The 244,204-nt window shown below is 41.0% G+C and overlaps 12 protein-coding genes and 2 pseudogenes across 23 annotated transcripts in view; all 14 read right to left on the bottom strand.

Annotated features, from left to right (window-relative positions):
* Positions 1-32,014: 32,014 nt before the first annotated feature.
* On the bottom strand, positions 32,015-40,518 carry LOC307000160 (pregnancy zone protein-like). Its single transcript, XM_079615549.1, has 34 exons — positions 40,294-40,518; positions 39,903-40,086; positions 39,680-39,836; positions 39,512-39,564; positions 39,390-39,410; positions 39,120-39,285; positions 38,954-39,038; positions 38,768-38,882; positions 38,569-38,689; positions 38,362-38,471; positions 38,116-38,286; positions 37,812-38,036; positions 37,523-37,735; positions 37,295-37,444; positions 36,076-36,201; positions 35,911-36,004; positions 35,631-35,778; positions 35,310-35,535; positions 35,099-35,222; positions 34,908-35,029; positions 34,780-34,831; positions 34,602-34,685; positions 34,339-34,515; positions 34,128-34,203; positions 33,893-34,049; positions 33,744-33,818; positions 33,500-33,662; positions 33,245-33,429; positions 32,954-33,175; positions 32,746-32,867; positions 32,558-32,639; positions 32,386-32,469; positions 32,201-32,306; positions 32,015-32,117 (listed from the first exon to the last, which is right to left on the bottom strand). Exons 1-34 carry the CDS (start codon positions 40,374-40,376, stop codon positions 32,077-32,079), a joined length of 4,320 nt encoding a protein of 1,439 aa, XP_079471675.1. The 5' UTR covers positions 40,377-40,518; the 3' UTR covers positions 32,015-32,076.
* A 6,839-nt stretch (positions 40,519-47,357) lies between these two features.
* LOC307000019 (alpha-2-macroglobulin-like protein 1) lies at positions 47,358-55,008 on the bottom strand. 2 transcript variants are annotated; one of them, XM_079615222.1, is made up of 34 exons: positions 54,792-55,008; positions 54,405-54,585; positions 54,185-54,341; positions 54,022-54,074; positions 53,875-53,895; positions 53,613-53,778; positions 53,456-53,540; positions 53,265-53,379; positions 53,068-53,188; positions 52,878-52,987; positions 52,630-52,800; positions 52,318-52,542; positions 52,036-52,248; positions 51,808-51,957; positions 51,431-51,580; positions 51,267-51,342; positions 50,964-51,084; positions 50,663-50,888; positions 50,457-50,580; positions 50,263-50,384; positions 50,133-50,184; positions 49,955-50,038; positions 49,690-49,866; positions 49,513-49,588; positions 49,269-49,425; positions 49,103-49,177; positions 48,856-49,018; positions 48,597-48,781; positions 48,286-48,507; positions 48,089-48,210; positions 47,907-47,988; positions 47,737-47,820; positions 47,564-47,669; positions 47,358-47,483 (listed from the first exon to the last, which is right to left on the bottom strand). In XM_079615222.1, exons 1-34 carry the CDS (start codon positions 54,872-54,874, stop codon positions 47,443-47,445), a joined length of 4,296 nt encoding a protein of 1,431 aa, XP_079471348.1. In that variant the 5' UTR covers positions 54,875-55,008; the 3' UTR covers positions 47,358-47,442. The 2 variants fall into 2 exon arrangements, with proteins under 2 accessions (XP_079471348.1, XP_079471347.1); XM_079615221.1 differs by having other exon boundaries at positions 50,663-51,084.
* A 6,401-nt stretch (positions 55,009-61,409) lies between these two features.
* On the bottom strand, positions 61,410-69,043 carry LOC307009851 (alpha-2-macroglobulin-like protein 1). Its single transcript, XM_079634014.1, is given in 35 exon segments — positions 61,410-61,509; positions 61,590-61,695; positions 61,763-61,846; positions 61,933-62,014; positions 62,115-62,236; positions 62,312-62,533; positions 62,603-62,787; positions 62,862-63,024; positions 63,109-63,183; positions 63,187-63,256; positions 63,344-63,419; positions 63,521-63,697; positions 63,786-63,869; positions 63,964-64,015; positions 64,094-64,215; positions 64,288-64,411; positions 64,494-64,719; positions 64,797-64,917; positions 65,097-65,172; positions 65,261-65,389; positions 65,637-65,786; positions 65,865-65,997; positions 65,999-66,075; positions 66,147-66,371; positions 66,454-66,624; positions 66,702-66,811; positions 66,896-67,016; positions 67,093-67,207; positions 67,284-67,368; positions 67,441-67,606; positions 67,705-67,725; positions 67,842-67,894; positions 68,010-68,166; positions 68,230-68,413; positions 68,866-69,043. Coding segments are annotated over 35 exon segments (4,185 nt in total). The 5' UTR covers positions 68,946-69,043; the 3' UTR covers positions 61,410-61,468.
* A 17,326-nt stretch (positions 69,044-86,369) lies between these two features.
* LOC307000098 (pregnancy zone protein-like) lies at positions 86,370-95,613 on the bottom strand (annotated as a pseudogene). The gene is made up of 34 exons: positions 95,422-95,613; positions 93,763-93,946; positions 93,538-93,694; positions 93,364-93,416; positions 93,199-93,219; positions 92,937-93,102; positions 92,766-92,850; positions 92,575-92,689; positions 92,377-92,497; positions 92,184-92,293; positions 91,941-92,111; positions 91,636-91,860; positions 91,346-91,556; positions 91,118-91,267; positions 90,745-90,894; positions 90,580-90,655; positions 90,204-90,363; positions 89,902-90,127; positions 89,687-89,810; positions 89,495-89,616; positions 89,365-89,416; positions 89,186-89,269; positions 88,920-89,096; positions 88,717-88,792; positions 88,472-88,628; positions 88,311-88,385; positions 88,080-88,242; positions 87,581-87,765; positions 87,289-87,510; positions 87,093-87,214; positions 86,893-86,974; positions 86,735-86,818; positions 86,558-86,663; positions 86,370-86,473 (listed from the first exon to the last, which is right to left on the bottom strand). The product of its transcript is annotated as a pregnancy zone protein-like (transcript).
* Positions 95,614-107,336: 11,723 nt separating this feature from the next.
* Positions 107,337-131,627, bottom strand: LOC307009846 (alpha-2-macroglobulin-like protein 1). The gene is made up of 59 exons (XM_079634000.1): positions 131,447-131,627; positions 130,812-130,995; positions 130,592-130,748; positions 130,424-130,476; positions 130,287-130,307; positions 130,023-130,188; positions 129,866-129,950; positions 129,680-129,794; positions 129,483-129,603; positions 129,289-129,398; positions 129,041-129,211; positions 128,733-128,957; positions 128,449-128,661; positions 128,221-128,370; positions 127,843-127,992; positions 127,679-127,754; positions 127,379-127,499; positions 127,076-127,301; positions 126,870-126,993; positions 126,678-126,799; positions 126,548-126,599; positions 126,370-126,453; positions 126,106-126,282; positions 125,929-126,004; positions 125,685-125,841; positions 125,522-125,596; positions 125,275-125,437; positions 125,016-125,200; positions 124,725-124,946; positions 123,243-123,364; positions 123,061-123,142; positions 122,891-122,974; positions 122,718-122,823; positions 114,007-114,183; positions 113,805-113,914; positions 113,559-113,729; positions 113,254-113,481; positions 112,957-113,169; positions 112,729-112,878; positions 111,395-111,520; positions 111,230-111,323; positions 110,950-111,097; positions 110,638-110,863; positions 110,425-110,548; positions 110,234-110,355; positions 110,106-110,157; positions 109,927-110,010; positions 109,662-109,838; positions 109,455-109,530; positions 109,220-109,376; positions 109,071-109,145; positions 108,825-108,987; positions 108,570-108,754; positions 108,279-108,500; positions 108,071-108,192; positions 107,873-107,954; positions 107,701-107,784; positions 107,518-107,623; positions 107,337-107,434 (listed from the first exon to the last, which is right to left on the bottom strand). The coding sequence occupies exons 1-59, from the start codon at positions 131,524-131,526 to the stop codon at positions 107,394-107,396; spliced, it is 7,770 nt and encodes a 2,589-aa protein (XP_079490126.1). The 5' UTR covers positions 131,527-131,627; the 3' UTR covers positions 107,337-107,393.
* On the bottom strand, positions 114,007-115,946 carry LOC307000992 (ovostatin-like). The gene is made up of 8 exons (XM_079617056.1): positions 115,715-115,946; positions 115,325-115,508; positions 115,101-115,257; positions 114,944-114,996; positions 114,826-114,846; positions 114,556-114,721; positions 114,390-114,474; positions 114,007-114,318 (listed from the first exon to the last, which is right to left on the bottom strand). Exons 1-8 carry the CDS (start codon positions 115,795-115,797, stop codon positions 114,198-114,200), a joined length of 870 nt encoding a protein of 289 aa, XP_079473182.1. The 5' UTR covers positions 115,798-115,946; the 3' UTR covers positions 114,007-114,197.
* Positions 131,628-134,214: 2,587 nt separating the features above from the next.
* On the bottom strand, positions 134,215-145,288 carry LOC307000156 (pregnancy zone protein-like; annotated as a pseudogene). Its single transcript has 34 exons — positions 145,091-145,288; positions 144,699-144,882; positions 144,469-144,625; positions 144,313-144,365; positions 144,193-144,213; positions 143,923-144,088; positions 143,757-143,841; positions 143,571-143,685; positions 143,371-143,491; positions 143,164-143,273; positions 142,918-143,088; positions 142,611-142,838; positions 142,324-142,536; positions 142,099-142,248; positions 139,587-139,712; positions 139,422-139,515; positions 139,142-139,289; positions 138,829-139,054; positions 138,616-138,739; positions 138,425-138,546; positions 138,297-138,348; positions 138,118-138,201; positions 137,853-138,029; positions 136,546-136,621; positions 136,311-136,467; positions 136,162-136,236; positions 135,916-136,078; positions 135,418-135,602; positions 135,128-135,347; positions 134,932-135,053; positions 134,733-134,814; positions 134,575-134,658; positions 134,398-134,503; positions 134,215-134,313 (listed from the first exon to the last, which is right to left on the bottom strand). The product of its transcript is annotated as a pregnancy zone protein-like (transcript).
* A 6,909-nt stretch (positions 145,289-152,197) lies between these two features.
* LOC307000059 (alpha-2-macroglobulin-like protein 1) lies at positions 152,198-159,873 on the bottom strand. Its single transcript, XM_079615294.1, has 34 exons — positions 159,609-159,873; positions 159,221-159,401; positions 159,001-159,157; positions 158,838-158,890; positions 158,687-158,707; positions 158,425-158,590; positions 158,268-158,352; positions 158,077-158,191; positions 157,880-158,000; positions 157,690-157,799; positions 157,442-157,612; positions 157,130-157,354; positions 156,850-157,059; positions 156,622-156,771; positions 156,246-156,395; positions 156,082-156,157; positions 155,779-155,899; positions 155,478-155,703; positions 155,272-155,395; positions 155,078-155,199; positions 154,948-154,999; positions 154,770-154,853; positions 154,505-154,681; positions 154,328-154,403; positions 154,084-154,240; positions 153,918-153,992; positions 153,671-153,833; positions 153,412-153,596; positions 153,103-153,324; positions 152,904-153,025; positions 152,722-152,803; positions 152,552-152,635; positions 152,379-152,484; positions 152,198-152,298 (listed from the first exon to the last, which is right to left on the bottom strand). Exons 1-34 carry the CDS (start codon positions 159,689-159,691, stop codon positions 152,258-152,260), a joined length of 4,293 nt encoding a protein of 1,430 aa, XP_079471420.1. The 5' UTR covers positions 159,692-159,873; the 3' UTR covers positions 152,198-152,257.
* A 6,371-nt stretch (positions 159,874-166,244) lies between these two features.
* Positions 166,245-174,097, bottom strand: LOC307000031 (alpha-2-macroglobulin-like protein 1). Of its 6 annotated transcripts, none has more exons than XM_079615248.1 (34): positions 173,915-174,097; positions 173,283-173,466; positions 173,063-173,219; positions 172,895-172,947; positions 172,746-172,766; positions 172,482-172,647; positions 172,325-172,409; positions 172,134-172,248; positions 171,937-172,057; positions 171,743-171,852; positions 171,495-171,665; positions 171,191-171,415; positions 170,901-171,113; positions 170,673-170,822; positions 170,294-170,443; positions 170,130-170,205; positions 169,830-169,950; positions 169,527-169,752; positions 169,321-169,444; positions 169,127-169,248; positions 168,997-169,048; positions 168,819-168,902; positions 168,554-168,730; positions 168,377-168,452; positions 168,133-168,289; positions 167,967-168,041; positions 167,720-167,882; positions 167,461-167,645; positions 167,151-167,372; positions 166,952-167,073; positions 166,770-166,851; positions 166,600-166,683; positions 166,427-166,532; positions 166,245-166,346 (listed from the first exon to the last, which is right to left on the bottom strand). In XM_079615248.1, exons 1-34 carry the CDS (start codon positions 173,992-173,994, stop codon positions 166,306-166,308), a joined length of 4,296 nt encoding a protein of 1,431 aa, XP_079471374.1. In that variant the 5' UTR covers positions 173,995-174,097; the 3' UTR covers positions 166,245-166,305. The 6 variants fall into 6 exon arrangements, with proteins under 6 accessions (XP_079471374.1, XP_079471375.1, XP_079471372.1 ...); XM_079615249.1 differs by having other exon boundaries at positions 171,743-171,846; XM_079615246.1 differs by having other exon boundaries at positions 172,859-172,947; positions 173,915-174,092.
* Positions 174,098-176,704: 2,607 nt separating this feature from the next.
* On the bottom strand, positions 176,705-185,960 carry LOC307000106 (pregnancy zone protein-like). Of its 2 annotated transcripts, none has more exons than XM_079615384.1 (34): positions 185,778-185,960; positions 184,128-184,311; positions 183,903-184,059; positions 183,729-183,781; positions 183,564-183,584; positions 183,302-183,467; positions 183,131-183,215; positions 182,940-183,054; positions 182,742-182,862; positions 182,549-182,658; positions 182,306-182,476; positions 182,001-182,225; positions 181,709-181,921; positions 181,481-181,630; positions 181,114-181,263; positions 180,949-181,024; positions 180,577-180,733; positions 180,275-180,500; positions 180,020-180,143; positions 179,828-179,949; positions 179,698-179,749; positions 179,519-179,602; positions 179,253-179,429; positions 179,050-179,125; positions 178,805-178,961; positions 178,644-178,718; positions 178,412-178,574; positions 177,916-178,100; positions 177,624-177,845; positions 177,428-177,549; positions 177,228-177,309; positions 177,070-177,153; positions 176,893-176,998; positions 176,705-176,808 (listed from the first exon to the last, which is right to left on the bottom strand). In XM_079615384.1, exons 1-34 carry the CDS (start codon positions 185,855-185,857, stop codon positions 176,768-176,770), a joined length of 4,332 nt encoding a protein of 1,443 aa, XP_079471510.1. In that variant the 5' UTR covers positions 185,858-185,960; the 3' UTR covers positions 176,705-176,767. The 2 variants fall into 2 exon arrangements, with proteins under 2 accessions (XP_079471510.1, XP_079471511.1); XM_079615385.1 differs by having other exon boundaries at positions 179,828-179,919; positions 185,778-185,955.
* A 9,359-nt stretch (positions 185,961-195,319) lies between these two features.
* On the bottom strand, positions 195,320-203,927 carry LOC307000154 (alpha-2-macroglobulin-like). Its single transcript, XM_079615512.1, has 34 exons — positions 203,711-203,927; positions 203,321-203,504; positions 203,094-203,250; positions 202,937-202,989; positions 202,817-202,837; positions 202,547-202,712; positions 202,381-202,465; positions 202,195-202,309; positions 201,998-202,118; positions 201,791-201,900; positions 201,545-201,715; positions 201,240-201,467; positions 200,943-201,155; positions 200,715-200,864; positions 199,377-199,502; positions 199,212-199,305; positions 198,932-199,079; positions 198,622-198,847; positions 198,407-198,530; positions 198,216-198,337; positions 198,088-198,139; positions 197,909-197,992; positions 197,644-197,820; positions 197,437-197,512; positions 197,202-197,358; positions 197,053-197,127; positions 196,810-196,972; positions 196,555-196,739; positions 196,264-196,485; positions 196,056-196,177; positions 195,858-195,939; positions 195,686-195,769; positions 195,503-195,608; positions 195,320-195,419 (listed from the first exon to the last, which is right to left on the bottom strand). Exons 1-34 carry the CDS (start codon positions 203,791-203,793, stop codon positions 195,379-195,381), a joined length of 4,323 nt encoding a protein of 1,440 aa, XP_079471638.1. The 5' UTR covers positions 203,794-203,927; the 3' UTR covers positions 195,320-195,378.
* Positions 203,928-210,223: 6,296 nt separating this feature from the next.
* On the bottom strand, positions 210,224-218,044 carry LOC307000172 (alpha-2-macroglobulin-like protein 1). Its single transcript, XM_079615570.1, has 34 exons — positions 217,867-218,044; positions 217,231-217,414; positions 217,011-217,167; positions 216,843-216,895; positions 216,706-216,726; positions 216,442-216,607; positions 216,285-216,369; positions 216,094-216,208; positions 215,897-216,017; positions 215,703-215,812; positions 215,455-215,625; positions 215,148-215,372; positions 214,864-215,076; positions 214,636-214,785; positions 214,258-214,407; positions 214,094-214,169; positions 213,794-213,914; positions 213,491-213,716; positions 213,285-213,408; positions 213,091-213,212; positions 212,961-213,012; positions 212,783-212,866; positions 212,518-212,694; positions 212,341-212,416; positions 212,097-212,253; positions 211,925-211,999; positions 211,678-211,840; positions 211,419-211,603; positions 211,128-211,349; positions 210,931-211,052; positions 210,749-210,830; positions 210,579-210,662; positions 210,406-210,511; positions 210,224-210,325 (listed from the first exon to the last, which is right to left on the bottom strand). The coding sequence occupies exons 1-34, from the start codon at positions 217,944-217,946 to the stop codon at positions 210,285-210,287; spliced, it is 4,296 nt and encodes a 1,431-aa protein (XP_079471696.1). The 5' UTR covers positions 217,947-218,044; the 3' UTR covers positions 210,224-210,284.
* A 2,621-nt stretch (positions 218,045-220,665) lies between these two features.
* On the bottom strand, positions 220,666-229,882 carry LOC307000116 (pregnancy zone protein-like). Of its 2 annotated transcripts, none has more exons than XM_079615405.1 (34): positions 229,691-229,882; positions 228,031-228,214; positions 227,807-227,963; positions 227,634-227,686; positions 227,479-227,499; positions 227,232-227,397; positions 227,059-227,143; positions 226,873-226,987; positions 226,675-226,795; positions 226,470-226,579; positions 226,227-226,397; positions 225,923-226,147; positions 225,633-225,845; positions 225,405-225,554; positions 225,032-225,181; positions 224,867-224,942; positions 224,493-224,649; positions 224,188-224,413; positions 223,977-224,100; positions 223,785-223,906; positions 223,655-223,706; positions 223,476-223,559; positions 223,210-223,386; positions 223,010-223,085; positions 222,765-222,921; positions 222,604-222,678; positions 222,373-222,535; positions 221,877-222,061; positions 221,585-221,806; positions 221,389-221,510; positions 221,189-221,270; positions 221,031-221,114; positions 220,854-220,959; positions 220,666-220,769 (listed from the first exon to the last, which is right to left on the bottom strand). In XM_079615405.1, the coding sequence occupies exons 1-34, from the start codon at positions 229,768-229,770 to the stop codon at positions 220,729-220,731; spliced, it is 4,332 nt and encodes a 1,443-aa protein (XP_079471531.1). In that variant the 5' UTR covers positions 229,771-229,882; the 3' UTR covers positions 220,666-220,728. The 2 variants fall into 2 exon arrangements, with proteins under 2 accessions (XP_079471531.1, XP_079471532.1); XM_079615406.1 differs by having other exon boundaries at positions 220,669-220,769; positions 223,785-223,876.
* Positions 229,883-236,810: 6,928 nt separating this feature from the next.
* Positions 236,811-244,204, bottom strand: part of LOC307000195 (alpha-2-macroglobulin-P-like) — a 9,200-nt gene continuing 1,806 nt past the window's right edge. Inside the window, exons 2-33 of one of the 2 annotated variants that reach the window (XM_079615609.1) lie at positions 244,170-244,204; positions 243,945-244,101; positions 243,753-243,824; positions 243,375-243,540; positions 243,202-243,286; positions 243,016-243,130; positions 242,818-242,938; positions 242,605-242,714; positions 242,362-242,532; positions 242,058-242,282; positions 241,768-241,980; positions 241,540-241,689; positions 241,167-241,316; positions 241,002-241,077; positions 240,628-240,784; positions 240,323-240,548; positions 240,112-240,235; positions 239,920-240,041; positions 239,790-239,841; positions 239,611-239,694; positions 239,345-239,521; positions 239,145-239,220; positions 238,900-239,056; positions 238,739-238,813; positions 238,508-238,670; positions 238,012-238,196; positions 237,721-237,942; positions 237,524-237,645; positions 237,342-237,423; positions 237,172-237,255; positions 236,999-237,104; positions 236,811-236,918 (exon numbers count right to left, since the gene is read on the bottom strand). The exon at positions 244,170-244,204 is cut by the window's right edge and continues 149 nt beyond it. In XM_079615609.1, the coding sequence (XP_079471735.1) occupies positions 236,878-236,918; positions 236,999-237,104; positions 237,172-237,255; positions 237,342-237,423; positions 237,524-237,645; positions 237,721-237,942; positions 238,012-238,196; positions 238,508-238,670; positions 238,739-238,813; positions 238,900-239,056; positions 239,145-239,220; positions 239,345-239,521; positions 239,611-239,694; positions 239,790-239,841; positions 239,920-240,041; positions 240,112-240,235; positions 240,323-240,548; positions 240,628-240,784; positions 241,002-241,077; positions 241,167-241,316; positions 241,540-241,689; positions 241,768-241,980; positions 242,058-242,282; positions 242,362-242,532; positions 242,605-242,714; positions 242,818-242,938; positions 243,016-243,130; positions 243,202-243,286; positions 243,375-243,540; positions 243,753-243,758 (3,843 nt within the window). In that variant the 5' untranslated portion in view covers positions 243,759-243,824; positions 243,945-244,101; positions 244,170-244,204 and the 3' untranslated portion in view covers positions 236,811-236,877. The remainder of the gene's footprint in view (positions 236,919-236,998; positions 237,105-237,171; positions 237,256-237,341; positions 237,424-237,523; positions 237,646-237,720; positions 237,943-238,011; positions 238,197-238,507; positions 238,671-238,738; positions 238,814-238,899; positions 239,057-239,144; positions 239,221-239,344; positions 239,522-239,610; positions 239,695-239,789; positions 239,842-239,919; positions 240,042-240,111; positions 240,236-240,322; positions 240,549-240,627; positions 240,785-241,001; positions 241,078-241,166; positions 241,317-241,539; positions 241,690-241,767; positions 241,981-242,057; positions 242,283-242,361; positions 242,533-242,604; positions 242,715-242,817; positions 242,939-243,015; positions 243,131-243,201; positions 243,287-243,374; positions 243,541-243,752; positions 243,825-243,944; positions 244,102-244,169) is intronic. The other variant, XM_079615610.1, reaches the window with a different exon arrangement.

The following is a 244,204-nucleotide window of genomic DNA, read 5'->3' as shown; positions in this document are numbered from 1 at the left end:
TAATCCACGAGCGCGTGCACATACCAAAGTGACGTTGGCACCGAACAACCAATCGCGTTCGATATGGAGAGAGCGAGAGCGATATATTTTTTCCGCGGAGGAGCAAGAGATAATCATTCAGAATTACGATTAATTTAAATATGTATTACAAGCTCGAAAAAATACGGTCTCTGCTGCCAAAGCAAGAGAAGACTGTTGGAGAAAGATTGCTGATTGTGTTAATGTGTAAGCTAAACGTCTATATTCATGTAAAATTATGTATAGGCTATGAATGTATGTGTGTGTGAAATATTGCCTATATTTTTTATAATATATTATAAAAACTGTAATAATAATAATATAATATAAAAACTGCGCATGTATATAGGCTACTAATAAAGATTAATATTAATTTATTTTTAGATGCAACTCCAAACGTTCTTGGCAGCAGATAAAGACAAAATATTAAAATATAATTCAAAGTAGTAAGTATTTACACACAACCTTTTATTATTTTTGTAAACATTTGATCACAAACACTTGTTTGAGGCAAACCGGGGGAAAAAAGGGGGAAATTCAGAAAACCGGTGGAGGGCCACTCCTCCAGAATACACTGAGTTGGCTCTGATTATGGATGGGATTACAGGTGTTGTACAATCTGACCCTGGTGCTGGCTCCTCTAAGCAAGTAACACTGGGTACGTGTGCGATTACTATTACTATATACATTACTATTTTCAGTTTGAAATATGGCTGACTGTATGTTCTGCAGTCGAGGGAAATGCAGTGTCCCTGTTGAAGCCAGCACACACACACACACACACACACACACACACACACACACACACACACACACACACACACACACACACACACACACACACACACACACACACACACACACACACACACACACACACACACACACACACACACACACACACACACACACACGTCAGTATGCAGCAGACAGAACACCAGAAACATAATGTGCTTTATAACAGTTATGCTTTATATTGCCCTACTTTTATTTATTAGGGTGGAGGAAATTATGAAGACACTCTGTCTGTGTTCTGAGACAGTTGCTGAGGTGAATGCTCTGGGCTTTTTATTAAGGCAAACATTTGAATGTGTGGCATAAAACAGGGACTGGCCCTTACACATCTCAGCTAGACTGCAAGGAGCCTATAGAGACTGCACACTAAAGGAGCCGGACTGTGAGCTGAGGAGGCTCCACATTTAAAAAATAAATAAATTAGAGATCAAACAGCTGGATTAAACTGATCTTAGTATGTGAACTTGCTCCAATAGATTAACCGAATAATAATAAAAAAGATTTAAAATAATTCTTAACATGTACTGTAGTACATTTGTGAAATTTGCTTTTTGAAAGAAAAAAAATGTGTTCATGTGATGTCACCCTATCAATATAGGCTATCTTAGCGGCAATTTTATAAAAGCCCTCTTTTATGGAAATGGACATGGTCGATATATGTCCGGGGAACATTAAAAATGAAACTATACTCCTGCAGAGCGAGGACCACCTTGCGAATAGTTCGACAAACCCCTAGATTCTGTGCATCACCGATCGTGTAAGTATGCCACTTGCAAAAAAACGCAACACAATACCATTTGCGGTACAGTAATTAATTCGACATGTTAAATTCTTTATGTGCGGCTCAAGAAGTTCGCAAAGATAAGATATTCCTTCCGCAGAAAATCTGTATCTTTCATACAAACTATCAGGAAAGGCAAGGGGATTTTGTCCGGCTAAAAACCCTTTCTCTACAATGTGCTCGTCTAACAATTTAAAGAAAATTTAAAGCCATTGCAACAAACACTGGGAATTAGTTACGTCACCTATATGTTTCTTTGCTCACAGCTGATTGGTCAAACTTCAGTCTGAGATCTTGAATCCAGAACATAACCTGCCCCGGAGCAGGTTAGCCGTGCAGCGTAAGATACCATGGCAACGAACACCGATTAAAGCCAAGCTACTTTCATAGTACCTAAAACCCAGGGTTGGCGGAAACTAAGCTGAAACATAGCTGGCTAGCCACCTAAACCGGCTTCATGGTACAGGCCCCTGGAAGGCAAAATAAATGACAATAATCAATTTGTGATGTAACCAAAGTATGAATAAGGACTTCAGTACTAGCTTAGAAAGTGATGGACGGAGTCTAGCAATTTAGTGTTACGTCCCTTGACGTAATGTGTTATTCATTTGATTATTTCTTTGATTTTTGTCATGTGACTTGTTATTGTGCAGTTCGTTGTCTCTCTCTCTCTCTCTCTCTCTCTCTCTCTCTCCCTCTCCTTCTGTGCAGGCTTGATTGGGTTCAGCTGCGGCAGATCACGTTGATGAGCGGGAGTGTTGATATGCTGAGAAAGACGGCAATGCTAGAGAGCTTCTTGGGGAGCGTCGTGGAGCTCCGTTGTCGTTCTGTCCCTCATCTCCTGCCCCAGACATTTGGCTTATTGTTGGAGTTCTAAATGTTGGAGTGTGGTTGTGGTTCGTTCAGTGAGGCTTCCCTGTGTGGGGTTTTCACCATTGAATTATGAGGACATCTGCCTTGTTACTTTGGTATCATGAGTTTCTCTTTTTCATTATCTTTTATTTATATTGTCTTGTTATTTAAGCTGTTACTAATTGATATCATTAGGTTGATGTTTAATTAGTTTCCTTTGGAAGCCGTAGGGAGGAGGTTGCCATTTTCTTTTCTCTTGAGTAGTTTTCTCCTGTTTATTGTTAGTTAGGGAGTAAGGGAAGACTTTTGTACTTTCTTTGGTGTTTTCTTTTCCTCCTTAACTAACAATAAACAGGAGAAAACTACAAGAGAAAATAAAATGGCAACCTCCTCCCTACGGCTTCCAAAGGAAACTAATTAAACATCAACCTAATGATATCAATCAGTAACAGCTTAAATAACAAGACAATATAAATAAAAGATAATGAAACGTTTGCTTGGCTGCTTTGAATTTTTCGTGGGGGAGGAAGTGTGTGTAATATGGATTTTGATTTAGTTAAGTTTACGCTGTCACCTGCTGTGATGGGGCTATAGAGGTACCTTTGAACTGCTTTTGACTACGCCACTCCAATTTTACTTGGGTAGGAGATCCCAAATGATTAGAGGGTTTCCCGCTCGGCTATCCAAATAAATGAATAAACTTAAGGCAAAAATTATTATACAATCAAAGAATCACTTTTTATTAAATACCAAATATTGGAGTCTGGTCTCAGTTGATTTCACTCAACAGCTGGCTCAATTTACAGTGATAGTACGAGCAACTATGGGGGGTAACAACACTGAGAAAAAGAAAATAGACAAAATAAATAAATACAAAATCCCCCCAAAAAATGAAATAAATTTCTTACACAGCACACTAAATGCACAAACACACACCAAAAACTCTTTCCACACCACACTTGTATGACTCAAAGTGAATATCTCCCCCCCCCTAGTTACAATTTTGAGAGCTGTAGGTAATGATCCAGCTTTAGTTCACAAAATAAACCATAAGAAAAAGAAATCACAACTGATAAGTTTCTGGGCCTACAAACAAACAAAACAAATTAATGATGAATCTCAAACCCATAAACTATTTAAGAGACAAAACTAAAGGCAGGGAAAACAGTGGTCAGTTGCGCAGGACCACTCGAACTCTTAGTTGCCTTTTGGCTGATTTCTGAAGCCACATGAAGTACAACAGCTGTTAGCATCTATCCACCACTCTTCCAGCTCGACATAGCCAACGTGAGGGCCTTTAAAGCAACTTCTCTACAAAAGAGGCATTGTCTCAATACATAAATACAAATCTTTATTCATACGATAAAACATCTTGACAGTGTAAACACTCACGTGCAGTATGCTGTAATGGTAATTCAATGTCCACCACTCAGCCAAACCTTGTCAGCATTTAAGACATTTAGACCACACGTCTAAAACAAACCAACTACATAAAAAAAAACCATAACCGGTTTAAATCACCATCATCACTAAAAATGGCTGGCTCTCAACCAACACATTGAAATGATCACAAAACATCAAATGAGCATTAAAACATTCTCCTCATAACCATAACATCTATTAAAATAGACCTACCAGAGCTTGTTCTTCCAGCGACCACATGCCAAACAATTCAGGCACTGCAACCATTCCATTCAGGAAGTGGCATATTTAAAGGGATATTGCAACCTCTACAAATACCCTCAGCAGCGCCCTCTATTGACTTGGCTACATACACCCCTGCTTTAATAGTCACCGTCCCGGTGAACAACCCAAGGGAAATCACTACTGCCAAGGTCTAAAGGGGGTAGTGTGGGAGCTAACCTCTGCTATACCACTGAACCCATTCTGTGCCACAGACTGGGGAAGATTAAAAGGATTTTGATGTTGGCCTGCTGTCCTACGAGTGGAACGTCTAAGGGAGAGACTAGTCTCCTCTGGCTGACCGACTGACTGGTCTACAGGGCACTCTACAGGAACATCTACATTACTTACTAGATCCGACTCCTGCTCCTCTGTAATGGCATGAAACTGCACTGTGGGTTCTCTTATACTTCTGATGGGGGAACGGTCTCTTGTTGGCTGTGCCAAGCTAACACAATGGTCTAATAACTGAGGGCTAGAATCCACTTGGGCACCCACTCTAGTATAGACCACAGCTAATTGTGGCTGACTTTCCACTTCTGGTTCCTCAGTACTTGCATCACTATCAGGACTAAAAGAGGAAAATTAAACACTTCTAATGGGTTGAACTGGCCTCTCTGTGCCATGGGGAACCAACTTAAGCTCTGAACGATGCATGATCTTAATAGGGCCATCTTTTCCCTGTGGTCTTATTTTATACAAAGTCCCCACTTCATCAGTGCAGGTTACGATTTCAAATACAATAGAATTCCAGACATCCTGGATCTTGTGGCGGACATGAAAATGATTTCTACAATATACTAGAGTGCCAGGAGTCAGTATGGCTATGAACTCAGGGAAGGCAGCCCTACGGCGCTCAGCTGCAGACTCCAAGTGCGTACGGGCACTGGTATAAACCGAAGACAAATACTCTTGGTGCTGAGCAACCCAATCTGAAGGGGTACGCTCTTCTTCCGGTTCATCACTATGGCCGAGCAGATGGTCGACAGGCAATTTAGGCTTCTGTCCAAACATCAGCTCATAAGGGGAGTGTTGAGTCGATTGGTGCACAGTTGTGTTATATGCAAAGAGGAGCTGGGACAGCAGCTGTGGCCACTTTCGTTTCTGTTCTGAGGGCAAGGTACGAAGCAAATCATGCAATGTCCGATTGAATCTTTCGCATTGGCCATTACCCTCAGGATGGTATGGGGTCGTTCTACTTTTAGTAATACCATACAGGTCACACAAGCGCCTCAACAATTCCCCCTCGAAACTACGCCCCTGGTCGGAGTGAATCCTTGTTGGCACCCCATACACATAAAACCATTTCTCAGTCAAGATCTTAGCTACAGTACTCGCCCTTTGATCAGGTGTGGGGTAAGCTTGGGTAAATTTGGAAAAGACATCTGTTACAACAAGGACATTTTCCTGCCCATTACACGCTCTATCCAAGACTGTAAAATCAATCGCAATGATTTCTAGCGGTCTACTAGCTAACAAGCTTCCCAAATATGTTCTCACCTTGGGTTGTGAGGCCTTGGCCACAGTGCAACGTTCACACTCCGTGCACCATTTCTTTACATCTTGCCACATATTAGGCCAATAACACCTTTGACGTATAAGATCAGTGGTGCGCTCTATCCCTTGGTGACCATGATTATCGTGGAGGCTAGTAAGCACCTCTACTTGGAGCCCCTTAGGCAGTAATAATTGCCACACCAACTCTTTTGAAGGAGGCAACTGAACTGTTCTATACAGAACTCCATCTACTTCTCGCAACCTGGGCCACTGTTTTACCAACTGTTGGACATCCCTTGGCATATTCTTCAACTCAGCAACTAATGGGCGCTGCCCTTGCACCCAAAATTGTATAAAGGTCTTAATACACGGATCTGCAGCCTGCAATGCTCTCAGATCAGCCTTACTCCGGGCAGGAACAGCATCCACTGTTGAGGATTCTACCACCTGGGGGCTCAATCCAAGCCGTTTCTCCTGCATTAAAATGGACTTGGGGACAGTGATACCTGGTAGTGCAATATCAGACTGATCAGCAGAGGGCAAAGGCAGCCTGGAAAGCGCATCTGCATTGCGATTTGCAGAGCCGGGTCGATATTTGATCTCGTAGTTAAATAAAGCAAGCTGGGAAACCCAGCGCTGTTCAACTGCCCCCAATTTTGCAGAGTCAATGTAACGCAAAGGATTGTTATCAGTATAGACAGTCACCTTACTACCAAGAAGATACTCTCTAAACTTTTCGGTCATTGCCCATTTAAGGGCCAGGAGTTCCAGCTTCATTGCACTATAGTTAGTCATGTTCCTCTCACTTGGCCGAAGCCCACGACTAGCAAAAGCAATAGGTCTCCGTAGCCCCCCCTGTTCTTGAGACAACACAGCGCCCAATCCTAAATGACTTGCGTCGGTCTCCAGGATAAAAGGAAGTGTGAAATCAGCATACCCCAGCACAGGAGCTTGGATGAGTCGTTCCTTTAAGTCACTGAATGACCGTTCACATGTGTCATTCCAGTATTGTGCAAAGGGACCCTGCTTAATGGATACGACCCGCTTTCGGGAACCCTGTAGAGCCCCAACTAGTTTATGCAGGGGGGCCGCTAGTCCTGCAAATCCTTCCACAAACCGACGATAATATGATGCAAACCCAAGAAATGACCTCAACTCTCTGACAGAGTTAGGTCTTCCCCATTCAGCAACAACCCGGATCTTATCTGGGTCAGTTGACACCCCAGCTGCCGATATCACATGACCCAGATAGCCAACCTCTGTTTGGAAAAAAGTTGCTTTCAGTTAATACAGATCAAACATGCATTTTAGTCTGGGACTAGTTTAAGCCTTCTCTGTGAAACTGGGGGAATATGTTCTCAAACGTTTAATGAAAGTCTATTCATTTAATCTTATTAAAGAACTCAAATTGCTCCACCCTCAAGGCTTTTCCATTGCCTGACGAAAAAGTGCTAAATCAACCTTTTTCCCCCAAAGCTTTTCAATATCACTGCCATCATCAGTGCACATGAGTGAGAGAAGCTGTCGAGCAGTAAACACCCTCTATGGTGTATCGTCTTCAATGGAATTAATTCCATTGACTTCAGCCAATAAAATTTAAATCTATGTGTCATGTGCTTGACATTTTTGTCAACATTGGAATGTATTCATTCCTATAAATATATTTTCAGAATAATCTGTAAACCCAAATTACAGATAATTCATTACACACCTAATTTATTCTAAAAGTTAAAGAACTAACTGTAATCGATGGAGTTGTTTATCAGGAAGGCAAAATAAATGACAATAATCAATTTGTGATGTAACCAAAGTATGAATAAGGACTTCAGTACTAGCTTAGAAAGTGATGGACGGAGTCTAGCAATATAACGTAAATCAAAAAAAAAAAAAAAAATGCAGTATGTGTACTATTATTAATATGGGATCTAAAAGATAGCAAACCATCAAATTTAACACCAAACCTTTTCATCTGAGTGTAAATAATAACCGGACAGTTATCAATAAACAGGGTAATGGATTGGGTTTGACTTTATTTTGATGGTCAACCATGACAATCTGGGGCTCAGGTCAGGAAGCAGACAGACTGGCTTAACCGACCATCTGCTAGCTGTCTAACGTCACCAAGGTCAGATAAATCCCATTACATAGAGACTCTTTCAGCTAGATATCATCATATAGAGACTGTGTCTGTTCCTCGAATTAGGAAACTCATCTAAGGGTAAACATTTAATTGATGTTCAACAAATAAAAACCAGATATAATACAAATGAACAAAGAATAAAGCTCGGGCTGCTGAATATTCAATCTCTCTTCAAAAGCACTAATTGTTAATGATATGATTACAGACCATAACCTAGATGTGCTGTGTTTGACAGAAACCAGGGGTGTATTCCAGAAAGCAGGTTATGTGACTTATGTGGCCTAAATATTTCTTGTCAATATGCATCGCACTGTATTCTTAAGAAACTGATGTAGATGTAACCGGGTGGTAAATACCCTTAACGTTTGTTTTTTTCTTTGCATGTTAAAATATTTTATTTTATTTCATTGTCATTTACACTTTAATTATAAAGATGGAAAAAACAGAGATTACATGTACTTCCCTGGAGTCATCAACAGGTGGCACTATGTGTGTTGCGCCCGATACAATGCGCGTGCGCTCTCGAATCAGACATTTGGTGAGACGTGCATCGGGCAGTGCGAGAGAGATGCGCACTCTCGTGAAATTGTATGATTTGAAGTCATCCATGGTGTGCCACATAATGTTGGGGATTTCAGCCCTCGTGAAGTGAATGTTGTGGTGTGTTGGAGCTGATTGTTATTATTCCCACTGCCGTATTGTATTGTAACGTTTTGTAATAGTTGCGTTACTTTTATTTTTGTTTTATTTTCATTTTTTTGCATTTTAAACCGGTCGTATTTTTGTGCCGTGTTTTGAGGGTATTGTGTTTATTATACACAAGTGGGCTGTGATACTCAAGCATACAGTGTCACGGAGATAACTGCACCCAGAGTAATGTAGAGCAGTGAGGTGGTTTGAATTTTATCACCAGCTCTGTGAACTTCATTTATTGAATTTTGTTTTTCTGCTCTTTTCTGTTTCTTTTGTGAACATTTAAAACTGGAACTTTTGTTATCAATTAAATTGATAAACCACCTTTGAAAATAATTTGTTTTTATTTTACATCATTAAATGAATAAACTTAAAGTAAATAGAAACCCCTAATGTGTTCCTGGTGGTAAATATAAATCCCCGGTCACACATTTTGGTACCAGGAGTGGGGTTGTTTATTCAATCTGATTCGTTTTTTTCGTCGAGCGGTATAGCTGGGTTAGACAATACGGCAGTGGTGAATATTTTTCAGAGGCTGAGGACGTCCGGAGTGTGGAGGATCGCGGTTGCGGACGAGATGGCCAGCGTTGGACTGATCGTGTTTCCAGTTTGTCAGGCGTGACGGCTGCTGAGGAGACTGGTCCAGCTGACGGGGTTCCTGTTGTCGACGTGTTAGCTTCCAGGATCTCATGGCCGCATCCAGGAACTGTGCACCAGCACTAGGGTCTGTTTGAGCTGCTAAAAAGGACTGCGAAGGCTGAAGTTTGCGCCAGAAACATTTATCTTGAACTGAGTTAATTCTGACTTGATGCTATTTGACCTGCTAGTGTAAAAAATGTCTGACCCTGAAGAAATTGCTGAAGAGCAGGTGCACGTCAACGTCCCTGTCGTTGGGGCTGTGGGAAATGACGTCATAGAGCAATTGAGGGGTCAGATTCAAGAGTTAAGTGATTGGAGGAACGATGCTCTGGCCAATAGGGTTGTTGGGGGAGGTAACTCGACCCGCTCCTACATTTATGTTCCACGTGAACGCCAGGTTCAACCTTTTAGCGGGGAGTATAACAAAGATGGACGGTCTGTAGAGGAGTTTATTGAGGAGGTGGAAAGAGTTCTAAGGGCCAGAGACCAGACACAAGAAGAACAGCTTGACTTTATCATCTCTCTGTTGAGAGGGCCTGCTCTGGAAGAGGTGCGTTTATGTGTTGGAAACCAGTCTAGACAGGCCAGTGATTTGTTTACTTTCCTGCAGGAGGCGTTTGGGGAACGGCGCAGCGGGACTCAATTGTTGCAAACGTTTTACAACCGCAAACAATTGGATGGGGAAGATCTGCGAAACTACTCTCATGCACTCTCTCGCCTTTTAAGCTCTGCCGCAAAGCAATCCCCAGGTGGCTTGGCAAACGAGGAGGGGATTTTGCGTGATCAGTTTGTGGAGGGTGTGCGAGATGCAGCGTTAAGGCGAGAGCTGTGTAAAATAATCAGAGACAAGCCCCACCTGACACTGCTCGAGGTTCGCAATGAGGCTGTTCTTTGGTCCATGGAAGAAAGCAGGCCGACCAGAGTAGTGAATAGTCGACCAGTCCATTCAGAATTGCTAGATCAAACTGGTGGTACTTCTATCGGGTCCGAGAAACAAACGTCTACTCTGTTGAATGATATTTTACAGGTGATTTCCCGGCAGGACAAGCGAATAAGTGAGCAAGAGCAGACTATTTCAGAGCTCACCAAGGCAGTCAAGGACTTGACTGTGCAACATTCAGTGTCTGTTCCGCAGAATTATGCACCCGTATCTAAGCCGCCTCCAAGGTTTACTGAAGAGGGAGAACCTATCTGTTTCAGATGCAACGGGGTTGGGCATATTGCTAGACATTGCACCGTGAGACGGGGTGGGAGACCTAGGAGTGCTGCCAGGACTACTGAAGGGCAAGACAAACAAGGTCCTTCTGTTGCAGGCTGTCAGGCTGCACAAGGGGTAGTATCTGGTTCACCACCTCAGGGAACTAGTCGGGACAGATTCCTTGAACGGGCTGTTGGAACGTGCCCGATGGTCGACTTGAAAATCAAGGGTGTGCCAGTGTCATGTTTGTTAGACACTGGTAGTCAGGTCAGTACTATAACTGAGGGGTTCTTCCGAGAGCATTTATTTGGGGATGAAAGTGATGTGTTGTCTACCTCAGGTTGGCTGAAGATCACAGCAGCTAACGGTTTAGACATTCCCTATTTGGGTTACATGGAGCTTGATGTGGAAGTTATGGGGATGACCCTGCCTGAATGTGGTTTCCTGGTCGTTAAAGAAACTCCTAGTCCGTCGTCTGTGGCCGTGCTCATCGGAATGAACATCATCAGTAAGTGCAGACAGATTATTCATGCTGAGTTTGACACCACGCTGGGTGGTAGGCTGGATTCTGATTGGAGGGCAGTGTTCCAGCAGGCACAATCAGTCGAGTTAGTTGAGCGGGTTTCATTTGCACGGGTCGCGGGTAAGACTCCGGCACATGTGCCTGCTTGGTCGGCAGCTACTGTCCTGATTAAGGGGATGGAATCCAGTAAAAAGGATGGTTCAGCGTGGTTGGTAGAACCAGCAAATACGCCCTTACCAGGAGGTTTGGTTGTTGTACCTACCTTGATCACGTCAGAGTTACCTGTGTGTCCAGTGAGAGTACTTAACTTGTCTCAGGAAGATCTTTGGCTTCAGCCTAGGGCCCGTCTAGGTATGTTGTCTCCAGTAGATGGTTATAGTGTGGGTTCGTCCTGCGAAGTGATGTTCCAGCGAATCTCCGCAGACACAGAACGGGTCACTATGGGTGTAGGTCATGGTTCTGAGCCTCAGGCCCAGTCAGTCTTGGATCACATTGACATGGGGGGCACCCCTGAACAGCAGGTTCAATTAAAAGCCATGCTGGGCAAGTATTCAAGTGTGTTTGCCCTGGAAGACGATGATTTGGGTTATACAGATAAGGTTCAGCACGAGATACATCTGACTGATGACGTACCTGTGAATCAGCCATACCGGCGAATTCCACCAAATCAGTACCAGGAGGTCAGAGAGCACATCACTAAGTTGTTGAAAAAGGGTGTTATTCAGGAGAGTGTGAGTGCTTACGCCTCGCCTGTGGTACTGGTGCGCAAAACGGATGGGTCGCTACGGTTATGCGTGGATTATCGGAAGCTCAACGCCAAGACGAGGCGTGATGCATTTCCACTACCCAGAATTGATGAGAGCTTCGATGCCCTTAGGGGAGCGACATTTTTCTCAACTGTGGACTTGGCCTCTGGGTATCCTCAGATTGCAGTGAGTGACCGGGATAGGGCCAAGACGGCGTTCACCACACCTTTTGGTTTATTTGAGTACCGGAGGATGCCGTTTGGGGTCTGCAACGGACCATCGACCTTTCAGCGGCTCATGCAGTCTGTTATGAGCGATCTGATCTTTCAGGTGTTGATAGTTTACCTAGATGACATTTTGCTGTTTTCACAGACATTTGAGGAACACCTGGAAAGATTAGAGATGGTGCTGAAACGGTTGACAGACACCGGTTTAAAGGTCAAGTTGGGGAAGTGCCATTTTCTCCAAGATTCCGTGCGTTTTCTTGGCCACCAGGTGTCGGCACAAGGGATTTCTCCTGACCCGGACAAGGTTGTTGCGGTCAGTAATTGGAAGACCCCAGAAACTGTCAAGGAGCTGAGGTCATTTCTGGGGTTTTGCAGTTATTATAGGAAGTTTATCGAGGGCTTCTCGAAGATAGCTGGACCCTTACATGACCTGGTAAATGCTTGCTTGCGCGAAGGCAGGGGTGCAAAGAGTGGTCGTCACTTTAGGTCTGGTTGGTCTGAGTGTGATCATGCATTCAGTCAGTTGAAGTGGAAGTTAACGACTGCACCTGTGCTTGGTTTTGCGGACTTCACTTGCCCTTTCATACTTGAAACTGATGCAAGCCAGAATGGCTTAGGGGCCATTCTGTACCAGATACAGGATGACAAGAAGAGGGTCATTGCGTACACAAGCAGAAGGTTGCGTAACGCAGAGAGGAATGATCGCAATTACAGTAGCATGAAGCTCGAACTACTGGCCATTAAGTGGGCTGTAGTCGAGAAGTTTCGTGGCTACTTACTTGGGTCTTGGTTTGAGGTGGTTACGGATAATAATCCGCTTTGTCACTTGCAAACTGCAAAGTTAGGAGCGATCGAGCAGAGATGGGTAGCGCAGTTGTCGGTCTTCAACTTTGAGGTGAAGTACAGGCCAGGCAAGAGTAACGCTGCAGCTGATGCTCTGTCTAGGCAGGAGTTTGCAGGGGAGCCTGAATCCGATCCTGACGTTGATTGGGATGAGTGTGTAGCAATTTGCAGTGTGTTTAGTCGAGGTACAGCCTTGGAACCTGAACTTGCTCTGAAGGGACTTGAGTGCTGTAGGTTAAGGCAAATCCGTGTGTTGGAGGCCGGGGAAGCAGCCACTAGTATTCAAGGTAACACTCATACGCTTCCTGGTTACACTAGGGAACAGCTGGTCGAGTTTCAGGAAAGCGACCCTGTTCTGGGGTAATTTAGAGGGTTCTGGAACACGAAAAAGAGACCAGTTCACCTGGAAAGACAGTCTCTGTCAAGGTCTGTGAAGTGCCTTCTGAAGCAGTGGAGCCTTATAAGAGAACGGAATGGGTTGCTGTATCGAGTAGTAGATGGCCCTTCTGAGGAGTGCTGCTGGCAACTGTTGTTGCCGGGTTGTTTGAAGAAACAAGTGTTGCAGAGCGTGCACGACGATATGGGGCACCAGGGCATTGAGCGAACCTTGGGGTTGTTGAAGCAGAGGTGTTTTTGGTCCGGTATGTATGAGGATGTGGAGGAATGGGTAAAGAAGTGCCAGCGTTGTATCCTTACCAAGATGCCTCAGCCCAAAGTCCGTGCCCCTGTGAGAGCATTCTTGGCTTCGAGACCTTTGGAAGTGATTGCGGTGGACTTTACAGTCTTAGAGCCTGCTTCTGATGGCCGTGAAAATGTTTTGGTCGTTATCGATGTTTTCACAAAGTTCACACAGGCGTTTCCCACCAAAGACCAAAAGGCGGATACCACAGCAAAAACCTTGTTGAAAGAGTGGTTTATGAAGTACGGAGTCCCTGAGAGGTTGCACTCCGATCAAGGTCGTAACTTCGAAAGCGAGGTAATTGCTGAGCTGTGCAGACTCTATGGTTTGAAGAAGACCCGAACCACCCCTTATAGACCGCAGGGAAATGCCCAGTGTGAACGGTACAACCGAACACTTCACAACCTGCTACGTACATTACCACCAGAACGTAAACGGCGTTGGCCTGAGTACTTGCCGGAGTTAGTCCATGCGTATAATGTGACTCCGCATGCTACTACAGGGTTTTCCCCATATTATTTACTTTTTGGAGTACAGCCACATCTGCCCATTGATGCATTGTTGGGTAGCGAGGAGGTCTCAGAGGGAAAACAAGACTGGTTGTCTGTCCATCAAGAGAGGCTGAGATATGCCCACGAGAAAGCAAAGGAGTACTTCAGAGAGTGACACGTCAGAATGAAAAGACATTTTGTCCCAAAGTCAGTGTGGGCGAGTTGGTGTATCTGCGTCAGCGGCCTCCAGGCAGGAATAAGATTCAAGACGCCTGGAGCCCGATCATCTACCGAGTAGTGGAAATAGTTGGCACAACTTACACTGTTGAGCCTTTGGAGGGAGGGCCCTCAAAAAGGGTTCACAGGTCGGAGTTGCGTCCAGGTGCCGTGCCCACTCCTAGGCCTAGGAGTAAGGAGAAGTCTAATCCACCTACACTGCCTGAAGTTATGGACGGGAACAAGACTTTTGAGCCAGATTTTGTGGTAGTAGTGGAGCAACCCTCTGTGAGGGGGGCCGCAAACACTTCAATGAACTCTGAGACACTGGGTACTTCGGGGTTGAGAGGTGCACTGTTAGACCTTACCGGTTTTTTTTTACAGTAAAATACTGGCAACACTGTTGCCAGTAATTTACTGTTAATTGTAAAGTTCTTTACTGTAATATACAGTTTGTTACTCTAAATTGCACTAAATTAAAACTCGAGTTAAAACTAATTTCACTTGCAGAAACCGACTGCCTTAAATTGACCAACTGCCATTTAAATGTATTAACTAAAATGTGTAATGCATTAATAATGTAAGAAAAGAGTTAGAACTTCTATTCTTCTTTTCAGAGTTATTAAGTACATATAAAGATTTCCACTGGACCAGCAATTACACAGTCACCGCCTGTTAAATAAAGCAACATGCAGCATATCATCAATGTTTCTGGATCTTCTGCTGGACTGAACCACAGGCTCTACTCTACACAATGGTGACCCAAAAAACTACATTTTACAGTAAACTACTGGCAACAGTGTTGCCAGTATAAACCTGTTTTATAACTTACAGTTTATTACTGTTAAAATACTTTTTGTGGGTGTGTCTTTTTATCTTACACTGTTAACCCTTTCAACCCCACAGGAACATCCGCACTACAAAGAGTAAAAAGTAACATTGAGGCAGTTTTGCAGTGAGATAATTAAGTGAATGATATTGTTCTGATATTTTTCTAATGTCTGGACTTCTTTATTAAGGGAGTATGGATATATAAACAGACGTTTCAATATATTGTATTAAATGCATTTTCTGATCATTTATACTTCATTATATTATATTTAAAGTTTTTTTTACTGCAAATGTCACGTCCATAACGCTGGAATTGCCTGATTTTAAAGAATTTATCCTCAACTAGTTTTGTGGTGTAGGTCTACGTATTTTATAATGTTGACTTCAAATAATACTAATAGTAATTTAAAGATGTGGTAGCATTGGATCTGGACGGGAAGGATAACTCTGGGAGTTGGAAGGGGTGTTTCGCGATTCTGCCTTCTCACACCGCGACACAGGTTTGTGGATCTGAGTGTTGCGATTTCGGTTTCATTAAAGCCCTAATTTTTACTGAGGAAAATGGCAAAAATAGTAACGCACAGTGACTTGAATAAGTAACTTTAATATGATTACTGGATTGGAAATAGTAACGCGTTAGATTACTCGTTACTGAAAAAAGTGGTCAGATTAGAGTTACCGGCATCACTGCTTACAGTTTATAACTGTTAAAATACATTTCGTGGGTGTGTCTTTTTATCTTACACTGTTAACCCTTTCAACCCCACAGGAACATCCACACTACAAAGAGTAAAAAGTAACATTGATGCAGTGTTGTGTGAGATAATTAAGAGAATATGTAAATGATTGTTGAGCATTAGTGATGAACACCTGCTGTTAACAAGCAGAATCACTGAAGGAAAGAGGAACACAAGAACAGAAAATAGAGAAACACAAGAACTACAACTGACTTCCAGCCATTACACATTATTACACTTATTATTAACTAGTATGACTTTATTTCTGTCATACATCTACAGAAGTAGTTATTGAGAGTGTTTCATTGAAAATGTTTTATTTGAAGTTACTATTATTGAGATCAGTGTTTGCTTTAGTTGGGTTGCTGATGCTAACACATTATTTTTTCTCTTGTTGCTTGAGCTGAGTTTTTGCAAGTCGCACTTGTGTACACACACAGTTTGTAAATGATTGCGGTTATATTCACTCTCATGACAAAATCATGATATAACCTGTCCATTCACTAAGAAGTTAATTTTCAATCAAAAGTGTTACCACCACTGTGAAACAACAGCAACAATGACTAATTTATTTCTAACACAAGCATAACCAAAAATAAAAGAGCTACACTGTAATACAGAAACACATAGATATCACAAATTAAAACATGCATCTCAACAATGGTGGGAATATATTATTTTTTTTAATTATTAGTTATGCAGCAGAGCATGCTGGGAGTTTTATACTATCCAGGTACCCAGCATGCATTGCGACATGAAACTTTTGATCATCACCATTGTTGAGATTCATATGCTGGTTGTTGATGTCTGTGTGTGTATGAGTCAAGCAGGAGTTAATACAATATTTATGCACTATATGATTTCAAAATTCTTCAGTTGACATGATTACAGAAATAATGCTGAATTTCATGTTGTAGATTATAAGATATATGCTATTAAACCAATAAATTCATAGTTTACATACATTAAAAGAGCAGAAACTCATGATGATTATGACATCATCACAAATCCAAAAAAACCTGATAAACTTCCTCTTGCTATAACAAAAAAGCTTTATAAACTCACTGTTACAACGGCCAGATAGAGATGAATGGATGAAGTTTTTAAGTCAAGGTACAAGAGACCAACTAAAGCAAATACGGATCTCCATCATGGTGATAACAAACTTTATTATTAACTAAATCCCTGTTCATTCTCAACAAGAACTTGAAATAAATAATGTTAAACTGGTTTCACACTCAGTGTGGCTGGAAGTCAGTTGTAGTTCTTGTGTTTCTCTTTTTTTCTGTTCTTGTTTATCTGTCCGTCAGTGATTCTGCTTATCAGGTGTTCATCAGTGTCTCAATTCACTCACTTCTTTTCATTCACTCTGTCAAGTGGACTATATTAGTGAACTAATGTAGGGAATAGTGAATGAGGGTATAGGGTGTGATTGGGAACACAGCCTCTGAGTGTCGACTTTGAGCGCTGTTAATTCACAGTATATTCCTGTAGGTATATTCCTGTATATTACTGTTTTAATGGAAAATGGTATGATATTGTAAGAATTTGGGCTTTTTCTACAGTAAGGGCTAACAGTGTGTACTAGGAATAATGATTTCAGAAAAATGCAGAATAAATCAAACATAACATTTTATTTGTCAGGTAAAATTGTATCATGCCAAATACACAAGAAAACGATTAAAAGCCAATACAGAAATAATAAATACATGACTCAATTGCTCAAAGATGACTCAAGAGTAAGAAATGCATTCCTGACAGAGACACACAGTGGTGTGTGAGTGTGTTATGACAGGAGAACACTGACACACTGCATGGGGGTTTTCCTGGTTACAGGTTCCCCAAAGACTACTCTGGCACCTTATATACAAAGACCAGAACAAAAGGCTTGTACAAATATTGTTTAGAGTTGTTTTGGGTCTAATCTTATGGCGCTTTTCCACTGCATGGTACGATACGGCTCGGTTCGGTACGGCTCACTTATGGTGCATTTCCACTGCATGGTACGGTACGGTACGGCTCGCTTCAGCTCGCTTTAAATGGTACCACCTCTGTTGAGGTTCCAAGCGTACCGTACCGATACTATAATGTGACGTGAAAACACTGCAGATCACTGATTGGTCAGACAGAATCGTCACTTCAGCGTCATTGTATTTGCGACACGAGACACTAAACCCGCTAGATTTAAATAACCAGACAACAGCCAACGCGGTAGCACTTGTTTTCAGAGTATTTACTTGACAAAAAAAGTAAACAAAAAATCAAACAAGAAATGGTTGAATGAATCGTGGTCAGTGGATGAGGTGCAGACGTTCCTCTCGTTGGTTGCCAAGGAGCGGAAGTAGCACAGCTCTTAGCCGCACACGGCTACCACTGGACCTACAACTAGTTATTAACAATCAGTCCCACCCACTTTGAAGCTGTACTAACTGCAGTGGATAAGCAACCGAGCTAAAGCGAACCGAACCGTGCCGTAGCGAGTCGAGTCGTACCACGCAGTGGAAAAGCGAAGCGAGCCGAACCGTTCCGCGCCGAGTCGAACTGTACCGAGCCGAACCGGCCATAGCATGCAGTGGAAAAGCGCCATTATACCCCAGGGGGAAAGGGTTTCGGGGGAGAGGGGGAGAATGATCAGATATCTCGAAGAGACACCACCCAAAGAGGAGAACAAAATTCTCCTAAGTTTTCAATCTTTCTCATAATACCAATGACTGCCTTGAAATTAAGACCATTTTTCCAATCACACTGAGACGTTGAAAATGATACCAAACATGAAAAGGAAAAACAATATTCACAAGATACATCATATGTGATAGACATTCCTCAGTGAACTTTTAGTGACTTGAATCAGGGAGAAAGGAAGGGAGGAGGGAGAGGGGAATGCAGAGATAAGGAAGGAGAAAAGTTTGGACAAGTCAATGTCCCGTGCTCTTTCTTTGAGATCTTCTGTCTAGGGTGCGTTTTATTACTTTATTGCAGGGTGAGTTTTATCTCAGCTTAGCAGGAAAATCAAGTCTCACACGTGTGTGGCTTCTCTCTAGTGTGGATCTTCTCATGCCTTTTCAGAGATGTTGACTGACCGAATCTCTTGTCGCAGTGTGAACACTTGTAAGGCTTTTCTCCAGTGTGAATCCTCTCATGTGTTTTCAGATTTGTTAAACAACTGAATCTCTTGTCACAGTGTGAACACTTGTAAGGTTTTTCCCCAGTGTGGATCCTCTCATGCGTTTTCAGACTTGTTAAACAACTGAATCTCTTGTCACAGTGTGAACACTTGTAAGGTTTTTCCCCAGTGTGAACTCTCTCGTGCCGTTTTAAACAGTCCGCTGTCATAAAAGTCTTCTCACATTCAAAGCACATGTACTCTCTCACACCAGTGTGTATTTTCTCATGTTTATGTAACATGTGGCGCTGTGCAAAACTCTTTCCACACACAGAACATGAATGTGGCTTCTCCTTCGTATGAACTGTCAGGTGTTCCTTCAGGTATGATGCCATAGGATATGTTTTTCCGCACTGATCACATGAGAACGGCTTCTCTCCAGTGTGGATCCTCATGTGATACTTAAGACCACTTCTGGTTGAGAATCTGTTTTCACACTGATCACACATGAACGGCTTCTCTCCGGTGTGGACTTTCATGTGTACTCTAAGATGTGCTGACTGTGTGAAAGTCTTCCCACACTGATCACATGAGAACGGCTTCTCTCCGGTGTGGATCCTCATTATGTGACACTTAAGACCACTTCTGGTTGAGAATCTCTTTTCACACTGATCACACATGAACGGCTTCTCTCCGGTGTGGACTTTCATGTGTACTCTAAGATGTGCTGACTGCGAGAAACTCTTCCCGCATTGATCACATGTGAACGGCTTTTCTCTAGTGTGAACTCTCATGTGAAGTTTAATATATTGTTTTTGTGAGAAACTCTTCCCGCATTGATCACATGTGAAAGGCTTTTCTCTAGTGTGAACTCTCATGTGAATCTCAAGATTATGGTTGCTTAAGAAACTCTTCCCACACAGATCACATGAGAACGGCTTCTCTCCAGTGTGGATCCTCTTGTGTTCGGTCAGATGGTTTTTTTGTGAGAATCTCTTTTCACACAGATCACATGAGAACGGCTTCTCTCCAGTGTGGATCCTCTTGTGTTCGGTCAGATGGTTTTTTTGTGAGAATCTCTTTTCACACTGATCACATGTGAACGGCTTTTCTCCGGTGTGAACTCTCATGTGAATCTCAAGACTTTGTTTGTGTGAGAATCTCTTTTCACACTGATCACATGCGAACGGCTTCTCTCCAGTGTGAACTCTCATGTGAATCTCAAGATTTTGTTTGTGTGAGAATCTCTTTTCACACTGATCACATGCAAACGGCTTCTCTCCGGTGTGAACTCTCATGTGAATCTCAAGACTATGGTTGCTTGAGAAACTCTTTCCACACTGAGTGCAGGTGAAAGATTTCTTGGCTCTTCTTTTCTTTAAAAATGTCTTTTTAGTCTTTGAGCGACTCAAAGGTTTGTCTCCAGGTTTGACATGATGTTCCTCCTCCACTTCACTCAGTTCTTCACTCTCCTCGTCCTCTTCCATCAGGTCTGAAGTGAAAGAAAAAAAAGGTGTAATTTCATTGTCAGTACATCAAAATAATTCAAAGAGGGAAATATAACACAAAATAGGACATAAAAATGAGCCCTGATGTGATAGAAGAAAGTAGACAAATTTTAAATGCAAGGTCCACGCATTTGGCCCAACGTCTGAATCCAATGGTGTGGTAGAAGGTTTCCTGCATGCTTTGACTTCCCGGTGTGCAAAGTAATTTAATTCCAATTAGGTATTTATGACTATTTTTCACATGGCATTAACGCGGATCTCCCGGTCACAAACTCATTAGTCTGATTATTAGTTAAGGCTGCTCGATTATGGCAAAAATCATAATCACGATTATTTAGGTCAATATTGAAATCACGGTTATTTGATGCGATTATTGGTGGGTGATAAGATCAAAGTCTTATTTCATGATGAGTCATTTTAAATGTCAGTGAAATTTCACAATTATCGATACTTCAGCAAAAACGAATACTAGGTTAATTAATGTAAGTAAAAAGTCCTCAAAACAGTTACAGAAAACAAGTAAACAGTCGGCAATACAATAAGAACAAAGAAACTAATTACAAACAAAACAAAAACAATAAAACAAAGTCAAATTTAATAAACCGTGCTTTAGATTTTTCAGGAAGATGAACTCAGATCAGTAATAGCCTACAACAGAAATTTAATAAAGTAATCAAATGCAAAATAACACTGCTGTATACAAAGATTATATTAAAGATTAAATATAGACTAATCCTTATTAGAATATCGCAGTTGAGATCGCCAAACGTAGAACGAGCGCGTATACAGGGTTGCCAGATTGAGTTTGAGATTAAGTAAAACACTGGAAGAAAATGTATCCTTCAAAGAGAAAAGGTCTGTTTAGAGGATTTAAGATCGTTAAATCTGGCAACCGCAAGCATGAACACTAGTGAAGGTTTGTTAGCAATGCAAGATAAAGCAAATGGTAAAATAAAAAACACATTTTCAGGATATATGACGAAAGGGCCAAAATTACTTTTAATTAATCGAGAAAGCATATCGTTATCGCAATTAAAATATGATTAATCGTGCAGCCCTAATATATAATACAGTAACCAGAGGTTATGACTAGCACCATGAAATATGCCCACCAAATATACAGCACAGTGATTGACCTTTGGGGTCGATTTGACCCCATTCAGTGTTTAATGTCTCTAATTACATAATTGACAAAATCATTTTTGCTCATATTTAAAGACTTCCCCTAATTTAATGGGGACAACTGGGTAAACATAAAATTAACATGATGATATGGTTTCAATGTTCTTTACACATTTTGTAGCATCGGTGTTCTTTGGGGTCAATTTGACCCCAGGCTCAAAACATAAGAAATATCAAAACTTTGGTTGTACACACACATTGGTGAATTGACACAAATCACATTTGTTTGGGATGATATTGAGGTCATTATAACTTGAGATATTATGATCTTCAAACAACTTCCCTCTGCTTTAGGGCCCTAACCTAACATTACCATATAGTGGAGGGGGGAATCATAATTCATAATTCTCACAAGAAATTATATATTTTCAGTGCCAATTATATATTTCCAGGAAAAGGAAAACATAATTCTTTGCAAGAACCTGCCGTAGGGGAAGGGAAAACATAATATAGTGGAGGAGCAAATATATGAAAGCTTTCACAAAAGCCTTATAAACCATTTCTCTTTGTGCTCTGTTCGCTCTCTCTTTATGCTCTCTCTCAATTGAAAATGACCTCTAAGCAAAGGTTTTCTGTCAATTAGATAATGTCATAGTTCTTTGAAAGTGACAGTGACAGAGAATGTGTCTGAGATAGACGATAATTTCGAGAGGACCCTGATTATAAAGCATCAGCAACTACGTTTTCTGCTTTTAAAGAAAGCAACATGCAGCAAATCGTCAGTGTTTCTTGGTCTTTTGAAGCACAGGCTCTACTCTCAGACAACAGAAACCCTTTCAATTTAATCCAGACATCATCTGGGCTCTTTCTAAAGCATGATGGAAGGATAAGAAAATAATCCAGTGTCTCAGTTTTTACACACACTGTAGCATTGACTGCATTCATCAACCCTGTTACCAAAGTTAATTATCTCAATAACTGTATAACTTCTATAATTTATGAGAAAAAAAACTTCATTACTAAAAAAAATCTGGAAAGTTCATTTACTTGAAAAAAAAACAACAACTAACATTCTTATTACAAAAAAAGTCAAACCTATACGTGTAAAAGAAAGGAGATAATTTGACCTGATTTTTAGTTTGATCTGATGTTGACAATCAATATGAAAGTTTCTCCTTTTCCGACCATTTGTTGAACATCTCTACTCATTTAATTTATTTAACTGCATATCTAAATGTGATGAAGTTCTTGAATCTTTCTAACATGAATGTTCTCCAGCATCATGAATGAAGAATAAACACCAACCTCTTTGTTCTTCAGGATCTTCAGTGTGTTTCATTCTGCAGGGTTCTGGATCACTTGTGTTCTCACTGTCCTCTTTAATAAACTCAGTCTCTGCAGATTTCAGCTCTTCCTGATGCTTTGCTGCTCGTCTTCACTTGTAGCTGATGGGAATATTCCAGCATTTATTGGGGAATTGATGTGGGAGGAGCTTCACTGATGATGTGATTGTAGTGGGAGGAGCTTCACTGACCATGTGACTGCGGTGGGAGGAGCTTCACTGATGATGAATTGATATGGGAGGAGCTGATCTGCCAAAATAAAAAAATATATCAGTTAGTGAGTTTGTTTTTATACTAAATGACACATATAATCATGTATGTCTGTCTATCATAAAGTAACTGATGCTCATTCAACTCATAACCCTAAAATCATTCTCCTTCTTCATTCAAATATTATTGTCGAGTCTGTCACTTCAATAAAAATCCCTCTTGAAGTCTTGGGGTTTTGATGCCAGAAAATAAACTTTATTATCCAAGTAACAAAGCCAAGCAAATCCAGAGTCCAGTCTCGAACATACAGTATAGCCTACAACTCAAATACATATACGTGTGTTTTAAGCAGTGAACATGAGACTAAGAGCTGAAATAAGCAGCCGTAAGTGTTGTTCGAACTAAATTTGGTGTGTTACAAAGTTATAGTATAGTCAGTATAAAATATGCAAAAGCATATTTTATCAAATTAAGTGTTGTAGTATGACCAGTAGCAGACCATTGATGTGTAAACTAAATTTGGTGACATTACCGTTTTTAACATTAAAGGACGTGTCTCTCCGCTGCTCATAGAGATCATTTGGAAATAGCTGGCATTTGTGTTTGAACAAAGTTTATCTCAGGAGCTATTGATTCGGGAAGTTCAGATCTGTGAATATATTTCCAACTTTACTGAACTCCATGAATCTTAACGTACGGATCTCTGAAACACTGCCAGCGGGACACTAAACTCGACGTGTTTGTCCGAGCTCACAATAGGTTTTGCGAGGGAACGCAGATTTCTTTTCAAATGAACATGAAAGTTTCGAGAGGGAACGCAGGAGTTTTGTGAGGGAATGCAAAAGGAATCCCAAATATTTCCCACCACCTCCCTTCAGGGGCTCTGTAGAAATGAGCTTTAACTGGCCATTTACAGGAGATCTGAAGACATCAGCATAATAAATGAGGTGAGAACAGGAACTATTGTCATGAAATAAAGAGTGTTTTCAGCAGATCTGTGAATATTGATGAGCCTCAGACTATCAACACTCATTCAACAAGCCATTCAGGATCATCAGCAGATCATCTCACTTTATTCTGAGTGTTTGCTGTTAGAAACACATTATTTGAGTCAGGATACATGATAAAAGCCTGTAAAACGGCTATATTGAGAACAATACTGTTATTGCTCACCATCTGACACGTATAACAAAAAAATCAATAACACAAAAACAAACACTGATGTCACTCATCTTCATCAACCACTACAGCCGCATGTGCAGCATTAATCTAAATATGTTCTGATTTTATAATAACCGTTCATTGCGATAAATTAGATTAACATGTTATACCGTTTACTATGAGCAGAAGCTGACAATGATCAAGCACCCCAAAATATTATTTAAGGTTTTCCAGTATAACATTTTATACACATTTATCTATAACAACATGTATTTTAAATACTTCACATGGCTCATTATAGGCTCAATGTAAAGTATGTATCAGTGCCTGTTCAACAATATTTTAGTAAAGTAACAAACAAATCTGATCTGCCTAAGATGTGAAAACAGATAAAAGCGTGTTTTCTTTCTAAATATTTCAGTTATTTATTTGTGAAAAGGTATTTTGTTGTATTACAAATGTTGTGTAATGTATTATGAATGTTCATTTGGGCAATCATTTGGTAATAGTGACACCTACAGGTGAACATAGGCTTGTTTGAGATGAGCAAAATATGTGCAGAACCGATCACCGGTGATCAGCGCGAGATGCATGCCGGTTAGAAATGTGTCTGAGTGCGGTCCGCCTGGCTCTGATGTCATGCTGACGTACGTCAGAAAACTCTCGCGAGCGCAAGGCGGACGTGTCGGATTCTGCAGTCGAGCGCAGTTGCTCTCCACCGACTGCGCTGATCAAAAGCACGATGGGAAACGACTTGCTGACGAGTCGACACAGCTTAATGCTCATTGGTTTACACAACCGTGATGTATTGTTCTCTTTTAAAATGTTTGATTTTTAAACTCTGATATCAATGTGTATAAATGATGTGTGAATATTCCCAAACTCTCTGACAGTGCGATCTCTATATGGATTATGTAATTTTAATTTAAAAAAATAAATAAAAACACATGTCTGTAGTAAAGAAAAAAATGATTGATAAACACATATTTGGAATGGGATTAAATAACAAGTTCTTTCGGTGTCTTGTTCATTATATTTATTTTCATATAAAACCAAAGGAACTTAAAGGTGCTCTAAGCGATGCTGGGTGACGTCACTTCTTGTGACGTTCGAAGTATTAGGCTTGTTCGACTTGAACCGGCGCTGCACAGACCGATCGGTTTATGACATCAACGTACCGCGAGAGCGATTCAAAAGCATAAGGAACCGTCTGCTCTCTAGTCGCTCTCGCGGTACTTTGATGTCATAAACCGATCTGTCTGTGCAGCGCCGGTTCAAGTCGAACAAGCCTATTGTCAAACAAAATGGAGGCTAGCTAGACCGTCCCTCCTCCTCCTCATCCACGCACTAATCCCCCAAACCCCACCCCTAAATCATTCTTTTCGGTTATTGGCTGGAACACTGTTTGTTATGTTTCGTGGTGCGGCCGAGCGGGTTGGCCCAGTTTGTTTTTGTTGCCGTTTGTGGAGCCTGGGGTGTCTACAGAGACCGCATTTTTATACAGTGTGTTCAGGGGACAGGCAGCCAGCGGATAGTGAGGAGATGTTTGCTTTATGTGACCAAAAATTTTTTTGGCCTAAAAAACACGTGACATTGCTTATAGCACCTTTAAATTACATCCAGTTTATTAGCAACACTGTGCACGAGCGTGAATCCCGCGATATCCATCTTTGATCTCACAGGTGTCAGATCCACTACGAGAAGAGAAAACTGACCGGCTTGTCTGCGCTTTTTTCACTCCTCCTCTCACTTCAGCCGCCTACTCTCGACTACATTTCAGGCGAGGCAAGTTGCATCTCAAACAAGCCTGTCGTGTTATAACCGGTCATGTGATCTAGCTCTGTGTGAATATCAAAACCGAATATCAAGTGTCTGATCGAGAAGAAAATTAGCTTGGGTAAAAAAATCTGATTAGGTGCACATGGTATGTCTGTTTGTTTATTTTTTGGATTTCGTTTGTTCATTTGCAAGTTAATGCTTTGTGTGTTGATACTGATTTAATAAGCTTAGCACTTGGAAACTGTAATTTGGACTGAATTACACTCACACATTATGCATCTAAATGTAGTTTTATTTGTTTCAGTTTTTCGCCGTGTCATGATGTAAAGATGTCAAGATGTTGAAAGATGTCACGATGTTCAAGTGGTGTTGAAATAAAGGTCAAGATCGACGGCGTGACAAGATTTATTATGCAAAGAAAGAATATATTAAACGTTAAGACATCAGTTTAAGCGTGATTATTTTAATCAGAAGAAAACCTTCAGGAGCCGTTCGAAACTTGAGATAGATTGCCATCAATTCCCCTCACAGATCTCAAACTTTGGCTTTTGACTTGACATTCAGTAACAATTCTCACTCCAAACATCGAAACAATCACACAAACCAACACAAAATCGCTCAGGTCTGAATGAACTCAACATATTATTAGGGATGGCTGACGCGAAACACTCGTTCCGAAGCTTTGCGAGATCCCGAAGCGCAGATGTTTCGAAACACTGATCCGAAGCGTGATTCAAAACACCCATGTCACGTGACTATGGCCAAACGAAGCCTCGAAGTGTTTCACGAATGTGTTTCATCAGGTGTGATCCGCCGAATCAGCGTTTGATTGACACGGTCGGGAACAGAACACACAATCGCACATCTGTATAAAAGTGAAATTAACGCATATTGACCTCGTGGGTTTTTGTGAGATGAGTTTGATTTTGAGATAGCGGATTTTTGGTGATATAGTGACATTTATAGTGCGATTTGTTTAGTTATATTTAGGCTTACATTTAAATTTACACAACACATTGACTGATAGGCTAGATACACAGAGTAGGCCTATATAGTGACACATTAATAGATACATAGATATAAATATATATAGACAGCTAGATTAATAGATAGATAGATACATAGATAGATTAAAGATAGGGATAGAAATGTCGACATCAGACCCATCAACATCATAAACATCAACACCAGTAGAAACACATGACAGTTTATGGGAACTTTTTGATACTCGTATCCATCAAACCCAGATGATACACAATGCTACAGCTGATGCCACAGTGGAAGTGAAAAAATACATCAACGATGCGTATTTGCCCAGAACTCATGATCCACTAACTTACTGGAAAGAGAGAGCAGTAGCCTAATCTTTCCTCATTTGTATGTCATGGCTAAAAAATATCTTTGCATTCCAGCAACAAGTGTCCCTTGTGAGAGGATTTTCCCCAAAGGCTGGAGAAATTATCTGTAAAAAAAGAAGTAGGCTAGTCCTTCCACAGCAGAGAAATTAATATTTTTGAATAAAAATATCTAAAAAAGTGAGACATTGTGGCTTGATTTATTTTATTAATATTCATTTTGCAGGACCAAAATAACATTATGCACAGTGAGGAGCCTATAAGTTACAAGATTCACATATTAGAAAAGTACAATAATAAAAAAAACAACAACAATTTGAATGGCTCGTCGAGGTTGTTTTAGATCAACACCTGCAAGTGACCACTAGTTGTCACCGTTGAGACGGGTGTCGGATTGATTCGAAGCCTCGAAACAATATGGACCATTTGGTTCAACTGTTTCATTGCTTCACGAAGCCTCGATCTGCCCATCACTACATATTATCCTCATGCTCGCTGCTGCTGGATGAGGAATAAACACCAACCTCTTTGTTCCTCAGTGTCTTCAGTGTGTTTCATTCTGCAGGGTTCTGGATCACTCGTGTTCTCACTGTCCTCTTTAATAAACTCAGTCTTTGCAGATTTCAGCTCTTCCTGATGCTTTGCTGCTCGTCTTCACTTGTAGCTGATGGGAATTTACAGCTTTATTGGGGAGTTGATGTGGGAGGAGCTTAACTGATGATGTGATTGTAGTGGGAGGAGCTTCACTGATTATGTGACTGTAGTGGGAGGAGCTTCACTGATGATGTGATTGTAGTGGGAGGAGCTTCACTGATGATGTGATTTGTAGTGGGAGGAGCTTCACTGATGATGTGATTGTAGTGGGAGGAGCTTCACTGATGATGTGATTTGTAGTGGGAGGAGCTTCACTGATGATGTGATTGTAGTGGGAGGAGCTTCACTGATGATGTGATTTGTAGTGGGAGGAGCTTCAGTGATGAGAAGCCCTGTCTCAAATGGCACAATAGTATCTGTCTGCATCCTCTAAGACTTCAAGTTACCCCACTTCAAGTTGCTCTCTGTTTTTTTCCGACTAAAAGCAGCGCTGCACAGACCGGTCGTGTGATATCAAAGTACCGCGAGAGCGATTAGAGCGAGTGTAACGGATGTGGAAGGACACACTCACAAATGGGAATTAGCTTGAATTTATCTTTTTTTTTGGAAACAACAAGAAGAAAGACAATTTACATCGGCTGATGACAGACTGCTGACATTCAAATGGACCACAGCATCGACACTTGAATCTGCTGCTACCACTAACTCGTATTATTCACATTATACACATAGTAATGATATACAATGGGAAAAACTTAACATAATACTTATAATAAGTACACCAATGTAAATGTACAGAATAATTAATTGCAGACAACATCAGTAATTCTTCATTAATTGTCAAATAACATTTGTTAACTATTAAAACCAAGAAGAAAGACAATTTACATATGCTGATGACAGACTGCAGACATTCATATGGACTAGAAAGATATAAATAACACATTCAACTCAACTCATAATACAAATAATTGTCAGATAGTTAAGACAGACGCAATCGTCACGAGAAATGAATTAGTGCTCGCACGTGTGACGCACACGGAAATTCAATATAACACTCTCAACAACCATGTCAAAGTGCTAAATGCATTATCTATCTGTTCGCATATATGTATGAAATATATTGCGTCGAAAAGATTCACTTGAAACGTATCATTTTCACAATTAATTTGTTAATGCGTCAGAGCATGAAAAGCCATACATACCCACAGCATCGACACTTGAATCTGCTGCGGTACGGCAAGAGAAGAGCGACAAAATCCAAAATCTGCAGTACCATTAATAGCCACAGGAGGGGAGCCTTCTAACACCAATAAATACAGCCAAATATGAAATTCACTCTTTAAATCAAATGTTCTTTTTAACCCTGTTACATCAGCACAGTTCTGTATGCTTTTGAATCGTTAGTTTAACACAGAACATACTAGAGTTGATTAAACTGACTCTTAGCTGTTCAAGAACCCAAATGCTTGTTTTGATAAAGCAATCTGCAATCTGCATTAGTGCCATATACTGATAATGTATTGCAAAAAAAAACAACTGCAATGTATTGTTTTATCAATTATTCTTCCCACGTCAACTAAAGTGTGGAGCAAGCACTAATATATCCTTTTGGAATTGGTCTTTTATTTTTATTTTTTATAAATCATTTTAAACATCTTTTGATGTCTTATTGAATGCCTGATTTGCTCATGATTAAAAACGTGGACTGATATCAACAGCACTAATGAACAGCTAAATGCACCGCTGACAAACAAAACTTATGATACTTTTGAGACAAATGAACAAGCACACTGCACACTCATAACAAAATCTTTCAATTGAAAGGCAACACAATGAGGGTTAAAGGACAAATGAGGAATTGTCACTCAAAAGCACCACAGCTGCACAAAAAATAAAGAGGAAACAGTCGTAAACTGCTAGAAAACAATAAATTAGGCGAAATCTTAGCATTTACATCTATTAGGTGACATCGTACCCACGCATTTACATTTTAATAATGTAAAGTGACCACTAAAGGGCGATCTACTACTGGGTCATTCTATGGAAATGTCCATTTTTCTGTCCATATTAGTCCATATTATAGCCTTAACATAAATATTACACTTAAAATACACTTTAGGGTTACAATTTCTTTACATTTTAAAATAAAACAATATGTTATTTGAACAATTACACCTTCTTGAGCCATCAATGGGACAATATTTAATTTTTAATCAATTACATAGAATTCCAAGCACCACATTAGTGTTCGTCCCCACAGTCATGACATAGCTACAGGAACCTGACATCTTTTTAAAAGTCCTTTTTGATTGTAATAACCAATTATTTAACTATGAATCCTTTCTCAGAGAGAAGGCATTCCCGATAATGTTCAAAGAATATAACTCAGTTTTCAAATATATATCTAATGGCATATTAGAATTAATGAAAAGTTATATAAAACAAAACAAAGTTCCTGGCTTTCATTTTACTCTTGATATTATGAGCAGTATTATAATAAGAAAAATGCTTTCTAAATTGAAAGAAAATAACACCTCGTGGGAAATTTTTCTGGGATTCTCATTTTACTGACATTAATTGGCTTATTCCTTTTAGATTTTGTATCACGAACAAAGTTAGAGAATCATTGAAAATGTGGTGATGTGCAAATGTATGAGAAAATTAAACAGTTTTTTGACCTTTGATGCATGCAAACTTGGAGACTCCAAAACAATTTTAGGAAACTTTAAAATAGCATAATAGGGGCACTTTAATAGTAAAAGAGAGATGATGTTGTTACTAGCGGTCCTCTGTGTTGTCTTAATGACACTGAATTTTTGTTATTAGAATTCATAAATACACCCACATAGCATGATTGGCCCGAATGTGTCCAAGCTGGAACTGCTGTCTTCCTGTCAGCAATGGCATGCATCAACCAGAACTGGGCCATGTGTTGCAATGATAGCACAGCATTGATCACAGCAACCATGAGGGCCAGTTGTTGGTGTGAGGAGTGTGGCCCAGTTGGTTATTTTCTTGATGTACACTGCCCAATCACATCTTTAAACACCTCCCCCTTTGGGCTTTGAGCGAGCGTGCAGTGTCAGTGTGTATGTCAAAAAAATAATCCGAGAGATATAGAAACTAGCAGAGAAAGTGTGAAAAATAGATACAGGCCCTTCAAGCAGATGCTGTAAAATGTGTCAAATATGTTTTCTGCAGCAGCAGGACCTTCTTCAGCTGCAGTCATGATGATGAGGATAGTGAGAAGGATCAGGAGAGAGAGAGAGATGAGAAAGTGTAGAGTCCACGGTAAGCAGAACTACTTTCAAAACACTTAGGCTGAGTGTAGGAACCCATTAACATTATTTCCACATCTGCATGGTTAACGATTACAACAAATTACTAGAAGTTTAACAAGACTCGTTTGTATCCATGTTTTCCACCAAAATTAAAGATCTGAACTGTGCTTATCTCTTTCAAGTATAGAAATTAGTACAAAACTAATTATGAAAGTTTCCTTAATTTTTCAGTGCATTTGTTTAGCAATCTATGGCTATTGGGCTACTGTCATGAGATTAATATTCGAACTATTATTATGTAGTAGTGTAATGTAGACAGACAAAAGGGGTTTGATTTTTCACTTTAATTTGCACTTAATATGGGTTGGAGCTTTTAATTTTGATCTCAAACTGCACCAGATTGATGAATTTAACATTAAAATGCACACAATTTGCTTAGGGGGGCATGACCCCAATTTTTTTTGTCCCAGTCCAGCCCTGAAACCAGGATTGTGACCTTGATCCAATTAAGTGCACTTTAATGCAGTGGACTGAACTACATATTGATCCCCAGAGAATATGAAAAGGTCAAAGGTGAGTGCAACATGGGTGAGCTGAGCACAACCTTAGTGGTTGAGGTCAAACATTGAAACCATGTACTCCATATCAATTTCTAATATACATGTATAGTCAATTAAAACTGCACTGAGAAATTCATTGAATGACTACATTGTTCTTATATTGTCCATTTATTGCTTTTTGGTTCGTTAAAACTGACTATTTGTCTAGAACTAAATTCTTTCATAAAATACAAGTTGATTACCATGGTTGGAAAGTATAAGACACAAAAAGTGGTGTTGCAGTCTAAAGTCCAACTTAACAACTCAAATGCCTCTGCCCAAATAAGGATTTGAAGTCACAGGACAAATATAAACTCATGAACATTGAAAATAAATATCACAGATGAGGAAAAAAGGCAACAAAAGAACTGATTATTCACAAGCAGTTTTATTTTAAGTCACACATCCTGCAGCCAGTACTGAATCAAATCAGGGACAGGGAGACGTGTAGGTGGTCTCAAACGAATCACCTGTAAAAGGAACATGAAATTAACTGGATCATGTTCAATGGCGAATTCAGCCAGAGCAATGAATGATTAAGATGAAAACATACTTGTCTGATAGTAGTCATAAACGTTGATGACCGCTGGCTTGATATTTTTTACTGCAAGAACCTGTTTCAGCTGCAGAGTGTAACTCATGGGGACGCCTTTGAGAACCTGGAGAAAGGATGAACAATAGCACATACGACACAATCGAGATGGCAGCTAGTAATATACCCAGTGTACACAGTCTCACCTCTTTCAGATATATTAGGACATGATCATCTTCAGCATCAACCCGCTCCACTAGCGGGACAAACGATTGGGGTGGAGATCCAAGCTGAGGAAAATACCATAATTTACAGACACAATCACATCTGAAGGAGCTTCAAGCATCTAGGAACTTTCTAAATCTTAAACCTACGAACCAGTGACGTATCTGCTGTGAAGCCTGACAGAAGCTTAATGTCAACTAGAACCATGTTAGTGCTTGCTTTTACACCATCATATCTGAATGAAGGTGATGGGGAATAGAGGTTTAGGTCAACAGAATGCAAGATCCTTTTGAAAGTCAAACAAGAGATGTTTCAGGACACAAAGCCAAAGCTATTCTTACTTCACTGTGAAGTTCAACATAAGATTGGACCCAAGCGGTCTGCAGTCTCCAGTCACCTTCGCTTCAACACTCAGTGTCCTGGAGACTTTAACGGGTGTTGGGATGTTGTAGAAACACGCCACCTACGGTATGAGCACCGGGCAGACAAGACTAATCAGATTTGGATGTGCACAAAAGAAACAGAAATAGAGAAGGTTAAGATACGGACCTGCACAGACACACAAGTGGATCCTGATGCTTTAACACTATATTTGCCAGGAACATTCTTCAGCAGCTTCTCCTGATACAGCAGCTTGTTGTCCCGATTCACATCGAAGCTATAAGAGTCTCCTCCCACTACTGAGGACTGTACAGTAACAGTGCTGGAGCCATCCAAGCTGAACACTTGAGCAGCATACACAGACAGAGCCTGAAGAGCCACCACTGTATCCTAAAAACAAGCACCAGATTAAAAATCTCCTCATAAATGATTGCACTCATGTTTGGTAGTCAGAGGTACCTGGGTGGAGGAGAAGCCTCCATAGGGATTCTGCTGGGCCATGAGCCAGTTAACAATGCGGTTAGCATAACCCAGATTAGCCGTCGTGAGAGGCTGAACAGCGAGAACCGCTAGCAGCACGTAAGAGCTGATCTCCACTGCCAGAGTATCACCAGATGTCGTCTGAGACCAATGGAGCTTAGTGCCTTAGGATGAGATGGGAGGAAGTTGATTACAAAGAACTTGATGAACAAACAAGAGGCTGGTAAATCTTACCTTCAGAAATGGCAACTTTGTTCAAGGTTGTTAGAAGCTGTGATCGAGTGGTGGTCTCTCCAGCCAGACTGAAGGTGTAGGTCAGCAGAGCCGTGGCATAAGTGTTTCCCAGGTTCCCAACGACAGGCCTCAAGCATGACAGAGCATTGGCAATGACAGAATCCTAAAAGCAAAGCAGGTGTCAGACAACAGCCAGAAAAAGAAAGCAATATGCAAGGAGTTTACAACTACTGGAGAAGTTTACGGTGGTGGGGATGCCTAGTTCAAGCAGCGATGCAACAATGTAGGCAGTCATGGTCACGTTATCACCAACTCCACCCTAAAACACCAGCACATAGATTAAAAACAAACTTGGAAGGTTTATGGTTAAGGTACACTTGATAACACATGTACCTTCATGTCGTTGTGGTACAAAGTTCCCTGTTGCATGAGACAACCATTTGAACCCTGCTGGCTTATTAGCCAGTCCTTTGCACTCTGAAGGACATTCGGATCAATGAAGATGAAACGCTTCGCTAGACCAAAAGACCTCAAGACAAAGGCGGTCAACCTGGCAGTGGAGGAAGTTGTTAAACTGAACAAACCGCTTATGACAAAGGTTACACTAGAATATTAGTATGAAACTAACCATGTATTGGATGCATCATAACCAAATGTGCTGAATGATCCATCACTGTGCCTGTAGTTTAGTTGTCCTTGGTATCCTGTTCAAAAGAAAGAAAACAGTGACAGGGGATGAGCTTATAAGAGAGAGTCTTGACAGCTTCAATGGGAATCAAAGACTAAAGTCATTAAGATTTAGTCTCCACAACACTAAAAATGGATCTGCTCGCCCATACCACTCTGAAGGTAGCCTGTGGTGGTCTCTCGGATGGCTGCAGTCAGTTGCCCTGTTACTTCCAGGTACAGCAGGATGTAAATATTCGGAGCAAGAATGATCATATTCTGCTCTCCACAGCCAGATGGCATCCGTAATAACCCATCTAGATTCTTCAGTGCACGTCCCATTATGTCCCCTACAAGGATGTAAAGCATAAAACCCACATCAGAAACAGTTATTCTGCCAAACATTTGTCAGTTTCTACTCCATGAAATGCTTTACCAAGGACTGAAACTGAGCATCTAGCTGATCCTTGAACCACATTTGTCGGAAACGTCAGAGTCACATCTTCAGAAAGAACTTTTCCTGCAGACGAACAGAATGGATCAGCATTGAGTGCTAAGCTAATGTTTGGCTATACAGGGAGAAGGTTTTTGGGAATCGTTGAGTGTAAACATACCCTTTGGACACAGTAACCAACTCTGGGTGTTTGTCCTTTCAACTCCTTCAGGCTATAAACGCAAAACACAACATCAGTAAAGCCGCATGAGATCCATGATCAAACTCCAGAAGGCTGGTAACACTTACCAGGACAAGTAGACTTCGAGTGACTACGTCAATGCGTCCTCTTGTCGGCACGGTCACAACCTCAGTGCCACATCGAGTCTGGGATGGCTCAGCTGAAGCATTGACAGTCACATTGACAGCTCCTGCAGTGAAAGACAGGAAGTGAGCAACACAACAAACTTTAAATTTGGTAACAGACATCCAAAACTGACCAAGAACAGACACCGAGAGGACCCAACTGAAGGTCTTCCTCCCATTGCCACAAATACAGGATGAATATGGATCAGTATATGGTTTAAGAGTGAAGTTCATGGATGAAGCTGGAGTTACTTTAACCTGCCAACGAAACAAAGCACATGGAGAAAAGACACATGACCTTCTCTATACAGATCCATTACAGTATATAAAGAAACCATGACAAACCATGATGCACTTGGATAGATAGCTGAAGACAGTGGCCTTCAGATCAAAAGACTCCCCACGGACGATGGAGTACGGCAGGGAGAGCTCCAGGAAGAAGGGCTGGAAGACCGTCAGCAGAGCAGAAGGAGCAAGACCAAAACCTTTGGAAGACAGGCAGAATGCCTCAGTCTCCCATGTGGTGATGGTGTCAGGAACAGTGAGGGGAAGTCGAGTGGATCCTGTCGCTCTGAAGAAAAAAAGGACACAACTATAAACAGGGGGGACAGGAGAAGTAAAAACTGTGGGAAAGTAGCTTTAGATGTTACAAAAGGTTTCACAAACCCCACTTGAGCAAGCTGCCAGATCCAGGTTTCTGGAAAGTAAGTCCTGATGGTCACGTCAAAAGAGGAAGCGTCACCTCCAGCACTTTCTGCTACTGGAGGAGCCATTCCAGCCATAGCCATGGCTCCAGGATAACGATAATACATTACTGAAAGAGAACAGCAATTTTAAGTTTCCAAATGGCTTGCAGTTTCAGGTCACAGAAGCTACAAACTATAATAAAAGTAAGGAATCAATGAAGTCATGTGGCAATATGAGCGCAAGAAACAAACTGACATACCATCATGGAAGTTACGATAATAATTCAGGCCTCTGTACATGACACACTGAGGTACTCTGATAGGCAAATTTGTGGCAACCTTCATCCCCATGCTCTGTCAGGCAAGAGAAAAACATTTGAAGATTAAGGTGAATTTATTAAACAGGATAATGAACAGTTTTATACCTTTAAGGTGTCGTAGGCTTGGTCTGTAGGAACAGCCCGACGGGGTCGAACATTTATGCACTCCTGTTCATCCTCAACTTCATATGGATATTCAGATAGTGATCGCACTGGGAGCAAGTTGAACACCTGAGAACATAGAGAGAAAGTGGTCTTCTAGTATTAGGTCTCACACATTGGTCTTCAAAAGTCAGTCTTCCCTGTCTTTGATCTGCAGTAAACTGAATATTTTAGTGTAGCACACATCGGATTAGAATCCCACTTCAGTTTAGGTCTAAAAAGGTGTAGCATCTGGACCAAAGTAGACAATTCTCCATATTTAATGAATAATCCAGCAAACAGTTACAGGACACATTAAGCCTTAAGACTTCTAATTGGGTGTTTAGAAAATAATCATCAAGATTCTTATACAAATGCGTCAATCAAGTTACATATTCAAGGGCCTGCTAGAACAAATGGTCAAAAATAGATTCCCTCCAAATTAGCTCACACAACTCAAGAGGGTGTGACATCTTCACACACTTTAAAAAACAAGATAACGTCTTAGAAATCCAATAAAGTCTGAGAAATCCTGATGTGAAGATGCTGAACTAGAAGTGTAAGGACCCCCAAGCTTGTGCCAGGCTGTGGCCTTGTCTTTCCAGTCACCAAAGATTGATTCCCACTGGTTCTCTCATCAAGACATCAGCAAAGATCAACTGGAGCCTCAACAAATTGCATCAGGACAGTTTTAATCAAATGAGCGAGGCATGCAAGTATCAAACTTAGTCTCATTTGATACATTAAGAAACCTTACCCCTTTAAAGGGCGTGTTAGAACTAAACTGATTGTTTGCTCAAGGCTTTTGATCTGCTGAATTTCAAACAATGCTACAACTTGCATGCATATGCATGTGTATGTTAAGAGTAGTTTAAGTTTAGTCTAGTTAAATTCTTGTTCATGTCACATGAAGTTGTCCATGTTTCATGCTCATATACTGGAGTCCCTAATCATGCAGATTTTGACTACTTGCTCTTTAGTACTGTACAGTAGGAGACATTTCCCATACCCCAGAAATGTACATTTCTCAGAATTAAACTGTTAAAGAGTGTTCATGGGACAAACAGGTTTATTGATTGTAATATTAAATTTCTCCACATTAAAGTTAAATTCTATTAACTGATCAAAATATTTATAATTGATAACAAGTAGTGATTTATTAATATTTATTTTAAGCCGATACCATTTCCGCACTCAAACGTCTTCCTGGCTCCATGATCCGGATGCTCTGATCTACAGCACTGATGCCACACAGAGATCCTGCTTGAGCAGAGACAGTCAGAACGCTTTCCTCCGCAGGAACAGCCGTAGCAGGAGAGAACTGTAGAGACACCTGGGACAAGAATTGACAGGCTATAGGATACATCACCATTCCTCACTTAAAGACAGAAGATGCCAGTGCACATCATACCTTGTTTTGGAAACATGATTCTGTCTCAAATGATGCACTACCAACAACAACATTCTCACTGGGCAGAACACAGTAGACCAGAATCTGCACTACTGGAGCCATATCGACACTGACAGACAGCTGGAACGACACAGAGCCACTTGTGACGGTATTAGAAGCCCTCGCTGTGACCGTCTTAATTCCATGGAGAACGATCAATCCTCTGGACATGACCTGACAAGACAAATGGATGCATAAAAGGTGCTGAACAAACTGAAAAAAAAAAGCTACTAAATTGATGTCCACTAACCATATAGATGATTTCAGTGCTGTAGTCACCAGCCTCTCCAACAAAAGAATACTTGACAGTCACTGGAAATGCAGCACCACATTTGAGCGGCTGCTCAAGCTTCACTATAGTCAGTTCACTAAATGATGGGTTGTCAGAAGCAGTTTGGAGAAGCTGAACAACCCTTGTATCTGTAGTGAAGTATGGCGATTTGTAACCATAAACAACCTCTGGAGTCGCACTTGCCTGGGGAACAACGAATTGAATCAGTTTCATGTGAGAGATTGGGAGAAGTCCATTTCACAAAACACAGAGCAAATCGTACCACTAGATTGAGAGCAGCTTTAGGAAGATTAGCAGTGCTGAGGGAGAACGTGACAAGTCCTTTCTGGTTTGTAGTCAGATTCTGCAGCAGTTTGTTGGGCCAGCTGTTACCATCCAGGAGATAAACCACTTTGTTTGCAATTGGAGTTCCATCAAAACGAGACACTGATATCTGTTGGGAATGATCAAGGTTAGGAAAGGGAACCGATATGAAGGCTCCTGTGACATGGAATTAACATTTACTTGCCTTTCCATTAATCATTGATCCGGTTTCAAAATAATCTGGGAAATCCACAAACGTGACTTTGCCAACTTCAAACGTAATGGACACAGTTGAAGCTTTTGACATGACTACATCTGGGGGAGTGAGGATGGGGTTGAGGAATGCAATTGAAAAGTGAACAGCCAACAAACTTTAAAGCAAGTGCCATTGGTTTGGATCAGCCAATCTCACCTGTTCCCACCTCAGTGACGTTCACATTTACAAGAAAAGTATCTTGCATATTATTTTCAAATTTGGTGTGGAAAAACACTGATGTATCGACGGTAAGGGAGGCGCAGCCAGTGTCATTCATCTGGTAGCAGAACAAAGTGTCACATTTAAGTCAAGCACAAGCAGAAGAAAAACTCCACTGTAAAGGCAGGAGTCAAACCTTTGCAGTTTTATTCAGGCAACGACGGGTCAAATCAGGAACCACAACATATGGAAACGGCTCACGGCACACTTCCACCAATGCTTGACCAAGCACAGGTTGGCCATATGTGTATCTGAGAAACATCACAAGGGACAAGATCAAGAACAGACCAACTTCAAGACAAGAAAATAAAGCTTTACTTACTTGGCACAAGCCTCAACTTTCAGTCCCACATCTGCAACACTGTACGTCTGTGGTGTGTTTACGGTCACATCAAACTTGGGCAAAACTTAACCAGAAACCAAATGACTTGAATCAAGACCTCAGATCAGTCACTGAACTGCTGCACAGTTTATTCACAATGACTTACCATATTTTTTCACCTCAAAAACCTGGGAGATTGTTCGGTCTCCAATAAAAGACTTTAGTGTGTACATCCCTATCTGAGCCTCTGGGTTTAACTCGTGAGAAAGCTGCAATATCCACCCCGTTGAGGAAACATTTGTCCACTGACCAATCCGGTTATTATGATTATCCTAATAAGACAATTAACAGCTCAGAGGAAAAACAGCAAACAAAGCAAAAGTACAAAAAGCTGCATTGACTCCCATTCAAAAGACTTGCACTGGAGCACACTCACCTCTACCACCACCAGATTGTACTGCGAGACAAAGGAATGAAGATTAAACATTTAAAATAACACAAACACACTGATCACTGAAATGGCCAGAAAACTCAATATGGTGAAACATCTGGTCTTACCATCTGATCAAAAGGCACAAATCTGGCATCCATAGTGACAACTCTGAAATTCACTGCAAAGAAATCAACACAATACAAAACTTGTATCGTAATGGACTTTACGATATGGACTATCGTAATGGACTTTCTACACCTCTAATATTAAACCAAGGGACATTCACAGCTCACCAGTTTGTCCTGGATTGTAGATGGGTTTGTCTGTTTGGATGAAGGTCAAAGGCAGGTAACGTCTAAACATGACTTTCCTCTCTTCAGTCGCTCTGAAGACCTTCCCTTGAACTTCTACCTTCAGCTTCTGCACAGATTCTCTATCTACTCGAGGAGCCTGTGGAGAAACTCAGTTAACAAACCAGACAAAAAAAAAAAAAGGCATATGCGTCTCATGACAGACCTGGAAGCTAAAGCAGCGGTGAAACGATGTTGAAGAAACTTGCTGCACAAGTTGAGTTGTCCTGTTTTTCTCATCAAGCAGAGAAACTGTCATTGTGAGACTCTCTTGGGGCTTCAGAAGAGATATGCATAATTTGGCATCAGATCCAGACTCAATCACTGCAGGGAACGTCACCATGAATAACCTGTGAAAAAAAATACAGAAGCCACAGGACATCTAGTTTATCACTGGATAGCAACAAATGAAGAGTAGTGATCTTTTACAATGACATTGAAAAAGTTTCAATCGGTTCACATAGACGGTTTTCACCATCTACAAAGTTTAGTTAATCACAACATAAAACAAACAACAGAATGCTTGTTCCTTTCAAATCACATTTAACAGTACTTACGGCCCTGGTTTCTGTCCATCAACAGCAAAGAGAAAAAGGGCTAAAAGGAGCCCTTTCCAAACACTAGTCTCCCTCACAGCCATGAGGAAAAATCATCCAAGACCAAACCTAAATCAAGTCTCTTTCACAATTCTTAGAGCGCTTCTCTGACGCTACCACTGTTTATTGCTGCTGCTTCTCTCAATCCTCTGTGCTGAACGCAGGGATATTTAAACACTTTTAACTGTCAGGGAATGCTAACTTTATTTTGCTCATTTAATTGATTAACCACCACCTGGAATTAATTGAGTTAATTGAGTTCTATCTGGTGAATCTATTGATTTAAAACACATCTAAATACTGCCAGTGACACATGTAGGCCCAGTTTCATAGACGGTGCTTAGATTAAGCCAGGATTAGGCATTTGTTCAATTAGGGCATTTAAGTAGCTTTTATACATGTGCCTTTAGGGAAAAAAACAAACATATTTTAAGATATTGTCAGTGCAAGTTGCTTTCAGTTAAAGGAGAACTCCAGTCAATTTTAACATTGAGCTACATTTTTTTTAAATTTGGAGTGCTGTCAATACAGAGAACAACGACAAAAATCGGTGTTGCCTACACCGTGTTATCCTCTTTTTAAAATTTGCACCCTATTGACTTGAATGGGGCAAATTTTAAACCTGCTTTTATTTCTCTTATCATCCTTGATGTGTCATTACAAGTGCCCAGCCATGTTGAGTGATTCCTTCAGAGTGAACACGAGTGAATCTGACTGCACTAGATGTGAAAGATATGAATACAAATGATGTTTTTTCAGCCAGCGCACATACCTGTATTTACATCCTGTTTTCGGTCGAAGTCCACAGTAGTCGATTGTCGAGTTCACGCGCGTGATCATAGGTAACTAAACCTATGCGCGTGAACTCGACAATCGACTACTTTGGACTTTGAATAAAAAATTATTTTAATAAAAATGTATTAAAAATTATTATTATTGTGCAATTTCACATAGGCTTTTCAGGTCATGGTTTAGTCAGCTGTAATGTTTTTATTACTAATGTAAAGCCAAGAAGCGCTTATTGGCACTTTAATACTGTTTTATTGCAGGATACATTTCTTTGTGAGGTGTTTGGCTATTGTTGGAAACAATTTAAGAATAGGAAGTCATTGTTTGATCCTATAAAGCAATGGTGGGATAATGCAAAAATTGAGATACAGCAACTGTGCCGTATACTTTCAATGCTCCTATAGACATTTCCCGATCTCTGGAAGATCTAGAGAGAGAAATAATTGAAATTCAAAATGTAATGGAATCCGTTAGAGACAGAGAATGTGTTAAATTTAAGATAAAAAGAAAGTTTTGGATGATTTGTTGGGTGTTAAAGCACAGGGTGCTCTGGTGCGCTCACGCTTTCAAAGTGTAGCGATGGATGGCCCAAACAAATTTTTTTTGGACTTGAAAAGAAAAATGACCAAAATAGAAATATGCATTCTTTGATCACCCTTCTACCGAAGAAAGGAGACCTCAGAAACATAAAGAACTGGAGACCTGTGTCAGATCTTATGAAGATCTTATCCAAAGCCTTAGCGATTAGATTGAGAGAAGTGATTGGTGGGGTCATCCATGTAGACCAGACATACTGTGTTCCCAATTGGTCTATTTTTGACCATATTCATTTAATTAGAGACATTTCTGGATCATTGGGTCTAGACTTTGGTCTTATTTCCTTAGACCAGGAAAAAGCTTTTGACCGGGTTGAGCATAAATACCTCTGGCAGACGCTAAGAGAGTTTGGTTATCAAGAATTAGTATACCGCAATCTGAATGTAAAATTAAGTTATCAGCTTATGCTGATGATATTGTTGTCATGATTAAAAAATCAAGAAGAAGTAGACACCCTGCAAGTAATAATAAATGAGTTTGGTAAACTGGATTAATAGTGAAGCTATAGGTGTAAAGTGGGAAGGTAGATGCCTTCTTAAACTCCCTGCTGGACTTGAGTGGAAGAAAGGTGGTTTTAAATATTTAGGTGTATATCTTGGGGATGCCTCCATGTTGACAAAAAAATGGGAAGGGGTTTTGGAAAAAAACAAAAGGACAACTAGAAAAATTGAGATGGTTGTGGCCAAAAATGTCTTTCAGAGGACGTCAAGTCAAGTCAAGTCATCTTCATTTATATAGCGCTTTAAACAATGTAGATTGTTTCAAAGCTGCTTTACAGAGATAAATGGATAATTTAAGGTAACATTGTTTTGGCTTTATAGCTGTTCTTGAATAAAGATATTTTCCAGCTAAAGTTATTTTTTAATTTTGAACGATCATTAGTTATTAAATTAGGGGCCGCTAAGACGACACCGTTCTCTCTAAACAGACTTTAAACGCAAACCTGTGAGAAACGCTGATGGCGCTCACGTGTGCATCAAGAATTCATTCTATAGTTTTGCGCGTTTGAATATATGTGCACATGTTTGTAATTCCCTAAAAAACCAAGCCTTAAAGGTGCCATGTGTATTGTCTGGCAAAAAAATCAAGTCATACTCCACATTCCATACCAGATGGGGGCAGTATACCTCCATAAAGTGAATTGATCTACTCTAGAGTAACAGACGAGAAACGGCATAGTTTCTATGCTCCGCCCCTACCTTCACAACAACCCTAGAGCCATAGCCGAAGCCTAATTTGCCTCCAGAGGAACGTGATGTCAAGTGATTTTGAAACATGACATCTTCAAGCTACTCCCCTTCACCTTTACCAGTGAATATGTTCATATTCGTTTTGTTCATATTACATTTTGAGTTGTATATACACATTGTTTGAATTAAATTTATTTGACAGACAGCATTCTGTCAACATCATTGGTCAACATCAGACAGCGCGGGTGAACCGATCATCTCTACTATAGTAAAAAAAACACGAACACTGCTGAAAGATACAGTAGGCTACAAATGACCTGTTCGCGCCACAAATTGTTCTCCGTCCTTAGCGACCGAGTCATTGAATGTGAAACAGCCGGCTGCTGTCGTCAGCGAGCAGCAATATTCCGTGTTGATACCTCCGTTTCAGTTTCTCGAACCCGCGCAGTGCGGCGGTCAGAACACGGAGACCATTCTGCCCCTAGCTATGCGTGCGAAAGCATGGGAAGCGATCCCGGGCGTGTCAGAATGGGTGCTGAACGTTGTAAAACAGGGCTATGCGCTGCAGTTCACTCGCCGACCCCCGCGCTTTCGAGCCCGGACCGTGACGAGCGGTCCTTTTCTTATCTGATTTGATTTGTGCTTCAGAGCGCGTGTTTTTCCCCTGCAGCGGGTGGTGGTGGTAGGGGTCTCTTGCCAAGGGCTTCAGCCATCCTTCCGCTCTCTTCCCTGAATTGAAATGAAGTAGTGGGCTGTACTGTCCACACGATTGACATCAGGTTCAAGTACGCCCACAAGCCGTGCGAGTTATTCGTGTATTGCTGGTTGACTAGTGGTTATGTTGCCCGCATACCGCCTCCCATGGCCGAAACTGGTATTACAACACCTGTCGGGCCGTGGCTAGTAATGCTAATGCTAATTAAGGTTGATATCTCTGTAGCACTCTGCAGACTTATCACATCATCGCCCTTATTTCTTCTCATTCTTTTGATGCGTGTAGCTCATTTTTTGGATATGTTTACCTCAATTTTTACACATGGCACCTTTAACAAACTACTTGTCTGGCCTTCACATTTTGATACAGAATTTTATCACTTCGGGGTAGATAAGCAAAACCGAAATTATTATTATAATATGACTTGATTTCAGTTCAGTTCAGTTCAACTTTATTGACAGACTCAAGGTCCATTAGAAAACCATAAAAAAAAAACAACAACAACAACACAACAACAACCAAACAATTACCAATTATAAAAGACAGTTATACCAGTGCTTCCACAGCTGTGACTGGTATCGCACAACACTTTCACTAGGATTTACCAGTAACTTAATACCATTCTGAGAACTATCCAGTCGACCAATAAATTTGTACATCAGATTTCTCAATAAAGCCTGAAAAGTGTTGACTCTTGCCTTACAAAACAATTCACTTGCACTACACCACCTAGGTTTTTGAAGCAATATTCGCATACAGTCATTATAAGCCACCTGAAGCTTATGTATGGTTGTCTTTTTAAACTTGGCCCACAATGGGGCAGTGTAGAGTGGAGGACAGTAGGCTTGAAAGAGCCTTATCTTAACATTGTCTGAACACATATAGAATTTTCTTGCTAACATGTTAGCTTGAGCATAAAGCATACGACACTGCCTATACATGTCATCATCATCAGACAATTGATCTGTGAGGAAGTGCCCCAGGTATTTTGTTTTATTACAAACACCTAGCACTTTGCCTGCCAGATAAAAAAACTGGAAAGTTGAGGTCTTTATCCCCTTTTGTTCTGCATATCATGACAACACTCTTCTTAGCATTATACTGCACGTCATATTTGAGCCCATAATCAGAACATATATTCAGCAACTGTTGAAATCCAGCACTGCTAGGGGAAACAATAGCCAGATCATCGACATACATAAAATGATTTATTAAAGCGTTACCATTTATCCGAGGGGTTAAATTTAACATCTGATTAAATCTGTGATCCATCTGTGAGGTGAAATTATTCCTGGTTTGTATATTTGGTCATTAAGACACATCTTCACACCTGTTTTGTGTGACCGACTTTGTGTTTCTGTAAAGTGGATGTGAAGACTGTAGTTTAATTACTGTAAATGCAGCTCTTGTTTGGCTGCACTAGTTAATAATTGAAAATATACATTAAACCCGGAATTTTCTTAAACAAAAATGTTTCTACTTTTTCTATGCAAGTAAATAAGTATTATTGATCATGTGACTCTGTTCAGACAGTCAGATTTTTTTTTATTGCTCAAGATGCCCTTTGGATCCTCTCAAATCATGCTGGAGAACATGGGCATCATGGATTTGAAAAGTGATGAAGAAACCACAACTTTGTTCAGCCACAGCCTTAGATGAAATCAACTAAAATACATTAAATCTGTGAAGATCTCAGCAGAAGAGGATTGAACAACTCCACAAACAGCATTACCAGCTTCACTTATTACTAACCAGACTGACTATTTCTGTCAGACGTCTACACAAGTTTTATTGAGAATTAACAGATGTGTAGATGATTGTTGAAAATGTTTTGATTGAGGTCACCATGGTGATCAGCGTTTGCTTTATTTGGGCTCTTGACCCTTAACTTTTGTTAAATTGCTTATTTTTTCAGCAATTGCATATGTTTCCAAAAATATTTCTGCATTGATCAAGCAGATCAACGTCGGTCTTAAGTCAAATGATTGCATTAGAGAGATGACATGGAGTTGCAATAAATGCTTTAATAATCCGTACAACTGTAGCAGCGGGCCGTATTACTATTATTCTGTTGCGCATAACTGAGTAACTGATGACGGCACGATTTGATGTTGGCCAATCAGCGGAAAGGGGTGTTTCATTTAATCCTGGTTTTTCATAAGCTGTCGTTTCACACTGCACATTCCTAAATGCCCATACACCACGCAGTGTTTCCGTGACTGCCTAAAGTGCGTGAATAGAAGGCTCACGATTAGTTGTCAGTTGCTAAGCATAGTTGTAACATTCTAACACTGCATCATTTCACAAGTTTGGCACCGCAACGTGGAGTTAACACAATAAAAGCAGAGCTAATCATGCTCCAGAGCAGGGTTTCATTAGCCTAGCTCCGCCCTCCTACGTACTTCCGCTCAATTTTCATTTTCCTTCAGTACTAGGTCTGGGATTGTGGGTTTATTCTTGGGTTTTCTCCGATCATTTTTTTGCAGGTCCAATCAGCGAACAGAGGGAGTGGCTGAGAATGATGACGTTGAGGTCGTGCGCTAGTTTGAGTCGTCATACGTCACGACCAAACGTTAGCGATTGGTTAGATCCAAAGTGACTCTGGGCAGATCCAATAGTTTTAAACTTCAACAAAGTACCCGCCATCAAGGAAGTTAACGCTTGTCAATGGAGAGAGGCCAGACTCTCTGTACAAATGAAATGTACTAGAGTCTGGTAGAACCAGGCTAGGGTTTCATAACCCCAGGTAAAAAGCAGTGCTAACCCCTTTTTTAAATTAAAAGTGTGAAATTAAAAGCTGTGTTAAAGGGGTCATGAATTTGTCTATTTTATTATATAATGTAACTGATTTTTACATGAAAAATTGTCATAATTTAGATATAAAAGGCATTTTTCCTATCCTGGTTTTAGCCTCAGATTTTAACGCTCTGTTTGAAAAGGCGTGTCTGCTGTGAAACTTGTGCTAACGCCCACTGCTGTGATTGGTTGACATGTTTGCATTTAAATAGCTAGCATTACATGTGGAAATCTCTCAAATACTTTTACAGCTATCAAGATTAACGAATCGTGAGAAGTTTTTAAAGTATTTAGATCTATTCCATCACATGAAAGGTTGCCGTGATGAGTATTGAACAGACGGTCTGTTGATCGCATGAATGAAAAGATTACAGCATTGCTAGGCAATTTCTGCACTCACGAATGCTTTCACCAAATAACAATGCAAACATGAAGTAAAGTAAGAGCTTCATTATGCAGTGTAACAGCAGCATTGAGAACGTAACGAGTTTTGGCAAGTGTCCAAAAACTCACGTTGTGTGATTGACAGCTTGGGCTATTGGAAATGGAGCGTTCTTTGATTACTTTCTGCATACATTTTAATCAGTTTAAATATTTTTTTTTTATCCTACTAAGAGAAACAATGCGATTTGATATTTTAGTCATTGGCTTGATTTACAGATGTATAAACAGTATTGAATGGTTTGAGAAAGATTGTCTGAATTTGAATACAAATCAGAAAATCACTGATCAGGCATTGGAACAGTTATTACTTATTACCATGGTTGGAAAAGAAAGTTAAATTTGCCAGTTAATGAAGGGTCAACTGCAAGCAAAGCACCTCAATTTTAAATGGCTAGTTAAAATAAAAAAAGAACTGCAACTTCGAGTGAGCCATGTTAAGGATTAGAAGTCACAGGACAACTAGAAACTCATGAACACTGACTAATTCAAACAATCACAGATAATGAACAAGCAACAGAACTGGTTGTATAAAAGTGGTTTTATTCAAGTCACGCATCCAACAGCCAGTACTGAATCAAATCATAGACAGGGCGATGTGTAGGTGGTCTCAAAGGAATCACCTGAAATAGGAGCAGAAAATTAACTGGATTGTTAACTGTGAATTCAGCCAGAGCAAAGCAAGATTAGGACGAAAGCGTACTTGTCTGATAGTAGTCATAAACGTTTATGACTGCTGGCTTGAGATTTTTCACTGCAAGAACCTGTTTCAGCTGCAGAGTGTAACTCATGGGGACGCCTTTGGGAACCTGTGAGACAGAAAGGATGAACCACAGCACATGAGAAAATGGCAGCTAGTAATATACCCAGTCTCACCTCTTTTAGATACACTAGGACATGATCATCTTCAACATCAACCCGTTCCACTAGCGGGGCAAACGATTGGGGTGAAGAACCAAGCTATGGGTAAGAGACATCATTTACACAATTACAATTGAAGGAGCTTCAAGCATCTTAGAACTTTCTAAACAATCTTAAATACAAACCAGTGACGTGTCTGCCGTGAAGCCTGACAGGAGCTTAATGTCTACTAGAACCATGTTAGTGCTTGATTTTACACCATTGTATCTGAATGAGGGTGAAAAGAGGTTTAGTCAAAAAGATCAAAAACAGCGCTTCATTTTTGTAAGAGTCATAAACATCAGTTTCAGGACACAATGCTACTTACTTCACATTGAACTTCAACATAAGATTGGCTCCAAGCGGTTGGCAGTCTCCAGTCACCTTCGCTTCGACACTCAGTGTCCTGGAAACTTTAACGGGTGTTGGGATGTTGTAGAAACATGCAACCTATAGTATGAGTAGAAAAAAAAACGCATTTAGATTTGGATGTGCACAGCAAATAGAGAGGGTGAAGATACAGACCTGCACAGACACACAAGTGGATCCTGATGCTTTAACACTATATTTGCCAGGAACGTTCTTCAGCCACTTCTCCTGATACAGCAGCCTGTTGTCCCGATTCACTTTGAAGCTATAAGAGTCTCCTCCCACTACTGAGGACTGTACGGTGACGGAGCTGGAGCCATCCAAGCTGAACACTTGAGCAGCGTACACAGACAGAGCCTGAAGAGCTACCACTGTGTCCTAAAAACAAGTACCAGATTAAAAAAATATATATATAAAAAAAAATCCAAATCCAAATGATTGCACTCATGTTTGGTAGTCAGAGGCACCTGGGTGGAGGAGAAGCCTCCATAGGGATTCTGCTGGGCCACGAGCCAGTTGACAATGCGGTTAGCATAGGCCATATTAGCCGTCGTGAGAGGCTGAACAGCAAGAACTGCTAGTAGAACGTAAGAGCTGATCTCCACCGCCAGAGTATCACCAGATGTCGTCTGAGACCAATGGAGCTTAGTGCCTTAGGATGAGATGGAGGGGAGAAAGTTTATGCCAAAGACCCTGATGTACCAACATCAAGCTGGTAAATCTTACCTTCAGAAATGGCAAGGTTTTCCAAGGCAGTTAAAAGCTGTGCTCGAGTGGTGGTCTCTCCAGCCAGACTGAAGGTGTAGGTCAGCAGAGCCGTTGCATAAGTGTTTCCCAGGTTCCCAATGACAGGCCTCAAGCATGACAGACCGTTGGTAATGACGGGATCCTAAAAAAGCCAAAACAAATATCAGACAGCCAGAACAGGAAGGTCATCTGCAAGGAGCTCATACAACTACTGGGTCAATTTTACCATGGAGGGGACACCTAGTTCAAGCAGCGATGCAACAATGTAGGCAGTCATGGTCACACCGTCACCAACTCCACCCTAATAAAAAAATAAAATAAAATCTAATTTATAAGAAAAGTCTCAAACCTAATCCATAGTTTTCCAGTGCATTTATAAACATGTAACGCACCTTCATGTCACTATGGTACAGAGTTCCCTGCTGCATGAAACAGCCGTCTGAACCCTGCTTGCTGATCAACCAATCCTTTGCACTCTGCAGGACATTTGGATCAATGAAGATAAATTGCCTCGCTAGACCAAAGGACCTCAGGACAAAGGCGGTCAACCTGGTCGTGGAGAAGAGGTCACAAACTGAACTTACAAAAAGCTGGTGCCACAGCAGATTATACACAGTAGAACAATGAGAAACTCACCATGTATTTGATTCATCATAACCAAACGTGCTGTATGATCCATCGCTGTGTTTGAAGTTTAGTTCTCCTTGGTATCCTGATTGGGTCAAAAGCCACATGTAGGATACTAAATGCCTAGTCCTGCTCTTCCCATTGGACTATCATTTATATATGTAAAGTGGATTTGGTCATCCATACCGCTCTGAAGGTAGCCTGTTGCAGTCTCTCGGATGGCTGCAGTGATTTGCCCTGTGACCTTCAGGTACAGCAGTATGTAAATATTCGGAGCAAGAATGATCATATTCTGTTCTCCACAGCCAGATGGCATCTGTAATAACCCATCTAGATTCTTCAGTGCACGACCCATTATGTCCCCTATAAGAGGTCAAGCATAAAACCCACATCAGAAACCGTTATTCTACCAACCTTCACATGTCAGTTTCTACTGAATTACATTTTTTACCAAGGACTGAAACTGAGCATCTGGCAGATCCTTGAACCACGTTTTTTTGAAATGTCAAAGTCACGTCTTCAGAAAGAACATTTCCTGCAGACCGAACAGAATGGATCAGCATTTAGAGCTAGGCTAATGTTTGGCTGTACATGGATAATGTATTGGGAATCATTGAGTGCAAACAAACCCTTTGGACACAATAACCAACTCTGGGTGTTTGTCCTTTCAACTCCTTCAGGCTATAGAAGCATTAAAACAATATCAGTAAAGCAGCATGAGGTCCATGACCAGACTCCAGAAGGCTGGTTAACACTTACCAGGACAAATAGACTTCGTGTGACTACATCAATGCGTCCTCTCGTCGGCACAGTCACAACTTCAGTGCCACATTGGGTCCGGGATACTTCAGCTGAAGCATTGACGGTCACATTGACAGTTCCTGCAGTAACAGACAGGAAGTGAGCAACACCAAATATACACTAACAATTTAGATAGATGATCCAAAACTGACCTAGAACAGAAGCTGAGAGAACCCATTTAAAGGTTTTTCTCCCATTGGCACAAAGACAGGACACATACGGTTCAGTATATGGTTTAAGAGTGAAGGCCGTGGATGAAGCTGGTGTTACTTTAACCTGTCAATGAAACGGAACACATGGAGCAAAGACACATGACCTTCTCTATACAGAAATGATCTAAAAGAAAACCATGGCAGACCATGATGCACTTGGAAAGATAGCTGAAGACCGTGGCCTTCAGATCAAAAGACTCCCCACGGACGATGGAGTACGGCAGGGAGAGCTCAAGGAAGAAAGGCTGGAAGACCGTCAGCAGAGCAGGAGGAGCAAGACCGAAACCTTTTGAGGACAGGCAGAATGCCTCGGTTTCCCATGTGGTGATGGTGTCAGGAACAGTGAGGGGAACTTGTGTGGATCCAGTTTTTCTGAAAGACAGCAGAAGAGAAATAAGGGGAACAGGAGAAGTAAAACCTGGGTAAGTAGCTTTAGAAGGCACTAACCCCACATGGGCAAGCTGCCAGAGCCATGTTTCTGGAAAGTAAGTCCTGACAGTCACTTTTAAAGTGGAAGTGTCACCTCCATCTGGAAGAGCCATTGCTACAGGACCATTCAAATTCATCACTGAAAAAGACAAGCAATTTTACACCAAACTGCCCCTCTTGTTGCATCTATAGAAATTATAAACACCCAACACCACAACTTGCTTTTCCACTAAGGAGGTCTAACCTCACATAACTAAATGAAAGTTCAAGTCATGCATAATTTGTTTTCATTGAAAGAATGGCCTCTCTGCATAGACCTACCTCCTGGGAATCTGGGATACAGCAGGCACGGAGGGGCTCGTACAGCGAGATTTGTTGCAATCTTCATTCCCAGGCTCTGTTGGAGTGACAAGTCAAAACACAATACAGATTTAAAGTCAATAACTCAGTTCATGAGTATGTAGTCACAAAATATGTTTTTCTACCTTGAAGGTTGTGTAGGCTTGATTTGTAGCATCAGTGTAGCCAGGATCCAGATCAAAAGCTAGACGGGGTCGAAAACCTAGACACTCTGGTTCATCCTGAACGTTGTATGGGTAACCTGATAGTGATTGCACTGGGAGCAAATCAAACACCTGGAACCATGAAAAAAAAAAAAAAAGTGTTCAGGTATGTCACTTTTGAAAAATGTTGAATAAATTCATTAATGTTTGGCATGTTATGTCAGAACATGAATGGATGTTAAGACGTACACTAAAACTGCTACAATCACAACAAAAGATTGATCTCAGCACAACTCAAATTCTAAAGCTGAACCTGAATGTCAGTCAAGACCAACAAGAATTTAACTACACATGGATACCATTTTAGCACTCAGACGTCTTCCTGGCTCCAAGATCCAGACGCTCTGATCTACAGCACTGATGCCACACAGAGATCCTGCTTCAGCAGAGACAGTCAGAACGTTTCCTTCAGCAGGAACAGCCGTAGCAGGAGAGAACTGTAGAGACACCTGGAACAAGGACCAATACGCTGTAAGATATGTCACCATTCCCCACTTGAAGACAAAAGATGCTAGTGCACATCATACTTGGTTTTGGAGACAAGTTTCTGTGTCAAACGACGCACTACCAACAACAACATTCTCACTGGGCAGAACGCAGTAGACCAGAATCTGCACTGCTGGAGCCATATCGACACTGACAGACAGTTGGAACGACACAGAGCCGCTCGTGACTGTATTAGAAGCCCTCGCTTTGACTGTCTGAAATCCATGGAGGACGATCACTCCTCTGGACAAGACCTGACAGACAAACAGATACATAAGTTCCTAATATTTTTTTTTTTTATTTTTTTTTTTATGTCCACCCACCATATAGATGATGTCAACACTGTAGTCGCCAGCCTCTCCAACAAAAGAATACTTCACAGTCACTGGAAACGAAGCACCACATTTGAGAGGCTGCTCAAGCTTCACTATAGTCAGTTCACTAGATGGGTTGTTGGGAGAATCAGGGTGGAGAAGCTTAACAACCCTTGTGTCCGTGGTAAAGTATGGCGATTTGTAACCATTAACAACCACTGGAGTCGCACTTGCCTGGGGAACAATGAATGCAATCGTTATTTATTTATTTTTTAGATAAATTTAATGTCTACATCTCAAAATACAAAGAGCAAATCATACCACAAGATTCAGAGCAGCTTTAGGAAGATTAGCAGTGTTGAGGGAGAACGAGGCCAGTCCATTCTGATTTGTGGTCAGGTTCATCAGCAGTTTGTTGGGCCAGCTGTTACCATCCAGTAGATAAACCACTTTGTTTGCAATTGGAGTACCAACGAAACGAGACATCGAGATCTGTTGGGAATGATCAAGGTTAGGAAAGGGAACCGATGTGAAGGCTTCTGCAACAAGGAATTAACTTTTTTCCTTGCCTTCCCATTAATCATTGATCCAGGTTCAAAATATTCTGGGGTGTCCAAAAACATGACTTTGCCAACTTCAAACGTTATGGACACTGTTGCAGATTTTGACATGACTACATCTGGGGAAAAATTAAACCAACTCATAAACAAGTTAACTTCCTCCATACACATATCTTTGGTTCAGATCAGCCAATCTCACCCGTTCCCTCCTCAGTGACATTCACATTTACAAGAAAAGTGTCTTGCATATTATTTTCAAATTTGGTGTTGAAAAACACTGATGTATCGACGGTAAGGGAGGCACAGCCAGTGGCATTCATCTGGTAACAGAACAAAGTGTCACATAAGTCAAGCACAAGCAGAAGAAAAACCTCCACTGTAAGGCAGGAGTCAAACCTTTGCAGTTTTCTCCAGGCATTGACGGGTCAAATCAGGAACCACAACATATGAAAACGGCTCACGACATACTTCCAACAAGGCTTGGCCAGGTACAGGTTGGCCATATGTGTATCTGGGAAACGTCACAAGGAACAAAATCAAGAACGGACCAACCACAAGATAAGAAAATATCTGTAGGTTTCACTCACTTGGCACAAGCCTCAACTTTCAGTCCCACATCTGCAACACTGTACATCTGTGGTGCGTTTACTGTCACATCAAACTTGGGCAAAACTAAGCCAGAAATAAAAACACTGTAAGATCTCAGATCTGTCGTTGAACTGTTGCACATCAATCACAACTTACCGTATTTTTTCACTTCAAAAACATGGGAGGTCATTTGGTCGCCAATAAAAGCTTTTAGTGTGTACATCCCTATCTGAGCCTCTGGGTTTAATTCATGAGAAAGCTGCAATATCCACCTCGTTGAAGAAACGTTTGTCCACTGACCAATCCGGTTATTGTTATTGTCCTATTAAAACAATGAACAGCTCATAAAAACAGCAAACCAAAATTTACAGAAAGTGGCAGCAGCTCCATTCAAAGACTTGCACCAGAACAAACTCACCTCCACCACCACCAGATTGTACTGAAAGACAGACAGAAATATTAAGCATTTAAAAGACACCATTGCAGCAGTCATTGAAGAGAACTGCAAAACTGCTCAAGTAAAAATGACCTGCAATAAATGTGCAATTTCATGGCCAGACCTTACCATCTTATCAAGTGGCACAAATTTGGCATCCATAGTGACAACTCTGAAATTCACTGCAAAGACAATGAACTTGCATTAATTGCATAATGCACTTGATCTGACTTTGTAGCAGATTTGACTTTCTACACCTTTAATATTCAACCAAGGGTCATTCACTGCTCACCAGTTTGTCCTGGATTGTAGATGGGTTTGTCTGTTTGGATGAAGGTCAAAGGCAGGTAACGTCTGAACATGACTTTCCTCTCTTCAGTCGCTCTGAAGACCTTCCCTTGAACTTCTACCTTCAGCGTCTGCACAGATTCTTTATCTACTCGAGGAGCCTGTAAAGAAGCTCAGTTAACTCAAACCAGACAAAGAAAGAGCAATGTCTCATGATAACAGACCTGGAAACTAAAGCAGCGGTGAAATGGCTTTGAAGAAACCTGCTGCACAAGTTGAGTCATCCTTTTGTCATCAAGCAGAGAAACTGTCATTGTGAGACTCTCTTGGGGCTTCAGAAGAGTTATGCATAATTTGGCATCAGATCCAGACTCAATCACTGCAGGGAACGTCACCATGAATAACCTGTGAAAAAAATATAGAAACCACAGGACATCTAGTTTATCACTGGATAGCAACAAATGAAGAGTAGTGATCTTTTACAATGACGTTGAAAAAGTTTCAATCGATTCACATAGACCGTTTTCACCATCTACAAAGTTTAGTTAATCACAACATAAAACAAACAACAGAATGCTTGTTCCTTTCAAATCACATTTAACAGTACTTACGGCCCTGGTTTCTGTCCATCAACAGCAAAGAGAAAAAGGGCTAAAAGGAGCCCTTTCCAAACACTAGTCTCCCTCACAGCCATGAGGAAAAATCATCCAAGACCAAACCAAAATTAAGTCTCTTTCACAATTCTTAGAGCGCTTCTCTTACTCTACCACTGTTTATTGCTGCTGCTTCTCTCAATCCTCTGCACTGAACGCAGGGATATTTAAACACTTTTAATTGTCAGGGAATGCTAACTTTATTTTGCTCATTTAATTGATTAACCACCACCTGGAATTAATTGAGTTAATTGAGTTCTATCTGGTGAATCTATTGATTTAAAACACATCTAAATACTGCCAGTGACACATGTAGGCCCAGTTTCACAGACGGTGCTTAGATTAAGCCAGGATTAGGCATTTGTTCAATTAGGGCATTTAAGTAGCTTTTATACATGTGCCTTTAGGGAAAAAACAAACAAACATATTTTAAGATATTGTCAGTGCAAGTTGCTTTCAGTTAAAGGAGAACTCCAGTCAATTTTAACATTGAGCTACATTTTTTTTAAATTTGGAGTGCTGTCAATACAGAGAACAACGTCAAAAATCGGTGTTGCCTACACCGTGTTATCCTCTTTTTAAAATTTGCACCCTATTGACTTGAATGGGGCAAATTTTAAACCTGCTTTTATTTCTCTTATCATCCTTGATGTGTCATTACAAGTGCCCAGCCATGTTGAGTGATTCCTTCAGAGTGAACACGAGTGAATCTGACTGCACTAGATGTCAAAGATATGAATACAAATGATGTTTTTTCAGCCAGCGCACATACCTGTATTTACATCCTGTTTTCGGTCGAAGTCCACAGTAGTCGATTGTCGAGTTCACGCGCGTGATCATAGGTAACTATGTATATAACTTTGGACTTTAAATAAAAAATTATTTTAATAAAAATGTATTAAAAATTATTATTATTGTGCAATTTCACATGTAGGCTTTTCAGGTCATGGTTTAGTCAGCTGTAATGTTTTTATTACTAATGTAAAGCCAAGAAGCGCTTATTGGCACTTTAATACTGTTTTATTGCAGGATACATTTCTTTGTGAGGTGTTTGGCTATTGTTGGAAACAATTTAAGAATAGGAAGTCATTGTTTGATCCTATAAAGCAATGGTGGGATAATGCAAAAATTGAGATACAGCAACTGTGCCGTATACTTTCAATGCTCCTATAGACATTTCCCGATCTCTGGAAGATCTAGAGAGAGAAATAATTGAAATTCAAAATGTAATGGAATCCGTTAGAGACAGAGAATGTGTTAAATTTAAGATAAAAAGAAAGTTTTGGATGATTTGTTGGGTGTTAAAGCACAGGGTGCTCTGGTGCGCTCACGCTTTCAAAGTGTAGCGATGGATGGCCCAACCAATTTTTTTTGGACTTGAAAAGAAAAATGACCAAAATAGAAATATGCATTCTTTGATCACCCTTCTACCGGAGAAAGGAGACCTCAGAAACATAAAGAACTGGAGACCTGTGTCAGATCTTATGAATATCTTATCCAAAGCCTTAGCAATTAGATTGAGAGAAGTGATTGGTGGGGTCATCCATGTAGACCAGACATACTGTGTTCCCAATTGGTCTATTTTTGACCATATTCATTTAATTAGAGACATTTCTGGATCATTGGGTCTAGACTTTGGTCTTATTTCCTTAGACCAGGAAAAAGCTTTTGACCGGGTTGAGCATAAATACCTCTGGCAGACGCTAAGAGAGTTTGGTTATCAAGAATTAGTATACCGCAATCTGAATGTAAAATTAGGTTATCAGCTTATGCTGATGATATTGTTGTCATGATAAAAAAATCAAGAAGAAGTAGACACCCTGCAAGTAATAATAAATGAGTTTGGTAAACTGGATTAATAGTGAAGCTATAGGTGTAAAGTGGGAAGGTAGATGCCTTCTTAAACTCCCTGCTGGACTTGAGTGGAAGAAAGGTGGTTTTAAATATTTAGGTGTATATCTTGGGGATGCCTCCATGTTGACAAAAAAATGGGAAGGGGTTTTGGAAAAAAACAAAAGGACAACTAGAAAAATTGAGATGGTTGTGGCCAAAAATGTCTTTCAGAGGACGTCAAGTCAAGTCAAGTCATCTTCATTTATATAGCGCTTTAAACAATGTAGATTGTTTCAAAGCTGCTTTACAGAGATAAATGCCGCTAAGACGACACCGTTCTCTCTAAACAGACTTTAAACGCAAACCTGTGAGAAACACTGATGGTGCTCACGTGTGCATCAAGAATTAATTCTATAGTTTTGCGCGTTTGAATATATGTGCGCATGTTTGTAATTCCCTAAAAAACCAAGCCTTAAAGGTGCCATGTGTATTGTCTGGCAAAAAAAATCAAGTCATACTCCACCATCCATACCAGATAGGGGCAGTATACCTCCATAAAGTGAATTGGTCTACTCTAGAGTAACAGACGAGAAACGGTATAGTCTCTATGCTCCGCCCCTACCTTCAAAACAACCCTAGAGCAATAGCCGAAGCCTAATAGAGGACGTTTTGCCTCCAGAGGAACGTTGGGTGATGTCAAGTGATTTTGAAACATGACATCTTCAAGCTACTCCCCTTCACCTTTACCAGTGAATATGTTCATATTCATTTTGTTCATATTAAATTTTGAGTTGTATATACACATTGTTTGAATTAAATTAATTTGACAGACAGCATTCTGTCAACATCATTGGTCAACATCAGACAGCGCACGTGAACCGATCATCTCTACTATAGTAAAAAAAACACGAACACTGTTGAAAGATACAGTAGGCTACAAATGACCTGTTCGCGCCACAAATTGTTCTCCGTCCTTAGCGACCGAGTCATTGAATGTGAAACAGCCGGCTGCTGTCGTCAGCGAGCAGCAATATTCAGACAACGAGGGCGTGCGCGCCGCATTGATACCTCCGTTTCAGTTTCTCGAACCCGCGCAGTGCGGCGCTCAGAACACGGAGACCATTCTGCCCCTAGCTATGCGTGCGAAAGCATGGGAAGCGATCCCAGGCGTGTCAGAATGGGTGCTGAACGTTGTAAAACAGGGCTATGCGCTGCAGTTCGCTCGCCGTCCCCCGCGCTTTCGAGCCCGGGCCGTGACGAGCGGTCCTTTTCTTATCTGATTTGATTTGTGCTTCAGAGCGCGTGTTTTTCCCCTGCAGCGGGTGGTGGTGGTAGGGGTCTCTTGCCAAGGGCTTCAGCCATCCTTCCGCTCTCTTCCCTGAATTGAAATGAAGTAGTGGGCTGTACTGTCCACACGATTGACATCAGGTTCAAGTACGCCCACAAGCCGTGCGAGTTATTCGTGTATTGCAGGTTGGCATGTGGTTAGGTTGCCCGCATACCGCCTCCCATGGCCGAAACTGGTATTACGACACCTGTCGGGCCGTGGCTAGTAATGCTAATGCTAATTAAGGTTGATATCTCTGCAGCACTATAACTTGACATTTTTTTATGACATCATTGCCCTTATTTCTTCTCATTCTTTTGATGCGTGTAGCTCATTTTTTGGATATGTTTACCTCAATTTTTACACATGGCACCTTTAACAAACTACTTGTCTGGCCTTCAAATTTTGATACAGAATTTTATCACTTCGGGGTAGATAAGCAAAACCGAAATTATTATTATATGACTTGATTTATCAGAGGGGTTAAATTTAACATCTGATTAAATCTGTGATCCATCTGTGTGGTGAAATTATTCCTGGTTTGTATATTAGGTCATTAAGACACATCTTCACACCTGTTTTGTGTGACCGACTTTGTGTTTCTCTAAAGTGGATGTGAAGACTGTAGTTTAATTACTGTAAATGCAGCTCTTGTTTGGCTGCACTAGTTAATAAAAGTGTGAAATCAAATTGAAAATATACATTAAACCTGGAATTTTCTTAAACAAAAATGTTTCTACTTTTTCTGTGCAAGTAAATAAGTATTATTGATCATGTGACTCTTTACAGACAGTCAGATTTTTTTTTTTTTTTTGCTCAAGATGACCTTTGGATCCTCTCAAATCATGCTGGAGAACAGTAGATGAGATGATGGTTGAAAATGTTTTGTTTGAGGTCATCATGGTGATCAGCGTTTGCTTTATTTGGGCTCTTGACCCTTAACTTTTGTTAAATTGCTTATTTTTTCAGCAATTGCAGATTTTTTCAGAAAATATTTCTGCATTGATCAAGCAGATCAACGTCGGTCTTAAGTCAAATGACTGCATTAGAGAGATGACATGGAGTTGCAATAAATGCTTTAATAATCCGTACAACTGTAGCAGCGGGCCGTATTACTATTATTCTGTTGCGCATAACTGAGTAACTGATGACGGCACGATTAGATGTTGGCCAATCAGCAGAAAGGGGTGTTTCATTTAATCCTGGTGAAGGATAACAAATTTTAAGAGTCTATTTCAAATGTGCTTCCGTACATAACATCACGGTAAAGAATATTGTATTTAGCTTTTAAGGTTAAGCTGCAAAGTTGCAATTCCTGTTTTCTCCAGTGTATTTTAAATGAGTCGCATCACTGAGATTCTCACCTTTTCAGCCTAGCTGTAGGGGAGATTTTCACCTTTTGTCTTTAATGGCTCTGGGATGGCCCTTGGAACCGGAGTTCCTGGCCAGAATCAGCATGTGAATAGTTATGCTGATTCCTAGCTCAGACGTTGAAGCATCAAGATGATTGGATTAGCAATACAATAGCTGATTGGTTCGGTTTCTCTAGAGCAATCTAAAAAACCTACAATCCAGGTTTTTCGCCTGATAGAATCAACTCCTCCAGTCAAATTCCAGTCCCAGAAGTCCCTCCCCGTTAGAAGGTATATAACTACAATGTAAACTGTTTAGTTTTTAGACTGATTTTGGACGAACCCGCAGCCGTGCTCAATAAATAACAACTTCTGAACGCGATCCCAACTGTCTCACTGGTCCTTGCTTCGATGAAAGAAAAACTTTACAACACTGGTTATTCATAAACTGTCGTTTCACACTGCACATTCCTAAATGCCCATACACCACGCGGTGTTTCCGTGACTGTCGAAAGTGCGTGAATAGAAGGCTCACGATTAGTTGTCAGTTGCTAAGCATAGTTGTAACATTCTAACACCGCATCACTTCACACTGTACAAGTTTGGCACCGCAACGTGGAGTTAACACAATACAAGCAGAGCTAATCATGCTCCAGAGAAGGGTTTTATTATTCTGGCTCCGCCCTCCTACGTACTTCCGCTCAATTTTCGTTTTCCTTCAGTACTAGGTCTGGGATTGTGGTGTATTCTTGGGTTTTCTCCGATCAATTTTTTGCAGGTCCAATCAGCGAACAGAAGGAGTTGCTGAGAACGATGACGTTGAGGTCGTGCGCTAGTTTGAGTCGTCATACGTCACGACCAAACGTTAGCGATTGGTTAGATCCAGAGTGACTCTGGGCAGATCCAATAGTTTTAAACTTCAACAGAGTACCCGCAATCAAGGAAGTTAACGCTTGTCAATGGAGAGAGGCCAGACTCTCTGTACAAAAGAAATGTACAAGTGTCTGGTAGAACCAGAATTGGGTTTCATAACCCCAGGTAAAAAGCAGTGCTAACCCCTTTTTTAAATTACAAGTGTGAAATGCTTCCTTACCCAGGCTTAAAAGCTGTTAAAGGGGTCATGAACTGGACTATTTTATTAATAATGTTACTATGATTTTTACATGAAAAATTGTCAATTTAGATAAAGCCATTTTTCGTATACTGATTTTAGCCTCAGATTTCAACGCTCTGTTTGAAGAGGCGTGTCTGCTGTGAAACGTGTAAACGCCCACTGCTGTGATTGGTTGACATGTTTGCATTTAAATAGCTAGCATTACATGTGGAAATCTCTCAAATACTTTTACAGCTATCAAGATTAACGAATCGTGAGAAGTTTAAGTATTTAGATCTATTCCATCACATGAAAGGTTGCAGTGATGACCATTGAGCAGACGGTCTGTTGATCGCATGAATGAAAAGATTACAGCATTTCTAGGCAATTTCTGCACTCACGAATACTTTCACCAAATAAAAAGGCAAACATGAAGAACAGTAAGAGCTTCATTATGCATTGTAACAGCATCATTGAGAATGTAATGAGTTTTGGCAAGTGTCCAAAAACTCACGTTGTGTGATTGACAGCTTGGGCTATCGGAAATGGAGCGTTCTTTGATCACTTTCTGCATACATTTTAATCAGTTTAAATAAGATTTTTTTTTTATCCTACTAAGAGAAACAATGCGATTTGATATTTTAGTCACTGGCTTGATTTCAGATGCATAAACAGTATTGAATGGTTTGAGAAAGATTGTTTGAATTTGAATACAAATCAGAAAATCACTTATCAGGCATTGGAATATAGTTATTACTTATTACCATGGTTGGAAAAGAAAAGGTTAAATTTTCCAGTTAATGAAGGGTCACCTGCAAGCAAAGCACCTCAATATTAAATGCCTAGTAAAAAAAAAGAACCGCAACTTTCTGAGTGAGCCATGTTAATGATTTGAAGTCACAGGACAACTAGAAACTCATGAACACCAACTAATTCAAACACACATCACATAATGAACAAGCAACAGAACTGGTTGTATAAAAAGTGGTTTTATTTAAGTCACGCATCCTACAGTCAGTACTGAATCAAATCATAGACAGGGAGATGTGTAGGTGGTCTCAAAGGAATCACCTGAAATAGGAGCAGAAAATTAACTGGATTATTAACAGTGAATTCAGCCAGAGCAAAGCATGATTAGGGTGAAAGCGTACTTGTCTGATAGTAGTCATAAACGTTTATGACTGCTGGCTTGAGATTTTTCACTGCAAGAACCTGTTTCAGCTGCAGAGTGTAACTCATGGGGACGCCTTTGGGAACCTGTGAGACAGAAAGGATGAACCACAGCACACGAGAAAATGGCAGCTAGTAATATACCCAGTCTCACCTCTTTTAGATACACTAGGACATGATCATCTTCAACATCAACCCGTTCCACTAGCGGGGCAAACGATTGGGGTGAAGAACCAAGCTATGGGTAAGAGACATCATTTACACAATTACAATTGAAGGAGCTTCAAGCATCTTAGAACTTTCTAAACAATCTTAAATACAAACCAGTGACGTGTCTGCCGTGAAGCCTGACAGGAGCTTAATGTCTACTAGAACCATGTTAGTGCTTGATTTTACACCATTGTATCTGAATGAGGGTGAAAAGAGGTTTAGTCAAAAAGATCAAAAACAGCGCTTCATTTTTGTAAGAGTCATAAACATCAGTTTCAGGACACAATGCTACTTACTTCACATTGAACTTCAACATAAGATTGGCTCCAAGCGGTTGGCAGTCTCCAGTCACCTTCGCTTCGACACTCAGTGTCCTGGAAACTTTAACGGGTGTTGGGATGTTGTAGAAACATGCAACCTATAGTACGAGTAGAAAAAAAAACGCATTTAGATTTGGATGTGCACCGCAAATAGAGAGGGTGAAGATACAGACCTGCACAGACACACAAGTGGATCCTGATGCTTTAACACTATATTTGCCAGGAACGTTCTTCAGCCACTTCTCCTGATACAGCAGCCTGTTGTCCCGATTCACTTTGAAGCTATAAGAGTCTCCTCCCACTACTGAGGACTGTACGGTGACGGAGCTGGAGCCATCCAAGCTGAACACTTGAGCAGCGTACACAGACAGAGCCTGAAGAGCCACCACTGTATCCTAAAAACAAGCACCAGATTAAAAATCTACTCATAAATGATTGCACTCATGTTTGGTGGTCAGAGGCACCTGGGTGGAGGAGAAGCCTCCATAGGGATTCTGCTGGGCCACGAGCCAGTTGACAATGCGGTTAGCATAGCCCAGATTAGCCGTCGTGAGAGGCTGAACAGCAAGAACTGCTAGTAGAACGTAAGAGCTGATCTCCACCGCCAGAGTATCACCAGATGTCGTCTGAGACCAATGGAGCTTAGTGCCTTAGGATGAGATGGAGGGGAGAAAGTTTATGCCAAAGACCCTGATGTACCAACATCAAGCTGGTAAATCTTACCTTCAGAAATGGCAAGGTTTTCCAAGGCAGTTAAAAGCTGTGCTCGAGTGGTGGTCTCTCCAGCCAGACTGAAGGTGTAGGTCAGCAGAGCCGTTGCATAAGTGTTTCCCAGGTTCCCAATGACAGGCCTCAAGCATGACAGACCGTTGGTAATGACGGGATCCTAAAAAAGCCAAAACAAATATCAGACAGCCAGAACAGGAAGGTCATCTGCAAGGAGCTCATACAACTACTGGGTCAATTTTACCATGGAGGGGATACCTAGTTCAAGCAGCGATGCAACAATGTAGGCAGTCATGGTCACACCGTCACCAACTCCACCCTAAAAAAAATTTGGATCAATGAAGATAAATTGCCTCGCTAGACCAAAGGACCTCAGGACAAAGGCGGTCAACCTGGTCGTGGAGAAGAGGTCACAAACTGAACTTACAAAAAGCTGGTGCCACAGCAGATTATACACAGTAGAACAATGAGAAACTCACCATGTATTTGATTCATCATAACCAAACGTGCTGTATGATCCATCGCTGTGTTTGAAGTTTAGTTCTCCTTGGTATCCTGATTGGGTCAAAAGCCACATGTAGGATACTAAATGCCTAGTCCTGCTCTTCCCATTGGACTGTCATTTACATATGTAAAGTGGATTTGGTCATCCATACCACTCTGAAGGTAGCCGGTTGCAGTCTCTCGGATGGCTGCAGTGATTTGCCCTGTGACCTTCAGGTACAGCAGTATGTAAATATTCGGAGCAAGAATGATCATATTCTGTTCTCCACAGCCAGATGGCATCTGTAATAACCCATCTAGATTCTTCAGTGCACGACCCATTATGTCCCCTATAAGAGGTCAAGCATAAAACCCACATCAGAAACCGTTATTCTACCAACCTTCACATGTCAGTTTCTACTGAATTACATTTTTTACCAAGGACTGAAACGGAGCATCTGGCAGATCCTTGAACCACGTTTTTTGGAAATGTCAAAGTCACGTCTTCAGAAAGAACATTTCCTGCAGACCGAACAGAATGGATCAGCATTTAGAGCTAGGCTAATGTTTGGCTGTACATGGAGAATGTATTGTGAATCATTGAGTGCAAACAAACCCTTTGGACACAATAACCAACTCTGGGTGTTTGTCCTTTCAACTCCTTCAGGCTATTGAAGCAATAAAACAATATCAGTAAAGCAGCATGAGGTCCATGACCAGACTCCAGAAGGCTGGTTAACACTTACCAGGACAAATAGACTTCGTGTGACTACATCAATGCGTCCTCTCGTTGGCACAGTCACAACTTCAGTGCCACATTGGGTCCGGGATACTTCAGCTGAAGCATTGACAGTCACATTGACAGTTCCTGCAGTAACAGACAGGAAGTGAGCAACACCAAATATACACTTACAATTTAGATAGATGATCCAAAACTGACCTAGAACAGAAGCTGAGAGAACCCATTTAAAGGTTTTTCTCCCATTGGCACAAAGACAGGACATATACGGTTCAGTATATGGTTTAAGAGTGAAGGCCGTGGATGAAGCTGGTGTTACTTTAACCTGCCAATGAAACAGTACACATGGAGCAAAGACACATGACATTCTCTATACAGAAATTATCTAAAAGAAAACCATGGCAGACCATGATGCACTTGGATAGATAGCTGAAGACAGTGGCCTTCAGATCAAAAGACTCCCCACGGACGATGGAGTACGGCAGGGAGAGCTCAAGGAAGAAGGGCTGGAAGACCGTCAGCAGAGCAGGAGGAGCAAGACCAAAACCTTTTGAGGACAGGCAGAATGCCTCCGTTTCCCATGTGGTGATGGTGTCAGGTACAGTGAGGGAAACTTGTGTGGATCCAGTGTTTCTGAAAGACAGCAGAAAAGAGAAATAAGGGGAACAGGAGAAGTAAAACCTGGGTAAGTAGCTTTAGAAGGCACTAACCCCACACGGGCAAGCTGCCAGAGCCATGTTTCTGGAAAGTAAGTCCTGACAGTCACTTTTAAAGTTGAAGTGTCACCTCCATCTGGAAGAGCCATTGCTACAGGACCATTCAAATTCATCACTGAAAAAGACAAGCAATTTTACACCAAACTGCCCCTCTTGTTGCATCTATAGAAATGATTAAAACACCCAACTTGCTTTTCCACTAAGGAGGTGTAACCTCACATAACTGAAAGAAAGTTCACCAAGTCATGCAGAATTTGTTTTCACTGAAAGAAGGGCCTCTCTGCATAGACCTACCTTCTGGGAATCTGGGATACAGCGGGCACGGAGGGGCTCGTACAGCGAGATTTGTTGCGATTTTCATTCCCAGGCTCTGTCGGAGTGACAAGTCAAAACACAATACAGATTTAAAGTCAATAACTCAGTTCATGACCATGTAGTCACAAAATACGTTTTTCTACCTTGAAGGTTGTGTAGGCTTGATTTGTAGCATCAGTGTAGCCAGGATCCATATCAAAAGCTAGACGGGGTCGAAAACCTAGACACTGATTCATCCTCAACGTTGTATGGGTAACCTGATAGTGATTGCACTGGGAGCAAATCAAACACCTGGAATCATGAAAAAAAAAGTGTTTAGGTATGTCACTTTTGAAAAATGTTTCACTAAATTCATTAATGTTTGGCATGTTATGTCAGTACATGAATGTATGTTAAGACGTACACTACAACTCCTACAATCATAACAGGTTTGTCCTATTGATCTCAGCACAACTCAAATTCTAAAGCTGAACCTGAATGTCAGTCAAGACCAACAAGAATTTAACTACACATGGCTACCATTTTAGCAGTCAGACGTCTTCCTGGCTCCAAGATCCAGACGCTCTGATCTACAGCACTGATGCCACACAGAGATCCTGCTTCAGCAGAGACAGTCAGAACATTTCCCTCAGCAGGAACTGCCGTAGCAGGAGAGAACTGTAGAGACACCTGGAACAATGACCAATACACTGTAAGATGTGTCACCATTCCCCACTTGAAGACAAAAGATGCCAGTGCACATCATACCTTGTTTTGGAAACATGTTTCGGTCTCAAACGATGCACTACCAACAACAACATTCTCACTGGGCAGAACGCAGTAGACCAGTATCTGCACGGCTGGAGCCATATTGACACTGACAGACAGTTGGAAAGACAGAGCCGCTCGTGACTGTATTAGAAGCCCTCGCTTTGACTGTCTGAAATCCATGGAGGACGATCACTCCTCTGGACAAGACCTGACAGACAAACAGATACATAACATGTTCCTAATATATATATTTATTTTTATTTGTTTATGTCCACCCACCATATAGATGATGTCAACACTGTAGTCGCCAGCCTCTCCAAAAAAAGAATACTTTATGGTCATTGGAAACGAAGCACCACATTTGAGAGGCTGCTCAAACTTCACTATAGTCAGTTCACTAGATGGGTTGTTGGGAGAATCAGGGTGGAGAAGCTTAACAACCCTTGTGTCCGTGGTAAAGTATGGCGATTTGTAACCATTAACAACCGCTGGAGTCGCACTTGCCTGGGGAACAATAAATGCAATGGTTTTTTTTTGTGAGAGAAATTTAATGTCTACATCTCAAAATACAAAGAGCAAATCATACCACCAGATTCAGAGCAGCTTTAGGGAGATTAGCAGTGTTGAGGGAGAATGTGGCAAGTCCGTTCTGATTTGTGGTCAGATCCATCAGCAGTTTGTTGGGCCAGCTGTTACCATCCAGTAGATAAACCACTTTGTTTGCGATTGGAGTCCCATCAAAACGAGACACTGATATCTGTTGGGAATGATCAAGGTTAGGAAAGGGAACCGATGTGAAGGCTTCTGCAACAAGGAATTAACTTTTGTCCTTGCCTTTCCATTAATCATTGATCCAGGTTCAAAATATTCCGGGGTGTCTAAAAACATGACTTTGCCGACTTCAAACGTTATGGACACTGTTGCAGATTTTGACATCACTACATCTGGGGAAAAATGAAACCAACTCAAATAAACAAGTCAACTTCCTCTATACACATTTCTTTGGTTCAGATCAGCCAATATCTCACCTGTTCCCTCCTCAGTGACATTCACATTTACAAGAAAAGTGTCTTGCATTTTATTTTCAAATTTGGTGTTGAAAAACACTGATGTATCAACGGTAAGGGAGGCGCAGCCAGTGGCATTCATCTGGTAACAGAACAAAGTGTCACATAAGTCAAGCACAAGCAGAAGAAAAACCTCCACTGTAAGGCAGGAGTCAAACCTTTGCAGTTTTATCCAGGCATTGACGGGTCAAATCAGGAACCACAACATATGAAAACGGCTCACGACATACTTCCACCAAGGCTTGGCCAGGTACAGGTTGGCCATATGTGTATCTGGGAAACGTCACAAGGAACAAAATCAAGAACGGACCAACCACAAGACAAGAAAATATCTGTAGGTTTCACTCACTTGGCACAAGCCTCAACTTTCAGTCCCACATCTGCAACACTGTACATCTGTGGTGCGTTTACAGTCACATCAAACTTAGGCAAAACTAAGCCAGAAATAAAAACACCGTAAGATCTCAGATCTGTCGTTGAACTGTTGCACATCATTCACAACTTACCGTATTTTTTCACCTCAAAAACATGGGAGGTCATTTGGTCACCAATAAAAGCTTTTAGTGTGTACATCCCTATCTGAGCCTCTGGGTTTAATTCATGAGAAAGCTGCAATATCCACCTCGCTGAAGAAACGTTGGTCCACTGACCAATCCGGTTATTGTTATTGTCCTATTAATACAATGAACAGCTCTTAAAAACAGCAAACCAAAATGTACAGAAAGTGGCAGCAGCTCCATTCAAAGACTTGCACCAGAACAAATTCTCACCTCCACCACCACCAGATTGTACTGAAAGACAAAGACAGAAATATTAAGCATTTAAAAGACACCATTGCAGAGAACTGAAAAACTGCTCAAGTAAAAATAACCTGCAATAAATGTGCAGTTTCATGGCCAGACCTTACCATCTGATCAAGTGGCACAAATTTGGCATCCATAGTGACAACTCTGAAATTCACTGCAAAGACACAATGAACTTACATTAATTGCATAATGCACTTGATGATCTGACCTTGTAGCAGATTGGACTTTCTACACCTTTAATATTCAACCAAGGGTCATTCACAGCTCACCAGTTTGTCCTGGATTGTAGATGGGTTTGTCTGTTTGGATGAAGGTCAAAGGCAGGTAACGTCTGAACATGACTTTCCTCTCTTCAGTCGCTCTGAAGACCTTCCCTTGAACTTCTACCTTCAGCGTCTGCACAGATTCTTTATCTACTCGAGGAGCCTGTAAAGAAGCGTAGTTAACTCAAACCAGAAAAAGAAAGAGCAATGTCTCATGATAACATACCTGGAAACTAAAGCAGCGGTGAAATGGCTTTGAAGAAACCTGCTGCATAAGTTGAGTCATCCCACTTTCATCATCAAGCAGAGAAACAGTCATTGTGAGACTCTCTTGGGGTTTCAGAAGACTAGCACACAATTTGGCATCTGATCCAGTTTCAATCACTGCAGGGAACATCACCATGAATAACCTGTGTAAACATCATTAAGTATAGGTTGAGAGACTAAAATAAATCTGGTCAGAACATTTGCATGTTAGTTGATCATTCACAGGATTCCCAGGTCTGTGAATCAAAACTAGCCTAATAATAAAAAACAGGCCAAAGCGGTTATCTCCATCGGAGAGTGGGTTGAAGTACCAAACATGGGGTTGGTTGACTGGGTGGGAAAACTTTCAACCTTAAAAAAAACTGTGCCATGGTTATAAAATAAGAGCACACGACAGCCATTTTGTTAAGAAATATATTTGAGGAACAACAACAGCACACAAACTCGATTCAACAGTGACTTGTATTTAAAACAAAAGTTAATGAACAAAAGTTTACCAAACGGTTAATGTGCTTCATTTTGACCTTTATAAAACTATCATTCAGCATAAATCAAAAATTAGGCCACTTTTTACTTTAAAGCCCATAGTACTTACGGCCTTTTCTGTCCATCAACAGCAAAGAGGAAGAGGGCTAAAATGAGCCCTTTCCAAACACAAATGTCCCTCACAGCCATGAGGAGCAATCATCCAAGACTAGACAGAAATCAAACGTCTCTTTCAAAAACCCTGCAGCACTTCTGTTGAGATCCACACTGCTCCACAGCTTAACCCTAAATCAGCTGCACTGATGCCAGCGTTATTTAAACGCTCTTAATAATTCAGAACAGGTTGATTTAGCACTCACAGGCAATCTGGACGTCTTTAGGGCGGAGCCCCGGTAATTAATCACAGGGTTGCCAACTCTGAAACACACAAGCTCTTAGGCCACATTTACACACAGCCGTGTATTTAGCGAAACTAATATCCCCCCCCCCCCTCCTTTTTCAATAATAACATAGTGTACACAACATCGTTTTCAAAAAAGTAGTCATTTACATCAACCCACATAAATACGCCATGGAGTGCCATCATAACTATGCCAAACCTATGGGCGGCAGTGTAGGGGGAAGGATAAATCCATGCAAGACAATCAGAATCCTCAGAATCAACAACCAACGAATAACACGAGCGATTTCCTTTCCACAGCGCTCACATGACGTTAAGCATTTTCTGGCGCATAATGTGACGTTTGAGAACCTAAAACCCCGTTTCTCCCAGTTGAGACGGGAACACATAACCGGCGTTATCAGAAATCTCCACTTTGCCCAGAGTTTTTAGAAATAATCGTTTTCTGTGATAAAAACAGGGTTTTCGTGTAAACGGGGCTTTACTCTGTCCAATAAAATATCCGCCAAATACGAGACTCAATCCCAGGGATATGTGCGGTGGATTATGCCACGGATTCCCCACCGAAGGAGGCAGTCGTGTATTTTACGAGAGTGTACGTAAACACCACAGACGTCTGATTCAAACGTCGTTTTTAAGTACATTGCAGTGTGAGTTTCAATTTATACATTGTCAGCAGAGCTGTTATTTAAGTCTTTAAATCCAAGAGAGTGGATCACATCACTTCAGTTCTGAGGTCTTAACACTGGCTTCCTGTCAGTCAAAGATTTGATTTCAAAATACTACTGTTGGCTTATAAAGCACTGAATGATAGGCCAAAAGTACATTTCTGATCTTCTGCTACGTTATGGACCATCTAGACCTCTCAGGTCCGTATATCTGGAACAAAATCCCAGGAAACTGCAGGTCTGCTGAAACTCTTGATTATTTTAAATCAAGGCTGAAGACTTTTATTAATGATAAATTATTCATTTCTTAAACTGCACTGTAACTTTTACTCTCCTGTTTTACCAGTGGCAGCTCATCAGGCACAGCCTACCCAAAATTGAGAGAAGGACAATCCCAAGTTATTCAATTCATGTCTCAGAATGTTTATTAGGTGTTCAAGCACGAAGTGCTGAAAACCTATTGTAATTGTACCGATTTTTATTAGGTGTTCAAGCACGAAGTGCTGAAAACCTATTGTAATTGTACTGATTTTTATTATTATTATTATTATTATTATTCTCCTGTAAAACGCATCGTGCAGCCCAAACCGTAAGTGCTAGAGACTTGAAACTTTGCCACAAGGTAGTACAAAAATCGAGGAGAGGTTATCAAATTATGAGCCCAATTGGCCTATAGGTGGCGCTATAGCAATCAATTGCGCGAAACTGGTCATAACTCCTAGACCGTATGTCGTAGACTCAAGTGTCTTATATCAGTGGAAAGCTGGTCACCTGGAGAACAAAACGTATATCTCCGATTTAATTTCCGCCATGATAGATTTTCCGCCATTTTGAATTTTGTCAAAAACCTACTTTTGCGAACTAGTCCCTGGTTTTTCGCCCGATCAGAACCAAACCAATGCAGAAATGTTCTCTGGAGTCTGATAATCAATAATTATTGAAAAAAAGTTCAATTATCGATTAACGGTCGCTAGGGGGCGTAAAATTAACGTTGTAGGCGGAGCCTATATTACTAAAACGCCTATAACTCAAGTAGTAAATGAGATAACTTCACCAAACTTGGTACACATGTGTAGGACGTCAATTTGAGGTCACGATAAAAAAACCGCGTCGATTGGCCACATGGTGGCGCTATAACACAGAAAAAACGTATAAACACCTGACCGTTTGTCCGATTGACTTAAAATTTGGTATGCAGTGTCTTGGCCCAAGGGGCCATCTATGTCTAGAAGGATATTGGCGTATCTAAAAAAAAAATGGCCGCCATTGGCCAATGAAGTTTAAGCACCCATTAGACATGGTTAACGGAGGCCAATCGTAACGAAACTCGATGGCCATGTTCAACTCATGGCCCTAAAGGTCTGTAAGAGTTTTGAAAGAAATCGGCCACTAGTTGGCGCTAACGAGTTTTACGGCTCTGTAATCACGTGGTGTTACAAATATCGTCAGAATATGCATATCATTTGATAGATCTCCTCATGCTGAACAACTTTGCCTCTAGAACTAATGCTGTCAATCGAATTGTTCATTAATTATACGCAATTACGTTAAAAACCTACTTTTGCGAACTAGTCCCTGGTTTTTCGCCCGATCGGAACCAGACCAGTCTAGAACAATTCTCTGGACTCTCTAGATCAATAATTATTAAAAAAAAGTTGAACTTTTGCATTTTGATGGCTATAAGAGGGTAATTTAAGAAAAGGGGCGTGTCAAAATACACTCAAAAGCCTATAAATCCTAAATAAAAACTCAAAACTTCACAAAAATTGGTGAGCATATGTGCAATAACATCATTAACAAGCATGCAAAATTTTATGGAGATCGGACCATAGGTGGCGCTATAACTGTTAAAAAGCTTTTAAACCATATATTTCCTATGGTAAATTGTCTGTATTGGCTGTAAATGGTGTTTTTCCATCTATGATGTCAGTGGTTAAATGCTTGCTAAATAAATCTTAATGTCTTTTAACGTTAATGTGCTTAAAGGCCTTAAAGGCCTTAAAAGCTTGAACACCGACAAATGCTGCTTGCAGCTTTAATTAGGTGTTCAAGCACGAAGTGCTGAAAACCTATTGTAATTGTGCTGATTTTTATTATTATTATTATTCTTCCGCCGTAAAACGCATCGTGCAGCCCAAACCGTAAGTGCTGGAGCTTTGAAACTTTGCCATATGGTAGTACAAAAATCGAGGAGAGGTTATCAAATTATGACTCTGATTGGCCCATAGGTGGCGCTATAGCAATCAATTGCGCGAAACTGGTCATAACTCCTAGACCGTATGTCGTAGACTCAAGTGTCTTATATCATTGGAAAGCTGACCACCTGACGTAAAAAACGTATATCTCCGATTTAATTTCCGCCATGATAGATTTTCCGCCATTTTGAATTTTGTCAAAAACCTACTTTTGCGAACTAGTCCCTGGTTTTTCGCCCGATCGGAACCAAACCAATGCAGAAATGTTCTCTGGAGTCTGATAATCAATAATTATTGAAAAAAAGTTCAATTATCGATTAACGGTCGCTAGGGGGCGTAAAATTAACGTTGTAGGCGGAGCCTATATTACTAAAACGCCTATAACTCAAGTAGTAAATGAGATAACTTCACCAAACTTGGTACACATGTGTAAGAGGTCAATTTGAGGTCACGATAAAAAAACCGCGTCGATTGGACACATGGTGGCGCTATAACACAGAAAAAACGTATAAACACCTGACCGTTTGTCCGATTGACTTGAAATTTGGTATGCAGTGTCTTGGCCCAAGGGGCCATCTATGTCTAGAAGGATATTGGCGTATCTAAAAAAAAAATGGCCGCCATTGGCCAATGAAGTTTAAGCACCCATTAGACATGGTTAACGGAGGCCAATCGTAACGAAACTCGATGGCCATGTTCAACTCATGGCCCTAAAGGTCTGTAAGAGTTTTGAAAGAAATCGGCCACTAGTTGGCGCTAACGAGTTTTACGGCTCTGTCATCACGTGGTGTTACAAATATCGTCAGAATATGCATATCATTTGATAGATCTCCTCATGCTGAACAACTTTGCCTCTAGAACTAATGCTGTCAATCGAATTGTTCATTAATTATACGCAATTACGTTAAAAACCTACTTTTGCGAACTAGTCCCTGGTTTTTGGCCTGATCAGAACCAAACCAGTCTAGGACAGTTCTCTGGACTCTGCTGAACAATAATTATTGAAAAAAAGTGTCATTTTTGCATTTGGCTGGCTGTAACAGGGTCATTTCAGAAAAGGGGCGTGTCAAAATACACTCAAAAGCCTATAAGTCCTAAACAAAAAGTCAAAACTGCACAAAAATTGGTGAGCATATGTGCCATAACATGGTGAGGAAGCATGCCGAGTTTCATGGAGATCGGACCATAGGTGGCGCTATAACTGGCAAAAAGGTATCGTTCTTATTAGGTGTTCAAGCACGAAGTGTTGAAAACCTATTGTAATTGTACTGATTTTTAGGTGTTCAAGCACGAAGTGCTGAAAACCTATTGTAATTGTGCTGATTTTTATTATTATTATTATTCTTCCGCCGTAAAACGCATCGTGCAGCCCAAACCGTAAGTGCTGGAGCTTTGAAACTTTGCCATATGGTAGTACAAAAATCGAGGAGAGGTTATCAAATTATGACTCTGATTGGCCCATAGGTGGCGCTATAGCAATCAATTGCGCGAAACTGGTCATAACTCCTAGACCGTATGTCGTAGACTCAAGTGTCTTATATCATTGGAAAGCTGACCACCTGACGTAAAAAACGTATATCTCCGATTTAATTTCCGCCATGATAGATTTTCCGCCATTTTGAATTTTGTCAAAAACCTACTTTTGCGAACTAGTCCCTGGTTTTTCGCCCGATCGGAACCAAACCAATGCAGAAATGTTCTCTGGAGTCTGATAATCAATAATTATTGAAAAAAAGTTCAATTATCGATTAACGGTCGCTAGGGGGCGTAAAATTAACGTTGTAGGCGGAGCCTATATTACTAAAACGCCTATAACTCAAGTAGTAAATGAGATAACTTCACCAAACTTGGTACACATGTGTAAGAGGTCAATTTGAGGTCACGATAAAAAAACCGCGTCGATTGGACACATGGTGGCGCTATAACACAGAAAAAACGTATAAACACCTGACCGTTTGTCCGATTGACTTGAAATTTGGTATGCAGTGTCTTGGCCCAAGGGGCCATCTATGTCTAGAAGGATATTGGCGTATCTAAAAAAAAAATGGCCGCCATTGGCCAATGAAGTTTAAGCACCCATTAGACATGGTTAACGGAGGCCAATCGTAACGAAACTCGATGGCCATGTTCAACTCATGGCCCTAAAGGTCTGTAAGAGTTTTGAAAGAAATCGGCCACTAGTTGGCGCTAACGAGTTTTACGGCTCTGTCATCACGTGGTGTTACAAATATCGTCAGAATATGCATATCATTTGATAGATCTCCTCATGCTGAACAACTTTGCCTCTAGAACTAATGCTGTCAATCGAATTGTTCATTAATTATACGCAATTACGTTAAAAACCTACTTTTGCGAACTAGTCCCTGGTTTTTGGCCTGATCAGAACCAAACCAGTCTAGGACAGTTCTCTGGACTCTGCTGAACAATAATTATTGAAAAAAAGTGTCATTTTTGCATTTGGCTGGCTGTAACAGGGTCATTTCAGAAAAGGGGCGTGTCAAAATACACTCAAAAGCCTATAAGTCCTAAACAAAAAGTCAAAACTGCACAAAAATTGGTGAGCATATGTGCCATAACATGGTGAGGAAGCATGCCGAGTTTCATGGAGATCGGACCATAGGTGGCGCTATAACTGGCAAAAAGGTATCGTTCTTATTAGGTGTTCAAGCACGAAGTGTTGAAAACCTATTGTAATTGTACTGATTTTTAGGTGTTCAAGCACGAAGTGCTGAAAACCTATTGTAATTGTGCTGATTTTTATTATTATTATTATTCTTCCGCCGTAAAACGCATCGTGCAGCCCAAACCGTAAGTGCTGGAGCTTTGAAACTTTGCCATATGGTAGTACAAAAATCGAGGAGAGGTTATCAAATTATGACTCTGATTGGCCCATAGGTGGCGCTATAGCAATCAATTGCGCGAAACTGGTCATAACTCCTAGACCGTATGTCGTAGACTCAAGTGTCTTATATCATTGGAAAGCTGACCACCTGACGTAAAAAACGTATATCTCCGATTTAATTTCCGCCATGATAGATTTTCCGCCATTTTGAATTTTGTCAAAAACCTACTTTTGCGAACTAGTCCCTGGTTTTTCGCCCGATCGGAACCAAACCAATGCAGAAATGTTCTCTGGAGTCTGATAATCAATAATTATTGAAAAAAAGTTCAATTATCGATTAACGGTCGCTAGGGGGCGTAAAATTAACGTTGTAGGCGGAGCCTATATTACTAAAACGCCTATAACTCAAGTAGTAAATGAGATAACTTCACCAAACTTGGTACACATGTGTAAGAGGTCAATTTGAGGTCACGATAAAAAAACCGCGTCGATTGGACACATGGTGGCGCTATAACACAGAAAAAACGTATAAACACCTGACCGTTTGTCCGATTGACTTGAAATTTGGTATGCAGTGTCTTGGCCCAAGGGGCCATCTATGTCTAGAAGGATATTGGCGTATCTAAAAAAAAAATGGCCGCCATTGGCCAATGAAGTTTAAGCACCCATTAGACATGGTTAACGGAGGCCAATCGTAACGAAACTCGATGGCCATGTTCAACTCATGGCCCTAAAGGTCTGTAAGAGTTTTGAAAGAAATCGGCCACTAGTTGGCGCTAACGAGTTTTACGGCTCTGTCATCACGTGGTGTTACAAATATCGTCAGAATATGCATATCATTTGATAGATCTCCTCATGCTGAACAACTTTGCCTCTAGAACTAATGCTGTCAATCGAATTGTTCATTAATTATACGCAATTACGTTAAAAACCTACTTTTGCGAACTAGTCCCTGGTTTTTGGCCTGATCAGAACCAAACCAGTCTAGGACAGTTCTCTGGACTCTGCTGAACAATAATTATTGAAAAAAAGTGTCATTTTTGCATTTGGCTGGCTGTAACAGGGTCATTTCAGAAAAGGGGCGTGTCAAAATACACTCAAAAGCCTATAAGTCCTAAACAAAAAGTCAAAACTGCACAAAAATTGGTGAGCATATGTGCCATAACATGGTGAGGAAGCATGCCGAGTTTCATGGAGATCGGACCATAGGTGGCGCTATAACTGGCAAAAAGGTATCGTTCTTATTAGGTGTTCAAGCACGAAGTGTTGAAAACCTATTGTAATTGTACTGATTTTTAGGTGTTCAAGCACGAAGTGCTGAAAACCTATTGTAATTGTGCTGATTTTTATTATTATTATTATTCTTCCGCCGTAAAACGCATCGTGCAGCCCAAACCGTAAGTGCTGGAGCTTTGAAACTTTGCCATATGGTAGTACAAAAATCGAGGAGAGGTTATCAAATTATGACTCTGATTGGCCCATAGGTGGCGCTATAGCAATCAATTGCGCGAAACTGGTCATAACTCCTAGACCGTATGTCGTAGACTCAAGTGTCTTATATCATTGGAAAGCTGACCACCTGACGTAAAAAACGTATATCTCCGATTTAATTTCCGCCATGATAGATTTTCCGCCATTTTGAATTTTGTCAAAAACCTACTTTTGCGAACTAGTCCCTGGTTTTTCGCCCGATCGGAACCAAACCAATGCAGAAATGTTCTCTGGAGTCTGATAATCAATAATTATTGAAAAAAAGTTCAATTATCGATTAACGGTCGCTAGGGGGCGTAAAATTAACGTTGTAGGCGGAGCCTATATTACTAAAACGCCTATAACTCAAGTAGTAAATGAGATAACTTCACCAAACTTGGTACACATGTGTAAGAGGTCAATTTGAGGTCACGATAAAAAAACCGCGTCGATTGGACACATGGTGGCGCTATAACACAGAAAAAACGTATAAACACCTGACCGTTTGTCCGATTGACTTGAAATTTGGTATGCAGTGTCTTGGCCCAAGGGGCCATCTATGTCTAGAAGGATATTGGCGTATCTAAAAAAAAAATGGCCGCCATTGGCCAATGAAGTTTAAGCACCCATTAGACATGGTTAACGGAGGCCAATCGTAACGAAACTCGATGGCCATGTTCAACTCATGGCCCTAAAGGTCTGTAAGAGTTTTGAAAGAAATCGGCCACTAGTTGGCGCTAACGAGTTTTACGGCTCTGTCATCACGTGGTGTTACAAATATCGTCAGAATATGCATATCATTTGATAGATCTCCTCATGCTGAACAACTTTGCCTCTAGAACTAATGCTGTCAATCGAATTGTTCATTAATTATACGCAATTACGTTAAAAACCTACTTTTGCGAACTAGTCCCTGGTTTTTGGCCTGATCAGAACCAAACCAGTCTAGGACAGTTCTCTGGACTCTGCTGAACAATAATTATTGAAAAAAAGTGTCATTTTTGCATTTGGCTGGCTGTAACAGGGTCATTTCAGAAAAGGGGCGTGTCAAAATACACTCAAAAGCCTATAAGTCCTAAACAAAAAGTCAAAACTGCACAAAAATTGGTGAGCATATGTGCCATAACATGGTGAGGAAGCATGCCGAGTTTCATGGAGATCGGACCATAGGTGGCGCTATAACTGGCAAAAAGGTATCGTTCTTATTAGGTGTTCAAGCACGAAGTGTTGAAAACCTATTGTAATTGTACTGATTTTTAGGTGTTCAAGCACGAAGTGCTGAAAACCTATTGTAATTGTGCTGATTTTTATTATTATTATTATTCTTCCGCCGTAAAACGCATCGTGCAGCCCAAACCGTAAGTGCTGGAGCTTTGAAACTTTGCCATATGGTAGTACAAAAATCGAGGAGAGGTTATCAAATTATGACTCTGATTGGCCCATAGGTGGCGCTATAGCAATCAATTGCGCGAAACTGGTCATAACTCCTAGACCGTATGTCGTAGACTCAAGTGTCTTATATCATTGGAAAGCTGACCACCTGACGTAAAAAACGTATATCTCCGATTTAATTTCCGCCATGATAGATTTTCCGCCATTTTGAATTTTGTCAAAAACCTACTTTTGCGAACTAGTCCCTGGTTTTTCGCCCGATCGGAACCAAACCAATGCAGAAATGTTCTCTGGAGTCTGATAATCAATAATTATTGAAAAAAAGTTCAATTATCGATTAACGGTCGCTAGGGGGCGTAAAATTAACGTTGTAGGCGGAGCCTATATTACTAAAACGCCTATAACTCAAGTAGTAAATGAGATAACTTCACCAAACTTGGTACACATGTGTAAGAGGTCAATTTGAGGTCACGATAAAAAAACCGCGTCGATTGGACACATGGTGGCGCTATAACACAGAAAAAACGTATAAACACCTGACCGTTTGTCCGATTGACTTGAAATTTGGTATGCAGTGTCTTGGCCCAAGGGGCCATCTATGTCTAGAAGGATATTGGCGTATCTAAAAAAAAAATGGCCGCCATTGGCCAATGAAGTTTAAGCACCCATTAGACATGGTTAACGGAGGCCAATCGTAACGAAACTCGATGGCCATGTTCAACTCATGGCCCTAAAGGTCTGTAAGAGTTTTGAAAGAAATCGGCCACTAGTTGGCGCTAACGAGTTTTACGGCTCTGTCATCACGTGGTGTTACAAATATCGTCAGAATATGCATATCATTTGATAGATCTCCTCATGCTGAACAACTTTGCCTCTAGAACTAATGCTGTCAATCGAATTGTTCATTAATTATACGCAATTACGTTAAAAACCTACTTTTGCGAACTAGTCCCTGGTTTTTCGCCCGATCGGAACCAGACCAGTCTAGAACAATTCTCTGGACTCTCTAGATCAATAATTATTAAAAAAAGTTGAACTTTTGCATTTGGATGGCTATAAGAGGGTAATTTAAGAAAAGGGGCGTGTCAAAATACACTCAAAAGCCTATAAATCCTAAATAAAAACTCAAAACTTCACAAAAATTGGTGAGCATATGTGCAATAACATCATTAACAAGCATGCAAAATTTTATGGAGATCGGACCATAGGTGGCGCTATAACTGTTTAAAAGCTTTTAAACCATATATTTCCTATGGTAAATTGTCTGTATTGGCTGTAAATGGTGTTTTTCCATCTATGATGTCAGTGGTTAAATGCTTGCTAAATAAATCTTAATGTCTTTTAACGTTAATGTGCTTAAAGGCCTTAAAGGCCTTAAAAGCTTGAACACCGACAAATGCTGCTTGCAGCTTTAATTATTATTATTATTATTATTCTCCTGTAAAACGCATCGTGCAGCCCAAACCGTAAGTGCTGGATCTTTGAAACTTTGCCATATGGTAGTACAAAAATCGAGGAGAGGTTATCAAATTATGAGCCAGATTGGCCCATAGGTGGCGCTATAGCAATCAATTGCGCGAAACTGGTCATAACTCATAGACTGTATGTCGTAGACTCAAGTGTCTTATATCATTGGAAAGCTGACCACCTGCTGTAAAAAATGTATATCTCCGATTTCATTTCCGGTATGCAAATTTTTCCGCCATTTTGAATTTTGTCAAAAATCTACTTTTGCGAACTAGTCCCTGGTTTTTTGCCCGATCGGAACCAAACCAGTGCAGAAATGTTTTCTGGAGTCTGAATATCAATAATTATTGAAAAAAAGTTGAATTTTCAAATCGCGGTCGCTAGGGGGCGCAAAATGAACGTTGTGGGAGGAGCCTATTTTACTAAAATGCCTATAACTCGAGAAGTAAATGAGATAGCTTCACCAATTTTGGTACACATGTGTATGAGTTCAATCTAAGGGCACAGTAAAAAAATCGCGACGATTGAACACTAGGTGGCGCTGTAACATGAAAAAAAACATAAAAAGGCCTATGACCACCTGACCGTTAGTCCAATTGACTTGAAAATTGGTTTGCAGTGTCTTGGTCCAAGGTGCCATGTATGTATATGAGGTCATTGGCGTATCTCGAAAAACATGGCCGCCATCGGCCAATGAATTTGAGCACCTATTAGACAAGGTTAACGGAGGCCAATCAGAACGAAACTCGGTGGGCGTGTTTGACTCATGGCCCCAAAGGTCTGTAAGAGTTTTGAAAGAAATCGGACACTAGTTGGCGCTAACGAGTTTTAAGGCTCTGTAATCACGTGGTGTCACAAATATCGTCACAATATGCATATCATTTGATAGATATCCTCATGCTGAACATATTTGCCTCAAGAACCACTGCTGTCAATCAAACCGTTTATTACATATTCACGAATATGTTAAAAACCTACTTTTGCGAACTAGTCCCTGGTTTTTTGCCCAATCAGAACCAAACCAGTCTAGGACAATTCTCTGGACTCTCTAGATCAATAATTATCGAAAAAAAGTTGAATTTTTGCATTTGGTTGGCTATAAGTGGGTCATTTAGAAAATGGGTGTGTCAGAAAGCACTCAAAAGCCTATAAATCCTAAAAGAAAACTCAGAACTTCACAAAAATTGCCGAGCATAAGTGTCCTAATATGGTGAGGAAGCATGCAAAGTTTCATGGAGATCGGATGAAATTTGCCTCTATAACAGTTAAAAAAGATTAAAATGATATGAATAACAGCATATTAAACCAATAAGTGGTCTTCTACTGCCCCCCTGCTGTCATTTCATCATACTACTCCCTAATATTGTTATATATTTCATATTTAGACTTTATAAAATCAGTATTTTAACATTTACAATCACATTTTATCAAAATTCATCTATTGTAGTATTACTATTGACAATTGTGTCACACTGAGAAATGGGATGCCTGAAAGCGAAACTATAACGGTGGCCACGCCCCCCCAGTACAAATTCACTCATATCTCGAAAACGGAAAGTCGTTGCGCGCTCAAATTTTGATGGTAAGGTCCTCTCCAGGCTCTTAATCGAAATCTATTGTCGCGGAGCTCGGGAACGCCCCCCCGCGAATGTCAAATTCGCGAGACCTCCGACTTTTGATCGACTGTAACTCCCGAACCAGACCACCCAGATCCTTGTGGAAGAGCTTGTTGGAAAGGGCTCGTCCTCATCTAGATTCGATTCAATTTTGGTGCGATTTGGCCTGTCGATTCCCGAGATATAAGCCAAAAAAGGATTGCATTTGAACGGGAATTACTCCCGGCCCCAATCGCCCACCAACACCGGGACGGTCTCATTACACAGGGCCCCTCGAGCACTATCTAAGCTCCGAGTTTCAGATTTTTTCGCCTTCTCGTTCCAGAAATATAAGTGAAAAACCAAATTTCCATTCATTCATTCACTTCAACTGTAAGATGGAGGATGTCATAACACTGTTGTCCACTAGAGAGAGCAGCAGGATTACATTTGTAATCTTTTTATCAGCTTTCAGCATTGGCTAACAAACAAATTCTTAAAGCTATATCTTTGTTATTTTGATGGACGTGTAATATGTGTGTAAGCATGCATAATGGAGTTAACATGGAAAAACTGGTTTGGTTTAGTGCAAAATACTGGTAAAAATCAAGACTTGTAAAAGTACATGTTAAAAGACTATTAATAAGTAGAATGTCCAGCAGAGGGCAGTAGAAGACCACTTATTGGCTCACTTTCATTTTACATGTATATATTTAGACACTAAAAAATCCCTTACATAACAATTACTATGATAACACAATCATATTTTGTCAGAGTTTATCACTTCATTATTGCTAGAAACATGGTAAATCACAGTAAATAGGGTAAATCATGCTAGAATCCTGGTAAATCATTCTAGAATGCGGTATATCATGGCAAATCATCCTGTAACATGGTAAATCAAGGTAAACACAGATAAATCATGGTAAACTATGGTAAATCATGCTAGAATCATATTAAATCAAAGTAGAATGTGTTCAATTGTTGTAAACCAGGCTAGAACAAGGTAAATCATGGTGAATCATACTAGAACTTGGTATATCATGGTAAACTATGGTAAATCATACTGGAACATGGTAAGTCATGGTAAATCACGATGAATCATACTAGAACATAGTAAATCATTATAAATCATCCTAGAACATGGTAAATCATGGTAAACTTTGATAAATCAAGGTAAACTATGGTAAATCATGCTAAATGTATGGTAAATTGTAAATCATGGTAAATTGACTTTTCTATCTATTATGTCAGTGGTTAAAAGCTTGCTAAATACAACTTAATGTCTTAAATGCTTTAATGTGCTCAAAGGCCTTAAAGGCTTGAACACCGATAAATGCTGCTTGCAGCTTTAATTATTATTATTATTCTCCTGTAAAACGCATCGTGCAGCCCAAACCGTAAGTGCTGGATCTTTGAAACTTTGCCATATGGTAGTACAAAAATCGAGGAGAGGTTATCAAATTATGAGCCAGATTGGCCCATAGGTGGCGCTATAGCAATCAATTGCGCGAAACTGGTCATAACTCATAGACTGTATGTCGTAGACTCAAGTGTCTTATATCATTGGAAAGCTGACCACCTGCTGTAAAAAATGTATATCTCCGATTTCATTTCCGGTATGCAAATTTTTCCGCCATTTTGAATTTTGTCAAAAATCTACTTTTGCGAACTAGTCCCTGGTTTTTTGCCCGATCGGAACCAAACCAGTGCAGAAATGTTTTCTGGAGTCTGAATATCAATAATTATTGAAAAAAAGTTGAATTTTCAAATCGCGGTCGCTAGGGGGCGCAAAATGAACGTTGTGGGAGGAGCCTATTTTACTAAAATGCCTATAACTCGAGAAGTAAATGAGATAGCTTCACCAATTTTGGTACACATGTGTATGAGTTCAATCTAAGGGCACAGTAAAAAAATCGCGACGATTGAACACTAGGTGGCGCTGTAACATGAAAAAAAACATAAAAAGGCCTATGACCACCTGACCGTTAGTCCAATTGACTTGAAAATTGGTTTGCAGTGTCTTGGTCCAAGGTGCCATGTATGTATATGAGGTCATTGGCGTATCTCGAAAAACATGGCCGCCATCGGCCAATGAATTTGAGCACCTATTAGACAAGGTTAACGGAGGCCAATCAGAACGAAACTCGGTGGGCGTGTTTGACTCATGGCCCCAAAGGTCTGTAAGAGTTTTGAAAGAAATCGGACACTAGTTGGCGCCAACGAGTTTTAAGGCTCTGTAATCACGTGGTGTCACAAATATCGTCACAATATGTATATCATTTGATAGATCTCCTCATGCTGAACATATTTGCCTCAAGAACCACTGCTGTCAATCAAACCGTTTATTAAATATTCACGAATATGTTAAAAACCTACTTTTGCGAACTAGTCCCTGGTTTTTCGCCCAATCAGAACCAAACCAGTCTAGGACAATTCTCTGGACTCTCTAGATCAATAATTATCGAAAAAAAGTTGAATTTTTACATTTGGTTGGCTATAAGTGGGTCATTTAGAAAATGGGTGTGTCAGAAAGCACTCAAAAGCCTATAAATCCTAAAAGAAAACTCAGAACTTCACAAAAATTGCCGAGCATAAGTGTCCTAACATGGTGAGGAAGCATGCAAAGTTTCATGGAGATCGGACGAAATTTGCTTCTATAACAGTTAAAAAAGATGAAAATGATATGAACAACAGCATATTAAACCAATAAGTGGTCTTCTACTGCCCCCCTGCTGTCATTTCATCATACTACTCCCTAATATTGTTATATATTTCATATTTAGACTTTATAAAATCAGTATTTTAACATTTACAATCACATTTTATCAAAATTCATCTATTGTTGTATTACTATTGACAATTGTGTCACACTGAGAAATGGGAATCCTGAAAGCGAAACTATAACGGTGGCCACGCCCCCCCCAGTACAAATTCACTCATATCTCGAAAACGGAAAGTCGTTGCGCGCTCAAATTTTGATGGTAAGGTCCTCTCCAGGCTCTTAATCGAAATCTATTGTCGCGGAGCTCGGGAACGCCCCCCCCCGCGAATGTCAAATTCGCGAGACCTCCGGCCTTTGATCGACTGTAACTCCCGAACCAGGAACCACCCCGAACCTTGTGGAATAGCTTGTTGGAAAGGGCTCGTCTTCATCTTAATTCGATTCAATTTTGGTGCGATTTGGCCTGGGGATTCCCGAGATATAAGCCAAAAAAGGATTGGATTTGAACGGGAATTACTCCCGGCCCCAATCGCCCACCAACACCAGGATGGTCTCATTACACAGGGCACCTCGAGCACTATCTAAGCTCCGAGTTTCAGATTTTTTCGCCTTCTCGTTCCCGAAATATAAGTGAAAAACCAAATTTCCATTCATTCATTCATTCATTTCAACTGTAAGATACAGGCTGCAATACAACAGTTGTCCACTAGAGAGAGCAGCAGGATTATATTTGTAATCTTTTTATCAGCTTTCAGCATTGGCTAACAAACAAATGCTTAAAGCTATATATTTGTTATTTTGATGGACGTGTAATATGTGTGTAAGCATGCATAATGGAGTTAACATGGAAAAACTGGTTTGGTTTAGTGCAAAATACTGGTAAAAATCAAGACTTGTAAAAGCACATGTGAAAAGACTATTAATAAGTAGAATGTCCAGCAGAGGGCAGTAGAAGACCACTTATTGGCTCACTTTCATTTTACATGTATATATTTAGACACTAAAAAATCCCTTACATAACAATTACTATTATAACACAATCATATTTTGTCAGTTGATCACTTCATTTGTTCTGATGCTTCACATAATTGCTAGCAACGTGGTAAATCATAGTTATTAAAGCTAGAAACATGGTAAATCACAGTAAATAGGGTAAATCATGCTAGAATCCTGGTAAATCATTCTAGAATGTGGTATATCATGGTAAATCAAGGTAAACTAAGATAAATCATGGTAAACTATGGTAAATCATACTGGAACATGGTAAATCATGAAAAATCACACTAAAATGTGGTATATCATGGTAAATCATGCTAAAACATGGTCTATTCCATCTATGATGTCAGTGGTTAAATGCTTGCTACATAAAACTTAATGTCTTTTGATGCTTAACTGCCTTGACTGCCTTGACTGCCTTAAAAGCTTGAACACCGCTAAATGCTGCTAGCAGCTTTAATTATAGTTTGTAATTTCACCTCTGTAAGTGTAATCATCGCGCTTTTCCCGAATGTGCCAAATCTGTGAAACGAGAGACTGAGGCGATAGAAATGGGGAGGTAAATCCATACCCAGAGACTAGTGCCTCCAATGTTTTTTTGTTTTTTTTGGCAAATAACCATTGCATATTTGCTTTCAGCAATTAGTGTTAAGAAAAGAAACATGGCAGAGGCGGATGGCCCCCCTTGGTATAACAACCAATCATTGAAGAGATGTAAATTATGTGATAGTTTGAACTGAACATATGGAGAGTAGTGATATAGAATATTTGATTGCAAACTAATTTATCAAACTACCAGTTGAACAGCCGCTACCAAAAAAAATCAAGACCCCAAACCAGGCTAAGATATAGACGAAAGAGCCGAACATGCTCCTTTAACAGACATGTAAAAGGACAGAAGGTGTGATTTGTTTCTTCAAGTTATAGGCTAGGACTAGGTAAGGGAAATTGTGTTTATATTGTCATGCTGCACATCATTTGCCAATTTTCAGTCTAAAAGTGATCAAGAAAAGCTATTTTAAAGCAGTTTAAAAAAAATCCTTTGGGAGGGGATTTAACCTCTACAATTTTAAGTGGCTCCATTTAAAACCCACCACTGGTTCTCTTATATATATTTTTAATTTCTCACAGCCCTTGGCCTTGTCCTGCTTGCCGCAAAGGGCTTTTCAGACTTGAAATGGTTAACCCTGGATCATTCTAAATCAGGGTAAATCTCTTTGCATGTTTCACACTGCTCAGAGTACTATATCCAGGTTTAACAGTTGATCCTGGGCATTCATAAGCTGTCATTTCACACTGCACATTAATAAACCCTGGGTTCAAGTCCTTATTTGCAGTGTCAATGTTACTGACTTGACAAACGCAGCACGACCCATTTACGTAAAGACTCTAGCATTGCTAGTCCTCATTACACATTGCTGACTAATCAAGTTTTCTGAGTGAACTTTAAACCAAAAGTTAATGTCTCAAATTGTCATGTTTTTTTCCAATTGCTGTTTGACATTTTCCCTATCATACGCAGAAACAACCGTTTATATATCTCTGGAGCAATGCTAACCACCCTTTTAAATTGTGTAAAATGCTCCTTTACTGGGGGTTAAAAGAATGACGATAACCCGGGGTTAAGTGCAGTGTGAAAATCCCTAATTTTACACAAAGCTTACTACCTTGGTTGGAAAGGTAAAGGTTTTTAATTTGCCAGTTGATTAATGAAGGGTCACCAGCAAGCAAAGCACTACAATTTGAAATGCTTCATTTTGAAAAAAAAGCTTGAGTGAGCCATGTTAAGAAATAGAAACTCATGAACACTGCAACTTCCTGATTCAATCAAATGTCACAGACAAGAAACATGAGGCAACAATTGGACGGATTGTATAAAAGCGGTTTTATTTAAGTCACGTGTCCTACAGCCAGTACTGAACCAAATCATGGACAGGGGGACGTGTAGGTGGTCTCAAACGAATCACCTGAAAAAGGAAAAGAAAAATGAACTGCTCTGGCTGGATTAACTGTTGAACACGATCCAAAGCAAGATTAGGATGAAAGCGTACTTGTCTGATAGTAGTCATAAACATTTATGACTGCTGGCTTGAGATTTTTCACTGCAAGAACCTGTTTCAACTGCAGAGTGTAACTCATGGGGACACCTTTGGGAACCTGCGAGACAGAAAGGATGAACAGCAGAGCACAGCACTCAAGATGGCAGCTAGTAATATACCAAGTCTCACCTCTTTCAGATACACTAGGACATGATCATCTTCAGTATCAATGCGCTCCACTAGCGGGGCGAACGATTGGGGTGAAGAACCAAGCTGAGGAAAAGACATTCGTTTACAGACTATAACATGCGACATCTTGGGACTTTCGAAATCTTAAACATACGAACCAGTGATGTATCTGCCGTGAAGCCAGAAAGAAGCTTAATATCAACTAGAACCATGTTAGTGCTTGCTTTTACGCCATTGTACCTGAATGAGGGTGGTGGTGGAATAAAGAGGTTTAGTCAACGGAATCAAGAACACCGCTTCCTTTTGGAAAAGTCATAAACATTAGTTGGTTTCAGGACAAAGCCAAAGCTGTTCTTACGTCACAGTGAAGTTCAACATGAGATTGGCTCCAAGTGGTTGGCAGTCTCCAGTCACCTGCGCTTCGATGCTCAGTGTTTTGGCTGCTTTAACAGGTGTTGGGATGTTGTAGAAACACACAACCTACAGTATGAGAGCAAAGCACAGTAAGATTTTGATGTGCACAACAGAAACCGAGAGAAAGTGAAGATACAGACCTGCACAGACACACAAGTGGATCCTGATGCTTTAACACTATATTTGCCAGGAACGTTCTTCAGCGGCTTCTCCTGATACAGCAGCCTGTTGTCCCGATTCACTTTGAAGTTATAAGAGTCACCTCCCACTGCTGAGGACTGTACAGTAACAGTGCTGGAGCCATCCAAGCTGAACACTTGAGCAGCGTACACAGACAGAGCATGAAGAGCCACCACCGTGTCCTAAAAACAAGCACCAGATTAAAAACTCAACCCATAAATGATTGCACTCATGTTTGGTAGTCAGAGCCACCTGGGTGGAGGAGAAGCCTCCATAGGGATTCTGCTGGGCCACGAGCCAGTTGACAATGCGGTTAGCATAGGCCAGATTAGCCGTCGTGAGAGGCTGAACAGCGAGAACTGCTAGTAGAACGTAAGAGCTGATCTCCACCGCCAGAGTATCACCAGATGTCGTCTGAGACCAATGGAGCTTAGTACCTTAGGATGAGATTGAGGGGAGAAAGTTTGACAAAGAAACGGATGAACAAACATCAAGTAAACGTAAATGTTACTGTAAATGTATTTTTTTGCATTTTCTGTATGCATGTGAAAAGCCCTTCTAGGGACGGACATTGCAAATTAGCCTTGGCTATAAATGTTGTAGTGTGGTACATGTTTATTGTTCACACGTGTGCCTATTAAATAAAATTAAATGTCGTCTAAATGGAGCTTAGTGCCTTAGGATGAGATGGAGGGGAGAACGTTTGACAAAGAAACTGATGAACAAACATCAAGAGGCTGGTAAATCTCACCATCAGAAATGGCATAGTTGTCCAAGCAAGTTAAAAGCTGTGATCGAGTGGTGGTCTCTCCAGCCAGACTGAAGGTGTAGGCCAGCAGAGCCGTGGCATAAGTGTTTCCCAGGTTCCCAACGACAGGCCTCAAGCATGACAGAGCATTAGTAATGGCAGGATCCTGAAATAAAAACCATATCAGAAAAATCCTCTGCAAGGAGCTCAAAGAACTACTGGAGACTTGTTTACCATTGTGGGGACGCCTAGTTCGAGCAGTGATGCAACAGTGTAGGCAGTCATGGTCACCTCATCACCAACTCCTCCCTAAAACATCACCATATTTGATTTAGAAGAACAGCCTCATCTCAAGTCAATTGGTTAGAGCATAGTTTAAGAAACATGTAATGCACCTTCATGTCGATGTGGTGCAGAGTTCCCTGTTGCATGAAACAGCCGTCTGAACCCTGCTTGCTGATCAACCAATCCTTTGCACTCTGCAGGACATTTGGATCAATGAAGATAAATTGCCTCGCTAGACCAAAAGACCTCATGACAAAGGCGGTCAACCTGGTCGTGAAGAAGGTTGTGACAAACTGAACTTACAAACTGCTGGTGCCACAACAGATACACAACAGTAGAACAGCGTGAAACTCACCATGTATTCGATTCATCATTACCAAATGTGCTGTATGAACCATCATTGTGTCTGTAGTTCAGTTGTCTTTGAGATCCTGATTGGGGAAAAAGCCACATGTAAATAGGTCAAGAAGGTAGTTAGTCTGATTGAGTTAATCTGAGGACAAAACCAGTTTGGAATTTAGTCTCCAACATATGTAAAGTGGATTTGGTCATCCATACCTTTCTGAAGGTAGCCTGTGGCAGTCTCTCGGATGGCTGCGGTGAGTTGCTCCGTGACTTCCAGGTACATCAGGATGTAAATATTGGGGGCAAGAACAATCATATTCTGTTCTCCACAGCCATACGGCATCTTTAATAACCTATCCAGATTCTTCAGCGCACGACCCATAATGTCCCCTACAAGGATGTAAAGCATTAAACCCACATCAGAAACCGTTATTCTACCAACCTTCACATGTCAGTTTCCACTCAATTAAATGTTTTACCAAGGACTGAAACAGAGCATCTGGCTGATCCTTGAACCACATTTTTTGGAAGTGTCAGAGTCACGTCTTCAGAAAGAACTTTTCCTGCAGACCGAAAAGAATGGATCAGCATTGAGCGCTAGGCTAAAATTTTGCTGTACAGGGAGAATTTATTGGGGAATCATTGAGTGCTAACAAACCCTTTGGACACAGTAACCAACTCTGGGTGTTTGTCCTTTCAACTCCTTCAGGCTATAAAAGCAATAAAACACAACATCAGTAGCAGCATGATCTCCATGATCAAACTCCAGAAAGCTAGTTAACACTTACCAGGACAAGTAGACTTCGAGTGACTATGTCAGTGCGTCCTCTCGTCGGCACAGTCACTACTTCAGTGCCACATCGAGACCGGGATGCTTCAGCTGAAGCATTGACAGTCACATTGACAGTTCCTGTAGTGAAAAGTGTATATTGGGTGTTGCTCACTTCCTGTCTAATTTAGAGAGGCAGTCCAAAACTGACCTAGAACAGAAGCTGAGAGAACCCATTTGAAGGTCTTTCTCCCATTGGCACAAAGACAGGATGAATACGAATCAGTATAGGGTTTAAGAGTGAAGGCCGTGGATGAATCTGGAGTTACTTTAACCTGCCAATGAAACAGAGCACATGGAGCAAAGACACATGACCTTCTATACACATATATATATATATTGATATGAAAATAAACCATTGCAGACCATGATGCACTTGGACAGATAGCTGAAGACTGTGGCCTTCAGATCAAAAGACTCCCCACGGACGATGGAGTACGGCAGGGAGAGCTCCAGGAAGAAGGGCTGGAAGACCGTCAGCAGAGCAGAGGGAGCCAGACCGAAACCTTTTGAGGACAGGCAGAACGCCTCCGTCTCCCATGTGGTGATGGTGTCAGGAACAGTGAGGGGAACTTGTGTGGATCCAGTGTCTCTAAAAGACAGCACAAGAGAAATTAAGAGGAACAGAAGTAAAAACGGTGATTAAGTAGTTTTAGGAGTTCACTAACCCCACTTGAGCAAGCTGCCAGAGCCATGTTTCTGGAAAGTAAGTCCTGATGGTCACTTCTGAAGAGGGATTGTCACCTCCAGCACTTTCTGCTTCTGGAAGAGCCATTTCAGCAGGAGCCATTTCAGCCATAGCTACAGGAGGACCATTGAAATTCATCACTGAAAGAGACAAGCAATTTCACCCATTTACTCTGAACGGTATTCGTGTCTGCAGAATAAGCATTATTCAAAACTGCCCCTCTTGTTGCAATTATGTAATTTTAACACAAATTTGTCCATCCACAAAGTAAGCGGAATAACCTCCTACAACAAGGCAAGTTCACCTGGTCATTCAGAATAGTTTATGTAAAGAACTGTCCATCTGCATAGACCTACTTTCTGGAAATCTACGATACAGCGGGCACGGAGGGGCTTGTACAGCAAGATTTGTAGCGATCTTCATTCCCAGGCTCTGTCATAGTAACAAGTCAAAACAAGACCAATTTAAAGTCAATGACTCCATACTGTTCAGTGACTACATGATCATTTATGGTTTTCTACCTTGAAAGTTGTGTAGGCTTGATTTGTAGGAGCAGTGTAGGCAGAATCTATATGAAAAGCTAGACGGGGTCGAAAACCTAGACACTCTGGTTCATCCTGAACGCTGGATGGGTAACCTGATAGTGATCGCACCGGGAGCAAGTCAAACACCTAGGACCATAAAACAGTGTTGGTTTGTCACATGTTTATTTAACTAAATGCATTAATGTTTGGCATGTTATGGTCACAGAGTTAATGTTAGGTGATAAGTGTATACAAACTGCTATAATTATAACATGATAGCATAGGTTTGTCTAATTGAACCATTAGCATTATTCGTTTCAAAGCCAAACCTTAATGTCAATCAAGACCAACAAGATCTGCAGATGGCTACCATTTTAGCACTCAGACGTCTTCCTGGCTCCAAGATCCAGACGCTCTGATCTACAGCACTGATGCCACACAGAGATCCTGCTTCAGCAGAGACGGTCAGAACATTTCCCTCAGCAGGAACAGCCGTAGCAGAAGAGAACTGTAGAGACACCTGGAACAATGACCAATAAGCTGTAGGACACATCATCATACCCCACTTGAAGGCAAAAGATGCTAGTGCACATCATACTTGGTTTTGGAAATGCGTTTGTCTCAAACGATGCACTACCAACAACAACATTCTCACTGGGCAGAACGGAGTAAACCAGAATCTGCACTACTGGAGACATATTGACACTGACAGACAGTTGGAACGACACAGAGCCGCTGGTGACTGTATTAGAAGCCCTCGCTTTGACCGTCTGAAATCCATGGAGGACGATCAATCCTCTGGACAAGACCTGACAAAGAGAACAAATGGGTGCATTAAACAGGCGAGAGCAAGGTTTATAAAAAAACTAAACCCTGATGTCCACTCACCATATAGATGATGTCAACGCTGTAGTCCCCAGACTCTCCAACAAAAGAATACTTTACAGTCACTGGAAACGAAGCACCAAATTTGAGTGGCTGCTCAAGCTTCACTATAGTCAGTTCACTAGATGGGTTGCTGGAAGAATCAGGTTGGAGAAGCTGAACAACCCTGGTATCTGTAGTGAAGTATGGCGATTTGTAACCATTAAAAACCGCTGGAGTCGCACTTGCCTGGGGAACAACAGATGGAATCAGTTTCATGTGAGAGATTGGGAGGAGAAGCCCATTTCACAAAACAGAGCAAATCGTACCACTAGATTCAGAGCAGCTTTAGGAAGACTAGCAGTGCAGAGGGAGAACGAGGCCAGTCCGTTCTGGTTTGTAGTCAGATCCATCAGCAGTTTGTTGGGCCAGCTGTTACCATCCAGGAGATAAACCACTTTGTTTGCAATTGGAGTCCCATCAAAACGAGACACTGATATCTGTTGGGATTCAAGGTTAGTAAAGGCAACCAATGTGAAGGCTTCTGCTACAAGGAATAAACTTTTACTTGCCTTTCCTTTAATTGTTGATCCAGGTTCAAAATAATCCGGGAGGTCCACAAACGTGACCTTGCCAACTTCAAACGTAATGGACACTGTTGCAGATTTGGACATCAATACATCTGGGGAAAAAACAAAAACACTGAATAAACGAGTCAACTTCCTCCATACACATGCAATTGGTTAAGATCAGCCAATAGCTCACCTGTTCCCTCCTCAGTGACATTCACATTTACAAGAAGAGTATCTTTCATACTATTTTCAAATTTGGTGTTGAAAAAGACTGATGTATCGACGGTAAGGGAGGCACAGCCAGTGGTATTCATCTGGTAGCAGAACAAAGTCACATTTAAGTCAAGCACAAGCAGAAGAAAAACCCTCCACTGTGAGGCAGGAGTCAAACCTTTGCAGTTTTATCCAGGCAAAGACGGGTCAAATCAGGAACCACAACATATGAAAACGGCTCACGACATACTTCCAACAAGGCTTGGCCAGGTACAGGTTGGCCATATGTGTATCTGGGAAACGTCACAAGGAACAAAATCAAGAACGGACCAACCACAAGACGAGAAAATATCTGTAGGTTTCACTCACTTGGCACAAGCCTCAACTTTCAGTCCCACATCTGCAACACTGTACATCTGTGGTGCGTTTACAGTCACATCAAACTTGGGCAAAACTAAGCCAGAAAAAAAAATCCTGTAAGATCTCAGATCTGTCGTTGAACTGTTGCACATTATATACACAATATTCATAACAGCTTACCGTATTTTTTCACCTCAAAAACTTGGGAGGTCATTTGTTCACCAATAAAAGCCTTTAGTGTGTACATCCCTATCTGAGCCTCTGGGTTTAACTCGTGAGAAAGCTGTAATATCCACCCCGTTGAGGAAATGTTTGTCCACTGACCAATTCGGTTATTATTATTGTCCTATTAAAACAATGAACCGCTCAGAGAAACTGCAAACAAAGCAAGTGCAAAAAAAAAAAAAAAAACATTGGCTCGATTGCATTGCAAAATCCTCACCTCCACCACCACCAGACTGTACTGCAAGACACAAAGATAGGAATGTTGAGCATTTCAAAAGAACACACTGACGCAGCAATTATTAAATGAAAATCAAATTGATTTACATGTTAAATTCAAAACTACACATGTAAACAACATGCAATGTTCATGGTCAGGCCTTACCATCTGATCAAGAGGCAAAAACTTGCTATCCATGGTGACAACTCGGAAATTCACTGCAAAAAAAGCAACAAATGCTCACAATTATTGCATAATGCACATGAAGGCGATCAGAAAGTGTAGCGTAATGGACTTTCTACACTTCTAATATTCAACCAAGGGTCATTCACAGCTCACCAGTTTGTCCTGGATTGTAGATGGGTTTGTCTGTTTGGATGAAGGTCAAAGGCAGGTAACGTCTGAACATGACTTTCCTCTCTTCAGTCGCTCTGAAGACCTTCCCTTGAACTTCTACCTTCAGCGTCTGCACAGATTCTTTATCTACTCGAGGAGCCTGTAGAGAAACCCAGTTAAACCAGGAAAAAGAAAAAAAAAGAAACCCACTTGCATCTAATGGCATACCTGGAAACAAAAGCAGCGGTGAAATGGCTTTGAAGAAACCTGCTGCATAAGTTGAGTCATCCCATTTTCCTCATCAAGCAGAGAAACTGTCATTGTGAGACTCTCTTGGGGTTTCAGAAGACTAGCACACAATTTGGCATCAGATCCAGTTTCAATCACTGCAGGGAACGTCACCATGAATAACCTGTGTAAACATCATGAAGTTTAGGTTCAGGGACCAAATGGAATCAGGTCAGAACATTTACATGTTGGTTGAACATCCACAGAAAGTGTCTGCCACAGGGTTGCCAAGTCTATGGGCAGTTGGGGTGGTATTTGAGCTGCACAATTTAAAAAACAAAAGTTTGATTAATGAAACAAGTGAAGTATTTATGAATCAAGCTTTTTGAATGAATATTTTGAATGATTCAATGGCATTGTACACCACAAGGTGATGACGAATGTTAAAATCAAAACAATCATTTGAAGTGACAATTTCATACCTATACATGACAACTGGTCTCTGGCTCAGCAGTACCAATGCAGATTCAAAAGTTCCGTTTGATTGTCAAAGGTTTAATTAATAGTCAAATCTTTGTAATTTAGGAATAAGGCTGTGTGGGGGTTTAAATCAAGATCATAATCTCTTAACAATTCATCGTGCAGCTCTAGGTTTTATGTTGAAACTCCAAATTTAAAGGGGACATATCATTAAAATCTGCATTTTTTCCTGTTTAATATGCATCTACCAACCCAGAAAACATGAAGTGACCCAGTAACTTTGTTTTGGGAAGCCTTTCTCTGCAAACATGAAAAAAAAGCAGACCAGATTTCACACCCCTTCTGACGTAGGATCCCCTATCTTAGATTACCACTTATGTTATAATGTTTCCACCCACGGCACCGCCATCTGGTTGCTGCATAGATTAGCACTGAACTATTTGACCAAACCAAATGTCACAGCGGTCTTATAAAGACCTCAGAGACTGTCAACCTGTGTAAAAAAGTTAAACATGATGGTATATGCAAGTCAATGAGATGAATCAATGTAACTCCACAACTACATAAATGGATCCACTAATCATTCAGAAACTTCCAGGGGTGTCTAAAAGTTGAACCACTTCCTGAGACTCTGTAAGGCTGCACTCGCTACTGGTTATTTCTGAGATTTTGGATGAGTGAGATGCGTGTTTTGTTATTGCCAGTATCCGAATCTAATGTAAAGGATCTGCCATTCGGAAAAAAAGCCTAAAGGATCAGAATAGAGGCGGAGCAGCAGCTCATTTGCATTTAAAGGGACAAAAAAGGCACGTTTTTGCTCACACCCATAAAGAGGCAAATTTGTCAAGCTATAATAAATAATCTGTGGGGTATGTTGAGCTGAAATTTCACAAAAGTGTATGGTTTCCTCCCAAGAATGTGTCAATTACATCTTTTGAAAAGGGGCATAATGAACTGAACTGGCAACACTGGACTGCCATGGTAAAACAAATAAGCACAAAACAATACATTTATGAACTCAATGAACATCATTTGACCACTAGATGGCCACAAAGTACAAAATGAACAATGAACTTTTAACATTGGTTAAATCCTTGGGGATTCATTTTGTCATCTTTAAAACTGCATCAGCATAAACATTAGTCTACTTTGGTTCACTTCAAAGTCCACGGTACTCACGGCCTTTTCTGTCCATCCACAGCAAAGAGGAAGAGGGCTAAAATGAGCCATTTCCAAACACAAATCTCCCTCACAGCCATGAAGAGCAATCATCCAAGACTAGACAGAAATCAAGAGTCTCTTTCAAAAACCCTGCAGCACTTCTGTTGAGATCCACACTGCTCTACAGTTTAACTCTAAATCAGCTGCACTGATGCCAGCGTTATTTAAACGCTCTTAATAATTCAGAACAGGTTGATTTAGCATCACAGGCAATCTGGACGTCTTTAGGGCGGAGCCCCGGTAATTAATCACAGGGATGCCATCTCTGAAACACATGCTCTTAGAGTAGGCTACATTTACACAACAACGTACTAAAAACCGGAAAGATGTTTTTTTTTTACAGACGACAACATTGTCAAAAAGATGCCGGTTCAGATGGATCCGCGAAAACAGCTAAAAACTCTGTATGCACCGTCAGAGGTTGTCAAGTCCCGAAGAGACCTTCTTTAAGTGAGTTAGGTCATTACTGTCATTTATACAGCAGTCAGGTCCGGCCCGATAATTGATACATTTCTGATTGAACAATATGGGATTCCATAAGTGGGGATATAAGGGAACTTCATGGCAGAACATTTTTATTGGCTTGTATTCTATTCGTCTGTATGTGTACCTAGTTGAGGGGCCGTTGCAAGTTGTCCTTTGTGTACTTGTAGCACTGGTAGGTGTGCTAAATGTGTTGCTGGTGAGTTCTGATCCATTTTAAAATATTCACTCTGATTTCTGTCAAGGCAGCTCAACAGCCACAGAGGGGACAGGCTAAAGAGAAAACTACACACAGATCCAGCCGTACAGGAGGACCTCCAAATAAAGAGGAGGATGGTGGACCTTCTGGAGGAGTCGGAGAGGCGTAACACAGAAAGGCTAAACTTACAGAGAACATAGCCACCACCATTACCAACAGCATCCATGAGGGGTTTTCACTACTGAGGCATAATGTTCAAGCCGCAGCCTCATGTTAGTCCAATGGTATTTGAAACCAGCCATTTTCCCTCGGCTATGGTAGACACTTTAGTTTATTGTAATTTTAATTCCATTGTTGGGGCAGATACATATATAAAAGTGGCAATATGTTGCCATTTGTTGATTGTTGTTCTTTAAGTTATTGTTGACTCAGTTATAAGAGGGCACACTGTGGCATGAGTTTAAGTTTGACATGACCACTTATTTAATGTCTTCCAATTTATATATTTACATATGTAAGACTGATGAATCTGGGTGTCATGTGTCCTGTTGAGAAGTCTACCTGTTTTGTTGCAATTAGTTTTTTACATTGTGATTATTGGAGGGTGCACTTTTTGACACTAAATGCAATGTTTATATTCGTCAAGCATGTTTATAGCAGATAAAATGCAATATGTTGTAAGCAACCAGGGATATTTATGTTTATTAGATACTTGCATCGAAAAGTATGAAACCTGTATGTTGCCCATGTACAACCGATTGCAAACCGATTCAATAGTAGATACTGTACTATTAACATATTCTTTCATCAGGAAAGGCAGTAGCGGGTAGGCAAGATCACTCAAAAGGAAAATGGGTATCGCCTCCTCGTCATCCAGAATCTTCTTCTCCAGTGCAGGGATCTTTCCGGTCTTAAAATATGGATTTAGCTTGGAATTGGTGAAGACATGCGTGTCATGAACAGTCCCTGGTCATTTTATGACATCATCCATAAATCTGCATTTGTAGTCACATACAGTTTGCACATTCAGGGAATCTCTTCCCGTCCGGTTCAGGTAATCCATTGAGTTGACAGATGGCTGCTTTATTTCGTTGTGGGTGCCATATACGGCTCCTAAACACTGAGGCATACCATGAGCGTGTTCAAATGCGGACACTAACTCGTGGGCTTCGGGCACAGTGAGAGGCAGCTTTATATATTTTGGACCTAGGTGAACAGAGATGGCACTGCATGTTTGCCTGACAATAACAAACAGTCTGCCGTGAAAATATAAAGGCATTGGCGTTTTTTGAAGTCTCCCCTCATCACTTAAGCAGTACAGCGTGCACACCTAATTAAGGACTCCAACTGGTGATCTCATGTTGGTCTATATTTAGTTGCGCTCATATTTATTCTGTTAGTCACACCAGTGTGTGTGGATTTGGACTGAGTCTTGAGCAAACCATGAGTTTTTAGTTCTAACACACTCTTCTTTAAAAGGGGAAAGGATACTTAAATGAGGCTAAGTTTGATACTTGCATGTCTCACCCATTTTAATAAAACTGTCCCTATGCAATTTGAGGCTCAAGTTGATGTTTGCTGATGTAAACAGACCTGGGGCCTGTACCATGAAGCCGGTTTAGGTGGCTAGCCAGCTTAGTGTCCGCCAACCCTGGGTTTTAGGTACCATGAAAGTAGCTCGGCTTTAATCGGTGTTCGTTGCCATGGTATCTTACGCTGCACGGCTAACCTGCTCCGGGGCAGGTTAAGTTCTGGATTCGAGATCTCAGACTGAAGTTTGACCAATCAGCTGTGAGCAAAGAAACATATAGGTGACGTAACTAATTCCCAGTGTCTGTTGCAATGGCTTTACATTTTCTTCCAAATCCTGTGGACATCTCAGCGCAAATTGTTACGAGCACATCGTAGAGAAAGAGTTTTTAGCCAGACAAAATCCCCTTGCCTTTCCTGATAGTTTGTATGAAAGATACAGATTTTCTGCGGAAGGAATATCTTATCTTTGCGAACTTCTTGAGCCGCACATAAATAATTTAACACGTCGAATTCATTACTGTACCGCAAATGGTATTGTGTTGCGTTTTTTTGCAAGTGGTACATACTTGCACGATCGGGGTTTGTGGAACTATTCGCAAGGTGGTCCTCGCTCTGCATGAGTAATAGTTTCATTAATAATGTTCCCCGGACATATATCGACTATGTCCATAAAAGAGGGCTTTTATAAAATTGTGGGTAAGATATATTGATAGGGTGACATCACATGAACAATTATTTTATATATAAAAAAAAGCTAATTTCACAAATGTACTACAGTACTACATGTTAAGAATTATTTTAAATTGCCTATGTTTTATTATTATTCGGTTAATCTTATGAATTCCCTAGAGTCATTGAAAAAATAGCCTGCACACATGTTGCAATCTCCACTTCTCTAGAACATTAGGCAGATTATGTTAATAGAAAGTCCTTTCACCCTTAATGTTCAGGTAGAGATAATGTGAACATGTGAAATTATTATTTTCTGTGAGATGAATCTTTAAATTAATAGTAACATTAACAGATATAACAATGGTCTACTTTCTGTGAGTCTGTGTTGTGTCAGCACTTTGAGGAAAGCAAGTTAAATTTGGTACAGTACAACACTGTTAATTTGCAACCTACAAAATAACCATCATGATGACCCACAGACAGGGCCACTTGACCACCCAGCTGGTGCCGGTGTAGATGCAATCACCATACAATATTACACTTAATAAAAGCACATTGAAACTGCAGATAGGTCTCAAACTTTTTATTGGTTTTGTGGGATGGGGGGAGAAAGAGACAAGATAAAGTTGCATTAATAAATAGTCATGCTAAAGTGTTACTTGGTTAAATAAGTGCACATACTGAGATCAGTTTAATCCAGCTGTTTGATCTCCAATTTATTTAGGCTAATCAACTCACAAAAAGTTCCTTGACAAACACCTGTAATTTACGTCAATGGTTTTAAATCCTTAACTTGTTCACATTTCCTCTGAAGCCTGTTGAGGTAGAGGCTTCAGTTTCTGGGACAGGTTGTGAAAAATCCTACAATAAAAGAGATGTGTTAGGGCCAGTTCCTGTTTTATGCCACATTCAAATGTTTGCCTTAATAAAAAGGCCAGTGCATTCACCTCAGCAACTGTCCCAGAACACAGAGTGTCTTCATCATCTCCTCCACCCTAATAAATAAAAGTAGGCCAATAGAAAGCATAACTGTTATAAAGCAGGTTATGTTTCTGGTGTTCTGTCTGCTGCATACTGACCTCTGTGTGGGAGACTGTGTGTGTGTGTGTGTGTGTGCTGGCTACAGGGACACTGCATTTCCCTCGACTGCAGAACATACAATCAGCCATATCTAAAACTTTAATTAGTAATGTATCGCACACGTACCCAGTGTTACTTGCTTAGAGGAGCCAGCACAGGGTCAGATTGTAGCACCTGCAATCCCATCCATAATCGGCCGTCCCTTATTCCTATCAGAGCAACTCAGTGTAGTCTGGAGGAGTGTCCCTCCACCGGTTTTCTGAATTTCACTCGTTTTTCTAGAACTAGAAGTGTTTGTGATCAAATGTTTACAAAAATAATAAAAGGTTATGTGTAACTTACTACTTTGAATTATATTTTTAATTGTCTTTATCTGCTGCCAAGAACGTTTGGAGTTGCATCTAAAAATCAATGAATATTAATCTTTATTAGTAGCTGCACATTTTTATATGTTATAAAAATATAGGCTATATTTCACACACACATACATTCATAGCCTATAGCCTACATAATTTTACATGAATATAGAACGTATTTGTTTAGCTAACGCAAACAGCAATCTTTCTCCAACTGTCTTCTCTTGCTTTGGCAGCAGAGACCGTATTGTTTCGAGCTTGTAATACATATTTAAATTCATCGTAATTCTGAATGATTATCTCTTGCTCCTCCGCGGAAAAAATATATCGCTCTCGCTCTCTCCATATCGAACGCGATTGGTTGTTCGGTGCCAACGTCACTTTGGTATGTGCACGCGCTCGTGGATTAATCATAACTTAAGATCAAAGCCTGAGTTGACAGAGAAAGTTGATGAGCTGCGTCATGGTACCAATAAAGCCTGATTGCATCGGTTTGGTTTTGTCAACTCAAAACTAATCCTGTAACCCCGAGTTTGTTCAGCTACCTTCATGGTACAGGCCCCTGGTTATATCTGTGTGTTAGCATCATTTAGGATGAGAGTTGTAGTTTTCAGGGGATGGCTCAAGGACCTTTGTTGGGAGAGTGAGTTTGCTGAATTATTCATTAAATGTGAACAATTTGTGTGTCTGATTGGTCAAGACACTACATTAAAGAAAATAAAAAGATTTGTGTTTGATCCCTTTTATGTTGCGGCTTAAAACGAGCTGGCCGTAACCATGATGAAATTTATAAGTATCATCGGCATAACAGTGGAAACTAGTTTCATGTTTACCAAGATGTAGCAAATATATTGAAAATATAAGTGGGGGACTTCCGGTTTGAGCATGTAGCGAACAGACGTGTGAGAAGTGGCTCCCGAATTACTTTTTTATTTTCTACCTCATTTTTTCGGCATAAAGTTAGGTGCACCTTAAGTTGATTACGCGTACGTTAAGCATAACTTTACACAACTAAATGAGACCAAAGAGACGTGACCGAGGCCAAAAAACGACCGAGATGGACGAAGATGCCACAAGTGAAGACAACATGGCTACACAAACTAGCCCAAGCTCGGAGTTACCTGCTGATCTTGCTAAGCTTCACTCGGTGCTTATATCCGACCTTGCACAGCAAACGGACTCCCTCCTGAAAAAAGCACTCGGCGATGCATTGGCACCAATTTCGGCATCCCTGGAACTGGTAAAATCGTCGCTTGATTCCCACGAAGAACGTATCCATGACATGGAGGAAGGGATATATACGACCACAATATACGACCACAGCGACAGGATTGAGGCGATCGAAACAACATGCACCGCACTTCTAGCTGAAAACGAGAGGCTCAAAAACAAAGTGGACGATTTGGAAAATCGCTCCCGTAGGTCCAATCTGCGAGTGGTCGGTATCCCGGAGCATATGGAGGGGCCGGACACAGTTAAGTTCATGACTGAATTTTTCGAAGAAGTCCTGGGTAAGGAATTCTTCCCACATCCCCTCATTATTTCCCGCGCTCACCGAGTGGGACCCAAGCCGACCGCTGAACCCGGCGCTAGCTCCAAACGGCCGAGGATATTCCTCGTTCTCTTCCACGACTTCCAAAACAAGCACCGCATAATAACGAGGAAACGAGTGCAGCTGTTCTTCAGGGGACATAAGGTATTTTTCCACGAGGATGTCAGCGCGGAACTCGGCAAGAAACAAGCTGCTTTTAAAGAAGTGAAATCCCTCCTGTATAAAAAGAACGTCAGGTTCGCTCTTATCTATCCCGCCCGGCTCCGCGTCCTTCATGACGGACAGACGTTGATTTTCGAGACTCCGGAGAAAGCCAGAGAGTTTTACGAGCTTCATTGGGGAAAGTAGCCTAAATGATGCTGGAGCACAGAATATTTATGAGAAGATGAAAGTAAGCCTAACTTTCAGCTTAAATACTTTGATTCCTTGGGACTATTTGTTTTCGTACATGTTTAAGTTTAAGGTACAATAATAATGCAGTGGCCTCTGTGATTTAAATATACAACAGTGTGTTTTTTTTCTTTTTAAGCATAGCAGCAGGGTTGTTTTAGTTAGTGTGGCTTTCACACATAATTGGCATATGACCATTTCACAGACTGGTCAATTTAATAAGGTAAATTAAATGAGCTGGATACATAACTAGGTCAGTCACTTCGAATTATTTTACATACTTTTATCAGTCCAATTGTGCTCTGTGTATTTGCACAGATGCAAATCAGGGATATATCATATTACTTTCAAATTTATTTATTTAGTTTGGTCCCTTTTTTCTTTACTATCAAAGTGAGCTGAACAGATAATTATGGTAGAACACAAATCACTTACTAAGAAAGGAGCCATCCTCAGGTTAGGATAGGAGTTATAGACAACGTTAGATGTCTTGGAAGTTTTTCCGTTTGGGAATTCCTGCGGTTTTCTTCGTTTGGGGAAGAAGATCTAGGTTTTGGGGTGTTCAATGTTTTTATTTTATGTTTATTTTATTTTTGTTTTTTTCTATTTCCACTTAAGTTTCATGAGAACTGGGGAACATTTTATTTACATGGCAAAACCTTATCTTTTGAGGATGCACATAGCTATGTTAATCTGTATTTTTAGTTCATTATTATTACTATTTTATTTTACCTCTACACAACTGCACGCAGTGCGTGTTGACATCACTTATGACCACAAATGTACTTCCATAATGTGGTTCAGGCTAATCATAAACATTTTGGATGTCTCCTATGATAAGTAACGCGGGTGGTACAAGCCCAGGAGGGGGAGCTGCAGTTAGGTTTTTATCCTGGAATGTTAAGGGGATGAACGGTCCTGTGAAACGTTCTAGGATTTTTTCCCATCTTAAACAATTGAAAACTGATGTTTTGTTTTTGCAGGAGACACATTTACGGTTAGAAGATCACACCAGACTCCGTAAATTATGGGTTAATCATATCTTCCATTCCAAATTTAATAACAGATCGCGAGGGGTGGCAATTTTGATTAATAAACGAACTCAATTCTCACTAAATGCAATTATTGCAGACCCCAATGGTCGATATGTCATTGTATCGGGCCTCCTATTTCAAACACCCGTTATTTTGGTAAATGTGTATGCCCCTAACTGGGACGATACTGAATTTGCCAATAAGCTTCTGTCATCTCTCCCTAATTTAGATACACATAGACTGATCCTCGCCGGAGATCTTAATTGTACAATTAACCCATTGCTCGATAAATCTAGCCCTAAAACTACCTCACCTTCTGCAATGTCGAGGGTCTTTTCAGACTTCATGAGACAAAATGGCTGTGTAGATCCATGGAGGTTTCAAAATCCAACCTCCAAACAATTCTCTTTCTTTTCTCATGTCCATCATTCTTTCTCAAGGATAGATTACTTTTTTATAGATAGCTCGCTCATCCCTGCAGTGAAATCAGTTGAATACTTGGCCATCATCATTTCAGATCATGCACCACTTATCTTAGACCTTTCTTTCACTTTGAATGTTAGAGAGCAACCCTTCTGGAGACTTAATTCCCTGCTGCTTTCAAACGAGAAATTTTGCGAACATGTGGCTACTAATATAGATACTTTTTTGGAAATAAACAAGAAGGAAGGTATATCATATTCCCTACTTTGGGAAACCTTAAAAGCGTACTTAAGAGGACAAATTATCTCCTATGTAGCACATGTCAATAAAGAACGCCGCAAACAAATACAAGACCTGACGGATTCAGTTTTTAGTTTAGACCGCAAATATTCTGAAAGCCCTTCCCCAGAATTATATAAAGAACGGATAGCTCTACAGTCTAAGCTCAATCTTCTATCCACCAACCAGGCTGAATACTTATTACTGCGGACCCGGAGCACTTACTATGAGTATGGAGAAAAAGCTAGTCGATTGCTGGCTCACCAGCTGAAACGTCAGGCTGCTTCACGGCTCATACCCCAAGTAAGAGATCAGGATCAAAACATAGTCACCAACCCAAAGGAAATCAATAATACTTTTGCAACATTCTACTCTACACTTTACACGTCTGAATTCCCATTAGATGTTACGAATATGAACAGTTTTTTAGATAACTTAGAATTACCTACTATTGAGCCTGGAGACAGAGAAATGTTAGATCGACCTCTTGCACTGAAAGAGATCGCTGCAGCCATCGGAGACATGCGAACTGGTAAATCTCCAGGACCCGACGGTTACCCCCCTGAATTTTTTAAGAAATTTAAAGATAAACTTGTACCTATTACGTCATCTACTCCCCCGGTCCTTCCTCAACTGCAGAAGCTGTAATCTCTCTGGATGCGGAGAAGGCGTTTGACCGGGTGGAGTGGAAATACTTGTTTGCCGTATTGGAGAGGTTTGGGTTCGGTGACACGTTTCTGGCATGGATTCGTCTGCTCTATTCGTCCCCACAAGCATGTATTCAAACTAATCAATCTCATTCCAAATTTTCCCCCCTGACACGTGGGACACGTCAAGGATGTCCTCTATCCCCGCTCCTGTTTGCAGTGGCAATGGAGCCTCTTTCGCTTTCTTTAAAGTCGTCATTATTATTTCGGGGGGTTGGGCGTGGGACTGAGGAACATCGCGTCTCTCTGTATGCAGACGATCTCTTGATATATGTAAGCAATCCAGAAACCAGCACCCCTGTAATTGTATCACTATTGAATAGTTTTGGGTCTTTTTCTGGCTACAAACTCAATTATCAGAAAAGCGAATGCTTCCCCATTAATGATTTGGCAATGCAAATTAAACAGGAAGCAGTCCCCTTTCACTTAACACATTCCGGTTTCAAATATCTTGGAATAAACATTACGCGTTCCTTCACCTCTCTTCTTGGGGCTAATTTTACACCTTTAGTTAACCAAATGAAAGCTGACTTTCAAAGGTGGAACTGCCTACCTCTGACTATTGCAGGGAGGGTACAATCGGTGAAGATGAACGTACTTCCAAAATATTTGTATCTGTTTCAATGTCTACCGTTATTCCTGACTAAATCATTTTTTAAATCAGTTAACACATCCGTTACCTCCTTCATCTGGAAGAATAAAGTTCCAAGAGTTAATAAAGGCTTACTTCAGAGGGGTCGCGATGTGGGGGGACTAGCTCTCCCCAGTTTTATCCACTACTATTGGGCAACTAACTTGCAAAAATGTTTATTCTGGCTCCATGTGCCAGACACCGACTGGTGTACACTTGAGGCACACTCTTGCCACTCGTCCTCTCTCCCTGCTTTGGTGTACTCCTCCCTGCCCACAAAGTGGTCCAAGTTTACCTCCAATCCCATAGTATTGTCCACCCTTAGAATCTGGGCCCAGTTCCGAAACCATTACAAATTCACCTCTCCCTCCCCCCTTATCCCTATTTGTAAGAATCATTTATTTCCAGCCTCCTCTCTCGACTTAACATTTACTCAGTGGAGCAGGAAGCAGCTTTCCTGTTTTAAAAGCATTTACTGTAAAGAAGGGTTCGATAGTTTTGATAATATATGCCAGAAATATGATCTCTCACGCAGTAATTTTTTTAGATATCTCCAAATACGCCAATGTGTCAAAGCACTGTTCCCTTCCTTCCCGGTCCTCCCTACTGAGGCAGCATGGGAAGAGATGACCCTCCTCCGTCCAAAAAAAGGACTGATATCACAACTATATTCTCAATTTATGTCTCTGGAAAACCATGACCTTTCAAAAATTAAGAACGGGTGGGAAGGCGAGTTGATGGTTGAGTTGTCGGACAGACACTGGGAGGATGCACTACGAAGGATTAACTCGTCCTCATCCTGTACACGCTTGGGGCTCATTCAGTTTAAAGTAGTGCATAGGGCTCATTTCAGTAAGGCTAGGTTAGCAGATATATATCCAGGAATAGACAGGAGTTGTAATAGATGCTCCCTCTCTCCAGCTGATTTAACTCACTCGTTTTGGTTGTGCCCCCGTCTAAATCAGTATTGGTCATCTGTTTTTCAAACTTTATCCGAAGTCATAAAAATTCAAATTAAGCCCTGTCCGCTGATTGCGATTTTTGGTATTACAAAGGAGACCTTAACTTTAACCCGGGACCAATCGGACATTATCGCTTTTACATCACTTCTTGCCCGTCGTAGAATCTTATTGGTTTGGACATCCGCTACTCCACCAGCGGTAGCCGCATGGTTAAGTGAGGTTTTATTTTTTCTTAAACTAGAAAAAGTTAAATTCACGTTGAAAGGGTCCGTCCAGAAATTTTACTTAAAATGGCAACCATTTGTGACATATTTTGAGAATCTCAAAGTATTGCCTGAAGTATGAGACTCCTTTATATTTTAAAATTTATTATTTCTTCTCTGTTTCCTTTTTTATTTTATTTTTTTCTATATATGTTTATTCAAATCAATGGTCAATCACCTTAATGTGGTGGGAACTGAGTAGCCTGACTGACAATTGTGAAAATGTGAGTTTAAAGCCCTGTTAATCAACTGGGGTCGAAATGTGGGCGTGCAGCTGTGTGCTTGTTTTCAATGTGTAGATCCTTAAACTTTTTTGAAGTACTGTGTAACAAACAAAATAGAAAAAGATTGTTTTCCCAGAATGTTGTCAAAATATGGGGGGTGGGAAGGGTTGCCATTAAGTTTTTTTTTTTTTGGGGGGGGGGGGGGGGGGGGGGTATAAGGTTTTAGTAGTTTAAGATAAAAATGAATCTGGAGAACTGTTTTATTTCCTGTAAGATGTAACATCCTTGATTCTCCAATAAAAAGATTATAAAAAAAAAAATATATATATATATATATATAAGTGGGCCTAACGCAGATCTTTGAGGCACTGTTGTTATCTTAGATTTTTCAGTTTAAATAGACAAAAATGGTAATGTCTGACAGGTATATCTAAACCACCTTAATGCCAGTCCCTGAATACATGTACTGTATTTTTGTAGTCGATCTAAGAGTATGTTATGATCCATAATGCCACGCTAAGATCAACTAGTATTGAGAGAGACTTGGTCAGAAGTCAGTCATTTGTAATTCTAATGAGCGCAGTTTCTGTTCTATGATGGGGCCTGAATCCAGATTGAAATCACAAATGAGCAAACATGACTTTAGTATTTTAGACATGGAAGATTTGAAATGGGTCTGTAATTTGCCAATTAATTTGAATCTAATTGTTTCTTAATGAGAGGCTTAATAACTGTCAGCTTGAGCAGTCTTGGGACATGACCTGTAAATAAAGACAAATTAATATTGAGAAGAGGCTCTTCTGCTACAGGTAACAACTGTTTCAGTAATTGGTGGGTATTCGATATAGTAAACATTCTGGTTTAGATGCAATCAGTTTATTAAGCTCTTCCTGTCCAATTGTGGTAAAGCACAGCAATAGTTATTGAGTTCATCATTGCAGCTGAACAACACAAACTAGAACAGGCACTGCCTGAGTGAGCAAAGTTAAGGATTTGAAGTCACAGGACAAATATAACCTCATGAACACTGCAAATTCCTGATTCAAACAAATGTTCAAATAAATAAAAAAAGCAACAAAAGGACTGATTGTATAAAAGCAGTTTTATTAAGGCACATATCCTACAGCCAGTACTGAATCAAATCATGAACAGGGAGACGTGTAGGTGGTCTCAAACGAATCACCTGAAAAAGGAACATGAAATTAACTGGATCATGTTCAATGGTGAATTCAGCCAGAGCAATGAATGATTAGGATGAAAGCATACTTGTCTGATAGTAGTCATAAACGTTGATGACTGCTGGCTTGATATTTTTTACTGCAAGAACCTGTTTCAGCTGCAGAGTGTAACTCATGGGGACGCCTTTGAGAACCTGGGAGAAAGGATGAATAGCACATACACCACAATCGAGATGGCAGCTAGTAATATACCCAGTGTACACAGTCTTACCTCTTTCAGATATATTAGGACATGATCATCTTCAACATCAACTCGCTCCACTAGCGGGACAAACGATTGGGGTGGAGATCCAAGCTGAGGAAAAGACCATAATTTACAGATACAATCACATCTGAAGGAGCTTCAAGCATCTTGGAACTTTCTAAATCTTAAACCTACGAACCAGTGACGTATCTGCTGTGAAGCCTGACAGAAGCTTAATGTCAACTAGAACCATGTTAGTGCTTGCTTTTTCACCGTCGTATCTGAATGACAGTGGTTGGGAATAGAGGTTTAGATCAACAGAATCAAGAATGCAGCATCCTTTTGAATGAGTCAAACAAGAGATGGTTTCAGGACACAAAGCCAAAGCTATTCTTACTTCACTGTGAAGTTCAACATAAGATTGGACCCAAGCGGTCTGCAGTCTCCAGTCACCTTCGCTTCAACAATCAGTGTCCTGGAGACTTTAACGGGTGTTGGGATGTTGTAGAAACACGCCACCTACGGTATGAGCACCGGGCAGACAAGACTAATCAGATTTGGATGTGCACAAAAGAAACAGAAATAGAGAAGGTTAAGATACGGACCTGCACAGAAACACAAGTGGATCCTGATGCTTTAACACTATATTTGCCAGGAACGTTCTTCAGCGGCTTCTCCTGATACAGCAGCTTGTTGTCCCGATTCACATCGAAGCTATAAGAGTCTCCTCCCAGTACTGAGGACTGTACAGTAACAGTGCTGGAGCCATCCAAGCTGAACACTTGAGCAGCGTACACAGACAGAGCCTGAAGAGCCACCACTGTATCCTAAAAACAAGCACCAGATTAAAAATCTCCTCATAAATGATTGCACTCATGTTTGGTGGTCAGAGGCACCTGGGTGGAGGAGAAGCCTCCATAGGGATTCTGCTGGGCCACGAGCCAGTTGACAATGCGGTTAGCATAACCCAGATTAGCCGTCGTGAGAGGCTGAACAGCGAGAACCGCTAGCAGCACGTAAGAGCTGATCTCCACTGCCATAGTATCACCAGATGTCGTCTGAGACCAATGGAGCTTAGTGCCTTAGGATGAGATGGGAGGAAGTTGATTACAAAGAACTTGATGAACAAACAAGAGGCTGGTAAATCTTACCTTCAGAAATGGCAACTTTGTTCAAGGTTGTTAGAAGCTGTGATCGAGTGGTGGTCTCTCCAGCCAGACTGAAGGTGTAGGTCAGCAGAGCAGTGGCATAAGTGTTTCCCAGGTTCCCAACGACAGGCCTCAAGCATGACAAAGCGTTGGCAATGACAGAATCCTAAAAGCAAAGCAGGTGTCAGACAACAGCCAGAAAAAGAAAGCAATATGCAAGGAGTTTACAACTACTGGATAAGTTTTTACGGTGGTGGGAATGCCTAGCTCAAGCAGCGATGCAACAATGTAGGCAGTCATGGTCACGTTATCACCAACTCCACCCTAAAACACCAGCACATAGATTAAAAACAATCTTGGAAGGTTTATGGTTAAGGTACACTTGATAACACATGTACCTTCATGTCATTGTGGTACAAAGTTCCCTGTTGCATGAGACAACCATTTGAACCCTGCCGGCTTATTAGCCAGTCCTTTGCACTCTGAAGGACATTCGGATCAATGAAGATGAAACGCTTCGCTAGACCAAAAGACCTCAAGACAAAGGCGGTCAACCTGGCAGTGGAGGAAGTTGTTAAACTGAACAAACCACTTATGACAAAGGTTACACTAGAATATTAGTATGAAACTAACCATGTATTGGATGCATCATAACCAAATGTGCTGAATGATCCATCACTGTGCCTGTAGTTTAGTTGTCCTTGGTATCCTGTTCAAAAGAAAGAACAGTGGCAGGGGATGAGCTTATAAGAGAGTCTTGACAACTTCGATGGGAATCAAAGACTAAAGTCATTAAAATTTAGTCTCCACAACACTAAAAATGGATCTGCTCGCCCATACCACTCTGAAGGTAGCCTGTGGTGGTCTCTCGGATGGCTGTGGTCAGTTGCCCTGTTACTTCCAGGTACAGCAGGATGTAAATATTCGGAGCAAGAATGATCATATTCTGTTCTCCACAGCCAGATGGCATCCGTAATAACCCATCTAGATTCTTCAGTGCACGTCCCATTATGTCCCCTACAAGGATGTAAAGCATAAAACCCACATCAGAAACAGTTATTCCGCCAAACATTTGTGTCAGTTTATACTCCATGAAATGCTGTACCAAGAACTGAAACTGAGCATCTAGCTGATCCTTGAACCACATTTGTCGGAAACGTCAGAGTCACGTCTTCAGAAAGAACTTTTCCTGCAAACCGAACAAAATGGATCAGCATTGAGTGCTAGGCTAATGTTTGGCTATACAGGGAGAAGGTTTTGGGGAAACATTGAGTGCAAACAAACCCTTTGGACACAGTAACCAACTCTGGGTGTTTGTCCTTTCAACTCCTTCAGGCTATAAACGCAAAACACAACATCAGTAAAGCCGCATGAGATCCATGATCAAACTCTAGAAGGCTGGTAACACTTGCCAGGACAAGTAGACTTCGAGTGACTACGTCAATGCGTCCTCTTGTCGGCACGGTCACAACCTCAGTGCCACATCGAGTCTGGGATGGTTCAGCTGAAGCATTGACAGTCACATTGACAGCTCCTGCAGTGACAGACAGGAAGTGAGCAACACCACAAAATTTAAATTTGGTAACAGACGTCCAAAACTGACCAAGAACAGACACTGAGAGGACCCAATTGAAGGTCTTTCTCCCATTGCCACAAATACAGGATGAATACGGATCAGTATATGGTTTAAGAGTGAAGTTCATGGATGAAGCTTGAGTTACTTTAACCTGCCATTGAAAAAAAAAGCACATGGAGAAAAGACACATGACCTTCTCTATAAAGATCCATTACAGTATATAAAGAAACCATGACAGACCATGATGCACTTGGACAGATAGCTGAAGACCGTGGCCTTCAGATCAAAAGACTCCCCGCGGACGATGGAGTATGGCAGGGAGAGCTCCAGGAAGAAGGGCTGGAAGACCGTCAGCAGAGCAGGAGGAGCAAGACCAAAACCTTTGGAAGACAGGCAGAATGCCTCAGTCTCCCATGTGGTGATGGTATCAGGTACAGTGAGGGGAACTCGTGTGGATCCAGTCGCTCTGAAGAAAAAAAAAAGGACACAACTATAAACAGAAGTAAAGACTGTGGGAAAGTAGCTTTAGATGTTACAAAAGGTTTTACAAACCCCACTTGAGCAAGCTGCCAGATCCAGGTTTCTGGAAAGTAAGTCCTGATGGTCACATCAAAAGAGGAAGCGTCACCTTCAGCACTTTCAGCTACTGGAGGAGCCATTCCAGCCATAGCCATGGCTCCAGGATAACGATAATACATTACTGAAAGATAACAGCAATTTTAAGTTTCCAAATGGCTTGCAGTTTCAGGTCACAGAAGCTACAAACTATAATAAAAGTAAGGAATCAATGAAGTCATGTGGCAATATGAGCGCAAGAAACAAACTGACATACCATCATGGAAGTTGCGATAATAATTCAGGCCTCTGTACATGACACACTGAGGTACTCTGATAGGCAAATTTGTGGCAACCTTCATCCCCATGCTCTGTCAGGCAAGAGAAAAACATTTGAAGATTAAGGTGAATTTATTAAACAGGATAATGAACAGTTTTATACCTTGAAGGTTTCATAGGCTTGGTCTGTAGGAACAGCCCGACGGGCTCGAACATTTATGCACTCCTGTTCATCCTCAACTTCATATGGATATTCAGATAGTGATCGCACTGGGAGCAAGTTGAACACCTGAGAACATAGAGAGAAAGTGGTCTTCTAGTATTAAGTCTCACACATTGGTCTTCAAAAGTCAAAGACATTTTAAAAAAGGACAAATGTCTTCGATTTGGTTAAATTCGTTCAATGATGGCATGACAGGGTTTTCCCTGTCTTTGATCTGCAGTAAACTGAATATTTTAGTGTAGCACACATCGGATTAGAATCCCACTTCAGTTTAGGTCTAAAAAGGTGTAGCATCTGGACCAAAGCAGACAATTCTCCATATTTAATGAATAATCCAGCAAACAGTTACAGAACACATTAAGCCTTAAGACTTTACATTGGGTGTTTAGAAAATAATCAAGATTCTTATACAAATGCGTCAATCAAGTTACATATTCAAGGGCCTGCTAGAACAAATGGTCAAAAAGAAATTCCCTCCAAATTAGCTCACACGACTCCAGAGGGTGTGACATCTTCACACGCTTTTAAATAAAAAACCCAAAAACAAGATAACATCTTAGAAATCCGATAAAGTCTGAGAAATCCTGATGTGAAGATGCTGAACTAGAAGTTTTCGAAGGACCCCCAAGCTTGTGCCAGGCTGTGGCCTTGTCTTTACAGTCACCAAAGATTGATTCCCACTGGTTCTCTCATCAAGACATCAGCAAAGATCACCTGGAGCCTCAAATTGCATCAGGACAGTTTTATTCAAATGGGCGAGGCATGCAAGTAACAAACCTAAGTCTCATTTGATACATTAAGTAACCTTACCTCTTTAAAGGGCGTGTTGTAACTAAACTAATTGTTTGCTCAAGGCTGTTGATCTGCTGAATTTCAAACAATGCTACAACTTGCATGCATAATGCATGTGTATGTTAAGAGTAGTTTAAGTTTAGTCTAGTTAGTCTTGTTCATGTCACACATGAAGTTGTCCATGTTTCATGCTCATATACTGGAGTCCCCAATCATGCAGATTTTGACTACTTGCTCTTGAGTAGTACTGTACAGTAGGAGACATTTCCCATACCCCAGAAATGTACATTTCTCAGAATTAAACTGTTAAAGAGTGTTCATGGGACAAACAGGTTTCTTGATTGTAATATTACATTTTTCCACATTAAAGTTAAATTTTATTAACTGATCAAAATATTTATAATTGATAACAAGTAGTGATTTATTAATATTTATTTTAAGCCAATTCGCTACAAAGGAAATCTGATTGAGGCACACCATACCATTTCCGCACTCAAACGTCTTCCTGGCTCCATGATCCGGATGCTCTGATCTACAGCACTGATGCCACACAGAGACCCTGCTTGAGCAGAGATCGTCAGAATGCTTTCCTCCGCAGGAACTGCCGTAGCAGGAGAGAACTGTAGAGACACCTGGGACAAAAATTGACAGGCTATTGGATACATACCCATTCCTCACTTAAAGACAGAAGATGCCAGTGCACATCATACCTTGTTTTGGAAACATGTTTCCGTCTCAAATGATGCACTACCAACAACAACATTCTCACTGGGCAGAACGCAGTAGACCAGAATCTGCACTACTGGAGCCATATCGACACTGACAGACAGCTGGAAAGACACAGAGCCGCTTGTGACGGTATTAGAAGCCCTTGCTGTGACTGTCTGAATTCCATGGAGAACAATTAATCCTCTGGACATGACCTGACAAGACAAATGAATGCATAAAAGGTGCTGAACAAAATACAAAATAAAATAAAAAAACCTACAAAACTAATGTCCACTCACCATATAGATGATGTCAGTGCTATAGTCACCAGCCTCTCCAACAAAAGAATACTTGACAGTCACTGGAAATGCAGCACCACATTTGAGCGGCTGCTCAAGCTTCACTATAGTCAGTTCACTAAATGATGGGTTGTCAGGAGAAGCAGTTTGGAGAAGCTGAACAACCCTTGTATCTGTAGTGAAGTATGGCGATTTGTAACCATAAACAACCTCTGGAGTCGCACTTGCCTAGGAAACAACGAATTTAATCAGTTTCATGTGAGAGATTGGGAGAAGTCCATTTCACAAAACAGAGCAAATCGTACCACAAGATTGAGAGCAGCTTTAGGAAGATTAGCAGTGCTGAGGGAGAACGTGACAAGTCCTTTCTGGTTTGTAGTCAGATTCTGCAGCAGTTTGTTGGGCCAGCTGTTACCATCCAGGAGATAAACCACTTTGTTTGCGATTGGAGTCCCATCAAAACGAGACACTGATATCTGTTGGGAATGATCAAGGTTAGGAAAGGGAACCAATATGAAGGCTCCTGTGACATGGAATTAACATTTACTTGCCTTTCCATTAATCACTGATCCGGTTTCAAAATAATCTGGGAGATCCACAAACGTGACTTTGCCAACTTCAAACGTAATGGACACTGTTGCAGCTTTTGACATGACTACATCTGGGGTAGTGGGGATGGATGAATGCAATAGAAAAGTGAACAGCCAACAAACTTTAAAGCAAGTGCCATTGGTTTGGATCAGCCAATCTCACCTGTTCCCACCTCAGTGACGTTCACATTTACAAGAAAAGTATCTTGCATATTATTTTCAAATTTGGTGTTGAAAAACACTGATGTATCGACGGTAAGGGAGGCACAGCCAGAGTCATTCATCTGGTAGCAGAACAAAGTCACATTGTAAGTCAAGCACAAGCAGAAGAAAAACTCCACTGTAAGGCAGGATTCAAAACTTTGCAGTTTTATTCAGGCAACGACGGGTCAAATCAGGAACCACAACATATGGAAACGGCTCACGGCACACTTCCACCAATGCTTGACCAAGCACAGGTTGGCCATATGTGTATCTGAGAAACATCACAAGGAACAAGATCAAGAACAGACCAACTTCAAGACAAGAAAATAAAGCTTTACTTACTTGGCACAAGCCTCAACTTTCAGTCCCACATCTGCAACACTGTACGTCTGTGGTGTGTTTACGGTCACATCAAACTTGGGCAAAACTAAACCAGAAACCAAACGACTTGAACCAAGACCTCAGATCTGTCACTGAACTGCTGCACAGTTTATACACAATGACTTACCATATTTTTTCACCTCAAAAACCTGGGAGATTGTTCGGTCTCCAATAAAAGCCTTTAGTGAGTACATCCCTATCTGAGCCTCTGGGTTTAACTCGTGAGAAAGCTGCAATATCCACCCCATTGAGGAAACATTTGTCCACTGACCAATCCGGTTATTATGATTATCCTAATAAAACAATGAACAGCTCAGAGGAAAAAAAGCAAACAAAGCAAAAGTACAAAAAGCTGCAATGACTCCCATTCAAAAGACTTGCACTGGAGCACACTCACCTCTACCACCACCAGATTGTACTGCGAGACAAAGGAATGAATATTAAACATTTAAAATAACAAACACTGATCACTGAAATGGCCAGAAAATTCAATATGGTGAAACATCTGGTCTTACCATCTGATCAAAAGGCACAAATCTGGCATCCATAGTGACAACTCTGAAATTCACTGCAAAGAAATCAACACTCACATTAATGCACTTGATCAAAACTTGTATCGTAATGGACTTTGCTACACCTCTAATATTAAACCAAGGGTTATTCACAGCTCACCAGTTTGTCCTGGATTGTAGATGGGTTTGTCTGTTTGGATGAAGGTCAAAGGCAGGTAACGTCTAAACATGACTTTCCTCTCTTCAGTCGCTCTGAAGACCTTCCCTTGAACGTCCACCTTCAGCTTCTGCACCAATTCTCTATCTACTCGAGGAGCCTGTGGAGAAACTCAGTTAACAAACCAGACAAAAAAGAAAAAGAGGCACATGCGTCTCATGACAGACCTGGAAGCTAAAGCAGCGGTGAAACGATGTTGAAGAAACTTGCTGCACAAGTTGAGTTGTCCTGTTTTTCTCATCAAGCAGAGAAACTGTCATTGTGAGACTCTCTTGGGGCTTCAGAAGAGATATGCATAATTTGGCATCAGATCCAGACTCAATCACTGCAGGGAACGTCACCATGAATAACCTGTGGAAACAATACAGAAACCACAGGACATCTAGTTTATCACTGGATAGCAACAAATGAAGAGTAGTGATCTTTTACAATGACGCTGAAAAAGTTTCAATCGGTTCACATAGACAGTTTTCACCGTCTACAAAGTTTAGTTAATCACAACATAAAACAGACAACAGAATGCTTGATCACTTCAAATCACATTTAACAGTACTTACGGCCCTGGTTTCTGTCCATCAACAGCAAAGAGAAAAAGGGCTAAAAGGAGCCCTTTCCAAACACTAGTCTCCCTCACAGCCATGAGGAAAAATCATCCAAGACCAAACCTAAATCAAGTCTCTTTCACAATTCTTAGAGCGCTTCTCTTACACTACCACTGTTTATTGCTGCTGCTTCTCTCAATCCTCTGTGCTGAACGGAGGGATATTTTAACACTTTTAATTGTCAGGGAATGCTAACTTTATTTTGCTCATTTAATTGATTAACCACCACCTGGAATTAATTGAGTTAATTGAGTTCTATCTGGTATTGATTTAAAACACATCTAAATACTGCCAGTGACACATGTAGGCCCAGTTTCACAGACGGTGCTTAGATTAAGCCAGGATTAGCTATTTGTTCAATTAGGGCATTTATGTAGCTTTTATACATGTGCCTTTAGGGAAAAACAAACAAACATATTTTAAGATATTGTCAGTGCAAGTTGCTTTCAGTTAAAGGAGAACTCCAGTCAATTTTAACATTGAGCTAAATTTTTTGTAAATTTGGAGTGCTGTCAATACAGAGAACAACGACACAAATCGGTGTTGCCTACACTGTGTTATCCTCTTTTTAAAATTTGCACCCTATTGACTTGAATGTGGCAAATTTTAAACCTGCTTTTATTTCTCTTATCATCCTTGATGTGTCATTACAAGTGCCCAGCCATGTTGAGTGATTCCTTCAGAGTGAACACGAGTGAATCTGACTGCAGTAGATGTGAAAGATATTAATAAAAATGATGTTATTTCAGCCAGCGCACATACCTGTATTTACATCCTGTTTTCGGTCGAAGTCCACAGTAGTCGATTGTCGAGTTCACGCGCGTGATCATAGGTAACTAAACCTATGCGCTCGACAATCGACTACTTTGGACTTTAAAAAATATATATATTTTAATAAAAATGTATTAAAAATTATTATTATTGTGCAATTTCACATGTAGGCTTTTCAGGTCATGGTTTAGTCAGCTGTAATGTTTTTATTACTAATGTAAAGCCAAGAAGCGCTTATTGGCACTTTAATACTGTTTTATTGCAGGATACATTTCTTTGTGAGGTGTTTGGCTATTGTTGGAAACAATTTAAGAATAGGAAGTCATCGTTTGATCCTATAAAGCAATGGTGGGATAATGCAAACTGTATACAGCAACTGTGCCGTATACTTTCAATGCTCCTATAGACATTTCCCGATCTCTGGAAGATCTAGAGAGAGAAATAATTGAAATTCAAAATGTAATGGAAACCCGTTAGAGACAGAGAATGTGTTAAATTTAAGATAAAAAGAAAGTTTTGGATGATTTGTTGGGTGTTAAAGCACAGGGTGCTCTGGTGCGCTCACGCTTTCAAAGTGTAGCGATGGATGGCCCAACCAATTTTTTTTTGGACTTGAAAAGAAAAATGACCAAAATAGAAATATTCATTCTTTGATCACCCTTCTACCGAAGAAAGGAGACCTCAGAAACATAAAGAACTGGAGACCTGTTTCAGATCTTATGAAGATCTTATCCAAAGCCTTAGCGATTAGATTGAGAGAAGTGATTGGTGGGGTCATCCATGTAGACCAGACATACTGTGTTCCCAATAGGACTATTTTTGACCATATTCATTTAATTAGAGACATTACTGGATCATTGGGTCTAGACTTTGGTCTTATTTCCTTAGACCAGGAAAAAGCTTTTGACCGGGTTGATCATAAATACCTCTGGCAGACGCTAAGAGAGTTTGGTTATCAAGAATTAGTATACCGCAGTGGAGTATACCGCAATCTGAATGTAAAATTAAGTTATCAGCTTATGCTGATGATATTGTTGTCATGATAAAAAATCAAGAAGAAGTAGACACCCTGCAAGTAATAATAAATGAGTTTGGTAAACTGGATTAAGAGTGAAGCTATAGGTGTAAAGTGGGAAGGTAGATGCCTTCCTAAACTCCCTGCTGGACTTGAGTGGAAGAAAGGTGGTTTTAAATATTAAGGTGTATATCTTGGGGATGCCTCCATGTTGACAAAACACACAAAAGGACAACTAGAAAAATTGAGATGGTTGTGGCCAAAAATGTCTTTCAGAGGACGTCAAGTCAAGTCATCTTCATTTAAACAAGTCATCTTCATCTTTAAACAATGTAGATTGTTTCAAAGCTGCTTTACAGAGATAAATGGATAATTTAAGGTAACATTGTTTTGGCTTTATAGCGGTTCTTGAATAAAGATATTTTCCAGCTAAAGTTATTTTTAATTTTGAACGATCATTAGTTATTAAATTAGGGGCCGCTAAGATGACACCGTTCTCTCTAAACAGACTTTAAACGCAAACCTGTGAGAAACGCTGATGGCGCTCACGTGTGCATCAAGAATTAATTCTATACTTTTGCGCATTTGAATATATGTGCGCATGTTTGTGATTCCCTAAAAAACCAAGCCTTAAAGGTGCCATACCAGATGGGGGCAGTATACCTCCATAAAGTGAATTGGTCTACTCTAGAGTAACAGACGAGAAACGGCATAGTCTCTATGCTCCGCCCCTACCTTCACAACAACCCTAGAGCCATAGCCGAAGCCTAATAGAGGACGTTTTGCCTCCAGGGGAACGTTGGGTGATGTCAAGTGATATTGAAACATGACATCTTCAAGCTACTCCCCTTCACCTTTACCAGTGAATATGTTCATATTCGTTTTGTTCATATTACATTTTGAGTTGTATATACACATTGTTTGAATTAAATTAATTTGACAGACAGCATTCTGTCAACATCATTGGTCAACATCAGACAGCGCACAAGAACCGATCATCTCTACTATAGTAAAAAAAAACACGAACACTGTTGAAAGATACAGTAGGCTACAAATGACCTGTTCGCGCCACAAATTGTTCTCCGTCCTTAGCGACCGAGTCATTGAATGTGAAACAGCCGGCTGCTGTCGTCAGCGAGCAGCAATATTCAAACAACGAGGGCGTGCGCGCCACTTTGATACCTCCGTTTCAGTTTCTCGAACCCGCGCAGTGCGGCGCTCAGAACACGGAGACCATTCTGCCCCTAGCTATGCGTGCGAAAGCATGGGAACGATCCCAGGCGTGTCAGAATGGGTGCTGAACGTTGTAAAACAGGGCTATGCGCTGCAGTTCGCTCGCCGCCCCCCGCGCTTTCGAGCCCGGACCGTGACGAGCGGTCCTTTTCTTATCTGATTTGATTTGTGCTTCAGAGCGCGGTTTTTCCCCTGCAGCGGGTGGTGGTGGTAGGGGTCTCTTGCCAAGGGCTTCAGCCATCCTTCCGCTCTCTTCCCTGAATTGAAATTAAGTAGTGGGCTGTACTGTCCACACGATTGACATCAGGCTCAAGTACGCCCACAAGCCGTGCGAGTTATTCGTGTATTGCAGGTTGGCATGTGGTTATGTGGATCGCATACCGCCTCCCATGGCCGAAACTGGTATTACGACACCTGTCGGGCCGTGGCTAGTAATGCTAATGCTAATTAAGGTTGATATCTCTGCAGCACTATAACTTGACATTTTTTTTATGACATCATTGCCCTCATTTCTTCTCATTCTTTTGATGCGTGTAGCTCATTTTTTGGATATGTTTACCTCAATTTTTACACATGGCACCTTTAACAAACAACTTGTCTGGCCTTCAAATTTTGATACAGAATTTTATCACTTCGGGGTAGATAAGCAAAACCGAAATTATTATTATAATATGACTTGATTTATCAGAGGGGTTAAATTTGACATCTGATTAAATCTGTGATCCATGTGTGTGGTGAAATTTTTCCTGGTTTGTATATTTGGTCATTAAGACACATCTTCACACCTGTTTTGTGTGACCGACTTTGTGTTTCTGTAAAGTGGATGTGAAGACTGTAGTTTAATTACTGTAAATGCAGCTCTTGTTTGGCTGCACTAGTTAATAAAAGTGTGAAATCAAATTGAAAATATACATTAAACCTGGAATTTTCTTAAACAAAAATGTTTCTACTTTTTCTGTGCAAGTAAATAAGTATTATTGATCATGTGACTGTACAGACAGTCAGATTTTTTTTTTATTGCTCAAGATGACCTTTGGATCCTCTCAAATCATGCTGGAGAACAGTAGATGAGATGATGGTTGAAAATGTTTTGTTTGAGGTCATCATGGTGATCAGCGTTTGCTTTATTTGGGCTCTTGACCCTTAACTTTTGTTAAATTGCTTATTTTTTCAGCAATTGCAGATTTTTTCAGAAAATATTTCTGCAATGATCAAGCAGATCAACGTCGGTCTTAAGTCAAATGACTGCATTAGAGAGATGACATGGAGTTGCAATAAATGCTTTAATAATCCGTACAACTGTAGCAGCGGGCCGTATTACTATTATTCTGTTGCGCATAACTGAGTAACTGATGACGGCACGATTAGATGTTGGCCAATCAGCAGAAAGGGGTGTTTCATTTAATCCTGGTGAAGGATAACAAATTTTAAGAGTCTATTTCAAATGTGCTTCCGTACATAACATCACGGTAAAGAATATTGTATTTAGCTTTTAAGGTTAAGCTGCAAAGTTGCAATTCCTGTTTTCTCCAGTGTATTTTAAATGAGTCGCATCACTGAGATTCTCACCTTTTCAGCCTAGCTGTAGGGGAGATTTTCACCTTTTGTCTTTAATGGCTCTGGGATGGCCCTTGGAACCGGAGTTCCTGGCCAGAATCAGCATGTGAATAGTTATGCTGATTCCTAGCTCAGACGTTGAAGCATCAAGATGATTGGATTAGCAATACAATAGCTGATTGGTTCGGTTTTTCTAGAGCAATCTAAAAAACCTACAATACAGGTTTTTCGCCTGATAGAATCAACTCCTCCAGTCAAATTCCAGTCCCAGAAGTCCCTCCCCGTTAGAAGGTATATAACTATAATGTAAACTGTTTAGTTTTTAGACTGATTTTGGACGAACCCGCAGCCGTGCTCAATAAATAACAACTTCTGAACGCGATCCCAACTGTCTCACTGGTCCTTGCTTCGATGAAAGAAAAACTTTACAACACTGGTTATTCATAAACTGTCGTTTCACACTGCACATTCCTAAATGCCCATACACCACGCGGTGTTTCCGTGACTGTCGAAAGTGCGTGAATAGAAGGCTCACGATTAGTTGTCAGTTGCTAAGCATAGTTGTAACATTCTAACACCGCATCACTTCACACTGTACAAGTTTGGCACCGCAACGTGGAGTTAACACAATACAAGCAGAGCTAATCATGCTCCAGAGCAGGGTTTTATTTGTCATGACAGAAAATCACAGGAAGCTGATGATGATGACGATCAGCTGGAGCGCTGAACAAACACATGAGTGGGACAACGCCCACTCACACATAAACAAACAAAGACACGAGACAAAGAAGAGGCAATGCATTCAACAACCGTGACATTATTAGCCTGGCTCCGCCCTCCTACGTACTTCCGCTCAATTTTCGTTTTCCTTCAGTACTAGGTCTGGGATTGTGGTGTATTCTTGGGTTTTCTCCGATTCATTTTTTGCAGGTCCAATCAGCGAACAGAAGGAGTGGCTGAGAACGATGACGTTGAGGTTGTGCGCTAGTTTGAGTCGTCATACGTCACGACCAAACGTTAGCGATTGGTTAGATCCAGAGTGACTCTGGGCAGATCCAATAGTTTTAAACTTCAACAAAGTCCACGCCATCAAGGAAGTTAACGCTTGTCAATGGAGAGAGGCCAGACTCTCTGTACAAATGAAATGTACAAGAGTCTGGTAAAACCAGGCTTGGGTTTCATAACCCCAGGTAAAAAGCAGTGCTAACCCCTTTTTTAAATTACAAGTGTGAAATGCTTCCTTACCCAGGCTTAAAAGCTGTTAAAGGGGTCATGAACTGGACTATTTTATTATATAATGTTACTATGATTTTTACATGAAAAATTGTCATAATTTAGATAAAGGCATTTTTCCTATCCTGATTTTAGCCTCAGATTTCAATGCTCTGTTTCAAGAGGCGTGTCTGCTGTGAAACGTGTAAACGCCCACTGCTGTGATTGGTTGACATGTTTGCATTTAAATAGCTAGCATTACATGTGGAAATCTCTCAAATACTTTTACAGCTATCAAGATTAACGAATCGTGAGAAGTTTAAGTATTTAGGTTGCAGTGATGAGCAGACGGTCTGTTGATCGCATGAATGAAAAGATTACAGCATTGCTAGGCAATTTCTGCACTCACGAATACTTTCACCAAATAAAAAGGCAAACATGAAGAACAGTAAGAGCTTCATTATGCAGTGTAACAGCATCATTGAGAATGTAATGAGTTTTGGCAAGTGTCCAAAAACTCACATTGTGTGATTGACAGAGCTTGGGCTATTGGAAATGGAGTGTTCTTTGATACTTTCTGCATACAATTTAATCAGTTTAAATTAGATTTTTTTTTATCCTACTAAGAGAAACAATGCAATTTGATATTTTAGTCACTGGCTTGATATACAGATGCATAAACAGTATTGAATGGTTTGAGAAAGATTGTCTGAATTTGAATACAAATCAGAAAATCACTTATCAGGCATTGGAATACAGTTATTACTTATTACCATGGTTGGAAAAGAAAAGGTTAAATTTTCCAGTTAATGAAGGGTCACCTGCAAGCAAAGCACCTCAATATTAAATGCCTAGTAAAAAAAAAAGAAAAAAAGAACCGCAACTTTCTGAGTGAGCCATGTTAATGATTTGAAGTCACAGGACAACTAGAAACTCATGAACACCAACTAATTCAAACACACATCACATATAATGAACAAGCAACAGAACTGGTTGTATAAAAGTGGTTTTATTTAAGTCACGCATCCTACAGCCAGTACTGAATCAAATCATAGACAGGGAGATGTGTAGGTGGTCTCAAAGGAATCACCTGAAATAGGAGCAGAAAATTAACTGGATTATTAACAGTGAATTCAGCCAGAGCAAAGCATGATTAGGACGAAAGCGTACTTGTCTGATAGTAGTCATAAACGTTTATGACTGCTGGCTTGAGATTTTTCACTGCAAGAACCTGTTTCAGCAGCAGAGTGTAACTCATGGGGACGCCTTTGGGAACCTGCGAGACAGAAAGGATGAACCACAGCACACGAGAAAATGGCAGCTAGTAATATACCCAGTCTCACCTCTTTTAGATACACTAGGACATGATCATCTTCAACATCAACCCGTTCCACTAGCGGGGCAAACGATTGGGGTGAAGAACCAAGCTATGGGTAAGAGACATCATTTACACAATTACAATTGAAGGAGCTTCAAGCATCTAAGAACTTTCTAAACAATCATAAATACAAACCAGTGACGTGTCTGCCGTGAAGCCTGACAGGAGCTTAATGTCTACTAGAACCATGTTAGTGCTTGATTTTACACCATTGTATCTGAATGAGGGTGAAAAGATGTTTAGTCAAAAAGATCAAGAACACCGCTTCATTTTTGTAAGAGTCATAAACATCAGTTTCAGGACACAATGCTACTTACTTCACATTGAACTTCAACATAAGATTGGCTCCAAGCGGTTGGCAGTCTCCAGTCACCTTCGCTTCGACACTCAGTGTCCTGGAAACTTTAACGGGTGTTGGGATGTTGTAGAAACATGCAACCTATAGTAAGAGTAGAAAGAAAAAAACGCATTTAGATTTGGATGTGCACAGCAAATAGAGAGGGTGAAGATACAGACCTGCACCAGAGGTGTCAAGTAACGAAGTACAAATACTTCGTTACATTACTTAAGTAGAAATTTTGGGTATCTATACTTTACTGGAGTAATTATTTTTCAGCCGACTTTTTACTTCTACTCCTTACATTTTCACGCAATTATCTGTACTTTCTACTCCTTACATTTTAAAAATAGCCTCGTTACTCCTATTTCATTTCTGCTTGTTTTCATTCCGGCTTGTCGTCGTTCAAAAAATGGCCAATTAAACAATAGATCTGAGTCCCGCCTCCTGAACACACATCGCTAAACTGATTGGCTTTGTGTTTTCTTTCTAACTTGTGAGAGGCTGTCCGCGGCTGTAGTTACATTTGGTTGTGCGAAGCTGCAAAACTCCTCCGAAGGAAACCTACTGTAGATGCGGTAAGCAAGGTAGAAATGAATCAACAGTTTTGTGCTCAAGAATACGGGGCAAATCGCGCCAAATATTGCTTTGGGGACAGCCGTTTTTACAATATTGCCTACTGTATGACAATCGCGGGATAAGTGGCAAACATAATCGTTAGTGTGTGTGTGTATGTGTGCGCGTGCGCGCGTGTGTGTGAGAGAGAGGAGAGAGAGAGAGTGTGCGTGTGTGAGAGAGAGTGTGTGCGAGAGGGAGACTGAGTGTGTGTGTGTCTGTGTGTGAGAGAGAGGAGAGAGTGTGTGTGAGAGAGAAGAGAGTGTGGAGAGAGCGAATAGAGAGAGTGTGTGAGAGTGAGTGTGTGTGTGTGTGTGTGTGTGTGTGAGAGAGGAGAGAGAGTGTGTGTCTGTGTGAGAGAGAAGAGAGAGAGTGTGGAGAGAGAGAATAGAGGGAGAGTGTGTGTGTGTGTGTGTGTGTGTGCGCGTGCGAGAGAGAGGAGAGAGTGTGTGTGAGAGGAGAGAGAGAGAGAGAGAGAGAGAGAGAGAGTGTGTGTGTAAGTGTGTGTGCGCGCAACCATTATAGTGTCAAAATATCCCCACAAAGATGGCAATATCCGAAATCCTTATATGCGGCTGAAACAGGGCCTTAGAATTTTTTTTTTTTTTTGGGATGCACTAAAGGCCCCTTTGGCACGTCTTTGGCAAGTTTTTGTCCTTAATGGCATTTTTTGCCTTGCATTACTTTTACTTTTACACTTTAAGTAGTTTTAAAATCCAGTACTTTTACACTTTTACTTGAGTAAAAAGCTTTAGTTGATACTTCAACTTCTACAGAAGTCATTTTAAACCCTAGTATCTGTACTTCTACTTGAGTAATGAATGTGAATACTTTTGACACCTCTGACCTGCACAGACACACAAGTGGATCCTGATGCTTTAACACTATATTTGCCAGGAACGTTCTTCAGCCACTTCTCCTGATACAGCAGCCTGTTGTCCCGATTCACTTTGAAGTTATAAGAGTCACCTCCCACTGCTGAGGACTGTACAGTGACGGAGCTGGAGCCATCCAAGCTGAACACTTGAGCAGCGTACGCAGACAGAGCCTGAAGAGCTACCACTGTGTCCTAAAAATAAGTACCAGATTAAAAAATAAATAAAAAATCCAAATGATTGCACTCATGTTTGGTAGGCACCTGGGTGGAGGAGAAGCCTCCATAGGGATTCTGCTGGGCCACAAGCCAGTTGACAATGCGGTTAGCATAGCCCAAATTAACCGTCGTGAGAGGCTGAACAGCAAGAACTGCTAGTAGAACGTAAGAGCTGATCTCCACCGCCAGAGTATCACCAGATGTCGTCTGAGACCAATGGAGCTTAGTGCCTTAGGATGAGATGGAGGGGAGAAAGTTTATGCCAAAGACCCTGATGTACCAACATCAAGCTGGTAAATCTTACCTTCAGAAATGGCAAGGTTTTCCAAGGCAGTTAAAAGCTGTGCTCGAGTGGTGGTCTCTCCAGCCAGACTGAAGGTGTAGGTCAGCAGAGCCGTTGCATAAGTGTTTCCCAGGTTCCCAATGACAGGCCTCAAGCATGACAGACCGTTGGTAATGACGGGATCCTAAAAAAGCCAAAACAAATATCAGACAGCCAGAACAGGAAGGTCATCTGCAAGGAGCTCATACAACTACTGGGTCAATTTTACCATGGAGGGGACACCTAGTTCAAGCAGCGATGCAACAATGTAGGCAGTCATGGTCACACCGTCACCAACTCCACCCTAATGAAAAAAAAAAAAATCTAATTTATAAGAAAAGTCTCAAACCTAATCCATAGTTTTCCAGTGCATTAATAAACATGTAACGCACCTTCATGTCACTATGGTACAGAGTTCCCTGCTGCATGAAACACCCATCTGAACCCTGCTTGCTGATCAACCAATCCTTTGCACTCTGCAGGACATTTGGATCAATGAAGATAAATTGCCTCGCTAGACCAAAGGACCTCAGGACAAAGGCGGTCAACCTGGTCGTGGAGAAGAGGTCACAAACTGAACTTACAAAAAGCTGGTGCCACAGCAGATTATACACAGTAGAACAATGAGAAACTCACCATGTATTTGATTCATCATAACCAAACGTGCTGTATGATCCATCGCTGTGTTTGAAGTTTAGTTCTCCTTGGTATCCTGATTGGGTCAAAAGCCACATGTAGGATACTAAATGCCTAGTCCTGCTCTTCCCATTGGACTATCATTTACATATGTAAAGTGGATTTGGTCATCCATACCGCTCCGAAGGTAGCCTGTTGCAGTCTCTCGGATGGCTGCAGTGATTTGCCCTGTGACCTTCAGGTACAGCAGTATGTAAATATTCGGAGCAAGAATGATCATATTCTGTTCTCCACAGCCAGATGGCATCTGTAATAACCCATCTAGATTCTTCAGTGCACGACCCATTATGTCCCCTATAAGAGGTCAAGCATAAAACCCACATCAGAAACTGTTATTCTACAAACCTTCACATGTCAGTTTCTACTAATTACATTTTTTACCAAGGACTGAAACGGAGCATCTGGCAGATCCTTGAACCACGTTTTTTGGAAATGTCAAAGTCACGTCTTCAGAAAGAACATTTCCTGCAGACCGAACAGAATGGATCAGCATTTAGAGCTAGGCTAATGTTTGGCTGTACATGGAGAATGTATTGGGAATCATTGAGTGCAAACAAACCCTTTGGACACAATAACCAACTCTGGGTGTTTGTCCTTTCAACTCCTTCAGGCTATAGAAGCAATAAAACAATATCAGTAAAGCAGCATGAGGTCCATGACCAGACTCCAGAAGGCTGGTTAACACTTACCAGGACAAATAGACTTCGTGTGACTACATCAATGCGTCCTCTCGTCGGCACAGTCACAACTTCAGTGCCACATTGGGTCCGGGATACTTCAGCTGAAGCATTGACAGTCACATTGACAGTTCCTGCAGTGACAGACAGGAAGTGAGCAACCAAATATACACTTACAATTTAGATAGAGGATCCAAAACTGACCTAGAACAGAAGCTGAGAGAACCCATTTAAAGGTTTTTCTCCCATTGGCACAAAGACAGGACACATACGGTTCAGTATATGGTTTAAGAGTGAAGGCCGTGGATGAAGCTGGTGTTACTTTAACCTGCCAATGAAACAGAACACATGGAGCAAAGACACATGACCGTCTCTATACAGAAATGATCTAAAAGAAAACCATGGCAGACCATGATGCACTTGGATAGATAGCTGAAGACCGTGGCCTTCAGATCAAAAGACTCCCCACGGACGATGGAGTACGGCAGGGAGAGCTCAAGGAAGAAGGGCTGGAAGACCGTCAGCAGAGCAGGAGGAGCAAGACCAAAACCTTTTGAGGACAGGCAGAATGCCTCTGTTTCCCATGTGGTGATGGTGTCAGGTACAGTGAGGGAAACTTGTGTGGATCCAGTGTTTCTGAAAGACAGCAGAAAAGAGAAATAAGGGGAACAGGAGAAGTAAAACCTGGGTAAGTAGCTTTAGAAGGCACTAACCCCACACGGGCAAGCTGCCAGAGCCATGTTTCTGGAAAGTAAGTCCTGACAGTCACTTTTAAAGTTGAAGTGTCACCTCCATCTGGAAGAGCCATTGCTACAGGACCATTCAAATTCATCACTGAAAAAGGCAAGCAATTTTAAACCAAACTGCCCCTCTTGTTGCATCTATAGAAATGATTAAAACACCCAACTTGCTTTTCCACTAAGGAGGTGTAACCTCACATAACTGAAAGAAAGTTCACCAAGTCATGCAGAATTTGTTTTCACTGAAAGAATGGCCTCTCTGCATAGACCTACCTTCTGGGAATCTGGGATACAGCGGGCACGGAGGGGCTCGTACAGCGAGATTTGTTGCGATTTTCATTCCCAGGCTCTGTCGGAGTGACAAGTCAAAACACAATACAGATTTAAAGTCAATAACTCAGTTCATGACCATGTAGTCACAAAATAAGTTTTTCTACCTTGAAGGTTGTGTAGGCTTGATTTGTAGCATCAGTGTAGCCAGGATCCATATCAAAAGCTAGACTGGGTCGAAAACCTAGACACTCTGATTCATCCTCAACGTTGTATGGGTAACCTGATAGTGATTGCACTGGGAGCAAATCAAACACCTGGAACCATGAAAAAAAAAGTGTTTAGGTATGTCACTTTTGAAAAAATTTTCACTAAATTCATTAATGTTTGGCATGTTATGTCAGTACATGAATGTATGTTAAGAAGTACACTACAACTCCTACAATCATAACAGGTTTGTCCTATTGATCTCAGCACAACTCAAATTCTAAAGCTGAACCTGAATGTCAGTCAAGACCAACAAGAATTTAACTACACATGGCTACCATTTTAGCAGTCAGACGTCTTCCTGGCTCCAAGATCCAGACGCTCTGATCTACAGCACTGATGCCACACAGAGATCCTGCTTCAGCAGAGACAGTCAGAACATTTCCCTCAGCAGGAACTGCCGTAGCAGGAGAGAACTGTAGAGACACCTGGAACAAGGACCAATACACTGTAAGATGTGTCACCATTCCCCACTTGAAGACAAAAGATGCCAGTGCACATCATACCTTGTTTTGGAAACATGTTTCGGTCTCAAACGATGCACTACCAACAACAACATTCTCACTGGGCAGAACGCAGTAGACCAGTATCTGCACGGCTGGAGCCATATTGACACTGACAGACAGTTGGAAAGACACAGAGCCGCTCGTGACTGTATTAGAAGCCCTCGCTTTGACCGTCTGAAATCCATGGAGGACGATCACTCCTCTGGACAAGACCTGACAGACAAACAGATACATAACATGTTCCTAATATATATATTTATTTTTATTTGTTTATGTCCACCCACCATATAGATGATGTCAACACTGTAGTCGCCAGCCTCTCCAAAAAAAGAATACTTTATGGTCATTGGAAACGAAGCACCACATTTGAGAGGCTGCTCAAACTTCACTATAGTCAGTTCACTAGATGGGTTGTTGGGAGAATCAGGGTGGAGAAGCTTAACAACCCTTGTGTCCGTGGTAAAGTATGGCGATTTGTAACCATTAACAACCGCTGGAGTCGCACTTGCCTGGGGAACAATAAATGCAATCGTTTTTTTTTTGTGAGAGAAATTTAATGTCTACATCTCAAAATACAAAGAGCAAATCATACCACCAGATTCAGAGCAGCTTTAGGGAGATTAGCAGTGTTGAGGGAGAATGTGGCAAGTCCGTTCTGATTTGTGGTCAGATCCATCAGCAGTTTGTTGGGCCAGCTGTTACCATCCAGTAGATAAACCACTTTGTTTGCGATTGGAGTCCCATCAAAACGAGACACTGATATCTGTTGGGAATGATCAAGGTTAGGAAAGGGAACCGATGTGAAGGCTTCTGCAACAAGGAATTAACTTTTGTCCTTGCCTTTCCATTAATCATTGATCCGGGTTCAAAATATTCCGGGGTGTCCAAAAACATGACTTTGCCGACTTCAAACGTTATGGACACTGTTGCAGATTTTGACATCACTACATCTGGGGAAAAATGAAACCAACTCAAATAAACAAGTCAACTTCCTCTATACACATTTCTTTGGTTTAGATCAGCCAATATCTCACCTGTTCCCTCCTCAGTGACATTCACATTTACAAGAAAAGTGTCTTGCATATTATTTTCAAATTTGGTGTTGAAAAACACTGATGTATCAACGGTAAGGGAGGCGCAGCCAGTGGCATTCATCTGGTAACAGAACAAAGTGTCACATAAGTCAAGCACAAGCAGAAGAAAAACCTCCACTGTAAGGCAGGAGTCAAACCTTTGCAGTTTTATCCAGGCATTGACGGGTCAAATCAGGAACCACAACATATGAAAACGGCTCACGACATACTTCCACCAAGGCTTGGCCAGGTACAGGTTGGCCATATGTGTATCTGGGAAACGTCACAAGGAACAAAATCAAGAACGGACCAACCACAAGACAATATCTGTAGGTTTCACTCACTTGGCACAAGCCTCAACTTTCAGTCCCACATCTGCAACACTGTACATCTGTGGTGCGTTTACGGTCACATCAAACTTGGGCAAAACTAAGCCAGAAATAAAAACACCGTAAGATCTCAGATCTGTCGTTGAACTGTTGCACATCATTCACAACTTACCGTATTTTTTCACCTCAAAAACATGGGAGGTCATTTGGTCACCAATAAAAGCTTTTAGTGTGTACATCCCTATCTGAGCCTCTGGGTTTAATTCATGAGAAAGCTGCAATATCCACCTCGCTGAAGAAACGTTTGTCCACTGACCAATCCGGTTATTGTTATTGTCCTATTAATACAATGAACAGCTCATAAAAACAGCAAACCAAAATGTACAGAAAATGGCAGCAGCTCCATTCAAAGACTTGCACCAGAACAAATTCTCACCTCCACCACCACCAGATTGTACTGAAAGACAAAGACAGAAATATTAAGCATTTAAAAGACACCATTGCAGAGAACTGAAAAACTGCTCAAGTAAAAATAACCTGCAATAAATGTGCAGTTTCATGGCCAGACCTTACCATCTGATCAAGTGGCACAAATTTGGCATCCATAGTGACAACTCTGAAATTCACTGCAAAGACACAATGAACTTACATTAATTGCATAATGCACTTGATGATCTGACCTTGTAGCAGATTGGACTTTCTACACCTTTAATATTCAACCAAGGGTCATTCACAGCTCACCAGTTTGTCCTGGATTGTAGATGGGTTTGTCTGTTTGGATGAAGGTCAAAGACAGGTAACGTTTGAACATGACTTTCCTCTCTTCAGTCGCTCTGAAGACCTTCCCTTGAACTTCTACCTTCAGCGTCTGCACAGATTCTTTATCTACTCGAGGAGCCTGTAAAGAAGCTCAGTTAACTCAAACCAGACAAAGAAAGAGCAATGTCTCATGACAACAGACCTGGAAACTAAAGCAGCGGTGAAATGGCTTTGAAGAAACCTGCTGCATAAGTTGAGTCATCCCACTTTCATCATCAAGCAGAGAAACGGTCATTGTGAGACTCTCTTGGGGTTTCAGAAGACTAGCACATAATTTGGCATCTGATCCAGTTTCAATCACTGCAGGGAACGTCACCATGAATAACCTGTGTAAACATCATTAAGTATAAGTTTAGAGACTAAAATAAATCTGGTCAGAACATTTGCATGTTAGTTGATCATTCACAGGGTTCCCAGGTCTGTGAATCAAAACTAGCCTAATAATAAAAAATAGGCCAAAGCGGTTATCTCCATCAGAGAGTGGGTTGAAGTACCAAACATGGGGTTGGTTGATTGGGTGGGAAAACTTTTAACCTTAAAAAAAACTGTGCCATGGTTATAAAATAAGAGCACACGACAGCCATTTTGTTAAGAAATATATTTGAGGAACAACAACAGCACACAAACTCGATTCAACAGTGACTTGTATTTAAATCAAAAGTTAATGAACAAAAGTTTACCAAGCGGTTAATGTGCTTCATTTTGCCCTTTATAAAACTATCATTCAGCATAAATCAAACATTAGGCCACTTTTTACTTTAAAGCCCATATACTTACGGCCTTTTCTGTCCATCAACAGCAAAGAGGAAGAGGGCTAAAATGAGCCCTTTCCAAACACAAATCTCCCTCACAGCCATGAAGAGCAATCATCCAAGACTAGACAGAAATCAAACGTCTCTTTCAAAAACCCTGCAGCACTTCTGTTGCGATCCACACTGCTCCACAGCTTAACTCTAAATCAGCTGCACTGATGCCAGCGTTATTTAAACGCTCTTAATAATTCAGAACAGGTTGATTTAGCACTCACAGGCAATCTGGACGTCTTTAGGGCGGAGCCCCGGTAATTAATCACAGGGTTGCCAACTCTGAAACACACAAGCTCTTAGGCCACATTTACACACAGCCGTGTATTTAGCGAAACTAATATACCCCCCCCCCTCCCCCTCCCCCTCCCCCTCCTTTTTCAATAATAACATAGTGTACACAACATCGTTTTCAAAAAAGTAGTCATTTACATCAACCCACATAACTACGCCATGGAGTGCCATCATAACTATGCCAAACCTATGGGCGGCAGTGTAGGGGGAAGGATAAATCCATGCAAGCCAATCAGAATCCTCAGAATCAACAACCAACGAATAACACGAGCGATTTCCTTTCCACAGCGCTCACATGACGTTAAGCATTTTCTGGCGCATAATGTGACGTTTGAGAACCTAAAACCCCGTTTCTCCCAGTTGACATGGCAACACATAACCGGCGTTATCAGAAATCTCCACTTTGCCCAGAGTTTTTAGAAATAATCGTTTTCTGTGATAAAAACAGGGTTTTCGTGTAAACGGGGCTTTACTCTGTCCAATAAAATATCCCGGCAAATACGAGACTCAATCCCAGGGATATGTGCGGTGGATTATGCCACGGATTCCCCACCGAAGGAGGCAGTCGTGTATTTACGAGAGTGTACGTAAACAACACAGTGTGTACATTGCAGTGTGAGTTTCAATTTATACATTGTCAGCAGAGCTGTTATTTAAGTCTTTAAATCCAAGAGAGTGGATCACATCACTTCAGTTCTGAGGTCTTAACACTGGCTTCCTGTCAGTCAAAGATTTGATTTCAAAATACTACTGTTGGCTTATAAAGCACTGAATGATAGGGCAAAAGTACATTTCTGATCTTCTGCTACGTTATGGACCATCTAGACCTCTCAGGTCCGTATATCTGGAACAAAATCCCAGGAAACTGCAGGTCTGCTGAAACTCTTGATTATTTTAAATCAAGGCTGAAGACTTTTATTAATGATAAATTATCCATTTCTTAAACTGCACTGTAACTTTTACTCTCCTGTTTTACCAGTGGCAGCTCATCAGGCACAGCCTACCCAAAATTGAGAGAAGGAAAATCCCAAGTTATTCAATTCATGTCTCAGAATGTTTATTTATAGTTTGTAATTTCACCTCTGTAAGTGTAATCATCGCGCTTTTCCCGAATGTGCCAAATCTGTGAAACGAGAGTCTGAGGCGATAGAAATGGGGAGGTAAATCCATACCCGGAGACTAGTGCCTCCAATGTTTTTTTTTTTTTTTTTGGCAAATAACCATTGCATATTTGCTTTCAGCAATTAGTGTTAAGAAAAGAAACATGGCAGAGGCGGATGGCCCCCCTTGGTATAACAACCAATCATTGAAGAGATGTAAATTATGTGATAGTTTGAACATATGGAGAGTAGTGATATAGAATATTTGATTGCAAACTAATTTATCAAACTACCAGTTGAACAGCCGCTACCAAAAAAAATCAAGACCCCACACCAGGCTAAGATATAGACGAAAGTTACAGACATGTAAAAGGACAGAAGGTGTGATTTTTGTTTCTTCAAGTTATAGGCTAGGACTAGGTAAGGGAAATTGTGTTTATATTGTCATGCTGCACATCATTTGTCAATTTTCAGTCTAAAAGTGATCAAGAAAAGCTATTTTAAAGCAGTTTAAAAAAAATCCTTTGGGAGGGGATTTGACCTCTACAATTTTAAGTGGCTCCATTTAAAACCCACCACTGGTTCTCTTATATATATATTTTTTATTTCTCACAGCCCTTGGCCTTGTCCTGCTTGCCGCAAAGGGCTTTTCAGACTTGAAATGGTTAACCCTGGATCATTCTAAATCAGGGTAAATCTCTTTGCATGTTTCACACTGCTCAGAGTACTATATCCAGGTTTAACAGTTGATCCTGGGCATTCATAAGCTGTCGTTTCACACTGCACATTAATAAACCCTGGGTTCAAGTCCTTATTTGCAGTGTCAATGTTACTGACTGGACAAACGCAGCACGACACATTTACGTACAGTAAAGAGTAGCATCGCTAGTCCTCATTACACATTGCTGACTAATCAAGTTTTCTGAGTGAACTTTAAACCATAAATGTTTATGTCTCAAACTGTCATGTTTTTTTCCAATTGCTGTTTGACATTTTTCCTATCATACGCAGAAACAACCGTTTATATATCTCTGGAGCAATGCTAACCGCCCTTTTAAATTGTGGAAAATGCTCCTTTACTGGGGGTTAAAAGAATGACGATAACCCGGGGTTAAGTGCAGTGTGAAAATCCCTAATTTTACACAAAGCTTACTACCTTGGTTGGAAAGGTAAAGGTTTTTAATTTGCCAGTTGATTAATGAAGGGTCACCAGCAAGCAAAGCACTTCAATTTGAAATGCTTCATTTGAAAAAAAAAGCTTGAGTGAGCCATGTTAAGAAATAGAACACTGCAACTTCCTGATTCAATCAAATGTCACAGACAAGAAACATGAGGCAACAATTGGACGGATTGTATAAAAGCGTTTTTATTTAAGTCACGTGTCCTACAGCCAGTACTGAACCAAATCATGGACAGGGGGACGTGTAGGTGGTCTCAAACGAATCACCTGAAAAAGGAAAATAAAAATGAACTGCTCTGGCTGGATTAACTGTTGAACATGATCCAAAGCAAGATTAGGATGAAAGCGTACTTGTCTGATAGTAGTCATAAACATTTATGACTGCTGGCTTGAGATTTTTCACTGCAAGAACCTGTTTCAACTGCAGAGTGTAACTCATGGGGACTCCTTTGGGAACCTGCGAGACAGAAAGGATGAACAGCAGAGCACAGCACTCAAGATGGCAGCTAGTAATATACCATGTCTCACCTCTTTCAGATACACTAGGACATGATCATCTTCAGTATCAATGCGCTCCACTAGCGGGGCGAACGATTGGGGTGAAGAACCAAGCTGAGGAAAAGACATTCGTTTACAGACTATAACATGCGACATCTTGGGACTTTCTAAATCTTAAACATACGAACCAGTGATGTATCTGCCGTGAAGCCAGAAAGAAGCTTAATATCAACTAGAACCATGTTAGTGCTTGCTTTTACGCCATTGTACCTGAATGAGGGTGGTGGTGGAATAAAGAGGTTTAGTCAACGGAATCAAGAACACCGCTTCCTTTTGGAAAAGTCATAAACATAGTTGGTTTCAGGACAAAGCCAAAGCTGTTCTTACTTCACAGTGAAGTTCAACATGAGATTGGCTCCAAGTGGTTGGCAGTCTCCAGTCACCTGCGCTTCGATGCTCAGTGTTTTGGCTGCTTTAACAGGTGTTGGGATGTTGTAGAAACACACAACCTACAGTATGAGAGCAAAGCACAGTAAGATTTTGATGTGCACAACAGAAACCGAGAGAAAGTGAAGATACAGACCTGCACAGACACACAAGTGGATCCTGATGCTTTAACACTATATTTGCCAGGAACGTTCTTCAGCGGCTTCTCCTGATACAGCAGCTTGTTGTCCCGATTCACTTTGAAGTTATAAGAGTCACCTCCCACTGCTGAAGACTGTACAGTAACAGTGCTGGAGCCATCCAAGCTGAACACTTGAGCAGCGTACACAGACAGCATGAAGAGCCACCACCGTGTCCTAAAAACAAGCACCAGATTAAAAACTCAACCCATAAATGATTGCACTTATATTTGGTAGTCAGAGCCACCTGGGTGGAGGAGAAGCCTCCATAGGGATTCTGCTGGGCCACGAGCCAGTTGACAATGCGGTTAGCATAGGCCAGATTAGTGGTCGTGAGAGGCTGAACAGCGAGAACCGCTAGCAGAACGTAAGAGCTGATCTCCACCGCCAGAGTATCACCAGATGTCGTCTGAGACCAATGGAGCTTAGTACCTTAGGATGAGATTGAGGGGAGAAAGTTTGACAAAGAAACGGATGAACAAACATCAAGTAAACGTAAAGGTTACTGTAAATGTATTTTTTGCATTTTCTGTATGCATGTGAAAAGCCCTTCTAGGGACGGACATTGCAAATTAGCCTTGGCTATAAATATTGTAGTGTGGTACATGTTTATTGTTCACACGTGTCCCTATTAAATAAAATTAAATGTCATCTGAGACCAATGGAGCTTAGTGTCTTAGGATGAGATGGGAGTATGTTGATTACAAAGAACTTGATGAACAAACAAGAGGCTGGTAAATCTTACCTTCAGAAATGGCAACTTTGTTCAAGGTTGTTAGAAGCTGTGATCGAGTGGTGGTCTCTCCAGCCAGACTGAAGGTGTAGGTCAGCAGAGCCGTGGCATAAGTGTTTCCCAGGTTCTCAACGAAAGGCCTCAAGCATGACAGAGCATTGGCAATGACCGAATCCTAAAAGCAAAGCAGATGTCAGACAACAGCCAGAAAAAGAAAGCAATATGCAAGGAGTTTACAACTACTGGATAGGTTTTTACGGTGGTGGGGATGCCTAGTTCAAGCAGCGATGCAACAATGTAGGCAGTCATGGTCACATTATCACCAACTCCACCCTAAAACACCAGTACATAGATTAAAAACAATCTTGGAAGGTTTATGGTTAAGATACACTTGATAACACATGTACCTTCATGTCGTTGTGGTACAAAGTTCCCTGTTGCATGAGACAACCATTTGAACCCTGCTGGCTTATTAGCCAGTCCTTTGCACTCTGAAGGACATTCGGATCAATGAAGATGAAACGCTTCGCTAGACCAAAAGACCTCAAGACAAAGGCGGTCAACCTGGCAGTGGAGGAAGTTGTTAAACTGAACAAACCACTTATGACAAAGGTTACACTAGAATATTAGTATGAAACTAACCATGTATTGGATGCATCATAACCAAATGAGCTGAATGATCCATCACTGTGCCTGTAGTTTAGTTGTCCTTGGTATCCTGTTAAAAAGAAAAACAGTGGCAGGGGATGAGCTTATAAGAGTCTTGACAACTTCGATGGGAATCAAAGACTAAAAGTCATTAAGATTTAGTCTCCACTAGAGGTCTTCAGGTGAACCCGTTGACCCGTTGACCCGGGACCCGACCCGGGACCCGTACGGGTTCGGGTCTATATTTTAAATGATCAGCCGGGTCCGGGTCGGGTCGAATCTATTACTTCGGGTCCCGGGTCTGTTTAACATTGTGTGTAATACCCGTGCGAGTCATCAAATCTCAAAAATGCGTCTTGTCACACTCATATTTAATATATTTTAAATCAGTAACATAATCTGAGGTGAACTGTAACATGAATGTTTACTTTGACACTCAAAATAAATTGCGTTAAAAAGCATATTTTAGGTTGATCCATCCAGCTAGCGCGCATTTGCAGTCAAGCGCGTGTCATGTTTCTATGGCAACCAGTTACCAGAAGCAGAGCTTCAGTGAGGGACAGCCAAACCGCACTTTAGATTTTACAATGTCAATTAATCGTTTTGTTCAATCTTAAAGTTTTAGTGGTCAGATTCAGACTCGATGATGCAGAGCAGAGAGCACGGAGATGATAAATAACGTCAGCGCAGCGGCCATGGCACTGAACGAGCAATCGTTATTATAGTTCAAAAAGGCAAACAGCCAAAAGTTATTGTGCGAGTTAGCAGCTAACTCGTTTAATTTGTCATCCGTCACCGTGAGTCTGTGACATCATGTGGACTTTTGAAGCTGAAATAACAAGGATTAAGCTTGGACTTGGTGGAATAACGAGAGGAATAACATGGATAACTTTCTTGTCGGAGCCGAAGGATTGTAATGCATCACAGCCAGTCATGTAACGTAACGTTACAAGGAAAGGATGGAGAGACTACTAACTTTACGCTGCTACGGCTCCTTAAATTAGGTAAGACAAAAAGTTGTAATTTTTTGCAACAGGTTTATTGACTTGTAATAGCAGTTTAAGGTGGAAAATGTGACAATCGGGTCCAGTCGGGTCTGTGTCTTCCCGGCAGTTTCGGGTCCAGCTTACAAAAAATGTATCGGGTCTGCACGGGTCCGGGTCCAGCTTTTGAAATAATAGTCGGGTCCGGGTCGGTTCGGTGTAGCAAATTACGGGTCCCTTCCGGTTCGGGTAAGAATTTTTGGACCCGTGAAGACCTCTAGTCTCCACAACACTAAAAATGGATCTGCTCGCCCATACCACTCTGAAGGTAGCCTGTGGTGGTCTCTCGGATGGCTGCGGTCAGTTGCCCTGTTACTTCCAGGTACAGCAGGATGTAAATATTCGGAGCAAGAATGATCATTCTCTGTTCTCCACAGCCAGATGGCATCCCTAATAACCCATCTAGATTCTTCAGTGCACGTCCCATTATGTCCCCTACAAGGATGTAAAGCATAAAACCCACATCAGAAACAGTTATTCTGCCAAACATTTGTGTCAGTTTATACTCCATGAAATGCTTTACCAAGGACTGAAACTGAGCATCTAGCTGATCCTTGAACCACATTTGTCGGAAACGTCAGAGTCACGTCTTCAGAAAGAACTTTTCCTGCAAACCGAACAAAATGGATCAGCATTGAGTGCTAGGCTAATGTTTGGCTATACAGGGAGAAGGTTTTGGGGAATCATTGAGTGCAAACAAACCCTTTGGACACAGTAACCAACTCTGGGTGTTTGTCCTTTCAACTCCTTCAGGCTATAAACGCAAAACACAACATCAGTAAAGCCGCATGAGATCCATGATCAAACTCCAGAAGGCTGGAAACACTTACCAGGACAAGTAGACTTCGAGTGACTACGTCAATGCGTCCTCTTGTCGGCACGGTCACAACCTCAGTGCCACATCGAGTCTGGGATGGTTCAGCTGAAGCATTGACAGTCACATTGACAGCTCCTGCAGTGACAGACAGGAAATGAGCAACACCACAAACTTTAAATTTGGTAACAGACGTCCAAAACTGACCAAGAACAGACACCGAGAGAACCCAATTGAAGGTCTTTCTCCCATTGCCACAAATACAGGATGAATACGGATCAGTATATGGTTTAAGAGTGAAGTTCATGGATGAAGCTGGAGTTACTTTAACCTGCCAATGAAAAAAAAAGCACATGGAGAAAAGACACATGACCTTCTCTATACAGATCCATTACAGTATATAAAGAAACCATGACAGACCATGATACACTTGGATAGATAGCTGAAGACCGTGGCCTTCAGATCAAAAGACTCCCCACGGACGATGGAGTACGGCAAGGAGAGCTCCAGGAAGAAGGGCTGGAAGACCGTCAGCAGAGCAGGAGGAGCAAGACCAAAACCTTTGGAAGACAGGCAGAATGCCTCAGTCTCCCATGTGGTGATGGTGTCAGGAACAGTGAGGGGAACTCGTGTGGAGCCAGTCGCTCTGAAGAAAGACCCAACTATAAATGAGGAGGACAGAAGTAAAAACTGTGGGAAAGTAGCTTTAGATGTTACAAAAGGTTTTACAAACCCCACTTGAGCAAGCTGCCAGATCCAGGTTTCTGGAAAGTAAGTCCTGATGGTCACATCAAAAGAGGAAGCGTCACCTCCAGCACTTTCAGCTACTGGAGGAGCCATTCCAGCCATAGCCATGGCTACAGGATAACGATAATACATTACTGAAAGAGAACAGCAATTTTAAGTTTCCAAATGGCTTGCAGTTTCAGGTCACAGAAGCTACAAACTATAATAAAAGTAAGGAATCAATGAAGTCATGTGGCAATATGAGCACAAGAAACAAACTGACATACCATCATGGAAGTTACGATAATAATTCAGGCCTCTGTACATGACACACTGAGGTACTCTGATAGGCAAATTTGTGGCAACCTTCATCCCCATGCTCTGTCAGGCAAGAGAAAAACATTTGAAGATTAAGGTGAATTTATTAAACAGGATAATGAACAGTTTTATACCTTGAAGGTTTCGTAGGCTTGGTCTGTAGGAACAGCCCGACGGGGTCGAACATTTATGCACTCCTGTTCATCCTCAACTTCATATGGATAATCAGATAGTGATCGCACTGGGAGCAAGTTGAACACCTGAGAACAGAGAGAAAGTTGTCTTCTAGTATTAAGTCTCACACGTTGGTCTTCAAAAGTCAGTCATAATGTGATCACATTTTAAAAAAGGACAAATGTCTTCAATTTGGTTAAATTAGTTCAATGGCATGACAGGGTTTTCCCTGTCTTTGATCTGCAGTTAACTGAATATTTTAGTGTAGCACACATCGGATTAGAATCCCACTTCAGTTTAGGTCTAAAAAGGTGTAGCATCTGGACCAAATAAGACAATTCTCCATATTTAATGAATAATCCAGCAAACAGTTACAGGACACATTAAGCCTTAAGACTTTACATTGAGTGTTTAGAAAATAATCTTCAAGATTCTTATACAAATGCGTCAATCAAGTTACATATTCAAGGGCCTGCTAGAACAAATGGTCAAAAAGAAATTCCCTCCAAATTAGCTCACACAACTCCAGAGGGTGTGACATCTTCACACGCTTTTAAATAAAAAACCCCAAAACAAGATAACATCTTAGAAATCCAATAAAGTCTGAGATATCCTGATGTGAAGATGCTGAACTAAAAGTTTTCGAAGGACCCCCAAGCTTGTGCCAGGCTGTGGCCTTGTCTTTCCAGTCACCAAAGATTGATTCCCACTGGTTCTCTCAAGACATCAGCAAAGATCAACTGGAGCCTCAAATTGCATCAGGACAGTTTTATTCAAATGGGCGAGGCATGCAAGTATCAAACTTAAAGGGCACCTATTATGACATTTAAAATGTTCCTAATGTTGTTTAGGGAGTCCCCAAAAACAGTTTACATGCATGCAATGTCAAAAAACACTTTTGTTGTCGTATAATATGCATTTATTTTTACCTGATTTGCTCACCGACTCCCAAATGATTCGTTCAACGACTCATTTTTTCAAACCCCTCCTTTGCGCGACGCTAATCTGCGTTGATTGGTCAGATGATCCAGCAGTGGTTACAGAGATAATACTTATTGTTTAACACGGAGTACAATTATGCTTTTATCAATCGAATCATGTTATAATAATGATTATAGTCCACTGCTTTGTAGTTTGTAGTAAAAAACTAAAAATAAGATAAAGAATTTAATGTTAGCGAGCATAGCCCAGAGTTCATATTGTAAAAGCACAATCAGTCTTTGTTTGCATTAGCCCGATGCATAAAAAAAAAAAATATGCAGTTACGTTACTACGAGGTATTATTCTATTCTTTAAGACAACTCCGAAAACAACGACAAACACTTCACATATCTCAATACAATTGCCATTGAAGACCTAGAAGCTAAACTGTGCTTACACAAACAAAATGATTAAGCATGCTACATAAAACATAAAAGCAACAATTATTAATAACACTTACAGGTTGTGATACGGAGGAGGAAGCTGATGCAAATACACCTGGAACTGAACCTTCCTTCAATATCAGCCGGCTCACAAATCCAAGTTTGACTGCATTTAAAAAGCAATCGTCTTCAAAATGGCGCGAACAAAGCACAAGGCTCGGACTATACTTCTGTGGTATAGTTATATGAATTGTAGCCACTTAGTCTTCAAATGCTCCTCCTTGGGCAGATGAAAAAAAGTTGGCTTTTAAGTCGCACTTCATAACACAGCGTCTCGTCGCCATGATGTGTTCAAGTTTTCCCTGGCTTTGGAGCGCAATAAGTGGGCGTATCGTATTCAAATAACTTGACAAGTTGACGTCATCTAGTCAGAGAAAGCTTCGGCCTTCTAACGATTCATAAAAATGATTCCGAGTCGACTCTTACTTTTGAAAGACAATAACTTTATATACGGTGCACTTTCATATTTCAAACTTTGCAGGATGTTTTTGTTCACTTAGATCTATGTTACACACTACATGAAAGATAAATTTCAAAATTCCATAATAGGTGCCCTTTAAGTCTCATTTGATACATTAAGTATCCTTACCCCTTTAAGGGGCGTGTTGTAACTAAACTAATTGTTTGCTCAAGGCTGATGATCTGCTGAATTTCAAACAATGCTACAACTTGCATGCATATGCATGTGTATGTTAAGGGTAGTTTAAGTTTAGTCTAGTTAAAGTCTTGTTCATGTCACACATGAAGTTGTCCATGTTTCATGCTCATATACTGGAGTCCCTAATCATGCAGATTTTGACTACTTGCTCTTTAGTACTGTACAGTAGGAGACATTTCCCATACCCCAGAAATGTACATTTCTCAGAATTAAACTGTTAAAGAGTGTTCATGGGACAAACAGGTTTATTGATTGTAATATTATATTTTTCCACATTAAAGTTAAATTCTATTAACTGATCAAAATATTTATAATTGATAAGTAGTGATTTGTTAATATTTATTTTAAGCCAATTCGCTACAAAGGAAATCTGATTGAGGCACACCATACCATTTCCGCACTCAAACGTCTTCCTGGCTCCATGATCCGGATACTCTGATCTACAGCACTGATGCCACACAGAGACCCTGCTTGAGCAGAGACCGTCAGAATGCTTTCCTCCGCAGGAACTGCCGTAGCAGGAGAGAACTGTAGAGACACCTGGGACAAAAATTGACAGGCTATAGGATACATCATTCCTCACTTAAAGACAGAAGATGCCAGTGCACATCATACCTTGTTTTGGAAACATGTTTCGGTCTCAAACGATGCACTACCAACAACAACATTCTCACTGGGCAGAATGCAGTAGACCAGAATCTGCACTGCTGGAGCCATATCGACACTGACAGACAGCTGGAAAGACACAGAGCCGCTTGTGACTGTATTAGAAGCCCTTGCTGTGACCGTCTGAATTCCATGGAGAACGATCAATCCTCTGGACATGACCTGACAAGACAAATGGATGCATAAAAGGTGCTGAACAAACTGAAAAAAAAGCTACTAAATGAATGTCCACTAACCATATAGATGATGTCAGTGCTGTAGTCACCAGCCTCTCCAACAAAAGAATACTTGACAGTCACTGGAAATGCAGCACCACATTTGAGCGGCTGCTCAAGCTTCACTATAGTCAGTTCACTAAATGATGGGTTGTCAGGAGAAGCAGTTTGGAGAAGCTGAACAACCCTTGTATCTGTAGTGAAGTATGGCGATTTGTAACCATAAACAACCTCTGGAGTCGCACTTGCCTGGGGAACAACGAATTGTATCAGTTTCATGTGAGAGATTGGGAGAAGTCCATTTCACAAAACACAGATCAAATCTTACCACTAGATTCAGAGCAGCTTTAGGAAGATTAGCAGTGCTGAGGGAGAACGTGACAAGTCCTTTCTGGTTTGTAGTCAGATTCTGCAGCAGTTTGTTGGGCCAGCTGTTACCATCCAGGAGATAAACCACTTTGTTTGCAATTGGAGTCCCATCAAAACGAGACACTGATATCTGTTGGCAATGATCAAGGTTAGGAAAGGGAACCAATATGAAGGCTCCTGTGACATGGAATTAACATTTACTTGCCTTTACATTAATCATTGATCCGGTTTCAAAATAATCTGGGAAATCCACAAACGTGACTTTGCCAACTTCAAACGTAATGGACACCGTTGCAGCTTTTGACATGACTACATCTGGGGGAGTGAGGATGGGGTTGAGGAATGCAATAGAAAAGTGAACAGCCAACAAACTTTAAAGCAAGTGCCATTGGTTTGGATCAGCCAATCTCACCTGTTCCCACCTCAGTGACATTCACATTTACAAGAAAAGTATCTTGCATATTATTTTCAAATTTGGTGTTGAAAAACACTGATGTATCGACAGTAAGGGAGGCACAGCCAGTGTCATTCATCTGGTAGCAGAACAAAGAGTCACATTTAAGTCAAGCACAAGCAGAAGAAAAAACCTCCAATGTAAGGCAGGAGTCAAACCTTTGCAGTTTTATTCAGGCAACGACGGGTCAAATCAGGAACCACAACATATGGAAACGGCTCACGGCACACTTCCACCAATGCTTGACCAAGCACAGGTTGGCCATATGTGTATCTGAGAAACATCACAAGGAACAAGATCAAGAACAGACCAACTTCAAGACAAGAAAATAAATCTTTACTTACTTGGCACAAGCCTCAACTTTCAGTCCCACATCTGCAACACTGTACGTCTGTGGTGTGTTTACGGTCACATCAAACTTGGGCAAAACTAAACCAGAAACCAAATGACTTGAATCAAGTCCTCAGATCGGTCACTGAACTGCTGCACAGTTTATTCACAATGACTTACCATATTTTTTCACCTCAAAAACCTGGGAGATTGTTCGGTCTCCAATAAAAGCCTTTAGTGAGTACATCCCTATCTGAGCCTCTGGGTTTAACTCGTGAGAAAGCTGCAATATCCACCCCGTTGAGGAAACATTTGTCCACTGACCAATTCGGTTATTATGATTATCCTAATAAAACAATGAACAGCTCAGAGGAAAAACTGCAAACAAAGCAAAAGTACAAAAAGCTGCATTGACTCCCATTCAAAAGACTTGCACTGGAGCAAACTCACCTCTACCACCACCAGATTGTACTGCGAGACAAAGGAATGAAGATTAAACATTTGAAATAACACACACACTGATCACTGAAATGGCCAGAAAACTCAATATGGTGAAACATTTGGTCTTACCATCTGATCAAAAGGCACAAATCTGGCATCCATAGTGACAACTCTGAAATTCACTGCAAAGAAATCAACACTCACATTAATGCACTTGATCAAAACTTGTATCGTAATGGACTTTCTACACCTCTAATATTAAACCAAGGGTCATTCACAGCTCACCCGTTTGTCCTGGATTGTAGATGGGTTTGTCTGTTTGGATGAAGGTCAAAGGCAGGTAACGTCTAAACATGACTTTCCTCTCTTCAGTCGCTCTGAAGACCTTCCCTTGAACGTCCACCTTCAGCTTCTGCACCAATTCTCTATCTACTCGAGGAGCCTGTGGAGAAACTCAGTTAACAAACCAGACGAAAAAAAAAAAAAAAAAAAGGCACATGCGTCTCTTGACAGACCTGGAAGCTAAAGCAGCGGTGAAACGATGTTGAAGAAACTTGCTGCACAAGTTGAGTTGTCCTGTTTTTCTCATCAAGCAGAGAAACTGTCATTGTGAGACTCTCTTGGGGCTTCAGAAGAGTTATGCATAATTTGGCATCAGATCCAGACTCAATCACTGCAGGGAACGTCACCATGAATAACCTGTGGAAAAAAAATACAGAAACCACAGGACATCTAGTTTATCACTGGATAGCAACAAATGAAGAGTAGTGATCTTTTACAATGACGTTGAAAAAGTTTCAATCGGTTCACATAGATGGTTTTCACCATCTACAAAGTTTAGTTAATCACAACATAAAACAGACAACAGATTGCTTGTTCCTTTCAAATCACATTTAACACTACTTACGGCCCTGGTTTCTGTCCATCAACAGCAAAGAGAAAAAGGACTAAAAGGAGCCCTTTCCAAACACTAGTCTCCCTCACAGCCATGAGGAAAAATCATCCAAGACCAAACCAAAATTAAGTCTCTTTCACAATTCTTAGAGCGCTTCTCTTACACTACCACTGTTTATTGCTGCTGCTGCTGCTCTCAATCCTCTGCACTGAACGCAGGGATATTTAAACACTTTTAACTGTCAGGGAATGCTAACTTTATTTTGCTCATTTAATTGATTAACCACCACCTGGAATTAATTGAGTTAATTGAGTTCTATCTGGTGAATCTATTGATTTAAAACACATCTAAATACTGCCAGTGACACATGTAGGCCCAGTTTCATAGACGGTGCTTAGATTAAGCCAGGATTAGGCATTTGTTCAATTAGGGCATTTAAGTAGCTTTTATACATGTGCCTTTAGGGAAAAAAACAAACATATTTTAAGATATTGTCAGTGCAAGTTGCTTTCAGTTAAAGGAGAACTCCAGTCAATTTTAACATTGAGCTACATTTTTTTTAAATTTGGAGTGCTGTCAATACAGAGAACAACGACAAAAATCGGTGTTGCCTACACCGTGTTATCCTCTTTTTAAAATTTGCACCCTATTGACTTGAATGGGGCAAATTTTAAACCTGCTTTTATTTCTCTTATCATCCTTGATGTGTCATTACAAGTGCCCAGCCATGTTGAGTGATTCCTTCAGAGTGAACACGAGTGAATCTGACTGCACTAGATGTCAAAGATATGAATACAAATGATGTTTTTTCAGCCAGCGCACATACCTGTATTTACATCCTGTTTTCGGTCGAAGTCCACAGTAGTCGATTGTCGAGTTCACGCGCGTGATCATAGGTAACTAAACCTATGCGCGTGAACTCGACAATCGACTACTTTGGACTTTGAATAAAAAATTATTTTAATAAAAATGTATTAAAAATTATTATTATTGTGCAATTTCACATAGGCTTTTCAGGTCATGGTTTAGTCAGCTGTAATGTTTTTATTACTAATGTAAAGCCAAGAAGCGCTTATTGGCACTTTAATACTGTTTTATTGCAGGATACATTTCTTTGTGAGGTGTTTGGCTATTGTTGGAAACAATTTAAGAATAGGAAGTCATTGTTTGATCCTATAAAGCAATGGTGGGATAATGCAAAAATTGAGATACAGCAACTGTGCCGTATACTTTCAATGCTCCTATAGACATTTCCCGATCTCTGGAAGATCTAGAGAGAGAAATAATTGAAATTCAAAATGTAATGGAATCCGTTAGAGACAGAGAATGTGTTAAATTTAAGATAAAAAGAAAGTTTTGGATGATTTGTTGGGTGTTAAAGCACAGGGTGCTCTGGTGCGCTCACGCTTTCAAAGTGTAGCGATGGATGGCCCAAACAAATTTTTTTTGGACTTGAAAAGAAAAATGACCAAAATAGAAATATGCATTCTTTGATCACCCTTCTACCGAAGAAAGGAGACCTCAGAAACATAAAGAACTGGAGACCTGTGTCAGATCTTATGAAGATCTTATCCAAAGCCTTAGCGATTAGATTGAGAGAAGTGATTGGTGGGGTCATCCATGTAGACCAGACATACTGTGTTCCCAATTGGTCTATTTTTGACCATATTCATTTAATTAGAGACATTTCTGGATCATTGGGTCTAGACTTTGGTCTTATTTCCTTAGACCAGGAAAAAGCTTTTGACCGGGTTGAGCATAAATACCTCTGGCAGACGCTAAGAGAGTTTGGTTATCAAGAATTAGTATACCGCAATCTGAATGTAAAATTAAGTTATCAGCTTATGCTGATGATATTGTTGTCATGATTAAAAAATCAAGAAGAAGTAGACACCCTGCAAGTAATAATAAATGAGTTTGGTAAACTGGATTAATAGTGAAGCTATAGGTGTAAAGTGGGAAGGTAGATGCCTTCTTAAACTCCCTGCTGGACTTGAGTGGAAGAAAGGTGGTTTTAAATATTTAGGTGTATATCTTGGGGATGCCTCCATGTTGACAAAAAAATGGGAAGGGGTTTTGGAAAAAAACAAAAGGACAACTAGAAAAATTGAGATGGTTGTTGCCAAAAATGTCTTTCAGAGGACGTCAAGTCAAGTCAAGTCATCTTCATTTATATAGCGCTTTAAACAATGTAGATTGTTTCAAAGCTGCTTTACAGAGATAAATGGATAATTTAAGGTAACATTGTTTTGGCTTTATAGCTGTTCTTGAATAAAGATATTTTCCAGCTAAAGTTATTTTTAATTTTGAACGATCATTAGTTATTAAATTAGGGGCCGCTAAGACGACACCGTTCTCTCTAAACAGACTTTAAACGCAAACCTGTGAGAAACACTGATGGTGCTCACGTGTGCATCAAGAATTAATTCTATAGTTTTGCGCGTTTGAATATATGTGCGCATGTTTGTAATTCCCTAAAAAACCAAGCCTTAAAGGTGCCATGTGTATTGTCTGGCAAAAAAATCAAGTCATACTCCACATTCCATACCAGATGGGGGCAGTATACCTCCATAAAGTGAATTGATCTACTCTAGAGTAACAGACGAGAAACGGCATAGTTTCTATGCTCCGCCCCTACCTTCACAACAACCCTAGAGCCATAGCCGAAGCCTAATTTGCCTCCAGAGGAACGTGATGTCAAGTGATTTTGAAACATGACATCTTCAAGCTACTCCCCTTCACCTTTACCAGTGAATATGTTCATATTCGTTTTGTTCATATTACATTTTGAGTTGTATATACACATTGTTTGAATTAAATTTATTTGACAGACAGCATTCTGTCAACATCATTGGTCAACATCAGACAGCGCGGGTGAACCGATCATCTCTACTATAGTAAAAAAAACACGAACACTGCTGAAAGATACAGTAGGCTACAAATGACCTGTTCGCGCCACAAATTGTTCTCCGTCCTTAGCGACCGAGTCATTGAATGTGAAACAGCCGGCTTCTGTCGTCAGCGAGCAGCAATATTCAGACAACGAGGACGCGCGCGCCGCGTTGATACCTCCGTTTCAGTTTCTCGAACCCGCGCAGTGCGGCGGTCAGAACACGGAGACCATTCTGCCCTTAGCTATGCGTGCGAAAGCATGGGAAGCGATCCCGGGCGTGTCAGAATGGGTGCTGAACGTTGTAAAACAGGGCTATGCGCTGCAGTTCGCTCGCCGTCCCCCGCGCTTTCGAGCCCGGACCGTGACGAGCGGTCCTTTTCTTATCTGATTTGATTTGTGCTTCAGAGCGCGTGTTTTTTCCCTGCAGCGGGTGGTGGTGGTAGGGGTCTCTTGCCAAGGGCTTCAGCCATCCTTCCGCTCTCTTCCCTGAATTGAAATGAAGTAGTGGGCTGTACTGTCCACACGATTGACATCAGGTTCAAGTACGCCCACAAGCCGTGCGAGTTATTCGTGTATTGCTGGTTGACTAGTGGTTATGTTGCCCGCATACCGCCTCCCATGGCCGAAACTGGTATTACAACACCTGTCGGGCCGTGGCTAGTAATGCTAATGCTAATTAAGGTTGATATCTCTGTAGCACTCTGCAGACTTATCACATCATCGCCCTTATTTCTTCTCATTCTTTTGATGCGTGTAGCTCATTTTTTGGATATGTTTACCTCAATTTTTACGCATGGCACCTTTAACAAACTACTTGTCTGGCCTTCACATTTTGATACAGAATTTTATCACTTCGGGGTAGATAAGCAAAACCGAAATTATTATTATAATATGACTTGATTTCAGTTCAGTTCAGTTCAACTTTATTGACAGACTCAAGGTCCATTAGAAAACCATAAAAAAAAAACAACAACAACAACACAACAACAACCAAACAATTACCAATTATAAAAGACAGTTATACCAGTGCTTCCACAGCTGTGACTGGTATCGCACAACACTTTCACTAGGATTTACCAGTAACTTAATACCATTCTGAGAACTATCCAGTCGACCAATAAATTTGTACATCAGATTTCTCAATAAAGCCTGAAAAGTGTTGACTCTTGCCTTACAAAACAATTCACTTGCACTACACCACCTAGGTTTTTGAAGCAATATTCGCATACAGTCATTATAAGCCACCTGAAGCTTATGTATGGTTGTCTTTTTAAACTTGGCCCACAATGGGGCAGTGTAGAGTGGAGGACAGTAGGCTTGAAAGAGCCTTATCTTAACATTGTCTGAACACATATAGAATTTTCTTGCTAACATGTTAGCTTGAGCATAAAGCATACGACACTGCCTATACATGTCATCATCATCAGACAATTGATCTGTGAGGAAGTGCCCCAGGTATTTTGTTTTATTACAAACACCTAGCACTTTGCCTGCCAGATAAAAAAACTGGAAAGTTGAGGTCTTTATCCCCTTTTGTTCTGCATATCATGACAACACTCTTCTTAGCATTATACTGCACGTCATATTTGAGCCCATAATCAGAACATATATTCAGCAACTGTTGAAATCCAGCACTGCTAGGGGAAACAATAGCCAGATCATCGGCATACATAAAATGATTTATTAAAGCGTTACCATTTATCCGAGGGGTTAAATTTAACATCTGATTAAATCTGTGATCCATCTGTGAGGTGAAATTATTCCTGGTTTGTATATTTGGTCATTAAGACACATCTTCACACCTGTTTTGTGTGACCGACTTTGTGTTTCTGTAAAGTGGATGTGAAGACTGTAGTTTAATTACTGTAAATGCAGCTCTTGTTTGGCTGCACTAGTTAATAATTGAAAATATACATTAAACCCGGAATTTTCTTAAACAAAAATGTTTCTACTTTTTCTATGCAAGTAAATAAGTATTATTGATCATGTGACTCTGTTCAGACAGTCAGATTTTTTTTTATTGCTCAAGATGCCCTTTGGATCCTCTCAAATCATGCTGGAGAACATGGGCATCATGGATTTGAAAAGTGATGAAGAAACCACAACTTTGTTCAGCCACAGCCTTAGATGAAATCAACTAAAATACATTAAATCTGTGAAGATCTCAGCAGAAGAGGATTGAACAACTCCACAAACAGCATTACCAGCTTCACTTATTACTAACCAGACTGACTATTTCTGTCAGACGTCTACACAAGTTTTATTGAGAATTAACAGATGTGTAGATGATTGTTGAAAATGTTTTGATTGAGGTCACCATGGTGATCAGCGTTTGCTTTATTTGGGCTCTTGACCCTTAACTTTTGTTAAATTGCTTATTTTTTCAGCAATTGCATATGTTTCCAAAAATATTTCTGCATTGATCAAGCAGATCAACGTCGGTCTTAAGTCAAATGATTGCATTAGAGAGATGACATGGAGTTGCAATAAATGCTTTAATAATCCGTACAACTGTAGCAGCGGGCCGTATTACTATTATTCTGTTGCGCATAACTGAGTAACTGATGACGGCACGATTTGATGTTGGCCAATCAGCGGAAAGGGGTGTTTCATTTAATCCTGGTTTTTCATAAGCTGTCGTTTCACACTGCACATTCCTAAATGCCCATACACCACGCAGTGTTTCCGTGACTGCCTAAAGTGCGTGAATAGAAGGCTCACGATTAGTTGTCAGTTGCTAAGCATAGTTGTAACATTCTAACACTGCATCATTTCACAAGTTTGGCACCGCAACGTGGAGTTAACACAATAAAAGCAGAGCTAATCATGCTCCAGAGCAGGGTTTCATTAGCCTAGCTCCGCCCTCCTACGTACTTCCGCTCAATTTTCATTTTCCTTCAGTACTAGGTCTGGGATTGTGGGTTTATTCTTGGGTTTTCTCCGATCATTTTTTTGCAGGTCCAATCAGCGAACAGAGGGAGTGGCTGAGAATGATGACGTTGAGGTCGTGCGCTAGTTTGAGTCGTCATACGTCACGACCAAACGTTAGCGATTGGTTAGATCCAAAGTGACTCTGGGCAGATCCAATAGTTTTAAACTTCAACAAAGTACACGCCATCAAGGAAGTTAACGCTTGTCAATGGAGAGAGGCCAGACTCTCTGTACAAATGAAATGTACTAGAGTCTGGTAGAACCAGGCTTGGGTTTCATAACCCCAGGTAAAAAGCAGTGCTAACCCCTTTTTTAAATTATAAGTGTGAAATTAAAAGCTGTGTTAAAGGGGTCATGAATTGGTCTATTTTATTATATAATGTAACTGATTTTTACATGAAAAATTGTCATAATTTAGATATAAAAGGCATTTTTCCTATCCTGGTTTTAGCCTCAGATTTTAACGCTCTGTTTGAAAAGGCGTGTCTGCTGTGAAACTTGTGCTAACGCCCACTGCTGTGATTGGTTGACATGTTTGCATTTAAATAGCTAGCATTACATGTGGAAATCTCTCAAATACTTTTACAGCTATCAAGATTAACGAATCGTGAGAAGTTTTTAAAGTATTTAGATCTATTCCATCACATGAAAGGTTGCCGTGATGAGTATTGAACAGACGGTCTGTTGATCGCATGAATGAAAAGATTACAGCATTGCAATTTCTGCACTCACGAATGCTTTCACCAAATAACAATGCAAACATGAAGTAAAGTAAGAGCTTCATTATGCAGTGTAACAGCAGCATTGAGAACGTAACGAGTTTTGGCAAGTGTCCAAAAACTCACGTTGTGTGATTGACAGCTTGGGCTATTGGAAATGGAGCGTTCTTTGATTACTTTCTGCATACATTTTAATCAGTTTAAATATTTTTTTTTTATCCTACTAAGAGAAACAATGCGATTTGATATTTTAGTCATTGGCTTGATTTACAGATGTATAAACAGTATTGAATGGTTTGAGAAAGATTGTCTGAATTTGAATACAAATCAGAAAATCACTGATCAGGCATTGGAACAGTTATTACTTATTACCATGGTTGGAAAAGAAAGTTAAATTTGCCAGTTAATGAAGGGTCAACTGCAAGCAAAGCACCTCAATTTTAAATGGCTAGTTAAAATAAAAAAAGAACTGCAACTTCGAGTGAGCCATGTTAAGGATTAGAAGTCACAGGACAACTAGAAACTCATGAACACTGACTAATTCAAACAATCACAGATAATGAACAAGCAACAGAACTGGTTGTATAAAAGTGGTTTTATTCAAGTCACGCATCCAACAGCCAGTACTGAATCAAATCATAGACAGGGCGATGTGTAGGTGGTCTCAAAGGAATCACCTGAAATAGGAGCAGAAAATTAACTGGATTGTTAACTGTGAATTCAGCCAGAGCAAAGCAAGATTAGGACGAAAGCGTACTTGTCTGATAGTAGTCATAAACGTTTATGACTGCTGGCTTGAGATTTTTCACTGCAAGAACCTGTTTCAGCTGCAGAGTGTAACTCATGGGGACGCCTTTGGGAACCTGTGAGACAGAAAGGATGAACCACAGCACATGAGAAAATGGCAGCTAGTAATATACCCAGTCTCACCTCTTTTAGATACACTAGGACATGATCATCTTCAACATCAACCCGTTCCACTAGCGGGGCAAACGATTGGGGTGAAGAACCAAGCTATGGGTAAGAGACATCATTTACACAATTACAATTGAAGGAGCTTCAAGCATCTTAGAACTTTCTAAACAATCTTAAATACAAACCAGTGACGTGTCTGCCGTGAAGCCTGACAGGAGCTTAATGTCTACTAGAACCATGTTAGTGCTTGATTTTACACCATTGTATCTGAATGAGGGTGAAAAGAGGTTTAGTCAAAAAGATCAAAAACAGCGCTTCATTTTTGTAAGAGTCATAAACATCAGTTTCAGGACACAATGCTACTTACTTCACATTGAACTTCAACATAAGATTGGCTCCAAGCGGTTGGCAGTCTCCAGTCACCTTCGCTTCGACACTCAGTGTCCTGGAAACTTTAACGGGTGTTGGGATGTTGTAGAAACATGCAACCTATAGTATGAGTAGAAAAAAAAAAACGCATTTAGATTTGGATGTGCACAGCAAATAGAGAGGGTGAAGATACAGACCTGCACAGACACACAAGTGGATCCTGATGCTTTAACACTATATTTGCCAGGAACGTTCTTCAGCCACTTCTCCTGATACAGCAGCCTGTTGTCCCGATTCACTTTGAAGCTATAAGAGTCTCCTCCCACTACTGAGGACTGTACGGTGACGGAGCTGGAGCCATCCAAGCTGAACACTTGAGCAGCGTACACAGACAGAGCCTGAAGAGCTACCACTGTGTCCTAAAAACAAGTACCAGATAAAAAAAAAAAATATATAAAAAAATCCAAATCCAAATGATTGCACTCATGTTTGGTAGTCAGAGGCACCTGGGTGGAGGAGAAGCCTCCATAGGGATTCTGCTGGGCCACGAGCCAGTTGACAATGCGGTTAGCATAGGCCAGATTAGCGGTCGTGAGAGGCTGAACAGCAAGAACTGCTAGTAGAACGTAAGAGCTGATCTCCACCGCCAGAGTATCACCAGATGTCGTCTGAGACCAATGGAGCTTAGTGCCTTAGGATGAGATGGAGGGGAGAAAGTTTATGCCAAAGACCCTGATGTACCAACATCAAGCTGGTAAATCTTACCTTCAGAAATGGCAAGGTTTTCCAAGGCAGTTAAAAGCTGTGCTCGAGTGGTGGTCTCTCCAGCCAGACTGAAGGTGTAGGTCAGCAGAGCCGTTGCATAAGTGTTTCCCAGGTTCCCAATGACAGGCCTCAAGCATGACAGACCGTTGGTAATGACGGGATCCTAAAAAAGCCAAAACAAATATCAGACAGCCAGAACAGGAAGGTCATCTGCAAGGAGCTCATACAACTACTGGGTCAATTTTACCATGGAGGGGACACCTAGTTCAAGCAGCGATGCAACAATGTAGGCAGTCATGGTCACACCGTCACCAACTCCACCCTAATAAAAAAATAAAATAAAATCTAATTTATAAGAAAAGTCTCAAACCTAATCCATAGTTTTCCAGTGCATTTATAAACATGTAACGCACCTTCATGTCACTATGGTACAGAGTTCCCTGCTGCATGAAACAGCCGTCTGAACCCTGCTTGCTGATCAACCAATCCTTTGCACTCTGCAGGACATTTGGATCAATGAAGATAAATTGCCTCGCTAGACCAAAGGACCTCAGGACAAAGGCGGTCAACCTGGTCGTGGAGAAGAGGTCACAAACTGAACTTACAAAAAGCTGGTGCCACAGCAGATTATACACAGTAGAACAATGAGAAACTCACCATGTATTTGATTCATCATAACCAAACGTGCTGTATGATCCATCGCTGTGTTTGAAGTTTAGTTCTCCTTGGTATCCTGATTGGGTCAAAAGCCACATGTAGGATACTAAATGCCTAGTCCTGCTCTTCCCATTGGACTATCATTTATATATGTAAAGTGGATTTGGTCATCCATACCGCTCTGAAGGTAGCCTGTTGCAGTCTCTCGGATGGCTGCAGTGATTTGCCCTGTGACCTTCAGGTACAGCAGTATGTAAATATTCGGAGCAAGAATGATCATATTCTGTTCTCCACAGCCAGATGGCATCTGTAATAACCCATCTAGATTCTTCAGTGCACGACCCATTATGTCCCCTATAAGAGGTCAAGCATAAAACCCACATCAGAAACCGTTATTCTACCAACCTTCACATGTCAGTTTCTACTGAATTACATTTTTTACCAAGGACTGAAACTGAGCATCTGGCAGATCCTTGAACCACGTTTTTTTGAAATGTCAAAGTCACGTCTTCAGAAAGAACATTTCCTGCAGACCGAACAGAATGGATCAGCATTTAGAGCTAGGCTAATGTTTGGCTGTACATGGATAATGTATTGGGAATCATTGAGTGCAAACAAACCCTTTGGACACAATAACCAACTCTGGGTGTTTGTCCTTTCAACTCCTTCAGGCTATAGAAGCAATAAAACAATATCAGTAAAGCAGCATGAGGTCCATGACCAGACTCCAGAAGGCTGGTTAACACTTACCAGGACAAATAGACTTCGTGTGACTACATCAATGCGTCCTCTCGTCGGCACAGTCACAACTTCAGTGCCACATTGGGTCCGGGATGCTTCAGCTGAAGCATTGACGGTCACATTGACAGTTCCTGCAGTAACAGACAGGAAGTGAGCAACACCAAATATACACTAACAATTTAGATAGATGATCCAAAACTGACCTAGAACAGAAGCTGAGAGAACCCATTTAAAGGTTTTTCTCCCATTGGCACAAAGACAGGACACATACGGTTCAGTATATGGTTTAAGAGTGAAGGCCGTGGATGAAGCTGGTGTTACTTTAACCTGTCAATGAAACGGAACACATGGAGCAAAGACACATGACCTTCTCTATACAGAAATGATCTAAAAGAAAACCATGGCAGACCATGATGCACTTGGAAAGATAGCTGAAGACCGTGGCCTTCAGATCAAAAGACTCCCCACGGACGATGGAGTACGGCAGGGAGAGCTCAAGGAAGAAAGGCTGGAAGACCGTCAGCAGAGCAGGAGGAGCAAGACCGAAACCTTTTGAGGACAGGCAGAATGCCTCCGTTTCCCATGTGGTGATGGTGTCAGGAACAGTGAGGGGAACTTGTGTGGATCCAGTTTTTCTGAAAGACAGCAGAAGAGAAATAAGGGGAACAGGAGAAGTAAAACCTGGGTAAGTAGCTTTAGAAGGCACTAACCCCACATGGGCAAGCTGCCAGAGCCATGTTTCTGGAAAGTAAGTCCTGACAGTCACTTTTAAAGTGGAAGTGTCACCTCCATCTGGAAGAGCCATTGCTACAGGACCATTCAAATTCATCACTGAAAAAGACAAGCAATTTTACACCAAACTGCCCCTCTTGTTGCATCTATAGAAATTATAAACACCCAACACCACAACTTGCTTTTCCACTAAGGAGGTCTAACCTCACATAACTAAATGAAAGTTCAAGTCATGCATAATTTGTTTTCATTGAAAGAATGGCCTCTCTGCATAGACCTACCTCCTGGGAATCTGGGATACAGCAGGCACGGAGGGGCTCGTACAGCGAGATTTGTTGCAATCTTCATTCCCAGGCTCTGTTGGAGTGACAAGTCAAAACACAATACAGATTTAAAGTCAATAACTCAGTTCATGAGTATGTAGTCACAAAATATGTTTTTCTACCTTGAAGGTTGTGTAGGCTTGATTTGTAGCATCAGTGTAGCCAGGATCCAGATCAAAAGCTAGACGGGGTCGAAAACCTAGACACTCTGGTTCATCCTGAACGTTGTATGGGTAACCTGATAGTGATTGCACTGGGAGCAAATCAAACACCTGGAACCATGAAAAAAAAAAAAAAAGTGTTCAGGTATGTCACTTTTGAAAAATGTTGAATAAATTCATTAATGTTTGGCATGTTATGTCAGAACAGAATGGATGTTAAGACGTACACTAAAACTGCTACAATCACAACAAAAGATTGATCTCAGCACAACTCAAATTCTAAAGCTGAACCTGAATGTCAGTCAAGACCAACAAGAATTTAACTACACATGGATACCATTTTAGCACTCAGACGTCTTCCTGGCTCCAAGATCCAGACGCTCTGATCTACAGCACTGATGCCACACAGAGATCCTGCTTCAGCAGAGACAGTCAGAACGTTTCCTTCAGCAGGAACAGCCGTAGCAGGAGAGAACTGTAGAGACACCTGGAACAAGGACCAATACGCTGTAAGATATGTCACCATTCCCCACTTGAAGACAAAAGATGCTAGTGCACATCATACTTGGTTTTGGAGACAAGTTTCTGTGTCAAACGACGCACTACCAACAACATTCTCACTGGGCAGAACGCAGTAGACCAGAATCTGCACTGCTGGAGCCATATCGACACTGACAGACAGTTGGAACGACACAGAGCCGCTCGTGACTGTATTAGAAGCCCTCGCTTTGACCGTCTGAAATCCATGGAGGACGATCACTCCTCTGGACAAGACCTGACAGACAAACAGATACATAAGTTCCTAATATTTTTTTTTTTTTTTTTTTTTTTTTATGTCCACCCACCATATAGATGATGTCAACACTGTAGTCGCCAGCCTCTCCAACAAAAGAATACTTCACAGTCACTGGAAACGAAGCACCACATTTGAGAGGCTGCTCAAGCTTCACTATAGTCAGTTCACTAGATGGGTTGTTGGGAGAATCAGGGTGGAGAAGCTTAACAACCCTTGTGTCCGTGGTAAAGTATGGCGATTTGTAACCATTAACAACCACTGGAGTCGCACTTGCCTGGGGAACAATGAATGCAATCGTTATTTATTTATTTTTTAGATAAATTTAATGTCTACATCTCAAAATACAAAGAGCAAATCATACCACAAGATTCAGAGCAGCTTTAGGAAGATTAGCAGTGTTGAGGGAGAACGAGGCCAGTCCATTCTGATTTGTGGTCAGGTTCATCAGCAGTTTGTTGGGCCAGCTGTTACCATCCAGTAGATAAACCACTTTGTTTGCAATTGGAGTACCAACGAAACGAGACATCGAGATCTGTTGGGAATGATCAAGGTTAGGAAAGGGAACCGATGTGAAGGCTTCTGCAACAAGGAATTAACTTTTTTCCTTGCCTTCCCATTAATCATTGATCCAGGTTCAAAATATTCTGGGGTGTCCAAAAACATGACTTTGCCAACTTCAAACGTTATGGACACTGTTGCAGATTTTGACATGACTACATCTGGGGAAAAATTAAACCAACTCATAAACAAGTTAACTTCCTCCATACACATATCTTTGGTTCAGATCAGCCAATCTCACCCGTTCCCTCCTCAGTGACATTCACATTTACAAGAAAAGTGTCTTGCATATTATTTTCAAATTTGGTGTTGAAAAACACTGATGTATCGACGGTAAGGGAGGCACAGCCAGTGGCATTCATCTGGTAACAGAACAAAGTGTCACATAAGTCAAGCACAAGCAGAAGAAAAACCTCCACTGTAAGGCAGGAGTCAAACCTTTGCAGTTTTCTCCAGGCATTGACGGGTCAAATCAGGAACCACAACATATGAAAACGGCTCACGACATACTTCCAACAAGGCTTGGCCAGGTACAGGTTGGCCATATGTGTATCTGGGAAACGTCACAAGGAACAAAATCAAGAACGGACCAACCACAAGATAAGAAAATATCTGTAGGTTTCACTCACTTGGCACAAGCCTCAACTTTCAGTCCCACATCTGCAACACTGTACATCTGTGGTGCGTTTACTGTCACATCAAACTTGGGCAAAACTAAGCCAGAAATAAAAACACTGTAAGATCTCAGATCTGTCGTTGAACTGTTGCACATCAATCACAACTTACCGTATTTTTTCACTTCAAAAACATGGGAGGTCATTTGGTCGCCAATAAAAGCTTTTAGTGTGTACATCCCTATCTGAGCCTCTGGGTTTAATTCATGAGAAAGCTGCAATATCCACCTCGTTGAAGAAACGTTTGTCCACTGACCAATCCGGTTATTGTTATTGTCCTATTAAAACAATGAACAGCTCATAAAAACAGCAAACCAAAATTTACAGAAAGTGGCAGCAGCTCCATTCAAAGACTTGCACCAGAACAAACTCACCTCCACCACCACCAGATTGTACTGAAAGACAGACAGAAATATTAAGCATTTAAAAGAAAGACACCATTGCAGCAGTCATTGAAGAGAACTGCAAAACTGCTCAAGTAAAAATGACCTGCAATAAATGTGCAATTTCATGGCCAGACCTTACCATCTGATCAAGTGGCACAAATTTGGCATCCATAGTGACAACTCTGAAATTCACTGCAAAGACAATGAACTTGCATTAATTGCATAATGCACTTGATCTGACTTTGTAGCAGATTTGACTTTCTACACCTTTAATATTCAACCAAGGGTCATTCACTGCTCACCAGTTTGTCCTGGATTGTAGATGGGTTTGTCTGTTTGGATGAAGGTCAAAGGCAGGTAACGTCTGAACATGACTTTCCTCTCTTCAGTCGCTCTGAAGACCTTCCCTTGAACTTCTACCTTCAGCGTCTGCACAGATTCTTTATCTACTCGAGGAGCCTGTAAAGAAGCTCAGTTAACTCAAACCAGACAAAGAAAGAGCAATGTCTCATGATAACAGACCTGGAAACTAAAGCAGCGGTGAAATGGCTTTGAAGAAACCTGCTGCACAAGTTGAGTCATCCTTTTGTCATCAAGCAGAGAAACTGTCATTGTGAGACTCTCTTGGGGCTTCAGAAGAGTTATGCATAATTTGGCATCAGATCCAGACTCAATCACTGCAGGGAACGTCACCATGAATAACCTGTGAAAAAAAATATAGAAACCACAGGACATCTAGTTTATCACTGGATAGCAACAAATGAAGAGTAGTGATCTTTTACAATGACGTTGAAAAAGTTTCAATCGGTTCACATAGACCGTTTTCACCATCTACAAAGTTTAGTTAATCACAACATAAAACAAACAACAGAATGCTTGTTCCTTTCAAATCACATTTAACAGTACTTACGGCCCTGGTTTCTGTCCATCAACAGCAAAGAGAAAAAGGGCTAAAAGGAGCCCTTTCCAAACACTAGTCTCCCTCACAGCCATGAGGAAAAATCATCCAAGACCAAACCAAAATTAAGTCTCTTTCACAATTCTTAGAGCGCTTCTCTTACGCTACCACTGTTTATTGCTGCTGCTTCTCTCAATCCTCTGCACTGAACGCAGGGATATTTAAACACTTTTAATTGTCAGGGAATGCTAACTTTATTTTGCTCATTTAATTGATTAACCACCACCTGGAATTAATTGAGTTAATTGAGTTCTATCTGGTATTGATTTAAAACACATCTCAATACTGCCAGTGACACATGTAGGCCCAGTTTCACAGACGGTGCTTAGATTAAGCCAGGATTAGGCATTTGTTCAATTAGGGCATTTAAGTAGCTTTTATACATGTGCCTTTAGGGAAAAAACAAACAAACATATTTTAAGATATTGTCAGTGCAAGTTGCTTTCAGTTAAAGGAGAACTCCAGTCAATTTTAACATTGAGCTACATTTTTTTTAAATTTGGAGTGCTGTCAATACAGAGAACAACGTCAAAAATCGGTGTTGCCTACACCGTGTTATCCTCTTTTTAAAATTTGCACCCTATTGACTTGAATGGGGCAAATTTTAAACCTGCTTTTATTTCTCTTATCATCCTTGATGTGTCATTACAAGTGCCCAGCCATGTTGAGTGATTCCTTCAGAGTGAACACGAGTGAATCTGACTGCACTAGATGTCAAAGATATGAATACAAATGATGTTTTTTCAGCCAGCGCACATACCTGTATTTACATCCTGTTTTCGGTCGAAGTCCACAGTAGTCGATTGTCGAGTTCACGCGCGTGATCATAGGTAACTATGTATATAACTTTGGACTTTAAATAAAAAATTATTTTAATAAAAATGTATTAAAAATTATTATTATTGTGCAATTTCACATGTAGGCTTTTCAGGTCATGGTTTAGTCAGCTGTAATGTTTTTATTACTAATGTAAAGCCAAGAAGCGCTTATTGGCACTTTAATACTGTTTTATTGCAGGATACATTTCTTTGTGAGGTGTTTGGCTATTGTTGGAAACAATTTAAGAATAGGAAGTCATTGTTTGATCCTATAAAGCAATGGTGGGATAATGCAAAAATTGAGATACAGCAACTGTGCCGTATACTTTCAATGCTCCTATAGACATTTCCCGATCTCTGGAAGATCTAGAGAGAGAAATAATTGAAATTCAAAATGTAATGGAATCCGTTAGAGACAGAGAATGTGTTAAATTTAAGATAAAAAGAAAGTTTTGGATGATTTGTTGGGTGTTAAAGCACAGGGTGCTCTGGTGCGCTCACGCTTTCAAAGTGTAGCGATGGATGGCCCAACCAATTTTTTTTGGACTTGAAAAGAAAAATGACCAAAATAGAAATATGCATTCTTTGATCACCCTTCTACCGGAGAAAGGAGACCTCAGAAACATAAAGAACTGGAGACCTGTGTCAGATCTTATGAATATCTTATCCAAAGCCTTAGCAATTAGATTGAGAGAAGTGATTGGTGGGGTCATCCATGTAGACCAGACATACTGTGTTCCCAATTGGTCTATTTTTGACCATATTCATTTAATTAGAGACATTTCTGGATCATTGGGTCTAGACTTTGGTCTTATTTCCTTAGACCAGGAAAAAGCTTTTGACCGGGTTGAGCATAAATACCTCTGGCAGACGCTAAGAGAGTTTGGTTATCAAGAATTAGTATACCGCAATCTGAATGTAAAATTAGGTTATCAGCTTATGCTGATGATATTGTTGTCATGATAAAAAAATCAAGAAGAAGTAGACACCCTGCAAGTAATAATAAATGAGTTTGGTAAACTGGATTAATAGTGAAGCTATAGGTGTAAAGTGGGAAGGTAGATGCCTTCTTAAACTCCCTGCTGGACTTGAGTGGAAGAAAGGTGGTTTTAAATATTTAGGTGTATATCTTGGGGATGCCTCCATGTTGACAAAAAAATGGGAAGGGGTTTTGGAAAAAAACAAAAGGACAACTAGAAAAATTGAGATGGTTGTGGCCAAAAATGTCTTTCAGAGGACGTCAAGTCAAGTCAAGTCATCTTCATTTATATAGCGCTTTAAACAATGTAGATTGTTTCAAAGCTGCTTTACAGAGATAAATGGATAATTTAAGGTAACATTGTTTTGGCTTTATAGCTGTTCTTGAATAAAGATATTTTCCAGCTAAAGTTATTTTTAATTTTGAACGATCATTAGTTATTAAATTAGGGGCCGCTAAGACGACACCGTTCTCTCTAAACAGACTTTAAACGCAAACCTGTGAGAAACACTGATGGTGCTCACGTGTGCATCAAGAATTAATTCTATAGTTTTGCGCGTTTGAATATATGTGCGCATGTTTGTAATTCCCTAAAAAACCAAGCCTTAAAGGTGCCATGTGTATTGTCTGGCAAAAAAAATCAAGTCATACTCCACCATCCATACCAGATAGGGGCAGTATACCTCCATAAAGTGAATTGGTCTACTCTAGAGTAACAGACGAGAAACGGCATAGTCTCTATGCTCCACCCCTACCTTCAAAACAACCCTAGAGCCATAGCCGAAGCCTAATAGAGGACGTTTTGCCTCCAGGGGAACGTTGGGTGATGTCAAGTGATTTTGAAACATGACATCTTCAAGCTACTCCCCTTCACCTTTACCAGTGAATATGTTCATATTCGTTTTGTTCATATTACATTTTGAGTTGTATATACACATTGTTTGAATTAAATTAATTTGACAGACAGCATTCTGTCAACATCATTGGTCAACATCAGACAGCGCACGTGAACCGATCATCTCTACTATAGTAAAAAAAACACGAACACTGTTGAAAGATACAGTAGGCTACAAATGACCTGTTCGCGCCACAAATTGTTCTCCGTCCTTAGCGACCGAGTCATTGAATGTGAAACAGCCGGCTGCTGTCGTCAGCGAGCAGCAATATTCAGACAACGAGGGCGTGCGCGCCGCATTGATACCTCCGTTTCAGTTTCTCGAACCCGCGCAGTGCGGCGCTCAGAACACGGAGACCATTCTGCCCCTAGCTATGCGTGCGAAAGCATGGGAAGCGATCCCAGGCGTGTCAGAATGGGTGCTGAACGTTGTAAAACAGGGCTATGCGCTGCAGTTCGCTCGCCGTCCCCCGCGCTTTCGAGCCCGGGCCGTGACGAGCGGTCCTTTTCTTATCTGATTTGATTTGTGCTTCAGAGCGCGTGTTTTTCCCCTGCAGCGGGTGGTGGTGGTAGGGGTCTCTTGCCAAGGGCTTCAGCCATCCTTCCGCTCTCTTCCCTGAATTGAAATGAAGTAGTGGGCTGTACTGTCCACACGATTGACATCAGGTTCAAGTACGCCCACAAGCCGTGCGAGTTATTCGTGTATTGCAGGTTGGCATGTGGTTAGGTTGCCCGCATACCGCCTCCCATGGCCGAAACTGGTATTACGACACCTGTCGGGCCGTGGCTAGTAATGCTAATGCTAATTAAGGTTGATATCTCTGCAGCACTATAACTTGACATTTTTTTATGACATCATTGCCCTTATTTCTTCTCATTCTTTTGATGCGTGTAGCTCATTTTTTGGATATGTTTACCTCAATTTTTACACATGGCACCTTTAACAAACTACTTGTCTGGCCTTCAAATTTTGATACAGAATTTTATCACTTCGGGGTAGATAAGCAAAACCGAAATTATTATTATATGACTTGATTTATCAGAGGGGTTAAATTTAACATCTGATTAAATCTGTGATCCATCTGTGTGGTGAAATTATTCCTGGTTTGTATATTAGGTCATTAAGACACATCTTCACACCTGTTTTGTGTGACCGACTTTGTGTTTCTCTAAAGTGGATGTGAAGACTGTAGTTTAATTACTGTAAATGCAGCTCTTGTTTGGCTGCACTAGTTAATAAAAGTGTGAAATCAAATTGAAAATATACATTAAACCTGGAATTTTCTTAAACAAAAATGTTTCTACTTTTTCTGTGCAAGTAAATAAGTATTATTGATCATGTGACTCTTTACAGACAGTCAGATTTTTTTTTTTTTTTTGCTCAAGATGACCTTTGGATCCTCTCAAATCATGCTGGAGAACAGTAGATGAGATGATGGTTGAAAATGTTTTGTTTGAGGTCATCATGGTGATCAGCGTTTGCTTTATTTGGGCTCTTGACCCTTAACTTTTGTTAAATTGCTTATTTTTTCAGCAATTGCAGATTTTTTCAGAAAATATTTCTGCATTGATCAAGCAGATCAACGTCGGTCTTAAGTCAAATGACTGCATTAGAGAGATGACATGGAGTTGCAATAAATGCTTTAATAATCCGTACAACTGTAGCAGCGGGCCGTATTACTATTATTCTGTTGCGCATAACTGAGTAACTGATGACGGCACGATTAGATGTTGGCCAATCAGCAGAAAGGGGTGTTTCATTTAATCCTGGTGAAGGATAACAAATTTTAAGAGTCTATTTCAAATGTGCTTCCGTACATAACATCACGGTAAAGAATATTGTATTTAGCTTTTAAGGTTAAGCTGCAGAGTTGCAATTCCTGTTTTCTCCAGTGTATTTTAAATAAGTCGCATCACTGAGATTCTCACCTTTTCAGCCTAGCTGTAGGGGAGATTTTCACCTTTTGTCTTTAATGGCTCTGGGATGGCCCTAGGAACCGGAGTTCCTGGCCAGAATCAGCATGTGAATAGTTATGCTGATTCCTAGCTCAGACGTTGAAGCATCAAGATGATTGGATTAGCAATACAATAGCTGATTGGTTCGGTTTCTCTAGAGCAATCTAAAAAAACTACAATACAGGTTTTTCGCCTGATAGAATCAACTCCTCCAGTCAAATTCCAGTCCCAGAAGTCCCTCCCCGTTAGAAGGTATATAACTACAATGTAAACTGTTTAGTTTTTAGACTGATTTTGGACGAACCCGCAGCCGTGCTCAATAAATAACAACTTCTGAACGCGATCCCAACTGTCTCACTGGTCCTTGCTTCGATGAAAGAAAAACTTTACAACACTGGTTATTCATAAACTGTCGTTTCACACTGCACATTCCTAAATGCCCATACACAACGCGGTGTTTCCGTGACTGTTGAAAGTGCGTGAATAGAAGGCTCACGATTAGTTGTCAGTTGCTAAGCATAGTTGTAACATTCTAACACCGCATCACTTCACACTGTACAAGTTTGGCACCGCAACGTGGAGTTAACAATACAAGCAGAGCTAATCATGCTCCAGAGCAGGGTTTCATTAGCCTGGCTCCGCCCTCCTACGTACTTCCGCTCAATTTTCGTTTTCCTTCAGTACTAGGTCTGGGATTGTGGTGTATTCTTGGGTTTTCTCCGATCAATTTTTTGCAGGTCCAATCAGCGAACAGAAGGAGTGGCTGAGAACGATGACGTTGAGGTCGTGCGCTAGTTTGAGTCGTCATACGTCACGACCAAACGTTAGCGATTGGTTAGATCCAGAGTGACTCTGGGCAGATCCAATAGTTTTAAACTTCAACAGAGTACCCGCAATCAAGGAAGTTAACGCTTGTCAATGGAGAGAGGCCAGACTCTCTGTACAAATGTACAAGTGTCTGGTAGAACCAGAATTGGTTTTCATAACCCCAGGTAAAAAGCAGTGCTAACCCCTTTTTTAAATTACAAGTGTGAAATGCTTCCTTACCCAGGCTTAAAAGCTGTGTTAAAGGGGTCATGACTATTTTATTATATAATGTTACTATGATTTTTACATGAAAAATTGTCAATTTAGATAAAGGCATTTTTCCTATCCTGATTTTAGCCTCAGATTTCAACGCTCTGTTTGAAGAGGCATGTCTGCTGTGAAACTTGTGTAAACGCCCACTGCTGTGATTGGTTGACATGTTTGCATTTAAATAGCTAGCATTACATGTGGAAATCTCTCAAATACTTTTACAGCTATCAAGATTAACGAATCGTGAGAAGTTTAAGTATTTAGATCTATTCCATCACATGAAAGGTTGCAGTGATGAGCATTGAGCAGACGGTCTGTTGATCGCATGAATGAAAAGATTACAGCATTGCTAGGCAATTTCTGCACTCACGAATACTTCCACCAAATAAAAAGGCAAACATGAAGAACAGTAAGAGCTTCATTATGCAGTGTAACAGCATCATTGAGGAATGTAATGAGCGTTCTTTGATCACTTTCTGCATACATTTTAATCAGTTTAAATAAGTTTTTTTTTTATCCTACTAAGAGAAACAATGCGATTTGATATTTTAGTCACTGGCTTGATTTCAGATGCATAAACAGTATTGAATGGTTTGAGAAAGATTGTTTGAATACAAATCAGAAAATCACTTATCAGGCATTGGAATACAGTTATTACCATGGTTGGAAAAAGAAAAGGTTAAATTTTCCAGTTAATGAAGGGTCACCTGCAAGCAAAGCACCTCAATATTAAATGCCTAGTAAAAAAAAAAAGAACCGCAACTTTCTGAGTGAGCCATGTTAATGATTTGAAGTCACAGGACAACTAGAAACTCATGAACACCGACTAATTCAAACACACATCACAAAGAACAAGCAACAGAACTGGTTGTATAAAAGTGGTTTTATTTAAGTCACGCATCCTACAGTCAGTACTGAATCAAATCATAGACAGGGAGATGTGTAGGTGGTCTCAAAGGAATCACCTGAAATAGGAGCAGAAAATTAACTGGATTATTAACAGTGAATTCAGCCAGAGCAAAGCATGATTAGGACGAAAGCATACTTGTCTGATAGTAGTCATAAACGTTTATGACTGCTGGCTTGAGATTTTTCACTACAAGAACCTGTTTCAGCTGCAGAGTGTAACTCATGGGGACGCCTTTGGGAACCTGTGAGACAGAAAGGATGAACCACAGCACACGAGAAAATGGCAGCTAGTAATATACCCAGTCTCACCTCTTTTAGATACACTAGGACATGATCATCTTCAACATCAACCCGTTCCACTAGCGGGGCAAACGATTTGGGTGAAGAACCAAGCTATGGGTAAGAGACATCATTTACACAATTACAATTGAAGGAGCTTCAAGCATCTTAGAACTTTCTAAACAATCTTAAATACAAACCAGTGACGTGTCTGCCGTGAAGCCTGACAGGAGCTTAATGTCTACTAGAACCATGTTAGTGCTTGATTTTACACCATTGTATCTGAATGAGGGTGAAAAGAGGTTTAGTCAAAAAGATCAAAAACAGCGCTTCATTTTTGTAAGAGTCATAAACATCAGTTTCAGGACACAATGCTACTTACTTCACATTGAACTTCAACATAAGATTGGCTCCAAGCGGTTGGCAGTCTCCAGTCACCTTCGCTTCGACACTCAGTGTCCTGGAAACTTTAACGGGTGTTGGGATGTTGTAGAAACATGCAACCTATAGTATGAGTAGAAAAAAAAAAACGCATTTAGATTTGGATGTGCACAGCAAATAGAGAGGGTGAAGATACAGACCTGCACAGACACACAAGTGGATCCTGATGCTTTAACACTATATTTGCCAGGAACGTTCTTCAGCCACTTCTCCTGATACAGCAGCCTGTTGTCCCGATTCACTTTGAAGCTATAAGAGTCTCCTCCCACTACTGAGGACTGTACGGTGACGGAGCTGGAGCCATCCAAGCTGAACACTTGAGCAGCGTACACAGACAGAGCCTGAAGAGCTACCACTGTGTCCTAAAAACAAGTACCAGATAAAAAAAATATATATATAAAAAAAATCCAAATCCAAATGATTGCACTCATGTTTGGTAGTCAGAGGCACCTGGGTGGAGGAGAAGCCTCCATAGGGATTCTGCTGGGCCACGAGCCAGTTGACAATGCGGTTAGCATAGGCCAGATTAGCCGTCGTGAGAGGCTGAACAGCAAGAACTGCTAGTAGAACGTAAGAGCTGATCTCCACCGCCAGAGTATCACCAGATGTCGTCTGAGACCAATGGAGCTTAGTGCCTTAGGATGAGATGGAGGGGAGAAAGTTTATGCCAAAGACCCTGATGTACCAACATCAAGCTGGTAAATCTTACCTTCAGAAATGGCAAGGTTTTCCAAGGCAGTTAAAAGCTGTGCTCGAGTGGTGGTCTCTCCAGCCAGACTGAAGGTGTAGGTCAGCAGAGCCGTTGCATAAGTGTTTCCCAGGTTCCCAATGACAGGCCTCAAGCATGACAGACCGTTGGTAATGACGGGATCCTAAAAAAGCCAAAACAAATATCAGACAGCCAGAACAGGAAGGTCATCTGCAAGGAGCTCATACAACTACTGGGTCAATTTTACCATGGAGGGGACACCTAGTTCAAGCAGCGATGCAACAATGTAGGCAGTCATGGTCACACCGTCACCAACTCCACCCTAATAAAAAAATAAAATAAAATCTAATTTATAAGAAAAGTCTCAAACCTAATCCATAGTTTTCCAGTGCATTTATAAACATGTAACGCACCTTCATGTCACTATGGTACAGAGTTCCCTGCTGCATGAAACAGCCGTCTGAACCCTGCTTGCTGATCAACCAATCCTTTGCACTCTGCAGGACATTTGGATCAATGAAGATAAATTGCCTCGCTAGACCAAAGGACCTCAGGACAAAGGCGGTCAACCTGGTCGTGGAGAAGAGGTCACAAACTGAACTTACAAAAAGCTGGTGCCACAGCAGATTATACACAGTAGAACAATGAGAAACTCACCATGTATTTGATTCATCATAACCAAACGTGCTGTATGATCCATCGCTGTGTTTGAAGTTTAGTTCTCCTTGGTATCCTGATTGGGTCAAAAGCCACATGTAGGATACTAAATGCCTAGTCCTGCTCTTCCCATTGGACTATCATTTACATATGTAAAGTGGATTTGGTCATCCATACCGCTCTGAAGGTAGCCTGTTGCAGTCTCTCGGATGGCTGCAGTGATTTGCCCTGTGACCTTCAGGTACAGCAGTATGTAAATATTCGGAGCAAGAATGATCATATTCTGTTCTCCACAGCCAGATGGCATCTGTAATAACCCATCTAGATTCTTCAGTGCACGACCCATTATGTCCCCTATAAGAGGTCAAGCATAAAACCCACATCAGAAACCGTTATTCTACCAACCTTCACATGTCAGTTTCTACTGAATTACATTTTTTACCAAGGACTGAAACTGAGCATCTGGCAGATCCTTGAACCACGTTTTTTTGAAATGTCAAAGTCACGTCTTCAGAAAGAACATTTCCTGCAGACCGAACAGAATGGATCAGCATTTAGAGCTAGGCTAATGTTTGGCTGTACATGGAGAATGTATTGGGAATCATTGAGTGCAAACAAACCCTTTGGACACAATAACCAACTCTGGGTGTTTGTCCTTTCAACTCCTTCAGGCTATAGAAGCAATAAAACAATATCAGTAAAGCAGCATGAGGTCCATGACCAGACTCCAGAAGGCTGGTTAACACTTACCAGGACAAATAGACTTCGTGTGACTACATCAATGCGTCCTCTCGTCGGCACAGTCACAACTTCAGTGCCACATTGGGTCCGGGATACTTCAGCTGAAGCATTGACAGTCACATTGACAGTTCCTGCAGTAACAGACAGGAAGTGAGCAACACCAAATATACACTTACAATTTAGATAGATGATCCAAAACTGACCTAGAACAGAAGCTGAGAGAACCCATTTAAAGGTTTTTCTCCCATTGGCACAAAGACAGGACACATACGGTTCAGTATATGGTTTAAGAGTGAAGGCCGTGGATGAAGCTGGTGTTACTTTAACCTGCCAATGAAACAGAACACATGGAGCAAAGACACATGACCTTCTCTATACAGAAATGATCTAAAAGAAAACCATGGCAGACCATGATGCACTTGGATAGATAGCTGAAGACCGTGGCCTTCAGATCAAAAGACTCCCCACGGACGATGGAGTACGGCAGGGAGAGCTCAAGGAAGAAGGGCTGGAAGACCGTCAGCAGAGCAGGAGGAGCAAGACCAAAACCTTTTGAGGACAGGCAGAATGCCTCTGTTTCCCATGTGGTGATGGTGTCAGGTACAGTGAGGGAAACTTGTGTGGATCCAGTGTTTCTGAAAGACAGCAGAAAAGAGAAATAAGGGGAACAGGAGAAGTAAAACCTGGGTAAGTAGCTTTAGAAGGCACTAACCCCACACGGGCAAGCTGCCAGAGCCATGTTTCTGGAAAGTAAGTCCTGACAGTCACTTTTAAAGTTGAAGTGTCACCTCCATCTGGAAGAGCCATTGCTACAGGACCATTCAAATTCATCACTGAAAAAGACAAGCAATTTTAAACCAAACTGCCCCTCTTGTTGCATCTATAGAAATGATTAAAACACCCAACTTGCTTTTCCACTAAGGAGGTGTAACCTCACATAACTGAAAGAAAGTTCACCAAGTCATGCAGAATTTGTTTTCACTGAAAGAATGGCCTCTCTGCATAGACCTACCTTCTGGGAATCTGGGATACAGCGGGCACGGAGGGGCTCGTACAGCGAGATTTGTTGCGATTTTCATTCCCAGGCTCTGTCGGAGTGACAAGTCAAAACACAATACAGATTTAAAGTCAATAACTCAGTTCATGACCATGTAGTCACAAAATACGTTTTTCTACCTTGAAGGTTGTGTAGGCTTGATTTGTAGCATCAGTGTAGCCAGGATCCATATCAAAAGCTAGACGGGGTCGAAAACCTAGACACTCTGGTTCATCCTGAACGTTGTATGGGTAACCTGATAGTGATTGCACTGGGAGCAAATCAAACACCTGGAATCATGAAAAAAAAAAGTGTTTAGGTATGTCACTTTTGAAAAATGTTTCACTAAATTCATTAATGTTTGGCATGTTATGTCAGTACATGAATGAATGTTAAGACGTACACTACAACTCCTACAATCATAACAGGTTTGTCCTATTGATCTCAGCACAACTCAAATTCTAAAGCTGAACCTGAATGTCAGTCAAGACCAACAAGAATTTAACTACACATGGCTACCATTTTAGCACTCAGACGTCTTCCTGGCTCCAAGATCCAGACGCTCTGATCTACAGCACTGATGCCACACAGAGATCCTGCTTCAGCAGAGACAGTCAGAACATTTCCCTCAGCAGGAACTGCCGTAGCAGGAGAGAACTGTAGAGACACCTGGAACAATGACCAATACACTGTAAGATGTGTCACCATTCCCCACTTGAAGACAAAAGATGCCAGTGCACATCATACCTTGTTTTGGAAACATGTTTCGGTCTCAAACGATGCACTACCAACAACAACATTCTCACTGGGCAGAACGCAGTAGACCAGAATCTGCACGGCTGGAGCCATATTGACACTGACAGACAGTTGGAAAGACACAGAGCCGCTCGTGACTGTATTAGAAGCCCTCGCTTTGACTGTCTGAAATCCATGGAGGACGATCACTCCTCTGGACAAGACCTGACAGACAAACAGATACATAACATGTTCCTAATATATATATATATATTTATTTTTATTTGTTTATGTCCACCCACCATATAGATGATGTCAACACTGTAGTCGCCAGCCTCTCCAACAAAAGAATACTTTATGGTCATTGGAAACGAAGCACCACATTTGAGAGGCTGCTCAAACTTCACTATAGTCAGTTCACTAGATGGGTTGTTGGGAGAATCAGGGTGGAGAAGCTTAACAACCCTTGTGTCCGTGGTAAAGTATGGCGATTTGTAACCATTAACAACCGCTGGAGTCGCACTTGCCTGGGGAACAAATGCAATCGTTTTTTTTTGAGAGAGAAATTTAATGTCTACATCTCAAAATACAAAGAGCAAATCATACCACCAGATTCAGAGCAGCTTTAGGGAGATTAGCAGTGTTGAGGGAGAATGTGGCAAGTCCGTTCTGATTTGTGGTCAGATCCATCAGCAGTTTGTTGGGCCAGCTGTTACCATCCAGTAGATAAACCACTTTGTTTGCGATTGGAGTCCCATCAAAACGAGACACTGATATCTGTTGGGAATGATCAAGGTTAGGAAAGGGAACCGATGTGAAGGCTTCTGCAACAAGGAATTAACTTTTGTCCTTGCCTTTCCATTAATCATTGATCCAGGTTCAAAATATTCCGGGGTGTCCAAAAACATGACTTTGCCGACTTCAAACGTTATGGACACTGTTGCAGATTTTGACATCACTACATCTGGGGAAAAATGAAACCAACTCAAATAAACAAGTCAACTTCCTCTATACACATTTCTTTGGCTCAGATCAGCCAATATCTCACCTGTTCCCTCCTCAGTGACATTCACATTTACAAGAAAAGTGTCTTGCATATTATTTTCAAATTTGGTGTTGAAAAACACTGATGTATCAACGGTAAGGGAGGCGCAGCCAGTGGCATTCATCTGGTAACAGAACAAAGTGTCACATAAGTCAAGCACAAGCAGAAGAAAAACCTCCACTGTAAGGCAGGAGTCAAACCTTTGCAGTTTTATCCAGGCATTGACGGGTCAAATCAGGAACCACAACATATGAAAACGGCTCACGACATACTTCCACCAAGACTTGGCCAGGTACAGGTTGGCCATATGTGTATCTGGGAAACGTCACAAGGAACAAAATCAAGAACGGACCAACCACAAGACAAGAAAATATCTGTAGGTTTCACTCACTTGGCACAAGCCTCAACTTTCAGTCCCACATCTGCAACACTGTACATCTGTGGTGCATTTACAGTCACATCAAACTTGGGCAAAACTAAGCCAGAAATAAAAACACCGTAAGATCTCAGATCTGTCGTTGAACTGTTGCACATCATTCACAACTTACCGTATTTTTTCACCTCAAAAACATGGGAGGTCATTTGGTCACCAATAAAAGCTTTTAGTGTGTACATCCCTATCTGAGCCTCTGGGTTTAATTCATGAGAAAGCTGCAATATCCACCTCGCTGAAGAAACGTTTGTCCACTGACCAATCCGGTTATTGTTATTGTCCTATTAATACAATGAACAGCTCATAAAAACAGCAAACCAAAATGTACAGAAAGTGGCAGCAGCTCCATTCAAAGACTTGCACCAGAACAAATTCTCACCTCCACCACCACCAGATTGTACTGAAAGACAGAGACAGAAATATTAAGCATTTAAAAGACACAATTGCAGCAGTCATTGAAGAGAACTGAAAAACTGCTCAAGTAAAAATAACCTGCAATAAATGTGCAGTTTCATGGCCAGACCTTACCATCTGATCAAGTGGCACAAATTTGGCATCCATAGTGACAACTCTGAAATTCACTGCAAAGACACAATGAACTTACATTAATTGCATAATGCACTTGATGATCTGACCTTGTAGCAGATTGGACTTTCTACACCTTTAATATTCAACCAAGGGTCATTCACAGCTCACCAGTTTGTCCTGGATTGTAGATGGGTTTGTCTGTTTGGATGAAGGTCAAAGGCAGGTAACGTCTGAACATGACTTTCCTCTCTTCAGTCGCTCTGAAGACCTTCCCTTGAACTTCTACCTTCAGCATCTGCACAGATTCTTTATCTACTCGAGGAGCCTGTAAAGAAGCTCAGTTAACTCAAACCAGACAAAGAAAGAGCAATGTCTCATGATAACAGACCTGGAAACTAAAGCAGCGGTGAAATGGCTTTGAAGAAACCTGCTGCATAAGTTGAGTCATCCCACTTTCATCATCAAGCAGAGAAACTGTCATTGTGAGACTCTCTTGGGGTTTCAGAAGACTAGCACATAATTTGGCATCTGATCCAGTTTCAATCACTGCAGGGAACATCACCATGAATAACCTGTGTAAACATCATTAAGTATAGGTTGAGAGACTAAAATAAATCTGGTCAGAACATTTGCATGTTAGTTGATCATTCACAGGGTTCCCAGGTCTGTGAATCAAAACTAGCCTAATAATAAAAAACAGGCCAAAGCGGTTATCTCCATCAGAGAGTGGGTTGAAGTACCAAACATGGGGTTGGTTGACTGGGTGGGAAAACTTTTAACCTTAAAAAAAACTGTGCCATGGTTATAAAATAAGAGCACACGACAGCCATTTTGTTAAGAAATATATTTGAGGAACAACAACAGCACACAAACTCGATTCAACAGTGACTTGTATTTAAAACAAGTTAATGAACAAGTTTACCAAACGGTTAATGTGCTTCATTTTGACCTTTATAAAACTATCATTCAGCATAAATCAAACATTAGGCCACTTTTTACTTTAAAGCCCATAGTACTTACGGCCTTTTCTGTCCATCAACAGCAAAGAGGAAGAGGGCTAAAATGAGCCATTTCCAAACACAAATCTCCCTCACAGCCATGAAGAGCAATCATCCAAGACTAGACAGAAATCAAACGTCTCTTTCAAAAACCCTGCAGCACTTCTGTTGAGATCCACACTGCTCCACAGCTTAACTCTAAATCAGCTGCACTGATGCCAGCGTTATTTAAACGCTCTTAATAATTCAGAACAGGTTGATTTAGCACTCACAGGCAATCTGGACGTCTTTAGGGCGGAGCCCCGGTAATTAATCACAGGGTTGCCAACTCTGAAACACACAAGCTCTCAGGCCACATTTACACACAGCCGTGTATTTAGCGAAACTAATATCCCCCCCCCCCCCCCCCCCCCCCTTTTTCAATAATAACATAGTGTACACAACATCGTTTTCAAAAAAGTAGTCATTTACATCAACCCACATAAATACGCCATGGAGTGCCATCATAACTATGCCAAACCTATGGGCGGCAGTGTAGGGGGAAGGATAAATCCATGCAAGCCAATCAGAATCCTCAGAATCAACAACCAACGAATAACACGAGCGATTTCCTTTCCACAGCGCTCACATGACGTTAAGCATTTTCTGGCGCATAATGTGACGTTTGAGAACCTAAAACCCCGTTTCTCCCAGTTGACACGGCAACACATAACCGGCGTTATCAGAAATCTCCACTTTGCCCAGAGTTTTTAGAAATAATCGTTTTCTGTGATAAAAACAGGGTTTTCGTGTAAACGGGGCTTTACTCTGTCCAATAAAATATCCCGCCAAATACGAGACTCAATCCCAGGGATATGTGCGGTGGATTATGCCACGGATTCCCCACCGAAGGAGGCAGTCGTGTATTTTACGAGAGTGTACGTAAACACCACAGACGTCTGATTCAAACGTCGTTTTTAAGTACATTGCAGTGTAAGTTTCAATTTATACATTGTTAGCAGAGCTGTTATTTAAGTCTTTAAATCCAAGAGAGTGGATCACATCACTTCAGTTCTGAGGTCTTAACACTGGCTTCCTGTCAGTCAAAGATTTGATTTCAAAATACTACTGTTGGCTTATAAAGCACTGAATGATAGGGCAAAAGTACATTTCTGATCTTCTGCTACGTTATGGACCATCTAGACCTCTCAGGTCCGTATATCTGGAACAAAATCCCAGGAAACTGCAGGTCTGCTGAAACTCTTGATTATTTTAAATCAAGGCTGAAGACTTTTATTAATGATAAATTATCCATTTCTTAAACTGCACTGTAACTTTTACTCTCCTGTTTTACCAGTGGCAGCTCATCAGGCACAGCCTACCCAAAATTGAGAGAAGGAAAATCCCAAGTTATTCAATTCATGTCTCAGAATGTTTATTTATAGTTTGTAATTTCACCTCTGTAAGTGTAATCATCGCGCTTTTCCCGAATGTGCCAAATCTGTGAAACGAGAGTCTGAGGCGATAGAAATGGGGAGGTAAATCCATACCCGGAGACTAGTGCCTCCAATGTTTTTTTGGCAAATAACCATTGCATATTTGCTTTCAGCAATTAGTGTTAAGAAAAGAAACATGGCAGAGGCGGATGGCCCCCCTTGGTATAACAACCAATCATTGAAGAGATGTAAATTATGTGATAGTTTGAACTGAACATATGGAGAGTAGTGATATAGAATATTTGATTGCAAACTAATTTATCAAACTACCAGTTGAACAGCCGCTACCAAAAAAAATCAAGATCCCACACCAGGCTAAGATATAGACGAAAGAGCCGAACATGCTCCTTTAACAGACATGTAAAAGGACAGAAGGTGTGATTTTTGTTTCTTCAAGTTATAGGCTAGGACTAGGTAAGGGAAATTGTGTTTATATTGTCATGCTGCACATCATTTGCCAATTTTCAGTCTAAAAGTGATCAAGAAAAGCTATTTTAAAGCAGTTTTAAAAAAATCCTTTGGGAGGGGATTTAACCTCTACAATTTTAAGTGGCTCCATTTAAAACCCACCACTGGTTCTCTTATATATATTTTTAATTTCTCACAGCCCTTGGCCTTGTCCTGCTTGCCGCAAAGGGCTTTTCAGACTTGAAATGGTTAACCCTGGATCATTCTAAATCAGGGTAAATCTCTTTGCATGTTTCACACTGCTCAGAGTACTATATCCAGGTTTAACAGTTGATCCTGGGCATTCATAAGCTGTCGTTTCACACTGCACATTAATAAACACTGGGTTCAAGTCCTTATTTGCAGTGTCAATGTTACTGACTTGACAAACGCAGCACGACCCATTTACGTAAAGACTCTAGCATTGCTAGTCCTCATTACACTGCTGACTAATCAAGTTTTCTGAGTGAACTTTAAACCAAAAGTTAATGTCTCAAATTGTCATGTTTTTTTCCAATTGCTGTTTGACATTTTTCCTATCATACGCAGAAACAACCGTTTATATATCTCTGGAGCAATGCTAACCGCCCTTTTAAATTGTGGAAAATGCTCCTTTACTGGGGGTTAAAAGAATGACGATAACCCAGGGTTAAGTGCAGTGTGAAAATACCTAATTTTACACAAAGCTTACTACCTTGGTTGGAAAGGTAAAGGTTTTTAATTTGCCAGTTGATTAATGAAGGGTCACCAGCAAGCAAAGCACTTCAATTTGAAATGCTTCATTTTGAAAAAAAAGCTTGAGTGAGCCATGTTAAGAAATAGAAACTCATGAACACTGCAACTTCCTGATTCAATCAAATGTCACAGACAAGAAACATGAGGCAACAATTGGACGGATTGTATAAAAGCGGTTTTATTTAAGTCACGTGTCCTACAGCCAGTACTGAACCAAATCATGGACAGGGGGACGTGTAGGTGGTCTCAAACGAATCACCTGAAAAAGGAAAAGAAAAATGAACTGCTCTGGCTGGATTAACTGTTGAACATGATCCAAAGCAAGATTAGGATGAAAGCGTACTTGTCTGATAGTAGTCATAAACATTTATGACTGCTGGCTTGAGATTTTTCACTGCAAGAACCTGTTTCAACTGCAGAGTGTAACTCATGGGGACACCTTTGGGAACCTGCGAGACAGAAAGGATGAACAGCAGAGCACAGCACTCAAGATGGCAGCTAGTAATATACCAAGTCTCACCTCTTTCAGATACACTAGGACATGATCATCTTCAGTATCAATGCACTCCACTAGCGGGGCGAACGATTGGGGTGAAGAACCAAGCTGAGGAAAAGACATTCGTTTACAGACTATAACATGCGACATCTTGGGACTTTCTAAATCTTAAACATACGAACCAGTGATGTATCTGCCGTGAAGCCAGAAAGAAGCTTAATATCAACTAGAACCATGTTAGTGCTTGCTTTTACGCCATTGTACCTGAATGAGGGTGGTGGTGGAATAAAGAGGTTTAGTCAACGGAATCAAGAACACCGCTTCCTTTTGGAAAAGTCATAAACATTAGTTGGTTTCAGGACAAAGCCAAAGCTGTTCTTACGTCACAGTGAAGTTCAACATGAGATTGGCTCCAAGTGGTTGGCAGTCTCCAGTCACCTGCGCTTCGATGCTCAGTGTTTTGGCTGCTTTAACAGGTGTTGGGATGTTGTAGAAACACACAACCTACAGTATGAGAGCAAAGCACAGTAAGATTTTGATGTGCACAACAGAAACCGAGAGAAAGTGAAGATACAGACCTGCACAGACACACAAGTGGATCCTGATGCTTTAACACTATATTTGCCAGGAACGTTCTTCAGCGGCTTCTCCTGATACAGCAGCCTGTTGTCCCGATTCACTTTGAAGTTATAAGAGTCTCCTCCCACTGCTGAGGACTGTACAGTAACAGTGCTGGAGCCATCCAAGCTGAACACTTGAGCAGCGTACACAGACAGAGCATGAAGAGCCACCACCGTGTCCTAAAAACAAGCACCAGATTAAAAACTCAACCCATAAATGATTGCACTCATGTTTGGTAGTCAGAGCCACCTGGGTGGAGGAGAAGCCTCCATAGGGATTCTGCTGGGCCACGAGCCAGTTGACAATGCGGTTAGCATAGGCCAGATTAGCGGTCGTGAGAGGCTGAACAGCGAGAACCGCTAGCAGAACGTAAGAGCTGATCTCCACCGCCAGAGTATCACCAGATGTCGTCTGAGACCAATGGAGCTTAGTACCTTAGGATGAGATTGAGGGGAGAAAGTTTGACAAAGAAACGGATGAACAAACATCAAGTAAACGTAAATGTTACTGTAAATGTATTTTTTGCATTTTCTGTATGCATGTGAAAAGCCCTTCTAGGGACAGACATTGCAAATTAGCCTTGGCTATAAATGTTGTAGTGTGGTACATGTTCACACGTGTCCCTATTAAATAAAATTAAATGTCGTCTGAGACCAATGGAGCTTAGTGCCTTAGGATGAGATGGAGGGGAGAACGTTTGACAAAGAAACTGATGAACAAACATCAAGAGGCTGGTAAATCTCACCATCAGAAATGGCATAGTTGTCCAAGCAAGTTAAAAGCTGTGATCGAGTGGTGGTCTCTCCAGCCAGACTGAAGGTGTAGGCCAGCAGAGCCGTGGCATAAGTGTTTCCCAGGTTCCCAACGACAGGCCTCAAGCATGACAGAGCATTAGTAATGGCAGGATCCTGAAAAAAAAAACAAAATCAGAAAAATCCTCTGCAAGGAGCTCACAGAACTACTGGAGACTTGTTTACCATTGTGGGGACACCTAGTTCGAGCAGTGATGCAACAGTGTAGGCAGTCATGGTCACCTCATCACCAACTCCTCCCTAAAACATCACCATATTTGATTTAGAAGAACAGCCTCATCTCAAGTCAATTGGTTAGAGCATAGTTTAAGAAACATGTAATGCACCTTCATGTCGATGTGGTGCAGAGTTCCCTGTTGCATGAAACAGCCGTCTGAACCCTGCTTGCTGATCAACCAATCCTTTGCACTCTGCAGGACATTTGGATCAATGAAGATAAATTGCCTCGCTAGACCAAAAGACCTCATGACAAAGGCGGTCAACCTGGTCGTGAAGAAGGTTGTGACAAACTGAACTTACAAACTGCTGGTGCCACAACAGATACACAACAGTAGAACAGCGTGAAACTCACCATGTATTCGATTCATCATTACCAAATGTGCTGTATGAACCATCATTGTGTCTGTAGTTCAGTTGTCTTTGGGATCCTGATTGGGGAAAAAGCCACATGTAAATAGGTCAAGAAGGTAGTTAGTCTGATTGAGTTAATCTGAGGACAAAACCATTTTGGAATTTAGTCTCCAGCATATGTAAAGTGGATTTGGTCATCCATACCTTTCTGAAGGTAGCCTGTGGCAGTCTCTCGGATGGCTGCGGTGAGTTGCTCCGTGACTTCCAGGTACATCAGGATGTAAATATTGGGGGCAAGAACAATCATATTCTGTTCTCCACAGCCATACGGCATCTTTAATAACCTATCCAGATTCTTCAGCGCACGACCCATTATGTCCCCTACAAGGATGTAAAGCATTAAACCCACATCAGAAACCGTTATTCTACCAACCTTCACATGTCAGTTTCCACTCAATTAAATGTTTTACCAAGGACTGAAACAGAGCATTGGGCTGATCCTTGAACCACATTTTTTGGAAGTGTCAGAGTCACGTCTTCAGAAAGAACTTTTCCTGCAGACCGAAAAGAATGGATCAGCATTGAGCGCTAGGCTAAAATTTAGCTGTACAGGGAGAATTTATTGGGGAATCATTGAGTGCTAACAAACCCTTTGGACACAGTAACCAACTCTGGGTGTTTGTCCTTTCAACTCCTTCAGGCTATAAAAGCAATAAAACACAACATCAGTAGCAGCATGATCTCCATGATCAAACTCCAGAAAGCTAGTTAACACTTACCAGGACAAGTAGACTTCGAGTGACTATGTCAGTGCGTCCTCTCGTCGGCACAGTCACTACTTCAGTGCCACATCGAGACCGGGATGCTTCAGCTGAAGCATTGACAGTCACATTGACAGTTCCTGTAGTGAAAAGTGTATATTGGGTGTTGCTCACTTCCTGTCTAATTTAGAGAGGCAGTCCAAAACTGACCTAGAACAGAAGCTGAGAGAACCCATTTGAAGGTCTTTCTCCCATTGGCACAAAGACAGGATGAATACGGATCAGTATAGGGTTTAAGAGTGAAGGCCGTGGATGAATCTGGAGTTACTTTAACCTGCCAATGAAACAGAGCACATGGAGCAAAGACACATGACCTTCTATACACACACATATACATATATATATATATATATATATATATATATATATATATATATAGAGATATGAAAATAAACCATTGCAGACCATGATGCACTTGGACAGATAGCTGAAGACTGTGGCCTTCAGATCAAAAGACTCCCCACGGACGATGGAGTACGGCAGGGAGAGCTCCAGGAAGAAGGGCTGGAAGACCGTCAGCAGAGCAGGAGGAGCCAGACCGAAACCTTTTGAGGACAGGCAGAACGCCTCCGTCTCCCATGTGGTGATGGTGTCAGGAACAGTGAGGGGAACTTGTGTGGATCCAGTGTCTCTAAAAGGCACAAGAGAAATTAAGAGGAACAGAAGTAAAAACGGTGGTTAAGTAGTTTTAGAAGGAGTTCACTAACCCCACTTGAGCAAGCTGCCAGAGCCATGTTTCTGGAAAGTAAGTCCTGATGGTCACTTCTGAAGAGGGATTGTCACCTCCAGCACTTTCTGCTTCTGGAAGAGCCATTTCAGCAGGAGCCATTTCAGCCATAGCTACAGGAGGACCATTCAAATTCACTGAAAGACAAGCAATTTCACCCATTTACTCTGAACGGTATTAGTGTCTGCAGAATAAGCATTATTCAAAACTGCCCCACTTGTTGCAATTATGGAAATTTTAACACCAATTTGTCCATCCACAAAGTAAGCGGAATAACCTCCTACAACAAGGCAAGTTCACCAGGTCATTCAGAATAGTTTATGTAAAGAACTGTCCATCTGCATAGACCTACTTTCTGGAAATCTACGATACAGCGGGCACGGAGGGGCTTGTACAGCAAGATTTGTAGCGATCTTCATTCCCAGGCTCTGTCATAGTAACAAGTCAAAACAAGACCAATTTAAAGTCAACGACTCCATACTGTTCAGTGACTACATGATCATTTATGGTTTTCTACCTTGAAAGTTGTGTAGGCTTGATTTGTAGGAGCAGTGTAGGCAGAATCTATATGAAAAGCTAGACGGGGTCGAAAACCTAGACACTCTGGTTCATCCTGAACGCTGGATGGGTAACCTGATAGTGATCGCACCGGGAGCAAGTCAAACACCTAGGACCATAAAACAGTGTTGGTTTGTCACATGTTTATTTAACTAAATGCATTAACGTTTGGCATGTTATGGTCACAGAGTTAATGTTAGGTGATAAGTGTATACAAACTGCTATAATTATAACATGATAGCATAGGTATGTCTAATTGAACCATTAAGGTTTGGCTTTGAAACGAATAATGTCAATCAAGACCAACAAGATCTGCACATGGCTACCATTTTAGCACTCAGACGTCTTCCTGGCTCCAAGATCCAGACGCTCTGATCTACAGCACTGATGCCACACAGAGATCCTGCTTCAGCAGAGACGGTCAGAACATTTCCCTCAGCAGGAACAGCCGTAGCAGGAGAGAACTGTAGAGACACCTGGAACAATGACCAATAAGCTGTAGGACACATCATCATACCCCACTTGAAGGCAAAATATGCTAGTGCACATCATACTTGGTTTTGGAAATGAGTTTCTGTCTCAAACGATGCACTACCAACAACAACATTCTCACTGGGCAGAACCGAGTAAACCAGAATCTGCACTACTGGAGACATATTGACACTGACAGAAAGTTGGAACGACACAGAGCCGCTGGTGACTGTATTAGAAGCCCTCGCTTTGACCGTCTGAAATCCATGGAGGACGATCAATCCTCTGGACAAGACCTGACAAAAAGAACAAATGGGTGCATTAAACAGGCGAGAGCAAGGTTTATAAAAAAACTAAACCCTGATGTCCACTCACCATATAGATGATGTCAACGCTGTAGTCCCCAGACTCTCCAACAAAAGAATACTTGACAGTCACTGGAAACGAAGCACCAAATTTGAGCGGCTGCTCAAGCTTCACTATAGTCAGTTCACTAGATGGGTTGCTGGAAGAATCAGGTTGGAGAAGCTGAACAACCCTGGTATCTGTAGTGAAGTATGGCGATTTGTAACCATTAAAAACCACTGGAGTCGCACTTGCCTGGGGAACAACAGATGGAATCAGTTTCATGTGAGAGATTGGGAGGAGAAGCCCATTTCACAAAACAGAGCAAATCGTACCACTAGATTCAGAGCAGCTTTAGGAAGACTAGCAGTGCAGAGGGAGAACGAGGCCAGTCCGTTCTGGTTTGTAGTCAGATCCATCAGCAGTTTGTTGGGCCAGCTGTTACCATCCAGGAGATAAACCACTTTGTTTGCAATTGGAGTCCCATCAAAACGAGACACTGATATCTGTTGGGATTCAAGGTTAGTAAAGGCAACCAATGTGAAGGCTTCTGCTACAAGGAATAAACTTTTACTTGCCTTTCCTTTAATTGTTGATCCAGGTTCAAAATAATCCGGGAGGTCCACAAACGTGACCTTGCCGACTTCAAACGTAATGGACACTGTTGCAGATTTTGACATCAATACATCTGGGGAAAAAACAAAAACACTGAATAAACGAGTCAACTTCCTCCATACACATGCAATTGGTTAAGATCAGCCAATAGCTCACCTGTTCCCTCCTCAGTGACATTCACATTTACAAGAAGAGTATCTTTCATATTATTTTCAAATTTGGTGTTGAAAAAGACTGATGTATCGACGGTAAGGGAGGCACAGCCAGTGGCATTCATCTGGTAGCAGAACAAAGTCACATTTAAGTCAAGCACAAGCAGAAGAAAAACCCTCCACTGTAAGGCAGGAGTCAAACCTTTGCAGTTTTATCCAGGCAAAGACGGGTCAAATCAGGAACCACAACATATGAAAACGGCTCACGACATACTTCCAACAAGGCTTGGCCAGGTACAGGTTGGCCATATGTGTATCTGGGAAACGTCACAAGGAACAAAATCAAGAACGGACCAACCACAAGACAAGAAAATATCTGTAGGTTTCACTCACTTGGCACAAGCCTCAACTTTCAGTCCCACATCTGCAACACTGTACATCTGTGGTGCGTTTACAGTCACATCAAACTTGGGCAAAACTAAGCCAGAAATAAAAATCCTGTAAGATCTCAGATCTGTCGTTGAACTGTTGCACATTATATACACAATGTTCATAACAGCTTACCGTATTTTTTCACCTCAAAAACTTGGGAGGTCATTTGTTCACCAATAAATGCCTTTAGTGTGTACATCCCTATCTGAGCCTCTGGGTTTAACTCGTGAGAAAGCTGTAATATCCACCCCGTTGAGGAAATGTTTGTCCACTGACCAATTCGGTTATTATTATTGTCCTATTAAAACAATGAACCGCTCAGAGAAACTGCAAACAAAGCAAGTGCAAAAAAAAACAAAAAAACATTGGCTCGATTGCATTGCAAAATCCTCACCTCCACCACCACCAGACTGTACTGCAAGACACAAAGAAAGGAATGTTGAGCATTTCAAAAGAACACACTGGCGCAGCAATTATTAAATGAAAATCAAATTGATTTACATGTTAAATTCAAAACTACACATGTAAACAACATGCAATGTTCATGGTCAGGCCTTACCATCTGATCAAGAGGCAAAAACTTGCTATCCATGGTGACAACTCGGAAATTCACTGCAAAAAAAGCAACAAATGCTCACAATTATTGCATAATGCACCTGAAGGCGATCAGAAAGTGTAGCGTAATGGACTTTCTACACTTCTAATATTCAACCAAGGGTCATTCACAGCTCACCAGTTTGTCCTGGATTGTAGATGGGTTTGTCTGTTTGGATGAAGGTCAAAGGCAGGTAACGTCTGAACATGACTTTCCTCTCTTCAGTCGCTCTGAAGACCTTCCCTTGAACTTCTACCTTCAGCGTCTGCACAGATTCTTTATCTGTGCGAGGAGCCTGTAGAGAAACCCAGTTAAACCAGAAAAAAAAAAAAAAAAGAAACCCACTTGCATCTAATGGCATACCTGGAAACAAAAGCAGCGGTGAAATGGCTTTGAAGAAACCTGCTGCATAAGTTGAGTCATCCCATTTTCCTCATCAAGCAGAGAAACTGTCATTGTGAGACCCTCTTGGGGTTTCAGAAGACTAGCACACAATTTGGCATCAGATCCAGTTTCAATCACTGCAGGGAACGTCACCATGAATAACCTGTGTAAACATCATGAAGTTTAGGTTCAGGGACCAAATGGAATCAGGTCAGAACATTTACATGTTGGTTGAACATCCACAGAAAGTGTCTGCCACAGGGTTGCCAAGTCTATGGGCAGTTGGGGTGGTATTTGAGCTGCACAATTTAAAAAACTAAAGTTTAATTAATGAAACAAGTGAAGCATTTATGAATCAAGCTTTTTGAATGATTCAATGGCATTGTACACCACAAGGTGATGACGAATGTTAAAATAAAAACAATCATTTGAAGTGACAATTTCATACCTATACATGACAACTGGTCTCTGGCTCAGCAGTACCAATGCAGATTCAAAAGTTCGGTTTGATTGTCAAAGGTTTAATTAATAGTCAAATCTTTGTAATTTAGGAATAAGGCTGTGTGGGGGTTTAAATCAAGATCATAATCTCTTAACAATTCATCGTGCAGCTCTAGGTTTTATGTTGAAGCTCCAAATTTAAAGGGGACATATCATTAAAATCTGCATTTTTTCCTGTTTAATATGCATCTACCAACCCAGAAAACATGAAGTGACCCAGTAACTTTGTTTTGGGAAGCCTTTCTCTGCGAACATGAAAAAAAAGCAGACCAGATTTCACACCCCTTCTGACGTAGGATCCCCTATCTTAGATTACCACTTATGTTATAATGTTTCCACCCACGGCACTGCCATCTGGTTGCTGCATAGATTAGCACTGAACTATTTGACCAAACCAAATTTCACAGCGGTCTTATAAAGACCTCAGAGACTGTCAACCTGTGTAAAAAAGTTAAACATGATGGTATATGCAAGTCAATGAGATGAATCAATGTAACTCCACAACTACATAAATGGATCCACTAATCATTCAGAAACTTCCAGGGGTGTCTAAAAGTTGAACCACTTCCTGAGACTCTGTAAGGCTGCACTCGCTACTGGTTATTTCTGAGATTTTGGATGAGTGAGATGCGTGTTTTGTTATTGCCAGTATCCGAATCTAATGTAAAGGATCTGCCTTTCGGAAAAAAAGCCTAAAGGATCAGAATAGAGGCGGAGCAGCGCAGCTCATTTGCATTTAAAGGGACAAAAAAGGCACGTTTTTGCTCACACCCATAAAGAGGCAAATTTGTCAAGCTATAATAAATGATCTGTGGGGTATGTTGAGCTGAAATTTCACAAAAGTGTATGGTTTCCTCCCAAGAATGTGTCAATTACATCTTTTGAAAAGGGGCATAATGAACTGAACTGGCAACACTGGACTGCCATGGTAAAACAAATAAGCACAAAACAATACATTTATGAACACTCAATGAACATCATCTGACCACTAGATGGCCACAAAGTACAAAATGAACAATGAACTTTTAACATTGGTTAAATCCTTGGGGATTCATTTTGTCATCTTTAAAACTGCATCAGCATAAACATTAGTCTACTTCGGTTCACTTCAAAGCCCACGGTACTCACGGCCTTTTCTGTCCATCCACAGCAAAGAGGAAGAGGGCTAAAATGAGCCCTTTCCAAACACAAATCTCCCTCACAGCCATGAAGAGCAATCATCCAAGACTAGACAGAAATCAAACGACTCTTTCAAAAACCCTGCAGCACTTCTGTTGAGATCCACACTGCTCTACAGCTTAACCCTAAATCAGCTGCACTGATGTCAGCGTTATTTAAACGCTCTTAATAATTCAGAACAGGTTGATTTAGCATCACAGGCAATCTGGACGTCTTTAGGGCGGAGCCCCGGTAATTAATCACAGGGATGCCATCTCTGAAACACATGCTCTTAGGGTAGGCTACATTTACACAACAACGTACTAAAAACCAGAAAGATGTTTCTTTTTACAGACGACAACATTGTCAAAAAGATGCCGGTTCAGATGGATCCGCGAAAACAGCTAAAAACTCTGTATGCACCGTCAGAGGTTGTCAAGTCCCGAAGAGACCTTCTTTAAGTGAGTTAGGTCATTACTGTCATTTATACAGCAGTCAGGTCCGGCCCGATAATTGATACATTTCTGATTGAACAATATGGGATTCCATGAGTGGGGATATAAGGGAACTTCATGGCAGAACATTTTTATTGGCTTGTATTCTATTCGTCTGTATGTGTACCTAGTTGAGGGGCCGTTGCAAGTTGTCCTTTGTGTACTTGTAGCACTGGTAGGTGTGCTAAATGTGTTTCTGGTGAGTTCTGATCCATTTTAAAATATTCACTCTGATTTCTGTCAAGGCAGCTCAACAGCCACAGAGGGGACAGGCTAAAGAGAAAACTACACACAGATCCAGCCGTAAAGGAGGACCTCCAAATAAAGAGGAGGATGGTGGACCTTCTGGAGGAGTCGGAGAGGCGTAACACAGAAAGGCTAAACTTACAGAGAACATAGCCACCATTACCAACAGCATCCATGAGGGGTTTTCACTACTGAGGCATAATGTTCAAGCCGCAGCCTCATGTTAGTCCAATGGTATTTGAAACCAGCCATTTTCCCTCGGCTATGGTAGACACTTTAGTTTATTGTAATTTTAATTCCATTGTTGGGGCAGATACATATATAAAAGTGGCAATATGTTGCCATTTGATGATTGTTGTTCTTTAAGTTATTGTTGACTCAGTTATAAGAGGGCACACTGTGGCATGAGTTTAAGTTTGACATAACCACTTATTTAATGTCTTCCAATTTATATATTTACATATGTAAGACTGATGAATCTGGGTGTCATGTGTCCTGTTGAGAATTCTACCTGTTTTGTTGCAATTTGTTTTTTACATTGTGATTATTGGAGGGTGCACTTTTTGACACTGAATGCAATGTTTATATTCGTCAAGCATGTTTATAGCAGATAAAATGCAATATGTTGTAAGCAACCAGGGATATTTATGTTTATTAGATACTTGCATCGAAAAGTATGAAACCTGTATGTTGCCCATGTACAACCGATTGCAAACCGATTCAATAGTAGATACTGTACTATTAACATATTCTTTCATCAGGAAAGGCAGTAGCAGGTAGGCAAGATCACTCAAAAGGAAAATGGGTATCGCCTCCTCGTCATCCAGAATCTTCTTCTCCAGTGAAGGGATCTTTCCGGTCTTAAAATATGGATTTAGCTTGGAATTGGTGAAGACATGCGTGTCATGAACAGTCCCTGGTCATTTTATGACATCATCCATAAATCTGCATTTGTAGTCACATACAGTTTGCACATTCAGGGAATCTCTTCCCGTCCGGTTCAGGTAATCTATTGAGTTGACAGATGGCTGCTTTATTTCGATGTGGGTGCCATATACGGCTCCTAAACACTGAGGCATACCATGAGCGTGTTCAAATGCGGACACTAACTCGTGGGTTTCGGGCACAGTGAGAGGCAGCTTTATGTATTTTGGACCTAGGTGAACAGAGATGGCACTGCATGTTTGCCTGACAATAACAAACAGTCTGCCGTGAAAATATAAAGGCATTGGCGTTTTTTGAAGTCTCCCCTCATTACTTAAGCAGTACAGCGTGCACACCTAATTAAGGACTCCAACTGGTGATCTCATGTTGGTCTAGATTTAGTTGCGCTCATATTTATTCTGTTAGTCACACCAGTGTGTGTGGATTTGGACTGAGTCTTGAGCAAACCATGAGTTTTTAGTTCTAACACACTCTTCTTTAAAAGGGGAAAGGATACTTAAATGAGGCTAAGTTTGATACTTGCATGTCTCACCCATTTTAATAAAACTGTCCCTATGCAATTTGAGGCTCAAGTTGATGTTTGCTGATGTAAACAGACCTGGTTATATCTGTGTGTTAGCATCATTTAGGATGACAGTTGTAGTTTTCAGGGGATGGCTCAAGGACCTTTGTTGGGAGAGTGAGTTTGCTGAATTATTCATTAAATGTGAACAATTTGTGTGTCTGATTGGTCAAGACACTACATTAAAGAAAATAAAAAGATTTGTGTTTGATCCCTTTTATGTTGCGGCTTAAAACGAGCTGGCCGTAACCATGATGAAATTTATAAGTATCATCGGCATAACCGTGGAAACTAGTTTCATGTTTACCAAGATGTAGCAAATATATTGAAAATATAAGTGGGGGACTTCCGGTTTGAGCATGTAGCGAACAGACGTGTGAGAAGTGGCTCCCGAATTACTTTTTTTATTTTCTACCTCATTTTTTCGGCATAAAGTTAGGTGCACCTTAAGTTGATTACGCGTACGTTAAGCATAACTTTACACAAGTAAATGAGACCAAAGAGACGTGACCGAGGCCAAAAAACGACCGAGATGGACGAAGATGCCACAAGTGAAGACAACATGGCTACACAAACTAGCCCAAGCTCGGAGTTACCTGCTGATCTTGCTAAGCTTCACTCGGTGCTTATATCCGACCTTGCACAGCAAACGGACTCCCTCCTGAAAAAAGCACTCGGCGATGCATTGGCACCAATTTCGGCATCCCTGGAACTGGTAAAATCGTCGCTTGATTCCCACGAAGAACGTATCCATGACATGGAGGAAGGGTTAAACGACCACAGCGACAGGATTGAGGCGATCGAAACAACATGCACCGCACTTCTAGCTGAAAACGAGAGGCTCAAAAACAAAGTGGACGATTTGGAAAATCGCTCCCGTAGGTCCAATCTGCGAGTGGTCGGTATCCCGGAGCATATGGAGGGGCCGGACACAGTTAAGTTCATGACTGAATTTTTCGAAGAAGTCCTGGGTAAGGAATTCTTCCCACATCCCCTCATTATTTCCCGCGCTCACCGAGTGGGACCCAAGCCGACCGCTGAACCCGGCGCTAGCTCCAAACGGCCGAGGATATTCCTCGTTCTCTTCCACGACTTCCAAAACAAGCACCGCATAATAACGAGGAAACGAGTGCAGCTGTTCTTCAGGGGACATAAGGTATTTTTCCACGAGGATGTCAGCGCGGAACTCGGCAAGAAACAAGCTGCTTTTAAAGAAGTGAAATCCCTCCTGTATAAAAAGAACGTCAGGTTCGCTCTTATCTATCCCGCCCGGCTCCGCGTCCTTCATGACGGACAGACGTTGATTTTCGAGACTCCGGAGAAAGCCAGAGAGTTTTACGAGCTTCATTGGGGAAAGTAGCCTAAATGATGCTGGAGCACAGAATATTTATGAGAAGATGAAAGTAAGCCTAACTTTCAGCTTAAATACTTTGATTCCTTGGGACTATTTGTTTTCGTACATGTTTAAGTTTAAGGTACAATAATAATGCAGTGGCCTCTGTGATTTAAATATACAACAGTGTGTTTTTTTTCTTTTTCTTTTTAAGCATAGCAGCAGGGTTGTTTTAGTTAGTGTGGCTTTCACACATAATTGGCATATGACCATTTCACAGACTGGTCAATTTAATAAGGTAAATTAAAATGAGCTGGATACATAACTAGGTCAGTCACTTCGAATTATTTTACATACTTTTATCAGTCCAATTGTGCTCTGTGTATTTGCACAGATGCAAATCAGGGATATATCATATTACTTTCAAATTTATTTATTTAGTTTGGTCCCTTTTTTCTTTACTATCAAAGTGAGCTGAACAGATAATTATGGTAGAACACAAATCACTTACTAAGAAAGGAGCCATCCTCAGGTTAGGATAGGAGTTATAGACAACGTTAGATGTCTTGGAAGTTTTTCCGTTTGGGAATTCCTGCGGTTTTCTTCGTTTGGGGAAGAAGATCTAGGTTTTGGGGTGTTCAATGTTTTTATTTTATGTTTATTTTATTTTTGTTTTTTTCTATTTCCACTTAAGTTTCATGAGAACTGGGGAACATTTTATTTACATGGCAAAACCTTATCTTTTGAGGATGCACATAGCTATGTTAATCTGTATTTTTAGTTCATTATTATTACTATTTTATTTTACCTCTACACAACTGCACGCAGTGCGTGTTGACATCACTTACGACCACAAATGTACTTCCATAATGTGGTTCAGGCTAATCATAAACATTTTGGATGTCTCCTATGATAAGTAACGCGGGTGGTACAAGCCCAGGAGGGGGAGCTGCAGTTAGGTTTTTATCCTGGAATGTTAAGGGGATGAACGGTCCTGTGAAACGTTCTAGGATTTTTTCCCATCTTAAACAATTGAAAACTGATGTTTTGTTTTTGCAGGAGACACATTTACGGTTAGAAGATCACACCAGACTCCGTAAATTATGGGTTAATCATATCTTCCATTCCAAATTTAATAACAGATCGCGAGGGGTGGCAATTTTGATTAATAAACGAACTCAATTCTCACTAAATGCAATTATTGCAGACCCCAATGGTCGATATGTCATTGTATCGGGCCTCCTATTTCAAACACCCGTTATTTTGGTAAATGTGTATGCCCCTAACTGGGACGATACTGAATTTGCCAATAAGCTTCTGTCATCTCTCCCTAATTTAGATACACATAGACTGATCCTCGCAGGAGATCTTAATTGTACAATTAACCCATTGCTCGATAAATCTAGCCCTAAAACTACCTCACCTTCTGCAATGTCGAGGGTCTTTTCAGACTTCATGAGACAAAATGGCTGTGTAGATCCATGGAGGTTTCAAAATCCAACCTCCAAACAATTCTCTTTCTTTTCTCATGTCCATCATTCTTTCTCAAGGATAGATTACTTTTTTATAGATAGCTCGCTCATCCCTGCAGTGAAATCAGTTGAATACTTGGCCATCATCATTTCAGATCATGCACCACTTATCTTAGACCTTTCTTTCACTTTGAATGTTAGAGAGCAACCCTTCTGGAGACTTAATTCCCTGCTGCTTTCAAACGAGAAATTTTGCGAACATGTGGCTACTAATATAGATACTTTTTTGGAAATAAAGAAGGAAGGTATATCATATTCCCTACTTTGGGAAACCTTAAAAGCGTACTTAAGAGGACAAATTATCTCCTATGTAGCACATGTCAATAAAGAACGCCGCAAACAAATACAAGACCTGACGGATTCAGTTTTTAATTTAGACCGCAAATATTCTGAAAGCCCTTCCCCAGAATTATATAAAGAACGGATAGCTCTACAGTCTAAGCTCAATCTTCTATCCACCAACCAGGCTGAATACTTATTACTGCGGACCCGGAGCACTTACTATGAGTATGGAGAAAAAGCTAGTCGATTGCTGGCTCACCAGCTGAAACGTCAGGCTGCTTCACGGCTCATACCCCAAGTAAGAGATCAGGATCAAAACATAGTCACCAACCCAAAGGAAATCAATAATACTTTTGCAACATTCTACTCTACACTTTACACGTCTGAATTCCCATTAGATGTTACGAATATGAACAGTTTTTTAGATAACTTAGAATTACCTACTATTGAGCCTGGAGACAGAGAAATGTTAGATCGACCTCTTGCACTGAAAGAGATCGCTGCAGCCATCGGAGACATGCGAACTGGTAAATCTCCAGGACCCGACGGTTACCCCCCTGAATTTTTTAAGAAATTTAAAGATAAACTTGCACCTATTATGCTAGAAGTATTTAACGAATCATTGGGAAACGGTTCCTTGCCCCCAACCCTCACACAAGCTAAGATTATACTACTCCTCAAAAAGGACAAGGACCCCACCAACTGTGGCTCTTACCGTCCTATCTCCCTCCTAAATGTTGATATAAAAATTTTAGCCAAGGTAATGGCACATCGTTTAGAATCCGTTCTCCCCAAAGTGATCTCTGAGGATCAGACTGGTTTCATAAAGGGTCGCCACTCTTTTTCAAATATTCGCCGACTTGCTAACGTCATCTACTCCCCCGGTCCTTCCTCAACTGCAGAAGCTGTAATCTCTCTGGATGCGGAGAAGGCGTTTGACCGGGTGGAGTGGAAATACTTGTTTGCCGTATTGGAGAGGTTTGGGTTCGGTGACACGTTTCTGGCATGGATTCGTCTGCTCTATTCGTCCCCACAAGCATGTATTCAAACTAATCAATCTCATTCCAAATTTTTCCCCCTGACACGTGGGACACGTCAAGGATGTCCTCTATCCCCGCTCCTGTTTGCAGTGGCAATCGAGCCTCTTTCGCTTTCTTTAAAGTCGTCATTATTATTTCGGGGGGTTGGGCGTGGGACTGAGGAACATCGCGTCTCTCTGTATGCAGACGATCTCTTGATATATGTAAGCAATCCAGAAACCAGCACCCCTGTAATTGTATCACTATTGAATAATTTTGGGTCTTTTTCTGGCTACAAACTCAATTATCAGAAAAGCGAATGCTTCCCCATTAATGATTTGGCAATGCAAATTAAACAGGAAGCAGTCCCCTTTCACTTAACACATTCCGGTTTCAAATATCTTGGAATAAACATTACGCGTTCCTTCACCTCTCTTCTTGGGGATAATTTTACACCTTTAGTTAACCAAATGAAAGCTGACTTATAAAGGTGGAACTGCCTACCTCTGACTATTGCAGGGAGGGTACAATCGGTGAAGATGAACGTACTTCCAAAATATTTGTATCTGTTTCAATGTCTACCGTTATTCCTGACTAAATCATTTTTTAAATCAGTTAACACATCCGTTACCTCCTTCATCTGGAAGAATAAAGTTCCAAGAGTTAATAAAGGCTTACTTCAGAGGGGTCGCGATGTGGGGGGACTAGCTCTCCCCAGTTTTATCCACTACTATTGGGCAACTAACTTGCAAAAAAATTTATTCTGGCTCCATGTGCCAGACACCGACTGGTGTACACTTGAGGCACACTCTTGCCACTCGTCCTCTCTCCCTGCTTTGGTGTACTCCTCCCTGCCCACAAAGTGGTCCAAGTTTACCTCCAATCCCATAGTATTGTCCACCCTTAGAATCTGGGCCCAGTTCCGAAACCATTACAAATTCACCTCTCCCTCCCCCCTTAGCCCTATTTGTAAGAATCATTTATTTCCAGCCTCCTCTCTCGACTTAACATTTACTCAGTGGAGCAGGAAGCAGCTTTCCTGTTTTAAAAGCTTGTACTGTAAAGAAGGGTTCGATAGTTTTGATAATATATGCCAGAAATATGATCTCTCACGCAGTAATTTTTTTAGATATCTCCAAATACGCCACTGTGTCAAAGCACTGTTCCCTTCCTTCCCGGTCCTCCCTACTGAGGCAGCATGGGAAGAGATGACCCTCCTCCGTCCAAAAAAAGGACTGATATCACAACTATATTCTCAATTTATGTCTCTGGAAAACCATGACCTTTCAAAAATTAAGAACGGGTGGGAAGGCGAGTTGATGGTTGAGTTGTCGGACAGACACTGGGAGGATGCACTACGAAGGATTAACTCGTCCTCATCCTGTACACGCTTGGGGCTCATTCAGTTTAAAGTAGTGCATAGGGCTCATTTCAGTAAGGCTAGGTTAGCAGGAATAGACAGGAGTTGTAATAGATGCTCCCTCTCTCCAGCTGATTTAACTCACTCGTTTTGGTTGTGCCCCCGTCTAAATCAGTATTGGTCATCTGTTTTTCAAACTTTATCCGAAGTCATAAAAATTCAAATTAAGCCCTGTCCGCTGATTGCGATTTTTGGTATTACAAAGGAGACCTTAACTTTAACCCGGGACCAATCGGACATTATCGCTTTTACATCACTTCTTGCCCGTCGTAGAATCTTATTGGTTTGGACATCCGCTACTCCACCAGCGGTAGCCGCATGGTTAAGTGATGTTTTATTTTTTCTTAAACTAGAAAAAGTTAAATTCACGTTGAAAGGGTCCGTCCAGAAATTTTACTTAAAATGGCAACCATTTGTGACATATTTTGAGAATCTCAAAGTATTGCCTGAAGTATGAGACTCCTTTATATTTTACAATTTATTATTTCTTCTCTCCGTTTCCTTTTTTATTTTATTTTTTTCTATATATGTTTATTCAAATCAATGGTCAATCACCTTAATGTGGTGGGAACTGAGTAGCCTGACTGACAATTGTGAAAATGTGAGTTTAAAGCCCTGTTAATCAACTGGGGTCGAAATGTGGGCGTGCAGCTGTGTGCTTGTTTTCAATGTGTAGATCCTTAAACTTTTTTGAAGTACTGTGTAACAAACAAAATAGAAAAAGATTGTTTTTCCAGAATGTTGTCAAAATATGGGGGGTGGGAAGGGTTGCCATTAAGTTTTTTTTTTTTTTTTTTTTGGGGGGGGGGGGGGGGGTGTATAAGGTTTTAGTAGTTTAAGATAAAAATGAATCTGGAGAACTGTTTTATTTCCTGTAAAATGTAACATCCTTGATTCTCCAATAAAAAGATTAAAAAAAATATATATATATATATAAGTGGGCCTAACGCAGATCTTTGAGGCACTGTTGTTATCTTAGATTTTTCAGTTTAAATAGACAAAAATGGTAATGTCTGACAGGTATATCTAAACCACCTTAATGCCAGTCCCTGAATACATGTACTGTATTTTTGTAGTCGATCTAAGAGTATGTTATGATCCATAATGCCACGCTAAGATCAACTAGTATTGAGAGAGACTTGGTCAGAAGTCAGTCATTTGTAATTCTAATGAGCGCAGTTTCTGTTCTATGATGGGGCCTGAATCCAGATTGAAATCACAAATGAGCAAACATGACTTTAGTATTTTAGACATGGAAGATTTGAAATGGGTCTGTAATTTGCCAATTAATTTGGATCTAATTGTTTCTTAATGAGAGGCTTAATAACTGTCAGCTTGAGCAGTCTTGGGACATGACCTGTAAATAAAGACAAATTAATATTGAGAAGAGGCTCTTCTGCTACAGGTAACAACTGTTTCAGTAATTGGTGGGTATTCGATATAGTAAACATTCTGGTTTAGATGCAATCAGTTTATTTAGCTCTTCCTGTCCAATTGTAGTAAAGCACAGCAATAGTTATTGAGTTCATCATTGCAGCTGAACAACACAAACTAGAACAGGCACTGCCTGAGTGAGCAAAGTTAAGGATTTGAAGTCACAGGACAAATATAACCTCATGAACACTGCAAATTCCTGATTCAAACAAATGTTCAAATAAATAAAAAAAGCAACAAAAGGACTGATTGTATAAAAGCAGTTTTATTAAGGCACATATCCTACAGCCAGTACTGAATCAAATCATGGACAGGGAGACGTGTAGGTGGTCTCAAACGAATCACCTGAAAAAGGAACATGAAATTAACTGGATCATGTTCAATGGTGAATTCAGCCAGAGCAATGAATGATTAGGATGAAAGCATACTTGTCTGATAGTAGTCATAAACGTTGATGACTGCTGGCTTGATATTTTTTACTGCAAGAACCTGTTTCAGCTGCAGAGTGTAACTCATGGGGACGCCTTTGAGAACCTGGGAGAAAGGATGAATAGCACATACACCACAATCGAGATGGCAGCTAGTAATATACCCAGTGTACACAGTCTTACCTCTTTCAGATATATTAGGACATGATCATCTTCAACATCAACTCGCTCCACTAGCGGGACGAACGATTGGGGTGGAGATCCAAGCTGAGGAAAAGACCATAATTTACAGACACAATCACATCTGAAGGAGCTTCAAGCATCTTGGAACTTTCTAAATCTTAAACCTACGAACCAGTGACGTATCTGCTGTGAAGCCTGACAGAAGCTTAATGTCAACTAGAACCATGTTAGTGCTTGCTTTTACACCGTTGTATCTGAATGACAGTGGTTGGGAATAGAGGTTTAGATCAACAGAATCAAGAATGCAGCATCCTTTTGAATGAGTCAAACAAGAGATGGTTTCAGGACACAAAGCCAAAGCTATTCTTACTTCACTGTGAAGTTCAACATAAGATTAGACCCAAGCGGTCTGCAGTCTCCAGTCACCTTCGCTTCAACAATCAGTGTCCTGGAGACTTTAACGGGTGTTGGGATGTTGTAGAAACACGCCACCTACGGTATGAGCACCGGGCAGACAAGACTAATCAGATTTGAATGTGCACAAAAGAAACAGAAATAGAGAAGGTTAAGATACGGACCTGCACAGAAACACAAGTGGATCCTGATGCTTTAACACTATATTTGCCAGGAACGTTCTTCAGCGGCTTCTCCTGATACAGCAGCTTGTTGTCCCGATTCACATCGAAGCTATAAGAGTCTCCTCCCAGTACTGAGGACTGTACAGTAACAGTGCTGGAGCCATCCAAGCTGAACACTTGAGCAGCGTACACAGACAGAGCCTGAAGAGCCACCACTGTATCCTAAAAACAAGCACCAGATTAAAAATCTCCTCATAAATGATTGCACTCATGTTTGGTGGTCAGAGGCACCTGGGTGGAGGAGAAGCCTCCATAGGGATTCTGCTGGGCCACGAGCCAGTTGACAATGCGGTTAGCATAACCCAGATTAGCCGTCGTGAGAGGCTGAACAGCGAGAACCGCTAGCAGCACGTAAGAGCTGATCTCCACTGCCATAGTATCACCAGATGTCGTCTGAGACCAATGGAGCTTAGTGCCTTAGGATGAGATGGGAGGAAGTTGATTACAAAGAACTTGATGAACAAACAAGAGGCTGGTAAATCTTACCTTCAGAAATGGCAACTTTGTTCAAGGTTGTTAGAAGCTGTGATCGAGTGGTGGTCTCTCCAGCCAGACTGAAGGTGTAGGTCAGCAGAGCCGTGGCATAAGTGTTTCCCAGGTTCCCAACGACAGGCCTCAAGCATGACAAAGCGTTGGCAATGACAGAATCCTAAAAGCAAAGCAGGTGTCAGACAACAGCCAGAAAAAGGCAATATGCAAGGAGTTTACAACTACTGGATAAGTTTTTACAGTGGTGGGGATGCCTAGCTCAAGCAGCGATGCAACAATGTAGGCAGTCATGGTCACGTTATCACCAACTCCACCCTAAAACACCAGCACATAGATTAAAAACAATCTTGGAAGGTTTATGGTTAAGGTACACTTGATAACACATGTACCTTCATGTCGTTGTGGTACAAAGTTCCCTGTTGCATGAGACAACCATTTGAACCCTGCCGGCTTATTAGCCAGTCCTTTGCACTCTGAAGGACATTCGGATCAATGAAGATGAAACGCTTCGCTAGACCAAAAGACCTCAAGACAAAGGCGGTCAACCTGGCAGTGGAGGAAGTTGTTAAACTGAACAAACCACTTATGACAAAGGTTACACTAGAATATTAGTATGAAACTAACCATGTATTGGATGCATCATAACCAAATGTGCTGAATGATCCATCACTGTGCCTGTAGTTTAGTTGTCCTTGGTATCCTGTTCAAAAGAAAGAACAGTGGCAGGGGATGAGCTTATAAGAGAGTCTTGACAACTTCGATGGGAATCAAAGACTAAAGTCATTAAAATTTAGTCTCCACAACACTAAAAATGGATCTGCTCGCCCATACCACTCTGAAGGTAGCCTGTGGTGGTCTCTCGGATGGCTGCGGTCAGTTGCCCTGTTACTTCCAGGTACAGCAGGATGTAAATATTCGGAGCAAGAATGATCATATTCTGTTCTCCACAGCCAGATGGCATCCGTAATAACCCATCTAGATTCTTCAGTGCACGTCCCATTATGTCCCCTACAAGGATGTAAATCATAAAACCCAAATCAGAAACAGTTATTCCGCCAAACATTTATGTCAGTTTCTACTCCATGAAATGCTGTACCAAGAACTGAAACTGAGCATCTAGCTGATCCTTGAACCACATTTGTCGGAAACGTCAGAGTCACGTCTTCAGAAAGAACTTTTCCTGCAAACCGAACAAAATGGATCAGCATTGAGTGCTAGGCTAATGTTTGGCTATACAGGGAGAAGGTTTTGGGGAAACATTGAGTGCAAACAAACCCTTTGGACACAGTAACCAACTCTGGGTGTTTGTCCTTTCAACTCCTTCAGGCTATAAACGCAAAACACAACATCAGTAAAGCCGCATGAGATCCATGATCAAACTCCAGAAGGCTGGTAACACTTGCCAGGACAAGTAGACTTCGAGTGACTACGTCAATGCGTCCTCTTGTCGGCACGGTCACAACCTCAGTGCCACATCGAGTCTGGGATGGTTCAGCTGAAGCATTGACAGTCACATTGACAGCTCCTGCAGTGACAGACAGGAAGTGAGCAACACCACAAAATTTAAATTTGGTAACAGACGTCCAAAACTGACCAAGAACAGACACTGAGAGGACCCAATTGAAGGTCTTTCTCCCATTGCCACAAATACAGGATGAATACGGATCAGTATAGGGTTTAAGAGTGAAGTCCATGGATGAAGCTGGAGTTACTTTAACCTGCCAATGAAAAAAAAAAAGCACATGGAGAAAAGACACATGACCTTCTCTATACATATCCTTTACAGTATATAAAGAAACCATGACAGACCATGATGCACTTGGACAGATAGCTGAAGACCGTGGCCTTCAGATCAAAAGACTCCCCGCGGACGATGGAGTATGGCAGCGAGAGCTCCAGGAAGAAGGGCTGGAAGACCGTCAGCAGAGCAGGAGGAGCAAGACCAAAACCTTTGGAAGACAGGCAGAATGCCTCAGTCTCCCATGTGGTGATGGTATCAGGTACAGTGAGGGGAACCCGTGTGGATCCAGTCGCTCTGAAGAAAAAAAAGGACACAACTATAAACAGAAGTAAAGACTGTGGGAAAGTAGCTTTAGATGTTACAAAAGGTTTTACAAACCCCACTTGAGCAAGCTGCCAGATCCAGGTTTCTGGAAAGTAAGTCCTGATGGTCACATCAAAAGAGGAAGCGTCACCTCCAGCACTTTCAGCTACTGGAGGAGCCATTCCAGCCATAGCCATGGCTCCAGGATAACGATAATACATTACTGAAAGATAACAGCAATTTTAAGTTTCCAAATGGCTTGCAGTTTCAGGTCACAGAAGCTACAAACTATAATAAAAGTAAGGAATCTATGAAGTCATGTGGAAATATGAGCGCAAGAAACAAACTGACATACCATCATGGAAGTTACGATAATAATTCAGGCCTCTGTACATGACACACTGAGGTACTCTGATAGGCAAATTTGTGGCAACCTTCATCCCCATGCTCTGTCAGGCAAGAGAAAAACATTTGAAGATTAAGGTGAATTTATTAAACAGGATAATGAACAGTTTTATACCTTGAAGGTTTCATAGGCTTGGTCTGTAGGAACAGCCCGACGGGCTCGAACATTTATGCACTCCTGTTCATCCTCAACTTCATATGGATATTCAGATAGTGATCGCACTGGGAGCAAGTTGAACACCTGAGAACATAGAGAGAAAGTGGTCTTCTAGTATTAAGTCTCACACATTGGTCTTCAAAAGTCAAAGACATTTTAAAAAAGGACAAATGTCTTCGATTTGGTTAAATTCGTTCAATGATGGCATGACAGGGTTTTCCCTGTCTTTGATCTGCAGTAAACTGAATATTTTAGTGTAGCACACATCGGATTAGAATCCCACTTCAGTTTAGGTCTAAAAAGGTGTAGCATCTGGACCAAAGCAGACAATTCTCCATATTTAATGAATAATCCAGCAAACAGTTACAGGACACATTAAGCCTTAAGACTTTACATTGGGTGTTTAGAAAATAATCATCAAGATTCTTATACAAATGCGTCAATCAAGTTACATATTCAAGGGCCTGCTAGAACAAATGGTCAAAAAGAAATTCCCTCCAAATTAGCTCACACGACTCCAGAGGGTGTGACATCTTCACACGCTTTTAAATAAAAAACCCAAAAACAAGATAACGTCTTAGAAATCCGATAAAGTCTAAGAAATCCTGATGTGAAGATGCTGAACTAGAAGTTTTCGAAGGACCCCCAAGCTTGTGCCAGGCTGTGGCCTTGTCTTTCCAGTCACCAAAGATTGATTCCCACTGGTTCTCTCATCAAGACATCAGCAAAGATCAACTGGAGCCTCAAATTGCATCAGGACAGTTTTATTCAAATGGGCGAGGCATGCAAGTAACAAACCTAAGTCTCATTTGATACATTAAGTAACCTTACCCCTTTAAAGGGCGTGTTGTAACTAAACTAATTGTTTGCTCAAGGCTGATGATCTGCTGAATTTCAAACAATGCTACAACTTGCATGCATATGCATGTGTATGTTAAGAGTAGTTTAAGTTTAGTCTAGTTAAAGTCTTGTTCATGTCACACATGAAGTTGTCCATGTTTCATGCTCATATACTGGAGTCCCCAATCATGCAGATTTTGACTACTTGCTCTTGAGTAGTACTGTACAGTAGGAGACATTTCCCATACCCCAGAAATGTACATTTCTCAGAATTAAACTGTTAAAGAGTGTTCATGGGACAAACAGGTTTCTTGATTGTAATATTACATTTTTCCACATTAAAGTTAAATTTTATTAACTGATCAAAATATTTATAATTGATAACAAGTAGTGATTTATTAATATTTATTTTAAGCCAATTCGCTACAAAGGAAATCTGATTGAGGCACACCATACCATTTCCGCACTCAAACGTCTTCCTGGCTCCATGATCCGGATGCTCTGATCTACAGCACTGATGCCACACAGAGATCCTGCTTGAGCAGAGATCGTCAGAATGCTTTCCTCCGCAGGAACTGCCGTAGCAGGAGAGAACTGTAGAGACACCTGGGACAAAAATTGACAGGCTATTGGATACATCATCATTCCTCACTTAAAGACAGAAGATGCCAGTGCACATCATACCTTGTTTTGGAAACATGTTTCCGTCTCAAATGATGCACTACCAACAACAACATTCTCACTGGGCAGAACGCAGTAGACCAGAATATGCACTGCTGGAGCCATATCGACACTGACAGACAGCTGGAAAGACACAGAGCCGCTTGTGACGGTATTAGAAGCCCTTGCTATGACTGTCTGAATTCCATGGAGAACAATTAATCCTCTGGACATGACCTGACAAGATAAATGAATGCATAAAAAGTGCTGAACAAAATACAAAATAAAATAAAAAAACCTACAAAACTAATGTCCACTCACCATATAGATGATGTCAGTGCTATAGTCACCAGCCTCTCCAACAAAAGAATACTTGACAGTCACTGGAAATGCAGCACCACATTTGAGCGGCTGCTCAAGCTTCACTATAGTCAGTTCACTAAATGATGGGTTGTCAGGAGAAGCAGTTTGGAGAAGCTGAACAACCCTTGTATCTGTAGTGAAGTATGGCGATTTGTAACCATAAACAACCTCTGGAGTCGCACTTGCCTGGGAAACAACAAATTGAATCAGTTACATGTGAGAGATTGGGAGAAGTCCATTTCACAAAACCGAGCAAATCGTACCACAAGATTGAGAGCAGCTTTAGGAAGATTAGCAGTGCTGAGGGAGAACGTGACAAGTCCTTTCTGGTTTGTAGTCAGATTCTGCAGCAGTTTGTTGGGCCAGCTGTTACCATCCAGGAGATAAACCACCTTGTTTGCGATTGGAGTCCCATCAAAACGAGACACTGATATCTGTTGGGAATGATCAAGGTTAGGAAAGGGAACCAATATGAATGCTCCTGTGACATGGAATTAACATTTACTTGCCTTTCCATTAATCACTGATCCGGTTTCAAAATAATCTGGGAGATCCACAAACGTGACTTTGCCAACTTCAAACGTAATGGACACTGTTGCAGCTTTTGACATGACTACATCTGGGGTAGTGGGGATGGGGTGGATGAATGCAATAGAAAAGTGAACAGCCAACAAACTTTAAAGCAAGTGCCATTGGTTTGGATCAGCCAATCTCACCTGTTCCCACCTCAGTGACGTTCACATTTACAAGAAAAGTATCTTGCATATTATTTTCAAATTTGGTGTTGAAAAACACTGATGTATCGACGGTAAGGGAGGCACAGCCAGAGTCATTCATCTGGTAGCAGAACAAAGTCACATTGTAAGTCAAGCACAAGCAGAAGAAAAACTCCACTGTAAGGCAGGATTCAAACCTTTGCAGTTTTATTCAGGCAACGACGGGTCAAATCAGGAACCACAACATATGGAAACGGCTCACGGCACACTTCCACCAATGCTTGACCAAGCACAGGTTGGCCATATGTGTATCTGAGAAACATCACAAGGAACAAGATCAAGAACAGACCAACTTCAAGACAAGAAAATAAATCTTTACTTACTTGGCACAAGCCTCAACTTTCAGTCCCACATCTGCAACACTGTACGTCTGTGGCGTGTTTACGGTCACATCAAACTTGGGCAAAACTAAACCAGAAACCAAACGACTTGAACCAAGACCTCAGATCTGTCACTGAACTGCTGCACAGTTTATACACAATGACTTACCATATTTTTTCACCTCAAAAACCTGGGAGATTGTTCGGTCTCCAATAAAAGCCTTTAGTGAGTACATCCCTATTTGAGCCTCTGGGTTTAACTTGTGAGAAAGCTGCAATATCCACCCCGTTGAGGAAACATTTGTCCACTGACCAATCCGGTTATTATGATTATCCTAATAAAACAATGAACAGCTCAGAGGAAAAAAAGCAAACAAAGCAAAAGTACAAAAAGCTGCATTGACTCCCATTCAAAAGACTTGCACTGGAGCACACTCACCTCTACCACCACTAGATTGTACTGCGAGACAAAGGAATGAATATTAAACATTTAAAATAACAAACACACTGATCACTGAAATGGCCAGAAAACTCAATATGGTGAAACATCTGGTCTTACCATCTGATCAAAAGGCACAAATCTGGCATCCATAGTGACAACTCTGAAATTCACTGCAAAGAAATCAACACTCACATTAATGCACTTGATCAAAACTTGTATCGTAATGGACTTTGCTACACCTCTAATATTAAACCAAGGGTCATTCACAGCTCACCAGTTTGTCCTGGATTGTAGATGGGTTTGTCTGTTTGGATGAAGGTCAAAGGAAGGTAACGTCTAAACATGACTTTCCTCTCCTCAGTCGCTCTGAAGACCTTCCCTTGAACGTCCACCTTCAGCTTCTGCACCAATTCTCTATCTACTCGAGGAGCCTGTGGAGAAACTCAGTTTATAACAAACTAGACGAAAAAGAAAAAGAGGCACATGCGTCTCATGACAGACCTGGAAGCTAAAGCAGCGGTGAAACGATGTTGAAGAAACTTGCTGCACAAGTTGAGTTGTCCTGTTTTTCTCATCAAGCAGAGAAACTGTCATTGTGAGACTCTCTTGGGGCTTCAGAAGAGATATGCATAATTTGGCATCAGATCCAGACTCAATCACTGCAGGGAACGTCACCATGAATAACCTGTGGAAACAATACAGAAACCACAGGACATCTAGTTTATCACTGGATAGCAACAAATGAAGAGTAGTGATCTTTTACAATGACGCTGAAAAAGTTTCAATCGGTTCACATAGACAGTTTTCACCGTCTACAAAGTTTAGTTAATCACAACATAAAACAGACAACAGAATGCTTGATCACTTCAAATCACATTTAACAGTACTTACGGCCCTGGTTTCTGTCCATCAACAGCAAAGAGAAAAAGGGCTAAAAGGAGCCCTTTCCAAACACTAGTCTCCCTCACAGCCATGAGGAAAAATCATCCAAGACCAAACCTAAATCAAGTCTCTTTCACAATTCTTAGAGCGCTTCTCTTACACTACCACTGTTTATTGCTGCTGCTTCTCTCAATCCTCTGCACTGAACGCAGGGATATTTAAACACTTTTAATTGTCAGGGAATGCTAACTTTATTTTGCTCATTTAATTGATTAACCACCACCTGGAATTAATTTAGTTAATTGAGTTCTATCTGGTATTGATTTAAAACACATCTCAATACTGCCACTGACACATGTAATCGGTGATGCCTACACTGTGTTATCCTCTTTTTAAAATTTGCACCCTATTGACTTGAATGTGGCAAATTTTAAACCTGCTTTTATTTCTCTTATCATCCTTGATGTGTCATTACAAATGCCCAGCCATGTTGAGTGATTCCTTCAGAGTGAACACGAGTGAATCTGACTGCAGTAGATGTGAAAGATATTAATAAAAATGATGTTATTTCAGCCAGCGCACATACCTGTATTTACATCCTGTTTTCGGTCGAAGTCCACAGTAGTCGATTGTCGAGTTCACGCGCGTGATCATAGGTAACTAAACCTATGCGCGTGAACTCGACAATCGACTACTTTGGACTTTAAATAAAAAAATATTTTAATAAAAATGTATTAAAAATTATTATTATTGTGCAATTTCACATGTAGGCTTTTCAGGTCATGGTTTAGTCAGCTGTAATGTTTTTATTACTAATGTAAAGCCAAGAAGCGCTTATTGGCACTTTAATACTGTTTTATTGCAGGATACATTTCTTTGTGAGGTGTTTGGCTATTGTTGGAAACAATTTAAGAATAGGAAGTCATCGTTTGATCCTATAAAGCAATGGTGGGATAATGCAAACTGTATACAGCAACTGTGCCGTATACTTTCAATGCTCCTATAGACATTTCCCGATCTCTGGAAGATCTAGAGAGAGAAATAATTGAAATTCAAAATGTAATGGAAACCCGTTAGAGACAGAGAATGTGTTAAATTTAAGATAAAAAGAAAGTTTTGGATGATTTGTTGGGTGTTAAAGCACAGGGTGCTCTGGTGCGCTCACGCTTTCAAAGTGTAGCGATGGATGGCCCAACCAAATTTTTTTTGGACTTGAAAAGAAAAATGACCAAAATAGAAATATGCATTCTTTGATCACCCTTCTACCGAAGAAAGGAGACCTCGGAAACATAAAGAACTGGAGACCTGTGTCAGATCTTATGAAGATCTTATCCAAAGCCTTAGCAATTAGATTGAGAGAAGTGATTGGTGGGGTCATCCATGTAGACCAGACATACTGTGTTCCCAATTGGTCTATTTTGGACCATATTCATTTAATTAGAGACATTACTGGATCATTGGGTCTAGACTTTGGTCTTATTTCCTTAGACCAGGAAAAAGCTTTTGACCGGGTTGAGCATAAATACCTCTGGCAGACGCTAAGAGAGTTTGGTTATCAAGAATTAGTATACCGCAATCTGAATGTTAAATTAAGTTATCAGCTTATGCTGATGATATTGTTGTCATGATAAAAAATCAAGAACAAGTAGACACCCTGCAAGTAATAATAAATCAGTTTGGTAAACTGGATTAATAGTGAAGCTATAGGTGGAAAGTGGGAAGGTAGATGCCTTCTTAAACTCCCTGCTGGACTTGAGTGGAATAAAGGTGGTTTTAAATATTAAGGTGTATATCTTGGGGATGCCTCCATGTTGACAAAAAACTGGGAAGGGGTTTTGGAAAAAATATAAAAGGACAACTAGAAAAATTGAGATGGTTGTGGCCAAAAATGTCTTTCAGAGGACGTCAAGTCAAGTCATCTTCATTTAAACAAGTCATCTTCATCTTTAAACAATGTAGATTGTTTCAAAGCTGCTTTACAGAGATAAATGGATAATTTAAGGTAACATTGTTTTGGCTTTATAGCGGTTCTTGAATAAAGATATTTTCCAGCTAAAGTTATTTTTAATTTTGAACGATCATTAGTTATTAAATTAGGGGCCGCTAAGATGACACCGTTCTCTCTAAACAGACTTTAAACGCAAACCTGTGAGAAACGCTGATGGCGCTCACGTGTGCATCAAGAATTCATTCTATAGTTTTGCGCATTTGAATATATGTGCGCATGTTTGTAATTCCCTAAAAAACCAAGCCTTAAAGGTGCCATGTGTATTGTCTGGCAAAAAAATCAAGTCATACTCCACCATCCATACCAGATGGGGGCAGTATACCTCCATAAAGTGAATTGGTCTACTCTAGAGTAACAGACGAGAAACGGTATAGTCTCTATGCTCCGCCCCTACCTTCACAACAACCCTAGAGCCATAGCCGAAGCCTAATAGAGGACGTTTTGCCTCCAGGGGAACGTTGGGTGATGTCAAGTGATTTTGAAACATGACATCTTCAAGCTACTCCCCTTCACCTTTACCAGTGAATATGTTCATATTCGTTTTGTTCATATTACATTTTGAGTTGTATATACACATTGTTTGAATTAAATTAATTTGACAGACAGCATTCTGTCAACATCATTGGTCAACATCAGACAGCGCACAAGAACCGATCATCTCTACTATAGTAAAAAAAAACACGAACACTGCTGAAAGATACAGTAGGCTACAAATGACCTGTTCGCGCCACAAATTGTTCTCCGTCCTTAGCGACCGAGTCATTGAATGTGAAACAGCCGGCTGCTGTCGTCAGCGAGCAGCAATATTCAGACAACGAGGGCGTGCGCGCCGCGTTGATACCTCCGTTTCAGTTTCTCGAACCCGCGCAGTGCGGCGCTCAGAACACGGAGACCATTCTGCCCCTAGCTATGCGTGCGAAAGCATGGGAAGCGATCCCAGGCGTGTCAGAATGGGTGCTGAACGTTGTAAAACAGGGCTATGCGCTGCAGTTCGCTCGCCGCCCCCCGCGCTTTCGAGCCCGGACCGTGACGAGCGGTCCTTTTCTTATCTGATTTGATTTGTGCTTCAGAGCGCGTGTTTTTTCCCCTGCAGCGGGTGGTGGTGGTAGGGGTCTCTTGCCAAGGGCTTCAGCCATCCTTCCGCTCTCTTCCCTGAATTGAAATGAAGTAGTGGGCTGTACTGTCCACACGATTGACATCAGGTTCAAGTACGCCCACAAGCCGTGCGAGTTATTCGTGTATTGCAGGTTGGCATGTGGTTATGTTGCCCGCATACCGCCTCCCATGGCCGAAACTGGTATTACGACACCTGTCGGGCCGTGGCTAGTAATGCTAATGCTAATTAAGGTTGATATCTCTGCAGCACTATAACTTGACATTTTTTTATGACATCATTGCCCTTATTTCTTCTCATTCTTTTGATGCGTGTAGCTCATTTTTTGGATATGTTTACCTCAATTTTTACACATGGCACCTTTAACAAACTACTTGTCTGGCCTTCAAATTTTGATACAGAATTGTATCACTTCGGGGTAGATAAGCAAAACCGAAATTATTATTATAATATGACTTGATTTATCAGAGGGGTTAAATTTAACATCTGATTAAATCTGTGATCCATCTGTGTGGTGAAATTATTCCTGGTTTGTATATTTGGTCATTAAGACACATCTTCACACCTGTTTTGTGTGACCGACTTTGTGTTTCTGTAAAGTGGATGTGAAGACTGTAGTTTAATTACTGTAAATGCAGCTCTTGTTTGGCTGCACTAGTTAATAAAAGTGTGAAATCAAATTGAAAATATACATTAAACCTGGAATTTTCTTAAACAAAAATGTTTCTACTTTTTCTGTGCAAGTAAATAAGTATTATTGATCATGTGACTCTGTACAGACAGTCAGATTTTTTTTTTATTGCTCAAGATGACCTTTGGATCCTCTCAAATCATGCTGGAGAACAGTAGATGAGATGATGGTTGAAAATGTTTTGTTTGAGGTCATCATGGTGATCAGCGTTTGCTTTATTTGGGCTCTTGACCCTTAACTTTTGTTAAATTGCTTATTTTTTCAGCAATTGCAGATTTTTTCAGAAAATATTTCTGCATTGATCAAGCAGATCAACGTCGGTCTTAAGTCAAATGACTGCATTAGAGAGATGACATGGAGTTGCAATAAATGCTTTAATAATCCGTACAACTGTAGCAGCGGGCCGTATTACTATTATTCTGTTGCGCATAACTGAGTAACTGATGACGGCACGATTAGATGTTGGCCAATCAGCAGAAAGGGGTGTTTCATTTAATCCTGGTGAAGGATAACAAATTTTAAGAGTCTATTTCAAATGTGCTTCCGTACATAACATCACGGTAAAGAATATTGTATTTAGCTTTTAAGGTTAAGCTGCAAAGTTGCAATTCCTGTTTTCTCCAGTGTATTTTAAATGAGTCGCATCACTGAGATTCTCACCTTTTCAGCCTAGCTGTAGGGGAGATTTTCACCTTTTGTCTTTAATGGCTCTGGGATGGCCCTTGGAACCGGAGTTCCTGGCCAGAATCAGCATGTGAATAGTTATGCTGATTCCTAGCTCAGACGTTGAAGCATCAAGATGATTGGATTAGCAATACAATAGCTGATTGGTTCGGTTTCTCTAGAGCAATCTAAAAAACCTACAATCCAGGTTTTTCGCCTGATAGAATCAACTCCTCCAGTCAAATTCCAGTCCCAGAAGTCCCTCCCCGTTAGAAGGTATATAACTACAATGTAAACTGTTTAGTTTTTAGACTGATTTTGGACGAACCCGCAGCCGTGCTCAATAAATAACAACTTCTGAACGCGATCCCAACTGTCTCACTGGTCCTTGCTTCGATGAAAGAAAAACTTTACAACACTGGTTATTCATAAACTGTCGTTTCACACTGCACATTCCTAAATGCCCATACACCACGCGGTGTTTCCGTGACTGTCGAAAGTGCGTGAATAGAAGGCTCACGATTAGTTGTCAGTTGCTAAGCATAGTTGTAACATTCTAACACCGCATCACTTCACACTGTACAAGTTTGGCACCGCAACGTGGAGTTAACACAATACAAGCAGAGCTAATCATGCTCCAGAGAAGGGTTTTATTATTCTGGCTCCGCCCTCCTACGTACTTCCGCTCAATTTTCGTTTTCCTTCAGTACTAGGTCTGGGATTGTGGTGTATTCTTGGGTTTTCTCCGATCAATTTTTTGCAGGTCCAATCAGCGAACAGAAGGAGTTGCTGAGAACGATGACGTTGAGGTCGTGCGCTAGTTTGAGTCGTCATACGTCACGACCAAACGTTAGCGATTGGTTAGATCCAGAGTGACTCTGGGCAGATCCAATAGTTTTAAACTTCAACAGAGTACCCGCAATCAAGGAAGTTAACGCTTGTCAATGGAGAGAGGCCAGACTCTCTGTACAAAAGAAATGTACAAGTGTCTGGTAGAACCAGAATTGGGTTTCATAACCCCAGGTAAAAAGCAGTGCTAACCCCTTTTTTAAATTACAAGTGTGAAATGCTTCCTTACCCAGGCTTAAAAGCTGTTAAAGGGGTCATGAACTGGACTATTTTATTAATAATGTTACTATGATTTTTACATGAAAAATTGTCAATTTAGATAAAGCCATTTTTCGTATACTGATTTTAGCCTCAGATTTCAACGCTCTGTTTGAAGAGGCGTGTCTGCTGTGAAACGTGTAAACGCCCACTGCTGTGATTGGTTGACATGTTTGCATTTAAATAGCTAGCATTACATGTGGAAATCTCTCAAATACTTTTACAGCTATCAAGATTAACGAATCGTGAGAAGTTTAAGTATTTAGATCTATTCCATCACATGAAAGGTTGCAGTGATGACCATTGAGCAGACGGTCTGTTGATCGCATGAATGAAAAGATTACAGCATTTCTAGGCAATTTCTGCACTCACGAATACTTCCACCAAATAAAAAGGCAAACATGAAGAACAGTAAGAGCTTCATTATGCATTGTAACAGCATCATTGAGAATGTAATGAGTTTTGGCAAGTGTCCAAAAACTCACGTTGTGTGATTGACAGCTTGGGCTATCGGAAATGGAGCGTTCTTTGATCACTTTCTGCATACATTTTAATCAGTTTAAATAAGATTTTTTTTTATCCTACTAAGAGAAACAATGCGATTTGATATTTTAGTCACTGGCTTGATTTCAGATGCATAAACAGTATTGAATGGTTTGAGAAAGATTGTTTGAATTTTAATACAAATCAGAAAATCACTTATCAGGCATTGGAATATAGTTATTACTTATTACCATGGTTGGAAAAGAAAAGGTTAAATTTTCCAGTTAATGAAGGGTCACCTGCAAGCAAAGCACCTCAATATTAAATGCCTAGTAAAAAAAAAGAACCGCAACTTTCTGAGTGAGCCATGTTAATGATTTGAAGTCACAGGACAACTAGAAACTCATGAACACCAACTAATTCAAACACACATCACATAATGAACAAGCAACAGAACTGGTTGTATAAAAAGTGGTTTTATTTAAGTCACGCATCCTACAGTCAGTACTGAATCAAATCATAGACAGGGAGATGTGTAGGTGGTCTCAAAGGAATCACCTGAAATAGGAGCAGAAAATTAACTGGATTATTAACAGTAATTCAGCCAGAGAAAAAGCATGATTAGGACGAAAGCATACTTGTCTGATAGTAGTCATAAACGTTTATGACTGCTGGCTTGAGATTTTTCACTGCAAGAACCTGTTTCAGCTGCAGAGTGTAACTCATGGGGACGCCTTTGGGAACCTGTGAGACAGAAAGGATGAACCACAGCACACGAGAAAATGGCAGCTAGTAATATACCCAGTCTCACCTCTTTTAGATACACTAGGACATGATCATCTTCAACATCAACCCGTTCCACTAGCGGGGCAAACGATTGGGGTGAAGAACCAAGCTATGGGTAAGAGACATCATTTACACAATTACAATTGAAGGAGCTTCAAGCATCTTAGAACTTTCTAAACAATCTTAAATACAAACCAGTGACGTGTCTGCCGTGAAGCCTGACAGGAGCTTAATGTCTACTAGAACCATGTTAGTGCTTGATTTTACACCATTGTATCTGAATGAGGGTGAAAAGAGGTTTAGTCAAAAAGATCAAAAACAGCGCTTCATTTTTGTAAGAGTCATAAACATCAGTTTCAGGACACAATGCTACTTACTTCACATTGAACTTCAACATAAGATTGGCTCCAAGCGGTTGGCAGTCTCCAGTCACCTTCGCTTCGACACTCAGTGTCCTGGAAACTTTAACGGGTGTTGGGATGTTGTAGAAACATGCAACCTATAGTACGAGTAGAAAAAAAAACGCATTTAGATTTGGATGTGCACAGCAAATAGAGAGGGTGAAGATACAGACCTGCACAGACACACAAGTGGATCCTGATGCTTTAACACTATATTTGCCAGGAACGTTCTTCAGCCACTTCTCCTGATACAGCAGCCTGTTGTCCCGATTCACTTTGAAGCTATAAGAGTCTCCTCCCACTACTGAGGACTGTACGGTGACGGAGCTGGAGCCATCCAAGCTGAACACTTGAGCAGCGTACACAGACAGAGCCTGAAGAGCCACCACTGTATCCTAAAAACAAGCACCAGATTAAAAATCTACTCATAAATGATTGCACTCATGTTTGGTGGTCAGAGGCACCTGGGTGGAGGAGAAGCCTCCATAGGGATTCTGCTGGGCCACGAGCCAGTTGACAATGCGGTTAGCATAGCCCAGATTAGCCGTCGTGAGAGGCTGAACAGCAAGAACTGCTAGTAGAACGTAAGAGCTGATCTCCACCGCCAGAGTATCACCAGATGTCGTCTGAGACCAATGGAGCTTAGTGCCTTAGGATGAGATGGAGGGGAGAAAGTTTATGCCAAAGACCCTGATGTACCAACATCAAGCTGGTAAATCTTACCTTCAGAAATGGCAAGGTTTTCCAAGGCAGTTAAAAGCTGTGCTCGAGTGGTGGTCTCTCCAGCCAGACTGAAGGTGTAGGTCAGCAGAGCCGTTGCATAAGTGTTTCCCAGGTTCCCAATGACAGGCCTCAAGCATGACAGACCGTTGGTAATGACGGGATCCTAAAAAAGCCAAAACAAATATCAGACAGCCAGAACAGGAAGGTCATCTGCAAGGAGCTCATACAACTACTGGGTCAATTTTACCATGGAGGGGACACCTAGTTCAAGCAGCGATGCAACAATGTAGGCAGTCATGGTCACACCGTCACCAACTCCACCCTAAAAAAAAAAAAAAAAATTTAAAAAATCTAATTTATAAGAAAAGTCTCAAACCTAATCCATAGTTTTCCAGTGCATTTATAAACATGTCACGCACCTTCATGTCACTATGGTACAGAGTTCCCTGCTGCATGAAACAGCCGTCTGAACCCTGCTTGCTGATCAACCAATCCTTTGCACTCTGCAGGACATTTGGATCAATGAAGATAAATTGCCTCGCTAGACCAAAGGACCTCAGGACAAAGGCGGTCAACCTGGTCGTGGAGAAGAGGTCACAAACTGAACTTACAAAAAGCTGGTGCCACAGCAGATTATACACAGTAGAACAATGAGAAACTCACCATGTATTTGATTCATCATAACCAAACGTGCTGTATGATCCATCGCTGTGTTTGAAGTTTAGTTCTCCTTGGTATCCTGATTGGGTCAAAAGCCACATGTAGGATACTAAATGCCTAGTCCTGCTCTTCCCATTGGACTGTCATTTACATATGTAAAGTGGATTTGGTCATCCATACCACTCTGAAGGTAGCCGGTTGCAGTCTCTCGGATGGCTGCAGTGATTTGCCCTGTGACCTTCAGGTACAGCAGTATGTAAATATTCGGAGCAAGAATGATCATATTCTGTTCTCCACAGCCAGATGGCATCTGTAATAACCCATCTAGATTCTTCAGTGCACGACCCATTATGTCCCCTATAAGAGGTCAAGCATAAAACCCACATCAGAAACCGTTATTCTACCAACCTTCACATGTCAGTTTCTACTGAATTACATTTTTTACCAAGGACTGAAACGGAGCATCTGGCAGATCCTTGAACCACGTTTTTTGGAAATGTCAAAGTCACGTCTTCAGAAAGAACATTTCCTGCAGACCGAACAGAATGGATCAGCATTTAGAGCTAGGCTAATGTTTGGCTGTACATGGAGAATGTATTGGGAATCATTGAGTGCAAACAAACCCTTTGGACACAATAACCAACTCTGGGTGTTTGTCCTTTCAACTCCTTCAGGCTATTGAAGCAATAAAACAATATCAGTAAAGCAGCATGAGGTCCATGACCAGACTCCAGAAGGCTGGTTAACACTTACCAGGACAAATAGACTTCGTGTGACTACATCAATGCGTCCTCTCGTTGGCACAGTCACAACTTCAGTGCCACATTGGGTCCGGGATACTTCAGCTGAAGCATTGACAGTCACATTGACAGTTCCTGCAGTAACAGACAGGAAGTGAGCAACACCAAATATACACTTACAATTTAGATAGATGATCCAAAACTGACCTAGAACAGAAGCTGAGAGAACCCATTTAAAGGTTTTTCTCCCATTGGCACAAAGACAGGACATATACGGTTCAGTATATGGTTTAAGAGTGAAGGCCGTGGATGAAGCTGGTGTTACTTTAACCTGCCAATGAAACAGAACACATGGAGCAAAGACACATGACATTCTCTATACAGAAATTATCTAAAAGAAAACCATGGCAGACCATGATGCACTTGGATAGATAGCTGAAGACAGTGGCCTTCAGATCAAAAGACTCCCCACGGACGATGGAGTACGGCAGGGAGAGCTCAAGGAAGAAGGGCTGGAAGACCGTCAGCAGAGCAGGAGGAGCAAGACCAAAACCTTTTGAGGACAGGCAGAATGCCTCCGTTTCCCATGTGGTGATGGTGTCAGGTACAGTGAGGGAAACTTGTGTGGATCCAGTGTTTCTGAAAGACAGCAGAAAAGAGAAATAAGGGGAACAGGAGAAGTAAAACCTGGGTAAGTAGCTTTAGAAGGCACTAACCCCACACGGGCAAGCTGCCAGAGCCATGTTTCTGGAAAGTAAGTCCTGACAGTCACTTTTAAAGTTGAAGTGTCACCTCCATCTGGAAGAGCCATTGCTACAGGACCATTCAAATTCATCACTGAAAAAGACAAGCAATTTTAAACCAAACTGCCCCTCTTGTTGCATCTATAGAAATGATTAAAACACCCAACTTGCTTTTCCACTAAGGAGGTGTAACCTCACATAACTGAAAGAAAGTTCACCAAGTCATGCAGAATTTGTTTTCACTGAAAGAATGGCCTCTCTGCATAGACCTACCTTCTGGGAATCTGGGATACAGCGGGCACGGAGGGGCTCGTACAGCGAGATTTGTTGCGATTTTCATTCCCAGGCTCTGTCGGAGTGACAAGTCAAAACACAATACAGATTTAAAGTCAATAACTCAGTTCATGACCATGTAGTCACAAAATACGTTTTTCTACCTTGAAGGTTGTGTAGGCTTGATTTGTAGCATCAGTGTAGCCAGGATCCATATCAAAAGCTAGACGGGGTCGAAAACCTAGACACTCTGATTCATCCTCAACGTTGTATGGGTAACCTGATAGTGATTGCACTGGGAGCAAATCAAACACCTGGAATCATGAAAAAAAAAGTGTTTAGGTATGTCACTTTTGAAAAATGTTTCACTAAATTCATTAATGTTTGGCATGTTATGTCAGTACATGAATGTATGTTAAGACGTACACTACAACTCCTACAATCATAACAGGTTTGTCCTATTGATCTCAGCACAACTCAAATTCTAAAGCTGAACCTGAATGTCAGTCAAGACCAACAAGAATTTAACTACACATGGCTACCATTTTAGCAGTCAGACGTCTTCCTGGCTCCAAGATCCAGACGCTCTGATCTACAGCACTGATGCCACACAGAGATCCTGCTTCAGCAGAGACAGTCAGAACATTTCCCTCAGCAGGAACTGCCGTAGCAGGAGAGAACTGTAGAGACACCTGGAACAATGACCAATACACTGTAAGATGTGTCACCATTCCCCACTTGAAGACAAAAGATGCCAGTGCACATCATACCTTGTTTTGGAAACATGTTTCGGTCTCAAACGATGCACTACCAACAACAACATTCTCACTGGGCAGAACGCAGTAGACCAGTATCTGCACGGCTGGAGCCATATTGACACTGACAGACAGTTGGAAAGACACAGAGCCGCTCGTGACTGTATTAGAAGCCCTCGCTTTGACTGTCTGAAATCCATGGAGGACGATCACTCCTCTGGACAAGACCTGACAGACAAACAGATACATAACATGTTCCTAATATATATATTTATTTTTATTTGTTTATGTCCACCCACCATATAGATGATGTCAACACTGTAGTCGCCAGCCTCTCCAAAAAAAGAATACTTTATGGTCATTGGAAACGAAGCACCACATTTGAGAGGCTGCTCAAACTTCACTATAGTCAGTTCACTAGATGGGTTGTTGGGAGAATCAGGGTGGAGAAGCTTAACAACCCTTGTGTCCGTGGTAAAGTATGGCGATTTGTAACCATTAACAACCGCTGGAGTCGCACTTGCCTGGGGAACAATAAATGCAATGGTTTTTTTTTGTGAGAGAAATTTAATGTCTACATCTCAAAATACAAAGAGCAAATCATACCACCAGATTCAGAGCAGCTTTAGGGAGATTAGCAGTGTTGAGGGAGAATGTGGCAAGTCCGTTCTGATTTGTGGTCAGATCCATCAGCAGTTTGTTGGGCCAGCTGTTACCATCCAGTAGATAAACCACTTTGTTTGCGATTGGAGTCCCATCAAAACGAGACACTGATATCTGTTGGGAATGATCAAGGTTAGGAAAGGGAACCGATGTGAAGGCTTCTGCAACAAGGAATTAACTTTTGTCCTTGCCTTTCCATTAATCATTGATCCAGGTTCAAAATATTCCGGGGTGTCTAAAAACATGACTTTGCCGACTTCAAACGTTATGGACACTGTTGCAGATTTTGACATCACTACATCTGGGGAAAAATGAAACCAACTCAAATAAACAAGTCAACTTCCTCTATACACATTTCTTTGGTTCAGATCAGCCAATATCTCACCTGTTCCCTCCTCAGTGACATTCACATTTACAAGAAAAGTGTCTTGCATTTTATTTTCAAATTTGGTGTTGAAAAACACTGATGTATCAACGGTAAGGGAGGCGCAGCCAGTGGCATTCATCTGGTAACAGAACAAAGTGTCACATAAGTCAAGCACAAGCAGAAGAAAAACCTCCACTGTAAGGCAGGAGTCAAACCTTTGCAGTTTTATCCAGGCATTGACGGGTCAAATCAGGAACCACAACATATGAAAACGGCTCACGACATACTTCCACCAAGGCTTGGCCAGGTACAGGTTGGCCATATGTGTATCTGGGAAACGTCACAAGGAACAAAATCAAGAACGGACCAACCACAAGACAAGAAAATATCTGTAGGTTTCACTCACTTGGCACAAGCCTCAACTTTCAGTCCCACATCTGCAACACTGTACATCTGTGGTGCGTTTACAGTCACATCAAACTTAGGCAAAACTAAGCCAGAAATAAAAACACCGTAAGATCTCAGATCTGTCGTTGAACTGTTGCACATCATTCACAACTTACCGTATTTTTTCACCTCAAAAACATGGGAGGTCATTTGGTCACCAATAAAAGCTTTTAGTGTGTACATCCCTATCTGAGCCTCTGGGTTTAATTCATGAGAAAGCTGCAATATCCACCTCGCTGAAGAAACGTTGGTCCACTGACCAATCCGGTTATTGTTATTGTCCTATTAATACAATGAACAGCTCTTAAAAACAGCAAACCAAAATGTACAGAAAGTGGCAGCAGCTCCATTCAAAGACTTGCACCAGAACAAATTCTCACCTCCACCACCACCAGATTATACTGAAAGACAAAGACAGAAATATTAAGCATTTAAAAGACACCATTGCAGAGAACTGAAAAACTGCTCAAGTAAAAATAACCTGCAATAAATGTGCAGTTTCATGGCCAGACCTTACCATCTGATCAAGTGGCACAAATTTGGCATCCATAGTGACAACTCTGAAATTCACTGCAAAGACACAATGAACTTACATTAATTGCATAATGCACTTGATGATCTGACCTTGTAGCAGATTGGACTTTCTACACCTTTAATATTCAACCAAGGGTCATTCACAGCTCACCAGTTTGTCCTGGATTGTAGATGGGTTTGTCTGTTTGGATGAAGGTCAAAGGCAGGTAACGTCTGAACATGACTTTCCTCTCTTCAGTCGCTCTGAAGACCTTCCCTTGAACTTCTACCTTCAGCGTCTGCACAGATTCTTTATCTACTCGAGGAGCCTGTAAAGAAGCGTAGTTAACTCAAACCAGAAAAAGAAAGAGCAATGTCTCATGATAACATACCTGGAAACTAAAGCAGCGGTGAAATGGCTTTGAAGAAACCTGCTGCACAAGTTGAGTCATCCCACTTTCATCATCAAGCAGAGAAACAGTCATTGTGAGACTCTCTTGGGGTTTCAGAAGACTAGCACACAATTTGGCATCTGATCCAGTTTCAATCACTGCAGGGAACATCACCATGAATAACCTGTGTAAACATCATTAAGTATAGGTTGAGAGACTAAAATAAATCTGGTCAGAACATTTGCATGTTAGTTGATCATTCACAGGGTTCCCAGGTCTGTGAATCAAAACTAGCCTAATAATAAAAAACAGGCCAAAGCGGTTATCTCCATCGGAGAGTGGGTTGAAGTACCAAACATGGGGTTGGTTGACTGGGTGGGAAAACTTTCAACCTTAAAAAAAACTGTGCCATGGTTATAAAATAAGAGCACACGACAGCCATTTTGTTAAGAAATATATTTGAGGAACAACAACAGCACACAAACTCGATTCAACAGTGACTTGTATTTAAAACAAAAGTTAATGAACAAAAGTTTACCAAACGGTTAATGTGCTTCATTTTGACCTTTATAAAACTATCATTCAGCATAAATCAAACATTAGGCCACTTTTTACTTTAAAGCCCATAGTACTTACGGCCTTTTCTGTCCATCAACAGCAAAGAGGAAGAGGGCTAAAATGAGCCCTTTCCAAACACAAATGTCCCTCACAGCCATGAAGAGCAATCATCCATGACTAGACAGAAATCAAACGTCTCTTTCAAAAACCCTGCAGCACTTCTGTTGAGATCCACACTGCTCCACAGCTTAACCCTAAATCAGCTGCACTGATGCCAGCGTTATTTAAACGCTCTTAATAATTCAGAACAGGTTGATTTAGCACTCACAGGCAATCTGGACGTCTTTAGGGCGGAGCCCCGGTAATTAATCACAGGGTTGCCAACTCTGAAACACACAAGCTCTTAGGCCACATTTACACACAGCCGTGTATTTAGCGAAACTAATATCCCCCCCCCCCCCCCCCTTCCCCTCCTTTTTCAATAATAACATAGTGTACACAACATCGTTTTCAAAAAAGTAGTCATTTACATCAACCCACATAAATACGCCATGGAGTGCCATCATAACTATGCCAAACCTATGGGCGGCAGTGTAGGGGGAAGGATAAATCCATGCAAGCCAATCAGAATCCTCAGAATCAACAACCAACGAATAACACGAGCGATTTCCTTTCCACAGCGCTCACATGACGTCAAGCATTTTCTGGCGCATAATGTGACGTTTGAGAACCTAAAACCCCGTTTCTCCCAGTTGACACGGCAACACATAACCGGCGTTATCAGAAATCTCCACTTTGCCCAGAGTTTTTAGAAATAATCGTTTTCTGTGATAAAAACAGGGTTTTCGTGTAAACGGGGCTTTACTCTGTCCAATAAAATATCCCGCCAAATACGAGACTCAATCCCAGGGATATGTGCGGTGGATTATGCCACGGATTCCCCACCGAAGGAGGCAGTCGTGTATTTTACGAGAGTGTACGTAAACACCACAGACGTCTGATTCAAACGTCGTTTTTAAGTACATTGCAGTGTGAGTTTCAATTTATACATTGTCAGCAGAGCTGTTATTTAAGTCTTTAAATCCAAGAGAGTGGATCACATCACTTCAGTTCTGAGGTCTTAACACTGGCTTCCTGTCAGTCAAAGATTTGATTTCAAAATACTACTGTTGGCTTATAAAGCACTGAATGATAGGCCAAAAGTACATTTCTGATCTTCTGCTACGTTATGGACCATCTAGACCTCTCAGGTCCGTATATCTGGAACAAAATCCCAGGAAACTGCAGGTCTGCTGAAACTCTTGATTATTTTAAATCAAGGCTGAAGACTTTTATTAATGATAAATTATTCATTTCTTAAACTGCACTGTAACTTTTACTCTCCTGTTTTACCAGTGGCAGCTCATCAGGCACAGCCTACCCAAAATTGAGAGAAGGACAATCCCAAGTTATTCAATTCATGTCTCAGAATGTTTATTTATAGTTTGTAATTTCACCTCTGTAAGTGTAATCATCACGCTTTTCCCGAATGTGCCAAATCTGTGAAACGAGAGACTGAGGCGATAGAAATGGGGAGGTAAATCCATACCCGGAGACTAGTGCCTCCAATGTTTTTTTGTTTTTTTTGGCAAATAACCATTGCATATTTGCTTTCAGCAATTACTGTTAAGAAAAGAAACATGGCAGAGGCGGATGGCCCCCCTTGGTATAACAACCAATCATTGAAGAGATGTAAATTATGTGATAGTTTGAACTGAACATATGGAGAGTAGTGATATAGAATATTTGATTGCAAACTAATTTATCAAACTACCAGTTGAACAGCCGCTACCAAAAAAAATCAAGATCCTACACCAGGCTAAGATATAGACGAAAGAGCCGAACATGCTCCTTTAACAGACATGTAAAAGGACAGAAGGTGTGATTTTTGTTTCTTCAAGTTATAGGCTAGGACTAGGTAAGGGAAATTGTGTTTATATTGTCATGCTGCACATCATTTGCCAATTTTCAGTCTAAAAGTGATCAAGAAAAGCTATTTTAAAAAAAATCCTTTGGGAGGGGATTTAACCTCTACAATTTCAAGTGGCTCCATTTAAAACCCACCACTGGTTCTCTTATATATATTTTTAATTTCTCACAGCCCTTGGCCTTGTCCTGCTTTCCGCAAAGGGCTTTTCAGACTTGAAATGGTTAACCCTGGATCATTCTAAATCAGGGTAAATCTCTTTGCATGTTTCACACTGCTCAGAGTACTATATCCAGGTTTAACAGTTGATCCTGGGCATTCATAAGCTGTCATTTCACACTGCACATTAATAAACCCTGGGTTCAAGTCCTTATTTGCAGTGTCAATGTTACTGACTTGACAAACGCAGCACGACCCATTTACGTACAGTAAAGAGTCTAGCATTGCTAGTCCTCATTACACATTGCTGACTAATCAAGTTTTCTGAGTGAACTTTAAACCAAAAGTTAATGTCTCAAATTGTCATGTTTTTTTCCAATTGCTGTTTGACATTTTTCCTATCATACGCAGAAACAACCGTTTATATATCTCTGGAGCAATGCTAACCGCCCTTTTAAATTGTGGAAAATGCTCCTTTACTGGGGGTTAAAAGAATGACGATAACCCGGGGTTAAGTGCAGTGTGAAAATACCTAATTTTACACAAAGCTTACTACCTTGGTTGGAAAGGTAAAGGTTTTTAATTTGCCAGTTGATTAATGAAGGGTCACCAGCAAGCAAAGCACTTCAATTTGAAATGCTTCATTTTGAAAAAAAAGCTTGAGTGAGCCAGGTTAAGAAATAGAAACTCATGAACACTGCAACTTCCTGATTCAATCAAATGTCACAGACAAGAAACATGAGGCAACAATTGGACGGATTGTATAAAAGCGGTTTTATTTAAGTCACGTGTCCTACAGCCAGTACTGAACCAAATCATGGACAGGGGGATGTGTAGGTGGTCTCAAACGAATCACCTGAAAAAGGAAAAGAAAAATGAACTGCTCTGGCTGGATTAACTGTTGAACATGATCCAAAGCAAGATTAGGATGAAAGCGTACTTGTCTGATAGTAGTCATAAACATTTATGACTGCTGGCTTGAGATTTTTCACTGCAAGAACCTGTTTCAACTGCAGAGTGTAACTCATGGGGACACCTTTGGGAACCTGCGAGACAGAAAGGATGAACAGCAGAGCACAGCACTCAAGATGGCAGCTAGTAATATACCAAGTCTCACCTCTTTCAGATACACTAGGACATGATCATCTTCAGTATCAATGCGCTCCACTAGCGGGGCGAACGATTGGGGTGAAGAACCAAGCTGAGGAAAAGACATTCGTTTACAGACTATAACATGCGACATCTTGGGACTTTCGAAATCTTAAACATACGAACCAGTGATGTATCTGCCGTGAAGCCAGAAAGAAGCTTAATATCAACTAGAACCATGTTAGTGCTTGCTTTTACGCCATTGTACCTGAATGAGGGTGGTGGTGGAATAAAGAGGTTTAGTCAACGGAATCAAGAACACCGCTTCCTTTTGGAAAAGTCATAAACATTAGTTGGTTTCAGGACAAAGCCAAAGCTGTTCTTACGTCACAGTGAAGTTCAACATGAGATTGGCTCCAAGTGGTTGGCAGTCTCCAGTCACCTGCGCTTCGATGCTCAGTGTTTTGGCTGCTTTAACAGGTGTTGGGATGTTGTAGAAACACACAACCTACAGTATGAGAGCAAAGCACAGTAAGATTTTGATGTGCACAACAGAAACCGAGAGAAAGTGAAGATACAGACCTGCACAGACACGCAAAAGGATCCTGATGCTTTAACACTATATTTGCCAGGAACGTTCTTCAGCGGCTTCTCCTGATACAGCAGCCTGTTGTCCCGATTCACTTTGAAGTTATAAGAGTCTCCTCCCACTGCTGAGGACTGTACAGTAACAGTGCTGGAGCCATCCAAGCTGAACACTTGAGCAGCGTACACAGACAGAGCATGAAGAGCCACCACCGTGTCCTAAAAACAAGCACCAGATTAAAAACTCAACCCATAAATGATTGCACTTATATTTGGTAGTCAGAGCCACCTGGGTGGAGGAGAAGCCTCCATAGGGATTCTGCTGGGCCACGAGCCAGTTGACAATGCGGTTAGCATAGGCCAGATTAGCGGTCGTGAGAGGCTGAACAGCGAGAACCGCTAGCAGAACGTAAGAGCTGATCTCCACCGCCAGAGTATCACCAGATGTCGTCTGAGACCAATGGAGCTTAGTACCTTAGGATGAGATTGAGGGGAGAAAGTTTGACAAAGAAACGGATGAACAAACATCAAGTAAACGTAAATGTTACTGTAAATGTATTTTTTGCATTTTCTGTATGCATGTGAAAAGCCCTTCTAGGGACGGACATTGCAAATTAGCCTTGGCTATAAATGTTGTAGTGTGGTACATGTTCACACGTGTCCCTATTAAATAAAATTAAATGTCGTCTGAGACCAATGGAGCTTAGTGCCTTAGGATGAGATGGAGGGGAGAACGTTTGACAAAGAAACTAATGAACAAACATCAAGAGGCTGGTAAATCTCACCATCAGAAATGGCATAGTTGTCCAAGCAAGTTAAAAGCTGTGATCGAGTGGTGGTCTCTCCAGCCAGACTGAAGGTGTAGGCCAGCAGAGCCGTGGCATAAGTGTTTCCCAGGTTCCCAACGACAGGCCTCAAGCATGACAGAGCATTAGTAATGGCAGGATCCTGAAATAAAAACCATATCAGAAAAATCCTCTGCAAGGAGCTCACAGAACTACTGGAGACTTGTTTACCATTGTGGGGACGCCTAGTTCGAGCAGTGATGCAACAGTGTAGGCAGTCATGGTCACCTCATCACCAACTCCTCCCTAAAACATCACCATATTTGATTTAGAAGAACAGCCTCATCTCAAGTCAATTGGTTAGAGCATAGTTTAAGAAACATGTAATGCACCTTCATGTCGATGTGGTGCAGAGTTCCCTGTTGCATGAAACAGCCGTCTGAACCCTGCTTGCTGATCAACCAATCCTTTGCACTCTGCAGGACATTTGGATCAATGAAGATAAATTGCCTCGCTAGACCAAAAGACCTCATGACAAAGGCGGTCAACCTGGTCGTGAAGAAGGTTGTGACAAACTGAACTTACAAACTGCTGGTGCCACAACAGATACACAACAGTAGAACAGCGTGAAACTCACCATGTATTCGATTCATCATTACCAAATGTGCTGTATGAACCATCATTGTGTCTGTAGTTCAGTTGTCTTTGGGATCCTGATTGGGGAAAAAGCCACATGTAAATAGGTCAAGGTAGTTAGTCTGATTGAGTTAATCTGAGGACAAAACCAGTTTGGAATTTAGTCTCCAACATATGTAAAGTGGATTTGGTCATCCATACCTTCCTGAAGGTAGCCTGTGGCAGTCTCTCGGATGGCTGCGGTGAGTTGCTCCGTGACTTCCAGGTACATCAGGATGTAAATATTGGGAGCAAGAACAATCATATTCTGTTCTCCACAGCCATACGGCATCTTTAATAACCTATCCAGATTCTTCAGCGCACGACCCATTATGTCCCCTACAAGTATGTAAAGCATTAAACCCACATCAGAAAGCGTTATTCTACCAACCTTCACATGTCAGTTTCCACTCAATTAAATGTTTTACCAAGGACTGAAACAGAGCATCTGGCTGATCCTTGAACAACATTTTTTGGAAGTGTCAGAGTCACGTCTTCAGAAAGAACTTTTCCTGCAGACCGAAAAGAATGGATCAGCATTGAGCGCTAGGCTAAAATTTAGCTGTACAGGGAGAATTTATTGGGGAATCATTGAGTGCTAACAAACCCTTTGGACACAGTAACCAACTCTGGGTGTTTGTCCTTTCAACTCCTTCAGGCTATAAAAGCAATAAAACACAACATCAGTAGCAGCATGAGCGCCATGATCAAACTCCAGAAAGCTGGTTAACACTTACCAGGACAAGTAGACTTCGAGTGACTATGTCAGTGCGTCCTCTCGTCGGCACAGTCACTACTTCAGTGCCACATCGAGACCGGGATGCTTCAGCTGAAGCATTGACAGTCACATTGACAGTTCCTGTAGTGAAAAGTGTATATTTGGTGTTGCTCACTTCCTGTCTAATTTAGAGAGGCAGTCCAAAACTGACCTAGAACAGAAGCTGAGAGAACCCATTTGAAGGTCTTTCTCCCATTGGCACAAAGACAGGATGAATACGGATCAGTATAGGGTTTAAGAGTGAAGGCCGTGGATGAATCTGGAGTTACTTTAACCTGCCAATGAAACCGAGCACATGGAGCAAAGACACATGACCTTCTATACACATATATATATAGATATGAAAATAAACCATTGCAGACCATGATGCACTTGGACAGATAGCTGAAGACTGTGGCCTTCAGATCAAAAGACTCCCCACGGACGATGGAGTACGGCAGGGAGAGCTCCAGGAAGAAGGGCTGGAAGACCGTCAGCAGAGCAGGACGAGCCAGACCGAAACCTTTTGAGGACAGGCAGAATGCCTCCGTCTCCCATGTGGTGATGGTGTCAGGAACAGTGAGGGGAACTTGTGTGGATCCAGTGTCTCTAAAAGACAGCACAAGAGAAATTAAGAGGAACAGAAGTAAAAACGGTGGTTAAGTAGTTTTAGAAGGAGTTCACTAACCCCACTTGAGCAAGCTGCCAGAGCCATGTTTCTGGAAAGTAAGTCCTGATGGTCACTTCTGAAGAGGGATTGTCACCTCCAGCACTTTCTGCTTCTGGAAGAGCCATTTCAGCAGGAGCCATTTCAGCCATAGCTACAGGAGGACCATTCAAATTCACTGAAAGAGACAAGCAATTTCACCCGTTTACTCTGAACGGTATTAGTGTCTGCAGAATAAGCATTATTCAAAACTGCCCCTCTTGTTGCAATTATGGAAATTTTAACACCAATTTGTCCATCCACAAAGTAAGCGAAATAACCTCCTACAACAAGGCAAGTTCACCAGGTCATTCAGAATAGTTTATGTAAAGAACTGTCCATCTGCATAGACCTACTTTCTGGAAATCTACGATACAGCGGGCACGGAGGGGCTTGTACAGCAAGATTTGTAGCGATCTTCATTCCCAGGCTCTGTCATAGTAACAAGTCAAAACAAGACCAATTTAAAGTCAATGACTCCATACTATTCAGTGACTACATAATCATTTATGGTTTTCTACCTTGAAAGTTGTGTAGGCTTGATTTGTAGGAGAAGTGTAGGCAGAATCTATATGAAAAGCTAGACGGGGTCGAAAACCTAGACACTCTGGTTCATCCTGAACGCTGGATGGGTAACCTGATAGTGATCGCACCGGGAGCAAGTCAAACACCTAGGACCATAAAACAGTGTTGGTTTGTCACATGTTTATTTAACTAAATGCATTAATGTTTGGCATGTTATGGTCACAGAGTTAATGTTAGGTGTTAAGAGTATACAAACGGTTATAATTATAACATGATAGCATAGGTTTGTCTAATTGAACCATTAGCATTATTCATTTCAAAGCCAAACCTTAATGTCAATCAAGACCAACAAGATCTGCACATGGCTACCATTTTAGCACTCAGACGTCTTCCTGGCTCCAAGATCCAGACGCTCTGATCTACAGCACTGATGCCACACAGAGATCCTGCTTCAGCAGAGACGGTCAGAACATTTCCCTCAGCAGGAACAGCCGTAGCAGGAGAGAACTGTAGAGACACCTGGAACAATGACCAATAAGCTGTAGGACACATCATCATACCCCACTTGAAGGCAAAAGATGCTAGTGCACATCATACTTGGTTTTGGAAATGCGTTTCTGTCTCAAACGATGCACTACCAACAACAACATTCTCACTGGGCAGAACGGAGTAAACCAGAATCTGCACTGCTGGAGCCATATCGACACTGACAGACAGTTGGAACGACACGGAGCCACTCGTGACTGTATTAGAAGCCCTCGCTTTGACCGTCTGAAATCCATGGAGGACTATCAATCCTCTGGACAAGACCTGACAAAAAACAAATGGGTGCATAAAACAGGCGAGAGCAAGGTTTATAAAAAAACAAAACCCTGATGTCCACTCACCATATAGATGATATCAACACTGTAGTCACCAGACTCTCCAACAAAAGAATACTTTACAGTGACTGGAAACGAAGCATCTAATTTGAGTGGCTGCTCAAGCTTCACTATAGTAAGTTCACTAGATGGGTTGCTGGAAGAATCAGGGTGGAGAAGCTGAACAACCCTGGTATCTGTAGTGAAGTATGGCGATTTGTAACCATTAACAACCGCTGGAGTCGCACTTGCCTGGGGAACAACAGATGGAATCAGTTTCATGTGAGAGATTGGGAGAAGTCCATTTCACAAAACACAGAGCAAATCGAACCACTAGATTCAGAGCAGCTTTAGGAAGACTAGCAGTGCAGAGGGAGAACGAGGCCAGTCCGTTCTGGTTTGTAGTCAGATCCTTCAGCAGTTTGTTGGGCCAGCTGTTACCATCCAGGAGATAAACCACTTTGTTTGCAATTGGAGTCCCATCAAAATGAGACACTGATATCTGTTGGGATTCAAGGTTAGTAAAGGGAACCAATGTGAAGGCTTCTGCTACAAGGAATAAACTTTTACTTGCCTTTCCTTTAATTGTTGATCCAGGTTCAAAATAATCCGGGAGGTCCACAAACATCACTTTGCCGACTTCAAACGTAACGGACACTGTTGCAGATTTTGACATCAATACATCTAAAAAAAAAAAAAAAAAAAAAAAAAAAACTCTAAATAAACGAGTCAACTTCCTCCATACACATGCAATTGGTTTAGATCAGCCAATATCTCACCTGTTCCCTCCTCAGTGACATTCACATTTACAAGAAAAGTGTCTTGCATATTATTTTCAAATTTGGTGTTGAAAAAGACTGATGTATCAACGGTAAGGGAGGCACAGCCAGTGGCATTCATCTGGTAGCAGAACAAAGTCACATTTAAGTCAAGCACAAGCAGAAGAAAAACCCTCCACTGTAAGGCAGGAGTCAAACCTTTGCAGTTTTATCCAGGCAAAGACGGGTCAAATCAGGAACCACAACATATGAAAACGGCTCACGACATACTTCCAACAAGGCTTGGCCAGGTACAGGTTGGCCATATGTGTATCTGGGAAACGTCACAAGGAACAAAATCAAGAACGGACCAACCACAAGACAATATCTGTAGGTTTCACTCACTTGGCACAAGCCTCAACTTTCAGTCCCACATCTGCAACACTGTACATCTGTGGTGCGTTTACAGTCACATCAAATTTGGGCAAAACTAAACCAGAAATAAAAATGCTGTAAGACCTGAGATCTGTCGATGAACTGTTGCACATTATATACACACAATGTTCATAACAGCTTACCGTATTTTTTCACCTCAAAAATGTGGGAGGTCATCTGGTCACCAATAAAAGCCTTTAGTGTGTAAATCCCTATCTGAGCCTCTGGGTTTAACTCGTGAGAAAGCTGCAATATCCACCCCGTTGAGGAAATGTTTGTCCACTGACCAATTCGGTTATTATTATTGTCCTATTAAAACAATGAACAGCTCAGAGAAATACTGCAAAAAAAAAAAAAAAAAAAAAAAAAACTCCATTGCAAAATTCTCACCTCCACCACCACCAGACTGTACTGCAAGACACAAAGATAGGAATGTTAAGCATTTAAAAAGAACACTGATGCATCAATCATTATTTTTTTTTACATGTTTAAATGCAAAACTACACATGTAAACAACATGCAATACGTTCATGGTCAGTCCTTACCATCTGATCAAGAGGAAAAAACTTGCCATCCATGGTGACAACTCGGAAATTCACTGCAAAAAAGCAACAAACGCTCACAATTATTGCATAATGCACCTGAAGGCGATCAGAATCTGTAGTGTAATGGACTTTCTACACCTCTAATATTCAACCAAGGGTCATTCACAGCTCACCAGTTTGTCCTGGATTGTAGATGGGTTTGTCTGTTTGGATGAAGGTCAAAGGCAGGTAACGTCTGAACATGACTTTCCTCTCTTCAGTCGCTCTGAAGACCTTCCCTTGAACTTCTACCTTCAGTGTCTGCACAGATTCTTTATCTACTCGAGGAGCCTGTAGAGAAACCCAGTTAAACCAGGAAAAAGAAAAAAAAGAAACCCACTTGCATCTAATGGCATACCTGGAAACAAAAGCAGCGGTGAAATGGCTTTGAAGAAACCTGCTGCATAAGTTGAGTCATCCCATTTTCCTCATCAAGCAGAGAAACTGTCATTGTGAGACTCTCTTGGGGTTTCAGAAGACTAGCACACAATTTGGCATCAGATCCAGTTTCAATCACTGCAGGGAACGTCACCATGAATAACCTGTGTAAACATCATGAAGTTTAGGTTCAGGGACCAAATGGAATCAGGTCAGAACATTTACATGTTGGTTGAACATCCACAGAAAGTGTCTGCCACAGGGTTGCCAAGTCTATGGGCAGTTGGGGTGGTATTTGAGCTGCACAATTTAAAAAACAAAAGTTTGATTAATGAAACAAGTGAAGTATTTATGAATCAAGCTTTTTGAATAAATATTTTGAATGATTCAATGGCATTGTACACCACAAGGTGATGACGAATGTTAAAATCAAAACAATCATTTGAAGTGACAATTTCATACCTATACATGACAACTGGTCTCTGGCTCAGCAGCACCAATGCAGATTCAAATGTTCCGTTTGATTGTCAAAGGTTTAATTAATAGTCAAATCTTTGTAATTTAGGAATAAGGCTGTGTGGGGGTTTAAATCAAGATCACAATCTCTTAACAATTAATCGTGCCGCTCTAGGTTTTATGTTGAAGCTCCAAATTTAAAGGGGACATATCATGAAAATCTGCATTTTTCCTGTTTAATATGCATCTACCAACCCAGAAAACATGAAGTGACCCAGTAACTGTTTTGGTAAGCCTTTCTCTGCGAACATGAAAAAAAAAGCCGACCAGATTTCGCTCCCCTTCTGACGTAGGATCCCCTATCTTAGATGACCACTTATGTTATAATGTTTCCACCCACAGCACCGCCATCTGGTTGCTGCATAGATGAGCACTGAACTATTTGACCAAACCAAATGTCACAGCGGTCTTATAAAGACCTCAGAGACTGTCAACCTGTGTAAAAAAGTTAAACATGATGGTATATGCAAGTCAATGAGATGAATCAATGTAACTCCACAACTACATAAATGGATCCACTAATCATTCAGAAACTTCCAGGGGTGTCTAAAAGTTGAACCACTTCCTGAGACTCTGTAAGGCTGCACTCGCTACTGTTTTTTTCTGAGATTTTTGATGAGTGAGATGCGTGTTTTGTTATTTCCAGTATCCGAATCTAATGTAAAGGATCGGCCTTTCAGAAAAAAAGCCTAAAGGATCAGAATAGAGGCGGAGCAGCAGCTCATTTGCATTTAAAGGGACAAAAAAGGCACGTTTTTGCTCACACCCATAAAGAGGCAAATTTGTCAAGCTATAATAAATGATCTGTGGGGTATGTTGAGCTGAAATTTCACAAGTGTATGGTTTCCTTCCAAGAATGTGTCAATTACATCTTTTGAAAAGGGGCATAATGAACTGAACTGGCAACACTGGACTGCCATGGTAAAACAAATAAGCACAAAACAATACATTTATGAACACTCAATGAACATCATCATTTGACCACTAGATGGCCACAAAGTACAAAATGAACAATGAACTTTTAACATTGGTTAAAGCTTTGGGGATTCATTTTGTCATCTTTAAAACTGCATCAGCATAAACATTAGTCTACTTCGGTTCACTTCAAAGCCCACGGTACTCACGGCCTCTTCTGTCCATCCACAGCAAAGAGGAAGAGGGCTAAAATGAGCCCTTTCCAAACACAAATCTCCCTCACAGCCATGAAGAGCAATCATCCAAGACTAGACAGAAATCAAGAGTCTCTTTCAAAAACCCTGCAGCACTTCTGTTAAGATCCACACTGCTCTACAGCGTAATTCTAAATCAGCTGCACTGATGTCAGCGTGATTTAAACGCTCTTAATAATTCAGAACAGGTTGATTTAGCATCACAGGCAATCTGGACGTCTTTAGGGCGGAGCCCCGGTAATTAATCACAGGGTTGCCAACTCTGAAACACATGCTCTTAGGGTAGGCTACATTTACACAACAACGTACTAAAAACCGGAAAGATGTTTCTTTTTACAGACGACAACATTGTCAAATAGATGCCCGTTCAGATGGATCCGCGAAAACAGCTAAAAACTCTGTATGCACCGTCAGAGGTTGTCAAGTCCCGAAGAGACCTTCTTTAAGTGACTTAGGTCATTACTGTCATTTATACAACAGTCAGGTCCGGCCCGATAATTGATACATTTCTGATTGAACAATATGGGATTCCATGAGTGGGGATATAAGGGAACTTCATGGCAGAACATTTTTATTGGCTTGTATTCTATTCGTCTGTATGTGTACCTAGTTGAGGGGCCGTTGCAAGTTGTCCTTTGTGTACTTGTAGCACTGGTAGGTGTGCTAAATGTGTTGCTGGTGAGTTCTGATCCATTTTAAAATATTCACTCTGATTTCTGTCAAGGCAGCTCAACAGCCACAGAGGGGACAGGCTAAAGAGAAAACTACACACAGATCCAGCCCTACAGGAGGACCTCCAAATAAAGAGGAGGATGGTGGACCTTCTGGAGGAGTCGGAGAGGCGTGACACAGAAACGCTAGATAAACTGACAGAGAACATAGCCACCATTACCAACAGCATCCATGAGGGGTTTTCACTACTGAGGCATAATGTTCAAGCCACAGCCTCATGTTAGTCCAATGGTATTTGCCATTTACAAATAAATTTACAGCCATTTCCCCTCCGCTATGGTAGACAGTTTAGTTTATTGTAATTGTAATTCCATTGTTGGGGCAGACACATATATACTGTAAAAGTGGCAATATGTTGCCATTTGTTGTTCTTTAAGTTATTGTTGACTCAGTAATAAGAGGATACACTGTGACAGAGTTTAAGTTTGACATGACCCCTTATTTAATGTATTCCAATTTATATATTTACATATGTAAAATGAGACTGATGAATCTGGGTGTTATGTGTCCTGTTGAGTATTCTACCTGTTTTGTTTCTAGCAATATTGCTATTTGTTTTTTACATAGTGATTATTGGAGAGTGCAATTTGACACTATGGCAATGTGTATTTTTGTCAAGAAGCATGTATTGCAGATAAATTGCAATATGTTGTAATTTTTTTATAGCAACCAGCATTTAAGTTTATTACAGATCCTTGCATTGAAAAGTAGTAAAAACTGTATGCTGCCCATGCACATGTCAAAACAATTAATAACAAATTGTAAAAAGTTCATTGGTTGCAGTCATTTCAATGTTTGTTTTACACTCAGTGGTTTTAAGTATGGAATTTTTTACTTGAAAACAAAACTATTTGCAAACCGATTCAATAGTCAATAGTACTATTTGCATATTCTTTCATCAGGAAAGGCAGCGGGTAGGCAGGATCTCCCAAAAGAAAAACGGTTATTGCCTCCTTGCCATCCACAATCTTCTTCTGCAGTGCAGGGATCTTTACGGAAAATCCAAAGGCATTGGCGGTTCTTGAAGTCTCCCCTCATCACTTGTAATAGCTGTCTAAAAACATTAGCCTACTTTATAATTATAGGTCTGTATGGTTAGTGTAGCCGTTAGCCTCTTTTAAGACTCTAAATGCTTTTTTATTTACAAATAATGATAAAAATATCTCTGAAGGTGAGGTGCTTGGTGTGCTTTGCTGAACTGTAGAATCATTCAGCCGATCTCCGGGTCTGGCGGTAGCACTTTTAGCATAGCTTAGCATAGATCATTGAATCTGATTAGACTGTTAGCATCTCTCAAAAAAATGACCAAAGAGTTTCAATATTTTTCCTATTTAAAACTCGACTCTTCTGTAGTTACATCGTGTACTAAGAACGACGGAAAATGAAAAGTTGCGATTTTCTAGGCCAATATGACTAGGAACTACTCTCATTCCTGCGTAATAATCAAGGATCTGTGCTGCCGTACCAGCAGCGCAATGATATTACAAACTTAGTGCCGGTCACGTTGGAAGTTACCGAGCTGGGGACTATTTTCGGGCGCTGCGCAGCACTTCGGCAGCACAGATCCTTGATTATTACGCAGGAATGAGAGTATAGTTCCTAGTCATATTGGCCTAGAAAATCGCAACATTTCATTTTCTGTCGGTCTTAGATGATGTAAACTCAGAAGAGTCAAGTTTTAAATAGGAAAAATATCGAAATTACATTAGTTTGGCTGCTGCAACTGAGTTATAACTGCCAGATGAACAAAGAGAAAATGTTATCTATTGGGATTGGTTATGTTTTAACATAATATTTTTTTGTACCTGAATCACTTAACTCATTTAGAGCCAAATTTACATTTACATTTATTCATTTAGCAGACGCTTTTATCCAAAGCGACGTACAAATGAGAAACATAGAAGCAATCAAAATAGCAGTAGGACAACAATATGTAAGTGCTATGACCCTTCACAGTACAATCCAACTCAATTTTTTTTTTTTTTTTTTTGAAATCTCTGAGTTGGATTTACTTTATTGATTAGAGCAGCACTGGCCTTGTATAATAATTTTAGTTTTTTCAATGTAATCAAAAGGATTTCTTAAAGGTGCCATGTGTATTGTCTGGCAAAAAAATCAAGTCATACTCCACATTCCATACCAGATGGGGGCAGTATACCTCCATAAAGTGAATTGATCTACTCTAGAGTAACAGACGAGAAACGGCATAGTCTCTATGCTCCGCCCCTACCTTCAAAACAACCCTAGAGCCATAGCCGAAGCCTAATAGAGGACGTTTTGCCTCCAGAGGAACGTTGGGTGATGTCAAGTGATTTTGAAACATGACATCTTCAAGCTACTCCCCTTCACCTTTACCAGTGAATATGTTCATATTCGTTTTGTTCATATTACATTTTGAGTTGTATATACACATTGTTTGAATTAAATTAATTTGACAGACAGCATTCTGTCAACATCATTGGTCAACATCAGACAGCGCACGTGAACCGATCATCTCTACTATAGTAAAAAAAACACGAACACTGTTGAAAGATACAGTAGGCTACAAATGACCTGTTCGCGCCACAAATTGTTCTCCGTCCTTAGCGACCGAGTCATTGAATGTGAAACAGCCGGCTGCTGTCGTCAGCGAGCAGCAATATTCAGACAACGAGGGCGCGCACGCCGCGTTGATACCTCCGTTTCAGTTTCTCAAACCCGCGCAGTGCGGCGCTCAGAACACGGAGACCATTCTGCCCCTAGCTATGCGTGCGAAAGCATGGGAAGCGATCCCGGGCGTGTCAGAATGGGTGCTGAACGTTGTAAAACAGGGCTATGCGCTGCAGTTCGCTCGCCGCCCCCCGCGCTTTCGAGCCCGGACCGTGACGAGCGGTCCTTTTCTTATCTGATTTGATTTGTGCTTCAGAGCGCGTGTTTTTTCCCCTGCAGCGGGTGGTGGTGGTAGGGGTCTCTTGCCAAGGGCTTCAGCCATCCTTCCGCTCTCTTCCCTGAATTGAAATGAAGTAGTGGGCTGTACTGTCCACACGATTGACATCAGGTTCAAGTACGCCCACAAGCCGTGCGAGTTATTCGTGTATTGCAGGTTGGCATGTGGTTATGTTGCCCGCATACCGCCTCCCATGGCCGAAACTGGTATTACGACACCTGTCGGGCCGTGGCTAGTAATGCTAATGCTAATTAAGGTTGATATCTCTGCAGCACTATAACTTGACATTTTTTTATGACATCATTGCCCTTATTTCTTCTCATTCTTTTGATGCGTGTAGCTCATTTTTTGGATATGTTTACCTCAATTTTTACACATGGCACCTTTAACAAACTACTTGTCTGGCCTTCAAATTTTGATACAGAATTGTATCACTTCGGGGTAGATAAGCAAAACCGAAATTATTATTATAATATGACTTGATTTATCAGAGGGGTTAAATTTAACATCTGATTAAATCTGTGATCCATCTGTGTGGTGAAATTATTCCTGGTTTGTATATTTGGTCATTAAGACACATCTTCACACCTGTTTTGTGTGACCGACTTTGTGTTTCTGTAAAGTGGATGTGAAGACTGTAGTTTAATTACTGTAAATGCAGCTCTTGTTTGGCTGCACTAGTTAATAAAAGTGTGAAATCAAATTGAAAATATACATTAAACCTGGAATTTTCTTAAACAAAAATGTTTCTACTTTTTCTGTGCAAGTAAATAAGTATTATTGATCATGTGACTCTGTACAGACAGTCAGATTTTTTTTTTATTGCTCAAGATGACCTTTGGATCCTCTCAAATCATGCTGGAGAACAGTAGATGAGATGATGGTTGAAAATGTTTTGTTTGAGGTCATCATGGTGATCAGCGTTTGCTTTATTTGGGCTCTTGACCCTTAACTTTTGTTAAATTGCTTATTTTTTCAGCAATTGCAGATTTTTTCAGAAAATATTTCTGCATTGATCAAGCAGATCAACGTCGGTCTTAAGTCAAATGACTGCATTAGAGAGATGACATGGAGTTGCAATAAATGCTTTAATAATCCGTACAACTGTAGCAGCGGGCCGTATTACTATTATTCTGTTGCGCATAACTGAGTAACTGATGACGGCACGATTAGATGTTGGCCAATCAGCAGAAAGGGGTGTTTCATTTAATCCTGGTGAAGGATAACAAATTTTAAGAGTCTATTTCAAATGTGCTTCCGTACATAACATCACGGTAAAGAATATTGTATTTAGCTTTTAAGGTTAAGCTGCAAAGTTGCAATTCCTGTTTTCTCCAGTGTATTTTAAATGAGTCGCATCACTGAGATTCTCACCTTTTCAGCCTAGCTGTAGGGGAGATTTTCACCTTTTGTCTTTAATGGCTCTGGGATGGCCCTTGGAACCGGAGTTCCTGGCCAGAATCAGCATGTGAATAGTTATGCTGATTCCTAGCTCAGACGTTGAAGCATCAAGATGATTGGATTAGCAATACAATAGCTGATTGGTTCGGTTTCTCTAGAGCAATCTAAAAAACCTACAATCCAGGTTTTTCGCCTGATAGAATCAACTCCTCCAGTCAAATTCCAGTCCCAGAAGTCCCTCCCCGTTAGAAGGTATATAACTACAATGTAAACTGTTTAGTTTTTAGACTGATTTTGGACGAACCCGCAGCCGTGCTCAATAAATAACAACTTCTGAACGCGATCCCAACTGTCTCACTGGTCCTTGCTTCGATGAAAGAAAAACTTTACAACACTGGTTATTCATAAACTGTCGTTTCACACTGCACATTCCTAAATGCCCATACACCACGCGGTGTTTCCGTGACTGTCGAAAGTGCGTGAATAGAAGGCTCACGATTAGTTGTCAGTTGCTAAGCATAGTTGTAACATTCTAACACCGCATCACTTCACACTGTACAAGTTTGGCACCGCAACGTGGAGTTAACACAATACAAGCAGAGCTAATCATGCTCCAGAGAAGGGTTTTATTATTCTGGCTCCGCCCTCCTACGTACTTCCGCTCAATTTTCGTTTTCCTTCAGTACTAGGTCTGGGATTGTGGTGTATTCTTGGGTTTTCTCCGATCAATTTTTTGCAGGTCCAATCAGCGAACAGAAGGAGTTGCTGAGAACGATGACGTTGAGGTCGTGCGCTAGTTTGAGTCGTCATACGTCACGACCAAACGTTAGCGATTGGTTAGATCCAGAGTGACTCTGGGCAGATCCAATAGTTTTAAACTTCAACAGAGTACCCGCAATCAAGGAAGTTAACGCTTGTCAATGGAGAGAGGCCAGACTCTCTGTACAAAAGAAATGTACAAGTGTCTGGTAGAACCAGAATTGGGTTTCATAACCCCAGGTAAAAAGCAGTGCTAACCCCTTTTTTAAATTACAAGTGTGAAATGCTTCCTTACCCAGGCTTAAAAGCTGTTAAAGGGGTCATGAACTGGACTATTTTATTAATAATGTTACTATGATTTTTACATGAAAAATTGTCAATTTAGATAAAGCCATTTTTCGTATACTGATTTTAGCCTCAGATTTCAACGCTCTGTTTGAAGAGGCGTGTCTGCTGTGAAACGTGTAAACGCCCACTGCTGTGATTGGTTGACATGTTTGCATTTAAATAGCTAGCATTACATGTGGAAATCTCTCAAATACTTTTACAGCTATCAAGATTAACGAATCGTGAGAAGTTTAAGTATTTAGATCTATTCCATCACATGAAAGGTTGCAGTGATGACCATTGAGCAGACGGTCTGTTGATCGCATGAATGAAAAGATTACAGCATTTCTAGGCAATTTCTGCACTCACGAATACTTCCACCAAATAAAAAGGCAAACATGAAGAACAGTAAGAGCTTCATTATGCATTGTAACAGCATCATTGAGAATGTAATGAGTTTTGGCAAGTGTCCAAAAACTCACGTTGTGTGATTGACAGCTTGGGCTATCGGAAATGGAGCGTTCTTTGATCACTTTCTGCATACATTTTAATCAGTTTAAATAAGATTTTTTTTTATCCTACTAAGAGAAACAATGCGATTTGATATTTTAGTCACTGGCTTGATTTCAGATGCATAAACAGTATTGAATGGTTTGAGAAAGATTGTTTGAATTTGAATACAAATCAGAAAATCACTTATCAGGCATTGGAATATAGTTATTACTTATTACCATGGTTGGAAAAGAAAAGGTTAAATTTTCCAGTTAATGAAGGGTCACCTGCAAGCAAAGCACCTCAATATTAAATGCCTAGTAAAAAAAAAGAACCGCAACTTTCTGAGTGAGCCATGTTAATGATTTGAAGTCACAGGACAACTAGAAACTCATGAACACCAACTAATTCAAACACACATCACATAATGAACAAGCAACAGAACTGGTTGTATAAAAAGTGGTTTTATTTAAGTCACGCATCCTACAGTCAGTACTGAATCAAATCATAGACAGGGAGATGTGTAGGTGGTCTCAAAGGAATCACCTGAAATAGGAGCAGAAAATTAACTGGATTATTAACAGTAATTCAGCCAGAGAAAAAGCATGATTAGGACGAAAGCATACTTGTCTGATAGTAGTCATAAACGTTTATGACTGCTGGCTTGAGATTTTTCACTGCAAGAACCTGTTTCAGCTGCAGAGTGTAACTCATGGGGACGCCTTTGGGAACCTGTGAGACAGAAAGGATGAACCACAGCACACGAGAAAATGGCAGCTAGTAATATACCCAGTCTCACCTCTTTTAGATACACTAGGACATGATCATCTTCAACATCAACCCGTTCCACTAGCGGGGCAAACGATTGGGGTGAAGAACCAAGCTATGGGTAAGAGACATCATTTACACAATTACAATTGAAGGAGCTTCAAGCATCTTAGAACTTTCTAAACAATCTTAAATACAAACCAGTGACGTGTCTGCCGTGAAGCCTGACAGGAGCTTAATGTCTACTAGAACCATGTTAGTGCTTGATTTTACACCATTGTATCTGAATGAGGGTGAAAAGAGGTTTAGTCAAAAAGATCAAAAACAGCGCTTCATTTTTGTAAGAGTCATAAACATCAGTTTCAGGACACAATGCTACTTACTTCACATTGAACTTCAACATAAGATTGGCTCCAAGCGGTTGGCAGTCTCCAGTCACCTTCGCTTCGACACTCAGTGTCCTGGAAACTTTAACGGGTGTTGGGATGTTGTAGAAACATGCAACCTATAGTACGAGTAGAAAAAAAAACGCATTTAGATTTGGATGTGCACAGCAAATAGAGAGGGTGAAGATACAGACCTGCACAGACACACAAGTGGATCCTGATGCTTTAACACTATATTTGCCAGGAACGTTCTTCAGCCACTTCTCCTGATACAGCAGCCTGTTGTCCCGATTCACTTTGAAGCTATAAGAGTCTCCTCCCACTACTGAGGACTGTACGGTGACGGAGCTGGAGCCATCCAAGCTGAACACTTGAGCAGCGTACACAGACAGAGCCTGAAGAGCCACCACTGTATCCTAAAAACAAGCACCAGATTAAAAATCTACTCATAAATGATTGCACTCATGTTTGGTGGTCAGAGGCACCTGGGTGGAGGAGAAGCCTCCATAGGGATTCTGCTGGGCCACGAGCCAGTTGACAATGCGGTTAGCATAGGCCAGATTAGCGGTCGTGAGAGGCTGAACAGCGAGAACCGCTAGCAGAACGTAAGAGCTGATCTCCACCGCCAGAGTATCACCAGATGTCGTCTGAGACCAATGGAGCTTAGTACCTTAGGATGAGATTGAGGGGAGAAAGTTTGACAAAGAAACGGATGAACAAACATCAAGTAAACGTAAATGTTACTGTAAATGTATTTTTTGCATTTTCTGTATGCATGTGAAAAGCCCTTCTAGGGACGGACATTGCAAATTAGCCTTGGCTATAAATGTTGTAGTGTGGTACATGTTCACACGTGTCCCTATTAAATAAAATTAAATGTCGTCTGAGACCAATGGAGCTTAGTGCCTTAGGATGAGATGGAGGGGAGAACGTTTGACAAAGAAACTAATGAACAAACATCAAGAGGCTGGTAAATCTCACCATCAGAAATGGCATAGTTGTCCAAGCAAGTTAAAAGCTGTGATCGAGTGGTGGTCTCTCCAGCCAGACTGAAGGTGTAGGCCAGCAGAGCCGTGGCATAAGTGTTTCCCAGGTTCCCAACGACAGGCCTCAAGCATGACAGAGCATTAGTAATGGCAGGATCCTGAAATAAAAACCATATCAGAAAAATCCTCTGCAAGGAGCTCACAGAACTACTGGAGACTTGTTTACCATTGTGGGGACGCCTAGTTCGAGCAGTGATGCAACAGTGTAGGCAGTCATGGTCACCTCATCACCAACTCCTCCCTAAAACATCACCATATTTGATTTAGAAGAACAGCCTCATCTCAAGTCAATTGGTTAGAGCATAGTTTAAGAAACATGTAATGCACCTTCATGTCGATGTGGTGCAGAGTTCCCTGTTGCATGAAACAGCCGTCTGAACCCTGCTTGCTGATCAACCAATCCTTTGCACTCTGCAGGACATTTGGATCAATGAAGATAAATTGCCTCGCTAGACCAAAAGACCTCATGACAAAGGCGGTCAACCTGGTCGTGAAGAAGGTTGTGACAAACTGAACTTACAAACTGCTGGTGCCACAACAGATACACAACAGTAGAACAGCGTGAAACTCACCATGTATTCGATTCATCATTACCAAATGTGCTGTATGAACCATCATTGTGTCTGTAGTTCAGTTGTCTTTGGGATCCTGATTGGGGAAAAAGCCACATGTAAATAGGTCAAGGTAGTTAGTCTGATTGAGTTAATCTGAGGACAAAACCAGTTTGGAATTTAGTCTCCAACATATGTAAAGTGGATTTGGTCATCCATACCTTCCTGAAGGTAGCCTGTGGCAGTCTCTCGGATGGCTGCGGTGAGTTGCTCCGTGACTTCCAGGTACATCAGGATGTAAATATTGGGAGCAAGAACAATCATATTCTGTTCTCCACAGCCATACGGCATCTTTAATAACCTATCCAGATTCTTCAGCGCACGACCCATTATGTCCCCTACAAGTATGTAAAGCATTAAACCCACATCAGAAAGCGTTATTCTACCAACCTTCACATGTCAGTTTCCACTCAATTAAATGTTTTACCAAGGACTGAAACAGAGCATCTGGCTGATCCTTGAACAACATTTTTTGGAAGTGTCAGAGTCACGTCTTCAGAAAGAACTTTTCCTGCAGACCGAAAAGAATGGATCAGCATTGAGCGCTAGGCTAAAATTTAGCTGTACAGGGAGAATTTATTGGGGAATCATTGAGTGCTAACAAACCCTTTGGACACAGTAACCAACTCTGGGTGTTTGTCCTTTCAACTCCTTCAGGCTATAAAAGCAATAAAACACAACATCAGTAGCAGCATGAGCGCCATGATCAAACTCCAGAAAGCTGGTTAACACTTACCAGGACAAGTAGACTTCGAGTGACTATGTCAGTGCGTCCTCTCGTCGGCACAGTCACTACTTCAGTGCCACATCGAGACCGGGATGCTTCAGCTGAAGCATTGACAGTCACATTGACAGTTCCTGTAGTGAAAAGTGTATATTTGGTGTTGCTCACTTCCTGTCTAATTTAGAGAGGCAGTCCAAAACTGACCTAGAACAGAAGCTGAGAGAACCCATTTGAAGGTCTTTCTCCCATTGGCACAAAGACAGGATGAATACGGATCAGTATAGGGTTTAAGAGTGAAGGCCGTGGATGAATCTGGAGTTACTTTAACCTGCCAATGAAACCGAGCACATGGAGCAAAGACACATGACCTTCTATACACATATATATATAGATATGAAAATAAACCATTGCAGACCATGATGCACTTGGACAGATAGCTGAAGACTGTGGCCTTCAGATCAAAAGACTCCCCACGGACGATGGAGTACGGCAGGGAGAGCTCCAGGAAGAAGGGCTGGAAGACCGTCAGCAGAGCAGGACGAGCCAGACCGAAACCTTTTGAGGACAGGCAGAATGCCTCCGTCTCCCATGTGGTGATGGTGTCAGGAACAGTGAGGGGAACTTGTGTGGATCCAGTGTCTCTAAAAGACAGCACAAGAGAAATTAAGAGGAACAGAAGTAAAAACGGTGGTTAAGTAGTTTTAGAAGGAGTTCACTAACCCCACTTGAGCAAGCTGCCAGAGCCATGTTTCTGGAAAGTAAGTCCTGATGGTCACTTCTGAAGAGGGATTGTCACCTCCAGCACTTTCTGCTTCTGGAAGAGCCATTTCAGCAGGAGCCATTTCAGCCATAGCTACAGGAGGACCATTCAAATTCACTGAAAGAGACAAGCAATTTCACCCGTTTACTCTGAACGGTATTAGTGTCTGCAGAATAAGCATTATTCAAAACTGCCCCTCTTGTTGCAATTATGGAAATTTTAACACCAATTTGTCCATCCACAAAGTAAGCGAAATAACCTCCTACAACAAGGCAAGTTCACCAGGTCATTCAGAATAGTTTATGTAAAGAACTGTCCATCTGCATAGACCTACTTTCTGGAAATCTACGATACAGCGGGCACGGAGGGGCTTGTACAGCAAGATTTGTAGCGATCTTCATTCCCAGGCTCTGTCATAGTAACAAGTCAAAACAAGACCAATTTAAAGTCAATGACTCCATACTATTCAGTGACTACATAATCATTTATGGTTTTCTACCTTGAAAGTTGTGTAGGCTTGATTTGTAGGAGAAGTGTAGGCAGAATCTATATGAAAAGCTAGACGGGGTCGAAAACCTAGACACTCTGGTTCATCCTGAACGCTGGATGGGTAACCTGATAGTGATCGCACCGGGAGCAAGTCAAACACCTAGGACCATAAAACAGTGTTGGTTTGTCACATGTTTATTTAACTAAATGCATTAATGTTTGGCATGTTATGGTCACAGAGTTAATGTTAGGTGTTAAGAGTATACAAACGGTTATAATTATAACATGATAGCATAGGTTTGTCTAATTGAACCATTAGCATTATTCATTTCAAAGCCAAACCTTAATGTCAATCAAGACCAACAAGATCTGCACATGGCTACCATTTTAGCACTCAGACGTCTTCCTGGCTCCAAGATCCAGACGCTCTGATCTACAGCACTGATGCCACACAGAGATCCTGCTTCAGCAGAGACGGTCAGAACATTTCCCTCAGCAGGAACAGCCGTAGCAGGAGAGAACTGTAGAGACACCTGGAACAATGACCAATAAGCTGTAGGACACATCATCATACCCCACTTGAAGGCAAAAGATGCTAGTGCACATCATACTTGGTTTTGGAAATGCGTTTCTGTCTCAAACGATGCACTACCAACAACAACATTCTCACTGGGCAGAACGGAGTAAACCAGAATCTGCACTGCTGGAGCCATATCGACACTGACAGACAGTTGGAACGACACGGAGCCACTCGTGACTGTATTAGAAGCCCTCGCTTTGACCGTCTGAAATCCATGGAGGACTATCAATCCTCTGGACAAGACCTGACAAAAAACAAATGGGTGCATAAAACAGGCGAGAGCAAGGTTTATAAAAAAACAAAACCCTGATGTCCACTCACCATATAGATGATATCAACACTGTAGTCACCAGACTCTCCAACAAAAGAATACTTTACAGTGACTGGAAACGAAGCATCTAATTTGAGTGGCTGCTCAAGCTTCACTATAGTAAGTTCACTAGATGGGTTGCTGGAAGAATCAGGGTGGAGAAGCTGAACAACCCTGGTATCTGTAGTGAAGTATGGCGATTTGTAACCATTAACAACCGCTGGAGTCGCACTTGCCTGGGGAACAACAGATGGAATCAGTTTCATGTGAGAGATTGGGAGAAGTCCATTTCACAAAACACAGAGCAAATCGAACCACTAGATTCAGAGCAGCTTTAGGAAGACTAGCAGTGCAGAGGGAGAACGAGGCCAGTCCGTTCTGGTTTGTAGTCAGATCCTTCAGCAGTTTGTTGGGCCAGCTGTTACCATCCAGGAGATAAACCACTTTGTTTGCAATTGGAGTCCCATCAAAACGAGACACTGATATCTGTTGGGATTCAAGGTTAGTAAAGGGAACCAATGTGAAGGCTTCTGCTACAAGGAATAAACTTTTACTTGCCTTTCCTTTAATTGTTGATCCAGGTTCAAAATAATCCGGGAGGTCCACAAACATCACTTTGCCGACTTCAAACGTAACGGACACTGTTGCAGATTTTGACATCAATACATCTAAAAAAAAAAAAAAAAAAAAAAAAAAAAAAAAAAAACTCTAAATAAACGAGTCAACTTCCTCCATACACATGCAATTGGTTTAGATCAGCCAATATCTCACCTGTTCCCTCCTCAGTGACATTCACATTTACAAGAAAAGTGTCTTGCATATTATTTTCAAATTTGGTGTTGAAAAAGACTGATGTATCAACGGTAAGGGAGGCACAGCCAGTGGCATTCATCTGGTAGCAGAACAAAGTCACATTTAAGTCAAGCACAAGCAGAAGAAAAACCCTCCACTGTAAGGCAGGAGTCAAACCTTTGCAGTTTTATCCAGGCAAAGACGGGTCAAATCAGGAACCACAACATATGAAAACGGCTCACGACATACTTCCAACAAGGCTTGGCCAGGTACAGGTTGGCCATATGTGTATCTGGGAAACGTCACAAGGAACAAAATCAAGAACGGACCAACCACAAGACAATATCTGTAGGTTTCACTCACTTGGCACAAGCCTCAACTTTCAGTCCCACATCTGCAACACTGTACATCTGTGGTGCGTTTACAGTCACATCAAATTTGGGCAAAACTAAACCAGAAATAAAAATGCTGTAAGACCTGAGATCTGTCGATGAACTGTTGCACATTATATACACACAATGTTCATAACAGCTTACCGTATTTTTTCACCTCAAAAATGTGGGAGGTCATCTGGTCACCAATAAAAGCCTTTAGTGTGTAAATCCCTATCTGAGCCTCTGGGTTTAACTCGTGAGAAAGCTGCAATATCCACCCCGTTGAGGAAATGTTTGTCCACTGACCAATTCGGTTATTATTATTGTCCTATTAAAACAATGAACAGCTCAGAGAAATACTGCAAAAAAAAAAAAAAAAAAAAAAAACTCCATTGCAAAATTCTCACCTCCACCACCAGACTGTACTGCAAGACACAAAGATAGGAATGTTAAGCATTTAAAAAGAACACTGATGCATCAATCATTATTTTTTTTTACATGTTTAAATGCAAAACTACACATGTAAACAACATGCAATACGTTCATGGTCAGTCCTTACCATCTGATCAAGAGGAAAAAACTTGCCATCCATGGTGACAACTCGGAAATTCACTGCAAAAAAGCAACAAACGCTCACAATTATTGCATAATGCACCTGAAGGCGATCAGAATCTGTAGTGTAATGGACTTTCTACACCTCTAATATTCAACCAAGGGTCATTCACAGCTCACCAGTTTGTCCTGGATTGTAGATGGGTTTGTCTGTTTGGATGAAGGTCAAAGGCAGGTAACGTCTGAACATGACTTTCCTCTCTTCAGTCGCTCTGAAGACCTTCCCTTGAACTTCTACCTTCAGTGTCTGCACAGATTCTTTATCTACTCGAGGAGCCTGTAGAGAAACCCAGTTAAACCAGGAAAAAGAAAAAAAAGAAACCCACTTGCATCTTAATGGCATACCTGGAAACAAAAGCAGCGGTGAAATGGCTTTGAAG

Source organism: Phoxinus phoxinus, assembly GCF_949152265.1.
Source record: "Phoxinus phoxinus genome assembly, chromosome: 1".
NCBI lineage: Eukaryota > Metazoa > Chordata > Actinopteri > Cypriniformes > Leuciscidae > Phoxinus > Phoxinus phoxinus.
This window is presented reverse-complemented; position numbering and strand designations above follow the sequence as displayed.

What these genes read in the sequence shown, in the direction of transcription:
- LOC307000019 (XM_079615221.1), bottom strand. Translation starts at nt 54,874, where the DNA reads ATGGCTGTGAGGGAGACTAGTGTTTGGAAAGGGCTCCTTTTAGCCCTT. An exon ending in AAAGTTGAGGCTTGTGCCAA is followed by an intron (nt 53,380 to 53,455) that starts GTGAGTGAAACC and finishes GACGTTTCCCAG; the next exon opens with ATACACATATGGCCAACCTG. An exon ending in GCCTGGAGAAAACTGCAAAG is followed by an intron (nt 53,189 to 53,264) that starts GTTTGACTCCTG and finishes TTCTGTTACCAG; the next exon opens with ATGAATGCCACTGGCTGTGC.
- LOC307000106 (XM_079615384.1), bottom strand. Translation starts at nt 185,857, where the DNA reads ATGGCTGTGAGGGAGATTTGTGTTTGGAAAGGGCTCATTTTAGCCCTC. An exon ending in AAAGTTGAGGCTTGTGCCAA is followed by an intron (nt 183,055 to 183,130) that starts GTGAGTGAAACC and finishes GACGTTTCCCAG; the next exon opens with ATACACATATGGCCAACCTG. An exon ending in TGCACCACATCGACATGAAG is followed by an intron (nt 178,719 to 178,804) that starts GTGCATTACATG and finishes GTGATGTTTTAG; the next exon opens with GGAGGAGTTGGTGATGAGGT.
- LOC307000031 (XM_079615244.1), bottom strand. Translation starts at nt 173,994, where the DNA reads ATGGCTGTGAGGGAGATTTGTGTTTGGAAATGGCTCATTTTAGCCCTC. An exon ending in AAAGTTGAGGCTTGTGCCAA is followed by an intron (nt 172,249 to 172,324) that starts GTGAGTGAAACC and finishes GACGTTTCCCAG; the next exon opens with ATACACATATGGCCAACCTG. An exon ending in GACGTCTGAGTGCTAAAATG is followed by an intron (nt 170,444 to 170,672) that starts GTAGCCATGTGT and finishes TCATGATTCCAG; the next exon opens with GTGTTTGATTTGCTCCCAGT.
- LOC307000154 (XM_079615512.1), bottom strand. Translation starts at nt 203,793, where the DNA reads ATGGCTGTGAGGGAGACTAGTGTTTGGAAAGGGCTCCTTTTAGCCCTT. An exon ending in AAGCCTATGAAACCTTCAAG is followed by an intron (nt 199,306 to 199,376) that starts GTATAAAACTGT and finishes CTTGCCTGACAG; the next exon opens with AGCATGGGGATGAAGGTTGC. An exon ending in AGCTAGGCATCCCCACCACT is followed by an intron (nt 196,973 to 197,052) that starts GTAAAAACTTAT and finishes CTTTGCTTTTAG; the next exon opens with GATTCTGTCATTGCCAACGC.
- LOC307000059 (XM_079615294.1), bottom strand. Translation starts at nt 159,691, where the DNA reads ATGGCTGTGAGGGAGACTAGTGTTTGGAAAGGGCTCCTTTTAGCCCTT. An exon ending in ATGTTGAAGTTCAATGTGAA is followed by an intron (nt 152,804 to 152,903) that starts GTAAGTAGCATT and finishes ACCCTCATTCAG; the next exon opens with ATACAATGGTGTAAAATCAA. An exon ending in TCACGGCAGACACGTCACTG is followed by an intron (nt 152,636 to 152,721) that starts GTTTGTATTTAA and finishes TCTTACCCATAG; the next exon opens with CTTGGTTCTTCACCCCAATC.
- LOC307000992 (XM_079617056.1), bottom strand. Translation starts at nt 115,797, where the DNA reads ATGGCTGTGAGGGAGACTAGTGTTTGGAAAGGGCTCCTTTTAGCCCTT. An exon ending in CTACAATCCAGGACAAACTG is followed by an intron (nt 114,997 to 115,100) that starts GTGAGCTGTGAA and finishes ATTTCTTTGCAG; the next exon opens with TGAATTTCAGAGTTGTCACT. An exon ending in ACAATCTGGTGGTGGTAGAG is followed by an intron (nt 114,722 to 114,825) that starts GTGAGTGTGCTC and finishes TTGTTTTATTAG; the next exon opens with GATAATCATAATAACCGGAT.
- LOC307009846 (XM_079634000.1), bottom strand. Translation starts at nt 131,526, where the DNA reads ATGGCTGTGAGGGAGATTTGTGTTTGGAAAGGGCTCATTTTAGCCCTC. An exon ending in CCACTTGTGTGTCTGTGCAG is followed by an intron (nt 123,365 to 124,724) that starts GTCAGAGGTGTC and finishes CTCTTACTATAG; the next exon opens with GTTGCATGTTTCTACAACAT. An exon ending in GACGTTTGAGTGCGGAAATG is followed by an intron (nt 111,521 to 112,728) that starts GTATGGTGTGCC and finishes CTATGTTCTCAG; the next exon opens with GTGTTCAACTTGCTCCCAGT.
- LOC307000172 (XM_079615570.1), bottom strand. Translation starts at nt 217,946, where the DNA reads ATGGCTGTGAGGGACATTTGTGTTTGGAAAGGGCTCATTTTAGCCCTC. An exon ending in GTTGATGGACAGAAAAGGCC is followed by an intron (nt 217,415 to 217,866) that starts GTAAGTACTATG and finishes ATGTTTACACAG; the next exon opens with GTTATTCATGGTGATGTTCC. An exon ending in ACCGCTGCTTTAGTTTCCAG is followed by an intron (nt 217,168 to 217,230) that starts GTATGTTATCAT and finishes GCTTCTTTACAG; the next exon opens with GCTCCTCGAGTAGATAAAGA.
- LOC307000116 (XM_079615405.1), bottom strand. Translation starts at nt 229,770, where the DNA reads ATGGCTGTGAGGGAGATTTGTGTTTGGAAAGGGCTCATTTTAGCCCTC. An exon ending in AAAGTTGAGGCTTGTGCCAA is followed by an intron (nt 226,988 to 227,058) that starts GTGAGTGAAACC and finishes GACGTTTCCCAG; the next exon opens with ATACACATATGGCCAACCTG. An exon ending in ATGCTCTGTTTCAGTCCTTG is followed by an intron (nt 223,387 to 223,475) that starts GTAAAACATTTA and finishes ACATACTTGTAG; the next exon opens with GGGACATAATGGGTCGTGCG.
- LOC307000160 (XM_079615549.1), bottom strand. Translation starts at nt 40,376, where the DNA reads ATGGCTGTGAGGGAGACTAGTGTTTGGAAAGGGCTCCTTTTAGCCCTT. An exon ending in ACCGCTGCTTTAGCTTCCAG is followed by an intron (nt 39,837 to 39,902) that starts GTCTGTCATGAG and finishes GTTTCTCCACAG; the next exon opens with GCTCCTCGAGTAGATAGAGA. An exon ending in TCACAGCAGATACGTCACTG is followed by an intron (nt 32,470 to 32,557) that starts GTTCGTAGGTTT and finishes TATTTTCCTCAG; the next exon opens with CTTGGATCTCCACCCCAATC.